This window comes from Odocoileus virginianus, chromosome 1 (assembly GCF_023699985.2).
Source record: "Odocoileus virginianus isolate 20LAN1187 ecotype Illinois chromosome 1, Ovbor_1.2, whole genome shotgun sequence".
In the NCBI taxonomy this organism is placed as follows: Eukaryota; Metazoa; Chordata; class Mammalia; order Artiodactyla; family Cervidae; genus Odocoileus; species Odocoileus virginianus.
This window is the reverse complement of record NC_069674.1, coordinates 66,204,568-66,492,925: the sequence shown is the minus strand read 5'-3', so window position 1 is coordinate 66,492,925 and position 288,358 is coordinate 66,204,568. Positions and strand designations below refer to the sequence as shown.

At 41.1% G+C, this 288,358-nt stretch overlaps 5 protein-coding genes and 1 non-coding gene across 6 annotated transcripts; 2 read left to right on the top strand and 4 right to left on the bottom strand.

Moving 5' to 3' along the window:
- Positions 1 to 24,343: 24,343 nt before the first annotated feature.
- On the top strand, positions 24,344 to 44,590 carry DLD (dihydrolipoamide dehydrogenase). Its single transcript, XM_020882722.2, has 14 exons — positions 24,344 to 24,479; positions 25,924 to 26,002; positions 28,490 to 28,569; positions 29,307 to 29,375; positions 29,934 to 30,003; positions 31,405 to 31,505; positions 31,812 to 31,955; positions 32,372 to 32,473; positions 40,785 to 40,975; positions 41,615 to 41,785; positions 42,075 to 42,264; positions 42,696 to 42,833; positions 43,844 to 43,933; positions 44,021 to 44,590. Exons 1-14 carry the CDS (start codon positions 24,441 to 24,443, stop codon positions 44,084 to 44,086), a joined length of 1,530 nt encoding a protein of 509 aa, XP_020738381.2. The 5' UTR covers positions 24,344 to 24,440; the 3' UTR covers positions 44,087 to 44,590.
- A 625-nt stretch (positions 44,591 to 45,215) lies between these two features.
- On the bottom strand, positions 45,216 to 47,087 carry LOC110130607 (homeobox protein MSX-1-like). Its single transcript, XM_020882723.2, has one exon. The coding sequence runs from the start codon at positions 46,978 to 46,980 to the stop codon at positions 45,838 to 45,840; it is 1,143 nt and encodes a 380-aa protein (XP_020738382.2). The 5' UTR covers positions 46,981 to 47,087; the 3' UTR covers positions 45,216 to 45,837.
- A 5,380-nt stretch (positions 47,088 to 52,467) lies between these two features.
- LAMB1 (laminin subunit beta 1) lies at positions 52,468 to 128,337 on the bottom strand. The gene is made up of 34 exons (XM_070469062.1): positions 128,234 to 128,337; positions 128,000 to 128,102; positions 126,780 to 126,955; positions 123,767 to 123,902; positions 120,362 to 120,435; positions 111,961 to 112,149; positions 111,807 to 111,870; positions 106,995 to 107,197; positions 104,223 to 104,343; positions 102,246 to 102,434; positions 101,800 to 101,979; positions 101,552 to 101,664; positions 100,102 to 100,181; positions 90,242 to 90,377; positions 88,825 to 88,983; positions 87,389 to 87,516; positions 87,054 to 87,177; positions 86,420 to 86,624; positions 85,639 to 85,782; positions 85,195 to 85,426; positions 80,592 to 80,755; positions 79,141 to 79,365; positions 77,397 to 77,611; positions 76,647 to 76,743; positions 66,868 to 67,237; positions 63,961 to 64,145; positions 62,816 to 63,057; positions 60,430 to 60,633; positions 59,730 to 59,874; positions 57,805 to 58,012; positions 57,447 to 57,588; positions 54,957 to 55,133; positions 52,938 to 53,097; positions 52,468 to 52,771 (listed from the first exon to the last, which is right to left on the bottom strand). Exons 2-34 carry the CDS (start codon positions 128,034 to 128,036, stop codon positions 52,635 to 52,637), a joined length of 5,361 nt encoding a protein of 1,786 aa, XP_070325163.1. The 5' UTR covers positions 128,037 to 128,102; positions 128,234 to 128,337; the 3' UTR covers positions 52,468 to 52,634.
- Positions 128,338 to 133,900: 5,563 nt separating this feature from the next.
- LOC139035608 (protein SET-like) lies at positions 133,901 to 135,465 on the bottom strand. The gene has a single exon (XM_070469071.1). It carries the CDS (start codon positions 135,448 to 135,450, stop codon positions 134,572 to 134,574), a length of 879 nt encoding a protein of 292 aa, XP_070325172.1. The 5' UTR covers positions 135,451 to 135,465; the 3' UTR covers positions 133,901 to 134,571.
- Positions 135,466 to 157,739: 22,274 nt separating this feature from the next.
- On the bottom strand, positions 157,740 to 264,840 carry LAMB4 (laminin subunit beta 4). Its single transcript, XM_070476863.1, is given in 39 exon segments — positions 157,740 to 158,617; positions 166,956 to 167,106; positions 168,353 to 168,529; positions 173,488 to 173,626; positions 176,033 to 176,240; positions 180,482 to 180,524; positions 180,526 to 180,627; positions 185,476 to 185,637; positions 186,444 to 186,646; positions 189,692 to 189,852; positions 191,759 to 192,134; positions 197,176 to 197,272; positions 201,441 to 201,514; positions 201,517 to 201,660; positions 202,528 to 202,689; positions 202,692 to 202,751; positions 204,186 to 204,365; positions 205,186 to 205,527; positions 209,630 to 209,773; positions 210,827 to 211,004; positions 219,880 to 220,000; positions 220,784 to 220,893; positions 222,587 to 222,772; positions 233,454 to 233,604; positions 234,500 to 234,579; positions 237,117 to 237,226; positions 239,639 to 239,818; positions 245,252 to 245,378; positions 245,380 to 245,441; positions 246,940 to 247,060; positions 248,167 to 248,321; positions 248,324 to 248,380; positions 248,558 to 248,621; positions 249,475 to 249,663; positions 250,844 to 250,917; positions 255,053 to 255,182; positions 257,907 to 258,007; positions 258,010 to 258,063; positions 264,807 to 264,840. Coding segments are annotated over 39 exon segments (5,349 nt in total). The 3' UTR covers positions 157,740 to 158,477.
- LOC139036680 (U6 spliceosomal RNA) lies at positions 227,180 to 227,286 on the top strand. Its single transcript, XR_011489512.1, has one exon. It is a non-coding gene; the product is annotated as a U6 spliceosomal RNA (small nuclear RNA).
- Positions 264,841 to 288,358: the final 23,518 nt, after the last annotated feature.

Below are 288,358 nucleotides of genomic sequence, written 5' to 3'. Positions count from 1 at the left end.
TTAAGAGATTCCTCCTTTATGGCACACCGTATGAGATTCATCCTCCTCTCTGATTTACTTGGCTTACTGGGATCCTTGCTGGGTCCTTCCATGTTGCTACAGATAGCATTCTTTCCTTCTATTTTGTGGCTGAGTGACACTCATTTGTATATAAATATCACCTCATTTTTGTGCATTGATCTGTTGATGGATGTTATTTTCGATTCTATGTCTTGGTTCCTGTAATGAACATTGGGGTGCATGTGTATTTTTCAAGTAGAGGTTTCTCTGGAAACAGGCCAAGGGTAGGAGTGCCCGGCGTAGCCAATTTTTCTTTAAGTGTGGAGGGAACATCTAAGCTTCTGTTTACAGTGGTAGGTAACCCGTTTCTTAGTACACTCCCAGGGTAAGGCACTGGAGGGCTCTGTTTTCTGAAGGCCCTCTCCAGCATTCCTGGCTTGCTGACTTGTTGATGATGACCATTCTGTCTGCCGGGTGGTAGTACTCAGTTGCAGTGATCTTGTTTTTGTTTCAATTCTTATTTTATATGGGAAGAGACCCAATTAAAATGTTGTGTTAGAATCTCAAGGACAGCAAAGGGACTCAGCCACTGGTATACACATGTCTATCCTCCCCACACTTGCCTCACATTCAGGTCACCACAGAACATAGAGCAGAGTTCCCCTAGTGATACACTAGGACCTTGTTGGTCAGTTTTAAATGTAGCTGTGTGGACTGTCAGTCCCCTGCTCCATAGTTTTCCCTTCCACCAGATATTTCCCCGCGGCAGGCACTGGTGCATTCTGTAAATCTGTGAGTCTGAGTGTTTTCTCACTGTGTTCATTGCTAAGATTCTTTTTATTGATTACACTTATAAGTGATGCCCCAGGATATTTTGCTTTCTCTGTCTGACTTTTCTCACGCAGATAATCTCTAGATCCACCAGAGGTGCTGCAAGTGGCATTTATTCTTTGAAATGGCTGAGGAGCGTCTCCCAGTGTCCACGCACCACATCGTCTCAGGTCCATTCATGTGGGGATAGACATCACGGTTGCTTGCATGTCGTGGCTATTGTAAGTGATGCTGCAGTGATGGGTTGAGTGTCTGTGTCTTTCTCAACTGTGGTTTTACCGATGTAGCTAAAAGGCGTGACTGCCTACTGGCCAACTCTCTGTGTCTTTCAGATTTTAAGGAACCTCTGTGTTCTCCAGGATGCCTGGGACTAATTTGCATTCCCAACAGAGGAAAGGAGGTTTTGGTTTTCTCTGACATTCATGGTTTGCGATATTTGGATGATGGCCATCAAGTCTGCTGGGAAGTGTTAGGTCCTAGTAGTTTTCATTTCAGTTCCTCTAATAGAGAGCCACAATGAGCATCTTTTTATACGCCTGGTTGTTTTTTGGTTTGTTTTTTTTTTTTTTTTTTTGCTTATTTAACAGGGAGTGGTGGTAAAGAGTTTGTAAAATTGAGCTTTGGAGATTGGGTTCTGGAAAACCTGCCCTCCTTGGAAATGTTATTCTTTTACCAAACCCAGGTCATTTCAGCAGTGCCGGAGTCCTTTAGAGCACACAGACTGTAGAGGAAGTTCGAGTGAAGTTCGGTTCCACGGGGGATTTTAAGTTGTAGGTACCAAGGATGTCCACAAGGCGGCAGCACTTTCTCATTCCCAGCTGTGCCCAGAGGGCACCAGTGCAGTCAGTTCAGTTCAGCCGGTCAGTCCTGTCCGACTCGGCAGCCCCACGGACTGCAGCGCGCCAGGCCTCCCTGTCCATCACCAGCTCCTGGAGCTCACTCAAACTCATGTCCATTGAGTCGGTGTTGCCATCCAACCGTTTCATCCTCTGTCATCCCCTTCTCCTCCCGCCTTCAATCTTTCCCAGCATCAGGATCTTTTCAAATGAGTCAATTCTTCGCATCAGGTGGCCAAAGCATTGGAGTTTCAGCTTCAGCATCAGTCCTTCCAGTGAACACCCAGGACTGATCTCCTTTAGGATGGACTGGTTGGATCTCCTTGCAGTCCAAGGGACTCTCAAGAGTCTTCTCCAACAACACAGTTCAAAAGTATCAATTCTTCGGTGCTCAGCCTTCTTTATAGTTCAACTCTCACATCCATACGTGACCACTGGAAAAACCATAGCTTTGGCGAGATGGACCTTTGTTGGCAAAGTAATGTCTTTGCTTTTTAATATGCTGTCTAGGTTGGTCATAACTTTTCTTCCAAGGAGCAAGTGTCTTTTAATTTCATGGCTGCAGTCACCATCTACAATGATTTTGGAGCCCCCTAAAATAAAGTCTGTCCCTGTTTCCAGTATTTCCCCATCTATTTGCCATGAAGTGATGGGACTGAATGCTATGATCTTAGTTTTCTGAATGTTGAGTTTTAAGCCAACTTTTTCACTCAACTCTTTCACTTTCATCAAGAGGCTCTTTAGTTCTTCTGTGCTTTCTGCCATAAGGGTGGTGTCATCTGCATACCTGAGGTTATTGATATTTCTCCCAGCAATCTTGATTCCAGCTTGTGCTTCCTCCAGCCCAGCATTTCTCATAATGTACTCTGCATATAAGTTAAATAAGCAGGGTGACAATATACAGCTGTGATGCACTGCTTTCCCAATTTGGAACCAGTCTGTTGTTCCATGTCCAGTTCTAACGTTGCTTCTTGACCTGCACACAGGTTTCTCAGGAGGCAGGAGGCCTCCTGCCTGCCTCCTGAGGGCACCAGGGCTTTAGTGAAAGTCGTGTGTCCCATTAACCTTCAGCCTCCCCAAACCGCTTCTCACAAAGCCCGAACCCGTGTTTTGTCCTGCTTTGAGTGTTGTGTTCTGTAAGCGAGGCCGATCTTTAAAAGGAATTTGGCAGAAAGAACCCCATCCCTTGGAAACTTGGAGTCACCCTGACTTTGGAAGGCTCTTCCAGTTCCCAGGGACCAGCATCTGTCTAGAATGCATTAGAGATGGCTCTAGTTCTTCAGGGCTGGCTCTGGTCTGGAAATAGTGGTTTTATGCAATAGAGACAAACACGACAGGTCTGGCTGGGGCTCATTGGCTGGCATATCCTTCTCAGCACCTTCAGCCCCAGGATGGTGCAACCCTGGGACCAAAGGCAGCTCAGGCTCCAGGGATGGGACCACAGCCCTGGTCACCGAGGCTTGAGGTGAATAAAGTTGGCCTTCCATTTAATGCACCAGATAGTGTGTATTTTCTAATATAGTGGATTTCCCAGGTGGTGTGAGTTGTGAAGAAACAACAGATTGATTCAGGTACCCCTGGGTGTGTATCTAGTCTTCTGCACACAATTTGCATGTCTAGGTTAGTATGAGGATGTTCATTTGGGTTTCCTGTGCTATTCTGTAGGTCCTCCTTCAGGATCTATAGTTTATTTTTATATGTATGTGTCTGTGATCATCCCAAGGTCCTATTAAATTCCTCTCCCTGATATGTCCCCTTCGGGAACACCAAGTGGGTTGTTAAGTCTCTAAGCTGTGTGTGTTTTGAGACTGACATCCTGTGTGTCCATTTTGAGATTCCTCCTCTAAAAGATCCCAGATGAGATTCATCTTCCTCTGTCTGACTTACTTGGCTTCCCAGGGTCCTTGCTGGGTCCTTCAAAGTTGCTACAAATCGCATTTTTTCCTTCTTTTCTGTGCCTGAGTGACATTCCCTTGAATATAAGTATCAGTTCCTATTTGTGCCCTGAGCTGTGGGTGGATGTTCCAGTTGCTTCCCTGTCTTGGCTCTTGGAAGCAGTGCCGCAGTAAAGTTTGGGTGGCCCTCTCCTTCTCAAGTAGAGGTTTGTGCTAGAAAGAGGCCGAGGGTGGGAGTGCCCTCTCAGAATCCCTCTTTCTTTAGGTGTGGAAGAACCTCCAGGCTTTTAAATACAGTGGCTGGAAACCAGTTTTATTAATACCTTCCCAGGGTAGACATTGGAAGCTCCCTTTTCTGAAGGCTTTCAGCTTTCCTGTTTGCTGACTTGCTGATGACGCCCATTCTGTCAGCTGGGTGGTGATATTCAGTTGCAGTGTTTTTGTTTCTGTTTCAATTCTTATTTTATATGGGAAGAGACCCAATTAAAATGTTGTGACAGGGACTTCCCTGGTGGTCTAGGGGTTAAGAGTCCACTTGCAGTGCAGGGGACATGAGTTCAATTCCTGGTCAGGGAACTAAGATCCCACATGCCTCGTAGTAACTAAGCCTGCATGCTCCGAAGGTGCAAGCGGAGAGCCCGTGTGCCACAAGCCAATGCAGCCAATAAATAAAAATACATTTAAAAAATAAATAAATAAATAAATAAAATGTTGTGACAGAAGCTCGGGACAGCAAAGGGACTCAGCCATTGGTATACACATATCTATTCTCCCCCACACTTGCCTGCCAATCAGGCCGCCACCTAACATAGAACAGAGTTCCCCTTGCTATACGCTAGAGCGTTGTTGGTCATTCATCTTAAATGTAGCTGTGTGGCCTTGCTGATTCTCAGCTCCACAGCTGTCTTTTCTCCCCAACATTCCCCCAGAGGCAAGCGCAAGTGCATTCTGTGATCCTGTGAGTCCATAGTGTTTGCTCAGCATGTTCGTTGCTAAGATTCTTTTTTTGATTGCACTTATAAGTGATGTCCCAGGATATTTAGCTTTCTCTCTCTGACTTTTCTCCCTCAGACAATCTCTAGATCCATCAGTGGTGCTGCAGGTCGCATGTATTCTGTTTCTGTAAAGGCTGAGGAGCATTCCCTTGTATCTGTGTAGCGCACCTTGTCCGTCCATTCATCCAGGGACAGACATCACAGTTGCTTACATGTCGTGGCTACTGTAGGCTGTGCTGCGGTGAACCGTCTGGTGCCCGTCTTTCTCAACTGTTGTTTTCTCACATTGCAGCTTAAAAGGCATGATTCCCTATTGGGCAGCTCTCTGTGTCTTTCAAATTTTGAAAAACCTCTCTGCTGTTATCCATGATGCCTGTGACGAATTTGCATTCTCAGCAGAGGCAAAGGAGGTTTTGGTCTTCTCATGCCCTGTCTTCCATGTTTTGCAGACTCTGGATGATGACCATCAGGTAAACTGCGAGGTACTGCCTCCTAGTGACTTTGATTTCAGTTCATCTAATAAACAGCCATGCTGAGCACCATTTTATGTGCTGGGTGTTTGAGGGGGGAACGGTGTTAGAGAGTCTGTTAAATTGAACTTTGAAGATTGGGTTGTTGAAAGCCTGCACTACTTGGAAATGTTATTCTGTTACCGAACCCAGGCCATTTCTGCTGTGCAGGAGTCCTTTATCGCCCCACAGGCCTTCAGTTCAGTTAGTTCAGTTCAGTCGCTCATTAGGAGTTTGAAATTTAAAAAAAAAAAACAAGTTTCAAAATTCCCTGAGCAGGTGTTTTGACGTTGTAGTTACAGCAAATGTCCACAAGATGGCAGCACTTGCTCCTTCCCGGCTGTGCCCAGCAGGACCCAAGGGCCTTGGGTCAAGTCTGTTCCCCAGTAACTTTTAACCTCCCCCAACCCCGATTCTCACACAGCCCTACCCTGAATTTTGCCCTGCTCTAGGCTCTGTATTCTGTGAGTGAGGTCAGTCTTTAGGAGGAAGCTGGCAGAACGAACCACAGCACTGGGAGACTGAGAGACCCTCTGACTCTTGAAAGCTGTTCCAGTTTACAAGGAGCAGATTACTGAGGAAATCAAGGAGAAAATCAAAGTTTGCATGGACACAAATGACAATAAAAACACAACCACCCAAAGTTCAGTAAATGCAGTGGTAAGAGAGAACTTCACACGAAAACAAGCCTACCTCAGGGAACAAGAGAAACAGCAAACCAACAGTTTGTTGTTCACTCGCCTGGTTGTGTCTGACTCTTCGTGATTCCTTGAACTACAGCACACCAACCTTCCTGTCCCTCACCACCTTTTGAAATTTCCCCATTTTCTGTCCACTGAATTTGTGATGCCTCCAACCATCTCATTTTCTGTCTCTCTCTTCTCCTGCTTTTGATCTCCCAGCATCAGGGTCTTTTCCAGTGAGTCAGCTATTCACATCAGGTGGCCAAAATATTGGAGCTTCGGCATCTGTCCTTCCAAAGGTTCAGTTCAGTTCAGTTCAGTGACTCAGTCCTGTCCGACCCTTTGCCACCCCATGGACTGCAGCATGCCAGGCTTCCCTGTCCATCACCAACTCCCGGACTTGCTCAAACTCATGTCCATTGAGTCGGTGATGCCATCCAACCATCTCATCCTCTGTCGTCCCCTTCTCCTCCTGCCTTCAATCTTTCCCAACATCAGGGTCTTTTCTAGTGAGTCAGTTCTTCGAATCAGGTGGCCAAAGTATTGAAGTTTCAGCTTCAGCATCAGTCCTTCCAATGAATATTCAGTAATGATTTCCTTTCGGATGGACTGGTTTGATCTCCTTGCGGCCCAAGGGACTCTCAAGAGTCTTCTCCAACACCACAGTTCAAAAGTATCAATTCTTCGGTGCTCAGCTTTCTTTATAGTCCAACTCTCACATCCACACATGACTACTGGAAAAACCATAGCTTTCACTAGATGGATCTTTGTTGGCAAGGTAATATCTCTGCTTTTTAATATGCTGTCTAGGTTGGTCATAGCTTTTCTTCCAAGGTGCAAGTGTCCAATAATTTCATGGCTGCAGATACCATCTGCAGTGATTTTGGAGCCCCAAAAAATAAAGTCTGTCCCTGTTTCCACTATTTCCCCATCTATTTGCCATGAAGTGATGGGACCAGATGCCATGATTTTAGTTTTCTGAATGTTGAGTTTTAAGCCAACTTTTTCTTTCACTTTCATCAAGAGGCTTTTTAGTTCTTCTTCGCTTTCTGCCGTAAGAGTGGTGTCATCTGAGTATTTGAGGTTATTGATATTTCTCCCAGAAATCTTGATTCCAGCTTGTGTTTCATCCAGCCCAGCATTTCACATGATGTACTCTGCATATAAGCTAAATAAGCAGGGTGACAATATACAGCCTTGACGTACTCCTTTCCCAATTTGGAACCAGTTCATTGTTCCATGTCTAATTCTAACTGTTGCTTCTTCATCTGCATATGAATTTCTCAGGAGGCTGGTCAGGTGGTCTGGTATTCCCATCTCTTGAAGAATTTTTCACAGTCTGTTGTGATCTACACAGTCAAAGGCTTTGGCATAGTCAATAAAGCAGAAGTAGATGTTTTTCAAGAATTCTCTTGACTTTTTGATGATCCAGTGGATATTGGCAATTTGATCGCTGGTGCCTCTGCCTTTTCTAAATCCAGCTTGAACATCTATAAGTTCATGGTTCATGTACTGTTGAGGTCTGGCTTGAAGAATTTTGAGCATTACTTTGCTAGCATGTGAGATGAGTGCAATTGTGCAGTAGTTTGAACATTCTTTGGCATTGCCTTTCTTTGGGATTGGAATGAAAACTGACCTTTTCCAGTCCTGTGGCCACTGCTGAGTTTTTCAAATTTGCTGGCATATTGAGTGCAGCACTTTAACAGCATCATCTTTTAGGATTTGAAGTAGCTCAACTGGAATTCTATCACCTCCACTAACTGTTCATAGTGATGTTTCCTAAGGCCCACTTGACTTCACATTCTAGCATGTCTGGCTCTAGGTGAGTGATCACACCATTGTGGTTATCTGGGTCATGATGATTTTCTTGGTATAGTTTTTCTGTGTATTCTTGCCACCTCTTCTTAATATCTTCTGCTTCGTTAGGTCCATACCATTTCTGTCCTTTATTGCCCATTTTTGCATGAAATACTCCCTTGGTATCTCTAATTTTCTTAAAGAGATCTCTAGTCTTTCCCATTCTATTGTTTTCTGCTATTTCTTTGCATTGATCATTGAGGAAGGCTTTCATATCTTTCCTTGGTATTCTTTGGAACTCTGCATTCAGATGGGAATATCTTTCCTTTTCTCCTTTGCCTTTAGCTTTTCTTCTTTTCTCAGCTATTTGTAAGGCCTCCTCAGACAACCATTTTGCCTTTTTACATTTCTTTTTCTTGGGGATGATCTTGATCATTGCCTCCTGTACAATGTCATGAACCTCTGTCCATAGTTCTTCAGGCACTCTGTCTATCATCTAATCCCTTGAATCTGTTTGTCTCTTCCCCTGTATAATCGTGAGGGATTTGATTTAGGTCATAGCTGAATGGTCTAGTGGTTTTCGCTACTTTCTTCAATTTAATTCCAATGATTATTCAGGATTGATTTCCTTTAGGATTGACTGGTTTGATCTCCTTGTAGTCCAAGGGACTCTCAAGAGTCTTCTCCAGCACCATAGTTTGAAAACATCAGTTCTTTGACGCTCTGCCTTCTTTATTGTCCAGCTCTCACATTTGTATATGACTGCCAGAAGGACCACAGCCTTGACTAAAGGGAACTTTATCAGCAAAGTGATGTCCTTGCCTTTTAACACACTGTCTGATTTTGTCATAGCTTTCCTGCCAAGAAGCAATCATCTTCTAATTTCATGTCTGCAGTCCCCTTCCCACCACCCACAGTAATTTTAGAGCCCATAGAGTCATTTTAGAGTGACAGAGGTAATCTGTCACTGCTTTCACCTTTTCCCCTTCTATTTTTCATGAAGTGATGGGACCAGATGCCATGATCTTAGTTTTTTGATATTGAGTTTTTGCCCGGCTTTTTCTTTCTCCTTCTTCACCCTCTTCAAGAGGTTCTTTAGTTCCTCCTCCCATTCTGCCATTAGAGTGGTATCATCTGCATTTATGAGGTTGGTGATATTTCTCCTGGAAATCTTGATTCCAGCTTGTAACTCATCCAGCCTGGCATTTCACATAATGTGCTCTGCATATAAGTTAAATCAACAAGGAGATAGTAAACAGCCTTTTCGAACTTCTTTCTCGGTCTTGAACCAGTCAGTTGCTCCATCAGGGTTCTAACTGTTGCTTCTTGACCTGCATACAAGTTTCTCAGGAGACACGTAAGATGGTCTGGTATTCCAATCTCTATAAGATGTTTTCCACAGTTTGTTGTGATCTACAGAGTCAAAGGCTTTAGCATAGTCAATGAAACAGAGGTAGATGTTTTTCTGGAATTCTCTTGCTTTCTCTATGATCCAGCAAATGTTGGCAATTTGATCTCTGGTTCCTCTGTCTTTTCTAAACCCAGCTTGAACATCTGCAAGTTCTCGGTTCACGTAATACTGAAGCCCAGCTGCGGGAGTTTGAGCATACCCTTACTAGCGTGGGAGATGGGTGCATTGTCTGGTGGCTTGAACATTCTCTAGTACTGCCCTTCTTGGGAATCGGGATGAAGATCGACCTTTTCCAAACCTATGGCTACTGCTGGGTCTTTCAGATTTGCTGACGTATTAAGTGCAGCAATTTAACTGCATCATCTTTTAGGATTTTAATAGTTCTGCTGGAATTCCATCACCTCCACTAGCTTTATTGACAGCAGTGCTTCCTAAGGTCCACTTGACCTCACACTCCAGAATGTCTGGCTCTGAGTGACAGACTGCACTGTTGTGGTTATCTGGGTCATTAATATCTTTATTGTATCGTTCTTCTGTGTATTCTTTCCATCTCTTCTTGATCGCCTCTGCTTCTATTAGGTCTTTACCATTTCTGTCCTTTATTGTGCCCATCTCTGGATGAAACATTCCTTTGATATTTCCAATTTTATTGAAGAGATCTCTAGTCTTACCCTTTCTGTTGTTTTCCTCTATTTGTTTGCATTTTTCACTGAACAAAGCCTTCTTGGCTCTCCTTGCTATTCTCTGAAACTCTGCATTTAATGAAGTGTACCTTTCCCTTTCTGCCTTGCTTCTCCCTTCTCTTCTTTCCTCCACTGTTTGTAAGGCCTCCTCAGCCAACCACTTGGCCTTCTTGCATTTCTTTTTCTTTGTGATGGTTTTGTTCACTAACCTCCTATACAGTGTTACAGACCTCTGTCCATTGTTCTCCAGGCACTCTCACATTATATCTAGAGAGGATCTATTTTTAAGCATTTGTCTGTTTTTGTCTTCCTTTTTAAATTACAGTGTGAATTAAATATACATATTAAAATTTGCTTCTTGAAACCCTGCCCCATTTTGTACTGTTCTTTGATAAGGGCCTTCAGGCCAATTTTTCAGGGCAGGAGTCGTTTACAGCCCTGCAGGCCTTGTAAGTTATAAGTTCCCACATTGCTAGGCTTAACAGTTCTTGTTATGAAAAATAAACGGTCACAAGGTGGCAGGATTTCTTCATTCCCACCATCCTCTGGGTATTGTGGCACCAGAGCCTAGTGAAAGTCCTGTTTGTGGCTCCTCAATGAGAGTTGATTGTGCCGGAGGAAACACTTAAGGGCAAGTATCTTTTTTTCCCTTAACTCTTCATACTTTGGATAAATCGATTCTCCTGTGAAGGCTCTCCCTACAGGGTAGTGAATTTTGGTTAGCATGTGGATTAAACATACTTTTTGCATTCATCGCTAGCCAGTATGATTGCATAGAAGTTTGGCTTATTTAGGAGAGCTTTGTTATTGGTTTATTCTTGTTGGTTTTTAAATTCTATTTAAAAAGATGAATCTGGAAAAAAAAAAAAAAAGGAAAGATTCCTAAAGGATCAATAGTGCATACTTCCAGAAAACAGATATTCTTCATTTGAAGAAAAATATTAAAAGATAAATATTTTTGTTTAAACTATCTTAGATACAAACATGTTTCAGTTTAACAACTAAGATTCCTTTTGCAGAAAAAATAATTATAAAGTATAATACCATCAGCAGATGGAAATTGGCAGTTTCTTTGAGAGATGCAAAAATGTGAATTCTGGATATTACCTTTAGAGTATCTTTTTCTGTTGATTCTGTTAAAAAATTTTTTTTAAAAAAAACATATCTTTCTTAGCCTGTAGACAGTAACAAAGAAATACCCGTTTTGCACAGACAATGATTATATTCTTTAGCACAGTTACTCGGAGTAAATGCTTAATCTAGGTAGCACTGTGTTTCTCCAGTAATCACCCCTCTCCCAAGCTCTTCATCTAAGCCCATTTTATCAAGTTTGTGTGTTGAGCTGTCCTGTGTCCCTCTTCATACCCTGTCATTCTCAGAAGTAGATCCAGCTGTTCTCTGCTTAAGTGATTTCCTAGCACCCTCCCACCATTTTCTCCCACAGTATTTCTTGCTCTATTAATCCCCGGATATGGCAAAAACCCTTTCACTTCACTGTGTATTTATTCACATATCTTAAGTGTTTTTGTTCATTTAACTTCTTTTTCTATCAATTTCTCAATGGCTAGTGTAAAATTTTTTTAAACTGGAAACATCATTTTGTAAATGTGTGGAGTGAAATCAAGTAAAGGGTATTTCCAGCTCAGTTCCCCTTAAGTATTGTTTCCACCGGCAGAGGTTCAACTTCTTCAAGAAAAAACCTTGTAGAGGACATCTTCAATAAGCTGCAGAAAGTGGTCTTGAGAGGTACACTCTAGAAGTTCAGTTCTTCTTATCTTAGTCTCTTGATGAGAGAGAGAACTATCCAATGAAGTGTCTGCAATGACAGATTTCAGAAACATCAGGGGTTTTTCATTGATTGAATGGATCAGCAATATAATTGTGTGGCTCAAATCCATAAAAATGGTTAGAAATAGAAATTTGTTGAAAAAAATAATAGACCTGGAATTAGAAGTCCTGTGTGTGCATGGTGCCATTTTCAATTCATAGATTTGCTCACTTAGATAAATAATTGCATTTCACTGAGCAGGAATTTCTTTTTTTTATTATCCAAATTGACGATACTAATACAGGGTCACTCTGTAGACCATGGCTAGTGTGTGCGTGAGAGAGGGAAGTTTGCTCAGTCATGTCCGACTCTTTGCGACCCCATGGACTGTAACCCACTAGGTTCCTCTATCCATGGGATTCTCCGGGCAAGAATACTGGAGTGGGTTGCCATCCCCTTCTCCACCACACTGCTTGAGCACCGCCCTAACCCATTTTATGGAAGATTCAATGGCATACCTGGAGAGATTCAGGTCAGGTGACTCAAACTGTATTATTGTGAAAGTGAATTCAACTGTATGTTTGATAAATGTCAGTGTGTTAGAGCAGTGTAATTATTTGTTTTTCTAAGGAATGACTATGTGCCAGGTGCATTATTTAAGTTTTTAAAAATCCTTTACACGGTCTTCAGTGATAGTATCATTCTCCTCACTTTACAAATGAGGAAACGATTTAGAGAGAATTCACCAGTTTCTCAAAGGACTTGAGCAAATGAATCGCCAAAGGAGAGTTGGTGACTACAAAGTGTATACCTTCTTCCCTCTGAAGTGAAATCGCTCAGTCATGTCCGACTCATAGTGACCCCATGGACTGTAGCCTACCAGGCTCCTTGGTCCATGGGATTTTCCAGACAAGAGTACTGGAGTTTTTGTCCTTTTATCCTCTTTGCCTAGAAGTCTTTATGACTCAGAAATTACATTTTCCTTTTTTTTTTTTTTTTTTACTCTTCTCTGTTAAAATCCTATCCACTTTTCAAAGATCAATTTATTATTATTTTTGTTTTGACCATGTTGTGTGACCATGTTGTGTGACTTTGGGGAGCTCAGTTCCCCAAAACCGAACCCTCTGATGGGAAGCACAGAGAAAACACTAATGTAAATAATTGGGTTTTTTGTATAAAGATTTCCCTCAAGTTCCCAGCTCGTTATAACCTCTCCCCATTAATATTCCTGCAGCATTTAGTATCTTTTCTGTCTACTTTCATAGATTTGTCCACTGAAAAAAATGCAAGCAACCTGAAAGTTGAGGGTTACATTTTATTAGGTAAATACTTTTGAGACTCCAAGCCTGGAAGATAGCATCTCAAGTAACCTTGAGAGAACTGCTCTGGAGGAGTCAAGAGGAGGAGCCAGGTTATATAGAAGTTTTGCAACAAAGGGTAGGTAGTCTAAACATTGAAAGATTGTTGTTAATTAAAGAAAACCAGATGACCCAAGTTAAGGAATCTAGCTAGCCTTTTTCTACATGTGGGAAGATGCAAGCGTCTGGGTTCACTGAAATCATTCCTTGGATATGCACCTCAGCCATCTGGGGATGGTGTCTTGTGGTTTTCAAATCCTGAGCTTCCTTGGGGCTCACTGTAGGGAGTGGCTGTAGTCTGATGGTTGCTAAATGTCAGGTATTCTTTGCCTTCCTGTGAACCCTCAGGATTCATGGCTCACACTGAAGGGCGGTAATCATGGGTGACTGTGACATCCTTGTTTCTTGATATGGCAAGAAATATTCCATTTCTCAGATTCAACAGTTTTTTATTTTTTTCTTTTTGGCGTGTCTGTTATGTGCAAGACACTCTGCTAGGCTTTTGGGAGCCATCAGTGAACAAAGCAGAAATCAGCCCTCATGGAGCTTAGATCCTGGCAGCAGAAAGCTTTATAAAATAAACACAACAGAGGAATTATAGCAAATGTTAGAAGATGGTAAGTGCTGTGGACAAAAATAATGTGGAATCAGGGAGAATGAGAATGAAGGGCCTGGACTGTGTTTATTAGGGTCAGGACAAACGTCATTGAGAACATGACTTTTTTTTTTAATTGAAATTTAGTTAATTTACAATGTTGTTAATTTCTGCTGTATGGCAAATTTATTCACACACACACACATATATGTGCATTCTTTTTTAGAATGTTCTTTTCCATTTTGGTTCATCCTAGGGTATTGAATAAAGCTCCCTGTCCTTCCTCACTGGCTCAGTGGTAAAGAATCTGCCTGCAATACCTGAGATGCAGGTTCAGTCCCTGGGTCAGGAAGATCCCCTAGAGGAAGGCCTGGCAACACACTCCAGTATTCTTGCCTGGAAAATCCCCATGGAAAGGGGAGCCTGGCGGGCTACAGTTCCCTGGGTTGCAAAGAGTCGGACATGACTGAAGCAATTTAGCATGCACGCACATGCTATGTAGCAGTACCTTGTTGTATATCCATTCTATATATTAAAGCTTGTTGTTGTTGAGTCACTTACTTGTGCCCAACTCTCTGTAACGCCACAGACTGCAGCACTGCAGGCTTCCCTGTCCTGAGCTGATGTCATCATGAAGGAATTTAGTGCTTTTTTAGATATGAAGAGATCCCGGGATTGGGATCATGAAATCGGTTACTGAAAATACCTAACTTTCTAAAGACCTGCTTCACTAGATTCCCTGGAACTCGGCGTGCCTCACTCCACCCTGAACTCCCTCAGGGAGTGTTGAAAGTCAACAGCTGCAGCAGCCCAGTGTTCGATCTCCATAGAAGTGAAGTGAAGTAAAAGTCGCTTAGTCAGTGTCTGACTCTCCGACCCCACGGACGATCAGTTCAGTTCAAGCACTCAGTCCTGTCTGACTCTTTGTGACCCCATGGACTGCAGCACACCAGGCTTCCCTATCACCAACTCCTGGAGTTTGCTCAATCTCATGTTCATTGAGTCGGCGATGCCATCCAGCCATCTCATCCTCTGCCGTCTCCTTCTCCTCCTGCTTTCAATCTTGCCCAGTCAGGGTCTTTTCCAACGAGTCAATTCTTCACATCAGGTGGCCAAAGTGTTGAAGCTTCAGCTCCCTGGAATTCTCTATACAGTCCATGGAATTCTCTCGGCCAGAATACTGGAGTGGGTAGCTGTTCCCTTCTCCAGGGGATCTTCCCAACCCAGGGACGGAACCCAGGGCTCCCACATTGCAGGCAGATTCTTTACCAGCTGAGCTACCAGGGAAGCCTAGTCTCTGCAAAGGGAGATGGCAAATACCCTGGTTGCCCAGTTATTGGCAAGCTCTCGGCAAGCACCGATTTGCAGTTGAAGTGAAGTGAAGTGAAAGTTGCTCAGTCATGTCCGACTCTTTGAGACCCCACTGACTATACAGTCCATGGAATTCTCCAGGCCAGAATACTGGAGTGGGTAGCCTTTCCCCTCTCCAGGGGATCTTCCCAACCCAGGGATCGAACCCAGGGCTCCCGCAGTCAGGTGGTTTCTTTACCAACTGAGCCACCAGGGAAGCCCAATTTGTAGTTGACATTGCTGCAATGGCATCATCGCATTCTTTTTTATGGATGAGTAATAATTCATTATATCTTCTTTTCATACTGTCCATGGGGTTCTCAAGGCAAGAATACTGACGTGGTTTGCCACTCCCTTCTCCAGTGGACCACATTTTGTCAGACCTCTCCACCATGACCCATCTGTCTTGGGTGGCCCTACACACCATGGCTTGTAGTTTCATTTTTTTAGACAAGGCTGTGGTCCATGTGATTAGATTGGTTAGTTTTCTGTGACTGTGGTTTTCAGTCTGTCTGCCCTCTGATGGCGAAGGATAAGAGGCTTATGGAAGCTTCCTGATGGGATAGACTGACAAAGGGGGAAGGTAGGTCTTGTTCTGATGGGCAGGGCCATGCTCAGTGAATCTTTAATCCAATTTTCTGTTGGTGGGTGGAGCTGTTCCCTCCCTGCTATTTGAAGTGAAGTGAAGTGAAGTCCCTCAGTCCTGTCCGGACTCTTTGCGACCCCATGGACTGTAGCCTACCAGGCTTCTCCCATGGGATTTTCCAGGCAAGAGTACTGGAGTGGGCTGCCATTTCCTTCTGCAGAGGATCTTCCCCACCCAGGGATCGAACCCGGGTCTCCCGCATTGTAGGCAGACGCTTTACCATCTGAGCCACCGGGAAGTCGGTAATGAAGATAATGGTGACCTCCCTCAAAAGATCCCACGCGTGGACTGCTACACTCAGTGCCCTCAACCCTGCAACAGGCCACCACCGACCCACGCCTCCGCCGTGTACTCCCAGACACCCACAGGCAAGTCTGGGACAGTCTCCTGTGGGGTCACTGCTCCTTTCTCCTGGGTCCTGGTGCACAAGCTTCTGTTGTGCCCTCCAAGAGTCTATTTCCCAGTCCTGTGTAAGTTCTGGCAGCTCTATGGTGGGGTTAATGGTGACCTCCTCCAAGAGGGCTTATGCCATACCCAGGTCTGCTGCACCCAGAGCCCCTGTCCCTGTGACAGACCGAGAAACAGTGGAAACAGTGTCAGACTTTATTTTTGGGGGTTCCAAAATCACTGCAGATGGTGACTGCAGCCATGAAATTAAAAGACACTTACTCCTTGGAAGAAAAGTTACGACCAACCTAGATAGCATATTATAAAACAGAGATGTTACTTTGCCAACAAAGGTTCATCTAGTCAAGCCTATGGTTTTTCCAGTGGTCACGCATGGATATGAGAGTTGGATTGTGAAGAAAGCTGAGTACTGAAAAATTGATGCTTTTGAACTGTTGGAGAAGTTGGAGAAGACTCTTGAGAGTCCCTTGGACTGCAAGGAGATCCAACCAGTCCATCCTAAAGGAAATCAGTCCTGAATATTCATTGGAAGGACTGATGTTGAAGCTGAAACTCCAATACTTTGGCCACCTGATGTGAAGAGCTGACTCATTTGAAAAGACCATGATGCTGGGAAAGATTGAAGGTAGGAGAAGGGGACAACAGAGGATGAGATGGCTGGATGGCATCACCAACTCAATGGGCATGAGTTTGAGTAAAGTCCAGGAGTTGGTAATAGACAGGGAAGCCTGGCATCCTGCAGTTCATGGGGTCACAAAGAGTCAGACATGACTGAGTGACTGAATTGAACTGACATCTTCTTTATCCTCTTATCTGTCAATGGACACTATGTTTTGGCTGTTGTAAGTAATGCTGCTATGAACATTGGTGTGCATGTATCTTTATGAACTACACTTTTGTCTGGATGTAAACCCTGAAGTTTATATTGCTGGATCACATGGTAATTTTACTTTTAGTTGACAAAGTGACTTTTGATGGAAGACTCAGAGGAGGCAAGGGTGTGAGTTTGATTGATTGTGGTTGGGGTGAAAAAGTATGAACAGAGAGACCAGCCTGAGCTGGCCTGTTGTCACATATTCTTCACTGCTTGCCTTATTTCCTCAATTGAACAGCTTTTGAGATCACGGAGATTTGCTGACAACACTTTTGCATTCCTTTCAATATCCAGCACAGCATTTCAACAGAGACCATTTGGTAACTGTTGATTTATTGATTCTGCACACCAGCGATCTACCTTTGTGTTTAGAGTCATTTTGAAGCGGAGGATGGTATATCCCATCATCTCTACCACATACATTTCTTTTCTGGAGTTTCCTTCTTTTCCAAAAGTTATCTCAGTGAACTGTGGAGACAAGGGAGGCGCAGGCAGGAAACAGTAATGAATCCTGGGGACAGGGTCCCGGTTCCCCCTCAAGGGGCTGTTTTTCTTTAGTCGCTAAGTCATGCCAGACTCTTGGTCTGTAGTTCCCCAGGCTCCTCTGTCCTGGGAATTTCCCAGGCAAGAATACTGGTGTGGGTTGCTCTTTCCTTCTCTAGAGAATCTTCCTGACCTAGGGCTTGAACCTGCATTTCCTGCATTGGCAGACACATTCTTTACAACTGAGCCACCAGGAAAGCACCCCCCTCCGCCCCCACCTCAAGTGGTATACAGAACATTGGTTTTAAGCCATTCTGCAGATACTCAAACCCCTACTGGATAAAAGAAGGTAACTATATGCTGCCCAGAAGTACGTCAACCCCAGACCAAAGGTCTACATGCTGATGATGCTGCCTCCCAAGTATCTCACCACTAACCAGTCAGAAGAATGTCCGGGAGCTCCGTGAACCATTACTATGAAACTCTTCACTACCCACTTCAGATGGGACACACACTTTTGAGGGCATTGTCCTGCTGTGGCCCCCTAGCCTGGCAAAGCAATAACACTATTCTTTGCTACTTCCCCCAAACTCTGTGTCTGAGATTCAATTCGATACTGTGCACAGAGGCTGAAATTTGGCTACAGTAAACCCACAAAATACCCAGGCGAAAGGGCTCTATGGGCAGTTTGGCGGTTTAGTCGCTAAGTCGTGTCCGACTCTTGCAATCCCATGGACCGTAGCCTGTCAGGCTCCTCCATCCATGGGATTCTCCAGGCAAGAATACTGGAGTGGGTTGCCATTTCCTTCTACCAGGGGATCTTCCCGACCCAGGAATCGAACCTGGGTCTCCTGCATTGCAGGCAGATGATTTACCAACTGAGCTACGAGGAAAGCACTGTGTTCTAACACATGGAGACATTCAACCCCAGCAAACAATCAAGGCCAGCCAACACCAGAGAAGAGGTGTTCCCTGCGAGAGAATGAGGCGGGACAAAGAAGGGCCAAGGAACTCCCTTCCTGGCCAGTGCTGCGCCCACCACGAACAGAGGTAGCACAGAATTGTGCGAAGGGGAGGGACCCACTGTGGTTTACCACTGATTGATTGCTTGACCTTAGGTATAGTATTCAAGCTCTCTGGGCTAGTTTCCTTTCCTTAAAAAACAAAAAAAGCAAGCGGGTTTACGATACCTTTCATGTAATATTATAAGATTCCTAGGTTCATTTAAGGTGTGTGGTGCACCTCAACTTTCTGGATTGAAAGTAACCTCTGAGAAATAATCTCTGCTTCACTTTTGGGAAAAAGAACTTATTGGCAGGTTATCTGATAGTGAAACAAGCAATGTGGTTTTGAGAAGCCAGCAAGAAGCTAGGTGGCCCCAGCTGAGATTTTCCCCAGGCAGGGTCTGAATGGAGCAGTGCCACCGTCACCACCGGCCACTGACACTGCAGGCGCAGCAGCTGCCGGTGGGATGGGGTCTGAGCTGCCAGTTTCTCTGTGCCACCGCTGTGGATGGTGGTCCTGGCAGGAGCGTCTGCTTGGCTTAGGTTCTGTGCCCATTCTACCCACGCGGCTCAGAAGAGCTAGGGCTGGCCACGTGGGCTTCCTAGGGCCGTGTGATCTCACACTGTGATAGATCCCTCAGCCACGGAATGAGCATTCCACCAGACAACAGTCTCCAGAGTAACGAACTTCTGTTACATATGTAACTGTTCTGTGGTTCTCTGGAAGCAAACTCTTTGCAACTCAGTGGAATAGCTTTACATCTGGAAAGGAGCTTGTAGCCCCTCATTTGAAAACCTGGAAAACCAAGGTCCCAAGACATGACTTATGCTAGATTAAAGAGCATCCAGGTTTAGGACTTTGGTCTCCTGATTGTTATTCCAGGTCTCCTCACTACATTCTTTCCCATGTGTAAAATGGGCATGGGGATGATGCTTACTGCCTGGAGCACTCCTTTGAATGGTTTGGATTTTAGGTCAAGCATCACTTTTAAAAAAAAAATCAGGGTATAATTGCTTTACAACTGTGCTTTACTTTCTGCTGTACAATGAAGTGAATTAGCTATATGTATACTTGTATTCCCTTCCTTTAAAACCTCCCTCCCATCCCACCCCCTGCCCCACCCATCTAGGTCATCACAGAGTACTGAGCTGAGCTTCCTGTGCTAAACAACAGCGTCCCACTCGCTATCTGGTGTAGTGTGTCAGGGTTCGTCGCTCAGTCATGTCCAAGTCGTTGCAGCCCCATGCACTTCAGCCCGCCAGGCTCCTCTGTCCATGAAATTCTCCAGGCAAGAATACTGGAGTGGGTAGCCATTCCCTTCTTCAGGGGATCTTCCTGACCCCGGAACTGAACCCAGGTCTCCCACTTCGTAGGCAGATTCTTTACTGCCTAAGCCACCAGGGAAGCCTGTATATACATCAATCCTCATCTCCCAGTTTGTCCCACCCTCCCCTTCCCGTCTGTGTTCCTGTGTCTATTCTCTACATCTGTGTCTCTATTCCTGATCTGCAAATAGGTTCATTTGTACTATTCTTCTAGATTCCACATTTATGCATTAATATTTGATACTTGTTTTTCTTAGGGGAGCCGTCTGTCTCCAGTTTCTTCCCAGAGCTGTACTTCCTTTTATTTCTGTCCTGGTTTCACTAAACAGCCCACTATCTAAGGTAAAAGTTTGGAGACTGTGTGGGTGTTCCCTTCACACTTATTCTCACATTCAGAATTGATAGAACTTGGTGATTATAGCCAACCTTATTAGTGTCTCACCTGTATACGTTTAGCATTCACTTTTTCTTTTCATGCTCACCCAACGCTGCCTTTTTGGAAGCACCAGGGATGTTTTGCCTGAGAGATTTCCCTGTTAGTGCTCAAACAGCCCACTTACAGGGCAGGCCAGATGTGCCATGTAGTTAAAAATCCCTGGGAGCTGTCCCCAGCCAAAGCCTGATGGAAGTTGATGGATATATTTTGGGTAGAACAACTCTGAAGCGTGCTCTCTGCTGCTCTCCAGAGGTCTCCATGTGTCTGAGACCCAAGTGCCCACATGTGTAATCTACTCGCTGTTGTTCAGTCACTCAATCGTGTCGTACTCTTTGCCACCCCATGGACTGCAGCATGCCAAGCTTCCCTGTCCTTCCCTATCTCCTGGAGTTTGCTCAAATTCATGTCCACTGAGTGGGTGATACCACCCAACAGTCTCATTAATGTCACTGAAATCACTCCCATCTCTTTTCCATCCCCTACTGATGTTTTCTTGGATAATCTCTCCAACAAACCTGCTGTACTCAAATGCTTATCTCCAGGTCTGCTTCTAGTGGTAGTCAACTACAACAGTGACTGATTAGATATTGGGATAAAAGGAAAAGTTGAGAATGGCTATAATATTTTCCATTATGGATGATTGGAGGTTTCATGACTCATAAGTATAAGGAAGCTAATATGTATTTAATATTTTAGATACTAGATAATTGAAACTGTAGTGCTGGCAGAATCTCCTACTTGGACATGTTCAGTAGAGAGTTGAAAATATGGAATTGGAGACCAGGAGAGATGTGGACAGGAGCTAAAGATCTAGGAGTTATCAGTGTACGTTGTTGTTTAGTTGCCAAGTTGGGTCCTTCAGTGTATGTAGGTGGGTGCTAAATGCATGAACATGGTTAAGATGGCAAAATGCTCATGTACACAGGAAAGAACAGGGAAAATGGACAATGAATGCGAGGTGGCAGTCTCTAAAAACAAACGCTAAATATTATTCGTATCTTCTCTCCCAAAACAGCTTAGCTAGGCAAGGAGTAATTTCTTTTTCTTTTTCTGGCTGTGTCACAAGGCTTATGGGATCTTAGTTCCCTGCCCAAGGATCAAACCCTGACCCTTGGCAGTTAGAGTGTGGAGTCTTAACCACTGGACTGCCAGGGAATTCTCAGTAATTTTGAAGTAGTATTTAAATCCACAGTGCCTGGGTAGTAAACTCAAGAAATGTAGAATTAAGTTTTATCCATGCTAAATGGTTATTACAAAGCAAAGATCAGACTTTGTACTTCCATGCTCAGTTTTTGTGTTTTTGCCCCCACAGCTCTGGCATGTGGTAGCCTAGTTCCCCATCAGGGGTCAGACCTACATCCCTGGCATCGGAAGGTGGATTCTTAACCACTAGACTGCAGGGGAGGGGCTCCCTGATGGCTCAGAGGGTAAAGAAACTGCTTGCAACGCGGGAGACCCGGGTTCATTCCTTGGGTTGGGAAGATCCCCTGGAGAAGGGCATGGTAACCCACTCTAGTGTTCTTGCCTGGAGAACCCCCATGGACAGAGGAGCCTGGCGGGCTACAGTCCACGGGGTTGCCAAGAGTCAGACACGAGTGAGCGACTAAGCACAGCACACAGACTGTGGGGGAGGTCTCTGCGCTCAATTCTGAAGACATTGTTTTTCAGTATCTCTTATCAGTTCAGTTCAGTTCAGTCGCTCAGTCATGTCTGACTCTTTGCGACCCCATGAATCGCAGCACGCCAGGCCTCCCTGTCCATCACCAACTCCCGGAGCTTACTCAAACTCATGTTCATTGAGTCGGTGATGCCATCCAGCCATCTCATCCTCTGTCATCCCCTTCTCCTCCTGCCCCCAATCCCTCCCAGCATCAGGTCTTTTCCAATGAGTCAACTCTTCGCATGAGGTGGCCAAAGTATTGGAGTTTCAGCTTCAGCATCAGTCTTTCCAGTGAACACCCAGGACTGATCCCCTTCAGCATGGATTGGTTGGATCTCCTTGCAGTCCAAGGGACTCTCAAGATTCTTCTCCAACACCACAGTTCAAAAGCATCAATTCTTCGGCACTCAGTTTTCTTCACAGTCCAACTCACACATCCATACATGATCACTGGAAAAACCATAGCTTTGACTAGATGAACCTTTGTTGGCAAAGTAATGTCTCTGCTTTTTAATATGCTATCTGGGTTGGTCATAACTTTCCTTCCAAGGAGTAAGTGTCTTTTAATTTTATGGCTGCAGCCACCATCTGCAGTGATTTTGGAGCCCCCCAAAATAAAGTCAGCCACTGTTTCCCCATCTATTTGCCATGAAGGGATGGGACCAGATGCCATGATCTTAGTTTTCTGAATGTTGAGCTTTAAGCCAACTTTTTCACTCTTCTCTTTCACTTTCATCAAGAGGCTTTTTAGTTCCTCTTCACTTTCTGCCATAAGGGTGGTGTCATCTGCATATCTGAGGTTATTGATATTTCTCCCGGCAATCCTAATTCCAGCTTGTGCTTCTTCCAGCCCAGTGTTTCTCATGATGTACTCTGCATATAAGTTAAATAAGCAGGGTGACAGTATACAGCCATGATGCACTTCTTTCCCGATTTGGAACTGAAAGGTTGTTGCTGAACGATTAGACGCGGGATTCTTGGCCTCCGGAGGAGACGAATTCAATCCGGCGCCAGAGACGAGGCTGGATCGCTCAGAGCTTTTGTGTAATAAAGTTTTATTAAAGTATAAAGGAGATAGGGAAAGCTTCTGACATAGGCATCAGAAGGGGGCAAAAGAATAACCCTTTTGCTAGTGTTAGCAATGGAGTTATATACTCTCCAATGAATCCAAAGAATGTCTGGAGGTTGCAAAGACCTCACCAGACCCACTCCCATATTTACATTTTAAGTAACAGAGTTGGCTAGAAGGTTTAATCCAAAGATTGTCCTCAGGCAGGATACATCCTTGTAAAGACCAGACCTACTCCCATAATTTATGTTTTAAGATAACAGAATTAGCCAGAGACTGTCCTCAGGCAGGATACATTATTGTTATATAATCCTAAGGAATGTAGAGGAAAAAAGTAAAAAAAGTTTGTCCTTTCTTCCTCCTTGAATATTCCATACTTCTCTCTCCTTGGGGACCCCTAGACTTCTTATCAACCTACCTAGGAACTGACTCTCTCAGAACCAGTCTGTTGTTCCATGTCCAGTTCTAACTGTTGCTTCCTGACCTGCATATTGGTTTCTCAAGAGACAGGTCAGGTGGTCTGGTATTCCCATCTCCTTCAGAATTTTCCATGGTTTATTGTGATCCATACAGCCAAAGGCTTTGGCATAGTCAATAAAGCAGAAATAGATGTTTTTCTGGAATTCTTTTGCTTTTTCCATGAGCCAGCAGATGTTGGCAATTTGATCTCTGGTTCCTCTGCCTTTTCTAAAACCAGCTTGAACATCTGGACATTCACGCTTCACGTATTGTTGAAGCCTGGCTTGGAGAATTTTGAGCATTACTTTACTAGTGTGTGAGATGAGTGCAATTATGTAGTAGTTTGAGCATTCTTTGGGATTACTTTTCTTTGGGATTGCAATGAAAACTGACCTTTTCCAGTCCTGTGGCCACTGCTGAGTTTTCTAGATTTGCTGGCATATTGATTGCAACACTTTCACAGCATCATCTTTCAGGATTTGAACTAGCTCAACTGGAATTCCATCACCTCCACTAGCTTTGTTCATAGTGATGCTTTCTAAGGCCCACTTGACTTCACATTCCAGGATGTCTGGCTCTAGGTGAGTGATCACACCATCATGATTATCTGGGTCGTGATAATCTTTTTTGTAAAGATAAAAACCTATAATTTCACCCACCATCCCACACATTCTAATTTACTCTAACATGGAGATGTGTTAACTAGCCGAAGAGACAGAAGATAATGTGTTTCTACATATTGCCAGTTAGCTTAGTTACTTAGAGCATGATGCTGGTGATACCAAAGTCTGTGACCCCATCACTAATATGTTTTTTGATCTGAGGGAGAGATTATAAAGCAGTAAATGAGCCTAAAGGATTTAACCTCAGGGCTCCAGTTATCTGTCGTTGGTAAGACTTTGGAGGTGGTGTTTGGCCTTTAGGATCTCATCCAAGAAGTGTAAATACTTGGAATCCTTCATATAGTTTAAGGATAAAGTGAGATAATGCCCAGAAAGTGCTGAGATTCCGCAGCCTAGCACAGTCAGGAACTGATGAAGCTATACTTTCTGTAGCGTGCTTTAAGGAAACAACAGTTTTGTTTATTTGTTCTGCCTTTCAAGTACTAGATCAGATCGCAAATTCCGCACACTTCCATACGCGTAAAAGGTCCCGCATTCCCCGGTGCCACAAAGCACTACGCTCTTTACGACAGTGTACGACGCCGGGCCTGACAGGCGCGCACCACGCGGGCCAATCGTGCGGCGTCCGACCGATGACGTAGGCCGCGCCCGTGCATGCGCAGGGCGGGAAGACCTTGGGGAGGCGGCGGAGACGTTTAGCGGAGGTGAAATCCTTGGCAGAAAGGAAAGTGTAGCGGCAAGATGCAGAGCTGGAGTCGTGTGTACTGTTCCTTGGTCAAGGTGAGGGCCTACTGGGTGGGGTCGTGCTGAATCAGGCCCAGAGAGGCCCACTGACGGCCTAAGTGTGGGTGTGGGAGAGACCGGCGGCCAGGCCGGGACCACCTGCGACTCCACTCCTGAACCCGCTCAGCAGGGGCGGCAGCTTGGAGGCAGAAGCTTGGGCCGTGGAGAGGCTCCGCCGGTTGTGTGACGCCCAGCAGTCACACACAGTCCCCTCCCAAGCCTGGGCCTGGAGCCAGGGCGTCCCGTGTAGGCCCTTCCTACTTGACGGAGAAAGTAGGAGTCACCCTTGCCCGTTATGGTTGACTTTTTCCTAGTTCTAATTTCGGCCCCAGTGGCCTTTTGCAGTAGACAGGTAATCTTAGGCCACCGCTTGAAGGACTCAGACTGAGCACTAACTCTTGGCCCCAGGAATTCCTCAAAGGTCCCTTAAGTGTTTGCAGCTTTAAGCGAGCGTGCATTGACTTCCCTGTTAGAGCTTGTATTTTTAATTGTAGCAGGCTATCAAGATAGCCTTCCGTTTTCATCAATGTACCGAATACAGCCAAATTGTATATATTTGGGTTTGCGACTGAATACAGTATTGACGGAGACCTTAAAAATAATACAGAAGTTAGACTCCTTTGTTTCAAGATGAGTAGCCTGTGTTTTGCGAAGTTAATGTAGCAAGCTTGAAGTCGTACGTTTAGTGAGAGAGCTGGGACTAAAACTCAGCCCTAATCTCTCCTCTGCTGTTCTTTGGTTCGCTGTCCTGATCTCAGGTGCAAGCCTTGCCTTTAAGTAGACAACGTTCCTAGATCAATGTGTAGGATTTTTCACTGAATACTTTGATAGGACCTGTTTGCAATTTTTCCTTTGTGCCTCACTGTTCTTAGGAAAATAGTAGCCAATCTCTAAGATTGTTGTGGAGATTATGATGCAATTTGTAACACTAGTAGCTCTTCTATCTGAGTACATTACTTGGTGCACTTTCCTAAGATATCTTGTCTAATTTTCTGTTCCTTTTGTATGGTTCAGGTACATCTTCATAGATTGTACATGGTAGTTTTGATTTTAGGAAACAATAATTACATGTAAAAGGATTGTCATAATGTAGATTATTCAAGTACTTAAGCTGGAACTTTAGTTAATGACGTTAAAATGATCTCTGGTGCCAAAAGTTAGCCATGCTTTCTGAAAATTTAATAAAATGTAAGCATCATTTAATAACATGTTTTAGTTAGGTAAAAAATGAAATGGTATGTTGAACATTTATAATAAAAAGTGTGGCAAGCTGATTGTTTTTACAAAAGAGCAGAAATTGTTGTGTAACCTCCCTGTGACAGAGGAAGATACATTAGCAATCATTGCTCGATACATTTGCCTGGTCATTAATTTCATGGATCTTTAGTAGTACTATGTTTTGAATTCATATTTTACATAATAGTATCATTTTCTTTTTCAGAAAGGCCATTTCAATCGAATATCTCATGGTCTGCAAGGAGTTTCTGTAGTGCCTCTAAGAACTTATGCAGATCAACCAAGTAAGTACTTAGTAAAACAGGTTTTGCTCGTATTTCCTGTATATTTAAATGTAAAAGCTTAAATGTAAAAGCAAGTGAATGTTAAGGGTAACTAATACTAAAGTAATTAGCCTAGAATTCATTTGTTCAAATGTTTGTTCACTTAAATGTTCTGTTGAACACCTAGTGTGTTCCAGATGGTGAAGAAGAAAAAGCCTTGCTCTTACAGAACTTGTCGTCTGATGGTAAAATACAAACAGTATACAAGAAACAGGGAAATAATTTGGGAAGTGATTGAAAATGAAATCTGGTAACTGGGGGTAAGGAGACTGTTTCAGGTAGTGTATCAGGCCTTTTCTGTGCAAGGGCCTGAGTAAAGTGAGGGTGTGAGAACGTTATTTCAGGCAGAGGGAACCAGCAATGAGAAGGGTCTGAGGTAAGAATTCAGTTGTGCGGTTTAAGGGATTGCAAGGAGGTTAGTGTGGCTAGAGTAGAGACCCGTAGAGTGTCAAATCAGAGAGGGTAGGCAGAGATCAGATCATGGAGGGTTTCTAGTATCTTCAGTGTAAGCTGAACTGTTTCTTGGTATTTTCTGTAGCTTTGGAAAAGACCTAAGATCACATAGTAAATTGGGAAATAAAACACAAATTTTTTTACTTTTTTGTATTTAAGTTTATTCAATAAACCTGTATATTATAATTAAAAATATGTTAAAAATTTAGTCAGGAATCAAGTTTTTTAGCTTGTATTTAGATTACTGGGAAATTAAAAATTAGACCCAAACTAAGGGGTGTTGGTTAGGTCCTCATTTGGTTCAAGATTTGAAAATAGAAATGTATTTTATAGACATTTCTGTTTGAAAATCAAAATATATTATATACTTAATTCTGAACATGAATGAGTGAACTAAGCAGTGTGGCCAAAAAGCACAAATGGATCAGGAGAATCGATACAATACTTTTTATCGTGTGTTGGTCTAGCTATATTTTTTTCATGTATGAGTAACCCAAATTATTACCAAGGATAATCAGTACTTTAATTTATTCATTAGGGGTGAGTCTTAGATTTTGTGGATAACTGGGTTGGATAACCTATTAGCTGTCCTCCAACATAGCTTCTGTGATTCTGTTGAGGCCGGCAAAAGTCTTTTAAAGGATACTCTACTCCCATCCCCTAAGGGGTATGTGTTTTGTGGGGAAGGGGATGATAAGAAATTAAAATTGTCTTTGTAGATCAGAATGTAGCTATTATATAGCAAATACTATATACATTTGGGTACTGTGCTAAGCTATTTGCATATGTTATTTGTTCTATAGTACAGCCTTGTGAGGTAGATATTTTTTTGTGTGCTCCTTATTTTGCAGATGAGAAAACTGAAGGTGAAGCAGATTAAATTACTCACCTAAGGTTAGATAGCTAGTAATTATGCAGCTTGATTATTGCTCTTGGAGGTAGTTGAAATTAAGGAACGGAGTAATATTAAATAATAGACCACTGGAAGGAGAAACAAAAAGCCTAGTTTTGTCTCTGCCACATGGCTGCTAGATGACCTTGGGCAAATTTAATTGACCTGTCTGAAACTAGTGTTTTTTACCTAAATTTTTTTATAATACACACACACATATATATGCCATCCTTTTCTTTCTCCTACAAAGTTCTTAGAAAAACATATGTCAAAGTGTGTTAAAACTACTAAGTTTTAGAGTCACTGAGATTGTAAGGACAGTGGATGGGGGAGAAGGGAGACTGTCTCTTAACTCTTAATGGTTATTGTTGCTTTATTTGATGTTGTATTGAGAAGACTGGGAATAATTGGAACTTATTTTTACATTTGTTTCATAATTATTATACTCCTAAGACTACTGATCAAAGAATTTTCAGCTTCTTATCTTTATATGATAAATGTCCAGAATAGTTCAGAACGTATTTGCCAAGTATTATAGGAAAGCAGAATTTTCCCCTTGTTATTTTAGAAGTTAAGTACCTGAAAAGGATATAATTGGTTTTAAATTTATTGAAAGAACTAAGGTATTATACGAAATTATCTTATTTAATCCAAACATCAGTCATTTACGTCAGTGTTATTGTTCCTATATGACAGAAAAATGAAGTCACTTAGTCACACAGGTAATAAAGGATAAGAGCTGAGATTTGAAGCCAGGTATGACAGATTGCAAAGCTCAGGCTCTTTCCTTCATACAAGTATGTCACTAAATGTCTGTCCCTTATTATTCAATAAAACTATAGGATTTAGCAAAGTCATTGGGTACAGAACTCAGTTATATTTTGATATGCCATAATGAATAAATAGAAAACAAAATTTAAAAATCTGTGTCATTTTCAGTATGTCAGAGAATGTCGGGTGCCTCGGAATGAATAGTACTATGTAGAAAATGCTGGTTACTTGCACTTTTTTGGAATATAAAATGTAAGATTTTTTTTTAACTGTAGTGCTTTTGATCAGTAATAAGCAATTTATTGTTTTGTATCAATTTGCTTTGATTGTAGTCGATGCTGATGTGACAGTAATTGGCTCTGGTCCTGGAGGGTATGTTGCTGCTATTAAAGCTGCCCAGTTAGGCTTCAAGGTAAGGTTTAAGCTCAGATTAGGCATTAATTTTCTTTTCATTTGGTAAGGGTTGAGCACATTCATAAAGTACTTTGCAGGTAATTAATAAAGATAAATAATTTCCTAATTCTATAAATTATATTTAGGTCTGAGACTAATGAAGAGAGAGGGTTTATTTGGTTACAGTATTTTCGTGAAATGGAAAGTGAAGTCACTATCCCCTCCCCACCACACGCCAACCCCCACCCCATACTTTTCGTTTTGTTTTGGCTTCTAGTCACACTTTGGGAATCCCAAGTGGTGCTAGTGGTAAAGAACCTGTGTGCGAGTGCAGGAGACTTAAGAGATGCAGGTTCGATCCCTGGGTTGGGAGGGTCCCCTGGAGGAGGGCATGGCAACAGCTCCAGTATTCTTGCCTGGAGAATCCCATGGACAGAGGACCCCGACAGGCTACAGTCTGTAGGGTCCCACAGAGTTGGATATTACCAAAGCGACTTAGCATGCACACGCATACACTTTGGAAGAGTTATAGAGCTAAATAAAAACATGATTTGGTTTTTAAACAAATACCTTTCAGAATGATTCACTTTTGGGTTAGTATTATGCAGATAATAGATTTTAAAAGAGTATATATTTCATTCTCACAAACACTTTCAGTAGCAAGTTTTGTAGAAGAATTAAGACATACATTTGGAATTTTAGTGAACTGAAACATTGCAGGTTATGTGCAATAAATTATGTTTTCTTTGCTTATAGACAGTCTGTGTTGAGAAAAATGAAACACTCGGTGGAACATGCTTGAATGTTGGTTGTATCCCTTCTAAGGTGAGCATGTGTTTTGTACAGTGCAGAAATTTTTTTCATTAGCCACCAACTGGAAGGATATATTGAGATTAGAATGTTAAACTAATACAGTTATTAAAAAATAACCCAGAGATGATAAAAACACATATTTTCCTTTGTTAAAATTTAGGTTACTGTCATCAGTCTGCCATACATTCCTGAAATAACTTCCTTGTCTCAGAATGCCTGGTCTTTGAGCTAGGATCTGATTCCATTTTTTTGGCTTTCCTCTACAGCGAAACAATTAATAGGCAGTAAATTCTTTTTTAAGCCCTTTATGTATGAAAAATGACTGCCTTTTAAACCTGCCATTCTGAAGTTGTATACTTAATTCTTTGCTTTTAAAGAAAGTAATTTTTTCATTCTTGTTTGTTGAACGTTTAAGTTGTTACTGTTTTTCTTACATTAAATATGTAAGAACAGAAACTGAATTGGTGTAGTCCTATATGCTATTTCATGTAGAGAATGTCATTTTGTGAGTGGTTTTTGCATGTATATAGTTTGTGAAATTTGATAATTTAGTCTTTTTATTTCCTTTAGGCTTTATTGAATAACTCTCACTTTTACCATTTGGCCCATGGAAAAGATTTTGCATCTAGGGGAATTGAAAGTATGTATACCTTTCGTATTTAGCAATATCAACACTTGGCTTTTCTGACTAAGGACTTGTGTCTAATGACAGTGTAATATATGGTTAGTGAGGGAAGAGTAAGATCTTAACAATGTGAGATTTATTTAAGAAAAGGCTTAAATCCATATTTCTACTATGACATCTTCTGTTCCTTTGCTAATGTGTGTGAGTGTGTGTGTGAGACGTGTGTGTGTATGAAGACTCAGTTTTTGTTTCCTTAAAACTTAGAGATCACTAAGAGATCACTAGGAGGGTGCTGGACTCTTTAGTGCAGTGGGCAAATAGTGGTGAAGGAAGGAAGTTCTACTTAAGTTGTTGGTAGTAAAAAGAGATGCAAGGAGAAGGGGAAGGATGTGGCATAGTGGAAATGGACATTTCATAATGTTTTAATTTGGTATGTCCTATCTCCTGTCATTCTTTTTGGACTGTTTTCATTTTGTCCTTTTTCTCCAATTATTGTCGTTTACAGATACACCCAGGAGAATAGTCCTAGGAAAGGTCAAAACACACCTTGTGCTTGGGAGGCTAATTTGATTTTTATTTCTTTGTAGTAGTAGGTTTCTGAAAGCTTGGGCTGTAGTGTACGCAGACAGGTATAGGAGTGATGTATATACATTAAAGCAAATATTTTAAACTAGATGAAAAGTAGAATCAAAGTTTCCTTTCCGTACCTACTAAGGAAAGAAGAGACTGGGTTAATCAGAGATGTGCATTACAGGCAAAGCTTCATGTTCTAGCACTAACCTTAAGTAGATCACATCTCTTAGGGCCTTTGTTTCCTTATCTCTAATACATGTATTGGTTGCCTGAGCTGATTTCTGACATACTCTTCTTGCTTCTGAAGTCCTTTTGGAATTTGAGTTTATTTTCTTATTTTGTTGCTTCAGAGTTTTCTTGTGTGATTAAATGAGTAAAATCTAATTGATTAAACTTTTATATTAAACTATATTTGAAGTTTTTAAATGTGATTTTTTTACTAGCTTTTGTTTCATGAAATTTAGCATTTTCTTTGGTTTACAATTTCCAGTGATGTTTTATGTTGTCATTTTTACTTAAATCTCTTCCAGACTTATAATTGTCATAAGGTGTTTAAAGAATATATTGTCATAGTGGGGTGTAATGGTTTATTTTGGACGTAATTTTTCCTGAAGGTGGACTTTTTATATTGCATGATGTGTTCTGTTATTGTCATAGGATATGCTGTTGGCCTTTTGTCAGCTATGATTATTATATCAATTGTTAGATTAAAACATTTTAATACAGCCTTTTTATACAGTTTTGTATGCATTAGGTTGAAATTTTTCAGACCTTGATTAGTGAAAAATATCATGTTGCTTTAGAATTTAGCTATGGACTAAAGATTTATTTAACAAATTACAGTGTCTGAAGTTCGTTTGAATTTAGAGAAGATGATGGAGCAGAAGAGTAATGCAGTAAAAGCTTTAACGGGTGGAATTGCCCACTTATTCAAACAGAATAAGGTTAGTGCGTTTTATGTTCAGATTTTTGCATTATTTTATATACATGATAAATATTGCTTTATGCTGACAGTGATGCTGTTAGAAATTGGCTGCTGGAGGATATTTAATTTAAAACAGTATGTTAGCCTAAAATAGATTTACCCAATGGATGTAACAAAATTTTTGCTGCTCCATATGTAGCATTACCAGGTAAGGAGATGTTTTGTATTGGATAAATTATTTAATAGTTTTTTCTTACAAATCATATTTGTTTACCCAAGAAATTATTTTTAAACTTTGTGAATTTTTCAACATTATTTTATAAAGGTTGTTCATGTAAATGGATATGGAAAGATAACTGGGAAAAATCAGGTCACCGCCACGAAAGCCGATGGCAGCACTCAAGTTATCGATACAAAGAACATTCTTATAGCCACAGGTTCAGAAGTCACTCCTTTTCCTGGAATTACGGTATTTACATGTTTTACAACTGCACAACCTTTCTGCTTAAATATATTTTATGTTCTTTATGAACTTCGAATGAGACATACCTGACTGAAGTACAGTATGTCAGTCATTCAGCTTTGGGAATTGGCCTGTCTTTATTCTGCAGTGATCTTGACCAGAAATGGAACACTTTATATTATGATATATTTGAATTCAATATGAGGTTAACGTTGACCATTCTATTTTGAGATGCTACATGATAAACTTTTAAGTGGGCCATTTTTAATGGGTTTTGATAAAATTAAGTCTATGGGTAAAAGTCATAAATAGCTCAAAGCAAATAAATGACTTAGTATTTTTAGTGATTATACTAAGATCACAGTTTATAAATCAGTAGGTTTTTTCAAATAATTTTGATTGTCTCTTTTTTTAAATTACAGATTGATGAAGATACAGTAGTGTCATCTACAGGTGCTTTGTCTTTAAAAAAAGTTCCAGAAAAATTGATTGTCATTGGTGCAGGAGTAATAGGTGTAGAATTGGTGAGTGATGTTTTTTCTGTCCCTTATTACTTCCGTGAAGTTGGAAAGGACTTAGCGTTCCTCTGATTGTTTGTGTAATATCACAGGCAGATTAGTTGAGTTTTGTTTAAATATTATCTAGTAGTAAAAAAAAAAAAATATTATCTAGTAATAGTTTTCAAGATAATCTGTTTAAGTAACCATTACTCATTACAACATTCTGTTTTGTTTTGAAATCTGCTTCCCTGTGTCTTCGAGCTTTCCTATTCCCTAGAATTGGACTGATTTTTAAAGATCTACCAACCCTTCAGATACTTAAATCTAGCAGCCCTTCAGCATTCTGAGTGAATTGCATTTCAGATAAAGACATGACTGACATGATGTGGTTTTTCCTTGCATCTCCATCCTCATTTTGATCCCTCTAACTTAAGTTTTAGAAATGGCAAATTACTTGATGTTCTCTGAATACTGTGCTGTCTCACACCTTTTGCCTACTATCTTCTTCTCCCTTCTTGTCCATCTGGCAACTTTCATGTTTGTCCAGTGACCTCTTCCCTCTGTTTTAGGAGTTGTTTCCCAGGGCCGTTTTACCTCTCCTTCTAAAATCACAAATCCAGACATCTTATTCTCTGACCATAAACTCTTTTCCTCTTACTCAGAGAGCCTATCTAGCTGAAGAATAGCTGAGTTTATCATGTTTTCTAGTCCCTAGGTTCCTGGTTTTTGCTCTGTGCCCTCAGCCCATCTTGACCGCTTTCCCAAGCAGCTTAGATTCCACACTGCGTCACTAACGACTTCCTTACAAGTGTTCTTGAGTCCCTTGCCTCTCCATTCTGTCATATCTGCTTCTCTGAGGACACCTGTGTGCATTCACACATGCTCAGGTGCCTTTGTACTCAAAGACACAGACGTGGTACACAAACATAAGCCTTTTCTTGATCCTCTGTCCTCCTTAAGTTCCTGATTTCCCTCTCACCTCTCCACAACCAGATTTCTTGGAAGAGATGCCCACACTCTGTTTCATCAGCTCTGACTTCCCTCTTCATCCATGGCTTCTTGTGTCATCAAATTGCTCTTGACAGGGCATGTACGGATTTATTGCTCAATCCAGTGGACTATTCTTCACTGGTTTTTTGGTAGCAAGCAGCATTGTTGATTTTCTTGCCTTTGAAGCTTTTCCCTTACCCTCTCTGATCAAACAGCCCTCTGGATTTTCCATCTACCCTTTGGGCTGACTTTTCTTTCTTCCCATTCTCAGCCTTCCCTTTAATTGTTACTGTTACCCTAGATTCTGTCTCAAGGTTCTCTCCCAGATTCTTTTTGTCTTTTCAGAGAATATTCTGTTCATTCTTAGTTACCTGAAGACTCATAAATACTTGCAGTTATCCTTCCTCCTTGCCTCTGAGCTTTTGTATGCTAATGCTTACAGTATCTTTATCTGCAGGTCTCACAGGCATCCAGTGCATGTGTAACTTAACCTGTCTTTCCCTCCTTCACTTACCGAAATACAAAACAAAACCTGTTTATTTTCTAACATTTCCCACCTCAGCGAGTGGTACTGCCATCGATCTAGAGGCCTAAACAAGACGTTCGGGAACTGTAAGTGACCTCTCCCATTTCTGTGTGCCCCATATTGAGTCAGTCCGTGGGTTCTAATGTCATACTACCAGTTAGGTAACTCATGAATATATCCTCTGTTAGGATAAATACAAACTCTTAAGTATTGTTCGGTGCTGGCTCATCTCCAGCCTCATTTCTAAGCCCTCTCCCTCTCAAACTATGTTCAGGATATATTGAAATAGCAGTTCCTGAACAAACTGCATTTTGTATTTGATCTGTAGTCAGGCCTTCCTCCTGTTTGGAACATTTCATCCCTCTGAGTTTCTGTACCTTCTGAGCCCTTCCTTGCCTACCGTGGATGTCCTTAGGTACTCTTGCCAAGTGTTCCATTGCACCCTGTCCTTGTTCTAGCATTTATCTTACCTTCTTGATACTACTTGTTCACTGTCTCTCTCCCATTAAATCATAAGCTCCATGAGGCTAGAGATGCCGGCTGTTTCATTTACTGTGTGTCTTTAGCATCTAGCATACTGGTTGATATATAATAAGTACTCATATATTAGCTTTTATTATTATTGCTTAATAAACTTTTTTTGGTATAATAAATAACTTTCAAATGTCAGCTTAGAAGTTACCTTTTTAGTGGAGACTTCTGTTTTAAGAAAACTCTGGTCCTTCCTTCTTTGAGTCTAGTATAATGTGTCTACATGTTTTCATCATCTGCTGATAATAGTATATATTGCCTTTATTTGTTTATGTCTTTCTTTTTAATATGATCATAAGCTCCTGAAAGGCAGAGACTGAGTTTTAGTCATATTTAAATCTCCATTGCTTTTCTTAATGACTCTTATTTAGGTTTTTTACATAACAGATCCATTAACTTCATCATCATCCTTTTGAACCAGTCCAGTCTGTCATTTTTAAATGATGTTCCAAACTAAGCAAAATAGTCTGGGTTTTGGAGAGAATGTCTTTTAGTCTTCTGATATTCATAATATACTTCTTTGTGTAACCCTTTAAGATTAGTTTTTTGTTATTCATTTGTTTTTAGCACATATTGAGCTTGTGGTCAGATGAAAACCTCATATCTTTTGCTTTAGCAATTCTGGATTTTTTTAAAACCTAAATAAAGGACTTTGAACCTTATCCTTGCTTTTAATTTAATATTGTTCACTTGCACCCAGTATTTCCAGCCTAGTTCTTTGTCTTGATTCTGTCATTTTTACACTTAACTGCTGTTTCTTGCTTTGTCTTGTCCATAAGTTGGGGAAGTATGTTAACTAAGGCGTGTGGCCCATCATCTGATCTTATCTGAAATTGGTTAGTCAAGCATTCTCTAGTGTTAATCAGGTTGTCAATGCAAAGTATTAAAAACCATCTGATACTGCAGTCTTTTTATATTAACAGTGTTGTGTTATTTTCAGGTGTACAGCAAAGTGATTCAGTTATCGCATATACATGTATCTTTCCTTTTTCAAGTTCTTTTCCCATTTAGGTTGTTATATAATATTGAGCAGAGTTCCCTGTGCTATATATATATATAGACCATCCTTGTTGGCTATCTATTTTGTTTTGTTTAAAAACATTTTTTAATTAATTTATTTTCATTGGAGGATAATCACTTTACAATATTGTGATGGTTTTTGCCAAACATCAACGTGAATTGGCCACAGGTGTGTATGTGTGCTGGCCGAGCACCCGGCTGCCCCGCCCCGCCCCGCCCGGCTGGGCTGTCCCAGGGCACTGGCTTTCAGTGCCCTGCTTCACGCATCCAACTTGTACTGCTCTTCTATTTCACTGCTATTCTCTCAAATTATCCCACCCTCACCTGCCTCTTAAACCTGTATGCAGGTCAGGAAGCAACAGTTAGAACTGGACATGGAACAACAGACTGGTTCCCAATAGGAAAAGGAGTATGTCAAGGCTGTATATTGTCACCCTGCTTATTTAACTTATATGCAGAGTACATGCTGGGCTGGATGAAAAACAAGTTGGAATCAAGGTTGCCGGGAGAAATATCAATAACCTCAGATATGCAGATGACACCACCCTTAACAGCAGAAAGTGAAGAGGAACTAAAGAGCCTCTTGAAAGTGAAAGAGGGGAGTGAAAAAGTTGGCTTAAAGCTCAACATTCAGAAAACTAAGATCATGGCATCCGGTCCCATCACTTCAGGGCAGCTGGAAACTCTGGAAACTGACAGGTTTTATTTTGGGGGGGGCTCCAAATCACTGCAGATGTTGACTGCAACCATGAAATGACGTTTGCTCCTTGGAAGGAAAGTGTGACCAATCTGGACAGTATATTAAAAAGCAGAGACATTACTTTGCCAACAAAGATCCATCTAGTCAAGGCTATGGTTTTTCCAGTAGTCATGTATGGATGTGAGAGTTGGACTACAAAGAAAGCTGAGCGCCAAAGAATTGATGCTTTTGAACTGTGGTGTTGGAGAAGAATCTTGAGAGTCCCTTGGACTGCAAGGAGATCCAACCAGTCCATCCTGAAGGAGATCAGTCCTGGGTGTTCATTGGAGGGACTGATGTTGAAGCTGAAACTCCAATACTTGGCCACCTGATGTGAAGAGCTGACTCATTGGAAAAGACCCTGATGCTGGGAGGGATTGGGGGCAGGAGGAGAAGGGGACGACAGAGGATGAGATGGTTGGATGGCATCGCCGACTCAATGGACGTGAGTTTGGGTGGACTCCGGGAGTTGGTGATGGACAGGGAGGCCTGGTGTACTGCGGTTCATGGGGTCGCAAAGAGTCGGACACGACTGAGCGACTGAACTGACTGACACCTCTCACTGAGTTCAGAAAGTCTGTTCTTTATATCTGTGTCTCCTGTGCTGCCCTGCATGTAGGATCATTGATACTGTCTTTCTAAATTCCATATGTATGCATTCATACACACTACTTGTCTTTCTCTTTCTGACTGATTCACTGGCTATCCATTATAAATACAGCAGTGTGTGTATATCAGTCCCAAACTTCATAACTATCCCTCTTGCCCACCCTTCCACTCTGCTAACGTAATCAAACCCCACTGGCCTTCAAAGCCAGATTCTCTGGGAACTCCTCCCCATTCCCATCCCCCAGGCTGGAAAGGCCGACATGGGGCTCAGAACTTGCTCCTGTGGGATAAATTCCATGGTATAATTGTTCTCAGATTTGTGAGTTGCCCACCCAACTGGTTTGTGATTTGATTTTATCCCAGTTGTGCCTCTCCTACTGTTCCTTGTGGCTTCTTCTTTATCTTTGGATGTAGGGTGTCATTTTGGAAGGTTCCAGAGTTTGTTTTTTTTCTCTCAGTGGTTGTTCAGCAGTTAGATGTGTTTTTGTAAGGAGTGAACTCATATCCTACTCCACCATCTTGAGCTAATCTCCAGGAATGTTCTTTTTTAGAATCTATTCTTTCCCACCTCTGACAGTGCTCTTAGGCTAATTAAGCTCCCAAAGTTCACAGACTGTTACCCAAACTCTGTGATCTAATTTATTCAATTTGGGAATTAATTCATCCAAAACAATTAGTTGTTCTTATTTTGGGCTTCACTTCTTTTTTAATGATATTTCTTCTCTTCAGGCCGCATTGAAAATTGTTCTCACTGATGGATAAAACAAACAAAAAGGAATCATATAGCTTTACTTCCTTTTAATCAGCGTAGTAATAGCCCAAGGCAATGATTCTGTTTCCTCCATCTCTGCACTTTTGCATTAGATTTTTTGCAAGCTTCAAGTCGTTTAAACATCTTGACACAATGTTTTAGGTGTCTGTTACTATATTAAAATAATTCTTACACGACATTTTAAAAATTTAGGTTTATGGAGAACTTATTGTATCGACATACATATCTCTCCACTTTCTCGTAGATTATTCATATGACTTATTTTTTACAGTTCATTTTCTTTCTTCCATTAGAGTTTACTATAGTGCTTTCAAATCAGACAGATTTAAAATTGAATTTCAGCTTTGTCTCTTAATGACTTTATGTCTTTGTTAAATTCATTACCCTCTCTGAACTAATTGATCCATTATAAAAATGAGGATAAGAATAATTGCCTTATAAGATTTTGTTGAGATTTAATATGGTTAATACATTTAAGGCACTGTAGTGCCTTGCATTTAATAAGCTCTAAATAAATGGTAGATATTACTGGAGTTTTCCTATCTAAGGATTTTGAAATCAGCTTTCCTAAGGAATAGGGCACTTGTCTTGCTATGCTTACTGTTCTCTCAAGATGCTGCTGCTTATCATTTCTACTCTTAACTGTTTCTTACTATTCTGATTTAGACTCAGAGGAGTGATTGATTTTTTTGTAGTGAGATATAACTTATATATCATGTAATTCACCCATTTAAAGTGTACAATTCGGTGATTTCTAGTGTATTTACAAAGTTATGCATCTGTCATCAGTATCTTAATTCCAGAACATTTTCATTACCCCAGAAAGAAGTGAAAGTTGCTCAGTCATTTCCGACTTATCATGGTCCCATGGACTGCGGTCTGCCAGACTCCTCTGTCCATGGAATTCTCCAGGCAAGAAGACTGGAGTGGGTTGCCATTTGCTTCTCCAGGGGATCTTCCTGACCCAGGGATTGAACCTGGGTCTCACGCACTGCAGACAGATTCTTTACATCTGAGCCACCAGTCATTGAAAAACACTAATCTGCTTCTTATGTCTATGGATTTGCCTATTCTGAACATATAAATGGAATTTGTGCAATATATGGCATTTTGTGTCTGGCTTATTTCAGTTAGCATAATGTTCTCATTTTCAGGTATACTTAATTTCACTTTATGGCCAAATAATTTTCCATTCAATGTTTTCATTTTCAGATATACTTTATTTCACTTTATGGCCAAATAATTTTCCATTCAATATTTTCCCAGTCCTTGGAAAACACTAATCTACTTCTTATGTCTATGGATTTGCCTATTCTGAACATATAAATGGAATTTGTGCAATACATGGCATTTTGTGTCTGGCTTATTTCAGTTAGCATAATGTTCTCATTTTCAGGTATACTTTATTTCAGTTAATGGCCAAATAATTTTCCATTCAATGAATTTTAAAAATGTGCTGTATCCATTCTTTAGTTGATGAACATTTGGGTTGTTTCCACTTCAGGACTAACATGAATAATGCTGCTATGAACATTTTTGTACAAGTTTTTGTGTGCACATCTGTTTTCATGTCTCTTGAGTATATACCTAGGAGTAATTCTGTGTTTAACCTTTCAAGGAACTCTGTTCTCCAAAAGGGCTGCATCATTTTATAACTCCCTCCCCAAGCCCTGTAAGTTTCAGTTCCATTTGCTCACCAGTAGCTGGTATTGTTGGCTTTTTTGATTTGAGCCTTTCTAATGGGTGTGCAGTAGCATCTCATTGTGGTTTTAATTCGCATCTTCTAGTGTTGCAGTGTTGAGTATATTTTTATGTGCTTTTTGCCATCTCTATGTCCTTGAAGTGCCTGTTTAAATGTTTTGTATGTTTTTCTACATTTGTTTTGTTACTGAATTTTGAGAGTTCTTTATAGAGTCTTTATCAAATAGTTTTTTTTGTAAACATTTCTTTATCAAATAGTTTTGCAAACTTTTTTTATCAAGTAGTTTTGCAAACATTTCTTCCTAGCCTGTGGTTTCTCTTTTTTGTGTTCATAATACTGTCTTGTGAAGAGAAGTTTTTAATTTTAATGAAGTCTAATTTACTTTTTTTCTCTTATGGATTATACTTTGGTGTTATAGGTAAGAAATCTTTGCCTACCTAAGTGTCACAATAATTCTCTCCTGTTTTCTTCTAAAAGTTTTACAGTCTTGGATTTTACATTTAGGTGCATAATTTCGAGTTATTTTTTGTGTATGTTATTGAATTTTTAGTGTCACTGTATTGCCTCTGGTTAACTCAGCTCTCACCCCCAAAATTCATGAAATTTAAAAAATAAATACATGAACTTAATTTAGTTGCTAAAGTCTTAAAATGAATTTTAAATTATTAGGTGATTTTAATGTAAGTTCTTGCAAAGGATATATTCATAGCTTTTCATAGTTTATTTAATGCTGTAAAATTATCTTCATATTGCCAATTTGACGTACAAGTATTCACAAGTTATAATTGTTAAAATGTTGTTAAAATGCCAGCATTTTAAATGATAATTTGAATGAAAAAAGTAAACATTTATCTTGAGAAAATAAAATATGAAGCTAGATTAATACTTTGCAAGCATCAGTAATTAGCAAAAAGAAGTTACTTCTTTCCCCTCAAAGCCTTCCTTTTCAGTCTGTCCTCTTTCTGAAGCAGCTGCCACTATATTTCATTCCTTCTCCAAGTCTTTGTGCAGTTGTCGCTCCCCATAAGGGCTTCCCCTTGACCACATTTTTTAAAATTGCAGTCCTTCTCATTGTAGGAGCCCTGGTTCTACTTCCGCTTTTTCTCATTACACTTTACTATCCTCTGCATAAGTTTGACTTATTTGTTTTCTCTGTCAGAATTTAAGGTCTCTGAAGGCAGCGTTTTGTTCACTGATGCATACCTACCATCTAAAATGGTGCCTGGCATATAGTAGGTGTTCAGTAAATGCTGAATGAATAAATATATGAAGTTTTACATGTTTGTCACAGTGTTAATTTTAAACCTCAGAGTTTCTAATAGGAACATAGTAACCTAGGAAAATACCTTACAATAAACTGTTTAAGATGATTTTTTAAACATTTCCTATCAAAGCCTTTATTTTCATGATTATTGTTTTTTTAATTTGCGTGATTATTGTTTGCAGGGCTCAGTTTGGCAAAGGCTTGGTGCAGACGTGACAGCAGTTGAGTTTTTGGGTCATGTTGGTGGTGTTGGAATTGATATGGAAATATCTAAAAACTTTCAACGTATCCTTCAAAAACAAGGATTTAAATTTAAATTAAACACAAAAGTTACTGGTGCTACTAAGATATCAGATGGAAAAATTGATGTTTCGTAAGTATGCTACATTTGTTTTTTATATGGTATCCTTCTGTGTGTTTCTTTAAGAAAAACATTTAGCTTTAAGAATCCGGTTTTTTATATCTTAGTACCACTTTATTGTGTAGTGTAGCTCAGTATTGCATATCCAGTCAGCCCTCTGAAATTCATGATTGCATTGATGATAGAAAAATTAACCCAGTGTTCTCATTTGTAATGTACTTTTTCATAGTATACATTCAGAACAATTTAAACTCTCAACATTCAGTAAAATCATTATTTTTAGACAGACGCATGGGGAAATCAGTAAGATTATTGATTAAATTGCTTACTGTGTGCCTGGTATTCTGCTGTTTTCAACACTAAAGTAACTTGCCTAATGTCTCATAGCTGGTGGGGGCAGAAGCGCTACTTGAGCTTGGATCTGTGTTCTTAAACCATGTCAATACAGCCTTTGGTTGTGAGGTTCAAATGACAGACCTCTAGAGGATATGTACATTTTTCATTGCCTGACCCTGTTTATGTATTATTTATGATTAAAATAAACTGTCAGAAGTGTCATTAATACTTAAGTAACGTCTGATCTTAAGTTTCCAGTATCTGCCAGCTATTCATGTAGATGTGTTTTACAATTACATGCTGCTTATTACCTAGTATTGAGGCTGCTTCTGGTGGTAAAGCTGAAGTTATCACTTGTGATGTACTGCTGGTTTGCATCGGCCGACGACCCTTTACTCAGAATTTGGGACTAGAAGAGCTTGGAATTGAGCTGGATCCTAGAGGTAGAATTCCAGTGAATAGCAGATTCCAAACTAAAATTCCAAAGTAAGTTGCATACCTACCTGCATTTTCAATAATTTTAAATAAACACTTGTCATGCTTTAAAAATGCATTGGCTTTGGGGAAGAATAGTAAAATTATAACCTGTAAAAGAAAAATAATTAATTGAATTTTTCATTTTACCCAAAGTGTAGAACTTGAACTGGAAGAACTCTATTTGATCTATTTTTCGGTGACTTACTAGCTGGAAACTCATAGTTTCTGACTCTGGCATAACCAGAGATGAGTGTCTGTGCTTCCAGAAGCTCACTGTTTCTTCTGACCTCTGTGGCAGCATCTATGCGATCGGTGATGTCGTTGCTGGTCCCATGCTGGCTCACAAAGCAGAGGACGAAGGCATCATCTGTGTTGAAGGGATGGCTGGTGGCGCTGTGCACATTGACTACAACTGTGTGCCGTCGGTGATTTACACACACCCTGAAGTTGCTTGGGTTGGCAAATCAGAAGAGCAGTTGAAAGAAGAGGTAATTCTGAATGAGGGTGGTTTTACTCTAATGTGTGATTTGACTTAATGACAGTGGTGGTTAAGAACCCTTTCATTATTGCATTAATGCATTTTAATAACTATGTAGAACATTACAGGTAAGTTTGAATAATTTTTTACTTTATTAGTATCAGAAAGGAGAAAGTATTTGCTTGCCTGTATTTAAAAATTAGTAATTCTAGAGGTCTTATATTTGGCTTTGAAGTATATCCAGGTGGACTGACACTTGCATTTGCTTGTGTTTGTTTCCAAAATATTTTTTCTGTGATAAACCTTTTGGTCTTTCCTTCTATATGCTTTGTGAAGAACTGCCTTCTTGGGATTTAGTTCTGATAAATGGTAGTTGATTTCAGCAAATGGAAATGAATTTTTTGAGAATTTATGTAGGCTCTCAATTTCTGTCTCTCACAGGGTATTGAATACAAAGTTGGGAAATTCCCCTTTGCTGCTAACAGCAGAGCTAAGACAAACGCTGACACAGATGGCATGGTGAAGATTCTCGGGCAGAAATCGACAGACAGAGTATTGGGGGCACATATTCTAGGACCCGTGAGTACTATAAAGCCGGAAGTCCCATTAGAGTTTCTGGAAAGCATTGCTAAACTTAGTATATTAATTTAAAACCACCTAGTGGTTACATTTTGAGGTTATTATTTACTAGCAGAAGTTTGAACATAGCTTCTTTGTGCATTGTTTCTAGCACTGACAGTCTTGCCTATCATCTGTATTCCATGCCGCAACTAAGATGTCCCTTTAAAACACACACCAGGCGATTTGCCTGCTTAAAACTCTCTGGTGGTCCTTTCCACTTCAGACTTAGACCCAAGGCTCCACTGAATTTTGGTCCTGACTGTCTTTCTGACATCATCTCTTTCCACTCATTCTCTTTGCTCGTTTATTCTCTGTCTCATGGGCCTTCTCTCAGTTTTTTTCTTTCTTTGTATTTTTTTGATAGGTAAGAAGTGGATTTATTTAGAGAGAAACATACTCCACAAAGTGTGGACCATCTCAGAAAGTGAGAGCACCTTCTCAAAATTTCTTAATAGGCCAAAACTTGTTCCCATTTTAAAGCCTTCCTGCTTATAGACCATTTGTTTAGAATCCTATGTCTCCAGATTTTTGTATGACTGGCTTATTTAGCTTGGTTCAAATGTTACCTTCTAAGAAAAGCTTTTTCTACCACTGCATTTGAAGTATGCCCTCCCCTAGGTTTCAGATGTATCAGTGATGATAATAGAACATTTGAGTGCTTACTCTGTAACAGTTTTTCCTAAATACATGCATTAACTTGGGTTTTCAGGACTCTGTGCGTAGCTGTTGTTCATCCCTTTTTTGAGGTGAGTAAGTGGAATGAAGCACAGAGTCAGTGAGTAATTGAGGTAGTAAGTGGTAGGATTTGAATCCAGGCCACTTCTCTTCAGAGCCCAAGCTCTTCTGTTAGGATTTTTTTCTGTTAGGATTTTTCTAGCTGGAGGCAGTTAACTATTCTAATCTGTCCTATTAGATGGTAGTTGTTTTGCCATAGAAACAGAATTACTTCTTGATTTATTATTTTAAAGGGTGCTGGTGAAATGATAAATGAAGCTGCACTTGCACTGGAATACGGAGCATCCTGTGAAGATATAGCTCGAGTCTGTCATGCACATCCGGTAACAACACACACAATTAATGGCTATCTATATTTTCTTCTGACTCACAAATACTTGGTTTTTAATTCTAAATTTCTTCCCTTTCAGACCTTATCAGAAGCTTTTAGAGAAGCAAACTTGGCTGCATCATTTGGCAAGTCAATCAACTTTTAAATGAGAAGATTATATTTTTCTGAAGTTTCCTGGGGACTTTTGTAGAGGTTACATTTCTGAACAGGAAATGCTCACAGCTGCAAAAATTTCTAGGACTGAATTATGAAACTTTTGGAAGGTATTTAATAGGTTTGGACAGAATTGAATAATCTCGTATCTATATTTTAAAAGTTTCACTGCATTAATATCTGCAGAAAAAAGCTACTTATAGTAGCTTCCTGGAAAATTTTCTTCAACCCATATTTTCTTTTTTTTTTTCAACCCATATTTTCATGCTGTTTATGAAGGGTTCAACGTCACTGAATTTATGTTAAGTAGCTTTTATCTTTGATACAGGATTTACTTACATGGATGCAGCTGGAGTATTATATGTGAACAGCTCTGTTTGAACCAAGGTGATCAGGTTATTTAAACTTGGTTTTCACATTGGAAACAGTCATTAGAATAAGTTGGAAACATGTATAAACTGATGTAAATAAAAAATGATGATCTCAGTTATTTTAATCCCCAGTGTCTTGGTGGTTAGAGGTAAAATTTGTGTTTAGATTTTTAAGGTTCTGTTGAGGTCTAAAGTATAGTTATACAGTTAACCAAAGTAAGGCAGTGTATATACAAAAATCAAGTATCAGATGGAGAAGCAATGTATTACAGTGGAAAATGAAGACACGGAAATAAATATGTCTTAAATATTCATTTACTGGTTATTCTGAGTGGATGTCAAGATGGTCCTAGTTTTTTTGACTACCTCTAGTGTATATTCTTCTTTGTTACTCTTTATTACTGCTTTTATAGACCAGGATGTATCTTTTCTTTCCACATTGTAGGACAATACTAAGGTATTTAAAAGGTCATTATCCTTTCATCTGTTTTAGCAATACCTACTAAATGTTTAGCATTTATTTTTGGAGAAAGAACATAAGGGAATCTTTAATCAACTTTCTTTTCCTAAGTGGATTTCCAGTTTATCCTGTCTGGGTAAAATTGACTTTTTCTTATTTTTGTAGCTTAAAATTAACTTATTTAACAAATATAGCTATAATATAAATGATAATAAAATTTCAAATATACAGTATATTACAACAGTCCCTTCCAAAGGGAATCTTGAGAGCCACCCAAATGTACTGTTAAATAGAAACAGAAGTTTTTAATTTTTATTTTACAATTTCTTTCTGGTACTGGTAAGAGAGAGGTCCCTTCAACCTACCTTTGTCACGCATCTGTTTATCACTCCCCCCACCCCCCCAAAAAAAACAAATGTTTTACTGTTGAAGTTCTTTTGAAGTTTTCTGGTGGCAAGACCCAGGATCTGCCTCTCCTGCAAAGTTCTTCTTTCTCCCCAACTGTTCTCATTTCCAAAATCTTCAAACATGAATTTTCTCTGTGCTTTTTCCTGCCAGGTGTTAGGACAGGAGGCAGCCATGCAGGAGGCACGGCCTCTCGGTTTGGTCCAGCCACTAACTCTACTGGGGACTGATTCCTTTGGAAACCTCTCTGGCCTCAGTTCCCCATCTGTAACTCGAAGGGATAGATCTAGATTCTAGAAGAGCGTCATGGGACCCTCCCAGCCACTTTGGGGAAGGGAATGAGACTTCAGAGAGTGAGCTCCGGGAGCGAGAGAGGACAAACCGGAGCAGTGTGGGGGTTAAAGAGAAGGTGCTAGGCTGTGCTGAACAGGGGAACACCTCGTGGGAAGGCTCCAGCTCTTTGCTGGAGGGATCAGCTGGCACCCTAGGTAGGCAACCCTGGGCCTTCTATGTCAGGTGGTACATACTGTAGCCGACGTGGGCTGTGTAGAGTCCCACGGGCAGCGCGGCGCGTTGGAAAGGGCCAGAGGCCCCGTAGAGCGAGGCGCCTGCGGCGGCTGCTAAGGCGGCAGGGCCTCCGAGTGGGAAGGAGAGGCCGAAGGCTGCGGGGGGCAACATGGGTTTAGCAGCCATCTTCAGCTTCTCCAGCTCGGCCTCCTGCAGTCTCTTGGCCTTGGCGCGGCGGTTCTGAAACCAGATCTTCACCTGCGTCTCGGTGAGGCTAAGCGAGCTGGAGAGCTCGGCGATGGATAGGTACTGCTTCTGGCGGAACTTGCGCTCCAGTGCCAGCAGCTGGGCGGTGGTGAAGGGCGTCCGCGGCTTGCGGTTGGTCTTGTGCTTGCGCAGGGTGCAGGCTGGAGGGCTCAGCCGCCTGGCCGGGGGCAGGGAGAAGGGGGGATTCTGCATCCACGGGGTCCTCTCGGGTTTCTCGGGGCTCTCGGCTTTGATGAGCGCATCCTCTGGCAGTTTGAGGAGTCCTCCCACCGAGAAATGGCCGAGCGGCCGCGGCGAGGACGGCGCATCCGGGGAGCCCAACGACCCGGGCCGGGCACCTAGAGGCTGCGCGGAGTTGCCCGCCGCCTGTGCGCCCTCGGAGGCCGCCAGGACGCTGTCCTTGGCCCCGGGCTTCCTGTGATCGTCCATGAGCGCCTCCACGCTGAAGGGCAGGAGCGAAGGGGACACTTTGGGCTTGGCCCCCTCCTCGTCTGCGCCCATGGCGGCCGCTGTGGCCGCGGTGGTGCTGGGGGTCTGGCCCCCGCCGCCCCCCGCCGGCTTGCCGAAGGCGGAGTCCTCCATTTTGACACCGAGTGGCAAAGAAGTCATGTCAGCAGCCGGGGCCATGCAGAGCCGGGCCCCCCTCCAGCCGCAGCTCGGGCCAGCCGCCGGGCATGAACTTCGGGCGAGCTGGGGTCGCGGTCGGCCTCTGGGAGCGTCCGGGGCCCTGGCCGGGCGGGCTCTACCGCGCGCGCCCCCCACCCGTCCCCAGAAGGCCAGCTCTGGCGCTCCGGGCCTGGTTATCCGCTGGCGCCGCCGAGCAGGCGGAGTTCTCGGGCGCACCAGCCGGCTCCGGGTCCAAATTGACTTTTTCATTAAAGAGTGCTGTAAAGTAATAGTTATTGATAAATATTTTAAACGACTGTTTCTTAAAACACTTAAATAAGTGTTAAATACTAAAGAGACTTTTGCATGTTATAAGTCATTTCACATTCATCAAATTGCAGTGCACTTGATGTCAATTTAAAGGATACCTATATTAAGGAAAGTTTGGAGAATATAGTTTATTAGCAGAAGTCTATGCAGAATAAGATACCAGTTGATCAGAGATTAAAGGAAAATGTTTAGCAACCTTCAGGTTTTAATTTGTTTACATATAGGTCACATTTTCCTTTTTTTCCCACATGTCCAGTGGTCTTACATTGTATTATGGTCACTGTAAATCAATACATTCTAAAGACTGGATTCTGTTACCTCTGGAAAATACTGAATTTTTTAGTGAGCAGTTAACTTGATTGAACGCCAAACTCTTGTTGTCTTTATGTGTGTGGGATAGAGGGGAAGGCAGCTGAAATCTCTATTCAATTGTTTTAGCTTCACTTGGGCTGCCTGAAGTTTGTACCATGCACATATAGTGCATAGGTGAGTCAGAGACTGGGCAAGGAATATGCAGAATTTATCATACCTGTCTTTTCTAGGGTTTTCTCCCTCATTTCAATTGCTGTTGGTTGCCCCAAACTCTGTCCTCCAATTCCTTAACCAGTAAAACTTGGCTTCTGCTCAAGTTGCCACTTCCTGGGACTTGCCCTTAAGTGAAAAGCTATTAAAAATGAGAATTCCACCCAGTGCTGTTTGAGTGGTACTCCTCCACCCCACCCCCACCTATTTCTGATTGTTGTCCAGTAATTTTACTTTTTTAAAATATATTTTATTCAGAGTTTTCAGTTAATCTATTGGAGTGTTGGTCTGAATGTGCTATTCCCCATTATTGGTAATGAAACTCTGAATCTTTTTAAAATCTGAAATCCCAATATCCTGTGAAGTGCTAATTTATTTAAACTTCAAATGTGTCCTCTACTCTAGGTAGAAAGATCTGATTAAGGAATAGTGAAATATAATTTAATATGGACTACTGCCATCTATGGGGTCACATAGAGTCGGACACGACTGAGTGACTTAGCAGCAGCAGTAGAGACACAAAATAATAGTTAAATGCAACTTTAAAGGTTCCCATTCAGTATGAGACTGAAACTATCTGGGAATGAAGTCCTGTATAAAACACATTTTAAGTGTTCACTCATTGTTATGTACTAAGTTCTAAGTATTCTCTTGACTTATAAAGGATGGGGCTGTTAGTTGTCCAGTTCCTTGAGCTGATTAAAAATAATTTCAATTAAAAATGAGATTTTTAGTTGTTTGGCTGAAAAGGAATGAGGAGTAGTGAAGATTTCTACTTCTACTTAATTGTAAGTAAAATGCTTATAATCAAGGGGGAAAAAGATTTAGATGCTCTAGTAGATGAGGAGGTACAACCACTTCGTTAGTTATTAGGATTTCTACCTAAATAAGAGTGACAAATAAATGCCTGGAACCAGAAGAAAGTTGCCTTACTGTTGAAATTAAAGCTGTTTACATAACCATAACTTGTGTGGGCCCAGCTTCAAATGCAGCTGTGTTAGATGTGTGGGTGGTTGTTAAGTGGAACACAGAATAACCTTGCTCTAAGGAGAGGGTGTGAGAGTGACCTAGGGCCTGGCCTGTTTCCAGCTAAGTCAGCTGTGAAGTTGACAAGGGCTTGAAAGTTGTGTTCCATGTATCTTCTTTGTCCTGTGGAATAACTGATTGTTACTGGATTGTGAAATTAAATAAAATACAATGTAAGATCTGAGAAATGACAGCATCCTTCTGTATTTTTAAGTAGCCCCGCGCACTTGGCATAAGCAGTGTCCCTAAACATTGGCTCAATTTAAACATTCCCCTCAGCAACCCTAGCTCTGTTGTAGGTGGCAGCTCTCTGGTTTTTAAAAATTTTATTGGAGTATAGTTGATTTACAGTTTGTATTAATTTCTTCTGTACAGCAAAGTGACTCAGTTATACCTGTATATATTTTCCATTATGACTTGTCAGGATCGTGAGTATAGTTCCCTGTGCTATACAGTTGGACCTTGTTTATCCATCCCATATATAATAGTTTGCCTTTGCTAATCTCAAATTCCCATTCCTTTCCTCCCTATGCCCCCTCTGCTGTGGCAACCATGTCTCTTCTTTATCTCTGTTTCATATATATGCTGATTTGTATCCTATTTTAGATTCCACATATAAGTGGTGGTGGTGGTTGAGCTGCTAAGTTGTGTCTGACTCTTTGCTGTACCATACTTTGCAGCACCCCAGGCTCCTCTGTCTTCCAGTCTCTTGGGAGTTTGCTCAAATTCATGTCCAGTGGGTCATCTATGGGCTATCTATATCATCTTCTGTAAACATCTCATCCTATGTAAATGATAATCATATGGTGTTTGTTTCTCTTTCTAACTTCACTTGGTATGATAATCTCTAGATCCATATTACTGCAAATGGCATTATTTCATTTTAGCCATTTTATTTCTGTGTATGGTGTGAGGATGTGTGCTAAATTCATTGATTTATATGTGGCTGTCCCAACACCACTTGCTGAAGAGACTGTCTTTTTCTCACTGTATATTCTTGCCTCCTTTGTCGAAAGTTGGTGGTAGGTGTGTATGTGTATTTCTGGATTCTATTCTGTTCCATTGATCCATATGTCTTTGGACCAATACCATACCTTTTTGACTACTATAGTAGTGTCTTTGTAGCATTGTCTGAAGTCTGGGAGGATTATAACTCCAGATTTTTTTCTTTTTCCTCAGGATTGCTTTGGCAATTCTGGGTCTTTTTGATTACATATAAATTTTAGGATTTGTTCTAGTTCTGTGAAAAATGTCATGGGTAACTTCATAGTTCAGTTCAGTCGCTCAGTTGTGTCCGACTCTTTGCAACCCCATGGACTGCAGCAAGCCAGGCCCCCCTGTCCATCACCAACTCCCAGATTTTACTCAGACTCATGTCCATTGAGTTGGTGATGCCATCCAACCATCTCATCCTCTGCTGTCCCCTTCTCCCGCCTTCAGTCTTTCCCAGCATCTGGGTCTTTTCAAATAAGTCAGTTCTTCGCATTAGGTGGCCAAAGTATTGGAGTTACAGCATCAGTCCTTCCAATGAATATTCAGGACTGATTTCCTTTAGGATGGACTGGTTGGATCTCCTTGCAATCCAAGGGACTCTCAAGAGTCTTCTCCAACACCACAGTTCAAAAGCATCAATTCTTTGGCACTCTTACAGTACAACTCTCACATCCATACATGACTACTGGAAAAACCATAGCTTTGACTAGATGGACCTTTGTTGGCAAAGTAATGTCTCTGACTTTTAATATGCTGTCTAGGTTGGTCATAACTTTTCTTCCAAGGAGCAAGCGTCTTTTCATTTCATGGTTGCAGTCAACATCTGCAGTGATTTGGAGCCCCCCCAAAGTAAAATCTGTCACTGTTTCCACTGTTTCCCCATCTATTTGCCATGAAGTGATGGGACCGGATGCCATGGTCTTATTTTTCTGCATGTTAAGTTCTAAGCCAACTTTTTCACTCTCCTCTTTCACTTTCAAGAGGCTCTTTAGTTCTTCACTTTCTGCCATAACGGTGGTATCATCTGCGTATCTGAGGTTATTGATATTTCTCCCGGCAATCTTGATTCCAGCTTGTGCTTCCTCCAGCCCAGCATTTCTCATGATGTACTCTGCATATAGGTTAAATAAGCAGGGTGACAGTATACAGCCTTGATATACTCCTTTCCTGATTTTGAACCAGTCTGTTGTTCCATGTCCAGTTCTAACTGTTGCTTCTTGAACCTGCATGCAGATTTCTCAGGAGGCAGGTCAGGTGCTCTGGGATTCCCATCTCTTGAAGAATCTTCCACAGTTTGTTGTGATAGACACAGTCAGAGGCTTGGGTGTAGTCAATAAAGCAGAAGTAGTTTTTCTGAAACTCTTGCTTTTTCTGTGATCCAGTGGATGTTGCAATTTGATCTTTGGTTTCTCTGTCTTTTCTAAATCCAGCTTGAACATCTGGGAGCTCATGGTTCATGTACTGTTGAAGCCTGGCTTGGAGAATTTTAAGCATTACTTTGCTAGCGTGTGAGATGAATACAATTGTGCAGTAGTTTGATCATTTGTTGACATTGCCTTTCTTTGGGATTGGAATGAAAACAACTTTTCTAGTCTTGTGGCCACTGCTGAGTTTTCTAGATTTCCTGGCATATTGGGTGCAGCACTTTCACAGCATCATCTTTTAAGATTTGAAATAGCTCAACTGGAATTCCATCACCTCCACTAGCTTTGTTCATAGTGATGTTTCCTAAGGCCCACTTGACTTCGCATTCCAGGATGTCTGGCTCTAGGCGAGTGATCACACCATTGTGATTTTCTGGGTCATGAAGATCTTTTTTGTATAGTTCTTCTGTGTGTTCCTGCCACCTCTTCTTAATGTCTTCTGCTTCTGTTAGGTCCATACCATTTATGTCCTTTATTGTGCCCATCTTTGCATGAAATGTTCCCTTGGTATCTCTAATTTTCTTGAAGAGATCTCTAGTCTTTCCCATTCCATTGTTTTCTTCTGTTTCTTTGCATTGATCACTGAGGAAGGCTTTCTTATCTCTCCTTGCTATTCTTTGGAAATCTTGATAGAGATCACATTAAATCTGAAATTGCTTTGGAGAGTATTGCCATTTTAACATTAATTCTCCCAATCCAAGAGCTTGGGATATTTTTCCTTTTCTTTGAATCATCTTTAATTTCCTTTATTAATATTTCATAGTTCTCACCATGTAAATTTGTGGTATTAGTAGTGATTTCTTTATATTATCTCCTTCCTTCTGCTTACTAGATTTTGTTTGTTATTTTTCTAATTCTTTTAGGTTGTGGGTTATGAAAGAACCCACAACAAGATTTTTCTTGTTTCTTAAAGAAGGCCTGTATCACTAAGAACTTCTAGAACTGCTTTTATTGCATCCCATAGATTTTATGTTTTTTGTTTTTTTAATTGTCATTTGTCTCAGGGTAGTTTTAAATTTCCTTTCGGGTTTCCTCTTTGACCTATTGATTTTTTAGTAGCATGTTGTTTAGTCTGCATGCAATTTTTTTTAATTGATGCTTTTTCTGTGCTTGATTTCCAGTTTCATGCCTTTCTAGTTTCAACACTTCCCTAAAAGTTGCTGCTTTTTTGTTCTCTTTTCTAGAGTAAGGAATACTTACAGTAGATTTGGATCAACTGAGCAGCCACTGAAATGGTGAAGGTAGCTCAGGGTACTTCCTTCTTGGGAGGTGATTTTGGGGGTGGATTTGTGGAGGATATTGACCCAAACAGAGGAGTGATACTGGCCTATAGACATAACAGAAATTAGCATCTCCATGGAGACGGTCAGTGAGCTTATAAGTGCATCTTTACAGCGAAAATAGCCTTCTTTGTTAAAGGAATTCATGAATACTAAATCAGGAAAAATATACTCAATATATATTTATATAAAAGCTTTGTACTTTATTTAAGTCCATACAAAATGTGGCGATTAAAAACATTAAATAGGTTGAGTTTTATTTTGAAGATCATTAAGTCAGTTTTTAAAAGGTAATGATTTTGCTTTGGTCACCTCTGCCATCTTTTTACTTACAGCTCCCCCTCCTTTGTTACAAGCAGGTACTATAGACAGCAACTTTCTGGCTTATATCCTTTAGGAGTGAACGAACTTCTCCTTCCAGTCTTACTAATTCTTGAGCTTTATCTTCTAAATATTTTTGATTGTCCTCATATTTTCTTTCTAAATCTGCAGGAGATAAAAATAAAAGGTCTGAGCAGTTATACTATGATGATCTCAAAACCAAAGATGGATCATTCATTTTATTATAAGGCTCTAAGTGCTTGAGACAGGTGAATGGTACTTTACCTTTTAAATAAACTCTAAGAAAATAACAAGTTAAAAAAAAATCTACCTTTCAGGAGTTGCAGTTTGCTGTTTGCTTGAGCCAAAAGTGTTTTTGCTTCATTTTGTAGCATTTCTGCTTTCCTTCTGGCATCTGCTGACTCTTCGGTTTTCTTGGCAATTAAATTTTCTACTTTCTTGTACTTTTCATCAAGTTCATTGTCCAGAGTCTGCAGTTCCACATTTTGGTAGAAAAAGGTAATAATGTTAGTGTCAGTAATATAATTGTGGCAATCTTAGATCATGTAGATGCTAACTTGCACAGCTAGCATTCTGAATTAAAGGCCATCACCACAGGTACTCGGGTTTCAAGCTACACAATAGTAAGTAACTGAAAACATTAACTTGAAATGGTATAGTTAGATATAACACTGGCATAACTTTTTTATTTTTATTTTATATATTTTTCAGTTGTTATTGGAGTATAGTTGCTTTACAGTGTAGTTTTTGCTGTACACCAGTGGATGCCCTGTGTGTGTGTATCCCCTGGTTTTGGGGTTCTTTTCCACTTAGGTCATCACAGAGCACTGAGTAGAGAGTCCCCTTGGCTAACAGCAGGTTCTCATTACTTGCCTGTTTTATACACAGGGTCAGTAGTATATATATGTCACGTCAATCCCAATCTCCCAAGTCATCTCACCCCCAACTCCCCGCTCCCCCTTGGTATCCATACGTTTGTTCTCTGCATCTGTGTCTCTCTGCTTTGTAAATAAGATTGTCTATGTCCATTTTTTCAGATTCCACATCTACCTGTTAATGTACAACGTTTTATTTTTTTTCTCTTTCTCTATATTAGTCTCTGGGTCCGTCCATATCTCCACAAATGACCGAGTTTTGTTCCTGACATGATTTTTTAAAATGAAAAGATGTCAAAGACATGGTGGAGTTGCTGTAGGTCCCTGGGGGACTGGTTGTTTCTTTGGAGGTGTTGTAGGAGAAATTCATGGAAGGAGAGTTAGAGAAATAGATTTTCTCAAAGGTAGGTGTGCCAAGATCCAAATATTTAGACATCAGAAAACAGTGGGAGGAATGTTAACTAATTTAGGGTTGATAGTGACTTGATACCAGGAAACCAGAGGGAAAAGGCAGATTTAACAAAAAGGGCAAGATTTTAGTTATTATTTTTAGGAACACTGTTCAAACAGTAGCTATTTATAGAAGAATTTCATTGTCAAGGTTTTACTGTTTATTTGTAATCAAGTTTAATATTTATGCAGAGTGTCCTGTAAGATGACTACTTAGCTGATTTATGTTCTTAGACCTGCAGGAAACTAGCCCAAATGTAAAAGATGTGACAGTGAACTTACTGTTCTCTTTCCCAAACTCAAGGTATAGGGAAGTTACCTGTATGTAATGCCTAAATACTACAGTAGCGTCTATGAAAAGTCTTGATTTCATTCAGTTTATATAGCCTCCTACACTATATTCATTTAAGAGTTTCAACACTCCCCTGAAAAGTTTAAAAAGGTTTCTTTAGTGATAAATATTTACTAACACAAATATAAAAATTAAATGTGTTTCAGTGATAACTTGGCTTCTAGTGAAAAATTGGGGCTTGAGACTTTTTTCTCTGCAAAATATAGTACCTTCCAGTGAGAAGGAAGAGGTGGTTAATTCCAAATGAACACAGAAGAGGTGAGATAAGGTTCTCTACTAGCTGTTGTCTGTTAGGGATTCTCTAAGCATTTTCTACCCTGCTTTTAAAGATTTCTCAAATAGCTAGCCAGGTAATTTACTGTTTGCCATAAAGCTCTTCTAATTGAAATACAAGTTCAATATGCTTGTTAAATTAATTTCATTTTTCTAAACCCTTATCCAAGTTTGGATTTGAGGGCCTACATCTCATGTATGGATATTTTCACATCCACTCCCATTCTTTTCCATCTTTGTCTCTAAAGACTGCTGTTTCAAAAAGGTCACCCAAGATGTGTCTGATGAATAACCATGTGCAGTCCATTCCGGGGAAGGCCTGGAGGAGAGCAGTTGCTCCCTTGCCCACACGGCTGCGCAGTAACAAAGCCTTACTTACCTTCTTAACATCTTCTGCACTTTGCTTCACAGTGTACACTACTTTCTCAATATATTCTGCCTCCCCAGAATTCTGGGCAGCTTTCCGCTTAAGTTCTTCCACATTCCTCTCTAGCTCGCTGATGCGCTGGGAGGCATTGAACAGAGTTTCCTCAGAAGCTGCTGTTTCAGACTCTATCTGAAAGTATATAATGGATTATATTCAGCAGGCCATTAATTCAAGAAGTGGTAGCAAGTGCTGTGAATTCGAGTGTAGAGAAAGATTTAAAAGGCTGCTGTGCCATTGCTCTAGAACAACAGAAGTAATGACTAAAAGTTTCAAGAAAGCTGACATAAAGTGCCCAACTTCAAAATAGTCTCTGCTATATCTATTTTATTCTTTCAGTACTTCTGACAGTCTAGGCTGAAATTTATGTAAATTTTTTCTTACTGAACCACTCCCAGGCAGTTTGATGTGTCAGGAAAGCATTTTAAGGACACCTGCAAACTCTGGCTAACCAGTGTTCACAAGGAAGCTGATGTGAACAAAGGGGTAGCCACATAACTTTCTAAATCAGTGTGGGTGGGGAAACCGTAACTTCCAGTCAACTGTAAATGGTAAGTTCTAGTAGCGGAGATTAAAGCACTTTGGGAGCCACCTGCAAAGTTAATTTGAGTGTTTTCAGCTAATTAATGAAGACCTGGAAAGCAGGAATGGTAAAACTATGAAAAGTTACTATGGGATTGTGACGTGGCATAGATCTGGGAAAGTTACAACTGGAAGCTGTAAGTACTCAAGAATTATTTAGGGAAAAAGTATCTAATCTGGGCAATTGGGGAGGGCCCATGTTTGATCTCTTCTCAAAGTATAATCAATAAACACTGATTTTTTTTTTTTTAAAGCTAGCCAAAGTACGCCTGACCCATGACAGAAGAACCAGTTTCACTGAGCACCTAGTTTTTCTTAAAAATGATCTTCAAGGATGGTTCTATTCTGTAGAATAACTCTGAAGAATAATGTCATAACTAATGGATCAGTATATACATATGCTCAAAGTTGTAACTATTTCAAACCAAATGATTCTTGATCTGAGAGTTTACCCATTAGTTAGGGAGTAGTTATTCTTAGAAGATAACCCTTAGAGTAAGTAAGTGAATAGTTTGTCTCAAGCTTTTATTAGTATGGTTTAGGGGTTCTCTTTCTTACTGTTTACCTGAAACACTTCCTACCCTCAAAGGTTTCATCTTTAAATAAATTGCATCATCAAGCCAAATATCTCACCTACAATTTGATTAATAGTTTCCATTTTGCTTTTCAAAATAGTCATTTTTAAAGTCACTTAAAGTTCATTTACATGTTAACAGCATACTGACAAGATTGAAAAAACCTAGAGATAAAGCAAAGGGTTAGAACATAGTCTAGTGGGAAAATATAATTTTTCTAAACTTGATTAAGTAGCCCGAAGAAAGGGCCTTATATATACTCAAAACTTAAAGTGGCTGAGGAACTGTCTGGCTTCATTTAACTGACAGTAATGGAATAGAGGAAGATGGGCTTATATTAACTAATGGTAGGGAAAGTAGATTCAAAAACCATCTCCCAGGTTGTTGTCTTGAGAAGGGAGGTTGGCAGCAAGTAAGCATCTAATTTCAGAGTTTTAAGTTTTCAAACTAGAGCACTAAATCCATGTGAATAATTCTTTTTTAGTGAGTGTCTTTAATATTTGGTAGGCCCTAAGGGTATTTTGCATGTAAGTTTCCCATGCATTCTGCATAAACAGATTGTCTATTTGTAAGAGCTCTATTGTTTAGTTGCTCAGTCATGTCTGATTCATTTGCAGCCCCATGGACTGTAGCCCGCCAGGCTCTTCTGTCCATGGGAGTTTCTAGGCAAGAATACTGGAGTGGGTTGCCATTTCAATCTCCAGAGGATCTTCCTGACCCAGGAATCGAATCCATGTTTCCTGCATTGGTAGGTGGATTCTTCACCAGAGAGCCATCTGGGAAGTAAGAGCTCTATCAGGTTCATCTAAAATTAGGTGTTAGAAGCAGATATTTTGGCTTTCCAGTGGTTTTCAAAACTAGAGTTTTTGTGAATGATCACCTCATAAATCTAGTCTTAACTATGTAGTTGTTTTGGAGCTGCAAAAGCTTGCTCTGCCCATCCTGTCTCTCCATCTGGAGATGTTCTAAAACTGAATACTAATTAATAATATGTTTCATACTAAATAGAATCTTATTCCTTGAAGGAACTGGAAACTCTTATTATCTTTCTTAAGGCTTTTTGTGGGGATGCAAATGAAAGGGGGTTTAATGCTTGTTTTCAGGCTCCTTTTTTCCCCTAGAAAACAAGACTTTTAGCATCTGTGCTGAGTAGTTCCTATTTATTAAAGGACTCCTTTGATGTTCAGCTGTAAGACTTTTCATAGGTAACTGTCAGATGTGCTTCTTTTCTGACAAGTGTATGTGTCAGTGTGTTTTCTCCCATACACAACAGTGACTGCAGTCTCACCGAGGTGAGCAGGTTCTGGGTTCCCTGGATGTCTTCGTCTGCTTGTTTAATTGCCTTCTCTGCTGCAACCTGGGCCTTTTCTGCTTCTTCCAGGGCTTCCCTTACCATGTCTGCAGTGACTTTAACATCTGTTGCACTTTTGCTGAGTAAAAAGAACAAGGTGATATATTATTGATGCATGTGAACAAGAAAAAAGTACTTGGTCTTCTTTTTAAAGACCAGCTTTGCTGAAGTGATGCAGAGAGACTCCCACCGGTCACTCAGTGAGAAATGTCACTGATGAAAGAAAAGACTTTACTCCATGCTAGATACACAAAATGAGCTCCGCTAACTGGCATATAATACTGTGTTCAGATACCTGGCTTTTTGAGCTTCTTCTAACAACATCTCAGCTCTGGCAATGTCAGCTGCACTTTGCTGTAGAATAACCTCTACTTGAGAAAGGCTTTCAACTCGTTCACGGATATCTTCTGTCAAGTTCTGTAACTGCTGTGGAGTGCTAGGCATTTCCATCTTCAAGACTTCGTTAGCAACTGCTTCGATGCTGTCTAAATCAGCACTATCTTCTGTTAAAAGTAAAAAGCAAAGATGGTTCACTCTTTCAACCATATTGGTCATCTACTACTGTGTGTTCAGCCTGGTGGGGTTATACCAAGTACTTCCTATTTAAGGGTTTTAACTTGAGTTGGGGAGATAAGACCTACACAGAGGAAAAGTAATGTAGACAATGCATACTACTGGAGTTGGTGACAAGCTGGGGTTGTCAGGGAAGACTCTGGAGGGTGTTGAAGGATGAGGGGTTTGAGAGAAGAAAGAACATCTCTAGATGGAGAGACAGGATGCGCAGAGCATGTTATGTGGAAGTTGAGTGAAGTGAACGGTTCAGGTTGTAGAAAACTCTACAGGCAAAGGTAAAAAGCTGGAACTTGATCCCAAAAGGCAATGAAAACTTTCAGTTGAAAGACTACTGCTGTAAATGCAGATAGAAGTGTTGAAATCACTAATAAATTATCTGGATTCAGGAAATTAGAGAATCCAGTCAGAGAAGCAAGAGTCAGTACAGTTGTCTTCAAGGAGTTTCAAATGTCAAGTGTGAAAAGAGATGAAAAAATACCAGAGTTTAAATTCTAATTATGTAATTGATTTTTAAGCTTTTTTTTAAAAACTGAAAGAATATTAAAATTATAAAGCCCAGGGAAGTACATGATTGAATGATGACCATCACAGAATATTCCATAAGATATTCTTAGCAAATACTGTTGGCTCCTTACTTACTAAGGTATTCTCCCTTTTTCCTTACTAACAGAATACTGATTTTGTTCAGGTACCACCCCGTAAATTAAGGTAAGCTTATCAGCTCAGAGTTAAATACTGATTAGCCTGCCAATTACAGTAATCCCATTACTGTATGGAATTACTGTATCAGTGACATCTATACATGGTACTCATTTCTGGCCAATGAGATTTATGGAAATGACTTTTCAAAGACTTCTGGGAAAGATTTCCTCTATTTAAAAATTACACAATAAAGAAATAGGTGGTCTGTTTTTCCATTAGCTATTATTGTGTCTTTGTGGAGCTTTGGCAGCCACCTTGTAACAAGGAGGAACGAGGCTAAGAAGAGTTGATAACGCTTAATTAAAATGACAGAGCAGAAAGATGAGAAATGCATGGATTCCAGAATCATGGAGCTGCTACTGAACTTATGTATTATAAAAGACCTCTGTTTTGATTACATCCATTTCAGTTGAGAGTTTTAACTTGCGACCACAACCATCTTCACTGATGGAACTCAAACTGTGACCAGCAACATTTATAAGCTGGACCACAAATCCTGGAGATTTCTATTTCTGTACAGAATGCTTAAGGTATAGAGCTATCTAACCATAAATAAAATATCCTGAAAACAATAGGATTACAAAGCTTTGGGGACAATGCCAAAAAAATCCTTATAGTTAAGGTTCAAACCTTAACACAAGTTCCAAATGCAAATCTCATAGTACATGTTTGACTTCTTGACTTACTACTTGGGTATCACATCAAGTATGTCTTATATCTGCATAAATTAGAGATTATTTACATACAGGTACATAAATGTTAAGAAATGAAAATATTTCTTAATATGGAAATACTTTAAAATTTGGAAGTATTTTATTCCCTGCAAGAAGTTGATTCTATAAAAACTGCAGATTTGAATTATGGCCTCTCCAACACTCTTAGAAAGTTGTTTTATATTCCTAGATAGGAAGAAATGTCTAAAAGTAAAATGAAAAAATTTCTTACGGGTCAAAAAGTTCCTGATTTGCTTGATCAGATTTCTCAGATCCTCATTGCTCCTGTCCACTTTTTCTTTGGTAGCATTGGTTTTCAACAGAACATCTTGAGCATTCTGTTTTGCTTCATCAGCCCTCAGTTTTGCTTCAGAGACCTACATATGGGGAATAAAATACTCATGGAACAATGTCACTCAGACGAGAATACTACAAATGGTCCAGAAAATGATGATGAAAAACTAAGTATTTGGAATCATGGATTTTAGAAACGTCTCCCATTCAACTATACTACTTTGTAGACAAAGTAATCAGTATATTAATTCCTATACAGTGGTCTTACATAGCTAGGGCTAGCATATACAGTTTTTTTCCCCAGTTTTTTGACCTTTTAAGATGTTCTTTAGTCTTTTTCTCAGGTACCAACATACATACTTTCGTTAACATGAAGTTAATACTTCATGTCACTTCAGAAGAATAAAGGCTCAATTGAAATAAAAGCTGGATGTATTCATAACCCTGGACCCATGGTTATTAACATGGATATTTCAAATTATCATAATGAGAATTCTTAGCCCACCTATGAATAAAACCTCATCTCCCTGATCTCACAACTTTTGCCTTTTCTTATTAGTCAACATTTGAGATTGATTTCTCCTTTTCAGGTCCTCCATAACTGAAAGCAAACAAAAATAGGCCATCCACTGAATTACCATCTTGGAGAGCTGTTCCACCTCAGCCAGGGCACTCAGGACATCTCGGTCAAAGTCCATGGCTTTCTGCCAGGCGCTGTGTGCAACGGTGAGCAGCCCACCACAGCCAGGCCCGCCACACTTCTTTTCTCCTTCGTCGGTTCTGCAGTTTGGGCCGCCACATTCAGACTCGGAACAGGAGGCCCCCGGAGGCGTTCCACACGTCTGCAGCAAAGCCAAGACACAAGTACAGGATGCAGAGTGAGTCCGAGGTCACCAGCAGCTGTGCAGGGCCTGGGTGGCCCAAGAGAGTGTGTAGGTGGTCCTCGGCGAGGGTGCTTGGGCAAGTGTTTCAGGATAGAGAGGAGCAAACAGCTTAGGGATGAGCCAGCTTGCTTCTTCCAAGGAAACAGTGACTCAACTCTGCATCAGTGCTGTCCGGATCATCTGCCCTAATACCACACTTAGGGGCTTTGCTCCATCAAGCTGAAGTCTGCTGATATGAAAGCCAAAGAATCCATCCCCTTTCTCCTAAATGGCTGAATTTACCAAAAGAAGAAAATAGTATCGAGAACCTTCTTTAGACCTAGCAGCCTGTTAACTGTTCTGGTAAAAAGGGTGATATAAAAGACCCATAATCAGGCCTTTCAGTAACTTTATGTCTAGTTAGAAAGATAACTCTAGGGAAAACAGCCAAAAATAGGTCAGATCAAGTAAGAAGGAAAGCAGATGGAGATTACTGAGGATTGTAGCTGGGGAAGGAGAGTGGGTTGGTGGGATTTTTAGCAGGAGAAGTGGGGAACATTCCACATGGGAGAGGAAGAGAAAAAATAAAAGTGGGTATAACTTTTCCAAATAACCCCCAAAGCCCCTGCCAGACTCCTCGTTTCTCACATGCCAGAAACTTCCAAAGTCTTGGTTGTAGAATATATATGGCAAATTGATAAATTACAGGTTTGCTATATGACAGAAAAGGCTGAGCAGGAAGACAAACTGTCTTTAGAGCTATTTTATGGAAAAGGCTCATGTTAAAAAGAGGGGAAAGCTATACTACAGTGAAAATAGTTAACAGAATACTCCCAAACAAAGCAAGTACTTCTTTTAAGAAGTAAAAGAGTAGTTTTTTCAAAATATATTCTACTCTCTAACTAAATAGTTCTGTGATAATTATCCTATTATCTCAAAATAATACTCTCATGTATCTGGTTTATAGCACATAAAAATTTTCAGTAAATAAAGTTTATTCTGCATGCTATACAAGAACACAAGCCTTAATCAAGAAGGCTTAAGACCTCAGGGATACCTTCTAAAAACATTCTAACACCCTAGAAGATCTGTTTTATTTCATCAGCCTGGCAGGCCTGGAAAAAAACATCATCAGTCTAACTAAATATACACAAAGACAGAACCGAAGGTCCTTGAAAAACACAAAGGAACAAAAATCTTTGTACACAAAAAGTGGTGGTGTAGAACCTAAAAAGGGAGTTTCCACAAGATTATTAACAAGCACATACAATGAGATGGGGAAGAAGGTGGCACGTTTCTTGGCCACTCATCTGATGGAAAGCAGGCACAGGGCAGGGCTCCCGTTCTTAATAGCCGGAGGAACCTGCCCGCAGGCCACCTATTCCCAAGATGCCCCTGCTGCAAAGCAGACATCCTCTAGCATCCTCAGCTGCTTTTCGTTTTCGTTTGGAGAAATTTGTGATGACTAGTTAGAAAAACTAAACAACGTCCTATATAAACAGCACCCTGCAGCTTCTCTCAGATGAGTATTCTTCTATGAAAAATAATAAGGGAACAAGAGGAAGAAAAACAGTTTGGATTTTTTTTTTGGCTTTCTGCCTGATTTCCATTAAACTCACTACTCAGTTTCATTTGACTCCAGAGTTATTTTTTAAAAGCTTCTGGGAAATAAATTTACTTTCTAGGCTGGTCTCAGGTTAATCCTAACTAGGTAAAGTTACTAGGACAAAGGAACATTTTAATTAATACCTATCTATGAAAAAAAAAAAAAAAGGGAGCTAAAGAGTTTTTTAAGGAAGTGTCTTCAAGAATTATTCTGAATTGCTTCACTGGGATGCAGTTTGCACTTCAAGTCAGAACAAAGTTAAAAAAAAAAAATGTCCACAGTATAAAAAGAATCCCATTTAGATAAGAAGTGAGTCAATTCAGCAGCATGGGAGAGTAGTCCTGATTCTTTGGTTGTATCCCAGAGAAACTGCTGCAAGAGGAAGGTGGAAACTCACATGCTGCTGGTTTTAATCTGGCTTGGTCACGGATACCCCAGACTGAGACCGGTTTCCCTCCTGCTGACTCATCTGCAGGGTGGACAGCGTTAGAGACAAAACAGGGCATTTTTTCTCTTGTAGCATGGCAGCCTGCGGGCCAAACTCTCAGACCTTACCATTTTGGCGGCAGCTGAAAGGTCAAGACTCTGTAGTTTGCCTGCCAGCTCATCCAGAAGTCGGGCCTGCTCCTCCTGTTTCTCTCTGAACTGCGACTCTTGCTCCAACATCAAATCTTCCACCCTCTCTCTAGTGAGGGCCGACTGCTCCACCGTGCCGTTGGCATTTGTGGTGGAAGCATTCACATGTTCCTCGGCCTCTAGAGACATCTGGAAATACTTGGTAATGCTGTCCAAGGCGCCTAGAGCATGAGATCAAATTGCCCACAGTTAATCCCCTTGTACCCAATCTCCCTAAATTGACCATATGGTTTTGTTTTAAAATTCAAATTCAAAGCTTAAAGAAATACAACTTTCTTCTCATGATCAATGAATATACTTTGTTCCATTGGCACCTAACTGTGGCTCTGGAGGATGCCAAACATCAGGATTAAAAAATTAAGTCAATCATGAAGATTTTGATCCTACACAGGCAAGCATCCAGTTCTTTATAAATAGCTGGTATGAGGCAACTTGTAGATTACATGTCCAGATGAGTTTTCCCTTTTCTCATTTAACTATTTATATCCACTCAAATGGCTAATGTTTATACATAAAACAGCCTGACATGTTTTGGCTTTAAGGAACTAGCTTAAAAAAAAAAAAAAGCAATCATGCATAAAACAGGATGCATAGAGTGATCTGACATATTTTTACTTTCTTTTGCTTTGGGGGGAGAGGGTCCTATATAATATGGCCTATGATATCAATAAGTGGCTTGCAAATGTGAATTCCTGGTCACGTAACATTCTTGAATATAAAACAATTTGCAGAAGTATCAATTTGATTTCTTAACTTTTTATAAGAGCCCCTTTTCAAGTCATACCAAGGAGGTAAACCACTAAATGGAAAAAAAAAAATCAGGAAATCGATGTCATTCTAACACAAAGACCACTGCCCACTCCATGCAATCCCTTCTGTGCCCCACATCCCACATTGATAAAATGAAGACTTTAATCCTCTTTTGTGCCAGAGACTCAATGAGGAAAAGCTTTAAAATTATTACAAACCACTTACTTTTCTTCTGAAAGTGCTCCATTAAAAGATTAGACAGATAGTAAAATCCATTGTCCAGGATTAAGTATTTGCATTAAAAAAATGCTCACCCCGAATATCTGAATTTTTGATAAATTCCAACTGTTCAGCAAGCTCTTTCACTGTGTTATCTAGACTTTCTGCTTCTGCCTGTAAAGCATCTAATTGTCTGGCTGTGATGTTATTTTGCATAGCTGTGTCAGACAGATCCACTTCTACTCGTGCCATCTTTTCTGTGACATCTTTAGTTAGTTTCCTGTGAAGAGAAGGGTAAATGAACTTAAGGGCAAGAAACTGAAGGGAAAACGTGAAGTCTCATTTTTACATTTTTCACTAATACTGTATCCATTACTCTGTAATTTCAAACCGATTCAGTAGTTTGTAACAGTTCATCTTCAAGTACTGGCTTTAATCTCATCCTTAAGAAATTATGTTAAAGCTAATGATTTTTCTTTCTTCAATGCTTTGAAGGAAAACACAGTAGTTCCACTCAGCTATGTTGTGACAGATGGGCTGTTTGAGGGATCCTGAATATCTGATGTAACATGAGAACATTTCCAGAGCATGCGTCCCACTCTGTAACTCTGTAAGTAGCTGCAAGCCCATACAATTCCACAAACTCAAAAGACATAAGTGACTCTCGTGTAGAATTATGGCTCCCAGCCACTTGCCAAAAATACTCCTATCTGAACCTCAGGGATCTCCTTCAAGATGAGACATGAAGAAAGAAAGCCCCATGGCCACCAGGAAGACAGTGGAAACAAGGCAAAGAAGCTTTTCATACACACCCCCCTCCAGACAAAGTCCCATCAAAGGAGCCACCTTCCACCAACACAGCAACCCTTTCATTTTTCCTGAGAAAGAAAGCCGCATCACTGAGGATGGAATATGATAACCATTTAGTTTGCACAATATTTCATTTGGAATGCAAACCCAGCTGCCTTTGTTCTGCATCTTCCTGTCTCCAAAGCTGTACTTCAGGCATCTCTTCGTAAATTACTCGCATATACAGGGTGCATGTGTGTGCATATCACAGAGAAAGCACAAATCAAGGCCTCTGCTCTGGGTATCACCTAATGGACTGTAATTGTCTTCTCAGGGATATAATCATAGAAAAAACTGGGAAAATGTAGAGATGCTGAAAGGTTGGCAGCGATTCGAAAAATGATATTTAAGGCTGAGATAATACCATGACCCAACTCAAAAGAAAAGTGCTTAAAAGGATTTGTGGGTTAAATTTCATTTTGTAAACCCGAGGGCTTTTTTTCCTAACCTGAGTCTAGTTTCTTTTTTTCCAGTGCTTTGCTTTTATTAATCTGCTGATGCCCGGAAGGCTTTTACTTCTCCTTGGGTCTTGTACAATGTTATAATTAAAAAAAAAAAAAATCAAGCCTTACATTGTAGATTTTTAAATAATGCCACTCGGGATCCTAAAACATGCATCCTTGGATACTGTGTTGAAAAGGATTAATGAAATCAGTTTTCCTGAGATGAGTACCACCTGTGTGATTTGGATGAAGGGTGAAGGTAGAGGCAGAGCTGCGGAGGAATGCAGTCGTTCTTCTGGCAGGCTCCCGAAGGATACCAGAGCTGTCTGTTCTCCCTTGAGGTGCGTGACACCAAGGCCAAGAAATCAGTTCTTAAGTGGGGCTGCGCTCAGACCAGGGCCTTTTAAGGCTTGTTATCGCTAAATGTAAGAAGGCTGAGCTGTACTGTGGTCTTTTTTTAATGAGGTAAAATTCCTCATTAAATGCATTATCACCTCACATCAGACATCTCCTAACACCCTGATCAACCACATGATCTTGGGCACAAGATCTGAGGCTTGCAGTCAAGGGACCAGTTACTTTAAATCTAGAAGTTGTAGGAAGGACCTCCTACAAGGCATTTTAGCTAATGTCAGCTGTTAGCTTCCTGCTTCTCATACACAGTGTGGAGGTGAATGAAAAGTCCATCTGACTTTTTAGAGATGCTGATTAAAGTCCCATCACACAAAAATGCTCCTGTAGTTCTGGCATGATGTACTATTGCCTGAATGTAAAGGATTTAACCATGAAACAACCCCCTTGCTCCTGCCAAATGGGAAGTCTATAATAAAAACCCATAGCATTTGGAGAAGCACAAATGCTCCATATCCTTTCCTGTTTTGTCCTTTAGCCTCGATGTTTTTTGCTGTTTTGCGGGTCCTTCTGGCAAAGGCAGTTGGAATGTTTGAGAACATGAAAGATAACTGGGAGAAATGGGAGAAAAATCATCTCATTTCATAAAAGTTCAGCATCACTCAGCTCAATTCTCTCTGCTTTCACTGGCAAAATACACACTCTCCAATCAGAGATATGATTACCCAGAGAAGGACTAAGAGGAATTTTCATCATAGGGAATCCGTTAATGAATGAAGCACAGCTCTAGTGGACCAACAGCTGAGCAGTACAAATAACCTAGAAATACGAGTCTTACTTGTGGTAATGGAATTTCCCTGGAAGTAGCAAAACATGACAACAACTTATATTTATAATGTTTTCTGCAATTACATTACCATGTCATAGATCAATCCTTTTGTTACTCTGTAAGAGAAAACTAAAGAGTATCCTCCCCTCTGCCGCAGGCGAGAAGGGAGGCTTGGAAGTGTGTGAGTCATTTTAGTTCACAAGCCTAGCAAGTAACCCAGCTGTGACTCTTATGGATCCTTTGTCTCTGCATCCAGAGACATTCTATTGCCCAAGAGTTGCTGTTTGCAGAGCAAAGTGCTGAATCTAACGTGCACACATTCTGCACTGCAGTCCCTGCAACTCTGGGCCCACTGATGCGCCGGCATCCACTTGCCCCCGAGCCCAGAGCAGTGACTGCCAGAAAATGAATGCCCAACATCTATTTTCACTCACAGCACTGACCACCCCTCCTGATGGAAGCACTGCGCTGTTGATGCATCAAGTTGAAACAACACCGTGAGCTGTTACTCTGGCTTATCAACTACTTACTCTGCTTCCTCAAAGAGATTCCCAATGTTCTTCAGTGGTTCGGCAGCTGGGCTGTGGGCCAGGATGTCTCTGATCTCGTTGACTTTTTTCTCCACTGAGTCCACAGTCTCCCGGTAAGGCCCAATCACACCACTGATCTTCAAGGCCTTGGCTTTCTCCAGGAACTTCTGGGTCCTGTTGGTCAACTCAGCGATGATCACGTCCCAGAGAGCAAAGCACTGGTGGCAGGGTGCGCAGTCGGGGAAGACACCCGAGTAGCCCCGGGTGCACCTGTCACAGCGTGGACCCTCCACACCCTCCACACACACACACTGGCCAGTGGACTGGTCACACTGCGGTGTCTCGATGCCCCTGGGGTCGCAGTCACAGGCTAGAAGGGAGACAGCAATGCTGGCTGAGCCACTAGATCCCAAACAGCCACTAGGCAGTTAGAACCCTCAGCCACTGTTACAGCAGGAAGGTCTGTAAACGGCCAGTTCACCAATGACCCCCACAGAGGCTGCAGCCGGTCCCCCACAACACGCAGTGCCTCAACCCTGGCTCACCGCTGCTTAACAATCTTAGTATAAATGTTTCTTTAAGTGAACACCATTGTGCATCATTGTGCCTGCCTCTGTACAAATGGTTGACATGCATCATCTCACCTAATCCTCACAATAATCCTATGGGATCCAAGTGTTACAATCATCAGTTTTATAGATGTGAAAACGTGACTGCCAAGTCTTGCAACAAGGAAGCGGCCAAGCCAGGAGTCTAACTCAGCACTCTGCAGCTCCAGAGTCTGTGCTTTTAAGCTCTGTCTTGCCTCTGCTCCCCCTTTTTTGACCTGTCTGTAGATCCTGTCAGGACAGGACCGGGTCTGTTAGGTGACACCCCGAAGATGTGAGGCCTCTGGCCTAAGATAGAGCAGTAATCAGCAAGCAACATACCAACATCCCTCTATCTGGTCACAGAACAGTGAATGGTTGATGAAATGCAATAAGGTTGATAAAGAGAAAACTAAATGAGAAAGAAGTCTCAGGAATTTTAAGTGTCTGGTTAAAAGGCTTTCAATTAAGTATCATCTAACTTGTGGGTGCCTGCCATTGTGATAACCACCCCCAGCACTAAGAGCACAGGCCCGTAAAACTTCTGAAGTGCAAAGGCCTTGGGAGTCATGTAGTCCCAACCTCACTGGTCCAGTAGGGTTGGCATCTGAGGCAGAACCAAATGGCACAAGAGGGAATCTGTGTTCTTGGTCAGTGGACTGTGGCTGAGATTACTTACCGCGATGCCTGTGCCATTGAACCCTGGCTCAGAGTCCCAAAGCTCGGGTGACTAACTTGGTTTTCTATCAACACTTGATATGTGTGTTTGTTTAGTGTTTGAATAACAAAAGGCCTGCAGGTGGCGCTAGGGGTAAAGAACGTGTCTGCTCATGTAGGAAACTAAGAGACTCAGGTTTGATCCATGGGTCGTGAAGATCCGGAGATGGCAACCTGCTCCAGTATTCTTGCCTGGAAAATAACCACGGACAGAGGAGCCTGGCGGACCTCAGTCTATGGATTGCAAAGAGTTGGACACAACTGAGCATGCACACACACACCTCTCTTATCCCTGGCCTTAAACCCCTTCTGGGAAAACGTGGGGATAAAAATAAGAACAAAGATCCTATTTCCCTAAGTAGATTGTGGATTCCAAGGGCAGAGGTACACCTTTAACCATCTTTCCATTCTCAGCTCTCTGTATAGGGTTAACTCTCAAACTGGAGTTCAACTGTCTTTGCCAAACAAGGCTCTACCCTCACTTTTGATACAGGCACACAAGAGACATCAACACACCCCTACAAAAGAAAATAATCTTCCCGGGACTCAATGTTAATTGTGGCAAAGCACAACGATGTTCACTGCAGCACCACTATATATAAAATAGATGACCAACGAGGACCTACTATATAGCACAGGGAACTATACAGTATTTTGTAATAATGCATAGTAGGAAATATACATATAACTGAATCACTGTGCTATACACCTGAAACTAATACAACATTGGAAAATCAACTATATTTCCATTAAAAACAAAAAAATCCTTCCTGAGTCAACAGTATTATCTCCAAAAGACTTTGTAATAAAACATTTTCCAGAATCAGTTTCATGGATGGTCCTGAGAAACAAAATACTCTATCCTCCAAAGCCAGAAAGATGTGTTTGTGGCCTGGACCATTTTTTTCTACTCACACCCTGCTTTGTATTGTTGCTTTAACTTTTCCTGGCCTCTTTTTTGCCAACTACAATCCACGATCTCAAATGCCAAGTTTGAGTGACACAGTGTTGTAGTAAACTCAGGCTGCCTGCTGGTGAATCCTGCCTTCCCCACACCCAGCTAGCTACTTGACCCTGGGTGGGACAAAAACTGAGTTATGCTTTCCATGTCTATAAGGGATAATAATTATACCTATCCACTCTTAGGATTGTTTTCAGGATGAAATGAGAGGTCTGCGATCAAGTAGGTTTGGGAAATTCTACATTCTCTTTTTGAAAATTAAAAATAGCATGTTAAAGACTCAGAAGAGCTCTGTATTAAAAATCTTGTTAAAAAAAAAAAAATCTTGTTCCACTTATTTTTTTTACCCAGTCATATCCCAAGCTCATTAGACTGAGGTCTTTTTCTAGTGGAATACCTAATGACACCCCCGCCCCCGCAAAAAAAGGGGGAAAGACTTGGGAAAACCACTGCCTCCATCAGTTTCTACAAAGAAACTGGGAAGAACTCAGCTAATGCTTGTATCTGAAGGTCTATGTTGTTTAGCCTTCGGGAACGGACTTCCATATCATCTCATAGAATTTAGTCATCTTCCAAAAAGCTATAAGTCACCCAGGTCATCTAAGTCCTAGCCTCCAAACTCTAGCAGGCATCAGAATCACATACAGGGCTCAGTTAACACATTCCCCCCATCTCTTCCCCCAGATCTGGAATCACTGGGGCCTGAAAATTTATATTTCTAGTAGTTGCCAGGAGATGCTGATGTTGAGGGTCACTACACCCCATTTTGAGAAGTACTGACCATGTTATCTTCCCAGCTGTTCACCTTCCTTTTGCATGCTAAGTGTATGAGTGTGTGTGTGTGGGAGTGGAGCAATCATGACCTTCAAGTTCACCAATGTAAGCTGATGAATGGACCTAAGGACTTGTGTAAGGAGAGGGCCTTCATGATGCCATTTGAAATGAATGAGACTGTCAGTCGCTGCTGTCCTGCAGGCCCCAGTGGGTAGCCCTGTGTGTGGCCCAGCAGATCTGTCCTACTTTTTTTTTTGGCCACACTATAGGATGTAGGATTTAAGTTCCCTGACCAGGGATTGAACCCATGCCCCCTGCATTGGAAGCAGAGAATCCTAACCACTGGACCACCAGGTAAACTGCAGATCTGTCCTACTTTACTGCTATGCTTAGGCTGGGGACAACAGTGCCAGATGGTACATGTGCTTTTAGTTTGCTTAGAAAATCTTTCTTCCCGAAGAGAATGCAAAGGTAGAGTCCTAAAGAGGTTTTTACTGAATTCATGCTGGGGGCAAGGGATGTATGCACATGTTGAGTTTATTTTTAATTTCTCTAACAATTGTTCATTTATGTCATTGGAATAGGCATGTCTTGCTCTCATTCTGTCATGGCCTCTTTGAGGGGGAAAATATTGGTCCCTAACTGTGGGATTTAAAAGGCAAGTGGCCTCTCATTAAGACTTTCCTTGTCTTTCACATAACTATGTGTTTTCTCATAAGGAGAATACTTAGCTATGACTTAAGTCTTTCCACAAGCATATTGCTAATGAGACAATAGCAGAAAGTCTAAAACTGTGCCCTCCAACAAGTCACTTCAACAAAAAGGTTAGCAATGGAAGGCATATTTGGCAAATTATTACATAATGTGAAAAAAGCGGTCACATTCTTTTCCCAAAATCTACCTAATTCTCATCCCAGCTGATCTCTGGACCCTGCCCCTCAAGACCAGTGTCCCAGAAGGCGGGCAGAGCTCTGGCACCTCCAGAGACCAGGACCCGTTTGCCGACCACATTCCCTTCCTCCATTTGAAAAGCAGAGTCAAATTTCATAGATGGCTGGATTGCAGTTCATCACTGAAAAAGTCTGACTACCTAAAAACGCATCAGGTTTTCATTTCAAACTGAAGCTGGGAAACTGTTAAAGTGCCAGTGGACAAGTGCTTCCTTCTTTTATTAAGCTTCCAGAACTGCTTCTCTGATGGGGTCACCTTGGAGGCAAGTACTAAAAGGCCCAAACTTATGACCTTGTAAAAAATACCCCCTAAGAGTATTTTCCTTTCTGCTGAAGCAGAAAGGTTGGTTCTCACCTGACAGTTTAAAACTTTACAGACAGTAAAGCTGTGAAGGAGACTCTCCAACCTCACATTCACTGGGACTGGGGAAGTTTATCAAGTAATTGTACTGGTTGTCTCCGACAGGGCCAATGTGTTTTCTCCTCTCTTTAGAGGAAGGGATAGGAGTCCAGGGGACCTGCAACTCAGTGTGGCTTTGAAGAATGGCATTATTAGGTAGAGGACCAAAAACTTTCTCTTGGAAAGGAATATATATAGTGAAAGTTGTTGCCTGAGTTTTAAGATGAACAAATCATGAAGATGAAGAACAGCATTCTAGAAATGAGACTGTCATCATTTTAATGAGCCATGAGAATTCCACTTTCATATATAAATATACTCTTGGTTATGTGGGCAGTGGGTCATCTCTATTTTTACTAACTTTTCTCATTTAAAACAAGAGGTACAAACTATTAAATATAAGCTACAAGGAGGGATTCCCTGGTGGTCCAGTGGTGAAGAATCCATCTTGCAAGGCAGGGGACATGGGTTCAATCCCTGGTTGGGGAACTAAGATTCCATATGCTGTAGGGCATCTGAGCCTGCGTGTTACTCCTACTGAGCCGGCGTGCTCTGGAACCCATGCGCCACAACTACAGAGCCTGAGCAACCAGAGACCATGCCACGGCTGGAAGGCCCACATGCCACAACAAAAGACCGCACATGACACAGGGAAGAAGACTGCCACCACTAAGACCCAACGCAGGCAAATAAATAAGTACATAAAACAAGCTACAAGGATATATTGTACAACGCAGGGAATATAGCCACTATTTAAAAAAAAAAACTATAAATGGAGTATAACCTTTAAAAATTGTTAATCATTATATTGGACACCTGTAACTTATATACTATTGTACAGCAATGACACTTCAACTAAAAAATTAATAAAACATGCTAAGAGGTAGGTCGATGAAAAATAGTGTACCCATTTTACAGACTCTGAGATCTGGAGGAAAATGTCAGCAAGGAAACAGCAAAATGGGAAACAGCCCATGTGCCTCTTTCTTAGCAGGTGTCACTTTCTGCTTTCTTTGTATCCTTCCCTTCGTGTCTGCAGACCTCCTCTGCCCACTGAAGAAAGTCCATCCTCAAGGGCTTTCCATCAACTGATGGAATCTGACACTGAATCTCCTCCGTCTCTCCAAGAAGACAGTTCCCGTGACGCCTGCCGAGGGGCTCCAGCCCCACCTGGCGTCCCCGCTCCGCCGCCTGCAGAGTTCAGCACCTCTCGCTTCCTGCCTCCTGCTGCTTCACGTGCTGATTTCCCCAGAGCCCGCGAGGGGCCCTGCTCAGGGCGCGGCTCTCCGCCAGTGTCCACTCCCCTCTGGGCAGCTGGGCACTCACTCAGGCCTGTGCGGGCCCCGCACCTTTCCTTCTGAAACCTGAAGCTGCCTGGGGACCAAGGGAGTGCCCTCCTCGCATCAGGGGACAGGGTTTACTCATTTTTGTCAGGAACCTGCCTCAACAGATCCCCAGGGACGTGCTCTCACACCAAGGGTTAATTCTTGCTTTACTTCGGCATTTCTATTTGACTCTAAGGGAAATTTCAGCACTTTCTAATCTCTGAAATGTGATTTTCTTTTTCTGTAAATTCTCTAACTTCCTCCAGTCCAGTCCCACATTTTTTTTTTTTTTTTTTAGCCTCAGTAGTATGATTTTAAACGGAAGTTTTGAAACGGAAGTTGGAGAATAGAATTCACCTGCAGAAGTGAGCTGGCTATCTGGCCCAGGAATTGGTGAACGTTTTCTATAATAGGCTCCATCACAGCTCCTCAACACCGGCACTGCAGCAGAAAGGGAGCCCGGGCAGTATGGACATACTGGGGCGTGGCTGTGCCCCAGTCAAGCTTCACTGAAGTGGGCTGTGAGCTGGATCTGGTACCTGGCTATGGACAAGCCTTCCCTCTACTGACAAGAACATCTGCAATTCTCTAAAGAGTCAAATTAAATCTGACTTCCTGAGCCACCCTGGAAATAAAGCAAAAAAGATGGGTGATTATAAAGGAATCCCAGCCTGAGAAAAGATGACAAGCATTAAGAAAACAAATTATGTCTGAGCAAAAATGTACTTCGATTTTCTACCAAAAACGACTGGAAATGAGAAAGAAGCAGGATGAAAAAAACAGCCAGAGCCTCTCACCTATGGCCCATATTTCCAATCAGCCTGGCCTTTCCCAAGAGCCAGAGGCCTTGCCTCTGCAGTCTGCCAGTCAACAGAAGATTCTTCCTGTGACCCTTTGACTCCTCAGGGCATGGGGCAGAGCTCTGGGCCGAGCTTTTTGTTGGGCACGTTCAGGACGGGGTGGGCGAGCTCCTCTCCATCCAGCACAGTGATGGGCTTGTTCAGACTCGGCACTGTCGGCCAAGAGCCCCAACCCGCCTGGACAATGAGAACATTCAACAATTCACGAGCTGGAAGCTCAGCTCGTTTGTCTTTGACATAATTCCATTTTTTCCCATAAGGAGAATGCTTAGCTATGACTTAAGTCTTTCTATAAGCATATTGTTAGCGAGGTGGCTCCAGAAAGTCTGAACTTGTGCCTTGTTCAACCGAAAGATTTGAAATTCACTCCTGGGCAGTGCGTGACCTAATCTGAGAAGACTGTTCACATTTTCATTCCCCATAGTTCAATCTAATTTCAGATAACACCTACTTGTGTTCCCGCTGGTTGCTGGACCCTGTCCCTTCAAACCCTTGCCCTCCCATTTCCCCTGGTGACTGTGTTCCTGAACTTGATCTGCTCCTGCATTCTTGTCCCTGCCCTCATCAGATTATTCTGGTCCTGCTCCGACAGCCATCCTGTGTGCACAGGGCCCGTGGCTGGCCAAGACTCCCTCACTGCTGGCTGCAGTCAATTCTTGTCCTTTCTAGGTGCCTTGTCAGTTACGAACTTCCTTCATGGGGTGTCAAAAGCATTTGGGTCCCCACAGTTTCTTATGTAATAGGCTGACCTTTCCTCTGCGTAAAACAAACAAAAGAAGTTGGCGAACACCAATGCCATGGATTTCTCTCCTTGCAAAGTTTCTAAAACATGATCTCACTTTTGACCTAAACAAGTTGATACCGTGCTTATAAGCCACAATTTCTCTGGCAGATTTAGAGGTGAAGGTTTAAAGATAAAAGGGTAAGGGGTAAAGTTCTGAGTGTTAAGTGAACAATTCTCTGATTGACTCTGACTCTGGGAAACAGGCTTTTCATGCTAACAAAGCTTAGATGGAGCAAAAGGTCAGAAAGCTTTGGCAGTCAAAGCTATTTTGCCAATGACACATGCTGACAGAATCAGGCTATAAGCAATGATAGAACCATTATCTGGAGAAAATCAAGCCCCTGGGGCAGTATAAGATTGAGAAATTTAACAAAATAGTGGTGAGAGTCCTGAAGAAACCAGATTTTCAGCAGGATTTTACTTGCAAGTGGTCCACAGAACGTCATGGACCTTCTAAAGGAAGTGAGAAAATCAGATTCCATTAAGAACCAACGTCAGGGACTGAAGAATATGTATATGAGTACATCTGTATATCGATACAGCCCTCGTCATCTCCTCTGCGGAGCAAACATTTCGTCTCATCTAAGATGCTGGCGCAGACCCTTCTGGCTACACAGTGAATGAAAGAAACAAATCACAGGCGATTGGTTCTGGTCCTGTCTACTGCTCGAGTCTTTGGACTGTTAAGGAACATATGAGCTGACTCTGAAACAACACGCAGTTTCTAGATTTGTGACTTTCAATAGAAGATTCTGAATGAACTGCTAACCTGAAAATCTATATTACTTTTCACTACAGTTCAGTCTAAAAAAGAGATTTTTTTAAAATGTAGTGTCTAGCAGGGACCCAGAATTTCATATGTGAAGAAAATATATCAAAGAGCAAGTAAGAAAGTGCAGAAGGTATTTATCCATAGCTATAAACTTAAAACATAAGGAAGAAAACTCAAATAGGAAAGAAAGAGGAGGAAAATAGTACAGGAACAGTCTACTAAAATCTTCTCCAAGAATGCTTTTAGTTTAAGATCTGAAAAATAACCTGGCAGGTAAAATACTGCAACAGCATAAAAATTAAGCAATCCTTCTGATTCACATGACTGTAGCAATATCTTGTTCTTAAGAAAACATCAAGCCTTCCCTCAAAGTCCTAGTTAGTCACAAGCCTAAGGGAGGATCTGGGTTTTCTTCACATTTAACACATGTGGTGCTCCTGTCACCAGCTCCTTTGTTGGACACGAGGGTTCGAGGGCCTTACCCTCCGAGTTCCCGCTGCTGGGGAGTGACAGTTGAGGGCTTTAACTGTCAGCACCATCTGCTTGTTTCACTGGGCTCAAACCATCTTACCCGGACGTTTATCTCTGCTTGTGCCAACAAGGAAGCTTACCCCAAAATACTGTTCGGGGGGGAAATCAATGTGCAGAACTTGATGCTGAATATGAGCTCATTTTGCTTAAAAGCATTTTAAAAAGCCGTTCTGATTACTCAGCCATAAAACAGAATGAAATAATGCCATTTGCAGCAACATGGACAGACCTAGAGATGATCATACTAAGTGAGTCAGAGAAAGACAAAGAGTGTAAGAATCACTTACATGTGGAATCTAAAAACACAGTACAAATGAATTTATTTACTGAACAGAAAAAGACCTACAGACACAGAAAATAAACTTGTGGTTATGAAAGGGAAAGGTGGTGGGGGGATAAACTATGGGATAACACATACGCACTGCTATATGTAAAACAGAAAAACAACAAAGACCTACGTACAGTGCAGGACTATATTCAGTATCTTGTAATAACATACAAGGGAAAAGAATCTGAAAAATATACATATAACTGAATCACTATGATGTACATCTGAAATAATGTAAATCAACCACATGTACATTGTTCTGTGTCCGACTCTTTGCAACCCCATGGTTGCGAAAGTCAGCTACATCAAACAACTACCAGGCTCCTTTGTCCAAGGGATGCTCTAGGCAAGTATACTGGGGTAGGTTGCCATGCCCTGCTCCAGGGGATCTTCCCAACCCAGGGATTAAACCTGGGTCTCCGGCATTGCAGGCAGACTGTTTAGTGTCTGAGTCACCAAGGAGATCAACTATGCTTCAATTTAAAAAACAGTAAAAACTAAAGCCACTCTGTGTGATCCGGGGTGTGTATGTATGCTTGTCTGTGCTGAGGCAGACAAACCTCAGCCCTGGGGAGCGAAGCCAGCAGTCAGCAGGTCCACTTTTTCCACCTACATGTCTCCAGGGCTAAATCGGTTCCAGTTTTTCTTGTTGTTGTTGTTAAATAATGAGCATGCATTTCTTTTGTAATTCAGCCTAGTTCTTATAGACAAGTTCATCTGTGCTATACCGGACAGAAAGCTCCCACAGACACCCAGCCCACCCACTCGCAAGTCTGGTGCCCACGCTCACCTCGGCACTCCACGCTGGGGTCCCCCCAGAAGAGCTCCTGGCACTCGCTGCAAGAGCGGCCTCCGAAGCCAGGCATGCAGTGGCACTGCCCTGTGAACTGAGGCCAAGGATAGACCCGGGTCAGCTCAGCTGCAAGGCCGGGAGGCCTAACGGCCTGCCCGAGAACAGGGAACCTCACCCCGATTGTGGGTGCTAAGGGCCCCAGGCTGGCATCTCCTAACCGCTCCTCTGCAAGTGGGGCTGGGAAGGCGCAGAGCATGTTCCCTTTTGTTGACACGTTTCCTCACTCGTATCCTCATACATTACGCACAAGCCTGGACCCCCTGTGACTGTGTGTGACCCACTGTTCTGTGTGTGTCGGGGAACAGGAGAACTTTCTACAATGCTGGCTATTGTTATGTGGCCCACTTCAGGCTGTGTGGCTAAGAAAAAAAGTCTGATTCAGCAGCCAGGTATTGGAAAACACGGCCTCCCTGGTCCATTAGAAAGTGAGCTGCCCCCCCCTGCTGCTGGGGTCCCAGGCTGCTGTGCCCGGTGGTATCCAGTGGAGACTCTGCACATTACATTGTCCCAGCCCACGGGGGCACGTGAGGGCGGACATCCAGTGTGTGCTGTGTGTCCTGGTGCAAGGCTGCAACCACAAGCAGGGGGCCTTTCTCTAACTGCCGCCCAGCCACCCAAGAGCTGCCACGTGGACCCACCGTCCTCTCTCCTTACGCTCCATGGCTGCCCTGGGCCGCAGCGCCTCACCTCATTACAGGACGGCCCGAAGGCATGGGCAGCATCGCAGCTGCAGGGGGCGCACCCTGTCCCGCTGGCCAGCTGCCAGGTGTTGGGCGCACAGCGGTCACAGTTCTGGCCGATCACGTTGGGGAGGCAGAAGCACTGCCCCGTGGCCTTGTCGCACTGGCAGTCCGAGCCGTTACAGCGCTCCTGCACCGTGCCCAGGTAATTGCAGACACACTCTGAAAAAGAACAACCTGGTCAGATGTACTTACAGAGGCCCACTCGGAAAATACACAGACAGTGCGAAAGGCAGCTACATCAAACAGCGACCCCTTCTCTCTCTAGATTTCAACCTGGAAATGCAAACAAGAAGAGTAAGGAATGGAGGGGATTTTAAAAAAAAATTCTAAAACTGTGGTTCTTCATCTTATGATGTTCCACACAGCTCTGACATTTCCCAGGCAGACATGCAAAATGGCTGGCAAGTATCTTCAAAAATACTTGATTTAATAAGAGGCTGGTGAATCACTGAGGATTGAGGATTTAACTGGAAATAAAAACCAGGCTGTGGGAACAGAGATACCTAATGATTTCAAACTCTTGGCAGGAAACAGCAGTCATGGCTGTGCGAGCCATGGCAGGTAGAGCCCTTTAAACTAGGAAGGCTTGAAGGAATCCAGTCCTGCTAGTCCTCAACATTCAGCAACATTCCCTGTTTGTATCAACAAAGACAGGGGCCTGGGGGCCATGCAGCCGCAGCAGGAAATGCTGGCTGATCTTGCGATAAGAGAGAAATAATGAGTTCTGAAAGAGATACATCAGAGATGTTACTTCTTTCTTTTTCTAAGCTGGAAGCCTCTATCCATCACTGACAAAAGGGTAGACCAAAGTGTGTATTTAGGATGCAGAAGTCTCAGCCCATCAACAAGCCCACGGGCAGAACATAAAATCAATCCACTCTAGACTTCTGGAGACAGTATGTCTGCTGCTTCCTCCCTGGGGCCTGGTGTGGAGGGCAGTGCAGGTCTGGGGCAGTGAGGAGCTCTGCGCCTGCTGTGGAGCCAGTCCAGAGGCTGCCCGGCCACCCTGGTCTGAGGCATGTGGTGCCGGCTGCTGGTGAGAACAAAGGCATACCCAGCCTCAGACAGCTGAGCTGCTTAGTTACCTAAGAAAATCGACCTGCGTATGTCAGATGTTTGTGCGATGCAAGGATGCACTGTGCTTATTTTAGTAAAACTGTTTTCAATTAAAAAAAAAAAATCAATCCACTCTATCGATGGCATTCATCATGGGGACAGTGGCAGAGCTTTTGGTTCCTTCTCGGGTGCTGAGCCACAGCTCAACAGTGCCAGGAACGAGGCTATTTAAAAAAAAAAAAATCATCCTTATCTTTCTCTTGTGGGTAGTAAAATTTTCTCTTTCTGAAGAAGTGTTTTACCTGATGAGACAATGGGCTTCCCTGGTAGCTCAGTCAGTAAAGAATCTGCCTGCAATGCAGGAGACATGGGTTCGATCCCTGGGTTGGGAAGATCCCCTGGAGAAGGGCATGGCAAACCCACTCCAGTATTCATGCCTGGAGAATTCCATGGACAGAGGAGCCTGGTGGGCTATAGTCCAAGGGGTCACAAAGAGTCAGACAGGAACTGAACAACTAACACAGCTGAGATAAATCCCCTAAGAATAAAATCCCCCAAGGAGGAGGCAGGGGAGGAGGAGCAGGAGAGTGGAAGTCACTCTAAGGCTGGGGCAGAGGGCGCGTGCATCTTACTGCGACAGTCCTGGCGGAGCGCGTCGCCATAGTATCCAAAGCGGCAGAGCTGGCAGTGCTCCCCCTCCGTGTGGTACAGGCACTTGAGGCACCTCCCGGTCTCCTTGTCGCAGGCTTCCGGGTCCGCTGTGTCGATGTTGTGGTGACACTGGCAAGGCTGACATGTCCCCCCCACATCTGAGGGATTGCCAAAGAAGCCTGAGGCACACTCGTCACATCTGGAGCCTGTTGGCCAATAAAACCAGCGTGGGGCCTTTGGCTTGCTGTCTGCAAGATCTGGCCCCCGGACATTCCTGCCAACCAGAGAGCCCACCCAGGCGGTGCCTGGATCCCCAGAGCGCTAGTTACTGGGCCAAGGCTGGCCACGCTTTAGGGGAACAGGCTGTCAGTCATGAAAGGCAGCAGCCTCTCTGCAGTGATGGCGCTTCAGCCTTGGCTCTCTGCGGTCACGGTCGGGGAGGGGCAGTTAGGAGACTTCCAACCCATGGACTCAGCTCCTCATTCCACAGGGATGGACACATCAGGAGCGAAATAATGGTTTCACAGCAAAAAGCTTAGCTTGATGTTAAATCTTAACCCAGGGATTATATTCATTGAAAAACTCTGGGTCCTCACTGAGCAACCTGAAAAATGGGGCCCTTTGTGATGACCAATTTCCCTTCTTAAGAGATTTCAAAGAGTAAACAAGTTCCTACTGAATAGCACAGGGAACTATATTCAATAGCCTGGGATAAACCACATGGAAAAGAACAGGAAAACGGATAAATATATGCACAACTGAGTCACTTTGTTGCACAGTGGAAATAAACAACATTGTAGATCAACTATAAGTCAATAAACTAAAAAAAAAAATCCTAAAAAGTGCAAATTGGATGAGCTATGTATAAGCATAAGGAGTATCTGAAACAGTAGTATCAAGGATGAAATAAAGGGAGTCTGTATGTACAACTTGCTACACTCCATGAATGCTGGCAGATAATGTGGGTACAGCAAATAATGAAGAATACTTCTAGCTTTGATAGATTCTGTTGTCTGGGGCTCGTAGATGGTATTCTTTTGTTCATTCTGCCCACTATTTGGCTACTTTACTTTTTGAGACTCTCCTACTAGGCGTTGGATAAGGGAAGGAAGAAGTGAAATATAAATTAATCTTTCTACTGGTTAGGAACAGAACTGGCTAAGAACATTAGACTTCACAGGGACTTTAAATGAACTTGTTATTGTGCTCTGTATTATAACATTTTTCTCAGAGACATGAGAATAGAGACTGTCCCACATACCAAACAGGAAAAGAACATCTTCTATATTTCAGATTCCCTTCACTTTTAAATAAAGATTTTTTTTTAAAAAATAAAGCAACTAAATAGGCTAACTCTTCAGCTTTTCTTCTTTTTTAACTACTAATCTCATGAAGACACATCTTTTCCTCTGAGAGTTTGCACATCACTTACCAATGTATCCAGGGTTACAGACACACGCAAGCTGTAAAGTAACAGGGTCTTGATAGCAGCTACTGGCAAACTGGCGTCTGCTCTCGGGACCATCTGGGCAAGGACAAGGGCGGCAGTGGTCTCCTGACCCGATGATGGGGTCTCCATAGTAACCAGCCAAGCACCTGTATCAGTTGCAGGAGAGAGAAGGTCATGAAGAACAGTGATAAGAAACATGTTGCAAGAAAAAGTCTAAGAAACCATGTTCTCTGTTTAGGAACATCATTCCTGATTCCTCATGTTTCCACATGAAGGACTTTCCAGTAAAGCAGTGGCTTAAACACTACTTTCAATCAGAATTCCCTGGAGGGCTTTTAAATATAGATTGCCAGGTTCCCTCTCCTGATTTGGAGCTGACGCTGCTGCCACTGGTCTGGGGATCCCACAGCAGGACCACTGCATTAGAGTTACACCCCTAATCAAAGAGGACACAAACAGATGGAGAAATATACCGTGTTCATGGATTGGAAGAATCAATATTGTCAAAATGGCTATACTACCCAAAGCAATCTATAGATTCAATGTAATCCCTATCAAACTACCAACGGTATTTTTCACAGAACTAGAAAAAATAATTTCACAACTTGTATGGAAATACAAAAAACCTCGAATAGCCAAAGTAATCCTGAGAAAGAAGAATGGAACTGGAGGAATCAACCCGCCTGACTTCAGACTATACTACAAAGCCACAGTCATCAAGACAGTATGGTACTGGCACAAAGACAGAAATATAGATCAATGGAACAGAATAGAAAGCCCAGAGATAAATCCACGAACCTATGGTCACCTTATCTTCGACAAAGGAGGCAAGGATATACAATGGAAAAAAGACAACCTCTTTAACAAGTAGTGCTGGGAAAACTGGTCAAACACCTGTAAAAGAATGAAACTAGAACACTTTCTAACACCATACACAAAAATAAACTTAAAATGGATTAAAGATCTAAATGTAAGACCAGGAACTATAAAACTCCTAGAGGAGAACATAGGCAAAACACTCTCCGACATAAATCACAGCAGGATCCTCTCTGACCCACATCCCAGAATTTTAGAAACAAAAGCAAAAATAAACAAATGGGACCTAATGAAACTTAAAAGCTTTTGCACAACAAAGGAAACTATAAGCAAGGTGAAAAGACAGCCCTCAGATTGGGAGAAAATAATAGCAAATGAAGCAATAGACAAAGGATTAATCTCAAAAATATACAAGCAACTCCTCCAGCTCAACTCCAGAAAAATAAATGACCCAATCAAAAAATGGGCCAAAGAACTCAACAGACATTTCTCCAAGGAAGACATACAGATGGCAAAAAAACACATGAAAAGATGCTCAACATCACTCATTGTCAGAGAAATGCAAATCAAAACCACAATGAGGTACCATTACACGCCAGTCAGGATGGCTGCTATCCAAAAGTCTACAAGCAATAAATGCTGGAGAGGGTGTGGAGAAAAGGGAACCCTCTTACACTGTTGGTGGGAATGCAAATTAGTACAGTCACTATGGAAAACAGTGTGGAGATTTCTTAAAAAGCTGGAAATAGAACTGCCATATGACCCAGCAATCCCACTTCTGGCCATACACACCAAGGAAACCAGATCTGAAAGAGACATGTGCACCCCAATGTTCATCGCAGCACTGTTTATAATAGCCAGGACATGGAAGCAACCTAGATGCCCATCAGCAGACGAATGGATGAGGAAGCTGTGGTACATATACACCATGGAATATTACTCAGCCATTACAAAGAATTCATTTGAATCAGTTCTAATGAGATGGATGAAACTGGAGCCCATTATACAGAGCGAAGTAAGCCAGAAAGATAAAGACCATTACAGTATACTAACACATATATATGGAATTTAGAAAGATGGTAATGATAACCCTATATGCAAAACAGGAAAAGAGACTCAGATGTATAGAACAGACTTGTGGACTCTGGGAGAAGGCGAGCGTGGGATGTTTCAAGAGAACAGCATCGAAACATGTATATTATCTAGGGTGAAACAGATCACCAGCCCAGGTTGGGTGCATGAGACAAGTGCTCGGGCCTGGTGCACTGGGAAGACCCAGAGGGATCCGGTGGAAAGGGAGGTGGGAGGGGGGACTGGGATGGGGAATACATGTAAATCCATGGCTAATTCATTTCAATGTATGACAAAAACCACTTCAATGATGTAAAGTAATTAGCCTCCAACTAATAAAAATAAATGGAAAAAAAAAAAAACCAAAACAGATAAGAGTTACACCCCTGGCCTCACCTGAACACTCATTCACTACTCCCTGAAGAGTTACCTCTCCCAAAGTGCATGCTATCTTCTAACAGCTGCCTGTCCTGGGCATTCTGGTCAGCAACTTCTGTGCATTAAGGAGTTTGGGGGAAAGAGAGCTTGTGGTTGTTGGTCTGTGCCCATGCCTGGGAAGGGCGATGCGTCAGTAAGCCCATGGTGGCTTGTTCGACAATCCAGCCTTTACCAGTGAAAAGTAGATACAGATGCTCTCCAGGTGCATGCCCCTCGGGTCTGGCTCTCAGGGATGAGAGGTGGTATGAATCAGTTCCCAGACCCAACAGGTCCCACCTCCCTGCCTTACAGATAAGGCAGCCATGGAGCTGCAATGATTTGCAAAGCTCAAACAAATAGTTAGTAATAAGCCACGATTTGGATTCAGCCTCCCAACTTTCAGCAAGGAATTCTTTTAGTATGCCAAGGTGCTTTTCAACATGACTGGTAATTAGGTTACTTTTAAAATTCCTATAGCATAAGAGCTTGAAGAAATTTGGATATCATCTAATCCAACTTAGTTATCCTACTATTATAAAGTTGGATACTCAGAGAGGTGAGCTAAATCACCCAAGATAGAGCAGGTCTGGGCCTGGAACTTCTAATTCAGTTTGTTTTTCTTTTTTCTCTTTTTGAGGCAGAGGATTATTTTAAATGGGGAGTGGGGAAGGATGAAGAAATAGAAGGGGAAAGTTGTTCAGAGGGCATTAACCTTCTATTTAATTAGACACAGACACAATACAAGAACATATGTCCCAATTACATGCTGGAAAATCAACAGGAATGAAGCAATTCTGTGCAACAGTTTGAAAAAATTTCCTTTGAGGCTTTTCTAGGTGCAATACGTCCAAACACATCATGATAGAAACTGAGTGTTCACTTCCTGCCTCCTCCTTCTCTAACCCCCTTGGCAGTAATCTGAGTCTAGAGCTTCTTAAAGTCACAGGACTGGAGTTGATCATCTGGAGAAGAGGAAGAGAATGGGAAACCAGCTCAAACTAAATAGCAGCATCTGAAATACTTCAGGGAAGTTCTGTCATCCAAACTAGGGCTGAAAACCCTTCCTCCTCCTACATCCTGAGTTCTCCTGCAAGCAATCAGAATGCTTTAGAAATATGATTTCATATCGGCCTTGTGGACAACCACCTCTGCTGACTGGTGTTCCCCACCTTCTTCACCCTTTTCATCTGTTTTTCTCATCTCTCTGTCTTGAATTTATTCTCCATGCCCACTGAAACAATGGTAATGAAAAATCAAATGAAGAAAACAAAAAATGACACCAATACATTAATTTCTTCCTTTCAATCTTGTGTAATTGCCTCCTATCTTTCTACAGCACAATCTTGTAATTGGAAACACTTGACTTTTACTCTAAGGAGCAGTCACTGAACTCTCCAAATTCTTGAATACCATCCAGCATACAACCAAGAGCCATGGATTTGCTGCCTTGCACATCCTCATGCTGTAATCACATATTCAATTTTCACGAAAAACTTCTTTAATCTGTTGAGCAACTTTTGCACTGACTGAAGCATTTGCTGAATATTCTTTTAAAAACAAAAGTCCCACGGAGTGTGGATATCAGGAGAGGTTTATTGACTTGAAAGGTGGAGCCTAGTATTCCCAAAACAGCAGATTCTAAGAGCATGTCTGCCTTTTTAAATTAGTAATGAATGATATAAGTCAGGATGTAATTTTTTCATACAGACTGTTTCTTACCTACTGAGCTGGGCTGTAATGTGATTAGAGGCACATTCTATGTCCCATTCTTCCTATCACTGGTGCACTGCACTACATCCATAATAATTACTCAATTAACAACTGCTAACTGGAGAACAGATCTGTTTGTGCACATTTTACGTGGGCTCCTGGAAATGCTAGCTGCATAAAACAAAGCCATTAAAGTGGCTAATCCCCATTTGGATTTGGTTTCTACTTTGACCCAAATTAGGAATTAACATTTCACAACTCTCACCCTAGGCCAGAATCGGCTGAGCCAGAGAGATGATTTCTGTACAGCCGAGAAGGACTCTTCAAGAGGGCAGATTCCTGCCAGTTTTGTTCTCTGTTGTATCTCCCCCTGCCCTCAAACAATGCCTGGCACACAGAAGGTGTAAACTAAATCTGTACTGGATAAATGAATGAGTTCCTAGAAAATACCAAGGTGATTAGAAATGAATGAGCAACCTGGAGCCTGGCAGAGATTCATTCTGTGGTTTGTCTAAGATGCTGCTTGCTCACTCAAAAACAACCTTGTTCTCTTTCAAGAGGCGGCACATACCTCTCACAGTTATGCCCTGTGGTGAAGTCCTGGCAGCTCAAGCACTCCCCTGTCACTGAGTCGCAGTCATCGGCGTGGCCATTGCACTGGCAGGGCTGGCAGCTTGGAAAGCCCCAGAACCCGGGCAAGCAGCGGTCACACTGCCTTGTGTACACCCCCTGGAAGCAGTGGCACTGGCCAGTGATGGGGTCGCAGAAAGCATTGACAGATCCTTGCAGATGGCACTCACAAGCTGAAGAAACAGGCAACCAAGGGACCACGTTGAGAAACTTGTTAAATGCAAACACATCTCTTACACAGGCTGGCCCCCTCCTTTCAATGTAGAACGCTCACGGGCCTCTGTGGTCCATTTCCGGAGTGCAGCATGCCTTCTGAAGCTATGGAACACACACTGCATGACTTATGATGTGAATGAATACGTTACAGTTCTTCTGATCAACTTACGTTTGCATCCGTTGGGCCCAAAGCCAAAGGTGCCAGGAGCACATCTGTCACACCTTCTTCCCACCACGTTTGGCCGGCACTGACATTGGCCTCCATTGGGGTCACAGACGGAACTTAAGGAGCCCTGAGGGTCGCACTCACAAGCTGCAGGGAAGACAGGCAAGAGCCCATGACCCAGGGCAGCCATGCCTGCCATGGCGATAAGCCCAGCACATCCCACCCAGTTCTGCACTGGCCTGTCCTTTTGCTCAGGTTCTTCCCTGACCCCTCATGGGTACCTCGGCTCATTCAGAATTCCCATTTAAAGCATTTATCTTCCCTCAGATGGGTGTGAGGGAAGCAACAGGAGCAAGCTGACAGGTAAAAGCAGTCTTTCTAGGAAGGAAGTCATTAATGTTTTCTCTCTTTGCCTTCAAAGCTCAAATATCATAGGACCTTCAACAAAAGGCCAGTGACTTTTCAAAGAGCAAAACATCAATTTCAGTTATGGGATGCTCCTCTGATTTCATTTCAACTTCCTGCCCTGCATATGGCAAGTCTCAGGGACCTTTCCCTTGTCCCCTCTTCTTTGTGTATTTCTTGATGACTGAGTCCACTGTCAGAGGTGCTTTATCACTAACACACTCTTAAAAAAACAAACATAAACTGCAGTTGAGACTCTTTCCTTTGTGCTGTATGCCTAACAGAACCATTGGACATGCCTGCCAATGTATCTCATGATGCCAAGTGTCCTCGGAGCTTTTGAGAAAGAAAGGGCAGAAGCAGCAGCAGTGACACCTACCCAGGCCTGTCTGGTGCAACAGGGCAGAAATGCTAAAGATGATATTTCTGCAAACATCAGTCATTGGCGTCTTCACAACGCTCCTGCTATTCTCCAGACATCGGTATCTCTGAAAGGTTTCCCAGGCGCTGTTGGTGACCACCCCATCTCCTGAGCTTCCCACGGTGAAGATGTCCAGTGACTTACAGAATGGCATGAGAACAAGCTAGGAAGAAACCGGAAGAACACACTGTTCTTAGGTGGCTGCCTGGGGTCACCAATTAACGCAAATCAACACATAAAAACCCCAAGTGCTTCTTTGACTCTTGAAAAGAAACAGAAATAAAAAACCCAGACTCATGGCGTCAAGTGGAAATCTTCTCATTCTTAAAACATTCTTGCCAGAAAAAGTATAGATAGTTTGATGGGTTTTGAAATGTCATTGTTCAGACACTTCCTATTTTCAGGAAGGATCAGCTTGAGTGGATTCTTCCAGAGGGTGGAGTTTTATTAGAGTAAACAAGCAAAGTAACCTTGGAGGCAGGAAAGACTCTGCCTCACCTCTCAGCATTATCCTCCACAATCCCTCTAGGGAAGCAGACACATGTTGCCTGCCCAGTCCTCCCTGCTCGCATCGGAAATGACCTCCACTTACGGAATCAATCAGGGTGTAAGGGCTGTCCACAGCGCTGTCCGAGGAGGTGTACTGGGGCAGTTCTAACCGCACTGTGTAGTTCACACCCTTCTCGAAGCACACGGGACGGGGGAGGACCACGTACCTGCCCCGAAACAGAAAAGAAAGGTAACAACCAAAGGTCAACCTTTAAGCATTCAATCTATCAAAGCTCCCCACAGACCCCAACGGAAGGAACAGTCTGTGTCTGGTTTTGGCTCTGAAATGGTTACTGTACAACTCACAAGATGAGACACCAGCAGAATAATTAATTTGCGTGTTGGATCTGCTGAGCTGCAAACCACGGCCACACTGACCTGGAGCCAGGTGACAGGGACACCACCTGGTTGTCATCATCGGGAACAGTGTTTCCACACCGGCTGCTGCTTGGAATCTTGCCGGGCCGCTGCACTGTGATGACAGCTTTCTCCCAGTGGTCAGGGAGCTAGAGTAAGAAGCAGAGGATCAGAAGGACGATTCAAGCTGGCCGGCTGTGGCCTGTTTGTTTGGAAGTCTCCATCCACCTATCTTTTGCCAAGTTTAAATGGGAAACACTCGCGTGCATTTCCCTTTCCTCTTACCATTCTCTTGGCTGTTACCCCAGTTCTAGCCCAAATCTCTTCTCACCTGGACACTGAAACAGCCTCCCACAGCTCTCCTTGCCTCTCCCAATATCCCTTTCCATCCACCTTAAAACACACCTTATTATTATTATCTTTTATTAAAGTATAGTTGATTTACAATGCTGTGTTAGCTTCAGGGATACGACAAAGAGATTCAGTTATACATACACACACATCTATTTTTTCAGATTCTTTTCTGTTACAGGTTATTACAAGATATTGAATATAGTTCCCTGTGCTATATGGTAGGTCCTAATTGTTTCAGTGTTCCATATATAGCAGTGTGCCTCTGTTAATCCAAAACTCCTAATTTATCCCTCCTCCCTTGCCCCTTTGGTAATCATAAATTTGTTTTCTCTGTCTGTGAGTCTATTTCTATTGCATAAATAAGTTCATTTGTGCCATATTTTAGATTCCACATATAAATGGTACCATATAATTATCTTTCTCTGACTTAAAAGCAAAAAATAAGAAGATTAAAAAAAAACAAAAAACCCAAACCCACAGCTTAGATGATGACAATCCTCTGCCCAAAACCCTTCAAAAGCTTCCTGTTAATACAGACTCCAGGTTCATTTATTGATCCCAGCATTTTTCCTAATAACATCTCCAACCACCCTTACCCGACTATGCGGAAGGACACTCCAACGACCCCGTCTGCTGCTCCTGCTATTCCTCACTTCCGCTTGTGCCAAAATTCTGTCTCCATCTTAAGACCTGCAACTGACCCTTTAGGAAACATCTTGGCAGCCCCTGGGCAGTCTGGCTGGTATGAAGCTCTCCTCCTGCAGCCCTGCCTGTGTCTCTGCTCTTACACTTTCCACCTTTGATGCCAGTTAGGGACACGTGTCCGCCCCCGGGCAGGGAGGCCACGAGGGCAAGAGGAGCACCCAGCACGCTCTTGTTACCACCTCAGTTCTCAGCGAGACTACATGCTTAACAAAGAGATCACTAAATGTTTGTGAAAGTGAATTCAAGAAAAATGTACATCTTTACTTTTGAGGAAGATAGAAAGTCAGAGAGTTTCCTCTATTCCAAGGCAGCCTGCACATCTCACAAAAACACAGTGTCCATTAGAAGAAAAACTTTTACCAATATCCCCCAACCCCATTAGTCCACTGAGGGGTTACCTGTGGTTCATAGCGAATTAGGATGTCATACTCCATAGAATATGGTATGTTGTCGATGAAGAACTCTAAGTAAGCCCCTTCAGGCACTCGGACAAAGCCCGCTCCAGTCCAGGAAGGAATCCGGTCCTGGATATACTGCCGTTCCACTATGCTGACCCCCTAAGGACAAGGGGACAGGAGTGATGCTTTACTTGAAGTGGAATTTGATGTTAACAGTCAAAGAAATCTGAAGGTACCCAAAGGTCCAAAACTGTAGATATGAAACCTATTTTTTTTTTTTGCAGCCACATTTTCCCAGTAGATTCTATAATTTTTTGGAATATAAACAGGTAATTGATTTCTTTTTAGTTTTTAGGTTGAGGTACTCTTGAGACATGGAGATAGGATTAAGGCTTAGGATATACCTTCTATGATACAACCAGGGGAATGAGCATGAAGAAAGGAAGGAGAACATCCCAAAAGCTGTTATGAGCAAGCCTAGGAGTGACCAGGTATGTCCTGCATTTCTACAAGACTAGCCCAATATCTATGGGTGTATTTCTGTCATCCTCACTGGCATTTCTTTCAAGCTCCAGGTACAAATGAGGAAATTTGATACAGTCATGAATGTTCACTACTGATGAGGGAATTCTGATGGTCACTGAGACTGAGACTGGATCAATGTGAGTTGCTTAACTCAAAGGTGACTTTGAGTGAGTGCACAGGATTACATGTAATACCTGTGATTAGTCATAGTCACCTCCAAAGATGAAGTGTGTCATCTCCTACAATGAACGTGTGTGTGGCTTCACCATCTAGAGGAACTCTGTTCTCCTGCTGTCGAATCTGGTCTGGCCTTGTGACTTGTGACCAGCAAAATGTGAAAAAAAAAAATGACCTTCTGGGTCTTCTTAGCCCAGACCTTAAGAGACCTGGCAGCTTCTGTTTCCTCCTTCTTGGAAGCCAGATGCCATGGAAGAAGTCTCACTACTCTTCATGCTGTGAAGAAGCGCAAGACAGCTGTTTGGAGAACGGTGCTTAGCCAACCTTCAGCTGTTTCTGCCACCCCAGCTGATGTGCCAGACATGTATTTTAAGCCACTAACTTTTGGGATAGCTGTTATACAGCAACAGAAAACGGAAACAATATACTCTGAATGTTAACTATACCAGCTCAATAACTTTGGAGTGTCAGTAGAGAATAGAAAAAACAAAAAAACCAACTCCCTTAAAAACACCAATAGCCTCATTACTGAATGTTTTGAAATCTTTCTGAGTGATGGATTTACCTAGTTTTAAATAGGACTGTTTTCAAGAAGGCCTGGTCCTGATCCTTGCTTCATGCTCACTGATGAGATGCTCCTTACAAAACATGTATATCACATTACTGACCACCCCCCACCCCACTTTACCCACCTGGCAAGCACAGCCCTACTTACAGGCCCAAAGTTGGCTTCTTCTGCTTCGTAGATGTAGTGATCCAAGGTGGTGAAGTAGTAGCCAGATTCCACTTCGCTGCACTGACGTCCGATCATGTGGGGTCGGCACAGGCACTGGCCCGACTCTGCAGAGCAACTGGCAAGGAAGCAGAGAGGGTCAGCAGTGCTCACCACATCCATCAGTGAGCCCATGGAAGCAGATCCATGTTTGCCACTAAACGGTAAATGGGGTGAAATACTCAGGAGGGTATTCTTACCCCACTCTGAAAGTAAGTACATGGAAAAAACACTGCCTACAAATTAATCCCAAACTCCTGAGCTTCCCTGGTGGCTCAGATGGTAAAGAATCTGCCTGCAATGCGGGAGACCTGGGTCTGATCCCTGGGTTAGGAAGATCCCCTGGAGGAGGGCATGGCAACCCACTCTAGTCTTCTTGCCTGGAGAATCCCCATGGACAGAGGAGCCTGGCGGGCCACAGTCCATGGGGTCACAAAGAGTTGGACATGACTGAGCGACCAAGCATAGCACCTTAGGATGAAAGGCCTCAGTAACCCGGCCTTTTGGTTTTATCTCCCCTGTTCTCTATCCTGCTCCATATGCACCATGGCGGTGTCTCTGTAGCTGTCACATATGTTCTTGCACTGGTGTCTTCTGTCTTTGGTAAATACAACCCCTTTCCTGGGCCTGACATCTAAATATCCAACTCTCAGAAGGACAGCTCCTACTTAGTGGTCCCAGAGGCTAATCATGGATCCAGGAGGGCAGCACCCAACCCCTGCCTTGGGAGAAGACACCACCCCTCACTGCAGCAGCCACGTCAGAAACCAGAAGGTGTTCTCTAGATTCCCTCTTTGTAGCCACTCAAGGGCCAAATCCTGTGATAGCCCCCCCAGCATCTTGGGTGTCTCTCCCCACTTCCCACTGACTAGGCTATGCCTTTCTTCCCTCTCTCATTCACAGTAAAAGCAGGTAAAGTCTTCTAACCGGTGTCCTTATTGCCAGTCTTCCATCTTTCAACCAGAAGTTCCACCTTCCCCAGAGCTGCCCACATGACATTTCTGAGATGCACTGACCATAACACTTCCAGGCACAATGGCCTTGGGGCGCTGCACCAGGCCCCGCTGACCCTGCCCCCGGTCTGGCCCTTCTCTACCTTTCTGGCTTCTCCTCACCTCTCCCACCACACTGAGGGACTGAGCTTCTCCAGGGCACTGGGCGACGCATGACCCTACCCACTGTTTCTGCTGTTCCTGCAGCCTGGCATGTCCTGCTCCCTCACTTACCCAGCAAAGATCCACCCATTCTTCTCTCAAGATTCAGCTCACGCATCATGTTTCCTATCACTCCCCATCCCATAGAAGGAACCACCTTCTCCTTCATGCCATCACCTCCTTGCAGGAGAAATCATATATTCGCCACTTCAACAACTAAGCTGGTCATGAAGTAGGGTTCATTACATTTGAGGCACTGTGTCTTCAAATTCTCCTGATTTTTCAGCCATCATCCTTTCATGAAGGCTTGTTTGGTTCCCTCCCTCTACTGTTCTCAAATGGTGCTTTCTGGGGCCTCAACTGTTTGCGCTCTGTACTAAGACATTTATTACTTTCTCTCTTATTGTACAATTATTGATAGACCTACCTAACCCCTGAGTTGACAGGAAACTCCTTGAAGGCCTGGACTGTGCCTGACTCACCTCAGTTACCCTGCCCGACCCCCCAGCTGGCCCAGTACTGAGCACACAGTCACACCCAAACATTGGTTCAATAAATAAATGCATAAAAGACAGGTGTTCTGAATTTAAAAAAGAAAAATACTATTTAACGGAAACAGTGACTTCTGTGTTATTGGTCATTATTTAGGTAATAAAGGTCTCAACTGTAACATACTCATTTTGTCCTCAGCCTATGTTTGTCTGTCTTTTCCCTGGTAACAGGATTTTGTGTACAAGATAAAACTGAATTACACAGAAAGCAAACTTATGGTCACCAAAGGGGAAAAAGGAGGGGAAGGGATAAATTAGGAGTCTGGGATCAACAGATACACACTACTATATATAAAATAGGTAAACCACAAGAACCTACAGCACAGGGAACTATATTCACTATCTTGTAATAACCTATAATGGAAAAGAATCTGAAACAGAATATATATATATATATATATATATGGGTCATTTTGCAGTACACCTAAAACATTGTAACTCAAATATACTTCAATAAAAAAACAAATATATATATACACACATATATATATATATATATACACATACATATATATGTATATATATATACACACATACATATATATATATGTGAATCAATTTGCAGTACACCTAAAATATTGTAACTCAAATATACTTCAATAAAAAAACAAAAGAAAAAAAAAAAAACCCTGAATTACATGGATCCATTTTCACTTCATTAAAATCAAGAGGTGATTTGGAACTGTTACTTTAAATCTATTCCCAGAAAGGAAGAAAGCTTGCTCCAATTAGGATCTAACCCTCTTTCAACATAATCCAACCAACAACACTCATTTTCCAAAATTGAGGCATCAGACATGACATCACATGGACAAAAGAAAATCCCTTCCTCCCAGCAGATGTTTACTGAGGGAACAAATGTCTCAAACATGAACCACCCAAGAAGAAAACACACAAATCCTTTCAATGCTATCCGTCACTAGAGAACAAGCAAATGAAGGTAAGGATAGAGGTGGGCACACTCCTGCAGCACAATTCTAAAGAAGAAACAACTCATGAGAACCTGACCTTGTGAAGGGAACTGCCCTCATGTCAGCCCCGCAGCCACACGCCCATGTCTGTACGCTTGGCCTCTTGTCACCAGTAGGTGTGGCTCCCACCAACACTTACTCCTTTGGTGAACTCATTCACCTGCCCCCTTGCCGGTGGCCCACACCTCCTCAGAACTTTGCTCTGGTTGTCCACCTTCAGTCATGCATGGGGCATTTCCACGATTTGTCCAGTTGTCACCTCTAATTCATGCTGTCCCAGACTATTTGTCACCTCACACACTGATCTACCTTCAGCTCTGCTATTTCTATCAGCAGATTTAAAATTCCTCTGTTGTTGAACAGACTTATGGTTATCAAGGGGAGGTGGGGTGGGGTGGGATGGATTGGGAATTTGCAGGTAGTAGATGCAAACTGTTCCATGAATGGATAAACAACAAAGTCTTATGGTATAGAAAAGGGAACTAGATTCAATATCCCATGATAAATCATAATAAAAAAGACTGTATGTATGTATGCATGTATGTATAACAATCACTTTGCTGTACACAAATTAACACAATACTGTAAATCAACTGTATTTCAATTAAAAAAAAGTTCTGATGTAGGTGAGACATAATCTTCCCTTTCCTTTATCCTTAATACGACACCTGTTACTTCAAGATGGTTCTCAACTCAGCCATTTCCTCTCGTCACTGTGGCTACCCTAGTGCCCTATGCCATCGTTCCACACCTGTCACTATTCACCTCCCAAGTTGATCTCTCCAGCTCCTTTCTCTCCCCTGCCCAGTCCATCCTTTTACGCAGCCAAACCAGTCTTCCCAGAGCCCCACCTTCATCACTTCACAAAAGCCCACAACACAAAACCCTACCACTGTTTCTTCTTCTTCCAAGTCATGGAGTCTCTACCTGGCTTCCAGCAGCCTCTATAATCTCTCCTCTGAAAACAACTGCTTTTCTTCCCGGTGCCCGCCCTGGCTTTAGCCGAGTCACACTCCTCATACCCTTTTATAAATATTTACTGAGCAAATATTAGCCCTGGCAGCCGTGCCTCCTGGTGTAGCTGCTCTCCCCTTTCAGTTCATTGTCAGCTCTCTCTCTTTGTGGCTCACTGTGCGGCACGTGGGATTTAGTTCCCCGAACAGGGATCAAACCGGAGCCCCCCGCTATGGAAGCATGGAGTTTTAACCACTGGACCACCGGGAAAGACCCTGTCAGTTCTCTTCTGAACCAATCCTTCCTTCCTTGTTAAGTCCATTATTTCCCTCAAAATGAAACAGAGAAAGAAAAAGGGGAGAAAAAGTTGTCCCTGACCTTCTTCCAATCTAACTGGTGGTATAAACAAAAAAGAGCAATTGACCAATATAGCAAAATAAAATGCAGGAAGTGCCCACCCAGAGCTAAGAGCAAAGACAATGCTCATCTGAGTGAGGAGCTGAGGGGACGCGAGGACAGAGGTGGCCCAGAGAAGACGCGAGGACGGGAGCCAAGAGGGGTAGTGGAGGAGCGGGAGCAGACATGGTCAAGGTCAAGGTCAGACCAGGTCTTGACCACGCCGCACTCATCCCATCTGTGCCTTCATTGGAAGCTCAAATATCACCTTCTCCAGAGTGGAGACAAAGAATTATTACGTGTCATTGTTCTTTCCTGTGTTCAGGCAAAAATCCTTTCAGATAGAAATATACACTTGATAATTACACAAGTTCCCTTCACCAATTTTTCTGCAACTAGATACAGATGCAATTCATTGGGCCGATTAGGTAGAATAATGACATAAAACAGAATAAACCAGGGCCTGTGGCAGGCAGAATAATGGCTCCCAAAGATGTCCATGTCCTCCATGTCCTCACCCCTGGATTCTAAGGATATGCTACCTCATGTGGTGCAAAACACTTTCCTGATGGGACAAAGCTTAAGGAGCTTGAGATGGGAGATTACCCTACCCAGGTGGGCCCAAGCGAATCACATGAATCCTTAAAAGCAGAGGAGAAGGCCAGAGCTGTCCCACAAGGAGGAGCTGACCCATCATCACTGGCTGTGCAGGGGAAAGAAAGGGGTCACGAGTTAAGGAATGCGGGCAGCCTCAAGAAGGTGGGAATGACCCTCAGCTGACAGCCAGCAGGAAAATGGGAACTGCATCCTGCAACCAAAAGGAACTGAATTCTGCCAACAGTGCAAGTGAGCAGGAGAGCCTCCCCAGAGCCTTCAGGTGGAAACACAGATCGTAAGATAATAAATTTATGTTGCTTTAGGCCACGAAGTGGGGGTGGTAATTTGTTATGGCACCAACAGAAACCTAATAAAGCCCTATTTCTCCCTCAAAGGATAAAGGCCAAGATTATTTCTCAAAAGGGAACCCTCCTACACTGTTGGTAGGAATGGAAATTGGTGCAGCCAGTATGGACAACAGTATGGAGATTCTATAATAGAGTTGCCATATGATCCAGCAATTCTACTCCTAGGAATATACTTGGACAAACTATAATTCAAAAAGATATATGCACCTCCATGTTCAGAACAGCACTATTCATAATAGCCAAGACATGGAAATAACCTAAATATCTACTGACAGATGAATGAATAAAGATGTGGTGTGTGTATATATATATATATATATACACACACACATACTCACACAATGGAATACTACTCAACCATAAAAAGAATGAAATAATCTCATTTGCAGCAACATGGATGGACCTAGAGATTACCATACTAAGTGAAGTAAGTCAGACAGAAAAGCAAATATCATATGATATCACCTGTGGAATCTAAAATATGACACAAATGAACCTATCTATGAAACAGAAACAGATTCTCAGATATAGAGAATAGACTTGTGGTTGCCAAGCGAGAGGGTGGTAGGGGAGGGATGCTTTGGGAGTTTGGGATTAGCAGATGCAAACTATTACATATAAACTGGATAAACAACAAGGTCATACTGTATCCCAGGGAACTATATTCAGCATCCTGGGATACACCATAATATCCCATAAAAGAAAATGAAAAAGAGTGTGTATATATATGTGTATATATACACATATAACTGAATCACTTTACTGTACAGTGGAAATTAATGCAACATTGTAAATCAACTATACTTTAAAAAATAAAAATTTTTTTAAAGATTTCTCAAAAACACAGATTTCTCATAAATGTAGAAATTAAGGACTAGGAGAAGGAAAACTCATTTAAACAGTGATGAGCAGGGAAAATACTGTGCAATCTCAACCTTACTACTAAGAACTTAAGCAAAAGAAAAACATTAAAGGACAAAAAGCATCATTCATAAGGACCACTCCTCTGTTCAACACTGAAATCTCCTCCAAAACTTGGATTACAAATAATTGGTTCCACAGTGATGAGCAGTCAGCATCATACATTTTATCCAGAGTAGCTTTCCCACCCCTCAACCAATCCCCGCCCCTAAGAGAATACTTTCTTAAAGAGTAGGAGCTGTGTTCTATAACCTCTCTATGCCCAGCTGCCATAGCAATTAACAAAGGGTTAATTAATATATCAGGATCATTCAATACACTGATGAAAATATCTACTGACTTCTGCTCTGGTTTCAGAGTACAATAAATTTCAGTTCTTCATTTACTGAGCACGTATCACTATGCAGGGACAAAAGGAGATGCAAAAACAGGTAAGATAAAAGCCCTGTTCAAAGAGATCTTCTAAATACAAGCAGCTATAACAAAGCAGAATCAGTGCTAATACAGATGCAGAAGTAACGTGTTTTCACATCAGAGGAAGGTTGGGGGACTTAAGCCTCGGAAGGAGAGGTCTTCAAAAAAGTGGTGGGCTTCAAGCCAGATACCAAAGTCCTAAACTACACTGATGAAATAATTACAAAATGCTGCCAAGATATTTATATTTTTCAGTGTTTTTAAACATTTGCAAGTAGCATTTACTTAGCATGCACTCTTGTTTATTCATTAAAGTGGGTTATCTACTTGGCAAAACATCATTAACCTAGCTTGAGTCACATTATTTAAACGAATCAGATCTTACTTTAAAATATTCAAAAGTTGAGACTAGCTGTCAACATAATAGACATGGATTACTACACTTTTATTGTTCTACCAAAAGTCATTTGGCTCATTAAACAAAAACATTTAAGTTTTTTCCACTTCATGACTTTACACTTACTCTGGCCCTGGCCAAAGTAACTAAGGAATGTTTGGGATTGATTTAGACTGCCTCTCCCAGGGAGAGTGCGTTTAATTTTTATATCATAAAAATTTTTTGTTTCTCAAATTCTTTGACTCGATCAATGTTTATTCAACATGGGTTTGAGGCAGAGCAAAGTAATATTGTCAGGTGGAAGATATTTGAGTGCTTGTAACAAAACAATTTCAGAAAGTATTAATTAATTAATTAATTCTGAGTATCCGCTATGCACCGAATATTCTAGAAGAATAAGCGCTTTAGAAGGCAGGCCTCTATCACCCCTGTGAGATTCTTAAAATCCTTGTGGGGGAAAAGCCTTGAAAAGGATCACTACAGGGACTTTGCTGGTGGTCCGGTGGATAAGACTCCTCACTCCCAATGCAGGGGGCCTGGGTTCAATCCCTGGGTCAGGGAGCTAGATCCCACATGCCACAACTATGACCTGGCGTAGCCTAATAAATAAACTTAAAAAACTAACAGGATCACTACAAAATACTGAAGAATCACAAGACTAGAGGATTTTTTAAGGTTTCTTTTCTCCCCACCAATGATGCCAAAAGATAAGGCAGCTATTTCATCCATCACCCTAGAAAGATCAAATTACCCACTTTAAAAGCTTCACTAAAGGATATATGTATAACTGATTCACTTTACTGTTCAGCAGAAATGAACTCAACACTGTGAATCAACTATACTCCAATAAAAAAGACAAAAACAAAACTTGCCTGGAATGTGTTGCTTCACAAACTCTTGACTAGCGCATTCTGGTTTTTATACAGTTTTGCGGGAGACTGGAAGGGTAGGCCAGGGGCTGTGTGTGGGTGGATTTAGAGGCAGGAAGCACGGTGTGGAAGATACAGGACATAGAGGAACACAGGACATTCCTGAGTTTAGGACATAATTTGGAGAAGTATGCCGCTTTCCTCTAATGAAGAAGGATTTTCGTAGTGATGACAGCTCTGAAGTGAGGAATTGGTTACCAAAGGAACGACGTATCACCATGTGTTCTGGGAGTCACCAAGGAAAGTCAGAAGTGATTTCATTAACAGAGGGAGCAGTTGGTCTCTTTCCGCTTTTATAGAATTATCCTCACTTCCTCCCCTTTGGAGGTTTTCTAAGAACGGACATTCACCCTGAGTTCTGGAGGCTACATGCTGTCCTGAGTTTACTACATGATCTGGAAGAGAACAAATCAACTACAGAGGCCAAACAGAACATGTTTTTGCTGCCCAAAGTCTCATTCCTTCCCAAGCAGATGACTACAGTGTTGGGAAAACTTCTTGTTAGAGAGTCAATTTTTGAATCCATGAGGCTTACTCAATGAACTCAGCACATTCTCCCAGGCAAGATTCAAGGCCACAAGGAAACATCTGTCTATCCTCCCAAGTCACTTACACTATTTTTACCAGATGTTCTGAATCTGATCCAGTAACACAGAGAGACCAGAATTCTCTCTGACTCAAAGGTAATAAATCCAACTCCCACAAGTTTAACATCTCGCCAAAATGTGTATTTCAATCATTTCGGGAAGAGTATTGTATCTCATAGATTCAAGGAATGCCAACATATTTAAGTCCCTAAAATTATTGTATGTAATTTTCATTAATGTACTTGCAAGTTGTAAAAAAAATGAAATAGTGAAGAAGAAAATGAAAAGAGTCCTTACACAAATCAAAATGGGACTCCACTTTTTGTCTTTTAGATTGGTGAAAAATAAAAGATTTGATGATACCGGCTGCTGGTGGAGATGGGAGAAAACAGTACTTTGTAACCAGTTGAGAAGAAAATAGATTAGCACCATCTGTCTGGAGAACAACCTGACATCTTCAGTAAAATAGAAAATACACATGCACTTTGACTTAGCTGTTCCATCACTGGGAATCCAATCTACAGACATGTCTACAAACATTCATCAAGATTATCCATAAGGATATTAACTGCAACATTTCTGTTTGGTATGTACCACGTGGCATGTGGAATCTTAGTTCCTGACCAGAGATCAAACCCACACACTCTGCTGTGGAAGCGCAGTCTTAATCAGTGAACCACGAGGGAAGCCTCTACAACATTTAAAATAATAATAATAATAAAATCAATAAATCATAGCACTATCACATGACAGAATACAAAAAAAAGGGAGATAAATTGATGCTGATATGAAAAACAGATCTCTAGATTAAAAAAGCAAGTTGCAGAGTAATGTACATACACATATTACTTTGATTTATAAAAAAAGTTTTTACAACTAAGTAGGAAATCCTGGACAATTTTTATTTCTTTGTACTGTCTATTTAAAAAATAACAGCCAACATATTATTTCAAAAGAAATGAGAGAAAAGAAATTGTCAGTTTTAAGAGGTATTCTGAGCACCATTTTTATTTTCTAGAGACACACAAGGAATTGCTAACAGTGGCACTTTATGGCAATGGAACTCAGTGGAGAAAAAAGGCAGGATACCTGTTTGAGCTGTCTGAATTTTTTTAAACCATGGGCATATACTGTGTTTATAATTAAAAAAATAATAAAGGAGTTCCCTGGTGATCCAGTGGTTAGGACTCAATACCTTCACTGCTATGGCCTGGGTTCAATCCCAGGTCAGGGAACTAAGATCCCATAAGCTGTGTGACCAAAAATAAAAATTAAAAAACAAAAAACAAAAAACAAAAAAACCCAGAAAAGTAAAATACAAAACAAGTAACACTATTAAAAAACCAGGAAACATAAACAGACTAGAGAAGGCTTCAAAGTTAACTCTTGGAATAATCAATCTTTAAAAACCTTTAGAACACAGGGAAAAGTGATTATCAGGCATTCAAAGCAAAGGTAAATGCACTCTGCCTCTCAGGAAAACACTGAGCATCACCCCTGTCCTAGAGGTCATGAGGACCCTGGGGGTGACCGGGCGCAAGAGTGTCCAAGCAGCTCCACTCACCTATTGTTTAAGGCTCCCCCAACGTCACAGTCGCAAGGTCGACATCCATCCAAGTCGTTGCTTAAGCCCCAGTGCTCGGGCTGCAGAACAAAAGATTAAACATCTAAAGAGGGGTTCCCGTAATTACACAACAGACCCAGCAAAAGACAAGTTATGGCGTGTTTTGGATGTTCCACCAAACATTCATTTGTGCTGTGAAAGCAGAAAGCCTACACAAGGCATGAGTATTCTAGAATAAAGAACCCCAAGCTGCAGGTCACTGGGGTCAGAGAAGATTGCACGCAGCCACATGGTAACCCCAGATCAGAGCAGTTTCTTTGCCCTGTAAATAACCTTCATCCAAAAATTAACATGAGCTGGCAGCAAATATGCCAATTTTCTTCATTAGAATTACTCTGGCAGTTAGGTCAGTAATTATGAAAGCAATCACAAGAATGTTTTAAAAGACATAAAAATAATTTAAAAAATTACCTTCATAAATATTCTTCAGATCACCATAGTGAACTTTTGGTCTACTTCCTTCCAGATTTTGTTTTTCGTGATGAACTTTTTCCCTACATAATCAAGATACTACTCACATCCTGTGGCTTTTTTTTCACACCAGCATAAGCATTTCCCCCTTGTGTTAGGGTCATTTTCAATAGCAACAAAATATCATACTGTTCTGTTGCTACTTAGTTGTTAAGTCCTGTCTGGCTCTTTGCTTCCCCATGGACTGCAGTCAACCAGGATTCTCTGTCCATGGGATTTCCCAGGCAAGAATACTGGAGTCAGTTGCCATTTCTTCCTCCAAGGGATCTTACCAACCCAGGGATCAAATTGGTGTCTCCTGCATTGGCAGGCGGAATTTTTTTTTTACAGCTGTGCCAGCCAGGAAACCATCACACTGTATAGAAACCCCCAAGTTTATTTAACAATTTTCCCTACTGTTGCTTCCAAGTGTTTTTTGCTATTACTAAAAGATGCTATGAGTCTCCTAGTGAATTCATCTTTGACCAATTTTCTGATTATTTCATTAGGATAGATCCCCAGATGTGGAATTACTGGGTCAAAGGGTATGCACATTTCTATAGGCAATGGATACACATCTCCAAAATGCCTTTTGCAAAGTATGAGCCAATCTGTATTTCCATCAGCAGCACCCGACTGCCAGCCTCTCACTATGACTTCACTTATCAGTCAGCATCACCATTGAAAAAAAACCTTGTTAGTTTTGTCTGTAAAAATAGTACTTCACTCTGGTTTTATTTTACAGTTTTCTAACAGCAATGCTGAATATCTTGACAAGATTATTCATTAGTAATTTCTCTTTTGTGAATTGTCTACTACTGGCTTTTATTATTTACATAAAAGGGTGGTGGCTGAACCTACAAAACAACTGTGAAAATCATCCTCTTTTGGAACACCATATTCACAAACCATCCATCCCAGGTAATTAGGATTTACCTACCAGACACTGGTCACAATGCTGTCCTGTCACCAGACGCTTACAGTAGCAGTAACCAGTCTCAGAATCACAAGGGTTCCCGCCAGGAATCGTTCCCAGAGGATTGCAAGCACAAGCTTCGTTAAAGATAAAATGATGCAAAGAAACACAAGCCAAGTGAGTCTGTAGTCATCGACATGATAAAGAACCGCCAGGTAAAATGGGAATCATATGCACATGAGAACTCCCAACTTTTTAACACAAGTGCTTACATTTACAACCAAATGGATCTTCAGCGCTTAAACCATAGAAGCCTTCTTTGCAGATATCACAATGTTCTCCTTCCACGTATAATTTACACCGACACTGCCCAGCAATGAGACCGGCAGAAAAGTCCGTGTAGCTGTCACAGATTCCCCCGTTCTGAGAACCAGCTGGGTCACATGTACATTCTAAGAAGGATGAGAAGCATCAGGTAACACAACCTGTGTGTCTGCAGAAATACCTATGTTCCCTTCATCCCTCCAAATGTCACAAAAATAGACTAGAAGGCTGGATCGCCAACTAAGTTCCACTCCCAGCATCCTATATAGGGGCTAAAATAAGGCTGGGTCTGAGTCCTGAGAGGAGGATGGTTACTACTTGACTATTCAAGCTGAAAGGTGACCCAAACAGACCCCCCCCTCTCCCCGCCCCGTCGTGACCTTCTCCCACGTACGTTCACAGAGGCTAGGATCTCGGATGTCTCTCTCTGGGTGCTGGTAGTAAAACGGTTTGCACTGCTCACAGTTGCGCCCCATTGTGTTGTGCTGACAGTCATCACATACCCCTCCGCTGATGTTGCCAGTGGCCAAGTAGACTGCCATGTCGAAGTGGCATGAGCTGGAATGTTCGTTGCAGTTACACTCTGCAAAACAAGACCTACGTCAGGAAAAACCTTTTCAATCTACTTACCAGTGGAGGAGAAGGGGATGACAGAGGATGAGATGGTTGGATGGCATCACCGACTCAATGGACATGAGTTTGAGCAAACTCCAGGAGACAGTGAAGGACAGGGAAGCCCCGCATACTGTAGTTCATGGGGTCACCAAGAGTCAGAAACAACTAAGGGACTGAACAAGAAAAACCAGTGGAGGATGGGATTGGCGGGAAGGAAGCTCATTTTGGAAACTGGGGATGAAGTTCAGGCAAAACAGCCATTAACAAGAAGGCACTGGCGGTGAAAAAAACACATCTGCATATGACATCAGTTTAAATTCTAAATCATGCTGGAAACCTTTCAAGTGTGACCTTTATTAAATAACCTCATTTGCCCTCTTTGGAAGAGAATGGCCTATAAAAAGTATAAAGCTCTGAGGGAAGTCCCCTCGCAGGCTCACCCACAGGAAGGCTGCATTGCATGGAGGATGTGTTTGGGTCATGAGCAGAGTGGGACAGGAATACATCACTCCAGAGGGTTTTCTAGGTGATATGTTCCTGGGGAAGCCTGTCTGGGCTCTTGGCCTTGAGGAACATGGTATGAAGGCTGGGTTCTCTTCTTCCCCATTCCTACCACCACCCTAGGCCAGGCTCTATGAATCAGACCCTTAACAGCCATCAAGCCAGTCTTCTTGGGTCAGTCTGTCTCTCCTCTAGCCTGTTTGGCAGAGTCCTCTTGGTCCAACCCAGCTTTAACCATCTCCCTCTCATGCTCAACTATCCTCATCAACTCCTCTTGTCTTCTCACAAGGAAGCTTAACTCAGTTGGGTTCTCAAAGGGCTCTACAACTGGTCTTATCCATCCTAAGGGGAGAGACTGTGTCATCCTGCCTTGGATGCATTGGTTTAATTAAACCCTGGAATCATGAATTAAAATACGGTATCATGAGAATGTCCTTGGAGCCTTGCATTCTGTATTCTCCTTATCTGAACTCCCTTCCACTTTCCCCCTGCTTTCTTCTCTTTATCTAAACAATCATAACTATTTGCTAGGGCCCAGCTGGCTGTCCTTACTAACAAAAACTTTGACCACTCCAGCCCTCACTGGTTTCTGAGCTCCTAGAACTGTCCTCAGTGGGGTCAGAGGCAGGCATGCTTGCAGGGATGATCATCTATCAGAATCACTGTGTGAGGTGGGGAGGGTGGTGGTTTTCAAACTTCTCCTCTGCCCAGAGAATAGCACCAGGATAGATGGTGGATTGATGGATGGAAGGAGGCCACAGGCTGCACCTGGGTTGGCACAGAACAAGGCTGACAAGTACTCCATCTCTCTTAGACCTTATGGATCCACCCTACCATCGTTTTCATTCGTTTTTCTCTCACAGTCATCTGGCCTTAAAAAAAGTACAATGTTAGAGGTGGCACACAACGCCTGCCAAACACATAGGTGCTGCTTAATAAATGCTAATTGACTAATTTGAGTGGATAATGACTTCCTAGGAGTATTACAGTGAGGCTGGGAAGAGGGTAGTAACTTTTCTTCCTTTTGCAAAATAGTGAACCTAGCACCTCTACTCAGAAAATGGGATACTGGGGTCTGAATTGATTCAAAACATCCCTTTGCCTAAGACTTCCTTCTTTTTTTCTTGTTGTTTTGGTACTGCTACATATCTTGCAGGACTTTAGTTTCCCAACCAGGGACTTTCACCACCCTTCGCAGTGAAAGCTTGGAGTTCTAACCACTGGACCACCAGGGAATTCCCTGCCTGAGACTTACTTTTACAGGCATTGCTGTTTCGACCTTCAGCGGGTCTCCAAGGTAAATCATGGTAGAAATCCATGCACTGTTCACAGTTTAAGCCCTTGGTGTTATGCCGGCACATGCAGTGTCCGTGAACCTTGAAAGTTACAAAAACAGGAAAGAGCCAAGTAAGAGATATACTAATGGCCAGACCTTCCCCACAGGCAGTGGAAAATATCATAGATAATCATAAAAATCATAAATATCACAACTTTTTCATACTCATCTCTACCTCACTACAATGAGGGTTTCTTTGTTTTTATTTTCTAATTTTCTTTTTCAGTTGTAATTTTTTTCCCCTTATTTTTTGACTGCATGAGGCATGCGGAATCTTAGTTTCCAGACCAGGGACCAAACCCATGTCCCCTGCAGCGAAAGAATGGAGTCGTAACCACTGAACAACCAGGGAAAGTCCTGCTTTGTTTTTATGTTGCCCCTTCCCACTGTGAGTCCTGTCTTGATGGCTTTAATTGCCATCTCTAGGAACACTTTCTACTTTATAATAGGTACTCAATAAATATTTTTATTGAAGTATTGATCTAGAAAAGCACAGAAGAGCAAAATTAGCCATTTAAAAATCTTTTTAAGTTTTAAAAAAACTATTATAATAGAAATCAACAAAAGTTATAATGGAGAACTAAATGTGTACACATCAGTGGGGACCAACTCAATTTTCTGCACCCTTTACCCCATAGCATACAAAAGACAGGGTTTCTCTGCTCGCTTTGCTTGGTTTTTGACTTCTGGCTCAGCACTTAAAAAACATTTTTTCAACCCAAAATGAGATTTTAAGAATTAATCAGTTGCCACGTTTACATTTTCAAGGAAAAAAATATAAAACATCAGAAAAAGCAGCAGATTATTTTGCTTGAGGAAGGGCCCACAATGTGCTCTTTTGCACACACCACCTGTTACACTCGAGCCCTTGAGGCACATCAATGATAAATCGATTCTTCTCACCCAGCAAATACGCATATACACCCATCCCTCACCTAACACTACTTCTTACAGAATGGAATTCAGAAACAGGACAGACAGGTCCACCCTGAACCCACCTTGACAGGAGTACGATTAGCAGAAGACTAAAATCCTCTAATTACAAGGTGGTTTTGCATAGACTGAAAAACAGTCCCAAAGCCCATACCACAGGACTCTATAGCATCTGAATCAAGAGTACAAATGTACCATTAGACACATGGTAGTGACAGGACTATACGAGGTTAGCTACACACAGGATTTGTTACACTGAGAAGTAATTATCATCTACCTGGCATTCTCTGAAGATGGAACAATAAGATCAGAAGGACCTATTCTCCCTTTAGGCTCTGTTAAAAATTCAACTTTCTCTGTGCAATAAAGGTTCTAACTGGAGGAAAGGGAAGGCAGAAGTCTTAGACAATTGAACAGACTCAATCCTGCATCTTCACCTTCTTAGGTGAGGACTAACACTCTTTGAAAAGGTCAACAGCAACTAAGCAAGGAACACCTTTCATCCAGAAGTGAGGCCCACGGTCCAGTGGAGGCCCCGGGGCACAGCCAGGAGAGCGAGATGTGAACTTCCACTTGCCATGTGCTTACTCAAGGCCCTTTGGCAAAAGACTGAAACTCTGGTCTCTTCTAACAGGAATTATCCATTCATTTAGAAACTGGGAAAACACCCTAACTTTACCCATCTGGCAAGTATCCAAGTCCCCCTTTTAAAAATTACATAATTTGAAAACACAGAGAAAAACAATTATCATATATTAATGCATATATGTGGACTCCAGAAAAATAGTATAGATAATCTTATTTGCAAAACAGAAACAGAGGCAGAGAACAAAGCTATGGACACCAAGGAGGAGTGGTAGGATGAACTGGGAGTTTGGGATTGATACATACACACGATTGATACTATGTAAAGAACAGATTACTAAGGAGAACCTACTGTACAGCATAGGGAACTCTACTCACTGCTGTGGTGACCAAAGTGCGAAGGAAATCCAAAAAAGAGGGGAGATACACACACACACACACACACACACACACACACACACACACGGAGGGCATACCAACCCACTCTAGGATTCTTGCCTAGAGAATTCCAGACAGAGGACCACATGGGGTCACAAAGAATCTGACACAACTGAAACACCTAAGCACACACGCACGTGTATACATATACATATAGTTGATGCACTTTGCTGCATGCACAGTAGGACACTGAAAAGCAAGTAAATGCTGATTAAAACTAATTTTAAAAATTTGAACATACAACATAAAAGTGGGAAAAGAATGAAACTAGAAGATCAAGATGCAAAGTCCATTTGACTCCTAAATGGTATCCTATGGTTCTAGGTTCCAGTTTCTCTGGGCTGGTGTCGATTTATGTTTTCTGGCATGAAGGCTGGAATGCTTGTGGTTTTTTAATCTTCCCTCAAGTAAAGGAAGATGGGACTGTCGGTTGAGAAAAGTTTTTAATCCTTATTGTATAAAATGTCTACTATAGAGGCAGCCTGCAGCCACAATTTTAAAAAATGAATTCAGTGTTTTTGAAACGAGTTGTCCTTACATTCTTGCAGTCCAAGAAAATCAGCAAACAGAAAATGAAAAAAATCAACCACTGGAATGGTACAAAAGGCTATTAAATTTAAGAGGCAGTCTGGACCAATAAAACTCAAAATAAAAAGGCTTACGCTAAGACTAGCTTTAGTTTGCTTTTAAGAATCTCCTGTACAAAGGAGAAGGCTGCCTGGAGCACGTACTTACCATTCCCTCTACCTCTTCATTAACTCCGTCCACTGGGGCACACTCGCTGGCGTGGCCATAGCAGAAGCAGTTTCCTCGAACCACCATATCGTAAACTGCGTAATAATACTTTTCTCTGATTTCCATTCTGGAATCCAAAAGGTTATCTCCCAAAGTATGTAGTTTCACAAACTTGATCCTCAAGTTGGTAATTTTTAAGAGATCTACGAAGGTCACCAAGAAAATGAAAAGTTTGATCAAAGAAGCAAGACTTTGTTTGCAATTAAGACAACACCTTTCTTCTTTATAGAAACACACGACAAATAAAAACAGCTTATGTAAAGTTTACTTCCCTTTCATGATCTAGATGCATGTAATAACAAAGTTTAGCCTAAAGTGAAGGTCTCTGGAAGAAAGGTTACTCCCTTCTCATCACCATTTAACAAGAACATCTATTTTGTGATGGATTTGTTGGCAGACTGATGTTGTAGAAAGAAGTGGGAAAGTAGAGAAATTTAAGAATGCAGTTGCACGCTTGCCAGAAGTCACTGGCACACAGTAATCTAAACTACTGCAATACCATCTGCTTCCCACAGCAGTTAGTGTTAGTCTCAAAATCAGAAAATTCCATTTAGGTGGGAAAGAATTTATCAAAGCACCCTAATTGTCATTATTATTGTAAGATAGATTGCTTTCCTAAATAGAGATTCTTGTAGAGAAATGTCTCTTATTTGAACTTTCCTTCCTTTTCCTAGGTTTATAGACCAATGCTTATTACAGAAGCGGGGTTGTCAATTACATTCTCTAGTAACTTGATAAACTAACAGTCATATAGCCTTCTCCATCAGTATTTTCATTAATCACTAAGTTGCTAAACATTAATTACTAAACAGTCTACCTGCCCTCCCCTTTTAGCTCCATAGCCTGAAACTGCTTTTAAGCTTTCCTTTCATTTCTGTTGATGGATTCTTACAATTTACAACACAGGACAATGGGGCATTAGCCCAATACATCAGATACTTTCAAAGCCTAGATACAATTTTAAATACTTATAACATATGCACAGCATACAATGAAGACTATAGAAATAGCTGTGGGTTGAAAGAGAAAGTCTATGAGGCCATGCATTCAACTTGGGCTCTTTGTAAAATCAAAAACTAAGCAGAGAAATTGTGGTACTACTTTGCTGAATGGAAATTCTGAATGCCAGCATTTTCTCCTGCACAGAATGAGCACAAGTGCCTATTGACAAGAGGCCAAAAAACAAACTTGAAGAGCAGCTGGAGTATTTAGAAACCCTTGAGCTGATCTCTGGAAGTCCTCAGAAGAGCAACTGTGCTCCCTTCAAGCTCTCCTGCCATATTTAACGACATCTAAGCCTCAAATTGACTGCTGTTTTAAGAGGCACAATCACTTTTGAAGTGAGTCTCAGAGGACTCAAACAATAGGGACAGCTAAAGAGATATTGTTCCCTTGATCACAAAGTAAATCCAAAGCGTGATCTGTTACAATGGATGCTTGTTTGATATAGAAATAGATTTTCTGATGCCATTGAACAGCCAAACACAACAGAATTCTAATGGCAGCACACTCCCCAAGTAAAACAAGTACCACCCAAAAGGAACAAACTTAGAGTCCTTTGAGAGACCCAGGAGGTGTTGGTCAAGGAACTTGTGCAGACACTTCTTGAAACTGGATTTTGAGAGCAGGGAGCACAGGTCTCCCAGAGCACACTTAGAAATGACACAAAGCTGAACGTGCCATTAAATATTTGATATTAAACTACATGAAGTCAGACAGAGAAGGAAAAATACAGGATGTCGCTTATATGTGGAACTTAATTTTAAAAAATGATACAAATGAACTTTTACAAAACAGAAAGATTTACAGATTTTGAGAACAAACTCCTGGTTAGCAAAGGGCAACCTGGCGAGGTGGGGGTGGGGGGAAGGAGAGATCAATCACGATCTTGGGAGGAACGTACACACACTGCTGTATATAAGATAAATAACCAACAAGGACTTATTGTATACAGCAGAAGGAACTCTGCTCAATATTCCGGGATAACCCATGAGAAAACAATCTGGAAAATAATGAATACACGTATAGCTGAAACACTCTGTGTACACTTGAAACTAATATAACACAGTAAACCAACTGTACTCCAATAAAAATGTTTTTAAAATAAAATTTAAAATCGTAAAAAATGTGTTTGACAATAGGATGAATAAATTCTGGACCAGAGATGATCGGGGGCACTTGTAAAATTAATTTAAGTGGGGAAAGGGTACTTTTTTGGCAATCTTCCCTGGAGTCCTTCAGTTCTACTCTTTCATGCTGTGAGCTAGGGGGTAAGGGTGTGGGTGTGGTGTGTGTGTGTGTGTGTGTGCATTTGTGTGTATGTGTGCGTGCGTGTGTGCGCGTGCATGTGTGTGTGCGCGCGCGAGCCATGGGTTCAAATTAGGGGAAGACCAGCAAGAGCCTGGCCCACCTCCGCTCAATTGACTGCACCTCAGCAGCTGGAGAGAGGGAGACTCATCTTCGCTCTGAGGTGTGGGACCCAGTCTAGAAAAGGTCTGAGTGACAGCTGAAGGCAGCAACAATGCCAAGAGTGGCAGCAGCTTCACGGATCCAGCACTTTCTATGTGTCGGGCGCTTTGGTGAGTCATTTATATATATTAACTAATTTTCCTTCCACAACAATCATAAAGTCAATATGACTATCTCCATTTACAGATGAAAAAATCAAGACTAAGAAAAGTTTTAAATAAATTCCTTGCCTAAGATCACAGAATACGCTGGAGCTAGAACTTAAGCCCAGCTCTGTTGGATTCCAAAGCCCATTCTTTTAATGAGCGCACATTCTGCCTCACAAGAAGATCAAAATGTACTTTTGTGAAGACATAAGCATGGTTCCTGAACGATGGAAAGCCCTCTGAACTGAGACTCATAACAAGAATGCTTAGGATCCGACATTAAATAGCCAACTCACTTTATGCATGTTAGTCCAACCCTCTGAGCCTCAGCTGACTCATCTGGAAAATGGAACTACAACCCTCACTGAGCATACTGAACAAGGTTGAGACCTATGATTTCCCCCAGGATTGTTTCTTTTCTTCTTCCTCTGACAATAAGAGCCCTGGCCAAGAGTTTGAGAACACACAGAGCCACTGGCTAGAGAGGTTTCCCAGCATCTCCTGAAGTGTAGCCAGGAGACTACTTTGGCGAATGGCGTGTGAACGGATGTGATGTATGGCTTCTAAGCCACTTGCCTTTTACTTGTCTCCTCTTGCAGGTTGGTACAAGGACAAGGTGGGGTTTTTCCAGGTCTGACCATGTGGACACAGACTATAAGCCAGAAGGAACTTGGGAACCTGGGTGATCTAATGGCTACAAGTGCCAGATTTAGCAATAAAAATACAAGATGCTCAGTTACCTTTGAATTTCAGATAAACATCTAATCATTTTGGTACAAATATGTCCCAAATACCATATGAGACATGGTTATCCTCACCCACAAATATTGCATGAAATATGCTCATACTAGTCACAAATATCACATGGGATATAGTTATGCTAAAAATTATTTATCATTTATCTGAAAATTCATATTGAACAGGGTCTCAGCCTGTATTTTATCTGGTAAGACTGTTTGCTTGTGACAGGGGAATAGTATTTTATTTGGAAATCCCTCTGAGTGATTCTATAAGAGAGAAATAAACTTTTTTGTTTGAGACGCTGCATTTTGGGGGACACTTTGTTAGCAATACCCTAAAAATGAAAGTGAAAGTCACTCAGTCGTGTTCGACTTTTTGCAACCCTATGGACTATAGCCTACCAGGCTCTTCTGTCCATGGGATTCTCCAGGCAAGAATACTGGAGTGGGTTGCCATTCCCTTCTCCAGGGTATTTTCCCAACCCAGGGTTTGAACCCAGGTCTCCTACATTGCAGGCAGACTCTTTACCGACGGAGATGCCAGGGAAGCTAACCTGTACCTTAATTATGCATGTGAGCTGTCATGTCTGACTCTTTGCAAACCCATGGGCTCCTCTGTCCATGGAATTTTCTAGGTTGAATACCGGAGCAGGTTGCCATTTCCTTCTCCAGGATCTCTTCCCAACCCAGGGATTGAACCCACATCTCTTGTGTCCCTGCATTAGTAGGCAGACTGTTTACCAGAGTCCTCAGGGAAGCCTTAATTATACATACACATAATTATATATGTATACACATAATATATAGGATATATATTAATGTATCTCACACACACACACACACACACACACACACACATCATATATGATTTTCCAGTTGGTGCTAGTGGTAAAGAACCCGCCTGCCAATTCAGGAGAACTTAAGAGCTTTGGGTTTGATCCCTGAGTCGGGAAGGTTCCCTGGAAGAGGGCATGGCAATCCACTCCAGTATTCTTGTCTGGAGAATCCCATGGACAGAGAAGTCTGGTGGGTTAGAGTCCACAAGGTTGCAAGGAGTCGGACATGACTGAAGAAACTTAGCACACATACATTATTTTTATATACACATACACATATATATATAAAACAAAAAAGTAAATAAGGTATTATATGACCAGCATAATGGTTTGAGGACTTATGACATCAACCTTTTACTCTGTTCAAAATATGTTCCTGTCAGTGAGGACTTTGATTATTGCCAATTTCAAAAGCTTCTGGTAGAGCACTACAGAGAGAAAAGGAAATGAAGAGGGTGGATTCAGCACTGAGTATTTAGATTCTGGGTAGCAGTGGTCTGGGTAAACTTTCTCCCATGATTGTGGTTTTCCATCCAAGCTTTTATTTGAAAACAGGCTTACTCTGTATCCTTGGACTGTAAGGATCTTCTATTCTGAAAGCAGGATCTAAAGCACGAAATATCACCTAAAAACAGACATAAGAGTAATTGGTATTTTTGCTACGATCAAAAACTGGATTTGTAAATAGCATGGAAAATAAAAAGTATAAGCAGACCTCTCCTTCCGTTGAGGGCTCAATGTCAGAATATCGGGAATCACAAATTATATCGTCGACTTTCTTCATGGGGCCGGTGGAAATGCCTGGAAATGAGCTCTCACAGTCATAGGCAAAGTATCTGTATACACCCCAGGTTTTTCCAAAGTCGGACGACCGTTCTATCAGCATAGCAGCTGGACGGAATGTCTAAAGACAGGGTGGAAGAGACTCACTGCATGCTTTTATTGGTTATCTATATTTTTTTAAATCCCAGAGGAAAATATCACTCAACTGTGTGCCACAAACCCTGACTGCATGTGGTTGGTATTTCACTGTGGCTGGATTTCAAATACTTCAAGCTGTTCCATGGAGCCTCTTCTTGCAGGAAAGTGTCTCGCCTCTAAATATTGCACTTTCTCCCACCCTATTAGAGACTAGTAAGCTGTTTCTCTTTAGAAGCTGATTATAAACAGGCCTTAGTGCAGACAAGTTTTGGCGCATTGAGCCACCATGCCCATGACGTGACAGCTGAGGTTGACTGCTTGTTCCTTCATGCCGTTATTTAATCATTCAGTAGATGTGTAATGACAGCTACTCAGTACCAGACAATGGTCTAAGGTCCAATAAGGTCCAGGAACGGGTAGAAAACATTTACAAAAATATCCATCACACTTTATAGTAGAGTCACATGCAGTGTGCTTTGGAAAAACAAGGGGAAGCAATTACTAACTCAAGAAGCTGGAGAACCCCGAAATTCTAGCTACACACCCCAAAGCAACTGAAAGCAGGGACTCAGCTGACTCTCATACATAAACATTCAGAGTAGCATTATTCATAATCACCAACAAGTGGAAATCACTCAAGTGTCCATTAATGGATAATGGATATACAAAAGGTGATACACATAAGCAATGGACTATTATTAATCGGCAATAAATAGAACTGAAATTCAGATACTTCCTATGACATGGATGAACTCTGGAAACATTACTAGGTGTGGTCACTCACCTAGAGCTAGACATCCTGGACTGTGAAGACATGTGGGTCTTAGGAAATATTACTCTGAACAAAGCTAGTGGAGGTGACGGAATTCCAGCTAAGCTATTTAAAATCTTAAAAGATGATGCTGTTAAAGTGCTGCATGCAATATGCCAGCAAATTTGGAAAACTCAGCAATGGCCACAGGACTGGAAAAGGTCAGTTTTCATTCCAATCTCAAAGAAAGGCAATGACAAAGAAAGTTCAAATTACGGTACAACTGTGTTCATTTCACATGTTAGCAACATAATGCTCAAAATCCTTCAAGCTAGGCTTCAGCAGTATGTGAACAGAGAAATTCTAGATGTACAAGCTAGATTTAGAAAAGATATAGGAACCAGGATCAAACTGCCAATATCTGATCAGAGAAAGCAAGGGAATTCCAGAAAAACATCTACTTCTGCTTCATTAACTATGCTAAAGCCTTTGATTTTGTAGATCACAATTGTGGAAAATTCTTCAAAAGATGGGAATACCAGACCACCTTACCTGTCTCCTGAGAAATCTGTATGCAGATCAAGAAGCAACAGTTAGAACTGAACATGGTAAAATGGGCTGGTTCAAAATTAGAAAAGCAGTACGTCAAGGCTGTATACTGTCACCCTGCTTATTTAACTTATATGCAGAGTACGTCATGCCAAATGCCAGGCTGAATGACTCACAGACTGGAATTAAAATTGCTGGGAGAAATATCAACAACCTCAGATATGCAGATTGTACCACTCCAGTGGCAGAAAGTGAAGAGGAACTAAAGAGCTTCTTGATGAGAAGAGGAAAGAAAGAGGAGAGTAAAGAGCTGGCTTAAAACTCAGCATTCAAAAAACTAAGATCATGGCATTAGGTCCCATCATTTCATGGCAAATAAATGGGGGAAAAGTGGAAACTGTGACGGATTTTATTTGCTTTGGCTCCAAAAATCACTAGCTCCAAAAACCACCAGATGGTATGTGCAGCCACAAAATTAAAAGACGTTTGCTTCTTGGAAGAAAAGCTATGACAAATCTAAAAAGTATGTTAAAAAGCAGAGACATCACTTTGCCAACAAAGGTCCATCTAGTCAAAGCTATGGTTTTTCCAGTATTCATGTATGGATGTGAGAGTTGGACTGTAAAAAGGCTAAGCACCAAAGTGCTTAGTAGTGCAAAGCAGTGGTGCTTTCAAACTGTGGTACAGGAGAAGACTCTTGAGAGTCCCTTGGACAGCAAGGAGATCAAACCAGTCAATCCTAAAGGAAATCAACCTTGCATATTCACTGGAAGCACTGATGCTAAAGCTCCAGTACTTTGGCCACCTGATATGAGCAGCCAACTCAGTGGAAAAGACCCTAAGGTTGGGAAAGATTGATGGCAAGAGGAGAAGGCAGCAACAGGGGATAGATGGTTGCATGGCATCACCAACTCTATGGACATGAGTTTGAGCAAACCCTGGGAAATAGTGGAGGACAGGGAAGCCTGGAGTGCTGCAGTCCATGGGGTCACAAAAAGTTGGACATAGCCAGTGAACAATAACAAGGGTCTTTAAAAGGGTAATCATGGCAAACAGATGGGGAAACAGTGCAAACAGTGACAGACTTTATTTTCTTGGGCTCCAAAATTACTGCAGATGGTGATTGCAGCCATGAAATTAAAAGACACTTGCACCTTGGAAGAAAAGCTATGATCAACCTAGACAGCATATTAAAAAGCAGAGATACTACTTTGCCAACAAAGGTCCATCTAGTCAAAGCTATGGTTTTCCCAGTAGTCATGTATGGATGTGAGAGTTGGACTATAAAGAAAGCTGAGCACCAAAGAATTGATGCTTTTGAACTGTGGTGTTAGAGCAGACTCTTGAGAGTCCTTAGGACTGCAAGGAGATCTAACCAGTCCATTCTAAAGGAAATCATTCCTGAATATTCATTGGAAGGACTGATGCTGAAGCTGAAACTCCAATACTTTGGCACCTGATATGAAGAACTGACTCATTTGAAAAGCCCCTGATGCTGGGAAAGATTGAAGGCATGAGGAGAAGGGGAGGAGATGGTTGGAAGGCAAAACCTACTCAATGGACACGAATTTGAGTAAACTCTGGGAGTTGGTAATGGACCTGGCGTGCTGCAGTCCATGGGGTCACAAAGAGTCGGACATGACTGAGCAACTGAACTGAACTGAAAGTAAAATGAGGTCATTGGAGTGGGCCCTAATCCCATATGACTGAAGTCTTTAAAGAAGAAGATATCAGGACACAGACAGGTACAGAGGTAAAGACACAGGGAGAAGACAGTCATGTACAAAGCCAAAGAGAGAAAGAGGCCACAGAAGAAACCAACTCTACTGACACCTTCATCTCAGACTACATGCTTCCAGAACCCTGAGAAAATACATTTCTGTTGTTTAAGTCACCCAGTCTGTGTAGTTTGCAATGGCCAGTCCTAGCACACTAACACACCTTCACAACACATTTGTCTGACAGATGAGGAAATGAAGGCTCAGAGAGATCACCTAACTCACCAGCTATTGGCAGAGAGACTTCAAACCCAAGCTGAATGAAGATCTTTTCTGCCTCTCTGGTTACTGGTCTAAAAGCAGCCTGAAAAATGGATGTCAGAAGGAGGAAAAGGACAAGAATTCTGGAAATAGGCAGGACAGAGATTTAGGAGGTTGTGGTGAACAGGGACAACTGGAAACATGAGATGAAACAAAATGAACACTAAAAATAAGCAAATGCTTCAACAATGATGAATGAAAGGGAAGCTGACTCAGCAAACAGAATCTGAACAAAGACACTTCTGAATTCCAACCAGTGCTTGACTTACAGAGAACAATCTCGTTACCGGTAGGGAGCAGGGGAGGGGCAATGTAGAGTTGGGGACTGGGAGGCACAAACTATTGGGTATTAGATAGGTTACAGGGAATATAGCCAATATTTTGTAATAACTGTTACTGGAGAGTGATCTTTAAAAATTATATAAAAATGAAAATTTTTTTTCAGAGAGATCAAATGCTGCAGGCCAAGATGACCAAGAACTTGAACAGGATCATAAAAAAATAAATAAAAATAAAATCTGGGTGACAACTAAAGTGAAAAGTAGCACATGCCCAGATCTCCTTGCACCTTCCTTAATAATCTTGATGATCTTTCTCACTGGTAAAAGGAGACAAGGATAAGGAAATGAAAAGTCATATTTTGATAGATTCTTTGACTTACACATTTACTAGTTGTTCAGGCTTAATTTATTTTTTACCTATTCAGAAATACAAGGAAATGATACTTTATATTAAACCCGAGAGAGTATTAGGCTAAGAATTTTAAAATAAGGGGGAAAAAAAACCCCAGTAACTAACTGAACCACGGCAAACCCTCCCACGGGACACAGCTCCTTGGTGGTGACACCTGGAGAGAGACTAGCCTGATGTCTCTATGTTACAAGGGAGCCTTACAGCCGTCCTGGCTGTGCTTCCTTATTCCTCCCCTCTGGAACCTTCCAAGTCCCAATAGGCCAACTTTCTGTGAGGTTAGGAAGCTGCTGGAAACCAGGACAATGCATTTTACCTACAGAAGGGAAGTCTTTCTGTGCTGTTTGCTGAGTCATTGACCTTCTCAGGCCTCACACTACTGCATAGCTGTCTCTGAATTTATACTAAATAAAAAAGCTGTGAGCTTGGAAACATCTGGCTATGTGCAAAAACAGACTGTCAATATGCTAACTAGATTATGCAAGCCTAAGAAAGTCCAACCCACTTAGTAAGCATCTATCTCCCTGAAAATATTCTCATATAATCCAGCAGTCCCAAGCCTGGGCATGTATCCAGACTATAATTCAAAAAGATGTTCACACCAGCACTATTTATAATAAGCAAGACATGGAGACAACCTAAATGTTAGTCCACAGATGAATGGATAAAGAAGATGTGGTACATATATATAATGGAATACTGCTTAGCCATAAAAAGAATGAAATAATGCCATTTGTAGCAACACAGATGGACCTAGAGATTATCATACTAAGTGAAACAGAGAAAGACAAATACCATATGATATCACTAGTAAGTCCCCTACACGAACCTTCAAGTTCTGAATTTTCAAAGATGTGAACATGTTACTACCCAGACATCACTGGATCGTTTTTCTTCGAGAGAGTAGACAGAATTGGATCCAGCAAGGAACCAGAACCTGTGCCATCAACCTCAGGCGTGGGTGAAATTCCAGCTTGCCTTCCGTCTTCTTTGCTGATGATCCTTTAGCTCTGCCATCTCCCACCTCCTTCCCCTCCTCCAGTTGGTAACGCTTCTTGCTGTTCCCTTGATGCTGGCCCCTAGATGTCAACTGTTGTACTGTACTGTTGTACTTTTCAAAGTATTGTAAGATTAAAAACTGTTTTATTTTTTGTCTTGGCTTGTTTTTTATGTATCACTTGTGTGAGAAGTGTGATAAACCAATTATAGTACAGTACGACACAGCTGATTGTGTTAGTTAGGTACTTAGGCTAACTTTGTTGGTCTTACGAATGAACTGGACTTACAAACTCTCAAAACAGAACTTATTGGTACATAGGTGACTTACTGTATGGAATTTAAGATATGACACAAATGAATGTATCTATGAAACAGACTCACAGATACAGAGAACAGACTTTTGGATGCCAAGGGGAAGGGCAAGTAGGGAGGGATAAATTGGGACTTTGGGATTAGCAGATGAGTTATTACATGGGCTTCCCTGGTAGCTCAGATAGTAAAGCGTCTGCCTGCAATGCAGGAGACTCAGGTTCGATCCCTGGGTTGGGAAGATCCCCTGGAGAAGGGAATGGCAACCCACTCCGGTATTCTTGCCTGGAGAATCCCATGGACAGAGAAGCCTGGCAATCTATAGTCCATGAGGTCACAAAGAGTCGGACACAACTGAATGACTAACACTTTCACTGTCACACTTCCTGGTGGCTCAGAAGGTAAAGAATCTCCCTGCAGTGCAGAAGACCCAGGTTTGATCCCTGGGTCAGGAAGGTGCGAGTGGAAAAGGGAAATGCTACCCAAATAAATAGGGTCCTATTATATAGCACTGGGAACTATATTCAATAATCTGTAATAAACCATAATGGAAAAGAATATGAAAAAGAATGTGTGTATATATATATATATATGTGTATATATATATATATGTATATACATATACAAATGTATATGTGTCATTTGTTGTATAGCACAACACTGTAAATGAACTATAGCTGAATAAAATAAATTTTAAAAAGGAATAAACACACTCTTCATCCTCACCCCCTTCCTGTCCTCACCACTCTTAATGGTATCAGCAGCCTCCAGGTTCCCCAGCTCGGACATCTCAGGAATCTTTGATTCATCCCTTTCCTAACCCTGCCTTCTGCTTCTAGTATTTCTCCAGTTCATGCTTCAACCTGTGACTCCCTTAGCAAACAGAGGCTCCTCCTCTGGGCAATGACTCTCAAAGTTAGCAGGCGCAGAGGGTAGCAGAGTATGGTGGCAAGGGGCGATGTGTGATTAGAAAAAAGCTCTCCACGTCAGACTGAGAGGACAGCAGTTGCAGGAGGTGGCTCCCGCCTAGTTGAGAACCACAGCCCTGCCTAAGTCAGCTCCCCCTTACGGCGGACGTTGAGAGCCTCCTGCCTCTGTGCCTTCTCTTCTCCATGGCCCAGGCCCTCCTTTGCTTTTCCTCTTGGCTCCCTCATTTCCTGAAACACAGGTCTCATTTCCTGTCCATGGCTCCCCATCTCCTACAAAGTTCACACTCCTCAGGAAGGAAGCAAGGTCCTTCTGGCTATAGTCTTACTTCCTGTTGCTCCCCTCACTAGCCCAAGCGTAGACATTCAAGGCATGTCTACATAGTACGTGCTGAACAAACTCTGTCCAAACTGTCCCACCACTGGGGATTTGCTCTCATCCTGTTTCCTCTGTCAAGAAGGCCTTTTCTTCTACCTCTTCCTCTTAAAATCCTGCTCACTCTTCCTGGCCCAGGTCAAGCGCAATCACAGTCCTCTCCTTGTAAAGCTTTCTCCTTTATTCCAGGCTAAAATGAATCTCCCCATCCTCCGTGCTGATGGACATTGTCTGAACTTCTGCTATAGCAGTGAGCACATCTTGCCTTGTATCATGTTATTTGCAAGTACACCTTCTTCCCTTGGGCTTTCCAGGTGGCGCCAATGGTAAAGAACCCACCTGTCAATTCAGGAAAAACGGGTTCAATCCCTGGGTTGGGAAGATTCCCCTGAAGGAGGGCATAGCAACCCATTCCAGTATTCTTGCTGGAAAATTCCATGGACAGAGGAGTCCATGGGGTTGCAAACAGTCGGACACAACTGAGCAACTGAACAACAAGATGCAGGCCACATCTGAGGTTGAGTCTTAATTCTAACTGCCAAGTTGAGCTCATGGCCAATGAAGGGACAAAGTGGTTTAGGGGAAGTCCTCCCCCACCTCATAGGAGCAGGTGACATAGTGTAAACCTTCACCCTCCCCTTTCCCCAAGCAGCAAGAGTGGGTTCCTGGGGAGAAGCAAGGGGATGAACCCAGGCGTGGGGACAGGTAGCCCAGCATCTCTCCTAGTCACATCTCCTCGACCTCAATGCCTACTCCTGACCCTAGGCCTCCCAGGCTCACGCAGAGGTCACAAGTTAAGACTTTAGCGGTTACCTGCCCACATGGTAAATCAAATCTACCCTGGGCACCTTTTCCAAAACCTGCAAGGGTAGAGACAAGGCCCCCATGCCCAGTAGAAAACGACTCAAAAGTGATTTTAATCTGAGAAGCAATAAGTAAATTATGGGTTTTGTGTGCACCAACATGTACTTTAAGCCATATGAAGCCTGTCATTTCCAGGCAGCTGCTTAAGAAGAAACAAAGAGACTTTGTACAGAGCCATTCCTTAGTCCTGGAGTCATTTTACATCTCTCAAAGAAAAAGGATGGGAAAAAAATCCACACTGAAGAAAGCAGGCACATTTCTTAAACAACTGTAAAACCGTTCCCACAAATTTTGCAAAACCTTGAAAACTAAAGATAACACACTTCCTTTCCAGTTACCAAAGTCAGCATTAAAACATCAACCCAAGGGAGGAGGGATTTACTCTCCAGATGTTTTACTGTGCTTTGGGAGTGAGTCAAAGCTGTCTCTCTCCATGGGGAAATTAACAGATATCTAATTAAAAGTTTACAGTCAAATCATAGAACAGTGGCTCTCTCCACTTATTGCCACAAAGATAAGAGTATCTATTAAGTGCAGTTATCCATGCCCATGTTTAAAAGCTGCTCAATTATCCTAATTTATAGCAACAATAATGTTTAGGTTCCCATTTAGGCCAACTTACAACAGCCATCCATTCTGAAAGGGGGAATTACACAATGCTCTCATTTGTGAGAAAGGGAGGGATTCCTTACCTTGAAGGTCATGATGAGATGAGTGAAATGAAACTCTGCTTCCAAATCCAGTTGGATAGTGACATTCTCCACGCCTATAGGATAATTTTTAAAAAGATAAAAGGAAATAGCAATGTAAACAAGAACATCTGTGAACAATTGAGTCTGTTCTGTTCAACTATCTTTAAGGTCCTCATAGAAATTCTCTCTGCAGTCCACCTTAATCTGAAGATAAGACAATAACCCCCTGGCTTGATTGAGGTGATAAAGCACATCTCAGAATGACTCTTCAGCTGGTCACAAATCATTCTGGAGTTCAACGTATTGAATGTGCTCCCTGGAACAAGACATCTGGCGGAATGCCTTTAGTTGCTGTCAAGAAAGACATCCTTGCTTAGTAAAAACTGAAAAGTCTTTCCAACTCTCTAAACCAAGGGACTCTCAAGGGGAAAAGAGAGGGGGCATTTCCTGTGCACAGTAGGGGTTCAGCTCTGCAGTCTGAGGCACAGGGACACAATCCAGCTGAAACACAAATATTCCTTTTTGTTTCTCTGCAGCAGCAAAGAAAACAGGAGTCCATCATGAATGTGAGTTACACTCCAATTTAGAAAAACCTATCCCCGATGGAGAAGCCCTTGGGTGCATTGCCACAATGGAGAAACAATGCCAAAGAGACAAAGAATGGGTCAAATAAATAAACTGCCCCAGAACAAATACTAACATCTTCCCTTTCAGGGGAAAGCCTGAACAAACAAATGAGCCTTTGCACTATGCCCTGGGGGTCAAGCCAACCCACGTTAAAGACTAAGAAGGCCACTGGAATTCCAGGGATGGACAGCGCCTCCTCCACCATCCCCTGGGCCCTGGAGCCTGCCTGGTTGGTGAAGGAGGCCTTCCCACATTTCCTGTGCTCCAGACAGCTTTTGGGGGTTCAGCTTCCGGAGCAAGAGAAGTCTTAAATGCAGAAAGACAGGAATGTGTCAGAATGAATCATGTCACAGGCTGCTGTATTTTCAGGAAATCAGTACGACTTTTGAAATAAACTCTCCCACTGGAAAACTGCCAAGTCAATTGGGGGTGGGGGTGGGGGAGGGAGGGAAAGTAGTCACTGGAACGGATATGAGTTAGTTGGAATGTTAAAGAAAAACAGTATCGTCATGCTAACTAACCTTATCTAACTTCTGAGAAAGAACCATATTACAAACTTTATCTAACTTCTGAAAAAGAGCCATAATACAAACCAACTCTCCAGGTTTCTTTCTGAGCAACATGTTAGCTAAGCAACTATCTGTCTCCCCTCCCAAGCTTTTAAGTACCTGCACTATTTGTTTAAAATAAAGAGATAACGATATAATGTAAAGTCAGAGCAAGAGTAGGGCCAGTTCTGTAACATAAGAATGTATCTGCCGATGTGGGCTTGAAAAGCACATTCCATTTTAGATACCTAACCTGATAAAGCGCTACAGGCATTTTTTTAAAATATGGGAAGAAAAATCCATGGAGAAAAGAACCAAGATCATTCTTCTGTGGTGTATTTGATTTCTGTCAGGGAATAAAGCATCATCAGGGCGAAGTTAAAAGCAGCTGCACATTCCAAGCCGCTTTGAGTCCGAGCACTGATAATTTAATGCATCATGTAAAGCTCAACTTGGATAAAACACACAAAATAGATACAAATCACATTCATCAAGAAACTCTTCAATTGTGAACTATCAGACAGCAGAGACAGTAACAATCCTTCTGACTTTCTGAAGACTAAGTGCCATCCATCTAATCCAATCTAATCTCTTATAACAGTGACAGAGCCCTCAAGCCCCTTGGTTTGAAAATCCCTTCTTTGGGGCCTTTGTCCTCTCTTGTCCCACAAACTCAGAATTGCGGAAACTGATTAACACCTGATGTAACCAAGAAAAACCCTCTTCGAGAACTACAGAGCTTGATGAACTATTTTACTGTCTAGGAACTTGATACTGATGTTGAAGCACCCTTCTGTCTCTTTTGGCCGCACCACACTGCACCCAGTTAGCAGGGATGTTAGTTCCTTGACTAGGGACTGAACCCCATGCCGTCAGCAGTGAAACCATGGAGTCCTAACCACTGGACTGCTGGGGAATTCCCAAGGCATCCTTCTAATTGTCTTTCAGTCTCACTGGAAGAATGTGGACAATCAGATAGGTCCCACATTTGTAATCAGATCTATGCTATTTCACAAGTCCCCTGTGACTCAAGAGCAGATTTACAGAAACTTCTCTTTTACCCTGAACTCTCAACTCAGATACCCTCCTATAAGAATTAACAAGGCTCTAACTGATAAATTGCTTTCTGACATCTAGTCTATCTCAATCAAGTTGATAACCAATGGCGTCCCAAAGGTTACCAATGAATAATCAACCTTCCCTAGAAATCAATAGTCTTTTAGAAAGCATGTATAATTTCATAATCAATTAGAAATAAGTCTACAAAGAGACTTCCTCCTGGGAATTCCCTGGCGGTCCAGTGGTTAGGACTCCATGCTTCCACTGCAGGGGACCCAGGTTTGACCCCTGGTCGAGAACTAGGATCTTGAAAGCCTTGTGGTGCAAAAAAAACACTTCCTCTTTACAGACTGATAAATAAATAACGGCAAAGCACCCCAAAGCTTCCTGGGCATAGAGCACATAATTAAAGGATCTAGCAGTGCCCAGGCTTCCTCTGGCCAAGCTTAGATTCACTTCTTTGAGTCCTTTCAAATAAATGCTTTTTTAAAAAAGATACAAAGGTAACTTATTATTAACAGCAAACACATTAACTCTACTGTTAGTCCCCAAATTTCAGCATTTGACTTGGAAACAAATGTAAAACTAAGTTGAGCTTAGTTGCACCACAATAGTAACATCATATTGGATGAATTTATTAAACCCCAACCCAAATGGCAAAGAAAGGAAAAAGGGTTGGATTCACACACTCACTAGAAAAGTTGACTTAGGGTCATCCATGTTGAGTGTCTGAGAAATTATGTCTAGTGTGTATTCATAGTACTATTGCTAAATATTCTCTAGACGGAAGGAAGGTGGCTGATTTTGCCCTTTCTTTCGGGATTGATCAAAATGAAAGATGACTGTTTTGTGGAAGGATGAGGGCCTGAGCGGGGCAAGGCCCTCCCATGCCCTCCCCAGACTGCCCCGCACATTGCCACACTCCTCAGATGAAGACTACGAAATCCTCCTTCGGTTTCGCATGAAAGACTTCTTTCTTATAGGAAGTGCATACTTCAAGAAGAAGGATCAGATTTTACCAAGAGAATTCAGTGCTCTGGGCAGTAAATCTGTCGAAGGCCATAATTGCAGGATAGAGAAACCAATCGTAATTACAAACACCCAGGAGCCTGTAAACACTTTCCAGGTAAGTAATCACACTCCATGGAAGTTATTCCCACACCACACATACCATTTTCGGACTGCCACCAGATCTTAAGGCGGTTTGGAGCAAATGTCGTGACCACATTTTCAATGAGATGACTGTCAGGGTTGAGGGTTTCATGATAAGGATCTTGTGAATTGCATATGAAGCATTTTTTGTCCTCCTGAAAGCAAAGATAGTATCACGTGTCTGGGAAGCAATCACACACTCACAGGCACACCAAAAATCAAGCCCACAATACAAAAATCAAACCTACTTTCTTCAAGAAAAATGAATGTGCCAAAATTACTTAAATGACCTAGCATATGTCTTTCACTTTTTAACTTAACAGAGTATGATATACTCCTGAAATTTTCCTCTTCTCTTGCAAATTCAAGGTCAAAAGTAAAAGAAGGCATTGTTTCCACAAGCTATTAATTTAATCAAAATGAAATTTCTAGGCTTAAGCCTTAATCTCAATGAATAGCTGGAAAAGCTTACTCTTGAGGCAAAATGCAGAGGAGGTTTTAGAGAATTTTTGCTGACATAAAGCAAACTGAAAATAAAAAGAGAACAATTCGACTGGCCTGATTTTCCAAAACCTATATAAGGCAGAAACCAAATATTAGTCAGATATATTTAAGAAGCTTTGGGAACTACAGATCAAGACTTCTTACCTTCGCCCCTGCCCCGACAGTGAATTCGTGGTAGCAGCGTGCAGGCTAGCTCAGACTGCTCAGAATACCCAGGGAGGGGACACCAGGCTGTCCTGTCAAGTGGGGAGCACTGAAAACTGGGACCAAGTCAAAGAATGCCAAGGACCTGAACTGAAAAATCTACCACTACTTTCAGTTTTAGAGCGGCTTTGAACTTTTGGCTTAACATTTTCCTTCTACCAAAAATGTGAGTCACAGTCAAAAGAGCCTACTTTGCACTCCATCATGGTGAATTGTAAACAGCAGCATCACTTAATGGTTCCCTTTTCCACATGAGGCTGGGCTCTCTACCCAAGTTTTTATGCAATGCTCATTAAGTCTGAAGATGATGCTGAGGCAGAAATCTGTTGAGACCCCACACACATCTTACAAACATTTAACACATTATCCACCTATGGATTTTTGCAGAAAGTAATGCTTGTGGTTGGCAATTTGTTATGTAAGTGAATACTGAAACACTCCGGTCAATAATGTTTGGGTAATGAAGGATGGATTATGTCTCTGGTCCTCCGGTCAGCAAGTCGTTAAGCAAAGGTGACATCCTTGTAAGGACAGTATCAACCGACAATACTACATTTGTATGTATTTAGCTAGCTATTACTTATCACCTTCCTCCCAAAGGGATTTTAAGACTGGCAAGATATACTAACTAGAAAACAGAAACCAGAAGTCAGGAATGCAGGGTAACCCTGGACACAATACTTCTGATTCCTGCCTCAAGTTTTATACCTGCTCAGTGTTTGAAAGAATTACATGCCCAGTTCCTAAAGAGGCTCTGAATCTGACGCATAGCATCCATCCATGTGTGCTCAGTCGTGTCTGACTCTTTGCAACCCCATGGACTATAGTCTGCCAGGTTTCTCTGTCCATGGGATTTTTCAAGCAAGAATACTGGCATGAGTTGCCATTTCCTCCTCCAGGGGATCTTCCCGACCCAGGGATCGATTCCGAGTCTCTGGCACTGCAGAAGGATTCTTTACCACTGAGCCACTGGGAAGCCCTGATATCCGAAGAGCACCCCACAATTTCGTGGCTAATCATATAAACTAGAGTTGGCTCTACTTGCTTTTAGACAAACAGTCCAATTCTCTTTCTGGTCAAAGCCATTTTCAGGATTTGGTGATTCATTTACAGGATGTCCTGACCTTGGAGGTAGATGTTAGCATAATATTTTAGGTGAAATTTACATGCTAAAGTTAGAAAAGGTAACATCAACTGCCTTTGGTGACTTGTAGTCAAGGAAACTAATACCAGAGAACAATTACCAGAACTTTAAAAAAGTGTAATTATAGCCTCCCTTCTAATCAGGAGGAAGCAGTCTAGACGTCTCTGTATAAACCTGGAAGCAAATAAGTGGAATCCACTTTACCACATTCCTTTGGTTTAATTTATCAGGTTTTCAGAATGGGCTCTCTGTTTTTTAAAAGCGACTCCATTTGAAGCCATCTGCATGCAAACCACACAATATTCTGTCCCACTCCTGAAGGGCAGATCTGCATGTAGGGGGAGTGACCAAATTTAGAGCAATTGACTTGGAACTTGCCTTGTACAGGAGAAAAAACCCTTATGTTTGCTTTAGAGGCCAGAGATATCAGTCTGTTTAAAAAAAAAATCAAGGAAATGGATTCTGATTCTGGGTAGTTTATGCTTTCTACCTTCTTTCAAAATTAGTCTTATTGAAAACGTGACCTTTGAAATCTAAGATCTGGATCCACTTTTAGAAACAGAAAACACTCTGAAATTTCACTTTGGTCCTCCTCTATCAGGGTACCATGGCAACCAGGGCATTTTCAAAAAGCAAGCATCTGATCCTGATATCTAATGGAGGTGGATGGGAGCAGCACCAAATGAGGAGAGCAAAGTATTGGAGTGCTTTTCTCCATGATTGGAGTGACCTTGCAAGGTATTTCTTAGGGCTGGAATACCCTTTATCCAAGTGAAAGACTTGGGGAAAACCTAAGATCACCACTCAGTATATAAAAAAGAAAAGGATAAACCACCTTTTACACACATCTTCCAAAGGGGAAAGACTGAAAAACAAAACAAACAAAAAAACAAAAAACAAAAAAACATGGGCTTTTGGAGACTCTGGGTCAGGGCTTGGGACAGTGGCCTCAAGATCTGTCTGCAGCTCTGCCTTTCTATACAGTGGCGGCAGGAAATGTTTGGCGGATGCAACTGTGCAAAATGACATGAAGCAAAAGGGTGAGTTACCGGCCTAATCCCGGGACTCCCTGGCTGCCGAGCTTCCTATCTGGATAGCTGGCAGGATACGGAGTCCCCTAGGCCTTCCCCTTCGGTGGGGACTGCAAGAGGTGTGCGCGGAGACCTCTCTCTGCCCTCACCTGGAGGTGGCTGACGATACAGTAAGGCTCGGGTTTGTGCAGCCCGCAGGTCGAGGTCACCGAGAGCTTCTGCGCTCGGCCGATGAGAAGGTCGCCTGTGGCCGGGTAGCAGCTCCCCTCCGCGCAGCCGTAGCTGAAATCGGGTTCTTGAGCGCTCACTCCGACTCCGCACAGGGCTGTGGAAGGGGCAGGCGGACAGCGTAGGGCACGAGCAGGGAGCCGGCCCAGGCAAAGAGAATAAGCAGGGGGCGGGGACAGAGTAGATTGGGGGGGGGGGGGGGGGAAGCCAGATACACAGGAAAGAGACACAATGGAGTGAGGCCGGGAAGGCAGAACGTGGAGAGGATGATTCAGAAAGAAACAGATACAGGTTTGTCCAGCAACTAAGAGCATCACTCCTGGGAAGCCCACCTACCCTCGCGCCCACCCTGATCAGCCTTGGGAAGCAGCTCCGGTCACTTCGAGGTTCCTGGACCCGGGCGCAGGGAGGCAGGTGGCCAAACGCCGCACACCCGCTTGTATGTGAACTCGATTGTACACGGTAGCCTTGCATCCTTGGGTGACAGTGCATGTGTGTGCGCGGATATTTGTAAGCGTGGGGACGCGTGAGTGTGTGTATGTGTATCCACACACTCGGAGGTCGCCTACGCTTCGTCGGGGATGGGGGGGGGCCCGGTCATGGGGTTCGTGGGGAACACCACTGTCCCGAACAAGGGGCGAGTGGTCAATCCCTGAGGCTTTGGACTGGCTTCAGCGATTCGTCATTCCAGGGAAGCTCCGGATCTAGCTGTTTCTGGCGCCATCCGGGGGCAAACAGCGATGGTTAATTAAAGCCACATGGCCCCAATTTGTTCCCAGGATGACGCCTGCACTCAGCTCAGCCACTCTCCCGGATGGGCTTCTGAGGAGCCCTCCGTGGCTAGCCCACTACCCCATGAAGCCTGACCCCAGATATGGAGAGACCCACCGAAAAAGGGCCGGAGATGCAAAGCCCAGAGCGGGAGCTGCGGGAGCACCCGGAGCTCTGGGCACAAACACCCCAGGATGCGGTCCCCGGCCGCCACCGAGGGCGCTGGCGTTTAATCCCAACGCAGATTTCTATCAAGTCCCTCTCCCGACAGGCTTCCCCCAAAGCTAAGTCCAACGGTTTGATTTATTCTTCCTCCAAGTCCAAGCCCACCCCTTCCGCCACCCCCGACGCCCCGTTTCCCCCGAATTACCTAAGAAACTGAACGCGAACACCTGGAGCCGCCCCATGTCCAGTCCCTGCAGCCCAAGGGACACGGCCACCGAGCCGCCGGCTGTTTTTCCCAGTCTTCTTTTCTAGAGAGGTGGAGAGAAAAAAGGCAAATATTCAGAGAAGAGGGGGCCCTCGCATTTCCTGCCGCTCCCACGGAAGCGAAGGGTGGGAGGGTGGGGAGGGAAAAATCGCGCCGCCACTGTGTCCTGCTCACCCGGCGGGACGAGCGCTCTCTCGGCGCCTGGCAGCCCCCGAGCCCAAAGAAGGGAATTAGAAAGTTTCGCCCTGGGAGGAACCAAGGGAGGCGCCTCTGCTCATGCGCACACGGGGAATCGGGGCGGAGGGGGCCGGGCGGCCCTGCTTGGCGGGGAGGGGGTGAGGTTCAGGTCCCACCCTCCCTCCGCGCCTCCTTTGTTTTAAGGCTGCATCTGCGGATGCGATGGGGTAGTAGCTCTTCCAGTTCCGTGCGGGGCTGCGGGGCAGCCGCCGGGTGCGTGTCCTGAGAGGTGCGCTGGGGTGCGGGAGGCGTTCGGGCGGGTCTGGAAGGTAGGTGTTCAGATCGCCTGGCGGGCGAGGGGGCTGGTCAGGACCTACCGCTCGCTCCTGCATTTACATTTATAAGGAGTGAGTCACGAAGCGGTGCCCAAGGCTGTAAACTCTAGCGCTAGGCGAGGGCTGGTTAACCCTTTAGAAAGAGGGTCACCTGGCAGGTTTGTTTTCGAGAAAGCGGGGAAGCCCCCAGTGCTGCTCAACCCTGACTGGGCGCGACCTCGGATGTCTTCATTCCCAGGAAGCAAAGTGCTCTTCGCTCCGCTGCCTTTGCGCACCAACTCAGGACCTGCCTGGGGGCCTGCCACCCGGGTGGCCGCAGCACTGAATTACCCATCTGATTGTTTTTTTAAATCGACTTTTAAATCCAAATCCAGACGTAAGGTGCGAATTCAGGTGACTTCTCGAACAATGATATAGGTTGGTTTATTGACACTTTTCTCCATCTCACCGTGAAAGAAGTCTCTCAAGAGACGCACTTAACAATCTCCAAAAAAAGCACAACTTCGCAAATTCTCGGGAGGAATCGCATGGCGTACAAATGGTGGGGGTGGAAGAGAGGGTCTGATGTCGGGTCTCTAGCAGCCCTGAGTATGACCTGTGTGGTTAAATAAGGCGGAAATACAGGCTCACCCAGCTCCTGGGAGTTGGGGAGGGAACAGGAGCCGGTGGTGTCATTTTGTCGCCCCCCAACTTCGGTAAACTAGCCCAGTTCTGCTGCCTTAGCAATGGCTGGAATCAAAGCTTCAGCTTTCTTTAGTCCTCTGGGCAAAAGTGCCCCCTGAAATGAGGGGAGTATGGTAGTTGTTAGTTCAGTCAGGAGATTTTACTTTCTAATTAATCACCCCAGCAGAAGGGTTTAAGTGGCCAGTTGGTCAGCTTTTAACTTGGTTGAAATGAAATAGGGCCCCGGGAAGTTTAATCATTAGACCGCAGAGTAAGTTGCTTTGTGAGTTTATCTACATCCTTTTCCACTGAGGGAGGTGGGGAGCCTTAGGTTGTGGTGATACATTAATTATTCACCAAATCAGCACTTTGCCCTGCTTGTAGCCTCTGGAGATTTCTGCCTCTACTTGATGCTCAGGATCCCTGGTGCTTTCTGGGCAGCCCCGAGGGCCCAGAAAGCTGGTGCTCTTTTGAGGGTCTAATATTGTGATGGAGGGTCTTCAGAACTTAAAAAGATTCACAGGTAAATGCCTTCTCCCTTTGTGGAACTTTTTTCATAGCCTGGGCCAAAGTTGCTTATTAGTTTTTCATCAGTAGAAACTGCAGGGAGTAGGAAATGGCAACCCACTACAGTATTCTTGCCTGGAGAATTCCATGGACAGAAGAGCCTTACAGGCTACAGTCCATGGGGTGGCAAAGAGGCTGACACAGCTGGGTAACTGAGCATGCAGGAGCACACATGCACAGAGACTTATCAAAAATACAGAATCTCAAATTTCACCAAAGACCTACTGACTCAGAACCGACATTTTATGAGGTTTACCCCACTACGTGTAAGTACATCAGAGTTTGAGAATCAACACTGATCTGTTTGAATCTTGATATTACAGCCTATCATTGGAAACCCTGGCTGTACCTTATATGTACTTCTAAAATCTACTGTTTGGGAAGCCCAACTCCAGAGATTCGGATTTAATTGGCTTGGGTTGAGGTCTATCATGGCCATGGACCTAATTTCACAATCTCCCCACTGGAAAACTACATTTAAGTGACAGATCAGCCCTGACTTCCCAGCATCCCAGTACTGGTTCTAGAAGTCAGGTATGCCCACATGTGTCCTGACCCTGTCCTGGGGGAACTATGGTGCCCTGAGCAAGAAGGAAGCTTCTGGGGCACTGCATGCCAATTCAACTTCACAGCTACTGAGAAACTCCATCATATTTTCTGCCTTTTCTTATTCATGCTCCTTCAGGACTTAATTCATTCCAAGAAAAGCATCCATGTTCTAACCTTACAGGTGGTTTGGATTTGCTATCTAGAGCCACTCAGAGAACCAGGTGCTGAATAACCTAAGGCCTCAGGGTAATTTACCCACCTGTCAGATTAGCACCAAATTTCTTTTAGTTTCATCTTTTCCTAATAGTGAAATGGAAGTAACTAATATTTCTCTCAAGCCTTTGGAAAATATGCTTTTACTGTTGACCAGGCACTACTAAATTAAGATTTCCACTATGACAGGTGCTTACAAATAACCGACATATTACTTAACAAGAAGCTCAAATTGATAAGTATCACTTAGATGCAGGTGGTGGGGTGCGGGGATTGACTGTTTACTAACGCATCCCCAGTGAAAGAGACAATGCCTGGAACGTTGCATGCTTTAATAAATGTTTGTTAATTAAATTCCTCAAGAAAAAAAAAAAAAAAAAAAAGAAACTGCAGGCATCTCTGGTTCTGCCTCTCCTGGGAGCCCTCCTTGTTACTTGGTGGTTCTGTCTGTCGCTGGTCAGCGTCCTCTGCTAGAGGGCAGACACCTTCAACACTCCTCTAAAGCCCCCTGTGCTCCTTACTACTTCACTTTCAGTAGGAAACTTACCTTTACTCAAAAAAATAGATTTGTTCGGTTTTGTTTGTTTTTGCCTGCATATATTCTGACCACTCGATCTACGAATGTGTCTGTCTTCATTCTCACCTTAATCTTTTGTGCTCCTGCCCTGGAAAGTGTGTCCTCCTCTCACTTCCTGAGAGCTATGCTCTTTCACACACCAACCTGCTTCCCCCATTTTAAAGGCAAAAAACCCCCCCAAAAAACAAAAACAAAACCAAGAAGCTTTATTCTGCACACCCTCTACTCTGTTCCTGCCTTTGACTTCATAGCCCAAGTTCTTGAAAGGATGGTCTGCACTCTGTTTCCCCCTGGCTTCTCCTCTATCCCACTGGAAAGCAGCTCCCATCTCCACTCTCTAATTGCCAAATGCAATGGATGTTCTCTGTACTTGATTACTCTGTGGCATGTGATCCTCATGATTCCTCCCTTCTTGAGACCTTTCCTTGGCTTCCAGGACACCACTCTCTCTTAAAAAAGTCCCCCAGGACTTCAGTTCCCCACTCTTCCATTTCTCTCTGCCTTCTCTGATCCCTTACGCATTATGCTTCTTTTCCAGCTGATTTCCTCTCTACCCACTATAATCCACATCCCTGGGCTCTACCACCTTGGACTTGCTATTCCCCACATCGATAACTCTAGCATATACCTTGCTTGGAATTTACACCCAGTTTCTAACAGCCTACTGAATATCTCTGCTTTGATGACCACAGACGCGTGGGCTACAAAACCGAACTCATCACTCCACCCGTCTCTTCTGTTTCCAGTTGCAGTTACTTGTACCTTGATTTCCCCCCTTAGCTCATACAGAGCTCATACAGAATTATACAGAAACTATGATTCGCAGACCCAATACAAAATGAAAATGAGCATGTTGGGCCCCTTGTTTACAAATTCAGCGATTTCATGATGATGCCAATAGAGCACTGAACCAATCATGGGATCTTTCTGAGGGGGAGGCCTTGTGAGGCTACACAGATCATAAGTACCCTCGAAGCCAGCTCAGTCTGGGAATCACACTGGACATTTCCGTCTTCATCTCTTACCATCACTTGGGCCATTATTTCTACTTACTAGCAATTAACCATCATGGCCCCATGGCTCCAAGCTCATCGTCCTGCCTTAGCCGTCTCTCTTCTACTTTGACCTGAAAATCCACTTGGCTGGTGTTCCAACTGCCAAACTCTACCCTACTCCAGTCTAACCCCCCCAACATGGCTGGAAGGATTTTCCAGAAGCATAGCTTTGATCACATCACTCCTTTGTTCAAAAGCTTTCGATGGTTTCTCTCTGCCCATGTTAGCCTCCTGAGGTTCCCTAGACATGTTGTTTAGTCACTAAGTCATGTCCAACTCTTTGTGACCCCACGGACTGTAAGCTGCTAGGCTCCTCAGTCCATGGGATTTCCCAGGCAAGAATACTGGAGGGGGTTGCCATTTCCTTCTCCAGGGGACCTTCCTGATCCAGGGATCAAACCCACATCTCTTGCATTGGCTGGTGGATTCTTTATAGCGGAGCTACAAGGGAAACCCTAGACATGACATACTACTTATACCTTCATTTCTCTGCCTTCCTTGACCTCAACTGAGTGAGCTGTCACACATCTTTGACGCCTCTAGTTAAAACAGGACTTCCTCCCCTCCATCTTCTGCAAACCCAAGTCTGTCTACCGGCACCTTGTAAAAGCCTGTTACAGCATACATGACATAATCCTGTGACTATTTGTTTACCCCCTTATCTCCCCTAGTAGACATCGAGACAAATACCAGTGTTATGTAACATTCCTTTGTGCATAAACATTGTCTCATGTGACATCTTTGGTGCTCAATAAATGTTTCTTGAATCAAAGTAAATCCAGACTTATTTCCCTGTTTTTAAAACCTTCTTAAATCTTAAATGTCTACTTTTGCCTAACAAATTTCCAATCCAAGACAAAAAGAATAATCACCACCAGACTTGAATGCTTCCCAATCTCACTCCTGAGCAAAATTTTCCTATTTCATAAAACTTCCTCTGATTTCTGAAGATCTTATAAGTTTAGGGAAAATGAATCCCTTTTGCTAGTGAAGCCCGTCGATGCTTTACTCCCGCTCACAGAAGCCTCTTGTCCCATACCTTGCGCTATCTGCTTCAGCCTAAGGCAGGCTTCTCTGGAGAGTTCTACAGCATTCTGAATGACAGATGGGATTGCCAATTGTTGGCTGTTCCATCTCAAAAGAATGTGTGGCAGTTGTCTCCCTGAGGCATTATTTTTGTTCAAAAAAATCCAAGACATGCTTTCAAGATCACCTTTATCATCTTAGAACGCCACCTATGTGTTTCATTTTAAATCCTTGAGTTGACAGTGATATAACAAGGATGTCACATTCTAGACTTTCATCGTTAAGTTCTAAACCTGGCTATTTATTTAACATGAAAATTACTCATGAAAATTACTAGGTTTTTGCTGTATTGAAATGTAAGCTTCAGAATTCATCTAGAAAAGCAAGTTCAATGACCAGTAAACTTTAGGACAAAAGTCACAGTATTTTCTACATACTTTTATGATATACAGGATAGTAATCTGTATCAAAAGTTTTTTTTGTGTGTGTGTACACATTTAGTTTTATTGTAACAAAGCAACTTGTACACTTTTAACGTTTAAAACTGAGCATCATCTTTCCTTTCCAGTGAAACAAAAAGAAAAATTTAAAAATAAACAGGAACAAAATTACAATAGAGACTGTCAATTGCAAATAAGATCCTACAGGTTCTGCTGATTCTCCCATCGAGTGGCAGGGCTCAAGTCATCATTAGGAGAGAATTTTATTTTAAAAGTGTCATCTTAAACTGCAAGGATGTCCGTTAAACATCACAATTAAACATGCCAAAGGAGAAGCCATGTTGTCAAAATGCCCACTTAACCCACCCAACATCTCAAACCCACCCTTTGCTGACCTTCTATAACCCCATTTTTTTAAGTTTTTTTTTTTCTTTTTTTAAACAAGAAAAAGTAGACAGATACATGTTGGTAAATGCTAACTGTCCATATTCACATAGAGACACAGTGTAATCTCTGAGCCCAATATACAGAGAAAGGAGGAAAAAAGCTAGAATTCTATGCACTTCTACACAGGGGCCTAGCACCCTCCAGCTTCCAGCAGAGCTAAGGGAGCAGAAGGTTTTTCTTTTTTTCCCACAGAGCATGGTGGTGTTGATTCCATAGTTTTTGTTGAGACAGGAAGGGATAAAAATGAATTTGAAACAGAAAGGGGTAGAGATTCTTTTCCCACTGAATTCTGCTCAAGATATTTCCCCCCTCCCCAAATAAGTTGTGAACCATGGTATAAAGGAGAAAAGAGACCTCAAAAACAGGGCGACTGAGCACAAGAGGAGGGAAAAAAAAAAAAGACTGCAACTTGCTCCCAGGGACTGGAGAAAATTAAAAAAGGTTGGAATCCATCAGTGTTCCATTAGTCATCTTCTCCTTCATCTTCCTCTCCTTCCTCCCCCTCATCATCATCTTCATCTTCTTCACCTTCATCCTCATCCCCTTCTTCATCAATATCTTCCAATCCTTCCTCCTCTTCATCATCATCGTCATCCTCTTCTCCTTCCCCTTCCTCATCATCCATGTCAGGAACCAAGTAGTACTGTAATGGATTTGGCCAAATATCATCTTTGATGACCTCTCCTAATTCATCTGCACCTGCATCAGAATGATCAGTAAACCAGGTGAAGAAGCTTTCTGGTTCTTCATGCTGTCTCTTCCTGCTGGCTTTATTCTGTGTTTGGCTTGATCGTTTTGTCAAATCCTTTCCAGATTTCCATTTGATTTCAGTGGACTTTGAAGATGGGTCACCACTCTCATTCAGATGAAATTCTTTGGAGAGAATTTTATTTTCGAAGTAAGGGTTTTCATCAAAATAAAAATCTATTCTGTAACCTGATTTAATGTCTTCAAATTCTGTCACTTCAACTCTTGTCAAATAATGCAGCGCCTCTTCATCCTCCTCCCCAAGCAGTGCAGACACTTGTGGATGGTTAACAAATGTTGTTACCCAAAAATTGGGGATTTTGGCAATCAATTCTGACCTCTTCTGAAAAAATGGTTGGCGGAGTTTGTTATATTTCTGTTCTACTTTCAAAATCTCCTCACTGGCTTGTTCATTAAGTCTGTCTATTTCATTTTGTACTTCATCAATATGTTCAATTGCTTCTTGCTGTTCTTTTTCTTCCTTCAGCAAATTTGAAGAAGCAGATGCCTCGTCTGGCCTGGAGGCAGGCGTCAGCCTGGCTTTCTTCAGTTTCTTCGCTTGGGGTGGAAGAGAAGACTGGTGTTTGGGGGCCATGCTGGGGAAAAAAAGCCAAGAACCCTCCCAGGAGAAGAAAGAGGAACTGCGAGCTCAGAGAACTCGTATCAAAAGTTTTAAGTGTAGTCCATCCCCATCCCCCACCAGCTACTGGAGGGTAAAGACTATATTAGTGGAATTTGGATAAGTAACTAAAATTGAATAACTGTTAAAAGAGCACAAAGGAGTCATCATGTCACCAGTAATGTAAAATGGAAAACATCAGGGCCTGAGCCAGGTATTTTCAGTCTGGGACCCATGCAATTGAAACTGTTGCTTAGGCTTACATTATCATCCCTTTATCAGAAAACAACTCCTAGTCTACAGCCATACCACCCTGAACTCCCCGATCTCGTCTGATCTTGGAAGCTAAGCAGGGTCGGGCCCGGTTAGTACTTGAATGGGAGAAAACAACTCCTAGATCTGAGGTGACTAATCCGTCCATATTTTAGTCCACATCACTGGATGGGGATCATCCCTCCATGGATTTCAGTGAGTTCCCATTTCCCTCTTCCCACTAATGGGTTTAGGGATGGGTATGGAACTTAAGTTTTCCAGCTAGGGTGACTTTGGGGATTTCTGTGGGAATTACTGGGATTTTCACAGAAGAGAAGAATACCTCTTCCAAACTTCGAGTTCTAGACATCTGCCCAGAACTAGTAGAGGCTGCTTGAAACTGGGGCCAACACAGAGGAAAGCAAAACTAAGCGAAGCTGTAGGGCAAATCTTTAAGGACCACCTCAGAGGGACTACCATGGTGGCCTAGTGGTTGAAAATCTGCCTTCCAATGCAGGGGAACTGGGTTCGATTCCTGGTCAGGGACCTAGGATCCCGCAAACCGTGGGGCAACTAAGCCCGCATGCTAAAAACTCTAGTGCCCTGGAGCCCTGGAATCCATGTGCCACAACTAGAGAGCCTTTGTACTCTGGAGCCTGTGCACCAGAACTAGAGAGAAACCCACGCACCACAGCCAAAGATCCTGCATGCCGCAACAAAGATCTCACGTACCGCATCTGACACCTGATGTGGTCAAAAACAAACAACAAAAGAAAAAGGCCACCTTGGAGTTTCTTGATCCAGCTGTGCCTGAAGCCAGCAGGTATTACCTTAGTCAATAAGTTTTTCTGGATCTGTACTATCAGAGGAGGTATAAACCTTTGTTGTTTTTAGCCTGAGAGTTGGGAGGTGTTTGGCTTTTTGTTTTGACTGTAACATAGCCTAGTTTATCTTCACTGGTTCAGGCAGGTCTTTATCAATATGGTCTTAAAAATAGTCATCTATTCTCAAATATAGCAAAAGAAATGTCACAAGTGAGAGAGGACCCATGTCAATATTTGAGTGTTTTGAGATAGTCACTAAAACAGGTGTAAGAAGGCCTCATCCATGTTCATCACAGGTTTTCTGCAAGGCTGCACACATATCATATTTTACCTCCTAATACGGAGCAAGTTGATTCAGTTCACTGTTTGTTTTTTGTTTGTGGATTTTAATGTTTGGTTGCTAACCTCATTTAAAAATGAGTAGGAGAGATTGATGTCTGAGGGAAAGCTACAGAGCCTCAAGAAAGCTCTTAATTTTTTTTTAATCAGATTTATAGCAGGATTAACTTCAGTGTAGTTCACCTTAAGACTTGAATACTAGTCATGAGTTCAAGTTTCATTTTTCTGGTGTATCTTTACCTTCATTCATGAGTGCTCTAGCTAAAGAAGAACAGTAAAATATGTGGAATCTAGAAAAATTGGTATAGATGATCTTATTTGCAGATCAGAAATAGAGACACAGACATAGAGAACAAACATACGGATACCAAGGGGGAACAAGAGGGTGAACTGGGAGCCTGAGATTGACATATATACACTACTGATACTATGTATAAAATGGATAACTAATGAGAACTACTCAGCAGAACAAACTCAGTGCTCTGTGGTGGCCTAAATGGGAAGGAAACCCAAAAAAGAGGGGATATATGTAAACATAGAGCTGATTGAGTTTGCTCCACAGCAAAAAGCGAACACAACATTATAAAGCAACTATACTCCAAAAAATTAACTTAAGAAAAAGAAGGGTGGTAAGAATTTTAAAAATGCAAATATTTGCCAATTCACAGATAAGATTTAAGGCTATCAAAAGTAAAGGCTTTTGTTTCTTTGGTCAGCTGTTGTCACCTGTAATAGTTACATTCAAACATTTTTATGTAAATGGAAGTTTCAGAAATGACTACAACTTTGACTGCAGCCACGAAATTAAAAGATGCTCCTTCGAAGAACAGCTATGTCAAACCTAGACAGTGTTCTAAAAAGCAGACATCACTTTGCTGACAAAGGTCCATATAGTCAAAGCTATGGTTTTTCCAGTAGGTATGTATGGATGTAAGAGCTGGACCATAAAGAAGGTTGAGTGCAGAAGAACTGAGGCTTTTGAACTGTGATGCTGGAGAAGACTCTTGACAGTCCCTTGGACAGCAAGGAGATCAAACCACTCAATCCTAAAGGAAATTAACCGTGACTATCTATTGGAAGGACTGATGCTGTAGCTCCAATACTTTGTCCACCTGACACAAGAGCTGACTCATTGGAATAGATCCTAATGCTGGGAAAAACTGAGGGCAAAAGGAGAAGGGGGAGACAGAGGATGAGATGGTTGGATGGCATTACTGACTCAATGGAAATGAGTTTGAGGAAACTCCAGGAGACCGTGATGGACAGAGAAACCTGGTGTGTTGCAGTTCATGGGGTCACAAAGCGTCGGACACAACTTAGCAACTGAGCAACAATAATTTACTATAGAGATACTTAAGGTATCTTATGTTAGATACTTAGACAAAAATACACTGGCATCTAAAATGTGCTTTTGGACTTCCCTGATGGTATGGTGGACAGCAAGCCACCTGCCAATGCAGGAGACATGGGTTCGATCGTCGGGATCTGGGAAGAGTCCACATGCCTCAGAGCAGCTGAGCCCATGCACCACAGCTGCTAAAGCCCTCGTACCCTAGAGCCTCCTTACCAACTGCAGGGCCCGTGTGCTGCAATACTGACCCCAGGAGCCCTAGAGCCTGTGCTCTGTGCCAGGAGACACCACTGCGATGGGAAGCCCATGTACCGCAAGGAACAGCAGCCCCTCCTGCCCTGACTAGAGAAAGCCCACACAGCAACAGTGACCCAGTGCACCGATGAAAATGTGCTTTAAAATAAATTTGCATTGACAGTCATCGATGCCAAATTAAGAAGGCAACTGACACCCAGTGGTTGATGGTTACTAAGTTTTAGAAAAACATTCCTTAAAGTTAAGCTACGACCAACCTAGACAGCATATTAAAAAGCAGAGACATTACTTTGCCAACAAAAGTTCGTCTAATCAAAGCTATGGCTTTTTCCAGTAGTCACGTATGGATGTGAGAGTTGGACTATAAAGAAAGCTGAGCGCTGAAGAATTGATGCTTTTGAACTGTGGTGTTGGAGACGACTCTTGAGAGTATCTTGGACTGCAAGGAGATCCAACCAGTCCATCCTAAAGGAAAGCAGTCCTGAATATTCATTGGAAGGACTGATGCTGAAGCTGAAACTCTAATACTTTGGCCACCTGATGGGAAGAACTGACTCATTAGAAAAGACCCTGATACTGGGAAAGATTGAAGGCAAGAGGAGAAGGGGACGACAGAGGATGAAATGGTTGGATGGCATCACTGACTCAATGGACATGAGTTTGAGTAAACTCTGGGAGTTGGTGATGGACAGGGAGGCCTGGCGTGCTGCAGTTCATGGGGCTGCAAAGAGTCAGATAAAACTGAGCGACTAAACTGAACTGAACTGAAAGTTTATCTCTTCTAGCAATCCCCCTAAAATCATATTTAAAGATTATTTTGAAACTTTTATTTCAGCTGGTGGTATTACTTCCTCAGCCTTTTAAAGATGCTGAAATTCACCAGTAGCCAGAGGAGGAGAAAAGGACTTTCTGTATTATAATATTTTAATTTTTAAATTCTCCTTTACCCTTAAAAAAAAAATTCAGGTTCTCCTTGGAGAAGGAAATGGCAACCTACTCCAGTATTCTTGCCTGGAGAATCCCAGGGACAAAGGAGCCTGACTGGCTACAGTCCATGGGATCATAAAGAGTCAGACATGACTGAGTGACTAAGCATTCTCCAGTGTCATATCCTGAAACAGAAGACAACCATGGCTTTGGGTTTCCAAGAGACAAAATCATATTAGCTTAAGAAAAGAACTTATCCCAGAGAAAGTACAGCATATCAGTTCATTAAGAAGGTAGAGGCTACTAATCCTGATGCCCTGAGAACACTGGTATTTCAGACTTCATGGTTGGATCTTTGAAAGGCTGAATTGCTTCAATATTTCAATTGTATCTGATGAGTCAGAAATCCAAAACCACATCCATTTCACATAAACATTAAATCAAGAGTAGCCAGAAAAAAAAAAAATTCAGATTCTCCATTTGAAAGGTCAAGTTCAGAGACATCCCAGGTGGTCCAGTGGTTGAGAATCATCCTTGCTATGCAGGGGCCAGGAGTTCAATCCCTGGTCAGGGAACTAAGATCCCACACGCTGCGGAGCAACTAAGCTGGAGCACCACAACTACTGTGCTTGCACAGAATCTGTACTCCAGAAGTGAAGAGTCTGTGTGCCGCAATCAAAGATCCTGGATGCAGCCAAATAAAGAAATATTTTTTTTTTAAAAGGAAGAAAGGTCAAGTTCAGCTCCTAGTGGGCCTAAGTCCTTGCTACATCTCCCCATGAGTTCCTATACTTGGCATTTTGCGGATCCTTACGGAAATGCTTATGGAATGAAAAAGTGCTTTTTAAAATTAAAAAAAATTTTTTTTTAATTGAAGGATAATTGCCTTACAGAATTGTGTTGGTTTCTGCCAAACATCAATATGAGAAAAAGCACTTCTTATTTAACCTATATTTTGAACCTAGCAGGTTCAGGCAATATCTGTACCAGAGGCTTGAACCAATAGCCTGATCTCTATTCTCTGGATGCAAACCTATCTCATAGTTCTGGGTTGTTAATTATTGTATAGGGTGATCCAAGAAACTAGATTTAATTAGCTAGTTAAATGTTCCACTAATATTCATGGCTTGTACTAGGAACGGTTTCGAGTTCTCAATTCAGTATTTTCACCCTGGGAAAATGGGGTCTTTGCTCTGAGCACATTTCAGAAGTGATGGAAATGCTAGTAAAAGCCATCTCTACTTTCCAAGAGATGCAGTCTTGCCTCACCTCTCCAACCCCAGTGCCCTTAGCTTTCTAGAAGCATTAACACGACTGCAGTTCCTCTAAAGGAATAAGCCTGCTCTTCTGGAAAGAAAGCATTTATCTGTTGTGCTCTTGCCGCCAAAGCAGCTAATCAGATTTATGAAGGCCAGCCCACCCAAAGCGCAGTGGCTGCGTTTTTATCACTACAGAGACAAGTTAGTACTAGGTTTCACTCCAGGATTAGGTGCTGTCTCACGAATTGGGCCTTTCGCCAGACAAAGAAGTTGCAGCACGCATTTGCCCTTTTCAAGATCGCTAATAAAATACTGCTATTAACCTCAAAGACTGCATGGTTTTCTCAGTGATCCTATTTGGAAATTGTGGAATATGGAGCTGACAACAGAGTTACCAACTCATAGGACTTTTTAATCCAGGTGGTGATAATCCCCACTAATTGGCTGACCGCTGACTTTGGCAACTCCCCCATCTGCCTAATTAGTACCTTAAGCCTTAGCAGCAACATACATCTCTTATTCTTTAAGATTTCTTGAGCATTTACTATGTGCCAAGAACTGCTATGCACTAATGGTACATATTCTACATTCTGAGGCCAGGGTTGTCTAAACTGTATACACTATTGGTAAAGATCAGCAAGGGATAAAGTCTAAGATGAAGGAAGAACATTATAGCTCTCTATTTCTATAAATATATACATATGAATAGACAGTGATGAATTTATAGATGGAGGCAGAGCAAACAGATAATAGTGAGTAATTTGATGGTAAGTAGCTGGTTTAGGAGTTAAAGAGAATTTCTGCATTATCTGTAATATTTTAACTCTTTTTTAAAATAAGGAGACTATTTGTCTACAACTATTAACAGCAATAATTAAAAAACAGACCTAACCAAAAGTCTTTTTTGACATACAAAGTATTATTATTTTGAATAAATTGTGCCATAAATGTTGAATAAGTCAGAGTTCTTATCTTGAAACATAAATTCACAGACCTATAGAATTAAAATTGTTTCTCACAAATGGGTTTACTGAATGACATTACAAGGCTCTTAAATTGGGACCATATAAATCACATTTCTGTGTGCCTCAATTTCCTTATCTGTAAAAGGAGCACAAAGTTCAGGTACTTAACTGGGTGTTTGGGGTTAGCAGATGCAAACTAGTATATATAGAATAGGTAAATAACAATGCCTGACTGCATAGCACAGGGAAAAAGAACTAGATTCAGTATCCTGTAGTAAGGCATAATGGAAAGAATATGAAGGAGAATCTATATATAACTGAATCACTTTGTTGTATAGCAGAAATTAACACATTGTAAATCAAAAACACTTCAATTTTAAAAAAATCTTTGAAACAGCCTGGGTTCCAGGAGTTCCCTAGTGGTCCAGTGGCTAAGACCCCATGCTCCCAATGCAGGGAGGCTGGGTTCAGTCTCTGGGCAGGAAGTAGACCCCACAGGTCACAACTGAGATCTTGCACGCTGCAACGAAGATCAAGGTCCTCCATGCTGCAGCTAGGGCTTGGTGCAGCCAAACAAACAGACCCAAAAAAACAAAGTCCAGATGCTTCAGCACGCTATTCAGTCTCTTTGTAATCTGGCTCCTATACAATCTCTCTCATTTCTGCATTCTCAGCATATCCGTCTCCCACCCCTTCTAAGCCTCCATAGATACACCATTCCCCAAACCCAGACCCTAATTTATGACTCATCCCATTCCTTCTGCCTGGAATGCCCCTCCCTCTTTTCTGCCAAGCCAGCTTTTACTTATGCTCAAAGTTTACGTGATGATAGCTCACCTGTGGAAGTTTCTCAATTCTATTCTCTAGGTATGATATGTAGACATATGCCTAGTGGATAGAGGAGGTCTTTCTATATTTTTAGAATAGGTGTGCCACATCTGAGGTCGTGCAACCCTCTCTCCCACTCACTACTGTACCCCCAACACCAGCACCACACAGAGCACACAGTAGGTGCATAAAGAGTATTAAGGAAGTAACTGGTTAGTGCGTGAATAGATTCTGTGTATACTGAATTCCAAGTGCCCTCAGAGGTTGAGTTAATGTCCCCAAGTCTTATCTATCATCAAGCTCATAAGGGCACTAGTATAAGTGATTATTGGGAAGGTAAAATTGTGCCTTTCTGGAGTGCTAGTATACATGTATTAGGGACTTCCCTGGTAGTCTGATGGCTAAGACTCTGAACTTTCACTGCAGGGGGCCCTGGGTTCAATCCCTGATCAGGGAAATAGCTCTTGCATGCTGCAGCTAAGACCCAGTGGGGCCAAATAAATGAATATTTGAAATGTGTATTAAAATTATATATATATTTCAAATCGACTCTGGAAAAATATTTCAAATTAAGCATATAAAGATGTTTACACCATTTGTAACAAAGAAAAACTGGAAATAACTTTAATGGTCCTCACTAGGGGATTAGTTAAATAATCATGATAGACACCTGTAATGGAATACTCAGTTGCCTAAAAAGATGGGACCTATTTACATACCTGAAGGAAAAACTAGGCTCCAATTATGAAAAAAGTATACATATGCTTTATTTCTTGAGATTAAGAAGAGCTATAATTCAGGAATTATCTGTGTATACAGCCTCAGATATTAGATGATAGCTTCCTCTTTTTTTCCCATTATTAATATGCATAGCCTTTGTCCTAAAAATTCAAGTTTTTTAAATAGTTTACAGTAGTCACATTCCTGTGGTTTCAAGAAAGAGTGAATCTAAGTTTAGACATAAGTTCTTGCTAACAGACTTTCCAACCTAGATGGAGATACTGGATAATGCTCACATGGAAGAAAAGGGCCTGTCTCCTTACCAGCCTAGACTGAGGAAAAACAAATCAACCTTGTGGATATCCCCTAAAATATGCAGGTACTTGATAGAAACTTGAGTTTGAGTTCCGCAGGAAGTGTCATGGTCTGTCTGGGTTTGAATGCAATGTTACAGCAGCCAGAATGACTTTTTTTAACCACTTCCTTTGCTTCTACGTTCTAATCAAAGTATGGTAAACTGTGTTCCCAGTTATAAGCTGAATTTTCTTAGAGAAAAATCAGAAGTTTGTTTACATCAAAGTTTAAATCTTTAAAATTGTCTGTATAGTATGACTCCCAAAGTCGGTTTAAAGAAACTGAGTATAAGGAGAAAATTTAGATACATATTTTTCTTTATCAGATTGAAGAACAGAACATGGTATTTTTTTTAATTAGTGTTTTTTGGCCACACTGTGTAGCATACAGGATCTTAATTTTCTGACCAGGGATGGAACCTGGCCCACTGCAGTGGAAGTGCAGAGTCTTAACCACTGGCACTGTCAGAGAAGTTCCCAAAATTTGGATTTTAAAAAGAAAAACTTGTAACTTAACATATCAATCATATCAATATAGATTGGCTTTTTTACATTTATTTATTCATACAAAATGTTATACGTCATCTTTTCAAATGAAAGCAATTATTCCCATAATCCTGAATATGTTTTTTCCCATTCATATTTTGCCTTCCTTAGATGAGTCATAATGCAGTAATGGCCAACACAAACCTAAACCTGAAGCTCATAAGATCCTAAGTGTTTATCTTTAGATACGCAATGTTTATACAGCTTCTCCAAGATCTGAGCTTCTTCCCATGGTACGAATCCCTGGAATTCTCAAACACGAGTTTGCTTGCTAGATTTTTAAGTCTCCATTTAACTTCCAATTCTATTCTTTTTAGAATTTTCACAGAATGGTGATAACTTTAACAGGCTCAGTTAACTGAGGATCAAGAAAAAACACTGAATAGTAAAAGGGTGAATATGAAGATGCAAAAGAGGACATCAAAATCATAAAATGTGGGGGAAGAGAGTAAGAAAATGCAGACTTTTCCCCCCCCAGAATGTGAAAAATTATAAAACTATCAGTTGGAGCCCATAAAACCACCAGTTGAAGGCAATTAGAGATAGGAAGGGGTTAACATACTTGAAAGACAGGGCAACCACAAATCAGAAACATACAATAGAGTCACAAAAATAAAAAGACAGAGGGAAAAAACCCCCAAAGCAGAGAACCTAAGTATAAAACAAAAGAAAATCATCAAACCACAGAAGGAAAAAGAAATGGACAAAGAAGAATATAAAATCAATAGGAAAATGAGGTTTAAATGGACAATAAATACCTATCTATCAGTAATCTCCTTAAATATCAATGGACTAAATGCTCCAATCAAAAGACACAGAGTGGCAGACTGGATTGAAAACAAGAGCCTATAATATGCTGCCCACGAGAAACCCACGTTAGGGCAAAGGACACACATAGATTGAAAAGGAAAGGATGGAAAAAGATATTTCCAAAATATGCAGAAGATAAGAAAGTGAGGGTAGTGATATTCACATCAGACAAAACAGACTTTAAACAAAGGCCATAAAGGAAGATAAAGAAGGACACTACAGGGGTTGCCCTGGTATCTCAGTGGTAAAGAATCTGCCTGCCAAGGCAGGAGACTCGGGTTTCATCCCTGATCTGGGAAGAACCCACATGCCTCGGAGCAACGAAGCCCATTAACCACAACTACGGGGCCCGCACGCTGCAACTGCTGGAGCCTGTGTGCCCAGAGCCTGTGCTCTGCAATATGAGAAGCCCAACGAGAAGCCTGTACACTGCCACAAACAGTAGCCCTTGCTGGCCACAACCAGAGAAAGCCAGCACACAGCAACGAAGACCCAGTGCAACCAAAAATAAATACATACGCGCATGCATACATTAAAAACCATTGTTACAAAACGAAAAAAAGAGTCAAGAGCGGGTTCCTTGAAAGTGTAAACGAAATGGACAATCTCTGTCCAGGCTCACTGAGAAGAAAAGAGTGCGAACCCAAATAAATAAAATAAGAAATGACACAAAAAAGACATAATTGATACCACAGAAATACAAAAAAAATTGTGAGGGAATAAGATGAACAATTAAATGTCAACAGATTTGACAATCTAGAAGAAATGCAGAAGTTTCTAGAAACATATACCCACCAAAATTCATTCAAGAAGAAATGGATAATTTGAACAGACCTATCATTAAAAGCAAAATAGAATCTGTAACGAAAAAAACTGCCTACAAACAAAAGTCCAGGAATGGATAGCTTCACAGGTGAATTCTACCAAACATACAAAGAACTTATATCAGTTCTTCTCAAACTCTTCCAAAACCTGAAAAGGAAGAAACACTCCCAAAGACTGATGAAGCCATTATCACCCTGATACCAAAAGCAGACAAAGATACAACTAAAAAAGAAAATCATAGGCCATTATCTTTGATGAAAATAGATGCAAAAATTCTCAACAAAATATTAACAAACTGAATCCAACAATGTATAAAAAAGATTATACACAACGACAAAGTGAGATTCATCCCACATGGCTGGTTGAACAAGGATGGTTCAACATATGCCAAAATCAGTGTATATACCACATCAACAAAAGAAAAGGTAAGACCCACATAATCATCAGTAGATGCAGAAAAAGCAATTGATAAAATTCAACCTTCACTAATGATAAAAGCTCTTTTCAAAGTGGGAATAGAAGAGAAACTATCTCAAGATAATAAAAGCTATTTACGACAAACTCACAGCCAACACAACACTCAGTGTTGAAAAGCTGAAAACGGACTTCCCTGGTGGTCCAGTTGTTAAGAATCCACCTTGTAATGCAGAGGACACAGGTTTGATCCCTGATTGGGGAACTAAGATCCCATATGCCGAGGAGCAACTAAGCCCATGCACCACCAACTGCTGAGCCCGAACATTCTGGAGACCGTGTGCCACGGCTAGAGGGTTCATGTGCCACCATGAAAGATTCTGCATGGCTTCCCAGCTGGCACTAGTGGTAACGAACCTTCCTGCCAATGCAAAGGACAAAAGAGATGTGGGTTTGATCCCTGGGTCAGGAAGACCCTCTGGAGGTGGGCATGGCAACCCACTCTAGTATTCTTGCCAGGAGAATCCCATGGACAGAGGAGCCTGGTGAGATACAGTCCACAGGGTCACAAAGAGTCAGAGAGTCAGACACAACTGAAGCAATTCTGCACACATGTAATGCAATGAAGGTCCTGCATGCCACAACTAAGACTCAACTCAGCCAAATAAATAAATATTGAAAAATAAGAAAAAAGTTGAAAACCCTCTTGCTAAAATCTGGAACAAGACCAGGAGGCCCACTCTCATCTCTTATATTCAATATAACATTGGAAGTCTTAGCCACAGCAATCAGACAAGACATAAAATGTATCCAAATTGGAAGGAAAGAGGCAACATTGTCATTATGTGCAGATGACATATATTATATATAGAAAACCATAAAGACTCCACACTAAAACTAGTAAAACTGATAAATGAATTTAGCAAGGTAGCAGGATATAAGATTAACATATAGAAATCTGTTGCATTTTTAACACCAACAATAAAGTATCAGAAAGGGAGTATAAAAAACAATGTTTGAAAAATTGCACCCTGCCCTCCTGGGACTTCCTTGGAGGTCCAGTGGCTAAGAATCTACCTTCCAATGCAAGGGCCTTGGGATTGGTCCCTGGTTGGGGAACTGGATCCTGCATGCCTCAGCAAAGATCTCTCATATCACAACTAAGATTTGGTGCAGCCAAATAAATATTCTAAAATAATAATAATAAAAAAATCACACCCCTCCCAATAAAATACTTAGGAATAAACTTGACCAGGGAGGTGAAAGAATTAAAGATGTTCAAAGAAATGGACCCTGGTGGTCCAGTGGTTAAGAATCTGCCTGCCAATGCAGGGGAAACAGGTTTGATCTCTGCTCTGGGAAGATTACGCGTGCCATGGGGCACCTAAGCTTGTGCACCACAACTACTGAAGCCTGTGTGCCCAGAGCCCATGCTCTGCATCAAGAGAAGCCACTGCAATGAGAAACCCAAGCAGCACAACAAAGAGTAGCCCTCACTCTCTGCACCAAGAGGAAGCCCAGATATAGCAACAAAAACCTAGCACAGCCAAAAATAAATAAATAAAAATTTTAAAAGAAATGGAAAGATATCCCATGATTTTGGATCCCAAAACGGGCAGACCTAAACAGATGTTTCTCTAAAGAAGACAGCCAGCCAGCCAGTAAGCACAGGAAAAGTGGCTCAACATCTCCAATTGTTAGAGAAATACAAATCAAAACTACAACGAAGTACAATTTCACATCAGTTCTAATGGCCATCATTAAGAAGTCTGCAAGTAAATACTGATGATGTGGAGAAAAAGGTACCCTCCTACACTGTTGGTACAGCCACTATTGAAAATAGTATAGAAGTTCCTCAGAAAACTAAAAATAGAATTATCATCTGATCCAGCAATCCCACTCCTGGGTATATATCCAGACAAAACTATAACTCAAAGATACATGAATCCCTATATTCACAGCAGCACTATTCATAATAGCCAAGACATGGGAGCAACCTAAATGTGCACTGACAGATGAGTGGATAAAAATGTGGCGTATATATACAATGGAATCTACTCAGCCATAAAAAGGATGAAATAATGCCATTTACAGCAACATGGGTACAACTAGAGATGATCATAGTAAGTGAAGTCAGGAAGACAAATATCATGATATCACTGATATGTGGAATCTAAAATATGACACAAATGAACCTATTTATGAAACAGAAACAGAATCACAGACCCAGAGAATAGACTGGTGGTTGCCAAGGGGGAGGGGGTTCGGGGAGGGGTGGAGTGAGAGGTTGGGGTTAGCAGATGTAAGCTATTATATACAGAATGGACAAAAACAAGGTCCTACTGCTTAGCACAGAGAACTATATCCAATGTCCTATGATAAATCATAATGGATAATAATATAAAAAAGAAAAATGTACATGTATGTATAACAGAATCACTTTGCCATACAGCAGTAATTAACACAACATTATAAATCAATTTAAAAAAGAAAAAACGTGGACTAATTTAGATAGTCACTTTGACAGAGGTAATAATCTGGATGGCTATTTGGTTACTATACAATTCTAGAAAATTTTATATCACATAGAACTAATGCTCCCAAACAAGTAGTTCTTTTAGTAGTTAGATTTACTTTATTTTCCTACATAATTAAATGAATTCTTAAAATAGATATCACAGTAAATTTTTTTTTTTTTTTTGCACATAAGATCTTAATTCTTTGATCAGGAATTGAACCCATGCCCTCTGCAGTGGAAGCATGGAGTCTTAACCACTGGACCACCAGGAAAGTCCCCTGACAGTCATTTTATATCTTTCTCCATAAGAGGTAATCTCTTCCACTGGTAGATTTTATTGTTTGAGGCTTCTTTTTTTTTTGCTGCTGTTGGTTTGGTTCATTTTTTAACACTACTGTGAAGGTTTGTGGGCTAAATATTTCAAAGTCTTCATTGCAAGAAAGTACCAGTCCTCAAGATTAGATATTAATTCTTAGTGTCACGTTGGGATGAATAGAGAGAGCTTTGAAATGCATTATCCTTAATCTATTACTATGTAGTAAACATAAGATAAAATGCAACCAACCGTCATCAACAGAACTATGATGACTGGGACGGAACTGAGTGAGGTGTCACTGTAACTCAGCTTGACTGTTAAAAAAACCACAAACTCTACGGCCATGAGGAAAACACTGTGCATTTCTATACTTTCTGATTAACGTGTTTAATATAAACTGTGGAAAGTGGCTTCATGTAACAGAGTTTGTTCAGTTATCAGGCTGACTCAGAAGTATGTTGGTAGAGCAGTAGAAGCCTTCTAGCATGGCACTCAGAATTTGATGAGTAAGGTTAAAGGTTATATGTAGGCTTGAATGAACTTCCTTACAAAAGATGGACTCACAGACAGAGAAAAAACTTAAGGTTACCAAAGGGGAAATGCAGAGGAAGGAGGGATAAATTTGGAGTTTGGGATTAACAGGTATACACTACTATTATAAATAAGACAGATGACCAACAAGGACCTACTGTATAGCACAGGCAACTATATTCAGTATCTTATAATAATCTATAATGGAAAAGAATCTGAAAAAGAATACACACACACACACACACACACACACACACACATATATATGAGTAACTTACTTTGCTATATACATGAAATACTGTAAAATCAACTATACTTCATTTTTTAAAAAGATTATATATAGGTTCAAGTTATTCCCCAGAGGAGAACAAGCTAGGTGCTGGCAGATGAGCAGGTATTAAGAGAAGTTCTGTTTTGGCTGCTTTATGTTGGAGAGGGAAAAAAAGTGCTCCTTTCACTCTCACAAGAGAGCAGAGGGCTGAGGGCAGGAAACATGAAAGAAGAAACAGGGGACCTTTCCTGATAAACTGTAAGCTGGCAGCTCCTTACTAAAAACCTGAAAGCTTATAATGGAAAATGCCTGCAAGAAATTTGACCAAAGTTTAAAAACTGCTCCCTTTCTGAAGCACCAGAATCAAGGATGGGGAAGAACTTTTAGTTAGAAATATAGTGAATTTTTGCAAAGCTCTATTCAAGCCTGTTTCGGGAGGAGTGTGGCAGGGGGGGAAGAAGCAGGGGCTTGTGTGTGGGGGGTGGGGGGTGTCAGGGAGGAGTCGGGTGGGGGGAAGGGTTTGTATGCAGGAGGGTTTGATTAAACTCGTTTCATTAGGATTACTCAGAAACTCACCAATTCTAGTTGTATTTATTAATATATAAATTTTGCACGTCTTAAGCATCTATAAATGTATAAACTTAAGTATTTGATTTTATAAAATTATGTTTTCAAGTGTGTCCTTTAGTGTTTTACGCTTAGTCACTTAATGCGATCCATTTCTGGGCAAAGCCTGCACAACTGAAAAGGGGAGGCTATCCTTCTCCCTGGCTCAGTGAGCTCTGCCTGGGAAGTGCACTGCTGTCTGTCTGCGAGGCCATGACCTTCATTTGGGAGTGGCTCACCCTCATTTCAGGCCCTGTGACTTGGAAAACGGCAGCAGTCTTGTAAACACACGTACATGGTAGGAGCAAAAGAAGCGTGACCAACTGCAAAGTGAAGAGACTAGATTTTGAGAGGCAAGAGAAGGGGACCTAAGAGAGCGTGTGAGCTTGGCGTGGGGGAGGAGTTTGCAGAGAATTTTCAATAGCTGCTCTGGAGTTGGGTTACCTAATGAGAGTGGTAGAGATGCAGGAAAGATTTCTTTTGTCTTATGTATTCTATTCCTGTGTGACATTTTCCCTTCCAAATATGGAAGCAAAGATTTGAATTATACTCTGTAAGACAGCATGGAAAAACTGAATGAACATTTTGGCCAACCCAATACATGTTTAGAGGGTTGAACCATATGGTGAGCTAGTTTCATATTACGGTTGAAACATTTCTAATTCAGCGGTGGTCTACAGAATGCCTGACTTGCAACGCTTTGGAGTCAGTTTATGGAACTAACATGTATGTGGACAAATTAGTGTGATTATGCCAAGTTCTATAAGGGACCTAGAAGTAACTGAAGATATACTCTGTGTTCTTATGGAACTTACTATCTGGCTAGACAGGTAGAATTTATCAGACAATCTGCAAAATAAGAGAACACTTCAGAAAAAGGGCTTTGAACCAGACTAGAGACAGAGAGAACTTTAGGGCAAAGTGAGCTTCCCTTAAGGCAATGTCAGGTTTGGAGAAGAGAGAACAATTGAGGTTTCAAGGGGGGCAATACTGCAGGAGCAGGGACGGAAGGGAAAAGGAAATGTAACACGTATAACATGGCAGAGAGTGTCTTAGAGCAGGGCTCCCCAACCTCCGGGATCTAACGCCTCAGGATCTGAGCTGATGTCATAATAATAGAAAAAGTGCACAATAAATGTAACGTACTTGAATCATCCTGAAACCATCCTCCATCCCTGGTCCATGGGAAAATTGTCTTCTACAAAACTGGTCCCTGATGCCCAAAAGATTTGGGACTGCAGTCTTAGAGAATTTCAGTCGCATCTCACTCTTCTCAAAGCCCTTTCATTTGAACTGGCTCTGTGACCCTGGGATTGGGGGGGGGGGTGGGGGGGAGTGCGGTGTAGGCCAGGTTTATTTATTGACTTTTTAAAGATGAAAAAAATGAGAACTTGCAATTCAAGAGACTATGAATCCTCTAGGGTCATGTAGGGGACATATCAGGATTTGCATCTATCATTTGACCCTTGGTCCCCCGTCCCTATAATACAGGGCAGAGAGGGGGCAGCTGTAGCAGTTTGGAGAGAATTTAAAGTCCCCTTAGGACCCTTACAGCTTCCCTTGTGGCTCAGCTGATAAAGAATTCACCTAGGACTTCCCTTGTGTTCAGTTGGTAAAGAATCTGCCTGCAATGAGGGAGATCTGGGTTTGATCCCTGGGTTGGGAAGATCCCCTGGAGAAGGGAAAGGCTACCCACTCCAGTATTCTGGCCTGGAGAATTCCATACAGTCCATGGGGTCACAAACAGTCGGACATGATTGAGTGATTTTCACTTTCACTTAGGACCCTTAAGATACTAATAAGGATGCTGGTTCAGCTGCTTTAACCGAGTTCAAAACCCCAGTGCCATAAATAGGACTTTGCTTTTCTATTGCATACAAGTTCAAGTTGGCAGGTAGCCCAGGGGAGTTAGGTACAGGCAGTTGTAATCCACACGGTCATTGACCCTCTCTGTGACCCAGGAGGCTGGGCTATCTGGACACATCAGCTTGGTCCCTTGGTTCAGCTAATGACAAGCACTAGCAGCAGATTAGACTTGGGATGAGGGGAGTGTGACTGCAGTGTGTTTGTGCCCCAAGGCCCTCTGCAGATCGTCACAGCTGGCTGCATCCTTTAATCAAAGATTACAGGTCCTTTTTTGTTTTTTTATTTTTTTTGGGGGGGGGGGGAGTGGGTGCTGGTGGTGCATGCCTTCAAGCTTGCAGGATCTTAGTTTCGCAGCCAGGGACTGAACCTGGGCCAGGGCAGTGAAAGTGCTGATTCCTAACCACTGGACCACCAGGGAAGTCCCTATAGGTCATGTTGAGTGCCCCTTCTACACACTCCATTTTAGTCTATAGTTTTCACCCTCTGTCCCTCAGCCCTGACCAAAGCTGGCTATAGCCCCCTGACTGGTGCTGGACGTGGGATGCTATCCTTTATGGTTTTCCTCCTCCCTGTCCACATCTTTGTCAGCAGTTTCTTATTAAACTGTCTGGCTCATGCCCTTGTCTCCTGCTGGGACCCTGACCAGCACAACCTTCCAGCAACCCACACCGCTTCTACCATCTTTCACCAGTGTTATTCTCATCTACATGGTTACTTCTGACTCACCATATTCTGGCCCAAATGAAAAAATAAACAGAAGCTGTATTCATTTCCTATGGTTGCAGTAACCAATCACCACAAACATAGGGCTTAAAACATGACTTTACCTTGCAGTTCTTTGGGTTCAAAGTCCAAGACAGGTCTCCCTCGGCTAAAGTCAAGGTGTCACAGGATCGAGTTCTTTTCTGCAACCAGTGGAGGAGAACTCCCTTCCCGGTTGTTTCCAGCTTCTAGGGTGCCTTCCCTCCAGCTTCGAAACCATCAGCGTTGGCCAAGACCTTCCCCAGCTGGCGTCTCTCTCAAGGGCCTTTATGATTACATTGAGCCCACCTGGGTAATCCAGGCTGCTTGCCCGTGTCAAGATCAGCTGATTAGTGGACTAGCACCTCAATTCCAACTGCACTCCTAATTTCTCTTTGCCACAGAATATATGTATTACAGGTTACAGAGATGAGGATGTGGACATCTTTTGGGGGTCATTATTCTGCCTATCCCCTGGAGAAAGAAATGGCAACCCACTCCAGTACTCCTGCCTGGAAAATCCCATGGACGGAGGAGCCTGGTAGGCTACAGTCCATGGGGTTGCAAAGAGTCGGACACAACTGAGCAACTTCACTAACTACCTAACCTATTCTGCCTATCAGTGGACAAAGAGCTTCCTTTTTTAAAAATTGAATTATAGTTGATTTACAATGTTGTGTTAGTTTCAGGTGTATAGCAGGGTGATTCAGTTACACATATATGTATACATCTATTTTTCAGATTCTTTTCCATTGTAGGTTATTACTAGATACTGAATATAGTTCCCTGTGTGATATAGTAGGTCCTTGTTGTTCATCAGTTTTATACATAGTAGTTTGTATTTATTAATCCAAAGTCCTAATTTATCTCATCCTCCCCTCCCTTTCCCCTTTCGTAACCATAAATTTGTTTTCTATGTCTCTGAGTCTATTTCTAAACAGCTTCCTTTTATGGTTGTATCCTTGAAATCACACTTATCTGACCAACATCCTGTTGGACAGAATTTAGTCCAAAGGTCACACCGAACTCCAAGGGTGGTTGAGAAATGTAGTGTAAGTAGGCAGCCCTGGGTCTGGTTAAACCATGGAGAGTTCTATTACCAAAAGAAAGAAGTGGGGTAACGAACAGCACTTTGTAGCCTGCGCCCTATATCAGGATCCTCTGTTCTTGCCAGGTTCTACTTTCCGTTTCCCTTCACTTCGTCTTGCCCCCTGGTGCTTTGGCTAGTTACCAAAGCCCTGAGCCAGCCTTTACCTGGAATTGTAGTTTCTAATATAGGAGAAGATAAGGAACTATTTCCTAAACGGACCTATCAGATACCTCATCATCACTTATCTCCTGGTCGCCATAATGATTTTCGTGATCTTCATATTGAACTCACACGTGAGCTGTAAATGTTTCTAGCTGGTCTCTGGTAACAGGGTTTCCTCACACTTACTGGCCCACCCATGTCCTGTGTGACCCACTCAGCCCATGGTCTAGCACCTTGCCTTACCTCCAACATCCAGCATCCTAGATCCTATCCGCCCACCCCTGCTATTGAATCTTCTAGTCTGTCCCTACTGATCTGGTCACTACTCCCAGTAACTTTGGCTCCTGCCCTTCCCCTGACCCCTCCTCTTGATGTCAGAATTCAGCCGAGCTTTCTCTGTGTGGGTCCCTCATACATCAACAGACCTCCAAGTGCTGGGTGGATGATTTAGGAAAGTATTAGAAAAAATTATAATAGAGGCAAAGGAAATTGATACATACTGATGCCTGTAAGCATTTTATAGGAAGAATTAAAATGTATCTTCTTCTAATCATATTTTCAGTTGACTATCACCTATGGGTGCTTTACATACTCTAATTCTTTTTTGGCTACTTACATCGAATTATCTTTCTTAGATAGGAGGCTGAGCCATGCCTTTTATCAGGAAAGTTGATGAAACATTGCTTAGGCAGAATCCATGGATCTAAAATCAAGAGTGGAAATATATGTGATGCTCCTCACAATTATGCCTAAATGACTCTAAGGCGAAATTTTACTTTCTGTACCCATGACATTAGGCTCTTGTCTCTAATGAAGTGTGTTTTCACTTAATCACATAATAGTTGTTCTACTGAATTGGAATGCATACCAATTTCCAGTTTTTCAGGCTCCTCATGCTAAATGATAAACAGGTTGCAAAAAATGGGGTGGGGGTGAGGGTGGATTATAATAATTTCAATTGGATCTTGATTTTTAAAGGGAAATAGAGCTGTTGGGACACAGTGGCTAGAATCTGGACAGTCTAGTCCTGCCCTGTACCAGAGAAAAACATAAGAGCATTCTCCCCTATTCATGCAGGACCTTCCAAGACTCAGAATCCTCAGGAAAGAAGGTTTGGGTGATCCTACCTGGCAAAGGGATGTTTGCTGAAGACAGAACATAAAGAAAAATCAGAAATCCCCACTACAACTTCTCGAGTAGTTATAAAAATGAAGACTGTGACCTCCATCTGTGTTTCTCAATATGTGATGTTTTATAGGTACTTGTATTTTGTATAATAAAATACAAAATACATTTAACTTTTTAATCTATTGCCCCACGCCTGCTATTCTGTACTTAGCATATGTTGGTGGTGAAATTTGTTATTTTGATTATGAGTTCAGTACATCAAGATAGACTTACAACAGGAGTGGAAAAGAAATGGAGTTCAGCTGGAGACCCAGCTTGAGAGCTGGAGGCATTGAATGTGTGATGGGGGACCTTGGGTTGGTTCCTCTGAAGACATGGGACGTACTTTCAGATGGCTGAGCGAATGCAACGTTGTGTTTGGTGGAAATGCTTGTCTTTTAGAAGCTGGGATGAACAATGTATTATGGTATTAGAAAGCCAAAGAGGTAAGCTAGAATGGAAACTTGTGATTCTTTGTCGCCTGGCAGCAAAACTCTTCTTACTCTGGAAGAGTTCAAAGATAGGTGGAGGCCAAATTCCTTTTCTACTACCAAAGCCCAAGGGGGCAGACATTTTTCTCTTCTCACTCCCTGGCAGCCAGGGCACATGAAAAGGCTCAGCCAACTGGACACTTCCACCAGGGATGCTGAGTCATGAGAAAGTGACTCAAGGTGCAGAGACAGTTGGAAATGAACAGGATGGTGGAGAGTGTCTATCAGGGCCAGCCTGAGCATCCTCACTTGAGTGTCACCTGAGGTGTGATCTTGAATATACGTCCAGATGCAAAGCTGTCCTTGGGTACATTTTCTCCAGCTGTTTCTTTATTTTTTTTTTTTTGCCTATATCTTTTTGGTAAAATTCCCTTTCTGCGTGATAAACTATCGTTGGTTTTCAGGATTTGCAATCAAGGCAACTCACACTGGAAAATATCATAGCATTTGGATTTCTTTTGCTGTTAATTATTGGATTTCTTTCATTTTACCATAAGTATTGCTTTGGTGGATTATCCACAAAACTCCCCCTCCCACCCCTGTGTTTAAGATTTTTTTCTTAATGTACAAGTTTCACTGGTCTTAGGTTAGATCTTGCTATGCACTGTCAAATTACTTTGCAATGTATAAGAGATACTGTATTCATTGAATCTTTGTCTTGGTCACATCTTGTACAATGGATACTGCAAGTAATAGAAGTGAAGATGATTTATCCGACATTACTGAGGAATGAGATTTTCCACCAATGTACATTTGAAAAAAAGATAACCAAAGCTTATTATTTTCAACACCAAAGTTTTGAAAGCATAACCACTTTTTAATCACAACCTGTCCAAAGTCATCACATAATTCCTAACCTCATCAAGCTGCAGTCCCTGGAGGACCACAGAAATGATGGGTTTATCTTTGCCTTTGCACTCACACTTGGTGACCCAGATCACAGTGCTTTATTCATGACTGGGGAATTTTCAGTCTCTCCAGAACTCAACAGCCTCCTCAGTCAGAGGATAGAAACTCTCCCCTCTTTAATCCTTTCTTTGCTCCATGGCCTATTACTTGTACAGTCTGCCCACAGAAAAGGTAGAGCAACTGATGTGGTTATTGCAAACAGATCACCATGCTTGCAAAATTAAGTCTAGCATTTGTACCAAGTTGAAAGTCAGTATCCCAGTGGGAAAGTTGGAGCATGTTCCACTCTCTATATGGGATAGAGATATTTTGTGATAGCTGCGTTCTTCGACTCTGGCTCATTCTGTGTGCCATTGGTGGAAATTTCCAAAAGTCCAAGTGCTAAATGTGTGAAGGATTATAATCATATATTTCAAGAGAGATTTCTGCGATGGTTGTTTCTGTAGAAAAGTTTCATCCCATTCTTCAGAATCACCAGGGAAACTGTGATTTTCCTTGGTAACCTACATCTAAAGAAATTTCATATTTATATGTAATCATAAAGCCCCTTTGTTGAATTTTTAAATCCATCTGTTAAGAGTCAGCCCTTAATGGAAATGGTTCCAGCTGATTTTTCTCTTTCATACTGATGTTTATTATTTCTTATTCACAAATGTGGGGCCAAATTCCCTTAAAATAGTCCCTCTGAAGGAGAGCTTTCACAATGTGCTGTATTATATAACATACATGCAAAACAGGTTAATATTAAATAACAGATCCATTTTGAAATGAAATAATCTGAAACTAAACATGATCACTAGTCTTTTAAAAATAAGCATATTTTTACAGCAAACGTGCTAGCAGACAACTTATGAAAAGTAGCTCAATATTTATCTTCCTTCCTCAATATTCCAACACTAGAATATTGTTCTAGTGTCATTTGGGGAAAACAGAATCCTTTGGTTGAGAGAATGACTACATAGGAAAGTGGGTGTAAAAACAAGTTACATTTTGAATTGTATGCATTTTATTCAGAATGGAATAAGAGTTTTACAGACAAAGCATATCCAAATAAAATATAGGACAATCTAGTATATGCCATCCATATTTATGCCATTCTAGTATTAGAGATATTGGTTTGGTTAAATTTATTTTTATCTTATTGTGTTAACATTTAATATGAGATTTACACTCATTGCTTTTTAAGTGTATAATATGTTATCACTGACTATATGTATAATATGCAGTAGACCTTTACAACGTACTCATCTTGCTTAATTGAAACATCTTGCCTGTTGATTAGAACTCCGCATTCCCCCAACCCCAAATGCTGGCAACTTATTTAACACTTAGGCCACTGGACTGAAATGAGTATAAATACCTACTTATTTATAGATTTACACTTGTAACATGCAAGTCATTATTTTTAAGCTATAAAAGGAAAGGAAGGCGAAAACAAAGTTTCCTGAAACTAGAGATGATCTCTTTTCTATTCCATTTCTATCCCGTACGAAGTGGCATTTCCTTGGCCAGACTTCACTCCCCAGCCACGCTGGGCTAGGAGAGGACTCAAAGGAGGAGGAAGAAAAGGCTGGCCATTTGTGCTTCTCAGCTTCAGCGCAGCTCTTCAGGTTTGCTCATCAGAAGCCAGAAATGAAGGCACACATGATTTTGCATTTTAACCCCACCTAACTGTAGCAGGTAGCATAGTTATTTTCTTGGTCGACAATTTCATTTTTAATGGCAATGACTTGATCTTCCAACTGTTTCAGCTGATCAGCTTTTTCTTGTTTACTAAGATTCAAAGCTTGGATCTTCTTTTCCAAATCTTAAAGAAGAAAATGGAGGAAATATTTAATTAGGTCCCATTTATTTTTGCTTTTATTTTCATTACTCTAGAAGGTGGATCATAAAAGATCTTGCTGCAATTTATGTCAGAGAGTGTTCTGCCTATGTTTTCTTCTAAGAATTTTTATAGTATCCAGTCTTATGTTTTGGTCTTTAATCCATTCTGAGTTTCTTTTTGTGTATAGTGTTGGAGAATGTTCTAATTTCATTCTTTTACATGTAGCTGTCCAGTTTTCCCAGGCACCACTTATTGAAGAGATTTTTTTTTCCCATTGTATATTCTTGCCTCCTTTGTCATAGATTAGGTGACCATAGGTGCATGGGTTTATTTGGTCTTTCCATTCTGTTCCATTGGTCTATATTCTGTTTTTGTGCCAGTACCACATTGTTTTGATTATTGCAGCTTTGTAGTATAGTCTGACCTCAGGACACCTGATTCCTCCAGCTCCATTTTTCTTTCTCAAGATTACTTTGGCTGTTTGGGCTCTTTTGTGCTTCCATTCAAATTAAATATAGAGCTACTATTTGATTCAGCAATCCTACTCTTGGGCATATATTTGGAAGAAACCAAAATCTGAAAAAAATTCATGCATCCCAATGTTCACTGTAGCACTATTTACAATAGCCAGGACATGAAAGCCAACCTAAAAGTCTATCTACAGATGAATGGATAAAGAAGATGTGGTACATTTATACAAGGGAGTGTTGTTGTTGTTTAATCACTAAGTGTTATCTAACTTTTGTGACCCCATGGACTGTAGCCCACCAGGCTCCTCTGTCCATATTATTTTCCAGGCAAGAATATTGGAGTGGGTTGCCATTTCCTTCTCCAGGGGATCTTCCTGAGCCAGGGATCAAAACCATGTCTCCTGCATTGGCATTTGTGTGTGCCAAGTTGCTTCAGTCATGTCTGACTCTGTGCAACTCTATGAACTGTAGCCTGCCATGCTCCTCTGTCCATGGGACTCTCCAGGCATGAATATGGCAGTGGGTTGCCATGCCCTCCTCCAGGAGATATTCCCAACCCAGGGATCGGACCCACATCTCTTCTGTCTCCTGCATTAACAGGCAGATTCTTTATCACTGAGCCCCCAGGCACGCCCACAAGGGGATGTTACTTAGCCATAAAGAAGAATGAAATAATGCCATTTGCAGAAACATGGATGAACCTAGAGACCGTCACAGTGAATGGAGTAAGTCATAAAAAGACAGATATCATGATACCCCTTACATGTGGAATCACAAAATAGAAGCAGTCACAGACGTAGAAAACAAACATGGCTACCAAGGATGAAAGTAGGGGAAGGAAAACTGGGAGACTGGGATTGATGTAAATGCACTGCTATATATAAAATGGAAAACTAATAAGAACCTCCTGTATAGCACAGGGAACTCTACTCAATACTCTGTAACGACCTATTTGGGAGACGAATCTGCATGTTGATGTATAACTGATTCACTTTTCTCTACTGCAGAAACACAACATTGTAAATAAACTATATGCCAATAAAAATTAACTGAAAAATAAAATGGATTAAATGATACCTTTCTATTTGATAGATTACTCCTAGATACCCCCATCATACAAAACACAGGGATTTATATTTCAGTTAAGGGCATATTTAGTTTTGTGGTTTGAGACATAAATCATTTATTTTCACCAGATTTCTCAAGGTTTTCACTCAAATCAGCAGATAAATTGGTATTTTTGTCTAAAGAGAAATAGATTTCATTAGAAATGAAGAGAGATGATGAGCTTTGGTTGGATACGGTGACTTACTGTTTTTCCCAAGGTTTATTCTTGCTATTTTAACTTCACTTTCTAAACAAGCTTCCCAATTTTTCAGTAAAAAAAGCCTGAAGATATTTTTAAAAACACGTACATTTCTTCATTCCTCTCTGATACTGAAGTCCCTGAACAGTAAAAGCAAAGTAGTGCCTTTTACTCTTATCCATCCTTTCATCTTATCTATGATTGCATAAATCCATCCACACACCCATCCATGAATTCATCCATGCATGCATCCATCCAAGCATTTACTTATCTGTTCTTTATCCAACAAATATTTGGGAATTATAGTAAACCCTAATCAGGAGCTCATACAGTAGTGGATGAAAGAGGTAGAGAGAGCTACAGTTAACAGTGTGAGGTGGCCTTTAGAAAAGACACCGACCTTCTTTAGTGGAACTTCTAAAAGAAAGAAGTAAGCGTTTCACTTCACTTGGTTGTATCACAGGTGGATACTCAGGTTGTATCACATGTGGTTTGGGGTTACTGTCAAACTAGCATGTAGCATGTGTTTAGAATAACAAGCTAGACTGCTGGAGAAATATGAAACTGTCTTGTGAACAAAAGTTGAATTAACTGGCTATGCTTCAAACAGAGAAAGAAGATTCAGGATATGTACTATAGCTATTTTCAAGTACTTGTGGGCAGAAAAACAGAGTGTACACGTTTGGTCATCCTGAGGACATAGCATAAAACCAGTACATGAAAGCTCCATGAAGGGATTTTGTCTGAATATAAAGAACTTTCCCTGGCAGTCCAGTGATTAAGACTCTATACTCTCAACACAGGGAGCATGGGTCTGATCCCTGGTTAGGATCAAACATGTTGCAAGGCACAGCCAAAAAACAAATGAACAACTTTCTAGTAGTCACAGCAGTTCAAAGACTAAGAAGCTGCTATGGTAGGTGATGAGCATTCTATCAATCACTAGAAACTCACATACAGGCCATTTGGGATTGAAGAGGGGTTTTAGCATTAGAAGACTATTTGTTCTAAGAGAAAAATATTAATAGATCCTGGTGTTTCTACCAAGTCATTTAATAAAAGCATGCTGGATACTCTTCATCTGCCCCACCAGATCCATTTCCCATCCTGCCTGTCCTGGAAAGCCAACCTCCCTGGATGACATCACCTGGCTTCCTTGACCTCTGGCTTTCATTCACACTTGGCTGCCAGGCGGTTCTGAGAAGTGATGGGTGCGGGGGAGGGGAGTGAGCAGATTGCATCCCTGGGGAGCAGCAGAGTTCTGGCAGTTCTGCCATCTTTTGAGTCCAGCTCCTGCAAGGCGGCCTCCTCCCTTCTGCCCCGGTGTTCCCAGGGCTGCTTTCCAGCACTCACACTCCTGCTTCTCGTGGTCCCTTCGGGGATGCTAATGGCTTCTCTGCTGGTCACCCAGGACCTCCATGCCCTTGTTGCTGCCCTTAATTCCTACGCTTTAACTCTAGTGCCTTCCAACAAGAAATATAGCCTATTTACCTTCTCCCCTCAAACCAGGTCTAGCTTTCTTTGCCAGATGTTTGGACCAATAGAAAGTGGAAGAAATGATGTTACTGGACCTCAAGAGACTTGTGCCTTCGATTCACTCTAACAGAACCCTGTAAACACCAGGCTGTCAAGCAACCTGAGCCGAAAGACCTGGTGGAGAGAGGCACAGCCAATCCTGGGCCCTGGCAGACCTACCAGTTGACCCATCAGCCAATGCAGCTGCTTGAGTAACACCACAGGAGAGACCCACAGAAAAACAGTGCATGCTTGTTATTCTAAGATGCTAAATTTGGGGAACAGTGTTTGTGATGCGATGAATAGATAACTGAGACAACTCTGCTTATAAACACATGATCCAGAATTGCATCCAAGTGTGTTTTCATTTCTTGCTAGGATCCTGACTGACACAAAGCTCTGCGGAGGGATCGTGGCTGTAGACTGGGGCCCACTCTTCACTCTCTTCACTTTGACCTTGTCAAGTTAAGTCAGGGCTCCTTTCCCGAATCCCATGGGCCTCTCTTCCCAACAGATGGAATAGAATACAACCTTTGTGGTTCAGCCTGTTCCCAAGTGGCAGAGTTGGGAAGATGGCCAAACCACCATCTTATTTTCCTATCTTGTTGAGTTGTGAGCACAGCTTTAAAGTGAGAAGAAAGAAAGAAGTAGAAGGCATTATTTTTGGTCTCTCTGAGTAGATGTCCCCTGACTGAAACTTATCTTCCAACTTAATTTCAGGAACTGTGACAGTTTTAGTCTATGCGGGAAAGTGGAAACAATGTGGACCCTGACATAAAATATAAGACAGAAAGGATTCTCCCTGTGTTTTTGTTCCCATAACAGGGACCAAGGTCTGGGAATAATAGAAACTGATTCTTCATGGTATCACCCTTGGAGTTCAAGGTAAAGAAACATTTATCCTTTTGAATCTTAGTATTTATTTTTTAAATTATTAGGAAAATACTGAAAATGGAAAGAAGCTCACTACTTTAAAACAATTCTACAAATGTAAAAAGTAGTGTTTTCCTCTTCACCCGCCCCTTCCCCAGAGATCTCAAACAGTAAGAGTTTGGTGTTATTTTTCCTGACTTTGGCCCACACTGATGTTGCATTTTCATTTTTTTGCATGTCATAGCACGTATATAAATGGTTATAGGGCCAAAGACTCACTTTATAATTAGTTCAGTTCAGTTGCTCAGTTGTGTCCGACTCTGTGACCCCATGGACTGCAGCATGCCAGGCTTCCCTGTCCTTCACCAACTCCTGGAGCTTGCTCAAACCCATGTACATTGATTGAGTCAATGATGCCATCCAACCATCTCATCCTCTGTCATCCCCTTTTCCTCCTGCCTTCAATCTTTCCCAGCATCATGGTGTTTTCCAATGAGTCAGTTCTTTGCATCAGGTGGCCAAAGTACTGGAGTTTCAGTTTCAGCATCAGTCCTTACAAAGAATATTCAGGATTGATTTCCTCTAGAATTCAATGGTTTGATCTTGCAGTCCAAGGGACTCTCAAGAGTCTTCTCCAACAGCCCAGTTCAAAAGCATCAGTTCTTCAGCGCTCAGCTTTCTTTATAGTTCAACTCCAGTATCCTTGTCTAGAAAATCCCATAGACAGGAGCCTGGTGTGCTACAGTCCATGGGGTCACAAAGAGTCAGACACGACTGATCAATTAACACACAGACACACACACCCATACATGACTACTGGAAAAACCATAGCTTTGATTAGATGGACCTTTGTTGGCAAAGTTACGTCCCTGCTTTTTAATATGCTGTCTAGGTTGGTCATAACTTTTCTTCCAAGGAGCACGTGTCTTTTAGTTTCACGGCTGCAGTCACCATCTGCAGTGATTTTGGAGCCCCCAAAATAAAGGCTCTCACTGTTTCCATTGTTTCCCCATCTATTTGCCATGAAGTGATGGGACCAGTTGCCATGATCTTAGTTTTTTAAATGTTGAGTTTTAAGCCAGCTTTTCCACTCTCCTCTTTCACTTTCATCAAGAGGCTCTTCAGTTCTTCTTTGCTTTCTGCCATAAGGGTGGTGTCATCTGTATATGAGGTTAGTGATATTTCTCCCTGCAATCCATTTTATAATAAAGAAGCCCTTATAAGTCAGGAGTTTCAATTATTTTAATATTTTGAGAGTTACTTATATTCCAAATGAATTTGGTTAACTTGACAGCATTTGTTGTTGTTCAGTTGCTAAGTGGTGTCTGACTCTTTGTGATCTCATGGACTGCAGCACTCCAGGCTTCCTTGTCCTTCACTATCTCCTAGAGCTTGCTTAAACTCATGTCCATTGATTAGATGATACCATCCAACCATCTCTTCCTCTGTCATCCCCTTCTCTTCTTTCCCTCAATGTTTCCCAGCATCAGGGTCTTTAGGAAACAATAAATACAACTAGCAGTAAAACTAAACCACTCATCATTTGATATTTCTTGATGACTTAGAGGTGGTTCAGGACATGATGACTGCCCAGAACAATAATAAGTATCAGCTATGGGAAAAGTAGACTGATTAACTTTTTAATTATATATGTTCTGTGTTTACACAACTATTTATTTACTTAACCTCTGATGTCTGATGGAAACTAATTCTTTAGCCAAAGTGGTCTATGTTTTTCTTGGTCCTTTGGCTTTTATTTATTTAAGTTAATTTTTATTGGAGTGTAGTTGCTTCGGGTTTCCCAGGTGGTGCAAGTGGTAAAGAATCTGCCTGCAATGCAGGAGACACCAGTTCGATCCCTGGTTGGGAAGATCCTCTGGAGTAGAAAATGGCAACCCACTCCAGTATTCTTGCCTGGAAAACTCCATGGACAGAGAAGCCTGGTGGGCTACAGTCCACAGGGTTGCAAACACTCAGTCATGACAGCATGCACGCACATAGTTGCTTTACAACGTTGTGCTAGTTTCTGCTGTAGTTAGTTTCTTCTGTATGCCAACGTGGATCAGCTGTATGTACACATATGTCCCTTCTTGGTTTTGTGATTTCCTTTCCATTTAGCTCACCACAGAGCTCTGAGTAGAGTTCCCTGAGCTATACAGCTGGTTCTCATTAGTTATCTATATTACATATAGTATCAGTATTTACTACACTTCTTGCACTTCTTACATCAAAACTTTCATTTTGTTCAGAGTGTGTTTCCTTCTGAGTTGCTACCTACAGACCCGTGCTAAATGATGTAGCACTCTAGTATCTAGATCATACTAACTCCAAAAAGGTACTTTGAAGGAGAAGAGAAAATGAGCAGCATAGGTTAGGACAGGGTTCCCCACCTTGGCACTAGTGATATTTTGGGCAGGGTAACTGTTCATCGTCGGGAAGACACTCTGTGAATTATAGAACATTTAGCAACATCCCTAACCTCCATCCACTAGAACATTAGTTGAGCCACTAGTTGTGACAAACAGGAATGTCTTCAAACATTTCTATCCCCAAGGGAGGGGAGAAAATCACCTCTGATTAAGAAGCACCAAATTAGGGAACTTTCTTGGTGGTCTAGTGGCTTAGACTCTGTGCTCCCAATGCAGGGGGCCTGGGTTCAATCATTGCTAGGGAGCTAGAGTCTACATGCTACAACTGAAGATCCTGCATGCCATAACTCAGAACAAGACCCAGCACAGCCAAAGAAATAAAAATAGCACCAAATTAGGACAAGGGCATTTTAAGATGACTAAAGGCAGTTTCAGTGTGCTCCCATTAATACAGATCAGAGTTCGTCAATACTCTTTGACGTAAGACCAGGCACAAGGCATGTTCCGTTACAGTCATAAACCCAGCTCCTACTTCTGTCTCAACTCAGTGGACTCATAAGTGGTTAAACTGTGTCAACAATAAATTGAAACTGGTATTTGTTCTACTAGGAAGGTGGAATATTATTATATGATGTTATTGTCAAACTGGGGGAGTGCATAAAAGGACAGATAGAACTATTACATGATCTGGGAATCCTCAATGTGTGTATTCATCTGAAAGAAACAAAATCTGTATCTCAAAGAGATACTGCTCTCCTGTGTTCCCTGCAGCACTATTCACAATAGCCGAGACATGCAAACAACCTGTGTCTGTCATGGATGACTGGATAAAAACAATGTGAGAGGCATATATACATATATCCGTTATATACATATGTATGTATAAATACAGTTCAGCCATAAAAAACAAGGAAATCCTGCCCATGTGCGACAGTGGACGAACCTAGAGGACATTATGCCAAGTGAAAATAAACCAGACAGAGAAAGATAAATACTATGTGATCTCACTCATATGTGGAATCTATATGTGGAATCAACACACAGAATGAGGAGGATTGTAGCTGCCATGGGTTGGGGGAGTAGAGGACACTGGGGAGATGTTGGTCAAAGAATGCAAACTTCAGTTGTAAGATGAATGGTTCTGTGGGTCAACCAGATTGTACTGTACACATCAGTAGGTCAGAAGCATTATTACCACATATACAAAAAGGTTGGGCTTCCCTGGTGGCTCAGAGGGTAAAGAGTCTGCCTGCAATGCGGGAGCCCTGGGTTCAATCCCCGTGTTGGTTAGATCCCCTGGAGAAGGAAATGGCAATCCACTCCAGTACTCTTGACTGGAAAATTCCATGGATGGAAGAGCCTGGTAGGCTACATTCCATGGGGTTGCAAAGAGTCACACATGACTAAGCAACTTCACAGGCTTCCCTGGTAGCTCAGTCGGTAAAGAATCTGCCTGCAGTGCAGGAGACCCAGGTTCAATTCCTGGGTTGGGAAGATCCCCTGGAGAAGGAAATGGCAACCCAATCCAGTATTCTTGCCTGGAGAATCCCGTGGACAGTAAGGCCGGCCAGTACAGTTCATGGGGTTGCAAGAGTCGGACACAACTTAGTGACGAAACCACCCCCACAGAGAGGTAATTATGTGAGGTGGTGGATGTGTTAACTTAATTGCAGTAGTCATTTCACAACATACATATTCATCAAATCATCACACTGTACACTTTAAATACATACAATTGCTTGTCAATTATACTTTAAAAAAGCTGGGAACATCTAAAGAATAGGTGCCTGCTATTCTCATCTTGTCCTCTGTGTCTCCAGCCAGGTTTGCTGCTGCATCTGTTAGCTGTTTCACTTTTCCTAATGTTTCCTTTGTCAGTCCTGGCGCGCTCATCTTATGCTGAAGAACAGCATATTGATTCTGTAGCTCAACAAACTCCTACAACAGGGTAACATTCTCATTATCAGAAGATACTTGTAAAGCACACACACATGTGATGTCTGCCTGATACTGTGCATAAAAGAAGAGGCAACTCTCATCCACTCAATACGTTTGAGTCACTCTGAGATGTCCAACAGGGCTTTCATCTGCATTGTTTGTTTGTTTACAGGTCGAGAAAATTCTCAGCTTTAGTGAATTAAAAATGAAAATTTCCTGTTATAAAATATCATACATTGCTTTATGTGATGGCAACTATTTATGAGGTACCAGTTTGTCCTGAAGTATAAGGTCAGAGCTACACAGGACAGAACTGACTCAGTGCTGCCCTTGACAAAGGTCTCGGTTCAGTTGGGTTGAGCACTTACAAGTGCAAGGTGAAGGTCAGAGAGAGGGGTGAGCATTCAGAAGCAAGGACACAGGATTTGCTTGGCACAAAGGTGAGACAGGAGCGTGGTAGGAAGGGAGGCAGGAGGTTATGAAAGGCTCCCTCAATATTAGGAGGGAAATCTTCAGGGTCAGCCTGAGTAGCTGACAACCTAGAATGTTAGATTAAATGAATACAGGCCCAACCCAGGAATGGACTGTGGCAGTGGTAGAAGGTGGGCAGGAAGCACCTTTCTCAACCTCTGTTCCATAGAAAACACCCTCAACTCCCAAGTGAGTGGAAAATGTACCTAGCACAGTAGGAATTAAGAGCAAGAAAATACACCAATTATAAAAAACACTTCAACCTCTTTCTTTTGCTTAAGCTGCTATATGAATGAGACCAGCCAAAGATTTCCTGCCAAGAAAATGAGTTGATAGCTTCTTTCAGCAACCGAAATGAACAGGCCATTTTCCACAACTGGTTCAAGAACTCATTCTGATTTTTGTAACTCAATCTATTCTCTTTGGCAGGTGACTTGTACTTCTTTATCTGCTATGTGATTTAATTAGAGCAAAGGGCAGATACGTACAGTTAGACCCATGACATAAATTGTGAACATTTGGAAGTTTAGGAAAAAATTCGATTAGATGGGGTAAACAGTCTAACATAATCTAGTCACAAAACTCTTCCTTGGGAGACAGCCCTCCATGTACAGAAGCGTCTCCATGCCCAGCAGGGTCCCTACACACACACTATGGAACATGGACCAGCACTAAAGGAAATGCTGACAAATGGCACAAAAATCTGGGGTTAAGGGATTCTCTTTCAAAGAAGCACTGTCTGTCTGCTTTTGGTGGCAGAGGCAGGACCAACGACCTCCTCAAGGCCCCCAGCCTGGTGCTGGGCTGCTTCAGCCTGAGCTCGTGCGCGAACAGCCTCGCCTCGGTTCCTCTGCAAGGTGGTCTAGAGCTGGGCAAGTCCACGCTCCGACGCGGACTGGTGCTTTGCTATGTCCAGCTTCTTCTTCGTCTCCTGGGCCTGATTTTCAGCCTGCTGTTGATTGAAACACCAGGAAGGAAAAAGTTTCTTTACGTAATAAACAAACAAGAAAATAAATGATGTAATGATCCCTCGACAACTAAGCTAGGTGTAAAGGGAAAGAAAACTGTTCCTTTGCTTTTTCTGTTCTATTAAAACAATGTTATAATGCTTCAGACAATAGGGTCTAAGAGAAAATATGGCACATATCAATGTAGCCACCCTCTGGCCTAAGAGTAAGTAATGCCATGAGCCAAGGTCTTGGGTGTACCACCCTCCTCTCCATATCTCCCTCCACCCCCTCAAAGGTTACCACTACCCTGAATCTAATACTTTTTATTCCACATACTTCCTTTCATTCCATATGTGTGTGTGTGTGTGTGTGTGTGTGTGTGTGTGTGTGTGTACATACATGTATTAACTGTCTTTTGGGGTATTTCTAACAAAATACAGTATTTTCTACTTTTAAACTTTATACGTATAGCATCCTGTGTTTTTCTGCTGCTTGAATTTTTAAATTCAAAATTATGCTTGTACAGGTCATTTAAGCCAATTTGCATAGCTCTTGTGTATTCACTTTTACCAGTTTAAAGTGTTTCACAGTTTGACTGTACAAAAATTGACTCTTCTATTCTCTGGCAATGCAGGGGTGGCTTCTAATTTTTTTCTCCCTTATAAATAATAACAAACCCCTTACACTTATTCCTTATTTTGGTGACTATGCTTGCATATCTAAAAGTCTGATCTGTCATTTGTTATCTCTTTTGTTCTTTGGTCAAAGTTTCATACCTTCTTTGATTTTTCTTAAGCATAATAAACACTCTATTTTGTATCGGATATCCAGTAATGGTTATATCTGAAGTCTCCTGCATTCTCTTGTTTGCTATTTCTGATGATTCTGGCTTAAGGCAAGTTGTTTCTTTATTATGTGTTTTAAGGGAACCCTTTGAGGCTTGGTTTTAAGGTTCAGTCCTTTGGAAAGGATATCTCATGGCCTCTGTCAGGCATCTGAGGGCCTTGATAACTCAGGGTCACTTTAAATGACATTTTTAGCTTGGTTTATGGGGGTTACCCAGGCAGTGTGGATTCGAGCCCCATCTTACCTGAGAGCCAGCTTGTTAATAATTTTCAGTGAAGATTATCCCCCTCCACACAGAGGCTAGTGTCTTTACCATCTCTCTCTGTGGAATGGTCTAACATTTCCTTGAGGGTGTGCCTTTTAAGGTTCCTACTCTCTGCAGGGCCTCACTGCCTCCTTGGATGGGTTTTGTCTTCTATTACTTATGGCAGCTATGGAAACCAGCAGTGCTGATACCCCAGGGATTGGCAGTGGCCCTCTGTCTGCTGTCGGCTTCCTGCTCGATTAACTCTCTGGATCATGCTTTCCCGTCATTTTTGGCCTCTGAAGATGTCCTCCATTTTTTACCAATTCAGCGATGCATCTAAACATGCTTTAAAATAACTTTTTCAGGTTTCTTTTTGTTGTTGTTGTTAGGTGGGTTCCTTTGTGTACTGGTCCATCAAGCTGCTAGAAACAGAAGCCCCTTCCTGTGCCCTTGGGTATATGTGGGAGTTTTTCTAGAGTAGGAATCTGCAAGCTTTTTCTGTAAACGGCCTGACAGTAAACATTTTATACATTGTGGTCCAGAAAATCTCTATTGCAACTATTCAACTCAGTGCCCTGGCTGCGCAAATGGCCTATGGACAATATGTGGCTGAATTCCAATCAAACTGTGTGACTTTGGACTTTACAAGAGTTGGTGGGTGCATGCGGCCCCTGGGCTGTGTTTTGCCAACGCCTATTCTAGAGTAGATGCACAGAGGAGAAAACCTGGAGGCCTTCTTTATTTTTTGCACCTATATATGTGCAACCTCTTCATATCTAACCTTTTTTTTTTTCCATTTATTGTTATTAGTTGGAGGCTAATTACTTTACATCATTGCAGTGGTTTTTGTCATACATTGAAATGAATTAGCCATGGATTTACATGTATTCCCCATCCCGGTCCCCCCTCCCACCTCCCTCTCCACCCCATCCCTCTGGGTCTTCCCAGTGCACCAGGCCCGAACGCTTGTCTCATGCATCCAACCTGGGCTGGTGATCTGTTTCACCCTAGATAATATACATGTTTCGATGCTGTTCTCTTGAAACATCCCACCCTCGCCTTCTCCCACAGAGTCCAAAAGTCTGTTCTATACATCTGTGTCTCTTTTTCTGTTTTGCATATAGGGTTATCGTTACCATCTTTCTAAATTCCATATATATGTGTTAGTATACTGTAATGGTCTTTATCTTTCTGGCTTACTTCGCTCTGTATAATGGGCTCCAGTTTCATCCATCTCATTAGAACTGATTCAAATGAATTCTTTTTAATGGCTGAGTAATATTCCATGGTGTATATGTACCACAGCTTCCTCATCCATTCGTCTGCTGATGGGCATCTAGGTTGCTTCCATGTCCTGGCTATTATAAACAGTGCTGTGATGAACATTGGGGTGCACGTGTCTCTTTCAGATCTGGTTTCCTTGGTGTGTATGCCCAGAAGTGGGATTGCTGGGTCATATGGCAGTTCTATTTCCAGTTTTCTAAGGAATCTCCCCACTGTTCTCCATAGCGGCTGTACTAGTTTGCATTCCCACCAACAGTGTAAGAGGGTTCCCTTTTCTCCACACCCTCTCCAGCATTTATTGCTTGTAGACTTTTGGATAGCAGCCATCCTGACTGGCGTGTAATGGTACCTCATTGTGGTTTTGATTTGCATTTCTCTGATAATGAGTGATGTTGAGCATCTTTTCATGTGTTTGTTAGCCATCTGTATGTCTTCCTTGGAGAAATGTCTGTTGAGTTCTTTGGCCCATTTTTTGATTGGGTCATTTATTTTTCTGGAGTTGAGCTGGAGGAGTTGCTTGTATATTTTTGAGATTAATCCTTTGTCTGTTGCTTCATTTGCTATTATTTTCTCCCAATCTGAGGGCTGTCTTTTCACCTTGCTTATAGTTTCCTTTGTTGTGCAAAAGCTTTTAAGTTTCATTAGGTCCCATTTGTTTATTTTTGCTTTTATTTCTAAAATTCTGGGATGTGGGTCATAGAGGATCCTGCTGTTATTTATGTCGGAGAGTGTTTTGCCTATGTTCTCCTCTAGGAGTTTTATAGTTTCTGGTCTTACATTTAGATCTTTAATCCATTTTGAGTTTATTTTTGTGTATGGTGTTAGAAAGTTTTCTAGTTTCATTCTTTTACAGGTGGTTGACCAGTTTTCCCAGCACCACTTGTTAAAGAGGTTATCTTTTTTCCATTGTATATCCTTGCCTCCTTTGTCGAAGATAAGGTGACCATAGGTTCGTGGATTTATCTCTGGGCTTGCTATTCTGTTCCATTGATCTATATTTCTGTCTTTGTGCTAGTACCATACTGTCTTGATGACTGTGGCTTTGTAGTAGAGTCTGAAGTCAGGCAGATTGATTCCTCCAGTTCCATTCTTCTTTCTCAAGGTTACTTTGGCTATTCGAGGTTTTTTGTATTTCCATACAAGTTGTGAAATTATTTGTTCTAGTTCTGTGAAAAATACCGTTGGTAGTTTGATAGGGATTGCATTGAATCTATAGATTGCTTTGGGTAGTATAGCCATTTTGACAATATTGATTCTTCCAATCCATGAACACGGTATATTTCTCCATCTGTTTGTGTCCTCTTTGATTTCTTTCATCAGTGTTTTATAGTTTTCTATGTATAGGTCTTTTGTTTCTTTAGGTAGATATACTCCTAAGTATTTTATTCTTTTTGTTGCAATGGTGAATGGTATTGTTTCCTTAATTTCTTTTTCTGTTTTCTCATTGTTAGTGTATATATCTAACCTTTTTTAAAATTTCCTGGTGTACTAATCCTGTTCTGGTGCTTTCTGCTTTTCTTTTCAGGATGCCTGTATTTTGATATCTAAAACGAGCTGAAGAACAGGGACTGAGGAGCTTGCAGTCTGCTGGGAAGGGGATGAGCCTTGGAGGAGAGATGTCATGGATTCGCAGAGTAGGACCTGTTCTGTCCTTTAACTGCCAGGCTTCCTCTTCCAGACCTATCACGTGGGTTAAAGCAGGCTTTATTCCTGCCAAACTCTGGGTGGAACCCTTTCTTTTGGGTTATCTTTCAGTTTTAGGATATGCTGGTGAGATTTTATGTAAATTTCATTATAAAAGTCTGGCAACAATTAATTTAATTTCTTTGGTTGGTGAGCTTTCAAAGCTCTATGACTTTCCCTGGTATAAGAACGGATAATATGATATCACTTATATGTGGAATTTAAAATACAACACAAATAAACCTATCTACCAAACAGAAACAGACTTACAGACATAGAGATTAGACTTCTGACTGCCAACATGGGGGGTGGGGCCAGGGGGCTGGGAGGGATGGACTGGGAATTTGGGGGCAGTGGATGTTAAATATCACATTTAAAATGAATAAACAACAAGGTCCTGCTCTATAGGACAGGGAGCCATAGCCAATCTCTTGGGATAAACCATAATGGAAAAGAGTATTTTAAAAGAATGTGTATATGTGTAAAACTGAATTACTTTGCTGGACAGCAGACACTGGCACAACAATCTAAATCAACTATATTCCAACTAAAAGATTAAAAAAAAAAAAAGAAGGGATATACTGTCCTCACATCTATCACTAATTAGCTGTGTGACCTTAGGCAAGTGACTTAGCTTCCCCAGGTCTTACTTTCTTCATTTACAAGTTGGTGGTAGCACCTGCTTTGTCCCCTAGGCTTGGCCAACAGTGAAAAGAGATAATACTGGGAGAGCTCTGTAGAAGATTAATTACACATATAATACCATCATAGTCTTATTTATCATCATAATGATCCCATTGAACAGGTAAGACAAGCATGACATTGGCAGACATAAAACCTGTGCTGTTTCCACAGTTGAAGTTTATTTTAGGTTAGTTTCAAAGAAGATAAAGAAAATACCCGAAGTTCGTTCTTTTTGATTTTTGTTATCTCGGCAGTCAGCTGTGTGATGGTAGAATCTGCCCATCCTTGAGTGATTTGAACTTGTTGCAACTTCTTCACCATTTTGCTGAGACTTGATAGAACATTTTCTGCTTTTCTGAGGTAAGATATTAACATATCAGATTAGATAAATAAACAATTATTCATTTATTTCACCTTGAAAGTTCATTCGACTCAACCAAAAACTTTCCTGAATTATTCATAAAGTCTGTTTAAATTACTCTCGAGCAAGGCAAAGTGCTGAAGTCTTCATTTTGAGAAACAGGTATATTTAAATGCCAATAAAAACACATATATTGTATATGCCTACATAGGTACAGATTTTGCCAGGTATGGAAATCAAAGATATAGATATCATTTCTTAACTTGTCATAAGCAGAGCGATTTGGGTAATAAAAGTGCCAAGCTTGGAACAACAACAACAGAAAATTATCTTCAGCCAGTTCTTTCCTGACTCCTCAAACTTAAGCAATGCTCTTGAAATCCTTATGGGGGGTGGGGTGGGTGGGGGAGGGCAAGTCAAGAGGCTCCACAGAGAGCAAAGAGAGTGAAAGGCTTTGCATTTACAGGCTGTGTTTATTCAGGTTTATTTAAGCTTCACTGACATTCCAGCCGCCCAGGGGCCCAGTCAGAGGTTAAAATCACAAGCATTCCAAGTGATAGTCTATTTTACAGAAATGAGCTCACCTCAAGTCAACATTCATCAGATACTTAGATCTACGGGCTCAGAAGAACCTTTGGAAGAATGTACGAAGTCAGGGAGATTGCTGACTGACCTTAGCAGAGACATTGTTAGAAATGCTTGTATAGGAGCAAAAATAGCTAAACGGCAAAACATCCCCTTCTCCAATCAACCCATCCTCTCCTCCTGGTGGTAATTTTTTTTCTGTTTAAAGAAAAATACCGTTTTATAAGAGCAGTTTTAGGGTTACAGCAAAATTGAGAGGAAGGTACAGAGATTTCCCATACATTTCTAACCTCCCCAGTTACTGACACCCCACCCCAGAGGGTCCATTTGTTACAACTGATGAACCTACACTGACACATCATAATCACCCAAAGTCCACAGTTTACATTAGGGCTCACTCTTGGTGTTGTCCATTCTGTGGGTTTGGACAAATGTATAATGACATGTATTTATCACTATAGTATCAAACTGAGTATTTTCACTGTCCTAAAATTCCTCTGTGTTTGCCCATTCATCCCTCCCCGCAATCCCTGCAACCACTGATCTTTTTTTTTTTTCTTTTTCACTGTCCCCATAGTTGTGCTATTTCCAGAAGGTCTTAGAGTAACAATCATACAGTTATGTAGCTTTCCTTTTCTACATTTCTTTCTCTACAGTTACAGAAAGGGGTTCCAGAGTCTTTCCTTCTCATAACTCTCCCTATCCCCATATCTTTTTACTGTATTCTTTTTTCCCTTAGATTTTCAATGTACTGCTCATTATAGCACATTTAGAGAACACTCCCCAAAAAAGAAGAAAGAAGAAAAAAATATCGGAGAGAAAATTTACCAATACTTCTACCACCTTTTATGATATTGGCATATTCTAACATTTTTGTCCTTATAAGACTTTTGTTTCCATGACTGAGAGCCTCTTCTGTGTATACTGTGTTATCTTCTTTTTAAAAGTATTAACATTACACTAAGAATCTCTGCATGCTACTTCATCAGCATCATTTTTAACAGCAGTATGATCATGCTGTAGTTACTTAATCTTCCTAGTTGTAAACAGTAAAACTGGAAGGGGCTGGGCTTTCAGCAGAGTCTGAGGGACTTTATTTGTATAAGTGGATGGTGAGACAGTGAAGACAGTTCAGGTCTCAATTCTGCTTCGGGGCATCCAAAAATGATGGTGGATGTAGATGACAATACCATCATCCACTGACCCTATGACCTTGACTCACAGTACCCCATGATCAACGTCAAGGTGGCGTCTCATCTCTGGTTAGCGAAGTCAACAAGGGATAAAGCAGCAAGGATTAGTTGACTTTGTGTGCTGTATATGTCATTCTATTCCAGTACCACTTTTGGGGCACTAGAGTCCTTCTCTTCCTTACCATCAAATCTTTTATATATATATATATATAAGTTTAGATTTTCAAAGTACTGCTTATTGCCATAAATATAGAAAGAACCAAAAATCAGTATAAAAGAAGGGAAAATACACAGATATTCCCACCACTTGTTAAGATACTGGCATAAAATTAACATACAGCTTTTACTGGCGTATATTGGTATAAAGAGGTAACAGACCACAGGAAGAGTGCTCAGTCTAAGGAAAATGGGAAACCAGCATCTGTGCCCTGCCTCCCAGCTTCCCAGCTTCCAGCTTCCTGGGGCACCTCCACAGACAGCTGAGCCTTCATTTGGGGCAATGAACTATCAGAGGGTAATTTCATTTGAATGTTGTAGCTCCTTAGGCAAATATTTTTCTGATGGCCTTTCAGCAGATTGCCTGTTAGAGCAGGAGGAGAACATTAATATTAATTGTACTTACTTAGCTGCTTCTGCCTTCACCAGAACCTTTTGGGCTCCATCTGCTGCTTTGTTTAGCCTGTCCTCTTCCCTCCTGTAGTCCTCACAGAGTTGCGTAAGTTTCTGTATTTTGTCAAGTTCATGGGTTAGATTTTGCGATGCTATTGGTAGGTGGATGTCAAGTACACGATTTGCCACCTTCTCTACATCCTCTGGAGGCACATTTTCCTCTTAAATAAGAATGTGTTTTAGATAACTGCGTTTCCTTATCACTCCATCTTGTCAATATCATCACAATGAATTCTAAGTTAAATCTATTTGTATTTGATTAGTGTCCCTAGAATACAGGAACTAGACTGAGTGTCCCATAGACTCTTCTGCATCTTCAATTTCCCCTTCTCTGTGAAAGAAACACTGTTTGTGTAACGATGAACACAACCTGTATAAATGTTTGTTGGAAAAATGAAAAATAACAGATTTGGGATATTTTGTGACCTACAAAATGTCTTCACAAGAATTGCTTATTGTAAGTACAGATTCAAAAACAATTAAAATGTTTAGATGCCTGTCATTAAGATTCAAAACCATGGAAAACTATTATGCATAGAGTGGATCAGCAACAAGGTCCTACTGTATAGCACAAGGAACTATATTCAATATCCTGTGATAAGCCGTCATGGAAAGGAATATAAAAAAGAATGGAAATATATGTATAACTGAGTCACTTTACTATGCAGCAGATATTAACAACAATATAAATCAGCTATAAAGAAAGAAAGAAAAGAAAGTGAAGTCGCTCAGTCGCGTCCGACTCTTTGCGACCCCATGGACTGTAGCCTACCAGGCTCCTCTGTCCATGGGATTCTCCTAGCAAGGGCACTGGAGTGGGTTGCCATTTCCTTCGTTCAATTTAAAAAAAAAAGATTCAAGCACCATGAATGAGATAATAGGGAAGCCCTGGGTTTGGACTCAACAAAACTCCACTCTAATCCCCCCTGCCATTAAAAAGGCTCACAATTGCCTATTATACGAAGTGAAGTAAGTCAGAAAGAGAAACACAAATACTGTATACTAACACATATATATGGAATTTAGAAAGATGGTAACGATGATCCTATATGAGAGGCAGCAAAAGAGACAGAGATGTAAAGAACAGACTTTTGGACTCTGTGGGAGAAGGCGAGGGTGGGATGATTTGAGAGAATAGCACTGAAACATGTATATTATCATATGTAAAATAGATAACCAGTACAATTTCAATGCATGAAGCAGGGCACTCAAAACTGGTACTCTGGGACACCCAGAGGGATGGATGGGGAGGGAGGTAGAAGGGGGGTTCTGGATGGTGGGACACATGTACACCCACTTCTGATTTATGTTGATGTATGGCAAAAACCACCACAATATTGTAAAGTAGTTACCCTCCAATTAAAACAAATTTATTAAGAAAAATAAAAAGGTTAACAATTTTTGCTTATCTGCATAATAGGGTAATTATATCTGATACTACTTCTCAAAGGCCTATTTTGAGAAGGGATATGACAAAATATAGTATGAGCAACATATTATCAAGAAACTTCTAAATACATCTATGCCCTGCTTTTCAGAAAATAGAATTGGCCTCCTTTGAGAAGTGAAGTGGGAGATGTACTGTAGGTGTTTGGGGAATAACTCTTTGTCTCTTTCTGGCTCCTTACTGAGGCACAGATCCCGAGTCCCATGGGGAAGTCAGAGATGAATTAGATACAGATCTGATCTCCAAGGGGTTTACCATCAAGTCAGGAAATTATAAGTCATTCCAGATGATTGCTGATATTTCATAAGAGGAGAAGTGATAAATGTAAGACAAAATGATGTGGTGTTCAGCGGGAAGAGAAAATATTTCAGGAAGAACTTTAAGAAGACATTCAAATCTGGTTTTAGAAGCCCACACAGATTAAATCTGTGCAGATGTGGGTTGAAGGGACGGGTAAGGGCATTGTCAGCTCAGGCAAAAGCTCAGGGTGGAACAGGTAAATTGTGTGTTTGGCTGGCCAGTGGAGGGGGTGTCGAAAAAGTGTGTGAAAAAGTTAAAAAGTGTCTTAAAAAGTTTAAAAAAGGAGGTGTAGTTCAGGAAGGCTGGGAGTGAATCACACAAGCCCCTAAATGTGGGGCTAAGGAAACTGGACTTCATTCAAAAGACAATGGGAGCCATCGATGGCTTTCAGTATTTGAGTGACACGACCTAAGTATATATCTTCTTTGCAGTCATTTTGCCTTAGCTAGTTTTAACATAAAAGGACTATTTTACTTAGTTTTTTTTTAGCTGTGCCACATGGCTTGTGAGGTTTTAGTTCCCCAACCAGGGATTGAAACTGGGCCCTTGGCAGTGAATGTGCCAAGTCCTAACCACTGGACCGCCAGCAAATTCCCAAAGTGAATGTTTTACTTCCTAAACTGTTTTTGAAAAAATGCAACAAGAATTTTTCATGAATAAATTAAAGCTGTATTTTAAACAGAATCATGGATCTGGCTCTTTATAGAAATGGTAGCTGTTTTGTTAAAAAGAAAAGTTCTAATAAAAAGTGAAGTGAACTTAATTCCACATTCAGTCATGAAACATTTATTGGCATTGATTATGAGATTAGAAATTAAAATTTAAATGATTATAAATTCACTTTCAGGAAAAGTGACACAAAACTCTGTTAATAAGGAATTCAGATCACAAGGAAAATATTAAGATGGTCAAAGAGGAGCTGCATAGAGTGGCCAGCATAAATGTAATATTTTTATTTGGGCTTTACAGCCAAGAAAATTGAAGAAATTGGGTGCGCAAAAGGTACCATTTCCTGATGACCAAGAATCTCGGGACCCTGACCAGGGAAGTTCCTTTTATGGAACAGGATTTTTCTTGATGCCTAGCCTAGTTTTTGTTGTAATAATCTGAACAGAGTCCCCCTCCCCCCCCACCCAATTCCTTAGGCTAATTAAAGTGACATTTTTACTGTGACTCTATTTAAAGTCACATTCTAGTAGCAATGAGAACCAGGTCTAGTATAGCAATAGGCTCTATGATCCAGTGAACTAGGAGGGAAACAGGTAGAACCTGTTTTGTGATCTGTTGCTTGAGCTCAGGACTGTATTTTACCATTTTCATACGACAGCAGTGGTAGTTCTGATATTTAGTTTGGGTGTCTGAATTAACTTGTATCTGCAGAAATTGCTAATGTGTTCCTCACATTAATTGGCATTGATTATGAGATTAAATCTACTAGATTAAATCACAGATCTACTAGGATCTGTGCCTAGTAAATAGTCAATCTAGCTTCTCACTGAAAATTTGCTTTTGAACAAACAAGTGTCCAGCTGACTGATTTCATACCCAGTCATTTTCACTGATTATTTTGGTCATTTTTACTGATTATTTTCACTCCCTATTATTTTTCTTATTTTGAAAATCAGTATTAGAGCTGCTAATACAATTTCTAGAAACAATGAAATAGAACTTGGCCACAGGGGTCTCTTATAAAAATCAATAGCAAAGAGATTTAATAAAGTGACTGCAAAGATTGTAACTGACATCCTAACTGTTGATTAATTCATGTGGAGATATTAAATGACTGAATTTGGAAGATGGCTGTGGGAAAACTTTCTCAGATCAATTCCATGTAGTATTATACCCAAATGACATTGTTTGCAGAAAAGTGAGGTTTCAGGTCAATTTCCAGCTGTACTATTTGATTTTTATCTTTAACTGATAATTCTCTAGAGTTTAAAACAAACCTTTCCCAGGGACTTCCCTGGTAGTCCATTGGTTAAAGCTATGCACTTCCACTGCAGGGGGCATGGGTTCAACCCATGGTCAAGATACTAAGATCCCTTATGCGTGGGGTGATCAAAAACAAAGAAAACAACAAACCTCTCCTAAAATAAGGCACTGTGAGGGATAATAAGTTTATAATCATAATAATAATGAATCAAATAGTTCCCCCTCTGGCAGGCACAGAAAGACAACATGAGTCTTGGAAAATAGTCAATAACAGTTATCCAAAATAATCAGTATTTTAGATGCCACTTCACTACAGTATTTGATATACTAACTAACAATTGGCTTACCACGATCTCACTCTCAGATTGTGGAATCTGACAGAGTCTTCATGTTAGATTTTCCTTTTAAAAAAATAATATAATTTTAAACGCTAAGTTCACTTGTTTGGAATTTTAACTAAATTCTAGGATTTATTATCAAATTAACCTTATATAGAGAACCATATTTTTTGATACAGATTTAATATTTTGCAATTGTTTTCATTAAGAAATTTAAGATCAACAAGTATGTCTTGTTTTGGATTTAGGCATGTGATTTCCAATTAATGTAATTTGGAATTGGTTGATGCTTCAGTATACATTGAAAAGGAAGAAAAAGGAAGAGGAGATGGGGGAGATGGGGGAAAAGAACAAAAACTAGTTCTAATACTTTTTTAAAAATTACCTAACAAAAATATTTTCAGTTTTTCTATTAGAAGATTCATTTTTTTCTTCTTCAGATTCACTTTGGTTTTTCATATTCCTCAGTTTCTTTCTTAGCTGTAATGCACTCTTTTTGCAAACTTCTGCCAGTTTACTTATATTTCTGATCTTGAATAGAAAAAACAAAAATGAGGCAAACATAACAATCAGGCATATTCTGGGATGTCTCCTTACTTAGCTGACCAAATAGAACTCACTAAAACTAAAATAGAAGTCTAGATAACTAAACAATAGATTCATGTTAAAGGACTCTTTTAAAAGGTGATATTGGTTGTTTTCATCATCCTGTTTTCTTAATAATGTAAACTTCTCTCTTAAAACATTATTAGTGATCAAAATTGCTATTTGAAAACAATGACTTTTCCTGATATAAATTGAAAATACAAATTTTCTTTTTAGGAGATGTTAGTATTTTAGGGTATCAGAAAATTTCACAGAATTACAGTGATCATCATGTTTAGGAAGCTGAGAACATTTTCTTTAATATAAGTTAAAATATTAACTTTAATAAGTTTAACATAAGTTTAAATCTTTACTCTTTTAAACATTCTTCAAATTCAAATAATATATGCTCTTTGAGCATAAAAAGAAAGCATTCTTTCTTTTAATAAATGAGTTTGAACTCAGAGCAGGCTACAAAAATAAATTACAAATACTGTGTATACTTGGTGGAGAAACGATAAGGACTAAAACGTTTACAACTTAGAAGCGCAAATTCTTAACTGTATGATTTGAAAAAGGTCATGGACTTTTTCTTAGGATTCCAACAAATGAGAGAAAGAGAAAAAAATGGAGAGCAATAGAACAATATCACCCACAAGTTGAGCTGCACTGAATAAATTAATTGTGACAGAAGCACGGCTAATTAGGATCAAACATAGTTAGGGGAAAAAAAATCTCCCTTTATTTCTCCATTAAAAAACAGCTTAATTTAAGCCATACAGATTCTGTGGAAAAGGATTTAATGGTAGTCACTGGCAAATGATGAAACAAAACAGAAATATTTACATGATGAAAAATATGTACCTTAATTTTTTGGACTTGTTCCTTAATTCTCTAGAACTTTTTAAACTTTAAAATGGATACCAGTTGCTAAGAGAGATTTTAAAAGTTCTTATCACAGGAAAGAAAATGTAACTACATGTGGTGATGGATGGATGTTAACTAAATTTATTGTAGTAATCATTTCACAATATATACATATATCAAATCATTATGTTGTTCATCTAAAACTAATACAAATTTCCTATGTCAATTATATTTCAATAAAAAATAAAGTGGAGAAATTGTGAGTAAGAATACACAGAAGTGAGATGAGAATTTCAGAAATAAATACTCTGGTCAGGAAGCACCAAGTTACACAGATGAAATCTCAATGTAGATTAGTTGATGCCATATTCAGAAAGAACAAGATTGCTAAATTACTTCACTCTTAAAACATTTCTCTGCAATCCATCCTCTGTCACGACTCCTGAGAATTCTCTTGTAATCTCTTCTGGCATGCTTCCCCCTTCTAATCAAGAGGAAAATAGCACACCATTTTATCAACATGACAACTTTCATCCTTTTCTAGTTCTCCATTTATATGTTGATTAAGCAAGATTCTGCTATTATATACTTCAGGTGTTATCTTTTAAAAATAATCACTTCTAGAACACTTTCTAACACCATACACAAAAATAAACTCAAAATAGATTAAAGATCTAAATGTAAGAGCAGAAACTATCAAACTCCTAGAGGAGAACATAGGCAAAACACTCTCCGACATAAATCACAGCAGGATCCTCTATGACCCACATCCCAGAATTTCAGAAATAAAAGCAAAAATAAACAAATGGGACCTAATGAAACTTAAAAGCTTTTGCACAACAAAGGAAACTATAAGCAAGGTGAAAAGACAGCCCTCAGATTGGGAGAAAATAATAGCAAACGAAGCAACAGACAAAGGATTAATCTCAAAAATATACAAGCAACTCCTCCAGCTCAACTCCAGAAAAATAAATGACCCAATCAAAAAATGGGCCAAAGAACTCAACAGACATTTCTCCAAGGAAGACATACAGATGGCTAACAAACACATGAAAAGATGCTCAACATCACTCATTATCAGAGAAATGCAAATCAAAACCACAATGAGGTACCATTATACGCCAGTCAGGATGGCTGCTATCCAAAAGTCTACAAGCAATAAATGCTGGAGAGGGTGTGGAGAAAAGGGAACCCTCTTACACTGTTGGTGGGAATGCAAATTAGTACAGTCACTATGGAAAACAGTGTGGAGATTTCTTAAAAAGCTGGAAATAGAACTGCCATATGACCCAGCAATCCCACTTCTGGGCATACACACCGAGGAAACCAGATCTGAAAGAGACACGTGCACCCCAATGTTCATCGCAGCACTGTTTATAATAGCCAGGACATGGAAGCAACCTAGATGCCCATTAGCAGATGAATGGATGAGGAAGCTGTGGTACATATACACCATGGAATATTACTCAGCCATTACAAAGAATTCATTTGAATCAGTTCTAATGAGATGGATGAAACTGGAGCCCATTATACAGAGCAAAGTAAGCCAGAAAGATAAAGACCATTACAGTATACTAACACATATATATGGAATTTAGAAAGATGGTAACGATAACCCTATATGCAAAACAGAAAAAGAGACTCAGATGTATAGAACAGACTTGTGGACTCTGGGAGAAGGCGAGGGTGGGATGTTTCAAGAGAACAGCATCGAAACATGTATATTATCTAGGGTGAAACAGATCACCAGCCCAGGTTGGGTGCATGAGACAAGTGCTCGGGCCTGGTGCACTGGGAAGACCCAGAGGGATCGGGTGGAGAGGGAGGTGGGAGGGGGGACCGGGATGGGGAATACATGTAAATCCATGGCTAATTCATTTCAATGTATGACAAAAACCACTGCAATGATGTAAAGTAATTAGCCTCCAACTAATAAAAATAAATGGAAAAAAAAATAAAACACAATACAGAATGTAAAAAAATATATCTAAAAATAAAAATTACTTTACAAATTAAAAAAAAATCACTTAACATGGGACTTATTTAAATGGTGTGAGATTTCTGGTTTTTGAGGAGGGACACAATAGTAGTTTAACATTACATGAAATGATTAAGGGTTGGTTTAAGCACAGGGATACAAGACCAGGATTCGTATTTGTTCACTGTTGAATTCCCAGCATGTAGATAAATGCCCAGCATGCAATAGGTACTCAACGAATATTTGTTAAAGCATTGAAGAATAATATATAAGTGAAAAAACTAGGTGGCAATACAAATTTGAATGCTAAGTCGCCTCAGTCATGTCTGACTCTTTGTGATCCTATGGACTCTAGCCTGCCAAGCTCTTCTGTCCACGGGACTCTCCAGGTAAGAATACTGGAGTGGTTGCCATGCCCTCCTCCAGGAGATCTTCCTGACCCAGGGATTGAACCTGCATCTCTTATGTCTCCTGCAGTGGCAAGCAGGTTCTTTACCACTAGCACCACAGATGACTATGTAAACAAAAAATGTCAACATTTAGGATGTGTAGGGATGTTCTTCAACCTGACTATAATCAGAGACCTGCTCCTGGACTTGGATTCTGGAGCCTGTGGAGCAAGGATATAGGACCAGCTGGGGCTCAGGTCCATGGAGACGAGGCTCATGGAACAAATGGCTGCTCTGGAGTGTGTATGTGCAGGAGTGTGTATCTTAGTTGTGGTTCTCACCCCATTTTCAAGTCTGGCTCTGTATCCTTCTTTCACTTCTGAGGCCCAGATGTCTGCACATAATTTCCTTTCTGTTCAGGAGTTGGTTTCTGCCACTTGCAAACAAGAGGGCTGACTAATATAATATTTATCTTATATTGATTAAAAAAAATGCAGCTTTTTTCAGCTTTTCTTCTTCAAAGGCTCTATGTATATTGCCAAAAAAAAAAAAAAAAAGGCAACTAGGGAACATACCAACTTATTTTCAAGATGAACACAATGTATTCACAAAACTCTTAAATTTGTATTTATCCTTTCAAGGTGAGTATAATGTATTCATCAAAGAGCCTAACTGAAAATAATATGTATTTTTTAGAAGTGATTTTTAAAATCGTTTAAAATTATTTAAGATTCTGTTATCAGGTACTTAAATATTAAAACAACTTTATCATATCAACCTAGGAAGGAGTTTAAGGAATTAAGGGTATAATCCTATTAAAAACATTTATAACATTGAATTCTAACATTAAAATTTGTCTATTTAGTACAATTTCAAACACATTCTTGAATTTATGAAAAATTATTCTTTACTTGGAGATTTCTATAGTTTTCAAAACTCCAAGGCTAGGAATTTACACATTTCTATGCAGTGTTTGCTATAAAGCAATCATAATCAAACGTCTATGTATGTCCTATGAACATATACTCTGTTTTTCTCTTCTCTTTCTTTCCATACACACATACACACAATGTTATACACACACACACAATGTTCTACACACATATATACACATGTTTATATGTCATATATATGAGAAAATATGTCAATATTCTCATCTATTTCTACATCACCATTTATAGTCACATCTATATTTTTAGGGTTTCCTTGGTGGCTCAGATGGTAATGCAGGAGGATCCAGGTTCGATCCCTGGGTTGGGAAGATCCCCTGGAGAAGGGCATGGCAACCCACTCCAGTATACTTGCCTGGAGAATTCCATGGACAGAGAAGCCTGGCAGGCTACAGTCCACAGGTTCACAAAGAGTCGGACATGACTGAGCAACTAACACTTTCATAACTTTTCTTTATTTTTATTCTGTATTTCCAGGCAAAAGAACACCTAACATCTAGAACCTATTTTTTCACTTAGAAGATAAATGGAAATTTAAAAAATTTCAAGCAGTTTGCTGTTTTAAAATTACAACAGCTTTGCAAATAAAGCATGTGAAGACATCATTTACCTGTTTCTTCAACCTGTGAACTTGGTTGTTCAAATTGTGAATCACAGACTCTGCTTCCTGAGCTTTCTGCAGGGCATTCCTTGAGAGGGTTGGGGAGCCGTAACAGCTGGGGCCACCACAGGATGAGAGCCCACAGGCCGTGTCCTCTCCTTCTCCACACACCTGAGAGGAAGAAGGATCTATGTCAGAAAGTAACTTGTTGGTAGAGTGTTTTTCTAACGTCATCCGGGCTCACTGAGGCAAGACACTGCTCTATTCACCTGTGTTTCTTCAACAGTTGTTCATGATTAATATGTAGATGTGACCCATTAAATATTTCCTAGCTAACTGAATAAGTATCTAACTTATTTGCTGTTAGCACTGGTGTCAATCAATAACAGTTTCATACTTATGGTTTCTTTGGAAAATATTGAGCATTTCCATATTAATTTCATCTTTTTAAAAATAAAAACTACCTTTCACTCATGAAGCAGGAGGAGTAAATGTCCACAGTCTATACCATTTAGGAGATAGTAAATAGTATAAAATAATAAAATCAAGCCACGATCTTTACTCTTTGATTTTTCTCAAACTTGGACTTAATAAATACAAAAATATTATTTTTAGATTAAATATATATTATTTATATATTATTCCTATACTTATAAAATATAAATTAAAAATGAAATAATACATTAGACAGGGAAATAGAAAAGATTTGTATATCAAATCGGGCTTCAAAGGTAGCACAGTGGTAAAGAATCCACCTGCCAAGGCAGGAGATGCAGGTTTGATTTCTGGGTCGGGAAGATTCTCTGGAAAAGAAAATGGCAACCCACTCCAGTATTCTTGCCTGGAAAATTCCATGGACAGCAAAGCCTGGCTACAGTCCATGGTGTCCTGAAGAGTCAGACATGACTGAGCGATCAAGCGCACACATATTAAGTAAACACCACAGATACTTTTACTATACTGTCATGAATATTTACCTTTTCTTGCAATATTTGAATATTTGGTATCTTGATCTGCTGTAATTTCTCCAATGACAAGTCTTTTGAGGTTAGTGTATCTAAGATGCTAAGTAAGTCATTCCTGGTATTTTTGAAGTTGTTTGTGATGGATGTAGTTTCATTAATTTTCTTTTCAGTAGATAAAGAACTCTGATAATACTTCTTGATGTCCTTTGAAAAATCTACATCAACACAAATTGAGGTAAGATAAATTTTATGGAAACAACTGAAATTATACATGGGCTACCAACATAATCATTCTCTAACTTGACTAGACTGTTTTGGTCTCAATGAGCAACACAAAAATTCAACATCCATTTCCTTGAGTTTGTACTTCACAGGGAAAAGTTAGAAGTTGTGTCATAGATACAGATGTAATACCTACAGAGCACTGAGGTTTAAGTCTGCAGACATAGATATGAACGCTGGCTTCTCCCTTTACTGTGTGGGTATGTCCTTGAGCAAACCCATTAGTCTCTTAGATTGTGTCTCCTGTAAATTAGTGATAATAATTTGTGAAGATTAAGTGAAATCATATAAAAATACTCTGTGAAATGTTCCACATATGTAAGGTATTAATTTTGACTACCTATATGAACTCTAAGATGATGAACCAAGTTTATCCCACTACATAGCACAGAAGTTGACAAACTCACTCTACAAAGGTCAGAGTATAAATGTTTTAGGCTTACCTACCATCACATTGCTGTCACAACTACTCAACTCTGCCACTGTAGAGAAACAGTAACCATGTAAATCAATAGGTGAGATTGTCTCCTAATAAAACTTTATTTATAAAAATAGACTGGGAGGGGAAGTATGTATACCTGTGGTTGATTCATATTGATGTGTGGCAGAAACTAACACAGTATTGTAAAGCAATTATCCCCCAATTAAAAGTAAATAAATTTTTTTTAAAAAAGGAAAAAAAAACCTACCACAGGCTGTGGGTAGGATCTGCAGGCTGACTGTAGTTTGCTGACCTGTGATGTTGAAGCTGATGACAACAGCTACTGTGCTAAAGTGAAAGTCACTCAGTCAGGTCAGACTCTTTGTGACCCCGTGGATTGTAGCCTGCCAGGCTCCTCTGTCCATGGAATTCTCTAGGCAAGAGTGGGTAGCCGTTCCCTTCTCCAGGGGATCTTCCCAATCCAGGGATGGAACCCATGTCTCCCGCATTGCATGCGGATTTTTTTTTTTTTTTTCATTTATTTTCATTAGTTGGAGGCTAATTATTTTACAATATTGTAGTGGTTTTTGCCATACGTTGGTGTAAATCAGCCATGGATTTACATGTGTTCCCCATTCCGATTACATGCAGATTCTTTACCGCCTAAGCTACCAAATGGTGCTAAGTGCTTTCTATACAGCTGTACTTCTGATCAATTTTCATCCTTAATTTTACAAAACACTGTGAGAACTAGCCCAACCACCATTTTACAAGTGGAAAAACGAGGCTCTGATGACAGGAAGTTCTCACTGATAGTAAGAACTGCAGCGGGGATTGGAAGCCAGGTAGTGTGACTCTAGAGACTGTGTTCTTAAACATTTCTCTATATTTTGATAGAAATACAAATTCCTGAAAGCATAATGTGATGTTTTAATGTAAATGATAGCATATTAGGGCTTTAGCCTATTTTAGGAACCAAAGGCCCATGATTCTGATCTTTACTTCATACATAACTGGAGTCCAGGCATGACAACCACTCTTTATCTTCTAAACATTCCTGGTTTTTATACTAACATACTTGGATGGCATCACCAACTCAATGGACATGATATGAGTAAACTCTGGGAGTTGGTGATGGACAGGGAGGCCTGGTTTGCTGCAGTCCATGGGGTGGCAAAGAGTTGGACACGACTGAGCGACGGAACTGAACTCTTACTATATCATGATTTTTATTTACCATGAACCACTTCCCTAAACAAACAAAAATCATTTTCTATTGCTTGTAATGATTTTCTGCCTTGATTTATCTGGCAAATTTATCTTTATTCTATGAAGCCTTTTCTAATATACCCAGGAATATCATTTTTTCTACTTTGTTCCTGAAGCAGTTTGAAGATGCTCTAACAGAGTCTTTTCATTGTTTGGGGTTGTTTATATGCCTGGCTTTCCCACTGAGATTGGGATGACTTTAGGGTGAGGACTGGCTGAATTTACTGCCTGTCTCTGATGCCCAGTACAGTGTTAGGCATTGAGAAAAAGCCCAGTAACTGCTGTTGGGATGCAAGTTTGAGAGGATCAGCATGGGTCAGTTTTGCTTTCTTCTACCTGGCTTGGGTGACTGCTCAAGGATTTTCAATTCTTTCACTGGGCACCTTCTTCCAGATTAGGAATCAGAGCAAATTCCTTACTCTTTATATGGTGCTAAGCATCATCAATAGTGATTTCATTAAACTCAGGCCTTCCTTTAGCGTCATAATTATCATCTTTTTTTTTTTTCTCTTTTAGCTCAAGATCAGATGTCAAATAGCAGCATAGACACAGAATACGGAAAAGTAGACAACGTTATTGCCTTGAGATAGGTTTCATCTCTCAACTGGATGGGTTCTGTGTGAATAAGATCAGTGCTGCCTCTCCTGGTAGTTAACAAGATGTCTGTCCATTTCCAAACATAACAAGGATCTCATGGGAAAAGAGGATATGACTTAATTCAAGTTTTGTTTCAGAGTTCCATTTCTCCTCCAAGTTGATCTTGGCTTTGGCATGGCTCCCATTCATTTTTAAAAACTATGCAATATGTACTACAGCCTTCTAGTGTGTTATATGTCTCCAAATTCCTACAAAGTTCTTACAAGAAATAGGTAAGTTCTTTTTTATTCATATTCTTTCATGTTTATGATTGCTGGAAACTGAGTGGCTTATATTCAAGAAGGTATCAAAACATATCTCTTTCATTTTCTTATGGCCACATTAGAATTTCCAAGCTTATGATTACATAAGATCCTTGTGTGGCTTGGCATCTGAATACTTTGGGTTTTAGTATATGTTTAGTATTGCATAATTGTTAGCATTTTTTTGTGCAAATGCTATCCAGTCTCTGCAATGTTTTAAGAAGTTGAAGTATTCGTGCACAAATAATACCTTTAATGGGTATGTTTTCATGTTTTAAAGTGCTTGGGCGCTGTGGCGATAAGCACAGGGTGATTCACTAATGGAATGCACTATGGATTTTATCAGCTTCTGTCCAGAAACAGATAGTTAGGTACATTTTCTTTCTTACCCATGAGGCTTGCATTCCAGGCACCGAAGTGCAAATCATTTCCTTCCTGAAGATCTTCAAGTAAGAGGTTTGTTTCATTCCTCATTCTGACGATTGTTTCTTTTAGATCTTCAAATTCATCCACTGTTTTCAGCTGCTCGCTTAGTTGCATGATTTGTTTCCTATAGGGGACAATGAGAGTAAATGTAGCAAAGCTTGTATTACATTTGACAGATTGGTGGAAAACACACACACACACACACACACAAAGTTGCCCTCATTATCAAGTATCCTCATACTTCAGATGGATTTCAACTGCAGTAGTCTGACTTCTGAATATATGCTTATGGATATCCTGAGTGCTCTGTCCTTCCCCTACTGACATTTTGATTTGTAATTTACCCAGCAAACATTTATTATTTAACTAAACCAGCCCTGGAGAAAACAATCATAGAGAAAACAGCTTTGCCCACAGGAGGTCCTCAGTGAGGTAGTGGCAAACGAACTACAAATACATGGAAAGATGGAGAAGGGAACACATCCTTTCTCTGAGGTCGTCAGGAAAGGCTTCAGAGAGGGGGCGGTGTTTGGGTGGCTGTTACAGAGGAACAGAGTTCAACAGGTGGACCACGAAGGGGCTGGCATCCCTTACCACTTCAGACCTGGCACTGGGACTCCTGTTGCTTTTGCTTTCTTCTCTCTGGCTCTGCTCTGGGCTCTTGCAGTGTCTTTGTTTGGACCATCCACTATGGACTGGCTCCTTCCGCTTTCTCAGTTCCATTTTATCTGCTAGGTCTGACAACCACAAACTAGTGGTCCCTGGGACAAGCTCAGTCTCAGACATATTTCTTTGGCCTATACAGTGCTTTTAAAAAGTGCTATTGAATACAGGCAGCTATTAGCTGCCTGTATTTTAAAGTGCGGACATTTCCATAGAAATCTGGATATCTGACATCACTCAAACAGTGGGGAGCTCTGGGAACCCACAGTCTTTACTAGGTTATAGAAGTGCTTGTTCTCACCTGCCAGCTTGACCTGCACATACCACTGGGCCCTAGAGCTGTGTTTACGATGCCAGTGGCCCTTCCTCTGTACTAACCAGGTGAGCTGCATCACCCTCCCTGTGCAACTTTTAAGCAATTACTATATACTTCCGGAATTTTTGTCTGGTGACAAAATTGACAAAATGAATACCCTTATATTTACAGTTGTGTTTTCTATGACATGAAACTTTGTAGCTTCAACTATTCTTTAATCCATGAGCTTTTCTGGGGAGGAGGAATATTTTTTATAGAACCATAATCTTCTTGGTTTCTTTGTAGACTGTGTGCTCCTAGATGGGTAGAAACTATACCCAACTCATCCTCATTTGTCCAGATCAGGTCAGCAAACTTTTTCTGCAAAGGGTGAGAAAGTAAATATTTCAGGCCTTGGGGGCCATAGCATCCTTGTCATAACTGCTCAGCTCTGTCCCTGCAGAGGTACAGTAGCCACAGAGGATGTAAATGATGGGTATGGCTGTGTTCCAATAAAACTTTATTTACAAAACAATGTGATGGGTTGGATGTTGCTTGTGAACTATGTCTTGCTGACTCCTGGCCCACAGCAATCAACATCATCTCTAAAACTATTTGATGAATGAAAAAATGATAAAAATGATATTGCATTTTGAAAGAACTATTGTACTCATTATACAACTTCACAGTAATGTATGGGCATGTAAACAACTGAGGAATTTGGGAACATTAAGCAAATATCTCTGAGTACATGGTTGAAAAAAAAAAATTGTATATTAGAAACCTTTCTACTTCCAATTTTGTGTCCTTCAGCTCTGCTGAGTTTGGGCTTCCCAATTAACCTTGTGGTTGCCTTTTTGTTATAATCTATGACATCTTGAAAAATCACATGCAATCCTAACTAGGTAGGAAAGAGACAGACAGATATGATCCCCAGCCTGGTTACTAACTGACCAATGATCATTCTCCCAATGTTAACAAAGGTACATTTCTAAGCTGAAGGCTGTTAAAGCTCTTAGGAGTTAAGGTAAATCAAGAACTTGGAGACCTATTACTTTTGCACAAACCTTACCGAGCAGAGTCATGATAATCCTTGACTTTTGAGAATTCCTCAGATGAGAAAACAGGATGTCTCCAAATCCTTTCTATTTCAGACATGTTTTCTCCGAGGCCTTTGAAGTCGGCCTCACAGACAGGCAGGGTCTCTCTTTTATCTTCCATGTTAGCAGCCAGCCTAATTAACCCTTGCACCACTGTGGAGAGGGAAGAAATAGTGTGGTCCCATTGATCAAAGCACCAGTGACACCGAAGACAAGAGGGGAATTCCCGGGCATGACCCCGGGCACAGCGATCGCATCGAGGGCCGCTAACGCCCTCCTGGCATCAACATGTGCCTGTGCCCTGGTCACAGACAGGCTTCTGGGAACCTTCCCTGTTGCAGTCACACGCTGAAAAAGATGGGAGAAGGAGCAGAGAACGTCAGTCACCTGGCCTTTAGCTCATTACCAGCTCAAGAATAAAGTCCCCTCCTCTTCCCTGAGAAACTTCCTAAATCCCATTTCTAAGGTGAACATTTAAAGCAGGATAATTTCAGAGATCTTTGCAATGGCCATTAAAACACAGCATCCCTCTTTTCACTCCAGTCAAGTCAGCGCTGGGGGTTTTGTTCAGGTTTTTGCTTTTGTTTCGGCTTGCACTTGGCTTGCAGGATTAGCTCTCTGACCAGGGAGCGAAACTCTGCCCCCTGCAGTGCAAGTGTGGAGTCCTAACCACTGGATTGCCAGGGAGGTCCCAGGTCTCGGTTCTTACATGGGCATCATTAGACGTCGTTCTTACTGCAAGTGTGAGTTGTTCACATCTGGGTTCTTCGCCCGTGTGAGTGGAGAGTGTGGATCTAATGACAGACTTGTGCATGGCTGCTACTGTTCCTTCAAGGTGGCTCAGGCATGCCACAGGCTCTCTAAGAATAAGACGGCCCATGATCACACTTTTTCTTACTGAAACCCAGCCTGGATGTGCTGTCTTCCTTTCATAAGAAAGGCTATTCTGTTCTCAAAAAAGTGTGTGCCTGGAATCTCCCTTTGGTATTTTTACCCAAAGGAATTCAAAACATGTCCACATAAAAACCTACAAATGGATGTTTAGAGCAATGGTATGCATAATTGCCAACTTAGATGTAACCAAGATGTCTAGGTGAACGCATAAAGAAACTGATACATCCAGACAATTAAATATTATTCAGATTATAAAGAAATGAGTGCTAAGCCATAAAAAAGACATGGAGGAACCTTAGGTGCTTACTACTAAATGAAAGAAATCACTTTGAAAAAGTTACATATTGTAATATGATTCCAATTATAGGATATTCTGAAAAGGCAAAACTATAGGGTCAGTAAACAGATAAGTTGTTGCCAGGGGTTAAGGGGTGTGTAAGGATGGATAGAAGGCAAAGCACAGAGGATTTTTAGGGCAGTGGAAATACCCTGTATGATACTATGCTGATAGATACATGTCATTAGACATCTGTCTAAATCCAATACCAAGTCAACCCTAATATAAACTATGAGCTTTGATGATTACAATGTATCAATATAGGTTCATCAATTGTAACAAATGTACCACTCTTGTAGGGAGGTTGATAATGACTGAGGGCATGCATATGTAGGGTCTGGAAGGACATATGGGAAATCTCTGCCTTCCTCTCAATTTTCCTATGAACCTAAAATTGCTCTTAGAAAAAGTCTTTTAAAAAATTGGAGAACATTAAATATACCATCTTAATTAAAAGAAAAACAAACAAAAAAACACCTCTGATGTTAGGTGGAAGTCCAATGGTTAGGACATCCTGGTGGTCCAGTGGTTAGGACTGCATGCTTTCACTGCCGAGGGCTTGGGTTCAGTCACTGGTCTAGGAGCAGATCCATAGCCATGCAGTGTAGCCAAAAAATAAACAGAAACTCTCCCCAAACCTGATACGCTATGCACTTCAGATGAGTAGGTTGTTGATTACAGCTAAGGATGGAGGATGAAGAGAGCTACTGAAGTTATTTGAAGCAATTATTATTATTATTGGAGCAATTTCCAAAAGGTCAGGGAATCACTAGCCTATGCCACAGGCTTAACTGCAAGGAACAAGTGATTTAAAAATCCATTTGGCAGCCTGAGTGGGAATAATGCCAATTACAAATAAAAACTGATTACCACACTAGGCTCCTCCAATAGACATCATCTGTCTGGCCCATTCATTTTGGTCCAGAGGCCTCTGCAGAACCCTGGGGGCACTCTGTGCATTTCACCACCTGGAGGCCAAGGCTCCCCCTTATTATCCGTTCTTCTTCAGGAGCACTAGTGGGGTCTGTAGCCTGAGCTGACCATTTGCAAAGCTTCCTCTATGAAATCATTTTTATAAAATAAGATTATTAAAATATTAGAGGGACACAGGAATATAGGCTCTCTAAGAAAGATTTTCTAAGAGCCAACATTCCTTCCTGGTTTTTAAAGTAGCAATTCCACTTGGAACATTGCATCTTTGAATGTGGCAAAAAACCAAAGGCTTTTTTTTTTTTTTAAACCACAAAAGCACATTTATAAAGGAATGGACAGGAAGAAGAGTTTCCATATGTGGCTACATAGAATAGAAGTGACCGCAATGATAAGTCCATCACATCTGATATTTCTTTAGTTTGACTTCTTTTGGAAGTGGATTTCAAAGAGAGATTAAAAAATCCCTCCTCCTAGAACCAACCCAGACTCTACATTTGCACTGTCCAATATGGTAGCTACTAACCACATATGCTATTTAAATATAAATGGATTAAATGAAACAAACAATTGTTTTTCTCACTTGCACTAGCCACAGTGCAAGTGCTCAATACAACTAGTGGTCCCTGCACTGGATAGTTTGGAGTAAAATGGTTCCATGTTTGCAGAAAGTAGTATGAAACAGCCTTGCCCTGGGAATTCTCTGGCAGTCCAGAGGTTAAGGCTCTACGTTTCCACTGTGGGGACATGGGTTCAATCCCTTGTCCGGGAACTGAGATCCCAGATACTGTGAGGCGCAGCCAAAAAATAAATAAAAAGACAATCTCATTTTTTAAAGATGCCAGGAGCAGTGGCTGTGTATTAAGAATAAATAGATATAAATAGCCCTGCTCTAAATCCTATAACTAGTGCTAATGGAATGAAAGGCACCAGGAACACAAACTCCTCAAGTTTGGAGGCCTTGCCTTCTTTCTTCACTACCCTGAGTACCCAGTAGACACTCTGTGAATACTTTTAAATAAATACATGAATCTGTGATAGACCCCAAGTTATGAAAGCCATGTTAAGGAAACATCTGCTCTGCTGGCTTCTTATGATCCATTTCCCAGCCTCTACCTTGATCCAAATTAGCTATTTTTGTCAGCATGCTTCCAGATAGCAGAAAATTGGCTACAAGTTATGATCTCAAAAATCTGTTCCATATTAACAACTTTGAGGAATTTTAATATAACCTAACATTCAATATAGTGCAAAGTTTTAATATAAGAGAAAAAATTTTAAAGGGCTAAAAATATTTTTTTTTAAACTAAGATTAAAGTTTGTGAGTTTTCAAATATAAAGCATGATACCATAAAATTCCTTGACAAGAACTTAGGCAAAACATTCTCTGACATAAATCATACTAATGTTTTCTTAGGTCAGTCTCCCAAGGCAATGGAAATAAAAATGAAAATAAACAAATGGGACCTAATCAAACTTATAAGCTTTTGCACAGCAAAGGAAGCCATAAACAAAATGAAAAGACAATCTGTGGGCTGGGAGAGAATATTTGCAAATGACATGCCAAACAAGGGCTTAATTTCCAAAATATACAAGCAGCTCATATAACTCAATAACAAAACAAAACAAAAAAGCCCCAAACAACCCAATTGAAAAAAGGGCAGAAGACCTAAACAAACATTTTTCTAAAGAAGACATACAGATGGCCAACAGACACATGAAAAGATGCTCAACACTGCTAATTATTAGAGAAATGCAAATCAAAACGACAATGAGGTATCACCTTATATTGGTCAGATGCCCATCATGAAAATGTCTAGGGCTTCCCTGGTGGCTCAGTGGTAAAGAATCTGCCGGCCACTGCAGGAGACATGGATTCGATCCCTGATCTAGGAAGATCCCACATACCACAGAGCAAATAAGCCACAACTATTGAGCTGTAGTCTAGAGCCCAGGAACTGGAACTACCGAGCCAGCGCTGCAACTACTGACGCCCCTGCACCCTAGAGTCTGTGCTTCACAACGAGAGAAGCTGGAGCACCGCAACTGGAAGGGCTCCCACTCTGCACAACCAGAGAAAGCCTGAACGGCAAGGAAGCCTCGGCACAGCCGAAAAACAATACATAAAAGTACATATAAAAATCTATAAACAACAAATGCTGGACAAGTGTGGAGAAGAGGGAGCCCTCCTAAACGCTGGTGGGAATGTAAATTGGTCCAGCCACTATGGAGAACCATACGGAGGTTACTCAGAAAACTAAAAACAGAGTTGTCATATGGTCCAGCAATTTCACTCCTGGGCGTATGGCTAGACAAAACTATAATTCAAAAAAGATACATACACCTCTATGATCATAGCAGCACTATTCACAATGCCAAGACATGGTAACAACCTAAATGTACCTAAATGGATGGATAAGAGAGACATGGTACATACATATAATGGAACACTACACAGTCATAAAAAGAATGAAATAATGCCATTTGCAGCAATGTGGATGGACCTAGAGATTATCATACTAAGTGAACTAAGTTAGAAAGAGGAAGACAAATACCATACTTTACTTGTTACTTACATACCACATGTTACTTACATGTGGACTCTAAAACATGACACAAATGAATTTATTTTACAAAGCAGAAATAGACTCACAGAGAACAGACTGTGGTTGCTGAGGGAGGGGGGATGGATTAGGAGTTTGGGATTAGCAAACGCAAACTATTATATATAGGATGGATAAACAACAAGATCCTACCATATAGCACATGTGTGTGTGTGCTAAGTCACTTCAGCTGTATCCAACTGTGTGCGACCCTATGGGCTTTAGCCTACCAGTCTCTGTTCATGGGATTCTCCAGGCAAGAATACTGGAGTGGATTGCCATGCCCTCCTCCAGGGGATTTACCCGACCCAGGGATCGAACCGGAGTCTCTTGATGTTTCCTGCATTGACAGGTACGTTCTCTACCACTAGCGCCACCTGGGAAGCCCACACTATAGAGCCCAGGGAGCTATATATTTAATATCTTGTGAAAAACCATAATGGAAAAGAAAAAAGAGAAATCTAATTGGTTTATACAGCTTTCATTTTATTAATATGTTACAGAAATTTTTTTTTAAGTTTGTGAATTTTCCACCAAATAAAGAAATTTAAAATTCAGTTGGTTCACAGCAAGCCTGTGGTAGGACCAGGTTGACTGTACTCACATTTTTAGAACCAATACTTACGAATGCATCGCTCTAGGGGATCCTCATAATGATTTTCCTCACACTCAGAGCAGCGTTTCCCATCATAGCCTGATCTACACGGACACTGGCCTGTAAGCTGTGAGAATGGTCATGGGTAAGAAATTGACAAGCTTTATGATCTTAAAAGAAAAAATTCAGATTAATACAAAACAACTTTTCCCTGCAGTGATTTAGGACATACAGCTGTGCAGAGGCGGGAGGAGGATTCCCATGGCCAGCAGCCACCCCCGACAACACCAAGGATCAAGAGTTAATATGTTTTGGCTGAGGGCTCTTGAATATACCGCCTGCTTCCAGCTGTTCAGGGACGAGTGTCCTCAAACTGAGAAACAGCCACAGATGTAAATGAAAACAAAACACAAAATAGGAAATGGGCCACATTCCTCTCCTCTACGGTTCTGGGGGTTCTCCCCTGAGAGACAGGCCAAAGACCTGGTTTTAACATCCATCAACAAGTTTGGCAAATGTTTCCATTATGGAATGTAAATTGGAGTCTTTCCCAATTGGGCTAGTGTTTTTCCTCCACAAACTTTTTTTTTTTTGTAAATGAAGCTTAATCATTTAGTGACAATTATTTATTTATTTTTTTTTCCATTTATTTTTATTAGTTGGAGGCTAATTACTTTACATCATTACAGTAGTTTTTGTCATACATTGAAATGAATTAGCCATGGATTTACATGTATTCCCCATCAGTGACAATTATTTAACTGTGTTTTAGAGAGGGCTGAACTTCTCCGTATCCTCCCAACTGGATTCTTGACCAGATTTTCTGAACACTGAGAAGATTAGAAAATTAATGGGAAAAAACAGAAAGCAAATTACTATTGCTGTGGTCCTCCATTATACTTGACCAAATCTGCTTACCCAACGATGACTCCAGAAGTAGCTGAATTCTTAAAGTGACTGGACCTACTAAAGCTTCTACCCATCTCCGGAGTAACCACTGGCTTTTGCTCAAATATAGGGAGCTGCAGGAGCCTGTAGTCCCAAGGGTTGTCACGTTGCCACACTGTCTTTGACTGTTGGGCAATGCTTTCCGTATGTTGATGCAGAATCTGCTCCTTTAACTTCTTCCCATTGTTCTAAGCCCAGTCTTAAGGAAATTGCACAAAACATATATCTTTCCTCTTCCTTTGTACAGTCCATCTCCCAACTAGAGTTGGCCATTCTCAACTTGTATATGCTTTGTTATTTTAAATCAATCACCCCTAAGACTTCATCACAAAATAGCATGGTTCTTCTCCACTATCCACAAACACTAGTTTGTCAATTCAGTGCTTAAAATGTGGTACTCAGAAATGACAACAATGTTCCTGGGAGTCATCTGACCAGTACAGAGGACAAACGGGAAAAGAAAGGCTGCCCTGGAGCTGGGCATGGCACTCCCGCCCCTGCCCGAATGGGCATCCCCTCTTTGGCAGCCAAGCCGCACCACTGGCTCAATTGCAGCACACAATGAAAATCTCCCAGATGTTTTTCACACAAACTTGTGCCAAGTTATTACTCCCTCTCTGTATTTATGCAATGGATTTAAGAAACCCAATTGCAAAACTTTATTTTTATTCCACTGACAAGTCATCTTCTTGTTTCCAGTCAATAAGATAGTTGTAAAATATCTTGTCTCTTGTTCTGTCTTGAACATATTAACTTATAATTTTGTAGTATCTGCAAATTTGATATGTTTGTTTCTCCATCAAAACTATTGATGAAAATATTGCATAGCATATTTGCTTCCCTAGGAATGCACTAGGGACCACCTACTGGCAGACATAGAGACATTTATCAGTAGTTGTTTAAACAGCTGGAAATCTCAATGACCGTGTGGCTCTTCTATATTCCAATGAAAGTGTTTCCTGATTGTAAAGAGCAAACTTCCCCAAGGAATCCCCTGTGGACCAGATTACCCCAAATACCCTTGTCATAATCAGGTCTTTGGTTAAACCAACACCATCTGATTTTCAGCTTTGTAGGCTTCCCTTGGCCTCCATGACTGAACTGCGGTCATTGTTAAGTGCTCCTGCAAATATGCTTCCCAAAAAGTCTAAGAAGCATACCAGACAGTGATGTCATGAGCATGAGGACTTCCTCATGAATTAACGAGCCAAGCAGTGTGTGGAAATCTGCTAATTTGTTCAGTTTGTTCTGTAGTTGGTGGCTGCAGGTGTGATGAGAGGAGAGGAGCATATAAAATAGTCACGGTCCTCTAGTGCCCAGATCTTGGTTTCTAACATCATTCTCCAATAGAAGGAACCAGTGCTCCTTAAAGAAACGGCTAATTCTAGGGCAGAGGCAGGAAATATACAAAAGGACCTTAGAGCATCTTGCAGTGCAAAAAGTAGGGAGGTACTTAAAAAAAAACAAAACCCACCAACAATATTGAGGTATGTCAAAGGCCTAAAGAAAGTTTCCCATGACCAAAGCAGGAACAACTTAAACAACAAAATTAAGTAGTGTTGATTTATAACTCAAAGTATAGTACAAATATCCTTGAATTCACGGATATAAAAAATGATTAAATAAATGAAGAAATGGGAAACAAAAGACAAAACTCCAGTGCAGAAGAATAGAATAATTTATGGAGATACTCTGCCCTCAAGGAGACAGAGCATAACTCCCCAATCCTTAAGTGTGGTACTGTGCTGAGTGATTTCTTCCCAAGGAGTACGGTGTGGAAAAGAGCCAAAGGATCACTTTACAGTAGAGAAAGCTGACACACACCACTTCAGCCAGGTGGTCAAGGTTCAGGGCACCTAAGTAGTGTACAGCTTTGATGTGACGTGATGAGAACAGCACTTTACCTCCAGGGCTCATCTTTTCCTCAGAATCCATAATTCAAGTCTTACCACAAGAGAGGCATCTGATAAATGTGAACTGAAGGACATTTTACAAAATACTCAAAACTATCATAGTATCAAAAATAAGGAAAGTCTAAGAGACCATCACAACCAAGAGCAACCTAAGGAGATGTGATGACTAAACGTCATGTGGTGTTCTGAAGTCTTGGAACAGAAAAAGGGCATCAGATAAAAAACTAATCAAATATGAATTATGAACATTATTTAATGATAATGTATCAATACTAATTCATTAATTATGAGAAATACACCATACTAATATATAAGAAATTTAATAACAGAAAAAACTTGGTGTGGGGTACATCTTCTCTATCTTCATGACTTTTCTGTAAACCTAAGTCTATCCTAACATAAAAAGTTATTAAGGAAAAAAAGGCCATGGTGTGCATTTTTGTGGATAGGGGTTGGAGGAAGGAAGGTCTGAGATAAAGAAAAAGAGAAGGGAAAGCCCATTCTCTATATAAGAACTACTTCAAAACTTTACTTCTACAAAATTTGACCTTTAATAAGTTGAACAGTGGAGTTGAAATTGGAGGTTAGATATACTTATTAATTGGGAAGATTCCAGCTTCTGAAATGAGCATTTTGATTCTAATTAAGCCCTAATCCCTATACTGTGGACTCGACTCTAAAATGTCTCATCATTGTTTTACCCTTCTTTTCACATCTCTGTTAATTAATGTGAAAAGTGTTTCAAAGAATATATTTACAAAGCAAAAAACCTTATCATGAGATTGTTTTTTGCATAAATAATGTTAATATTCTTAAAAAATTTTTCATTCTCATTGTTTCATTGACTGAAAACCATATGTGCAGTTAAGTGTAGAGTTAATTGTACACGAAACAATAAAGATTTGATTCTAGACTGCATTCTCTAGAAACAATTGCTCCTGGTCTCGTAGCTTGAAGATAAATAAAATAAGAGGACATCTTATTTAACCATACGTAAAGCAACTGGTGAACCATGGGAATGACAGCTTGATTTTTAAAGATGGAATTATGGATTCTGAAGGCACTCAATTTTCATTCTGGTTAGTAATCAATTCTGATTAATGATGAATTTCTTGGGGCTTCCCTATGCTTCTATGTACAAAACAGTGAAAGAGAAAGATTGTGATTTGCTGTGTGTGAATCTTGACTCGCCCAGTCCCACTGAGGACTAGAGAAAGTGGAACAGGGCAGAGCCTAACTTTCAGACCCTTATCCTCTCTTCTTTGGCGCTCTTCATTCCTTGATAAATGCAGACTCTATGCCCATAAAAGGCCAATCCTATCTAAAAACACTGATTAACAGCAATACATAAAGAAAACATTCTTTACATGTTTAGAAAGCATGTCTCCCTACTGTGTCTCATTGTGACACCATAGGAAGTTGAAAGTTTCTTGCCTGGTCACAGCGGCTACTGAGTGAGGTCCGGGGGTCACAATCGCATGGCTGACATCCTCTGCCAGGGACCAGATCCAGTATCCATCAGCACAATGGTCACAGGTCCGGCCGGTGATGCTGGGCAGACATGGGCACGTGCCAGTGTCAGGGTCACAGAGGCAAGCTTCCCCACTGGGGGGACACTCAGTGGGACTCATGCCAGAGGGATGACAAGAGCACCCTAGAAGCACAGAACCATCACTGGGGGTGAATCCATGATAACACTGGCAGTCAACAACCCATACAAACAGCTTTTTAGAGTGAAGGCATTGTTTCTTTAAAAGGACCAAGGAAGAAGCATTTTACAAGAAGAGAATTTATCAAAGAATCTAAGTAGGTTGAATTCATTCAACTGTTTTTGATCTCCCCCAACTATAATTTCCTATGGTTCAGCCGACTATGTTCCAAGAGCTCACAATTAGGATGAATGAAAGTTTCACTGTTTCCTCACATCAGTCACCAAAGTTCCACTTAAGCCAACGATCTGAGAACAAATGGTTTACTAAATTGACTTGGGTGAGCTGAAATAATTAAAATATTTCCTAAAAATGAATAGCATATTCCTTGACTTTCTTTATCATGGAATTAAACCCTTATCCTCTTCTACATCAGTGATTCTCCTCTTTTTACATTAAAGTCTGGTTGATGAGCTGGTTACAATGCAGGTTCCTGGGCCCCATCCCCCCAGAGATGCAATTCTGTAGGTCTGAGGCACAGTCCAGGAATCTGCATAATGATACTCCACCTCCATCCCTGGGTGATTCTAGCAGAGTGCACAGGGGTACACACTCTGAGAAAGGAGACTTCCAATCCTCCAGGGCATGTGCTGAAGTGTACAGTCCCAAAAGGCACACTTCTACCACCAGTGAGTTATTGTCGCAAGGCCACGCTGAGTCACATGTGCACCGCACCCATCTCTGCTGCCGAGTTCAGGACATCAGCCCGTTCTCTGTGGGTGCTGGCACCACGGACCTAACTGAAAGGAGTACCGGAGTTGCTACCACAGGTCAAGCTGCCACGTTTCCTGCCGAGAGCTTTGCAGACTTACTCGTGCAGGTCTTATCGAGGGCCGAGCCGAAGTAACCTGGCTTGCAGAGCTGGCAGTTGGGGCCCTGAGTGTTGTACAGACATTTCAGGCACTCCCCTGTGGCTGGGCTGCAGGACCCTGCATCAGTCATGTCAATGTTGTTGTTACAGGCACATGGCCGGCTGGTGCTCCGGAAATACCTGGATGTCCATAGAAACCAGCAGAGCATTCTCCACACTGCACACCTGAAAGAAGGGGAGAAGAAAAGAGAACGAGATAAGAAGTGTGTGCGCGCGTGCACACGTGTGTAGAGAGTGATGTGGATAACTGGACTCCTCTGGGGATTATGAAAGGTCACACATTTGGGATGAATAAGAAGGAGTGTTCTACATTAAAACCATTTTCATTTACTATCTATTCAGAGAATAAAAAGGCTATTTGGATATAGAAAGTTCTTGGTGAAGAACAGACTTTAGTCTTCCTTAGAAAACCAGAGTTGTGAGTTCAGGATTCTTGGGTCCTCAAATAACCAAAACCACTCAAATATGCTTCTGGATCCAAAACTAATCTCAGCCCATGTTCTCCATGTGGCACTCCAACCCTTACCCAATCTTAGAGGTGAAACAGCCCCAGCCTGAGATAACATGCCTGGGGGTGCAGAGGGGTGAGTAGTTTTCCTGACATGTGAACCTCTGAGGGTTTTTTTAAATAACCTTTATAAGACACTTTGAGGGTATTTCCATGAAAGATAGTGGAAAAACCATCCCATCTCTCCTACACTCTACTCTTTCAATCACAAAGGCAACTGCCAATGTTTAGGTGCCCAAACCCTGGGTCCACCTTCCATTTTTTGGTTTATTCCATTTAGAAATGGTCTCATAGCTCAACCATGGTCTCAGCTCTTAAGAACTGACCAACCAAGCCAGAGTGTACACGGAGAAGAGGCTGTAAGATTAAGTAGAGACTTGTGTAACCTTAGAGGTAATAAGTAAGAAAAACAATGGCCATGTGATTTATCACGATGGTAATTATAATAAAGAAAATAATAATGCCATACTTTTTAGTATCATTAAATAATACAGACTTCATGATTTTTCTCCTTGTTTGTATTGTATATTTATACTTATGCTTAAACTCCTTAAATAAAATTTTTGACTAAGGGACAGACATAGATATTGAATTAATTTTTGCAGTATCTGTACATTACCCAAATTGGTGCTTTAAGACATCTGAAAAAAATTAGTTATATCTGTGAAATATCAATCAAATTGATTACTTGAAATTATATAAAGAAAGCAGTTGAATGATTTTTATTTAAAAATGTTTGTGTTTTATATGTATATATCAATGTATAAAACTTAATCACATATTTATATTATTTAATACATCATGATTTTATTTAAAATAAATTATTTTGATTTGAGCTCATTTGGTCAATTTTCCAGATCATCATTTAAAAACATAAGCTCTGTGATATGAGTTTTTATCACTGGTTTTCGAACCATTCAAATTCTTTGTTCTGAAAAGTAGCAATTTACCAAATTGTGTCTTCTTACCATTAACCTATTATATCCTGTATCACTCATTTTTCCAAGGCAGATAATATGAATATGTGATCATTTTTCAGATAGAAATGTAGGATGAGAAGGAAAAACAACATCATGAAGTATACTGCATACCTGTATAACCTTGAAAACAATTGCAGATTACATCTGAGTTCCAAAGATTCTGATAACAGGAATGGGCAAAATACCGATTGCTGGAGGGAACATCTGGACACGGGCAAGGACGGCAGGACTGTCCTGAAGAAGGATTTCCATACTAACCATCGATGCATCTGTCAAGGCAAATTCTTTTTACTAAGATGTTCCCAGGAAAAGCTCACGTTAGCCAATGTGGATTTGCTATGCTTTAGGACAGTGACATTACTTTGCCAACAAAGGTCCGTCTAGTCAAGGCTATGGTTTTTCCAGTAGTCATGTATGGATGTGACAGTTGGACTATAAAGAAAGCTGAGTGCCGAAGAATTGATGCTTTTGAACTGCGGTGTTGGAGAAGACTCTTGAGAGTCCCTTGGACTGCAAGGAGATCCATCCTAAAGGAGATTAGTCCTGAGTGTTCATTGGAAGGACTGATGTTGAAGCTGAAATTCCAATACTTTGGCTACCTGATGAGAAGAACTGACTCATTAGAAAAGACCCTGATGCTGGGAAAGATTGAAGTCGGGAGGAGAAGATGATGACAGAGGATGAGATGGTTGGATGGCATCACCGACTCAATGGACATGAGTTTGGGTAAACTCCGGGAGTTGGTGATGGACAGGGAGGCCTGGTGCCCTGCAGTCCATGGGGTCACAAAGAATGGGACACACTGAGCAACTGAAATGAACTGAGGACAGTGCAACTCTTAAAACTCAGCATTTTAGTAGATGCTCATTTGCTCTGTAGAAAGGTTTTCTGCTTCACATTGAAAGTCCCACAGCTTAGTCATTAAACTGGATATCATGGCATCTAATTTACATGCACATTTTAGGGATAGAAAAAGGTGCCAAGCAAATGCATGTTACTCATTTAATCAGGCAAAGTCCGGTTCTTAACAAGACTTTGAAGGATGATGAAATGATGCTCTATCTTCCCCCGCCCATCGCCATCACGCTACACTTCAATTGATTCTCTACTCAGTGGTCCTTTAGAGAATGTTGTGAAATCAGAACAAAAGGAAAAAAAAAGTGTACATGCATTCCATAACTTTCACAGTTTCTCCCAGTTGTCAATCCGCCACAGTTGAAGCATGACCCAGTTTCTGGATCACAAAGTTCAGTGAGCCCATTACAGAGGCAGGGGCGGCAGTTGGGAAATCCGAAGTAGCCAGCCAGGTGCCGATCGCAATGGTGGCCAGCCACCTGTCCATGGCACGGGCACTGTCCTGATACTTGGTCACACGTGGTGCTCTTTGAGCCTTGAGGGTGGCAGTGACAAGCTGAGAAGAACAAAGAGAAACCTGCCAGGGTCAAGGGGCTAGTGGTGGGTTGGTGAGAGAGTCACAGTTCTGATATCATAATCTCTAACTTACTGTATCAACCCGATCAAGGTAAATAAATTTGAGTCCATACAGTGCTTAGAACAGAGCCTTGCATGTACTGGGTCCAGTTATATGTGCTCAGTTGGCAAGTTATATCTGACTCTGTGCAACCCCATGGACCATAGCCCACCAGGCTCCTCTGTCCATGGAATTTTCCAGGAAGAATACTGGAGTGGGTTGCCATTTCCTACTCCAGGGTATCTTCCCAACACAGGGATCAGTCCTGTGTCTCTTGTGTCTCCTGCACCCAGTTACATATGATTTGTTAATAAGAATTCACTGATTTCATTTGATCAACAGTATGTTGTGGACAACTGCAGTGTTCTTTTTTTTAAATTGTGGAATGACATATGACATTATATTAGTTTCAAGTGTACTACATGATGATTCCATATTTGTATATATTGCAAAATGATCACCATCATTAAGTCTAATTAATATGTCATGACACACAGAGTATTTGTCTTGTGATAAGATCTTCTAGGATTTGTTCTCTTATAACTTTCTAATATAGCATACTGTATTATTAACTAAAGTCACCATGCAGTACATTACATTCCCATGACTTACATATTATATAGCTGGAAGTTTGTACCTTTTGACTTCATTCACTCATTTTGCCCACCTCATCTCTGGCAACCACTAATCTGTTGGTGCTCTAGATCCATGAACTTGATTTTTGTTTGTTTGTTTTAGATTCACAAATAAATGAGATCATACTCCTAGAGAGCGAACTTATGGTTACAAATGGCAAAGTTTAGACAGAAGGGATAGACTGGGAGTTTGGAGTTGACAGGTACATACTACTATGATACATGTACATACGTAACTGAATCACTTTGTTGTACACCTGAACCTAACACAATATTGTTAATCAACTATCCTCTCATATAAAATAAAAAAATAAAAACAGAGAAAATGCAATCACACAGAATTTGTTGTCTTCTATCTGACTTATTTCACTCAGCATGAACCCTCTAGGTCCATTCAAGTTGCTGCAAATGTCAAGATTTCCCTTTTTTAAAATGACTAATATTCCATTATTATATTATAGATATATGTATCAGTTCAGCTCAGTTCAGTCGCTCAGTCGTGTCCGAATCTTTGCAACCACATGGACTGTAGCGCACCAGGCCTCCCTGTCCATCACCAACTCCCAGAGTTTACTCAAACACACGTCCATTGAGTCAGTGATGCCATCCAACCATTTCATCCTCTGTTGTCCCCTTCTCCTCCTACCTTCAATCTTTCCCAGCATCAGGATCTTTTCAAATGAGTCAGCTCTTCACATCAGGTGGCCAAAGTACTGGAGTTTCAGCTTCAGCATCAGACCTTCCAATGAATATTCAGGACTGATCTCCTTTAGGATGGACTGGTTGGATCTCCTTGCACTCCAAGCGACTCTCAAGAGTCTTCTCCAACATCACAGTTCAAAAGCATCAGATCTTGGGCACTCAGCTGTCTTTATAGTCCAACTCTCACATCCACACATGACTACTGGAAAAACCATAGCTTTGACTAGAAAGACCTTTGTTGGCAAAGTCATGCCTCTGCTTTTTAGTATGCTGTCTGGGTTGGTCATAGCTTTTCTTCCAAGGAGCAAGCGTCTTTTAATTTCATGGCTGTAATCACCATCTGTAGTGATTTTGGAGCCCCCCAAATTAAAGTCTGTCACTGTTTCCATTGTTTCCCCACCTATTTGTCATGAAGTGATGGGACCAGATGCCAGTACCTTAGTTTTCTGAACGTTGAGTCTTAAGCCAACTTTTTCACTCTCCTCTTTCACTTCCATCAAGAGGCTCTTTAGTTCTTCTTCACTTTCTGCCATAAGGGTGGTGTCATCTGCAAATCTGAGGTTATTAATATTTCTCCCAGGAATCTTGATTCCAGCTTGTGCTTTATCCAGTCCAGCATTTCTCATCATGTACTCTACATATAAATTAAATAAGCAGGGTGACAATATACAGCCTTGACGTACTCCTTTTCCTATTTGGAACCCATCTGTTGTTCCATGTCCAGTTCTAACTGTTGTTTCCTGACCTGCATACAGGTTTCTCAAGAGGCAGGTCAGGTGGTCTGGTATTCCTATCTCTTTCAGAATTTTCCACAGTCTGTTGTGATCTACACAGTCAGAGGCTTTGGCATAGTCAATAAAGCAGAAGGAGATGTTTTTCTGGAACTCTCTTGCTTTTTCGATGATCCAGCAGATGTTGGCAATTTGATCTCTGGTTTCTCTGCCTTTTCTAAATCCAGCTTGAATATCTGGAAGTTCATGGTTCATGTATTGTTGAAGCCTGGCTTGGAGAATTTTGAGTATTACTTTACTAACATGTGAGATGAGTTCAATTGTGTGGTAGTTTGAGCATTCTTTGGCATTGCTTTTCTTTGGGATTGGAATGAAAACTGACCTTTTCCAGTCCTGTGGCCACTGCTGATTTTCCAAATTTGCTGGCATATTGAGTGCAGCACTTTCACAGGATCATCTTTTAGGATTTATATATCATATATTATATCATGGAAATACATACCTATATATACATCACATTTTACCTATTCATCTGTTGGTGGAAACTTAGGTTGTTTCCATACCTTGGCTACTGTAAATAATGCTGCACTGGATAAGAGGGTGCAAGTATCTTTCCAAGTAAGTGTTTTCATTTTCTTTGCATAAATACCCAGAAGTAGAACTACTGGATCATATGGTAGTTCTTTTAAAGTTTTTGAGGAACCACCATACCCATACTGTTTTACATAGTAGCTACACCAATTTACATTCCTAGTGTACAGGGTTCCCTTTTCTCCACATCTTTGCCAACACTCATTATTTCTTGTCTTTTTGGTATTAGAATTTCTAATAGACGTTGAGGTGATATCTCACTGTGGTTTTGATTTGCATTTCTCTGCTGGCCAGCGATCCTGAGCATCTTTTCATGTAGCTATTGGCCATATGTGTATCTTCTTCAGAAAAATGTCTATTCAGACATTCTATCCTCTGTCCATTTCAATCAAGTGTCATAAATGCTGTTTATACAGAGCATCTGAATAAGTAATGCTTTTAATGATTCAAACTTCCATGAAACTTAGGATTCAAACTTTCCAATTATAAAAATAAGAAGAACCATACTTAAATGGCTAGATTTTTCTTTTCCCTATATGAGATGATAGAGATTCAATCTTTTTCTGGTAAATTGCAGAATTCTTTGAGCCAATCTTCCCTATACAAAAATGTGATGCTTGACAGGGTGGTACGTGGAAGAAATGTTTTCTCTTTTGTGTGTCAGCACTTCATAATCTTTTTAAAGAAAAGGAAAATAAATGATGGACCAAAGCACTGTTTGCTGGGTAGACAGACAACCATGCATGCCCAGGTGATGACCAGGAAGGTATACCATCTCTCTGAATCATAACTGAAAAGACATGTTCCCTGGTTTGGAAGGAGAATTAACCTGCCCGGGTGTTTTCATGGTTCCTAAGGAAGATTTCTCAGTGGGGAGCAGTGTTTCCACTAATGGTTTACACTGTGAACAGAGAACTATTTACCCTGAACATGACAGTCTTGATAAAGAATCAGCAATGCTAGATGAAGCCTCATCTAAGCCTTTATTAATGGGTGGCTTATGAAATGAGTTCCAAGGTTAGTTGTGACCCCAGCAGCAGAAAGGGTAAAATTTTGGCGACAGGGTCACCTCTCTTTTCAACTTCCAAATCTCATACTGTTATAGCCTTTCCAACCACTGGGTTTATGCACCAGGTGATAAAGCTGGGGTTACACAGACAACTCCTTGGGGTTCTCACATTCTCCCTGGGCTACTACGTTTCTATCATCACACATGGTACCTAAGAGAGCTCTGCACACAGTGCCCACTGCATGAAAGAATAAAGTATGGCAGAAAATGTTCAGTGGTTTACCTACACTGATAGTCTGAACAACATAGTCAAATTCCTAACCATGCCTTCTAAACTCCCCACATTGATTTTCTTGCCTTCAAAACTCCAAGGTCGAGAACATGTGGGTTTTCCCCATCTGGGTTTTGCTACGTACAGTGACAGCCATGTTGCCCCAAACCGTAGCTTCCTGTTGAGCACGTGTCACAGCAGCGGCCAGTCACCCCAGGCTTACATTGGCACTGGCCTCCCAGTCGGCTGCAGTTGGGTCCCTTCGAGCCCTGTGGATGACACTTGCAAGCTGCAGGGAACAAAGGAAGTTAGAGGGAAAGGAAGTGACAGCAAAGCACCTCAGCCCATTAGCAGCTCTAGTTTTGATCCCTCTTTCTCATTGGATACCTCTACCTCCTCGGATTATACAGATTAAAGACAATCATGCCTGTGAAGTACTTAGCATAGTGTTTGGCACAAAGTAAGTGCTCAATAAACACTACTTAATACACATCACTTAACAGTAAACATTACTTAACAAGTTACTGAAAGGCTTGAAATAGATTGCTTCAATCATTAGTTGTTCCAATGTAATTCTTATTGATGCTATTATTTCAATTCCTGGTGATCTATGTTGATGCTGGATTATGCCTTTCATTTCCCTTATTTCATCTTTCTTGAAGTTGTGGGCATCCTGAAGGCAGAGTCCTGCATGGAAGAAGCGTCTGACGATCTCAGAAAGCCCAAACTCTCAATGTGGCTGTCACTTTAGAGCACTGATTCTCAGCTAGAGGGGAGATCTTGCTCCCCAGGGGACATATGATAAAGTCTGGAGGCATTTTTGGATGTCACACCTAGGGGGAGGGTACTACTGATATCAGGTGGGCAGAGGGTAGGCTTGCTGTTAAACATCTTACAATGCACAGGATAGTGCCCCCTTCCCAGCAAAGTGTTAACCCAGACCTAGATTTCAAAAGTGCTGAAACCCTGTTCTACAGTTGAGTGAAATGTGCAAGTCACCTCATGTTTTGGACTCAGTCTCATTTATTAAATGAAAGTTGAGGGAATGAAAGAGGTTGTTTACAGTTCATTCTAGCCCTAACATTCCAGGATTCCAAAGAAATATTTTAGGACTGTTGTTCCAGAAATCTGGCATTCCCCAAGTGACTGCCAGGCTCTTCTTTTATATATTTTCTGTACTGTAAACTATGATGTCAACACATGGAGAGAATGCACTGTGTATCTAACCATGAGCTATTGGTATTTACATTGGCTGTTGAGCTAAAACATATTAAACTATTTCACTCATATTCCTTTGAACAGACAATGGCGCTTCAGCAGAGCCCATTGAACAGATACTCACCCACGGCCCCGTTGTGCAGCCTGGCAGACAAACTGGCTATAAGCCTTTCACATGCTCCAGGGAGCACCTGAGGTCCCGGTGCTGAGGCGATTTCAACACAGTTGTGCAGCTGATATTCATCTAAATCCTGCTTGCTGCAGAAATTCTTCAGTGAGTTGATTTGGGGAATAAGACCAAGCTTTTAAAATAACAAGGAAAAAAAAAAAGATTTCTGTTTATAGTAAAATCCTATTCAAGATTCTAGTTATTAAAACAATTAGATCTATGAGAGTCATGGTTGAAAAGAGACTCAATTTCATCCCTTTAATTGCATGCAACTGAAGATTTTAAGATTTTCAATTTATTTAAGAAACCTTCAACTAAATATTTACATTTGTTGACTTCTGGCAAAGAAAATAAGCCTTTATCTTTTTATTATTATATTTTTTACTTGCTAATCAGTTTGTCTTAGATTTGAAAGATTGCTAACTAGACTACTTGTAATGGATTAAGAAAGGACAGCTTAGGGACTTTCCTGGTGGTAAGAATCCACCTGCCAATGCAGGGGACACAGGTCTGATCCTCGTTCCGGGAAGATCCTACGTGTCACAGAGCAACCAAGCCAGGGTGCCACAGCTACTGAGCCTGTGCTCTGGAGACCGAGGACTGCGAGTACTGAGCCCATATGCCGCAAAATAAACAATTTAAAAAATTATGACTTAGGTGGTGCACAGTAGTATTACTGTGGAACTCTAAGGCCACAGGACGCTCCTTTAGAAAGTTCTGTCTTTTTCCATGGCTGACTCAGGTTGATGTTTGCCAGAAACGAACACAATACTCTAAAGCAATTATCCTTCAATTAAAAATAAACACATTAGAAAAAGAAAGCTTTGTCTTTTTCAGTTACACATGAACAGTGCTGTTCTACATCAAACAGACTGCCTCTTGGGAGCCTCGCAGTACAGATGAACACGTTAAACCTCTGAGAGGTACTGCAAGAAAGTTACTTTTGTTTTTTATTGAATTATAGTTGATTTATGATGCTCTGTTAGTTTTAGGTGTACAGTACAGTAGTTCAATTGTGTGTGTGTGTATATATATATATATATATATATATATATATATATATATATAAAAGAATATATATTGGAGTAGGAAATGGAAACCCACTCCAGTATTCTTGCCTGGAAAATCCAATGGACAGTGGAGCCTGCAGGCTACAGTTCACAGGGTCATAGAGAGTCAGATATGACTGAGTGCACACACACATACACAAGAATATATATACATACATATGTATTCTTTTTCAGATTCATTTCCCTTATAGGTTATTACAAAATATTGACTTAGCTCCCCGTGCTACACAACAAGTCCTTGTTGTTTATCTATTTCATGTAGTTTTTATCTGCTCATCCCAATCTCCTAATTCATCCCTCCCCATCCTTTTCCCCTTTGATAACTATAAGCTTGTTTTCTGTTTTGTAAATAAGTTCACTTATAGAAAAATATTTCAAAACGCAGTGTTTCCACACTTATTTTGCCACTTGGTCCTATATCCAAATAATATTTATTAACATCCTGTGTGCTTAAGTGTTTCACAGTTGCATTCTGGGAATTCCTGGCTAAAACCACATAGCTATTATGGGGACAAGGACATCATTTCAAGCTTATTCTCAAGGAGGAATGATCTACAGTTTAATAGTTACATGAAGAATAACTATCTGTTTAGATTTCTTGAGATTTTATCTAAATTATAACCTGACACTATTCAAAATGTTCACTAATGACTTGGATGAAATAGTGAAGAATGGTAGAGCAAACTGATCACCAAGTTTGTCATTTTGAACAATTGGTGGAAAAAATAGCACTGAAAATAAGTTTGAACTCAACAGGTCAAGTTGGGAGGTGAACCTGATAGCGCAGATAAATCTCCCCTCCTCTTTTTGCTTTGTCTACACTGACGTTAGTTTCCATGGGTTTTACTTCAACCCTCTTCAGTCTTTTCCTTTCTGGCCTCTGACACACCCCCACTGCGGGGTGCAATCTCAAACCTGGATGACGATTTCAGTAATCCAGACTATTTCTACTCCTCAAATTTCTAACCCCATCTTCCCAGCATGTCACTGCCTCTCACTCCTCAAATTTCATAGAGAAAACAGATAACAGCAAAGGGACTGGAGTCTCCTCCTTCCTGTTTCCCAAACTCCTGTCTCACAGGTGCTGACACCTGTCCTCACCTCTGCGAGCTGGTGGAGGAGAGGTATCCCAGGGGAAGAGATGTCCCGGCAGCTATGCCCTCTGCCCTAGGGAACTTTCCTGTGGAATACGCACCCGGAAGCCTGGTGTGCTCCAGTCCATGGGGTCTCAAAGAGTTGGACACGACGTAGTCACTGAACAACAATGCCTTCCTTCTTCAGTCTTTTTATTTCAATCGACATATGTATGTGCTTAAATCTCTCCCATCTGTAAAGTCACCTCCTTGATCTCAAATATTTCTCCTGCTACTGCCTTGGCTCTTGATTCCTTGGCAGTCAAATTTCTTTAACAACTGTTTCCTTGCCATCTTCACTACCTCCTCTCCCATTCACCCCTCACGCCAAAGCAACAGCTCTCCCCTAAATGTTGGGGCTCCTTGGGGTTCTCTCATGGGCTCTCTTCTTACCCCACATCCATTTCCTAAGTGATTGTAATGAAGCTGTGTCTTTGATTTTCATCTGCATTTATGTCTGCTGCCACATCTCAATCATGGGTTCCAGCTCTGCACAGACAAGCTTATCAGTTGTCCCAAAGGCACTGCCAATCAAACACACTCACAACCTGCCTTCCTTTCAGTGCCTATCACCAGGAAATAGTGCCACAATCTGCCAAGCTGCTTGCTGTAGAAAACTGAAGGCCATCTTTGATACCAGCCTCTTCATCATCAACACGCCCAATCCATCCCACTTGCTCCCACCCCCAACATCAAGTTCTTCACAAGCCTGGTCAATTTGACCGACTGATACATCTAGGATGTGTTTATCGCTCTTCATTTCCCATCACTTCCCTAACCTAGGCCACCCAGATGACCATGGTGACAGCCCCAAAGATGTCCCAGCTTCCACTTTCGTCTCCCCTCTGTCATCAGTTTTCTACCCTATTGCACAGAGACCTTTTATTTTTTTTATTTGTTTTTTTTAGAGCAATTAAAGGAATTTAATAATAAAGTAATTTCAAAGCAATACCCTAAATATAGATCCTGTTCTGTTACTTTAAAATTTATCTCTGAATAAATAGAATAAAGAGTTTGTATATACTGAATACATGAAATTGCCAATCTTCCAACTTTGTTAAAGGTTTTATTGAGGTATAATTAGCATGCAATAAACCACACCTCAAGAGTTCAATTTGATAGGTTTTTTTTTTCTTTTTTTTTTACATGAATCAGCCATGGATTTACATGTGTTCCCCTTCCCGATCCCCTCTCCTGCCTCCCTCACCATCCCATCCCTCTGGGTCTTCCCAGTGCACCAGCCCTGAGCACCTGTCTCATGCATCCAACCTGGGCTGGGGAGATCCTCTATGACCTACCTCCCAGAATATTGGAAATAAAAGCAAAAATAAACAAATGGGACCTAATGAAACTTAAAAGCTTTTGCACAACAAAGGAAACTATAAGCAAGGTGAAAAGACTGCCTTCAGAATGGGAGAAAATAATAGCAAATGAAGCAACAGACAAAGGATTAATCTCAAAAATATACAAGCAACTCCTGCAGCTCAATTCCAGAAAAATAAATGACCCAATCAAAAAATGGGCCAAAGATCTAAATAGACATTTCTCCAAATAAGACATACAGATGGCTAACAAACACATGAAAAGATGCTCAACATCACTCATTATCAGAGAAATGCAAATCAAAACCTCAATGAGGTACCATTACACGCCAGTCAGAATGGCTGCTATCCAAAAGTCTACAAGCAATAAATGCTGGAGAGGGTGTGGAGAAAAGGGAACCCTCTTACACTGTTGGTGGGAATGCAAACTAGTACAGCCGCTATGGAGAACAGTGTGGAGATTCCTTAAAAAACTGGAAATAGAACTGCCATATGACCCAGCAATCCCACTCCTGGGCATACACAACAAGGAAACCAGATCTGAAAGAGACACGTGTACCCCAATGTTCATCGCAGCACTGTTTATAAAAGCCAGGACATGGAAGCAACCTAGATGCCCATCAGCAGACGAATTGATAAGGAAGCTGTGGTACATATACACTATGGAATATTACTCAGCCATCAAAAAGAATTCATTTGAATCAGTTCTAATGAGATGGGTGAAACTGGAGCCCATTATATAGAGTGAAGTAAGCCAGAAAGATAAAGACCAATACAGTATACTAATGCATATATATGGAATTTAATAAGATGGTAACAATAATCCTATATGCAAAACAGAAAGAGACACAGATGTACAGAACAGACTTTTAGACTCTGTGGGAAAAGGCGAGGGTGGGATGTTCTGAGAGAATAGCATTGAAACAAGTATACTATCAAGGGTGAAACAGATCACCAGCCCAGGTTGGATGCATGACACAGTGACCTTTTAAAAGGCAGTCTATTCAGATAACATGCCTTCTTCAAAGTTTCAGTGACTTCCCATCGCCTCAGGATATCTAAGTCACATCTCTTTTCATTCTGCTGCTCCCTGACCTCTCAGCTCACTGGTTCTCTCTGTGGGAGGTACCCGCCCACACCGGGCATTTTAGAAATTCCAAGGGGTAATTTTGGTTGTCAAGGTAATTGGGTGAGGTGTGTGACTGGCATGGGTGGGTGGAGATCAGAAATGCTAGACATTCTCACAGAAAGGAAAATAATTTCACGTCTCTGGCAGCTTTTGAATGTTTCACTGAAGATCCATGAAGGAGCATTTTGTTTATAGTTATGAGTTGAAAGCTTTATCCCATGTTTTTAAAATATGTCAAACATGTTTACAACACATCTGCTTGCATGGCTGTCTCATATGTAGTGATTCTACATGTATGAGCATCTCCACCCTTCACTGTCTCCCAGTGTGTTCATGTCCATGCATGTACATATTGAAGTACATACCATATCTCTATAAATGACTTCTCTTTTATCTCTCCTTTGTGTTTGCACATAACACTGATAGTATTTAGAAGCTGTACATTCAGGTAGGCTATAATTTCTGTGAATTTCACTGCAGGATAGGAAAGAGTGTTACAAAATATTTGTAATAAGAAGGGAAGGTTGTGTCAGATGACATTTAGAGCCACTGCCTGAGCCACACCAAATGACCTGTCACAACTCCCAATATCTATCATGACTGTGCGGTCACTTCTTGCGTACTGCCTACGTCTCCTCCTTAGAGCATCAGCCCTGGGGAAGGCAGGGAAGGTTCTAGTCTTGTTTACACCTATGCCTGCCCCACTGGCTAATTTTCAGTACATGCTTATTAAAAATTCTGCAGTAAAGAAGTACACATACATTCTTAGGATTGTATCTTTAAGTTGATACTAAAATGGCTCTGCACTCTCCAAACACAAACCAAGCAGGGTGACACTCAGAAGGAAGCCAGATGGGTTAGGCTTAGGAGTGAGGGCAGCCAGTCCAGGACCACTGTTTACAGTTCTTGGTCAGAGCTGGTTTAAGAGTTGACCATTCTTGGCACCAAGCCAATGGAGCAGATGACAAGAGCTCCTGTTAGCTACAGAGGTTTATAATGCCGACTCACTTCTCCTAGAAACCTCTAAGGACTTTATGTTACCAACTACAGTCCATCTCATGGTTTAAAAGAAGAATGGCAGTTTTATGTTCTATAACGCGTAATCTCTGTTTTTATGGACACACCTATCATGTAATTAGGGCAACTGAAAAAAAATGAACTGACTCACTATGCTTGCCAAACAAAAGATATTTGTGCAGAAGGGTTGAACATAGCTTTCCTCTGGTCTTCTTGGTAATGCATCTCAGTTAATCAGGCTGCAGAGGGGAATGAACGTAGAGAGGGTCGAGTTCCAAGCAATCGAGTATTTCCCAGAACAGCAGAGTTGCTTTAGTCTGTAATCATAATGTGCAAGGACTTTCTCCTACTGTCATCCTGGGTCAGGGACTCTCGGGGACATTGCAGGTGCCCTGCTCAGACCTCCCCACCCCCCAGCTGCTGTGGCACTGGCTCCTAAAAGCTCACAGCTGCTCCCTTCTCCAGAGAACTGGACTCAGCCACTGTGTCCAGGAGTGAGTGTGCTCCCTGGGGCGGGGCGGGGGGAGCCTGTAGCCGAGGATGACATGAGCACACAAAGCCCTACCCCTTCACCTCCACGTGGAACCAACCCATGGGGCAATTCATGCCCCAGAGCTCCCTGAGCCCATCCTTGCTGAGTTCCTTCTGCTGGCCCCTCACTCCTCTTTCCCAGTGAGCACCTCACACCAGGAGCACCTGAATCTCTGCTTATAAGGAATCTCACTCTAAAATGATGATTAAAGGCCTCTTCTGGGGTTTTGGACAGTTTGCCAAGATCTGGAGGCTCTCTTAAATTTTATTTTGGTTTTAGGAATTTTCATGGCTATATGTAAGAGAATGTAAGAGAAAACGGACATATGTTTAGTTAATTTCAAATTGTCCATGTATATTCTACATCTATCAAACATCAATGCAGTGGTTTTGTTTACACGCCTGTCCTGTATATCAGGCTGAGGGCAAGAACCAGATTTTTTTCCCCTCGGGAATTAGCACAGTGCCTGGCTGTACTCTCAGAGGTACATCACCCATTCATCATGGGTGATGAATGGACAATTTGGATGGATGCATTAACACAGCATCCAGTGATTACTTGGGAATTTATAAACTTTTAGAGATATTTAGGACATGGATTTAAAATGAGAAGTAACTTAGCTCTCATAAATTTAAGTTTCATGACTGTTACGATTACAATAATAACATCCCTTTGTTACTAGGAATCCTTATTTTCTAACCTTTCCCTTTCTTTTCTCTGCCTGGGTTCCCACCTGTCAGGTTTTGTTCCCCTTAATTAAACCTGTTGGATTTGATTCTCTTTCTTTGTAACTCACGTGTTGGTTCATAAGCACAGTTCTATTTAAAGTTCCTTGTCAGAATATGAATTATATGGGTTAGGGAAATCATGACAGTTTACACTTCCCATTCAGGAGTTGGTTTCCACTTTCCATTTCAATTGTACTGAATTTCAGAGAAACAATGAATACTTTTTTAGTATATCTCAAGTAATATTTGAGGGCAATATTTGGCTCATATTTATGTCATATTCAAATTTAACTGGGTGCCCTGTATCTTTCCTCCCTCCACCTCTCCCTCTTTCCTCCCTTCCTTTCTTTCCTAAATCTTGCAATCCCATCTTTGATAAAATAATCTTAAATAATGGCCTTTTAAAAATGCTGTAATAGCTGCACTTACAGAATAAAAATCCAAGATATACCTGCCCCACACTAAATTCTATAATAGATAATGAAATTAAGAAGTTCTAGCTTATAAATTAAAAATGTTCAATAGTTATAAACTGAAGTTTAAAGACACAATACACAAAATATGGAGAGAGATATATACATAAGTATATACTTAAATATACCTAATTAAATCAGGTGTTGACAGACTTCCCATAAAAGATCAGATAGTAGAGGACAGAAGAAAGGCTCAAGAGAGAGGGGATATGTGTTCATATATATATACACGTATGTATGTATGTATGTGTATATGCATGTGTATGTACATGAATGACTGATTCGAGTTGTTGCACAGCAGAAACCAATAAAACATTGTAAAGCAATTTTATGCCAATTAAAAAAACTTTTAAAAACCCAAGAAGGCCAGATAGTTAATATTTTGGCTTTATGATCATAAGATCTCTGCTGCAAATACTCAGTGGTGCCTTTGTAGCTTGAAAGCAGCATAGATAATAAATATGTAAACAAACAGGCATGTCTGTGTTCCAATAAAAATTGATAGGGTTGTGGTATGCTAATTAAATCACAATATTAGGAGATTCTAGCAGATATTTAAAAATAAAGTTTAACAAAGAATTTGATTTTTAGCCACAAAATTTTTAAAAAATCTCACATACTTCTGTACAATTCTGCTAACGGTGGGATGAAACTGGCACTTTCATGCATTACTGATGATCCTGAAAATTAACTGATGAATACCTACCAAAAATTAATTTGACAGATTTCAAGAGCCATGAAATTTTGGTGAAGTATGAATGCATTTTAAAATATTTAAAAATATACCAACTATGCAGAGTTATAAAAAATAGAAGCAACTTAAATGACCAGAAAAGGGGAATAGGTAAGTAGAGTAAGTAAATTTATCCAGTGTCTAAACTCTGCCCAGTGATAGGACTGAGCCTAAAGTTGTGGACAGAATGAAAGGTTTGGAATAAATACCTGTGGCCCAAATTTGGAGGAGAAAACAATGAAAGAAGTTACTCAAGGAAACACTATGCATGGTTCCTAAAAATGGTAAGCTTACAAAAGCACCAAAAGAAAATGCTTATGATGTAATACAAAGTGCAAAAAAAAAAAAAAAAAAAAAACCATGAAAGAAAATCTTGTCTGAGCACTCTGATTACAGGTATAGAAAAGTATAATAGGTAGAAAATGGGAAGTTACAAGATGACAGTAAGTAATTAATTATTGGTGGACTATCTCCCCAAACTTTCTATAATGCAAGTACACAGTTGTGGCTCCAGGCAGAGATGCTGGAATCAGGCCTTCTGGCTCTGAATTCTCTCGCCTCACTCACTAGCTCTGTGACCCTTTGCTTCAATTCTGTCTGTAAAATGGGAATAAACACAGACTTCCCTCACAGAGTTGTCATGAAGTCTCAACAACAGAATATGGAAAACACTTCAAACCGGGGCTGACAAGTGCTGTTCTGGAAGATTTGCCATTGTTATTGGGTGACCTTCATAAAAGTAGGTGATTTTCATAATGAAACAAATAGATTTCTATTTCTCATGAAACACTGCAAAGTACAAACCTACATGTACGATTAGAATGGAACTCAGTTCAGAAGGAAGCACCCGCAAGGCTCCTGTGGTACTCACAGAATCAACCAGGATGGGTGAATGAGCCTTGAACCTTCCTTCCAAAGGCTGGGAAAAATAGACATCAAGGGAATATTGTACATCTGGTTCTAAACAGATGGGTGTGGGAAGCAGCATGATTCTGTATTAAAAGAAATAAAGCAAAAATTCAGTGTCATAAGTACAGTTATATAAACGAAGCAGCCATTTCATTTGGTGTGTTCCACATGTGCTGTGAAGCGGGTTCCACTGCCAGATGGAGGCTTGGTTTAGATCTAGACCAGTTCAGGTGGGTTGGGTGGTCAGTTCACATTCAGATTCTCTCTGGCTCTACCACAGGATTGTGCCAAATAGCAAAACCTTGGGAGCTGGCCAAGGGGTATCACGACTGCTCTGGGGAGAGGATGGAGCAAATGTCCTCCCTCCCATCTATCAGGCTAATATTAACAAGTTTCTGTTTTATTCAGCCACAAATCTCCAATGCAAAATTACTGGCCTGAAAAATAGACTTTCAGCTGCTGAGATAACTCAAACTGAACACTGTACTCTTATTTCGTTTGTTCACATCTCCAGGCATCTGGGGGAACAGAAAACAAACATTCAGGATCAGAGTCAGGCTGTCTGGGCTGGAGCCCTGGTCCTGCTATACATCAGATATAAAACTCAAGCAAGTCATCAAAATGTTCTCAATTTCCTCCTCCTCTGATGAAGACAAGATCTACCTCATTGAGTTGTTAGGAAAATTCAACGTGCTATTAAATGTAAATCATAGTGTAGCATATAGTAAACACTTAATAAACATTACAGTCTCCTTTGATACACCTCTTATCCCACATAGTTCCTAGTTACAAATTACTGATAGACAAACAAGACAAACAACATTCTGAGAAACCTTCAGCATTTGAGGCCAGGTCCCCATGCATACCTGGAAGCTGCTGGTAAAGCCTGAGGCTTTGGCTGTGGGGTCTCATGTGTGCAGTGCTTGCTTGCTCCAATGGGGTTAATCACCATCTGGATGGTCCAGTCATCTGCAGACTAGACAGGCATCATATAAGGGCATGTTCCTGCAAGGATGCATGCACCAACATATTTCTAATGGATAGTGCACAGGATAAATTTGCAACCCAAAGTCTGCTTGGAAAAATGGAGTTTTGCATTTATGAGAAGAGATTCACCCTCAGGCTTAACTTTCTGGTATTTGAATTATGATCCAGGTAGAAAGAATATTGTTTATGGCCATAGATGTAATTCCTGGGTCTAGAAAACCCCTGGGACTTCTGAAGGTCTAATCTTTCATTTTTTTTAAACTTTTTATCTTGTACTGAGATATAGCCAGTTAACAATGTAGTGATAGTTTTGGTGAACAGTGAAGGCACTCAGTCATACATACACATGTATCCATTCTCCCCCAAACTCCCCTCCCATCCAGGCTGCCACATCACATTGAGCAGGGTTCCCTGTGCTGAACAGTAGGACCTTGTTGGTCTTCCACTTCAAATACAGCTGTGTGCACATGTCCATCTCAAACTCTCTATACCCCCTAAAAATCCAATCTTTAACATCTGTCTCCCAAAGAGTCAATTAACTCATCATGTTCTTGGATCACAGCACAAAGGGAAAAAAACGAATCTTTCACAAAAGGATATATCTTTCTTTCATACTATTGCATAAATATTCTTATATACATTTATATTATTTAATATTATATTACCAGATATATTTACATGTGTATAAATACACACACACACACACACACACACACACACACATATATATATAGAGAGAGTGCATATATGCTAATTACCTAAACTCTAGAAGTCTCACAATCTGGAAAAGCTTTTTAAAGCTGTCAGATATATGTTCTGTCTATACAAAAATTTATATATATTTATACATACACATTTATATACACGTATCTTTTTAAAAAATGACATTCTTGTCATACTCACCAGGTCAAAGTGCCTTCAAGTCCCTTGTTTTTAATTTGTTAACTGAGAAATTAAGAAGCATGTCATATTAAGAGTTTCAAAGTAGATCATCCACTCTGGTCATGCAACAGACAATGAACCCTTTCAGAATGTGGTCCCCAGAGGGATTCTGAGACCATCCCCAGCCACATAAAATATTTTTTAGGGGAGATGGTCTATGGAGTTTCAGACCACCAAAGAAAAGATTATGCAAAGAAAACTCTAGATCAAGTGTTTTCTAATTTGGTTTCTCTTCTTTCTTAGCTATTTCTCAAAAGGCAGGGGAAGGGCTCAAAAGGGAGGAGGCAAGAGGACCAGGTTGGTTTGACCTTTTGTCTCCTGGTAAAATCCAAGTGCAAATAAATGCCTCTTCTGCATAACCATGAGTCTAAATCTCTGCACATATGTTGCTTATTACAATTTTAGGGGGGAAAATGTCATAGGAGGGCAGGATTTGCATTATTTTAGTTATTTATTATTCTTATACAAACATTCAATCACCACTTCCTTAGACCTAGTATCTTAAATCTATAGCTCCAGCTTTAGTTTCTCTCCACAGAATAATGTGTGTGTACATATGGCTCCCTGTGTTGCTTTAATATCTTCAGGAAACCCTTTGGTTTACAATGCTCTCCAGATGTTCAACTTTCTGCAAATCCTGTTATGATGAACCTAGGCAAGACTGGAATGGAAACACTTAGCTTGAGAATGTATTTCATTCAGCTTGGAACCACCATCACAGAAGGGGAGTTAAAGGATACCTGAGTTTCATAGTGAATGGCAACTGTGAAATCCATGGGAACAGGGATGTCCCCCACAGCAAATCTCAAACCAGCCCCAGGGAGAACCCTGGCAAATCCGGGTCCCGTCCACATAACAGGCATCCCAGGAACTGGCTCTCGGAGAAAGATGGAAACAGCAGGCAGTTGGTCAGAAGTCACCGAGCCCTAAAATAGGAGAGGAATGAATACAACTTTGCCTAGAGTGAAGGGTTGGAAGAGAAAATTAAAAACCTCATGTATTTCTTGATGTGTATATGATCCATCTGAGTCCCAGATGAACTATTCCAACCAGGACACATTCCAGAATACCACGGAGAATAAAGTGCTGATTCTGCAGCTGTGGAACATATGTTACTGCATAGAATGATCACTTGGAAAGCAAGATCACTGGCCAGCACTTGAAGTACCCCATGTGTCATAAACTGAGTGATTCCACATTGGTGACTCTGGCTTTTCTCAGACATGACTACGGAGCTCTGGCCAAAATATGAAGAGAAGGAAAATATTCCCATGCCTACTTCATGGATTTTGCCTAATTGTGCATGACAATGATAAAACCACATGGATTTATTTTTTTCTAGATATTTCTTTCATGCAAATGTGAGAAATGATCTTCTCCCATCTGCCTGGGGGCACATGAGTACAAAACTGCTCACACGCTTGGTTGATTAGCAGCCCTGCTGGTCCCGATGCTGGATGTCAGCCTTGGACCATCTGGACCCTGTAGATAATGCTTCCTTGATGACATCTGCATCTGCCTCTCAACACTTCCAGCCTCCACTGGAATTCTGCCTCTTTCTTACTTTTTGCCTGTGTTGCTGCAAAGTCTCTTGGCTGTTCTCTCTGTGATCCCTCTAGTCCAATACATACCACACACTGCTGCCAAAGAGCATTTCAAACGCGTTCTCACTGCCAACAACCTCACGCCCAAATTACTTAGCCTGAAGTTCAAGTTGCTCTGTGATCTACCACAAACGGCTCTTCACTTGACAAATGTTTATTTAGTAACAATTCAATCCCGGCCTCTGAATCAGATGCAAAGATGAATAGACTAGAATCCCTGCCACAGAGGGGTTTAAGGTAAATAAGAAATGAGATGGAGGTGTGTGTAAACTCATCTCTGCAACATTTTCAAACTTTAAAGAAGGATTCTGAGGACATCACTGGTGGTTCATTGGTTGACTCCATGCTTCCAATGCAGCGGGGCCTGGGTTCAATCCCTGGGTGGGAGAATTAGATCCTATATGCTGCAACTAAGAGTTCTGCAACTAAGAGTTCACATGCTGCAACTAAAGAACCTGTTCTAAGACCTGGAGCTGTCAAATAAATAAAAATATTTTAAAAATAGTAAAATAATAAAAATTTTAATAGTATCTTGGAAATTGCAGCAGACAGTGTAGGTGCCCCATGGGATCCCCTTTACTTAGTTGGTACATCCATTCCCCATTTGTTGTACCAGTGTGACTTCTAACAGCTCACATTTGCCCCTTGTCTGGAGAATTTGCCTCTCACATCCCTACCCCTATGCCTAGGGTAGCTCACAGCCAATGACTGCCTGTGTGTTAGTCGCTCAGTCATGTCCAACTCTTTGCAACCCCATGGACTGCAGCCTGCCAGGCTCCTTTGTCCATGGGATTTTCCAGGCAAGACTACTGGAGTGGGTTGCCATTTCCTTCTCCAGGGAATCTTCCCAACCAAGGAATCGAATCCAGGTCTCCTGAATTGCAGGCAGATTCTTTACTCTCTGAGCCACTGGGGAAGCCACCAATGACTGCCTGATAGGATATAAAAGGCTAGCCCTGTGGTCTCGAGAGGTAGGAAAACTTTATCTGTAGTTTATGTTTCTGACTTTCTCTATGGGTCAATCCAAGGTTTGTTTTGCCTGAGACCACCTTTGACTCTTTCTCCCTCTTCATCTTATTTCCTTCATTCTCTTAAAGAGTTTTCCCAAAGAAGACTGCCTTTGTAAATCACCTGCACATGACTCCAGTCTCAGGCTCTGACCTGAAATAGTTGGTAGCAGACAGTGTACCTAAAAGCAGACTCGAAGATGCATTCCTGGAGGGGAATCACTTAATGTTCAGGTGGCAACAAGGACCTCAGTGGGTAACATGTGTTGATGACCCTTGTGGAGCAGAAGAGCCATTGCTAAAACTGTCATCTGGGGCGAACTGGGACAGGATAAGGAGGGAAGGGGAGGCACTGACATGAGCAATATTTCTGGCATTGACAGATACGGGTTATAAGGACTGTGGGCTCGGATGGTTACTCTTGGTTGTCATTGGTACATGTCTTAATTCTTGGGTAGGGACAAAGAATTCCACTACTATAAAGCTGCTGGGTGGTCACACTCCTGCATAGAGTGAGCTTAAGAAGCAAACGGGCAGAGTCAGCTTCACGGGCATATAGCCTGTGCAGCTGCATGGGACCCCGTGCACAGAAGGACCCCACGCTTGGGTTAACGCTTGGCTCTCATCATCTTGAAATAATTAAGATTTAAGAAGTTGTTTCCTAAGTGAAATGTCTTGGGACAATGGAGCATGCATAAGGACAGAAGATATATTCACAGTGTGTGTCTGCCTCTTTGCTGTCCCGTTTGCATGCAGGGCACAGGCTGCCCAGGAGCATGGGATTCAAGTGGACCTACTATGCTTAGGCATTCAGTGGGACTCAGAGGTAGCACAAAGTAAGTGCGCTGCATCTGTGACTAAGTAAGCAGGGGTGCCAACAGCTCCAAGAAGCTGCGTTTTCTGTTCCAACCAGAAATTTCTTTGAAAGCAGAAAGAAGGGAATGACATTCTAAGAAACACATTATTCATGCTACTTCCTTGTGTCAGCCAACTAGTTACACTGAAAATGATAACTAGAAGGAAAGAGGACAATAGGCAACTCAGAGTTTCTTTTCCTTTCAGTTCCTCCTTACTCATCAATAAGCTGAAGGTATTGTTGGTCAAACACACACTAAGACATGAAATAACAGCTGAGTTAGTTTTGTACAGCATTTCCATTGTTCTAGGAAGAATAAAATATATATGCATGGTGATGGTTTAGTCATTAAAGTGTGTCTGATTCTTTTGCAACTCCATGGACTGTAGCCTGCTAGGCTCCTCTGTCCATGGGATTTTCCAGGCAAGATTACTGGAGTGGGTTGCCATTTCCTTCTCATATATACATATATATACACACACATACATACATACATACATATATGACTCCAAAATAAAAATTGTGTAATTTCAATGATTATGTGTAAGAATTAAGTGCTCTTATGTTTGCAATTAAAATTGGCATTGCATACTATGGAGATGAATAGTATAATTCATGCTAATAATTAAAATTTTTAATATTTCTTTACTTAGAATGACATTAAATAGCATATAAAATATTTTGACAAGTTGAGAGGCAGAGACTATGGAAGAAAGTAAATTAATATTTTACTATTTTAAGGGGCCCTTATTTTTTATTTTGGCTGAGCATCATTCAGGATCTTAGTTTCCCTGTCAGGGATCAAACCCATACACCCGGCAGCAGAAGGATGGAGTCCTAACTATTGGACTGCAAGGGGAGTCCCCCTAATTTCTCAATTAGAGGGCTCTGCATTTAACTTCTATTTTACCCTGGCCCTGCCCATGGGTCTGAGCATGCCAGGAATGAGCTGGAATTGATGCTGTTAGTGTACTGCCTGGTTCCCTTTATTGGACCACTCTATCTTGCCACCAGTTTCTGGGACTGTTAGCTGCTATGTCTCACCACTGCTCCCTTCTTCTGAGAACTGCCCTTGGCTGAAGGGAACTGTCTCACCTGGGAGGTGATCTGGGTCTGCCCTGGCAGTTTGTAGCCATGACTGCCTGACATGAGAATACAACAGGCCAGCCCTGTGGCCTCAGTGGAGGACAACTCTTTGGTGCAATGTACACTTCAGAGTTTCCCCAGGGAAGAAGGCAAGGCTAGACTACCCTAGATGCCATCCTTGCCTCCCTTTTCCCCCGCCCCAGCCTCCTGCCCTCCTTCCTGACAGGTTTCTCCTGATGAGCACTCTTTCAATAAAACACATGCATTCAGATCTCTGTTGCAGTCTCTGTTTCTAGGAAACCCAACCTAAGCCAGTGATTAAGGATGGACGCATATGCACACATACACTTATGTAAAACTAAAAGTTTCACCAAAAAATATGCCCTTGCTTTATAGTCTTCTGTCCTACTAAGTTGATCCAAGTCAATTGATTTCATGACCTACTTACCAATAGGCATGACCTGCAATTTGAAAATTACTGACCTATGGGACCCTAGAGATGGAAACAATACTAATGTCTGGATGTTAGGGTAGTGAATGTCACAGAAAGATAAATCTGAATTAGGTCTTAAGGGATGACTACAAGTTTTCCAAGTGAGTAATACAGAAGTAGTTGTTTCAGGTGAGAGTCAGGAGAGGAGTCTGTGGCTATTTACAACAGTGTTTCTCAAAGTGCTTCCAGGGACCACTCATATTACTAGGGGTGTGTGGCAAATATGCAGATTTCTTCTTTTCCCCCAAATGATCCAAAAAGTATTTATTTTAAAAAATCATTATGCCGTGCTCGCTTCGGCAGCACATATACTAAAATTGGAACGATACAGAGAAGATTAGCATGGCCCCTGCGCAAGGATGACACGCAAATTCGTGAAGCGTTCCATATTTTTTTGTAAATAATTAGCCTCCAACAAATAAAAAAAAAAAATTAAAAAAAATAAAAAAAAAATAAAAAAAAAGATTAACCAGAAAAAAGAAGACTGTTACAGTTGAGAATCAACCTCATAAAATACTAAAGTGAAAATAATCTAAATTAATTAATGGTTATCAAATTTAAAAGCAATCCTTATAAATAAAATAAATATTAATGAAAAAAAAATAAATAAAAAATCATTATGCCAAACATCTCAAATATCTAAATCCAATTAAAGATCACAAAATGTATGTATGTTTTCCTAAAGTCTCTGCAGATTTCCAAATTGAGCATCACTGCTCTAGAGCAACATTGTCTAATTGAACTTCCTGCAATAATGAAAATGTTCCATATCTGCACTATCCAGTATAGAAGTCCAATGTGGCTCCAGAGTTACTTGAAAAAATATGCAGGTTTCATGACACTAGTCAGATTCCCCGATTCAGCATCTCCAGTGGAAGGCCCTAGCGTCTGCATTCTAAACAAATTCCCCGGGTGATACTTCTGTGCAGTAAAATTGGGAAGTTCACTGATCTGTGCCACTGGGAACAAGGGCACTCCAACCCTTCTTTTTTCAGGAGGACTTCAAATTGAGATGCCTGGAGTCAGAGAAAGTTTTATGGACAGGGGACATGGGGACGGACAAGAAGAAGAGCAAAACTGCTTTGACGTGAACATGAGCCTGAACAGAGGACCACCACTCACGAAGCCTTCTCCGATCCTCTCGGCTGGAGGTGGTTTCCTTAAGGGAAATTCGTAACACGTTTTGTGCACCTCTTCACACACCCCACCCTGAAATGCATTCATTGTTTGTGCACATGCCTCATTTCTTCCACAAAAATCTCAAGGGCACGCTCTATGTCTAGGTGTTTCTGTTTTCATTCTTTCAATCAAGAAAGTCTCTTAGGCATGAAGAACTGTTTCAAGTGCTGGTTGTATGAACAGGACAGCCAACATCTGCTTTCTTTTGCTTTTCCAACATGTCCCTTCATGCAAACACACAGGAATGCTCGGTAAAGACCCCAGCATAACGAATGAACAAATAGACCTAAAGTTATCCTGCCTTTAATTAAATAGTAGTTGAATGGCCACAGGGTTTTCTGGTCTCCTCTAGCCTGCAGAAGCTATTGGAGGCAGGGCCCTGAGGAGGCAGCATCACCCTGACACTCATATCCAGCACTGATCAACTATAACCATTTCAGAATCAAGAGCATAGGCATGCAGCATCCCCAGGGACACCAACATGTCCTCTGTCTTCAACTAGGAAGATAGCCATTACTCAGCATTGCACGTCTCCTTTTTTGAAAAGACAAGAAAATATGAAAGCACAGTCTGACTCTTCAACTCTCCAGAATCTTACTTTCCCAAGGTTTTCACGCTGAAGAGAAATAAAGCTAATGAAGTTTTTTCCAGAGGCTCTAGTTACTTTGAGTGTGTGTCTTGCTTTCCTTTACTCTATTCTTGAGGATATTAAGAGCTTAGAGTGACTGAGTACTTACATGAGCCAGGCATGGTTCTAAGTGCATTACCCAGGTTATTTGCTTCTAGCAGAATAGACAATGACCCTGAAGAAATGGTTTACCTCATTCTGTTCATCTGCTTATATGCTTTGCTGATGTTTTCTCAGTATTATATTTCCTTTGTCAATTATGAAATCATCTCCTTGTTGCTGGAAATAACATGCGATGTTGCCTACATCGCATGTAGGCAAAGCTGTTGCTAATATCTTAAAAAGAAAAGAAATGGTAGTTTAAGTAACAAACAACAGTTTCAATTTTATCATGGTTGAAGAGTTTCAGGTTCTACCAGAATTTAAAAGGGAATCGTTATTCTCACTTAATAGCCTTGGGAGGAAGTCATGGAGGCAGAGTAAAATTTTTTGTTTTTCTGTGAAAATGTGAAATTTTGGGTGGTTATAAGGCTATGTGTTGAGTTTTCTTTTCAAGGGCTATTATACTAGTGTAATTCTAAACTGGGAAAACATTTCTTCTTTGCTATTGCTTTTATGGTGTTTTGAACATTACCAATATGCATAATGTACCAACTCAAAGGTTTATTAGATGTTGTAATTTTGACACCTCCAGACCAATTTCTCTTAGTTCTCATGGTCTGTAAAATTTGGCTTTAAATGTTCCCATAAGAGATTATGTCAGGATAGCAAAATTCCACCAGCTAAACTAAAACAGCAGAATTGCATCCATGCACCTGCAGTTTCCTTTAAATCCTGGGCTTTGTGGGACTCACTTTTATATTATCTCCCAGTCTTTCAGTTGTCTACACAGACTCTCCAGTTGTTCATTTCCAAGTTTTCACTGTATCCCGTGTGTTAGTCACGCAGTTGTGTCCGACTCTTTCCGACGCCATGGACTGTAGCCCGCCAGGCTCCCCTGTCCGTGGGGATTCTCCAGGCAAGAATACTGGAGTGGGCAGCCATTCCCTTCTCCAGGGGATCTTCCCAAGCCAGGGACTGAACCTGGGTCTCCTGCATCGCAGGCAGATTCTTTACTGTCTGAGCCAGCAGGGAAGCCCCTATATGTTTGCTTGATGTTTCACTGTTAGTTTTACAGACAAAGTTTTTAATTTCACAGATGCTCTGGTTGTTCATTGTGAGTGGGAAGCCCTGAGCCCTCTATTCTAGTGGTCACTGTTCAGACTCTTGAGCAGGCTGTTCAGTCAGCTCCTTTGGACAGGACCCACAGGCTTATGTTTATTTGTCCTCTTCACTGTTTTCCCCTCACTAATTATGTTCACCTTACAACACAAAATCAGAAACTATTTTACTAATTTTACACAGAAAACATATTATGGAATACTATATTAGATGCCATACTATGTTAAATTCAATCAATATTAACTTTTGTGGCCACGTTTAATTTCTATAAGAAAACAAGTCAGGTGCTTCCCAAACTGTGTACAGATCACCTGGGGATCTTGCTAACATGCAGACTGGATTCAGTAGGTCCAGATGGGGGCTGAGAGTCTCCAAGTCTAATGAATCCACAAATGATGCCACTATTGTTGGTCTGCACACCATATTTTGAGTAGCAAGGATGTTGCCATAGACTGAATGCTTGTGTTCCCCTGCTAAATTCCTGTGTTGAAATCGAATCCCCATGGTGATGGTATTAGGAGGTGGGGTTCTGGGAGGTGATTAGGTCATAAAGGCAGAGTCCTCATGAATGGGATTAGTGCCCTTCTAAAAGATGCCTGAGAGAAATCCCTTGTTATGGGAGGACTTAGTGAAAAGATAGCCCTCTAAGAACCAGGAAGTGGGTCTCAGACATTGCATCAGTGGGTACCCTGACCTTGGACTTCCTAACCTTCAGAACTGTGAGCAATAAGTTCGTGTTGTTTACAAGCCATCTGGTCTATGGTATTTTTAGCAGCCTGCACAGACTAAGAAAGATTAGATAGACAGATAGGTAGATATGGATGGATGGATAGATATAGATATATAGATTTTTGAAGACCTACCAAGAAAGTTAATTGTCATTCTTCTTAGCTCTCCAATTTGAGTATTAAAAGAATTACTTGTAAGATGGGTTTTGGATTCATGTCCTTGTGTGTCCCCGTTTTCCATCCTCTCTTTTCTTCCTGAACCTGGCCCCTTCTCCATCCCTGTCTGGACTACTGCAGATGGTGCTGCTCCAAACTAGACTCTTCTCCTGCTGGATGGTGTCTATGAGGACACAGAGGACAGTCTTCATCACGCCGTTCCTTTGCTCAGAAAGATTCAAAATTTAGCCTCTTTAATGGTGGTGGTTTAGCTGCTAAGTTGTGTTTGACTCTTGCAACACCATGGACTGTAGTGTACCAGGCTTCTCTGTCTGTGGGTTTTCCAGTCAAGAATACTGGAGTGGGTTGTCATTTCCTTCTCCAGGGGATCACCCAGACCCAGGGGTCAAACTCGAGTCTCCTGCATTGAAGGCAGACTCTTTACTACTGAGCCACCAGGGAAGCCCAGCCTCTTCAATGGGAAAATCTAATTTTATCTTCCAGTACTTCTTCTCTATGTAAACTTTCTGTTCTACCTGTGAATACACCTGCATTGTTTCTCCTCTGAGTTATTACTTGGAACTTTTCTGACTGGATTGTCTTCTCCCCTAGTCCACCAGTGGAAACAATTAGTTTCAAGTCTCAGTTCAGATGATTCTACCTGTGTATTAAGTCCATTCATAAAGGTTTAGTCATGGCTCTAAAATCCTGAAGCACTTATGGACTCTTCTTGTTTTACGGCACTGTCCTGGTCTTGAGCTATTTATGAAAAGTATTAGTTGTGGTTAAAAACTTCTGGAGGGCAGAGACCTTAACTGATCCCTTTCTATGCCAGTCAGCCTGGGTCTCAGCATTATGTGCCTGGCTATAAACTGGGGTTCTTGTGACACTTCCCCTGGGTTTGATCATTTGGTAGAATGACTCACAGAGCTCAGGGAATCCCTTATTTATGTTTACTGTTTTTTTTGTATAATAAAGGATATGATGAAAGGATATAGATGAACAGTGAAGATGAACATGTACATAGGGTGAGGACTGGAAGAGTCCCAGACACAGGAGCTTCTGTCCCCTTGGAGCTGGGCTGCACCACCCCCAGCACACCGATGTGGCCACCCAGCTGGAAGTTCTTGGAACCCAGTACCTGCAGGAATTGTGTGGAGGCTTCAGCCCACAGACATGATGGATCATTACCTCGATCTCCCTCACCTCTCCCCTTCCTGGAGGATGGGGTATGGGGCCAAAAGTTTCAAGTGTCTAATACTTTCTGGTGACCAACCACTGACCTGAAGCCATCCAGACTTACCTCATCAGGACAAATGACACTCCTCTCACCCAGAAAAGTCCAAACGATTTAGTAGTTCTGTGTCAGCAGCCAGGGTCAAAGACCAAACATTAGAACAAAGGATCCTTCTAGTGCTCTTATCCCTTAGAAAAGCTCACAGGTTCTAGGAACTTTGGGCCGGGAACCAGGGACCAAGATCATTAGGTATATTTTTTATATTATTTCATGATAGTTGGAGGTGGAGCCTAAATATCAATATTCCCTTTCTAAAGTTTTTTTTTTTTTTCCAGTTACTCTCATAAACCTGTAATGCTAAAAACCATGAGGAAGAATCCAGACATAGGATTGTTTTATCTTGACTCTACCCACCGCAGTGCTGAATCGAGGTCAGGACAGTGCAAGCCTCCTCTTCCTGCCCCAGTTTCAGTCAGTAAAAGAGCAAATTCCAAGCCTCTTCAGGGGTATTTTCATCCCTCCCACTAGTCATGTCCAGATTAGGAAGAGCTCTCAGGAAATGACTTAGTCACTGGAACCTGGAATGAGTTCCCAGTTTTCCATCCAAATCCTGTCTCTGGAATCAACTTTCATATGCCTTCTCCCCTTGAAGTCGTTCACCTCACATTGCCTTTTCCTGGGTCAGATTCCTGCCTGCGGCTGGAGTCACAGGCATGTGGGTGCCATCAGAGTCTAACTTAACTTTTCTCCGTTGGGTTCGGATGCTTGTGTTTGCCCCCATCGTAAGACTTTGAGATAAATGTTTTTAGGGAGCATCCCCCACAGGGCTGTGACTTGTAATGAATGGGACAAAGGGGCGTTTTCAATCACACAGCAGCACTGAGGACTGCTAATCCAAGATCAGCTTCAGGAGGTTGGTGAGCACATCTTACAGCCGGTTTTTTACCAGATTCATTCATTCAGTAGCAGAGATTCACAGCTTTCTATTATGCACCAATCACTGGGCTCTGCCCTAGAGCAGCAGTGGTGATGGAATACACACCCAACCTTCCCTCTCATGGTTTATAGTGTCATCAGGGAGACAGACCAGGAAACGCTCAATAAACATTCTCTAGCTGACGGGTACCTTGAAAGAGCAAGAGTCAAGTCTGTGTCATCACAACTTAATCCAATTCACACTTCTGTGCCAGCCTCTGTGTTGGAATGGGGATATAAAAATAAAATAGAATGCAAACTCTGCCCTTAAGACTTAATAGAATCTGCAATTCCGTAATAGAATCAACTCTGCTCCGTGTTTGTGGGTAAAACCACTCTCTTCCGGGTACCTTGCCCACAATCTCAAGGGTGTACTTTATGTATTTACCTACACTCCACCAGATGAAGTCTGTAAGGAGAGTCAGTGAAATACAAACCAAAGGTGCCAGTCCCAGAAGTGGCGTGGCTTCCTCCGCCTCATAGAGGTAGAAATTCAAAGGAGCAAAGAAATAGCCAGGCGCTGGCTCAGTGCAGCTGTGACCTGTGACGTGGGGACGGCAATCACACTGCCCGTTTTTGGGTGAGCACCTGTGGGGAAACAAACCCACCTCGTGAAAAAAAAGTGAAGGTGGGGTGGCAAGTGTGAGATAAGGGCCTAGGGGTGCTGGGGTAAGTGGCCTCTGGATTTGAGTTCATTCTATGAATCCATCAATCAGTCATCCTGGGGAAGATGTGGAGAGGCAATGGGATCTACAGGTCTGGTTTTTTTATTAACTTTTTATTTTATACTGGAGTATAGTTGATTGACACTGTTGTTCTAGTTTCAAGCGTACAGCAAAATGATTCAGCTATACATATACATGTATCTATTCTTTTCCAAATTCTTTTCCCATTTAGGTTATTACATAAAATTGAGTATAGTTCCCTGTGCTATACACTAGATTCTTGCTGGTTATCCATTTTAAATACAGCAGTATGTTCATGTCAATCCCAAATTTCCCATCTATCCCTCCCCTGGCCATTCTCCCCTTATGGTAATCATAAGTTCATTCTCTCAGTTCTACAGGTCTGATCTTGACAAACCAACTCAGATCCATGAAACCCTGGTCACCGCTTCTGTCCTCAGTGGCTCTCTGCTTCTCCTCTAAAACTGAGAGGTCCAGAATGCTGGACCTCTCTTTACACGCTGACAAAAAGTTTGTGTTTTAGGTGGGTCAAGTCATACATGTGCAGTGATATTTCCCACCACCTTGGGATTCCCAAGTAACAGAACTGTTTTCTCAGCCTCAGAAATACCTGAAGTGAAAGAAATCAAGTGGGCTATCTTTAATGTCTCAATATTGCTGCTTTTCAATGCCCTTTGCCTGCCATGGAATGACTTCACTTCTGATTATCATCATGTCCTAATAAGTGTGTTTTACTTATGTTATGGAAATGGGATTGAGGAATACTGCCACCAAACTCACTCATTTTACTGACTTACATGTTGGAATAAGCACCTCCAATATCACAGTCGCAGGGAGAACATCCATGGAGGTGATTTTCCAGTCCCCAGTATCCAACCTACAAACAGAAAATGCTCAGTTGATTCCAGTTGTGAAGATACCTGCTTCTCTGAAGTATGGCATCTATATTAAAAGCACCGCAAGTCAGTTGTCGACAGTAAATAGCCACAGGGCCTGAGCAATCACACTGCAGCTTGCTTGCCTACACCCTTGATAATGATCTTCTAAAAGTAAACATCTCCTATTCCCAGGACTCGAACGAAGAGGACAGGTAGGTTGTCTATATATTGCTTCAAATGGAATTGCAATGGATAATCAACAAGGACCTACTACATAGCACAGGGAAGTCTCTTCAATATTCTGTAAAAACCTAAATGAGAAAAGAATCTGAAAAAGAATAGATATAGGTATAACTCAATCACTTTGCTGTAAACCTAAAATACAACATTGTAAATCAACTATACTCCAATTAAAAAAAAAAAAAAACGAAATGCAATAGAAACCTCACTGTTCCTCTGACAGCACCAATTTAAGCATCAAGCTGGGTTGTTTAAGGCCAGTCAGGAGAAATTCTTCAGCTAGCCTATGCAACTGTTTGCATAAAACCAATGGAGTCCCTTACTATAAAACCCCTAGGGATTTTTACTTCCACACTACAGCAATGTTTGTGAGTTAAGAAAAAAAAAAATCGTTCAGCTGATAGTGAGATCTTGTATGAATTATCACCGTTCAGTAGAATTGCTTACTTATAAATAATTGTTTTGGCATAACAAACTCTCCCCATGTGAGAGATCCAACTCTCTTCTTCAGGACTTTTCTCATCATTGCAACATCTTGACCTTTATTCGATATAAACAGCTGGTGAGATACAAACAACTACTTCTCAATTCTGACGCTTACTATAAAAGACTCAGAAAAAGACTCCCCTGCTCAAATATCTACTTAACAAGCGTAGGTGAAACTAAGATCTAGGTTGGCATGGAATTCTCATTTGAAATGGGTTTGTTAAGTATTCATATGTTTTGTTGTTATCTTGGTACAATTTTATGCCCAGTTTTACTCAAACAGATTTATTTTAAACATTAAAAGTTGACAGAATTTGTTACATAACACAGCTAAGGGCTTTTGAAATCCTTTTTCCCCCAAACCAAACTTCAGTTTAGGCAAAAGCAATGTGAACTGAGCTGCTTTACTCAGGCTGGGGTTGTGAGACCCCCCCGCGAGGCAGCACACCCTGTAATGTTGGCCCCCAGTGCACCATCGGCAGATCCGCATGGGGTACCAAGCAGATGCCTTGGCTCAGCCACGATGGACAAGATTCCCCAATAGTGGCCCCTGCTCAGTTATTTTCCTTTTGCAAGAACAATGGCAGTTAACTAGCTAAGAAAAGAAGTCAGGCCGAGTCTAAGGTTTGTCTGCGATGATCTGATGTGGTATCTCTGTTGACCTATTCACTAGCTCTACACTCCTTGTTTGTATTGCCCATTCATGGTCATGGAACTTGGCACAGCTCACCTTCCAATGTGAAACTTGTAGATGACCTGTCCTGTGGTAGAGTTCCCTTTTCATATTTTCTCCTTGCTTTCTTTTCCCTCCTCCTCTGCCTCATCCCCATGTGTTTTCAGTAAAGCAACTTACAATATTAGCACAAACTATGTTGTAACAGACATATGTTTCTTATTTATCAGCTACATGTCTTCAGACACATCAAGGTCACTGTTCTTTTATTAGGTTAAGTTTTTGTTTTTTCTTTCTAAAATGTCAGGGTGGGCTGCCAAGTTTGGATGACAAAGGAAAGAGCTGGCTTTTTAACTCTCTAAATGCATGACACATTTCTTATGGCGGGAACATGTTTTATTTTGTTAATTTGAGATATACATGCTCATGTGTGTAGCAGAGTCTGTGAAAAATCCAGGGGTTTATTTATTTCCCACAGGAATCTACAGTACATTTAAACTTGATTTTTTTTTTTAATGAGCTCGTCCAAAAATAATTTTAGGCAAGGAGGAGTAGGGGTGGGAAACTGATTGTATATTAAAAGACTCCATGACCTGGTGCCTTAACAAGGGGTGGGGGGGGGGCAGCGGCAAATAAATGTTGTTATACTCTATTGCTTGCACTTCCAGGAGAAGAGTGGATAAAACTATTGTCTGGGTTGGTTCAGATCCATTGGGTAAATGTGCTGGTAAATGTTTAACTACTAGCTTTCTGCAGAAAGACAGGGGCTGATTTCCAGTGTTTGCTGACTTCTGCAGTGTAAATACTTTTACCTTAGGAGTACTGAAATACAATAGGGCAAGAAAATGATCAACAAGACCGAGTCTCTTCTCGGCAATGGCCGTAGGAGATCACATCACTCCCTAAAGCGGGCGATTTTGTGCTCAGTCATGTCCAACTCTTTGTAGCCCTGCCAGGCTCCTCCATCCCTGGGGACTCTCCAGGCAAGATTACCGGAGTGGGTTGCCATGCCCTCCTCCAGGGGATCTTCCCAACCCAGGGATCAAACCCAGGCCTCCCACATTGCAGGCGGATTCTTCTACCATCTGAGCCACCAGGGAAGCCCCCCTAAAAGGGGAATCAGAGGCAAATACATACAGTGCATTCTTCACAGCGTAGTCCGGCAGCAAATGCCTGACACAAGCATTGGCCTGTATCCACATCACAGGGCAACAGCGGCAGGCTCCCAAGGGGGTGACAGTCGCAGGCTGAAAGCACATCATACAGAGTTGTTCTCATTTTGACTTCTTCACACTGGTAAACCTTATTAGCTTACACTGAGCTAAACGTGGCCACGAGAACCCTGAGCAGCCTGCCCTGTCAAGTTCACTGTCTGCCTGGCCGCACCGCTATTGTACTTCATTCAACTTTCCCCAGGAAAGCCAATGCCAGACACTTTCAGAGCCCTCATGTGGTTCTACTGGGTTCCAGTTAGGAGGAGACAAGAGGTCATGCATGTTGGGGAGTGGGGCACAGTTCTCCTAAGTGATGCTGGCTGGATCAAGTGATTAGGGGCAAGTGTTTCTGAGCATCATGGATGTTACTAATGGCTCCCTCTCTGGCAGATGCCATCTATTATAATACTTTCTCTCTCTTACCACCTCTTTGCTTTTTTCTTTTTCATTCTCTCTCTCTCCTTTTTCTCTTCCACTGATAGGTGTTGCTGAGTTCTGTTCATGTTGTGAAGGCTAAGAAATTGTGCAACCAGAGCAAGATAGGTATTTTCCCTGCTGAATCTGCTACAAGAAAAGCTAATGTGCTTGGAAACAGCTGAAATGTCCTTAAACTGATGAGTGGATAAATAGTGGTATATCCAAACGATGGAATATTATTTAGCAATGAAAAGATATGAAGTTGCTACAACATGGATAAACCTTGAAAATATTGTGGTAAGCAAGAGAAGCCAGACACAAAACACCACACATTATATTATTCCCCTTTATGAAATGTCCACAATAGGCAAATCTATAGGAACAGAAGCATCGCTGGCTCAATGGACGTAAATTTGAGCAAACTCTGGGAAATAGTGGAGGACAGAGGAGACTGGCATGCTACAGTCCATGGGGTCACAAAGAGTCAGACAGGACTTAGTGAGCAAACAACATAGAAACATAAAGTAGATTAGTGGTTGACCAGGGCTGGTGGGATGGGAGGTGGCAGCTGGAATGTTTCTTTTCTTCTTTACAGTAAAATATGTATAACATAAACTTTACCATCTTCACCATTTTTAAGTATGTAGTTCAATAATGTTACGTACACTAACATTGTTGTGCAACCAATCTCCAGAATTCTTCATCTTGCAAAACTGAAACTCTGTATCATAAAATACCATCTCTCTATTCCTCCTTCCTCCCCTCAAGCCCTTGGCAACCACCATTCTATGTTCTGTTTCTATGGATTTCACTTAACAAAATGCTTTCAAGTTTCATCCATGTTGTAGGATGGATCAAGATTTCCCTTCTTTTTCAGGCTGAATAATATTCCATCATGCATACATACCATATTTTGTTTATCCATTCATTCATCAATGGATACCTGGGTTGCTCCCACCTTTTGACTGTTGTGAATAGTACCTCTATTAACATGGGCATGCAAATCATCTTTAAGATGCTGCTTTCAATTTTGAGGGTATATAACTGGAAATAAGAGTATGGGGTTTCTTTAAGGTAATGAAAATGTTCTAAAATGGATTGTAGTGATGGTTACACACCCTGAATATACTACAAATCACTGAATTGTATACTCTAAAAAGTGAATTGTATGGCATGTGAATTATATGTAACTAAATCTTTGACAAAAGAAAAATCAAAACAAAACCCAATTTTGGCCCATTTCTTGGAGGGCATAATGTTAGTCAGTGAACCAGCGTAAATGCCTGGAGTACTGAGAGGTATACTGCGAAACTGGCTTAGCTATATAATTAATTACCTTGAAATTAAGTTTTACATCAAACCCCAAAAGAAGAGCATTTAAAAAACAAAATGATTCATCATGCTGCTTTCTAAACATGCAAATAATCCACAGTTCCTTATATGGGTATAACCCAGAGCATGACACTGTGATCAAAGGGAAACGATTAACCCAGACTCTCTAAGGAATCAGCAGCTCTCTGAGACCCCAGGCAGCCTTAAATTTCTGTGATCCTAGAGCCAAGGGGCTCCCCACTTGGCTCCCCAAAACTCTGCAGTTATTTCTATTTTCCCATGACTCCTTCCTTGTTTCTTTTTTCCCCCACTTGAGAATTGCCTAAGAAGTCATCAATCTACACAAAAATGCATAATGTAGGTTAACAAACTTGTAGGATGGAATCCTGGTGGAGGATTTTTCTTTTTTAATTTAAAGTTTTCATAAAGGTATTAAATTTCTTGGCAGTTACCCTGCGTTTGCTCCAGCAGTGAAAATGTGAGCGCCCTCTGCTGGTTCTTGATGATAAACTCAGCAAACCACCTAAAATAGTTCACCAATTCACTAAAATTTGTGAGAGGATTTGTATCACTAAAAAAAGTATCCAGAGAATGCTGGGACTCAAGTATTTACAATGAGCAAATGTTAGCACTGACAGGGGCAGCTCCAAGCCTCAAAATGCATTCAAGGTGACGACCCAGCCGCCGCTGACTCACACTGACAGCCAAGGAGGTCCGCGGCGCTCAGTCCGTAGTGGTCTGGCTTGCATCTGTCGCATTTTGCTCCTTCCACGCTCTCCTTACACAGGCATCGGCCGGTCACAGACCCCAAGTCAGGATCAGAGTGGCTCACACAAAGCCCACCCGAAATGGTCCCATCGGGGTCACACTCACAAGCTGGGGACACAGATGTGCATTATCTTAATGAACTGCCAGTTGTGGGAACCCTGAAATAGAAGCATACTGCTTTACCTTCACTAGAACTGTTTTAGTTGTTTGAATACAGTAAATGTGTTTGAATAATTAAACCAGTGAGCAAGGGCTGCTTGGGTATGTCTCCCATATCTCAGAACTAGAAAAATGTTGAATAATACATAAATATATTTTTGAAAGAATTTTAAGTGATTCTAAAGGAAGAAGACCAGAGAAAGTCTCAAGCTAGATGTTAAGAATAGATAGATGAAAAAAAGCAACAAACCATAAAATTTATATGGACCACATACAACCCTGACTAACCGAAGCAATCTTAAGAAAAGAACAAAGCTGGAGCCACCATGCTTTCTGATTTCAAATTATATTACAAAACAATAGCAATCAAAAGGGCATGGTATTGGCATAAAAATAAACCTATAACCCAGTGGAACAGAACAGAGGGCCCAGTGACAGACCCACACTTGTATTGTCACCTAATATATGACAAAGAAGTCAAGAATATATGCCCGGGAAATGCCAGTCTCTTCAATAAAAGATGTTGGGAAGACTGAACAGCCATGTGCAAAAGAAAAAACTGGATCCCTCTCTTCCACCATTCACAAAAATTAATTCAAGATGGATTGAAGACTAGAATGTAAGATCTTAAACCAGAAAACTCCTGGATGAAAACACAGGAAGCAAACTTCTTAATATCGGTCCTTGCAATGATTGTTTGAATTTGAAATAAAAACCAAAGGCAAACAAAAGGAAAAATAAACACGTGGTACCATATCAAACTAAAAGCCTTCTGCCCAGCAAAGGAAACCACCCACAAAAGGAAGAGGCAATCCACTGGCAAGGGCAAGAAATAACAAGTGTTGTCAAGGATGTGAAGAAAAGGGAACTTTTTTGTACTGTTGACTGGAATGTAAATTGGTGCAGCCACTATGGAAACCAATATCGAGGTTCCCCCAAATAAAAAATATGAAATACCTAGAAATTCCATTGCTAGGTACTTATCTGAAGAAAATTAAAACACTAATTTAAAAAGATACATGAACTCTATGTTCATTGCAGCATTCTTTACAATAGGCAAGACATGGAAGCAACTTAAGCAATCAATTGATAGAATAAAGAAATATACCACATTGTGTATATTTACACAATAGAATATTATACAGTCACAAAAAGAATGAATTTTTGCCTTTGGGGCAACATGGGTGGATTTTGAGGGCATTATGCTTAGTGAAATAAGGCAGACAAAGACAAATACCACATGATCTCACTTACATGTAGAATCTCAAAAAAATCCCCAAAGCAAACTCATAGTTACAGAGGTGGGGATGAGAGAGATGGGTGAAGGTAGTCAAGAGGCACAAGTTTCCAGTTATAGAACAAATAAATCATTACTGTAATGTACAGCATGGTGAACATAGTTAATACTGTATCCTACATTTGAAAGTTGCTAAGAGAGTAGATCTTAAAAGTCCTCATCACAAGGAAAAAATTTTAACTATGTGTGGTGATGAATGACAACTAGACTTACTGCAGTGATAATTTTGCAATGTATACAAACATGAGTCACATTGTATACCTGAAACTGATAAAATGTCATATATCAATTATATCTCAGTTTAAACATCAGATTGATTATTTTAGGGGTGATGAAAATATTGTGGAGCTAAGTAGGGGTAGTGGTTGCAAAACATTGTGCCAGTGAACTGTGTTCATTTTTAAATGGTTAATTTTATGTTATATGAATTTCACCTCAATTTTAAAAAAGATTTTAAAAAGACTCTAAAGGTGAAAATAAGGTCAAGAGATAAGTAAGAGTGGGATGGTACATCATCCCATTCATGATACATATGAAATAGGTATCATATATTTGATTTCATACACTATAAAGGCATCAAGGGACATGATAAAGAGAAAAAAAAATCGCACAAAATGGCTACAAAGTCTCTGAGATATGATTGTTAAGAAAGTAAATCTGTCCTTCCCATTACAGAAAAATATGTTACAAAGGTAAGAGCTATCATTCTTTTTGAGTCTTCTTGGAAAGGAGCACCTTCAAGAAAGAAAAAGAGAGAATAAGAAATGTTCAAATCTTTAATTTTGGAAATCGGATGGTTGGGCAAAAGCTTAGATGAAGAGATTCTGGAAAATGAGATAAACAGTCATATATAACAAAAGTAACATCCTCCTCCATCTTTTTTTTTTTCCAGTAGAAACTCAAACAATTAAAAGAAGGAATGTCATATGAAAAAGGATGCTGATGATATGAGTAATTCCAGTGGGTAAAATCTAGAAAATGTAGCACTTGACCAAGTATAAGAAAGAAGAGTTGGGGCTGCCCAATACAGCAGCAGCCTTCGTATCATTGGAGGCCTGGTTGCGACTTTGGCATAGAGGACATTCATTAGTAGACGTTAGATGACCAACAAGGTCATCCTGTATCTTCATGGACCTATGTTTTCAAGGGATTCCCCTTTTAAGGAAAGCAAGAAAGATTTTTAAAAAATGAATATCTGGATTCTAAGAAACAACTATGTGAAGATTTACACATGTTTACTTTGGAGTAATAAAACCCTCAAGTCTAAAGCAATGTTTATCTAACCACCATTTAGGTTAGTGTATTTAGGGGAAAAAATTCAGTCAGTTTGGAATCACTGAAGCAAACAGTTGTCTGACGGAATCTTTTGTTTGATTTTCAGTTGTTTATTACTGGATTGTAACTGATGATAAAATCTTACTATGGAAAACCAGCATTGACTTCTGTTTAGTTTGGGGGAAAAAACCCACAATTTTCTTCTAATTAAAGCCAGTTGTTTCTAGGAAGGAAGGAACAAATTAGGTTCATAGCCAAAAGGGAAAAAAATTCATCTTTATTTGGGAGACACTCCAAAGGGTCAGCAATGAGTTCCAGAGTATAATTTAATTATACACAGAAATAGCCTTTGGGGAAGGGAAATGGGTAAATGGCCAGTAAGTTTGAAATAATACTGCATTATGGCTTTTAGAGTAGAAGTCCAATAAAATCTTTTCAGGTCACACAATTAAATTCCAGCAAACATATTATTGGTGGAGTCTACCAAATATTTGTTTGTTCTGTATCACATTCAACTGTGTCTTAAATCATAGAAGACTTAAAACTGGTCAACTCTTAGGCCTGGAATCTGAGCATGTAAATATTTAGGCTCAAACTAGGACAGTTTAGAGAAAATTTATATGAGAATGCTGGTCAAATGCACATCATTTGTGTACACACACTTACAAACACATAAACATGTGCTTAGAGAAGCTAAGAAGTCTCAAAATTGTTTTTTTTACAAGCTCATTTGCCTCTCCTCGAGAAATTCCTTATTCACAAAGAATGGTTTTTAAATGTCAAATCAAGGGTACTAGTTTTCTTTCCTTCTTTTCCTCCAAAAGCACCATTAAGTTAATACTAAGTGGTTTTAAAGAGCAAGACTCTGGTTGATGTACTTTATTTGAAATATTTGGTTTAGTTATTTCCAACCTCTTTTCAGATTCCCAGATTATCTGTTTCTAAACACTGTATTTTCCTGATTCCATCTAAGAAATTTCATCTTCATTTACAAATATAGAGCTTTATAAACATTAATAAAAGTTATGTGTGTTTGCATGTGTGTGTGTGTGTGTGTGTGTGTGAGAGAGAGAGAGAGAAAGATAAGGGCAGAAAGACAGGGAGGGAGAGAGAAGTGGATTCTGGATTCTGGTAAAAAAAAAAAAATGTAGGGCACTTAGCACATCAATTTAAAGAAATATGTTTTCTGAGGACCCAATTCTTTATATTAAACAGGGCATGTAAGGTAAATTTCTTTTTTTTTTTTTTAAGGTAAACTTTTATACAATCAGCTACTTACTGAGTAATCTGAGCAAAAAAATTTCATTTATGCTTATGATGTGGATTTAAACTTTAAAATCTAGGACACTGTATGTATTTGGGTGGCTACTGATTTACTTTTGCATAAGACTTCAATTTGTATATTATGATTATGTAAAGTCTGAAACTGGAGTTTCATAGCAAATCCTTCAGACTTCTCAGGTGGCGCAGTGGTAAAGAATCTGCCTGCCAATGCAAGAGTCCTGGGTTTGATCTCTGGGTCAACAAGATCCCCTAGAGGAGGAAATGGCAACCCACTCCAGTAATCTTGCCTAGAGAATCCCACATACAGAGGAGCAGGGCTGGCTGCAGTCCAGAGTCACAGAGAGTCAGAGATGACTCAACAAGCACACAGCATAATACCATTCATCTCAAGTTTGAAAACATGTCAACATGTAGCATTCGTTGGTTAAAAATGTGTGAAAGTATAAAAAGAAGCAAGGTAATGATAATTGCTAAATATATGAGAGTTTATCCATAGGAAGGAGGGTAGACAGAGGAGAAGTAGGTAGCTAGAATATCCCATTCATAGTGCTGGAGTGTTGTAGTAATGTCCTGAAGGTGAGAGGGCAAGATACTATGTTCTGACAAAGCTAGTGGTGGGTATTATTTATGGTATATATATAAAATGTTATTTTCTATTATTTTGTCTATGTCTAAAATATTATCTTTTAAAAAGTTGAGATTAATAAAATGAAAAACTTTTAAACATTAAAAAAAGAAAAATGAGAGACTTCCCTGGTGGCCCAGTCGCTGAGACTCATCGGGGACAGGGTTCAATCCCTGGTCAGGGAACTAGATCCCACATGCCACAACTAAGCGTTCACACGGTGCATCTAACGATCTCACATGCCACCACAGCAAAGATTTAAGTTCCCATATACCACAACCAAGACCTGCTGTGGCCATAAAGATACATTTTCTTTTTTAAAGGAAAAATGAAACAAGATAAGTTAGCTTAGCAAAGCTGAGTCATCTACAGCCAAATGCTCTAGCTGATCTCCCTACTTAATTATTTCCCTGACACTGCAGGTGCTTGTGGCAGCTTCTGAAACTATTGCCCCCTTCTGGGTGAATCCAGAACAGTTTCCTAATTCATCAGTATCAGACCTGGTGCTCAGGGGGTAAAGCTCTGCAATGCAGGAGACCCGGGTTCAATCCCTGGGCCAGGAAGATCCCCCCCTGGGCAAGGAAATGGCAACCCACTCCAGTATTCTTGCCTGGAAAACCCTATGGACGGAGGAGCCTGGCAGGCTGCAGTCCATGGGGTTGCAAGAGTCGGACACGAATTAGCAACTAAACCACCGCAGCCATGGCTGCGAGACCACAGGGAGGGACCTAGGTTATCTGGCCCAACTAGTTCAGAGAGAGAAAAGCTCAGAACCGAAGTGATTCTGCAACTCCCACCACTAAGAGGGCAGCTTGGAGATGCTGCTGGGCCCAGTGGGGACCAGGTCCATCAGCACCTGCTCAGATGAGGGGCGAGGATGGGTCAGAGGCCGGGGACTCACGGATGCACGCGTAAGGGTCCGAGATGGCCTTGAGGGGGTCCCTGTAGAAGAGGGGTCTGCGGCGGTCACAGGGCTGGCCCTCCGCGTTGTGCTGGCAGTCGTCACACGCGCCCCCACTGCGGCCCCCCGCTCACCAGGTATGCAGTCATGTCGACGTGACAGCGGTCAGAGTGGCCGTTACAGTGGCAAGCTGAAAACCCAGCAAAGTTAGGAGAGACTGCCAGGGTCCCCACGGTGAGCATCCCAGGGATGGTGGCTCCCTGCTCCATCACCCATTTCCCCCTCCTCCACTTCCTTCAGACTCCTTACACCGAGTATATAGAAGCTTAAAATAGTTGGTTTCAAGGATCTTTTAGCACTCCAATTCTGCTCATATACTCTCTATAAAATGTGTTCTCGAAATGTTCAGTATTTAGATTTTTTTTTTTAATCAAGCAGAGAAATACAAATCATTTGGGTGATCTAAAAGCCATAGGATGCAATATTTTTTTGTTGCTGTTGTTCAATAAAGAATATGTTTAGGGCTTTCCAGTTGGCACAGAGGTAAAGAATCTGTCTGCCAATGTAGGAGATGTGGGTTTGTCTGGGTCAGGAAGATCGCCTAGAGGAAGAAATGGCAACCCCCTCTGGTATTCTGGCCTGGAGAATCCCAAATACAGAGGAATGTCGTGGGCTACAGTCCATGGGGTGGCAAAGAACTAGGTATTAGACTGAGCACACAGCACACACAAAGAATATGTTTACTGACTCAGACTGGTAAATCTGAAGGTTTTACATCACATGCTGGGGAGTATGGTAGTACTGGATTCTCCAGATTAGATGCTAGAGCTGGTCCAGCCAGCCTCTCCTTCTCTAGGGCAGAACTGCTGGAAGCGGGGCTAAATGTCATTTTCCTCCCAACACACGCTCACCCAGATCATCAGAAGGAAAGGTTTAAGGGGATCTGTGTATCTTTGTGATAATATCTATGCTACTTGCCTGGTTGGGTTTTTCCCTGTAAACAGCATAAGCTTGGGCCACATTTTGCTGGGTCGTGTCCACTGTGTCACTCATGGATGGGGCTTTTTCTTAAGAGCTCATCTAATAACCTCTTTGTCAAATCCTGTTTTTCCCACATTTGGGAAAAGAAACTGAATAACAGCTTTAGAAATGCATCAAAATTCAGAGGCAGAAAACACATGACAAAACCCCCTCCTATCTTTTTAAGTCTAAATATTTTATTAAAAAACACAATAGCCCGTCAAACTCCATCCTGGGCCTCATTTCTCATATCTTATCTGATATATGGGTTTAAGGTCACATTCACTGAGTGTATATTTATTCAGGAAAACAGTGGGGCTCTCTGTACCAATTCTAGTGGTCACCAGATTGCTGGAGTGACACCATCCCCACTGATATTACCCTCCCATGGCTGTGCCCCTCCGATGGAAAGGGCCATACAACATATAATCTAGTTCTTCAAATTAATGTTAAGTTCCGGTGTGAGGGTTGGAGAAGCTGGTGTTCTTCTGTGCAGGAGACATGAGGAATATCACATAGTTGGAGCTGGAAGTCACAAGTTCACCCCCTGTGGTGCCAGAAGCCCAACAGAAACCAGCTAAATGTTCTCCAAAAGAAGGGAAAGCAGAGACTGTAAGGAGTTTCATATAAGGAAACTAAGTCTATGCTAAGAACTGAGGTCCACCCACCTTGGCAAGCACTGTCCAGGAGGCCCGTAGCTGGCCTCCAAGGAACATCCTGGAAGAAGTCCTTGCATCTCTCACAGTTTGGGCCATCTGTATTGTGCTGACAGATGCATCGACCATGAACCTGCATGCGTGAGCAACATGAATGGTGTGAACACAGGGCTCATCTTTGAACTTCGAGGACGTTGGAGTTCTTTAAATGGAAAATGAAATACCAGCCCAAGGAGGTCTCTCTGGGTCTTAGGTTCCCATGTGTTAGTTACAATATGAACCTTGACTGTCTACTATTACTTGCTTAATTAGCTTTTAAACTTTTTAAATTTTAAGATGCTTAAGTGAACATTTACAAGGAATTCTTTGTTTTTCTGAGTTTTGGTATCAGGGAACACATGGTCTGAACGCAGACCCTTGGCAAACTGAGGGCCAGCATGGAGAGAGTGCATGTGTGCGCATGCGTGAGTGTCTGTGGGGGATGATTTAGGAACCTCAGGGAATTAGAAAACCAAAACTGCAAAAAGGTGTGGAATTCTCTTGATTTTTCACAAAATGCCCTCCGTGCCCACATTCCCAGGGAAAAGTTCCATTTCTGGTGAAACACATGAGGTGTCTAAGTGGAAAGATCTATAGCCTCCAGCCTTGTCCGTTATGACCAATAGTTCAAAACTATTTTTAGTTAGACACACTCCCAAGACTCTGCACAAAATTTAATTCTTCTACTGTATTGTTCCTTTAAGATTAGTCCCAGGAGTGGAGAAGATCTGCACTGCTTAGGACAGAGTCATTCATAGCATGTCACTCGAGGTGACGGCTTTTGACAGCATCAGATGTCACTCAAACACTTTGGCACTGAGCCCGGGCTCTCACATGAACAGACCTTCAATACATTTTTATGAGACAATGTATGTGACATGGTTCCTCCCCATCAAATCTCCATTCCCTAAAAAATCAATAAACGAGAGAGACTAAGATGGACCATCTGGAAACCATAAATTACAAATTCTGCCCATTAGCTCAATGATGCCCACATGTGGCAGAATTCATAAGAACGTCTGTCCAGAGAACCAAAGGCCCCCAGAAGGCCTGATGGGCCAGATTGAATGATACCTGCCTGGCACAAAGAGGGCTCTAGGCTCGGTGATCCCCACATACAGTCTGACATACATTCAGCACTAAGACAGTGAAGGGAAGATAGGAGAGCCAATCTTGCTCTCGGGTGAATTTGTAATTCACCATGCTGGGAGGGCTGAAAACATCACCGCGCGTCTTCTGTGCTGAACCACATTCGCTAGCATGGCCATTGCAAAAACAGCTTCCTCTAACCACCATCTCATACAGGGCATAGTAGTATTTATTAAGGGAATCATTTTGCTTTCTTCCAAGCAAGTATCCCCCAGAGTATGGAGCCTGGTAAAGTTTATCCTCAGGTTTGTTAATGTCACAAGGTCTAGAGAAAGGAAAATAATGAAATTAATAAATCAAAGTGCTTTAGGTTGGATGGGTTCAAAGCACTCTCCTTGACTGATACTCCCTTACCATCCTATAGACATGCAATGACAAGGAATCTCCCTCACATGAAGTTTTACAAAAGAAGCCGGTGTGAAAAATATAAAGCAATTCATACCCTGGATGTAAGGGCTGTAAGGGTTTTCTATTTCAAAGCTGGGACCCAACACCTTTAAAACAACCTGTAAAACAAATGTAGGTAAATTTAGAGTGTTTTGCCCCCAAAACGTAAGTGTTCAATATACTCTTAAAGAAGATATCTTGACCTTACAAGAAGGCCGAGCCACTATTTCCCAGCTGGTGTAGAATGTAGATTATCATTTGGGTTCTCATTTGAATAAAAGTACCAAGAATGAAAATGAAGGAAGGTTGTTAAACAGTCCTTCTGGCTCTTTATGCACAAGTGGTCCATGCGGACGGAAGTGCTCATACCACTGCTGGAAAGGATTCCTGCTTAGTTGGGGTGGAGTAATGGGTTCATAATTCAGCAAGTCCTCATCAATGTGAATGTGGCATTGTGGCATCAATGTGGATTCTGGAGCTGCCTTCTGTCGCCATTCCTACTACTCTACCTGATAAGGTAATACTTCCCAAGCCTACTCCTATCCCCTGACTTTCTGCCCATCACCAGCTTTGCTCTGAGGAAGTTCTGGGCAGATTCCACCCAGGTTGGGGGCTTGCAGAGCATAGAGGGCTGCCATTAGCCTTTATGGTTCCTTTGAAAGGACTAGAAAAAGATATTCCTACCTCTGGCATCCTGGCCACAGTGCCCAACTTGCATTTTAGCCCTTGTTTACCTTCAGTAGGGGCACTCTTGTACAGGATCATTTCCTGTAAGGTATTTGTAATTTACCTGAATATGAGATGAATTCAGGACTCATTTCAATTTAGACACTACCATTCCTAAACAAGCAGCAGCTCATGTTCTTTTTCAGTAGACACTACCTAAACTGTTTTCATCTGGATTAACCAAGATAACAACAACAACGAAAAGATTTCATTTCCAGGAAAGAAATCACAGAAAGGAAATTCTACCTCACCACCAGTGGAGGGTTCAATATCCGAATATTTGGAGTCACAAACAATGTCTCCCACTCCCTGGGCCTGGCCAGATGTGATGTTAGGGAAGGAAGCAGCACAATCTTTGGCAAAATATTTGAACACTCTCCAGGTATGTCCATAGTCTGTGGAGCGTTCAACTAACATTGCAGCAGGCCGAAAAGTCTAGGAGAAAAATCAGTTAAACTTGTCATGCTTCGCAAAAGTAGAATTTATAACCCATTCCAGATTGACAATATTTTTGAATTCCATTTTTAATACCTTTATTTGTATCTTTTCAAATCTATTCTAAGGAATTCTCTGATGGTTCCACTGCAGAGGGCACAGGTTTGATCCCCGGTCAGGCCACTAAGATTCCACACGCCACGCAGCAAGGCCAAGAAAAGGAAAAGAAAAAAAAAAAATCTACTCTACCATGAACACACCAAAATCTCTTTTGATCAAGTGGACAACTATTTATGAGCACATGCTTTGCCCAAGAATCAAACTCCATTTTAAAATTGTCTCTGTATAAATTAATTGAAGAAAAATGGCATGTACTTTTAAAAAAGAAGGCCAATGCAGTTGACATTTTTATAGCAATCTGCATGTGGTTTTCTTCACTTAGGATACTTTTCCTCTGGCAAACTCTTATACATCCTTCAAAATCCACCATGAAGTTAACCGTTTCCCCAGAGTTGACTTAGCCATGTCAAATAACCCCCCAACATTCTAATCATACATCTATTTCTGCACTTGTCACTCTGCATTGTAATTTCAAAATTATATATCTGTTTATACCCATGACTAGACTGTGAGTTCTTTGAAATCAAAGACTACTTCTTAAATTTTTAAAACTTTTAATTTTATGTTCATCTTTTATGACTAAAACCTAGCACCAGGCCTGACAAAATTAGAATTCTGATGAATGATTAAAGAATGATGATAGCACAGATTTTCTCTGGCATCTAACTCAGTAAAGAGCCTTTAAATTTTCTTCCTCTTTTGATCACAAATTTTTTTTTTTTTTTGTATTTCCTTAAATAATTTCCAGTACCTGTCCTTTTATCCTCCAAATTATCTTTCTAGTTCTTGTCATCTCTAGCACCCCAGAGCTTGGAGGTTTTCCTTTTCCTGTATCTTCTAAGACTCTCTCTCTTTTCTTTTTTGTTAATCATGTAAGTTATTATTTAATGAGCACTGGTGTTTTTCTGTTTTTCATTCAAGAGCAAAAAGCCCAGATAACAAAGCTCCAGTCTGGATCTGAACAGCTTTTTGTTCTCTGCAGGGGAGCAAGGAAGTGAAATCTAAGGTATGCCAAGCATTTGGTAAGTAGATAAAGGGGCAGCACTCTACACATCTGTACCTTAAAGGTCAGAATAAGGTGACTGAGCTGAAATAAGGCCTCTAGGTCCAGTCTGATGCTGACATGATCAAGACCTAAAGGAAAATCCAGAAAGAAGAAAATCAGTGATTTTGAGAGACAACTGTTTACCATGCTAATTCCTCAATTGTTCATAATGAAACCCTTTGGAATTTTATGGCTGGTGATCAACACCCTTGCCAAGTCTGTTGGAGTGGCTTTCCATGCCATTCGCACTCGGGATAAGGTCTATGTGAGGGTTATATCCGTTTTCCCTGACTCTGCTCACATTTGTGTTTCAGTGACAACGCGCACAACCACAGTGGGGCTGTGTGACACACCACCACGGGAGCTTCTGGGTGGTCCCTACAGGTAGACAGAGAGCGCTCACTGTGTTCACCTCGAATCCTGACTTCACGTAAGCTAGTAGCCAGCACATGGCAAACAGCCACACCCTCTCCTTCCAACAGCTACAAAGAAGCATTTGACCTAGTTGTATTGTCACTCAGAAAACACACTTTGGATTTTTCTCCTGGGACTGAGGGTCTGTGGGCTCCTCTGTGGCGACCAATCATGTTCCTGTCCAAAGGATGACATTGAAAAAGCCTCATACTATGCTTGCCCTAAATCATCTTATATACTGATGATGATGATTTCCTTACTCCCTTCTCATGGTCTAGAGCCCCCTACAGGAAATACATTTAGGTATCCAAAGACAATAGAGGGACCATAGCCCGAACATCCTGGCCAGGAGTTGGCACTGAGACAGCTTGATGCCATCCAGGTATCAGCTCCAATCCAGCCATGAGGGAAGCTGCTCCTAGAGTGGAACTGTCCAATGGATTCTAGCAGGCACATTTTAAAAAGTAAAAAGAAACAGGAGAAATTATTTATATTTATTATATATATAGTCTATATATCTATAAAATGTATTTATCTATATATTATAAATAACATGACATATTATAAATAATATGCACTACAGATAATAAATATATATTATAGATAATATACTGTGTGCTGTGCTCAGTCATGTCAAACTCTTTGCAACCCCACGGACTGTAGCCTGCTAGGTTCCTGTGACCATGGGATTCTCCAGGCAAAAATGCTGGAGTGGGTTGCCATTTCCTACTCCAGAGGATCTTCTCAACTCAAAGATCAAATCCACATCTCTTGCATCTCCTGCATTGACAGATGGATTCTTTAACACTGCACCACCCAGGAAACCCTAGATAGACAATACATTATCTGTCGTTTATTTATATATTTAAATCATATGTATGATACAAATATTATATATAATACATTGCCTAAATATATTATATATAAATATATACTATGCCTAATCCAATATATCAAAAATATTCTCATTTCAACATGTAGTCAATATTTTAAAAATTAGTGATGCTTTATTATACATACTTCTTTCCCCAAATTAAGTCTTAGAAACCCAGGATGTTTTACACACATAGCACATCTTGGTTTGGATTCAGTTCAGCTCAGTTGCTCAGTCACGTCTGACTCTTTGCGACCCCATGGACTGCAGCACGCCAAGTTTCCCTGTCCATCACCAACTCCTGGAGCTTACTCAAACTCATGTCCATCGAGTTGGTAATGCCATCCAACCATCTCATCCTCTGTCATCCCCTTCTCCTGCCTTCAATCTTTCCCAGCATCAGGGTCTTTTCCAATGAGTCAGTTCTTTGCATCAGGTGGCCAAAGTATTGGAGCTTCAGCATCAGTCCTTCCAATGAATATTGAGGACTGATTTCCTTTAGGATGGACTGATTGGATCTCCTTATAGTCCAAGGGACTCTCAAGAGTCTTCTCCAACATCACAGTTCAAAAGCATCAATTCTTTGGTGTCCAGCTTTCTTTATAGTCCAACTCTCACATCAATACATGACTACTGGAAAAACCATAGCCTTGCTTCCAAGAAGCAAGCATCTTTTAATTTCATGGCTGCAGTCACCATCTTCAGTGATTTTGGAGCCCCACAAAATAGGCTCTCACTGTTTCCATTGCTTCCTCATCTATTTGCCATGAAGTGATGGGACCAGATGCCATGATTTTAGTGTTCTGAATTTTGAGTTTTAAGCCAACTTTTCTCTTTCCTCTTTCACTTTTGTCAAGAGGCTCTTTAGTTCTTCTTCGCTTTCTTCCATAAGGGTGGCATCATCTGCATATATGAGGTTATTGTTATTTCTTCTGGCAATCTTGATTCCAGCTTGTGCTCATGCAGCCCAGCATTTCACATGATGTACTCTGCATATGGGCTTCTCTCATAGCTCAGCTGGTAAAGAATCTGCCTGCAATGCAGGAGACCCCGGTTCAATTCCTGGGTTGGGAAGATCTGCTGGAGAAGGGAAAGGCTACCCATTCCAGTATTCTGGCCTGGAGAATTCCATGGACTCTACAGTACATGGGGTTGCAAAGAGTCGGACATGACTAAGTGACTTTCAGTTTCATTCTGCATATAAGTTAAATAAGCAGGGTGACAATATACAGCCTTGACATACTCCTTTCCCTATTTGGAACCAGTCTGTTGTTCCATGTCTGGTTCTAACTATTGCTTCTTGACTTGCATATAGATTTCTCAGGAGGCAGGTCAGGTGGTCTGGTATTCCCATCTCTTGAAGAAATTTCCACAGTTTGTTGTGATCCACACAGTCAAAGGCTTTGACGTGGTTTATAAAGCAGAAGTAGATGTTTTTCTGGAACTCTTTTGCTTTTTTGATGATGCAACGCATGTTGGCAATTTGATCTCTGGTTCCTCTGTCTTTTCTAAATCCAGCTTGAACATCTGGAAGTTCTAAGTTCATGTACTGTGTAAGCCTGGCTTGGAGAATTTTAAGCATTACTTTGCTAGTGTGAGATGAGTACAATTGTGCAGTAGTTTGAACATTCTTTGGTACTGCCTTTCTTTGGGATTGGAATGAAAACTGACCTTCTCCAGTCCTGTGGCCGCTGATGAGTTTTCCAATTTTGCTGGCGTATTGAATGCAGCACTTTCACAGCATCGTCTTTTAAGATTTGAAATAGCTCAGCTGGAATTCCGTTACCTCCACTAGCTTTGTTCGTAGTGATGCTTTCTAATGTCCACTTGACTTCGCATTCCAGGATGTCTGGCTCTAGGTGAGTGATCACACCATCAGGGTTATCTGGGTCACGAAAATCTTTTTTGTATAGTTCTTCTGTGTGTTCTTGCTACCTCTTAGTATTTTCTGCTTCTGTTAGGTGGGTAAGCCATGTTTTTGGATCATTAGGATCCAAATTGAACTAGCATTTAATAGACACCAATAATGTCTGTGTCCAATGGATGACATAGAAAAATAGCCTTATACTATGCTCACCCTGAATGATCTTACCTATTATGATTATTCCCACACTCCCTCTTATGGCCTGGGATCCCTTTAGGGAAATATGTTTAGAGTCTGAACACAATAGAGGAATTGTAGTCCAAGGTGAGAGATGCAGGGATGCGGCAAATGGAATCCTTCTCTGGGGGGATAAGAGCTCCAGACCAGTGTTGAAGAGGGTCCATCATGAGTGAACGAGCTGCATTAAACACATAAAGCTGGGGTGGGAAATAGGAAATCCCTGATCAGGTCCAAATTTACAGTGGCATCTAGGAAACAGGGCCAGTGTGAGGTTTAGGATCACAATGTCATGAACAGGGAAGGGCAAAAACCAGGAAGGAAAGAATTGCAGTCAGTAGTCAACTACCCTTTCAATTAAATTTTTATATTAAAATTTTTAATTTGCAGAAAGAAACATCCTTTCTCTCTCTGCCTTCATGTGTTGAAGAAGGAAAAAGCACATGATATTAACTCTCAGACTTCCCCTGGCATTATTATTTCTGTTTACATCAGTGTGTTTTTTATTAGGCTTAATTTACCAACACTTCATAAACTACTCCCATCCCCTTTTTTATTTTCCCAAAGAACAAGAGCATACAGAACTGTTCCCCATGTGAAAAAAGTAAAACATTCTCAGGTATGTGCTTAAAAAATACTTCTATTTCTCAAAAGGAAAATATTCTTTCTTAAAATGAAAATTGAATTTTGCTTTTATACAGGGTTTTACATTCTCAGTGGATATTATTCTATTTCAATATAACTCCTTGTGTGATATTGCCAAAATCATATATAGAGAAAGATACCTTACTAAAAATGTGAAGAAATAAAAGATTGTAAAGAAACTTGGTCATACCATTTTCAGATTGCCACCACTTCTTTTCTCTCTCTGGTTCAAAACTTACATTCTCAATGGTGTGGCTGTTGGGTTGGGTGTGTGGATCATATGGAAATCTGGAATCACAGATGAAGCATTTTTGTTCCCCCTGGAAAATACATCATTAAAATTAAAAATAAATAATCGTCATTACTTATTGTTGATCTGAATTTAAAAACAAGCTGGATGTGCTATATTTGTCATTCAATCTAGCTAAAAATAAAAAGCAGAGGAAATTACAAGACATAAATTTTTCCATCAATAGGTGCTTGACTACCAAAACAAACAAAATTAAGACTTGACTTAGAAATTTTATAAATGTAAACATTTGGGACAAAACTGCAAATTTGTAGAACTAATAATTTTTTCTCATACAAGGAGCAGAGGGTTTAGAGTTTGTTTTAAACTATAGAAAAATAACTAGGATATATTCTTGAGTTGGAATGACTTCCTTTAGTTAAAAAAAAAAATTAGTAAGAAATTAATGAAACAATTGGCCATTAGTTTATCTGCAACCATCATCTTTTCTCTCTCTGATATTATTTTTGGCATAAAAGCTTCCAGAGCCAAAACCTTTACTATGCACATGTAGATTTTTTTGAGTTTCATTAAACTCATTACAGAGACCCATCCTTGTCTTACAGACTAGAAGATTTTTGTGAATTGGAACTAATTTTGCTTGGGATGGATTTTCAAAGGTTTTAACAGTCAAGACTGGCCTTTGAGTTTGTTTGCATCCACTTGTAGCTGTACTTACTTAAATTCCTGAGGAACTCTCCCAAGATTTCCAAAGGCCTGTCAATGGCCTGCACAGTTGTTCTCGCTAATATTTGTGGGACTCTGGAGGAGCATTTTTGCAAAGCTTCCAGGAAGCAGGAGTGATTTCTTACCATGCTCCATATTGGAAATTGCCCAAAACAGCAAATATGCTGGTAGGTATTCAGCAAACATTGGATTTTATGCTTGACGATGGCTTACAAGGGCCTAGGTTATCTGACCAGTCCCGCCTCTTTTGTTAAACAAATGCATGATGATTTTAATGACTATTTCAGCTATAGGTTGTCAAAGTAAACCAGACTTTCAAGAGAGTGGTATAATCTTTTTATAATCACCAGCCATCATAAACCCTTATACTTGAAGAAAACCAAAATGCCCTGTAGAAATTAAGGACCAGTACAAGTTAGATCAGTTCTGCCTATGGGGAGATTTGCCCCAGATCTGTCCTAATAAAGCAACAGGAGCCCAGTGATTCCACCAAAAGTTGTCAAGACTTGAAAATATTTCCAATACTATGGAAAATATTGGGGAAACTATTTAACTTCAGGCCATTAATTTTTTTCTGTAAACATTTTAGAAGTACAGTCTTTGATGGAGCTGGCTACAGAGGATGCTTAGTTGTGGCAAATAGATATGAGAGGCCCAACTTGGGTAACACTCTGAGTCAATGCTGACTTAAACATTTGGAAGGGAATATTTTGCTTGAGAGCTCTTTGCTAGTTGATGGATGAAAAAAAAATTATCCTCCATGCCATATGAATTTTATGTAATTAATACTTATAGTTTCACCTCTAAAGCTTTGTCAGCTAGAAGATATTTTGCGGTTTTTTCCCCCCAGTTCTAAGATTTTTAAGATTTCTGTGATTCCCTAGGCTGAAGAAGTTCTGGAGTTGGTTTTACTTCTATTTGGCGTAACTTTGCCATATAGGAACATCAAGTTCTAATTATTTTAACATCAAATTCAAATAATTAGGTTCATGACAATGTAAGCAGATGCCAATGGTGAAAAAACAAGATGGGTGATGCCAGTGTGCAAAGTTTCTAATATTAGAGTTGGGAACCACTGCTTTGTCCAGGGGACCTGGCCTTAGGAAAGCTACGTGAAGGGGCTTCCATCCCACCTGACCTAAAATGGAGCAAAACTTCTACAGTGTCACTTTCTTGCACATGTAGAGAATCTGCTTTCTTATATAAGTATTTCCTAAACTTAGACAAAGGCTAAGCACTCAAGTATTGTCTCCTCTTATTTATAATCATCCTCTTTTACTAAAACCAATGAGAACACAAAACCTTCCCAGAGGCCTCCAGGAGTTGCCTTACACAAACAATACGTGGAAAAACCTGGGTCACTAACATTAGGCTTACATCCAACTTCCTTCATGCACATCCTCTTAGTTAAGGGGCTGACATAATTGCTTCAGGCTTTTGAGCAGGTGTGATACTCAGATGACTTTGGATGCTTGTTTCAGAGTCCAGGGAAGAAAAAAAGCAACTGGTCCTTTTATAAAACTGGTCTTTAAGAATAAAAGGGACAAAAGGATGTTCACATTGGGACTTGATAGTCTCTAAATAAGACAATTTCCAAGTGGCATTGAGACGCTGGCAGACAATCAATTCCAGGTCCACACTCTGTCCATCTCCATCTAAAGTAGAGCAGTAAAAGCCCATGTTCAGCATAATAGCCCTGAACTCTGAGGGATCTTCCATCTTCATCCAACTTGTCAATTATTTAGTAAGTCCACTCCAGTGGAGTCACTAAAGCAGCCAATTAGAACATATATTGTATAGTAGTTCCTTCAAATACTGAACAAAAAAAAAACACCTTTTTTTTTTGTTTAATTCTAAAGGTAACAAGAAATAGATGAAGCCCAGCTTCCTTATTCCCCAATTAGTGGAGGTTTCCTGGATGTTGAATTGAATCACTTGTGTCTCTGATGTTTGGGAAGGCGGACTGTCTCCTTTTCTCTCCTGTTGTCTGGACAGCCCTAGATGTACTTGAAAAATCTACATCACTGATGAAATCATGCCCTAAAAAGTAAACAAAGATCCAACCCACCTCGAGGTAGCTGAGGATGCAGTATTTCTGGGCTCTGTCCAGTCCACAGGTGGAAGGAGCCGTGAGCTGCCCACTGAGACCCGCCAGGAGATCGCCGACGGGGGCTGATGGGCACCTCTGCTGCGTTCATCTGGAGCTTTCACGTAACTGAGCAACCCTGGAAAACATGATAGAAACAGGACACATGAGGCAGGCTAAGGGTCGTAGAAGGCTTAAGGAAGTGACTGGTTAAGTGGGACAGTTAACAGCCCACCTATTTTTAATACTAGTTCTGTGATCATGAAGACCCTAGTGGTGGATACTGTTGGTGCCTGCAGTCTGATAGAAATCTCTTAGCCTGGGAGGTTAGGCCATCTGTGCTCATGACCCCACCTGGATCAGCCGAAGCCAGTGACTGATGGATGCATGTTTCTCAGCCATTGCCTCAGGCTGGGATCCACTCTGTGATGCAGTTTATGCTCAAAGTCTCCTCTGGGAGGAGGCTGAAGCCAGACTCCTGCTGGGACCCCGTCCTGGCTCCACTGCTCTCACTCTCTCCCTCTTGAGAGCACTCCCTCAATAAATTACTCACATATAAATCCTTGTCTCAGGCTCTGCTTCTAGGAAACCTGACCTTAAACAACCTCCATTCACTGGAAATTCTCTACATGTCATTTTAGGGAAAATAACAAAGACAAATACACAGACATGAGGAAGGAGAGTCCTAATCATGCCTCTTATATCTGTTGTTCCAACCTGGAGGAAAATCAACTGGAGAAATTAAGAAATCCTTGGGAAATAACTTTCTCTTCAAATATGTAAATTCAGTTGACCTCCCTTTGCAATCTGGAGTGCTGGATTCAGACACACCATGGAACAGATCATGTTTCTTTGGGATAAAAGATGGCACAGATGGAATTCCAGACTGTACTTAGCCCTTGGTACCTGCCATCCAACAGATCTGTCATGAAGGGTTCAGTCACAGAGCATTAAAAGGCAGCTGTATCTCAACTATCACAATTCTCTACTTTTCATGAGAAACCTCTGAGATAATATCCTTAAAGGTTGGTTTAAAAATGATTTTTACAGTTCTGTTTGTCTTAAAATGTTAAATTCTGAGTTAATATAACTTAAATCTGTATATGTGAATGCAGGATGGGTAATCCACACTATTTCTTGCCTGCATAGCTTGTCTGCTTTATTCCTTAATGTTAAAGTTACACACTTATAACCCATAACATATTAGTAGATTTTGTTTACTGTTGGACTGAATAAAAGAAAGCAAAAATCTTACTGGGAATAAGGTCTAAACTGAACATGCACTAAAACTAAATACATTATGCTAAAGCTATACTGTGAGTCCTCTATTTTATGGATAGCTATTTATAGAAATAGTTACACTTCTTTTATTTTCTTTTTTGGGCTTCCCTGTGGCTCAGCTGGTAAAGAATCTGCCTGCAATGTGGGAGACCTGGGTTCGATCCCTGAGTTGGGAAGATCCCCTGGAGAAGGGAAAGGCTACCCACTCCAATATTCTGACCTGGAGAATTCCATGAACTGTAGAGTCCATGGGGTCGCAAAGAGTCAGACACAACTGAGAAACTTTCACTTTCATACTTCTTTTAAAAGCATATTTGAACAGGACAGTATTTTTTAAAATTCAGTTAAATGGTTAGAATTCTTTTTTTTGCTTCTTAAGGCCGAAATCTAGGAACTAGTTTTCTCTTGATTGCAACTCAAACTGCAGACATGATAATTTTGCAGAAATAAAACAGCCTCTGGATTGAAAGACGCAGGACCCAGAAGAGCTAAAACAATTTAAAAAATATTTCTATTTGATATTAAGGTTTACTATGTATCCACAGTAAGCAAGAAAATGTAATATTGGTGGAGAGACAGACCCATAGATTAATAGAATAGAGACCTTGGAAATAGACCTAAACAAATATGATCAACTGATTTTTGAGGTTCAAAGGTGGATGAAGGACAGTCTTTCAACAAGCAGTGCTGAAGCAGTTGGACATCCAGAGGCAAAAAAATGAACTATAACCAAAACCTCACACTGTATACAAATATTAACAAAAATGGATCATGGACTTAAAAAGTAAAATGTAAAACTCCCACAGACACATAGGAGATTTGGGCAATTTAGGGCTAGGCAAAGCATTTTTAGAATTGACAATAAGAGTATGATTCATAAAAGGAAAACTGGTAAGCTGGAACCTCTCAAAATTAAAAAACTATGGAGAGATAGAAAAGCAAGGAGAATATAATTACCAATTAATATCTGACAAAACTCTTGACCTAGACTATATAGTGTTAGTTGCTCAGTCATGTCCAACTCTTTGCAACCCCATGGGCTGTAGCCCGCCAAGCCCATCAAGCTTCTCCATCCATGGGATTTTCCAAGCAAGAATACTGGAGTGGATTGCCATTTCCTTCTCCAGAGAATATATAAAGAGCTCTCAAAACTCAACATTTAAAAACCAATCCAATTAGAAAATGGCAAGCAGCATGAATAGACATTTCACTGAAGGAAATGGCAATAAGCACCTGAGAAGATGTTCAGCATCATTAGTCACTAGGGAGATACAAATCAAAATCACAATAGTACTACATACCCATCAGAATAGCTTAAAAAACAAAAACAAAAACTGGTAACTCCAGCTGCTAGAGAGGATGTGGAAAAACAGGATTACTTATACACTGCTGGTAGGAATATAAAATGAAACAGTCATTCTGGGGAAAGTATGGTAGTTTCTTATAAAGCTAAGCATATGTTTATCATACAATCCAGCACTTATACTCTTAGGTAATCATCCCAGAAAAATAAAAACTTCTATTCACACAAAAAACTGTACAGCATCTTTATAATAGCCCCAAACTGGAAAGAACCCAGATGTCTTTCAATGGGTAAATGGTTAAGGTTTCCCTGGTGGCTCAGATGGTGAAGAATCTGCCTGCAAGGCAGGAGGCCCATGTTCAGTTCCTGAGTTGGGAAGATCTGCTGGAGAAGGAAATGGCAACCCACTCCAGTATTCTTGCCTGGAGAATTTCATGACCGAGGAGCCTGGTGGGATACAGTCTATGGGGTCACAAAGAGTTGGACACGACTGAGAGACTTTCACTCACTAAGTAAAGTGTAGTCTGTCCATACCATGGGATGGTACTGAGCAATAACAAAGGAAGGAATCATTGATGCATACAACACTGGATGAATCCCCAAGGAATTACAGTGAGTAAACAACGCCCATCTCAAAAGGTATGTGCTGCATATTTCCATTTCTTTAATGATGAAACTATAGAGATGAGTAACAGATTCATGGTGGCCAGGGGTGACAGAGGCAGGAAGGAAGGGAGCTGGATGTGGATATAAAAGGGTATTACTAGGGAATCCTTGAGTTTGAGAGAGCTCCGGGAGTTGGTGATGGACAGGGAAGCCAGGCATGCTGCAGTCCATGGGTTCGCAAAGAGTCGGACACGACTGAGTGACTGAACTGACGGGGGGAATCCTTGAAGTAATAGAACTATTCTCTATCTTAACTGTGGTGACGGGCTCATGAATAGGCTTTTGATAAAATTGCATAGAATTAAATATACAGACACACACTCACACATACACGAAAGGGAACATGCAAAACTGGGGAACTCTAAATAAGGTTAATGGACTATTTCAGTGTCAGTTTCTTGGTTGTATATTGTACTGTAGTTACTCAAAGTGCTATCATTTGTAGAAACTGGGTAAAATGGGATCTCTCTGTATTATTTCTTACAACTGCATGGGAATCTGCAATCATCTCAATGCAAAAAATTTTTTAAAAACCAAACAGTTCTCTCTCTCCTCAAAAATCATCCCCATTGGCCTCTGGATGGTGAATCATGTAAATCTCACACTCTAAAATAATACACACAGGGTGGGTTCCAGCTGCTCCTATATATTATTCCTTTGAGACAAGAGAATTTACGCCAAATCCTGTTTTAAGCAGACAGAAGTGGGAGGGATGAGCCTAAAAGGAAAAATAATTACCATACTGTGGAATAAGCTTGCTTTTTCCTCAGCTTTTTTGATGGTAAAAATAAGAGTTTTCTTCATGGACTTGTTTTGCATTTAACGGATTACTTTCCTCCAATTTGCCCTCCAAAACTACAGGCTATTGAAAAATACTCTTTCTCTTGTGTACACATTTCCCACATCTATTCTGTTCATCTGGTGATTTTGTGATTATTATCAGGCATTAAACATATGTAGATCATGGTTATACAGCTAAGAATATGATCCATAATGTCTCCTTCCCCATAGGTTACCAAATATCACTCTTGGGAATTCTCCATCTTCCATCTCCTTGTAAAGATTATTATACTACAACAAAGCGTGACATTTCTTTCTCTTTGAGACATGGTAAGTTCTCCTCATACACTTTTAAAATTTTATTGTATAATAAATGATTCTAGCTTGGTTAAGATGGATTCTTTCTTTTTATTCACCCAACAATCCAAACCCAAAGTTCCTTTTATTTCCTAGAATTGGCATCAAGGATAAACACCGAATTTGAAGTTTGGACTCAACAGACAGAGGCTTTTTCAAAAAGGTCAGGCATAAAATGTCTGCCAGTGCTGCATGTGGACTAGCTAAGATTTCCCTCCCAGGGATTTATTCTTTTAGACAAGTTTCATCCTGAATTATTTCACTGGAATTGTTACCTTAGAGATTAAACATGTTTTAATAACCTGAGTTGGCCAAGCTTTTTTTAATCAGGTATGTACTTTTCAGAAATAAAAAGTATTCCAAGACTTTGGGAAATGGAACTGTTATTTGTGTAATATTCTATAGTCATATATGAACTTTTGATCTAAAATACTTGGCTGAAAGAGGTTAGAGACATTAAGTAGTTAAAGCTTCATGCCTGAACACAGACTCAGAAATATCCTTCTTGGATTAAAGCTTTCAACTGCCAAGTTATTACATGAGCATTAGGTTGGAAATGATTCAGAGAAAAATGATGTTTCAGTCTCAGAAAACCAATGTATTGCTCAAAAATTACATACAAGTTGAGGACAGGATCTTATTAAAAATGAATTTAGGAAAGCTGGTGAAAGAAAATATACACTAAATTTTCTGTAAAGTCAAGGGTCATTTTATAGATATAACCATTACTATTTGATCGTGGTAACTCTGTACATTGTTACAATTTTCTTAAACACATGCAATGTTTTCATCTACTTTATAATTCACTTCAGAGTTCAGAAGCTATAAACATACACATTTGTTTACATACTCACATACATTACTATGAGTGAGAAAACATGCAAAGGATTCAGATTGGAAAAGATGTGCACTTTGTAAACAGTTCCCCAAACCAGGGACCAATTTTATGATTCTCTCTCTTTATCTTCCTGTGCCAGAATGCAAAACAGGGGGTTCAAATAGGCTTAGATATTTATATCAATGCCTGTGGTTGAACTATGGGCTTCCCAGGCGGCTCAGCGGTAAAGAATCTGCCTGCCAATGCAGGAGATGTAAGAGACAAGAGTTCAATCCCTGGGGTGGGAAGATCCCCTGGAGGAAGGCTGAGTGGACGTTGAGGGAGAAGAAGTGTCTCCTGGTTGAGGAGGCCTCTCTGAGATGCTGTGGGGAGGTTTAGAACTTTGGCAAGGTGTGAGTAAGTTACCCTGTGGAGGGGCTGGGAGAAGATGCTGTTAATTGGTTGCTTCTGGTTTTGAATACTGGTTTAATCCCTAAGAGAACAACCAAAGCAGATGTAGATGGGGATTTCCCTGGTGGTCCATTGGTTGGGATTCTGTGCTTAGTCTCCTGACCAAGGTGTGGGTTCAATCCCTGGTCAGGAGACTAAGAATCCTGCATGCCCACGGAGTGGCCAATAAACCCTACCCCTTTCAAACAACAATAAAACAGATGTAGATGAAACCAACTCTTCTCGGCCTCTCTGAGGCCAGACCTAAACTTCCTAGTCTTGAGGGGGTACAGACCAGTGAATCTCCTCTTGCACTGGCTGGTAGCTCATCACTGAAGCAGAAAACTTTTTACAGACAGCAAATGAACATTTACCATCTACTGCTGTTCTTTCCTTCATGACCAGTCAAGCCAACTGAGAATTTGTCTCAGCGTTTGGGAATTGTATGGAGAAGGAAATGGCAATCCACTCCAGTATTCTTGCCAGGAGAATTGGACAGAGGAGATCGGCAGGTTACAGTCCATGGGGTTGCAAAGAGTTGGACAAGACTGAGCTACTATCACTCACTCACTTGGGAATTGTAAAATTAAAAGAGATTCTTCAAGTCTGCTGCCATGAAGAAATTCAGCATGAATCTTTGAAGAGAAGATTCTAAGCAATTTAGATGGTACTCACCCAAAGTAGGGCTGTTACAGACACAAAAAGTTCAGGATCAAAGAGAGTAATTGTTGGAAACCTCTTCTCTATGACTAACGTAAATGATTATCAGCTTATCAAAGACTGCACAGTCATGCAGAATTTGGCCTTTTAGCTCAGAGCTGCTACTTACTCAGAAGAGAGAATTTTGCCTATAAATTCTTTATGAGATGTCATCATTGGGTTAAGTGTAACATTCAAAGCAGAGCTATTTTTAAAAATTAAAATGTATTGTATTTGTAAATTAAGAATCTGAAAGTATTTTGCTCTTTTAGTGTCTTTATTTATCTGCTGCCATGAATACTCCATTAAAGACTGAGAGAAATAGCTATGTGTGGATACTAGCCATGTTTGAATGAAACTTTCTGGTTGCTTGACATATACAACAGAAGAGTCATGAGAATACGTGTTAGTATAGAAAAAAGGGGTGGTTTAGTATAGAAAAAAGGGGTGGATATGTTTAAAACCTATTTCCAGTAAATATTTTAGAACAATTCAATACAAACAGAAAATGGATTTTGACATTACTCACCAAGATGCAGAAGAAAGATCAGTTGAAATTGCATTCTTTTGTCAGGAAAAAATTAAATTCAGTTCTGCTAGGTTTAGGGGGGAAAAAAAGGAAGGTAAAGTCAGTAACCGATAGAATCAAAAGTTGTCATCAATTTTAAGTGATTTGAAAATTTGTCTGATGGTCTTTCTTTGGGTACTTATCGTTTAGTCTTCTTTTTCTCTCCTTTTAAAAACCTAAGTGAATAGTTAATTTACAATGTTGCATTAGTTTCAAGTGTATCTGATGGTTCTTTGAGACACAAAAATACCCACAGTGCCCAACTCCTTAAATAATAAGTGTATATACTTTTTTGCAAATATTTGTTTTATAGTTTTTGACGTCACAGAATGTAATCATTAATCTATTTGTCCATTTTATTTATTTAGAAAAAACTTTAATTATACAATGAACATGTGTACTTACTGTTGAAAAAATAGAAAAATCAGAATGCAAAATTGAATTGTTACCCACTGAACTACCGTCCAGAGAAAAGTAGTTAATATCTTGCTCTGTGTTTTTCCATACTTTTTTGCTTGCATATAAATATTTTCCAAAAGTGATACAATACTGCATGCTTGCTTCAATCTATACATCCCAGGCATCTTTCCGTATCAATAAAAACATTTTTACATCAGGGAATTTCCACCTACGGAAGGATATCAGGACCATTGAGGGGCTTCTGTGAACCCAAGCTGTGCCCCGCTTTGTAGATTCAGCTATGTCCCTCTAGACAGAGGGCCCGCACAAGTCACTGTTATAAGGGACCTTGACACAGATGGAAGTGCCCATGGGCTTCTGTGAGATGGGAAGAGAGGAAGTGAAATGCTCTCCTGTACCAGTATTTTAAATGACTAGATGGTATACTCCTGAACGCAGGAACCAGAATTTAACAAATGCTCTACAGGTTGACATGTACTTCCTTTCTTACATTTTCCTGTTACAAACATTTTTGCCAAGTCTTTGTTCATATCCTTAACTACTCCTCAGGATATGAAGTGGAAACACTGGATCAAAGCGTGTACTTATGCTTGTGTGTAAATGAAATGTTGATGCTATTATCAAGAGCCACATGAAAAGTTTGTCCCAACATATACTACCAACAGACTGTGGGAACAACCATTGGCCTGAATATAAATTTTTAAACCTTGTCAATTTAAAAAGCAAAAAAGTATACCTCATCATTATTAATGTTTTTGCTAGAAGAGTAGTGAATATAAAATATTTTTCATGTACTTATAGGTGAGAATTTTTTTGAATATAGCTCCCTGTGTTATGAGTTTGTTTTTTTTTTTTTCTTTTGACATTCTCTTCTTCAAGGCTTTTCCTAGTGAGTTTTTGGTTTCTCCTGCTAGTCCCACATTTCAATCCCTCTAATCTTTCTTTCACTCCCTACCCTGCAGCATCAATACAGCCATTTCCTACTTTCTGAACCCTTTTCTCATGCAGATTCCTTTGCCTTGAATGCCATTCACCTGAACTTCAATGCCAGCCTCTTTAGGAAGTTTTTTTTGGTGTTTTGAGATGACTGACTGTAGGCAAATTTCCCATTCTGTCACGCAAGCTCTTCACACAGTTTGGGGTTCATTTTGCATCTTGAATGCTATATGGAAATCACTCACTGAGAAGCGAACTCCCTGATGTATCCTTATAAGCTCTATCTGCTTTAAAAGTTTGCAATTTTGGACTAATGATCTTACACAAAACCTTGCAAAGTCCTACAGGAGAATCCAGAATGGAGCCTTAGGAAGGTTCATTGCTGCGGGCCACCTGAATCTGGGCTTTTTTTTTTGGTATACGTTCTTATGGTTTTCTTCTCATTTAGGGCTGGTCAGTTACCCAGCTACACTTTTGATAACATGAAATTCCCAAATCTGATGTCCTCTTGGATTCACGACTCCAGCCGACATGCTACTTTCATTCTAGATACGCACAAACATTAACAAAGTGATTATCCTTTTAATAAGAATGGGCAATATAAACCAAGTTTGAAAATATTATTCTCTATAATCAAATAAATCAAATTCAGTGAGACAATAATTTTTACGTGCCTACTACTCAGGGCTTGAAATATTCTAGGCTGAGTGGATGAGGTAATTAAAGTGCTGCATAGGAAATATAATGGCATACCTTTTTCTCCCCACTGGGAATCCATTCACAGAGCAGATTCCAAACTGAAAGACTGCTTCCAACTATAGACCATGGACTAAAATTTCCCTCCTTTGCGAAGATGGAAGGGATGCAGACTGCAGAATTCTAAGGACTCAGATTTAGAGAGAAAGGAGGCAAAACTGCATTGCTGATGGCAGGAGGAAAATAACACATGAAATACCTTTTGCAGAGCATCTGGAGGGAACAGAACTTCCCCTGTGATGAAAATGAACCTCTGGGAATTTTCTCAGTCCAAGAGTTACCATTAAGTGTTAACAAAGCCATGACAGGAAGAAGTGAACTTCCCAGCATAAATCAGCTGGTTCAAGAGTGACTTGCCCAGAGAGGAGGAGGAGAAGCAGATCCAGACTGAATCAGAATAGATACCCTTCTCTTATCAATAATTGCTTATGGATTTTCATCAGTTTCTCAGTGAGGGAATGAATGACAGAATCACAGAACTTATCTGATCACTGGTGGTAGTGGTAAACAATCTGCCGATGCAGGAGATGCAACAGGTGTGGGTTTGGTCCCTGGGTCAGGAAGATTCCCCTGGAGAAGGAAATGGCAACCCACTCCAGTATTCTTGCCTGGGAAATCTCATGGACAGAGGAGCCTGGTGGCCACAGTCCACGGGGTCACAAAGGAACACCACTGAGCACACGCGCACACACACACACCCGATCATCTCCTGCCTGTTGAGTGCCTCCACTTGGAGCAGCCGGTCATGGCCCTGGCTGTACCTTAGAAACACCTGGGGAGATTCTTTTTTAATGAGTTCTCTTAAAAATATTTATTTTATGATAAAACACACATGAAATTCACCATCTTAACTATTTTAAAGTATACAGTTCAGTAGTTCTAAGTACACTCACACTGCTACACACCCCATTTCTAAAACTCTTCTCAGCTTATAAAACTGAAACTCTGTTCCCATTATTAACCTGTCACCCCCTGTCCCCCAGCTGCGTTCTACTTTCTGGCTCTATTGAAATGGGCTACTCTAGGCATTTCATGTAAGTACAATCATGTGGTAGCTGTCTTTGTGACTCTTATTTCACTTAGCATAATGCCTTCGAGGGGCATCCATGTTATAGCATGTGTCAGAATCTCCTTCCTCCTTAAAGCTGAATGATGTTTCACTGTTTGTACCTAGGGAGATTTTTTTCTTCAAATAGTCAAGGCTCGGGTTCATCTTGGACCAATTCAATCAGAATTGCTGGGGGTGGGATCCAGGCATCAATGTGTTTACGATGCTCCCCAGAGGATTCTATATATGTAGCCAGTGATGAATGCCATCTTGAATGCCATATGGAAATCACTCACTGAGAAGTATACTTACTGTGGCATACTTATTTGGAAATAAACTCTATCTAAACATCTAAAACCAAAACATCTAAAACTCATTATTTAGTCCCATATTCAGGCTTGCCTCTTGAATTCCATTCTCAGAGAATTGTTAAGCCTGGGGAGCTTTAACAACCCCACTGCCCATAATATTCCACACAAATTAAATCAGAATATATGATGACACAAATAGATGGATAAAGATACATTATGTTCTTGATTTGGAACAATCAATATTGTCAAAATGACTATATTGCCAAAGGAAATCTACAGATTCAATACACTCCCTATCAAATTACTAATGGCATTTTTCACAAAACATTTTAAATTTTTATGGAAACACAAAGACCCCAAATAGCCAAAGCATTCCTGAGGAAGAAAAACAGCTAGAGAAATCAGACTGTCTGACTTCAGACTACACCGCAAAGCTATAGACATCAAAACAGTATTGTACTGGCACAAAAACAGAAATATAGATCAATGGATAGGATATAAAGCCCAGAAATAAGCCCAGACCCCTACAGTCAATTAATCTGTGACATAGGAAGCAAGAATATACAATGGAGAAATGACAATATCTTCATTCAGTGGTGCTGGGAAAATTGGACACTTACATGTAAAAGAATGAAATTAGAACATTCTCTAATACCATACACAAAAATAAACTCAAAATGGATTAAAGACCTAAATGTAAGGCCAGAACCTATAAAACTCTTTAAAAAGGTGGAACATTCTTTGACATAAATTACAGCAAGATGTTTTTCAATCCACAGCCTAGAGTAATGAAAATAAAAACAAAATAAACAAATGTGACCCAATCAAATTTAAAAACTTTTACACAGTGAAGGAAACCATAAACAAAACAAAAAGATAACCCATGGAATGGGAGAAAATATTTGCAAATGAAGTCACCAACAAAGGGTTAACCTCCACAATATACAAACAGCTCATGCAGCTGTACATCCAAAACACCCAGATGACCCAGTCAAAAGATGGGCAGAAAATCTAGACATTTCTCCATAGATGACATACAGGTGGCCAAAAATCACATGAAAATATGTTCAACATCACTGATTATTAGAGAAATGCAAATCAAAACTACAATGAGGTATCATCTCATACCCGTCAGAATGGCCATAATCAAAAAGTCTACAAAGGATAAATGTTGGAGAGGGTATGGAGAAAAGGGAAACCTTCTAAAAGGTGGAAACACCAACTGGTGCAGCCATTATGGGAAGCACTGTATAGAGGTTTCTTTAAAAACTAAAAACTGAACTACAATATGATCCAGCAATCTTATGCCTTGGCATATATCTGCAGAAAACCATAATTAGAAAAGACACATGCACCCCAATGTTCACTGAAGCACTATTTACAATAGGGAAGACATAGAAGCAATCTAAATGTCCACTGACAGATGAATGGATACAGATGTGTTATATATATATGAGAAAATGTTACTCAGTTACAAAAATGAACATAATAATGCCACTTGCAGTGACATGGATAGACCTAGAGACTGTCATATTGATCGAAGTAAGTCAGACAAAGACAAATATCACGATATTGATTGTAGCTAGAATCTAAAAAAAATGGTACAAATGAACTTCTTTACAAAACAGTCACAAATGTAGAAAACAAACTTAGGGTTACTGAGGGGGCAAAGGGGGTAGAGGGATTGACATGTGCTCACTGCTATATATAAAATATATAACTACTAAGATTCTACTGTAGCACAGGGAACTCTACTCAATCCTTTGTAATGACCTAGGTGGGAAAAGAATCTAAAAAAAGAGAGTGGATATAACTGTTTGACTTTGCTATACAGCTGAAACTAAAACATTGTAAAGCAAGTATACGCCAATAAAAATTAATTAAAAAATAACATTGCAGGACTCAAACAAGAAGTTCAACACCCTTGGGCAGTCACCACCCCGGCCCCCTTCCCCTCAACAATCTTCCTCTTCCTGCAGCCCCTGGGAACTACTAATCTACTCTTCCCATACATTGGCCTAGTCTGCATACATCAAATAAATAAAGCCATTTGTGGACAATTTGTGGTCCTTTATGACTGACTTGCTTCAATTAGCATGATATTTCTAAGATTCATCCATGTTGTAGCATGAATCAATACTGTACTATTTTTTTATGCTAAGTAATATTCTATTATATGGATATGCCATATTCTATTCATTCATCATTGGGTAGACATTTGGGTTTTTCCTATTTGGCTATCATGAATAATGCTGCAATTAACGTTTATCTACAATTTTGTATGGATGCATGCTTCCATTTCTCTTGGGTAGATAACTAGGAGTGGAAACATTGGTTTTTGTTTTTTTTTTTAATGATTTTGTCTAAACCTTCCTATTAGATTGTAAACCCTTAAAGGCAAATATTCATCTTTTAGCCCCTGGAAGTGCTTAGAAAAATATAAAAAATATTTGCTGACTTGAATTCATTGCAGCTTGCATTTTGGGGTTTAAAATATGTCAGTCTCTGACCTCAGCACTAAGTGACATATGGTTTTTCTAGCTTGATTTTCATTTACTGGTTATCCCACTAACTCCAGCTCCTCTGCCTTCAGTGGAAGGCCTTGGCTGTGCCCTAGAGGTGCCCCTTAGTCTTGGTTTCAAAATGTTCATGTAAGTTGTCAGTCCTGGGTGTTCCCTGTTGCTAAACTTTTTCCTGCCTCTTCCTCCACAGTCTCTTTCTGTGGCTTCAAGTTCCTGATTTTCTCTATTATATATGTAAATACTGTTTTCCAGAGCCCCACTGTGAAACTGGGACTGTCTTTTAATCTGAAGATTTAAATAATGTAATAGGAAGCACTTGGATGGTATAGAGGGCTAGAGATGATTACACAGTGCTACGCATTTTTTATATCACAGCTGGAAGACAGTCCTCGTCTCCATTTAGAACTGATCTTAGAGCTACGCTTTGTGAAGCAACCCTGAACCACATCCTGTGAAGGATTTACAGCTTTCAGATCAGAAGAACTGGCCTGGGGCCCGAAGTATTCATCCTGTGGGGTTCTCCAGGGCCCAGTAGAATGATGGGTGGAAAATGGGCTGGGGTTCCCGCTTCCTTTCCTCTGCCGAGATAATGGGAGTGGCCCCAAAGGACTGCCAACATGGGGGTTTAAAATCCTTCAGGTCTCTGAAATCTGTGAGGCAGAGGTGAGTTAGTTCTGGTTAATTCAGGTGACTAAAAATATTCTCCCTGAAATGAACCAATAAAATATGATGAAGGGACAGAAATTATCCCCGATTTTCTTATTTCTCTGCGCCATACAGCAAGTGGACTCTGGACTTCCTGTTACCAATTTGATTCCTCGTATTTCCCCCCCACTCAATTCTCCCTCCTGGAATTGAGTCTCCTTCCTTCTCAGTGAACAAGGATGATGGCTGCTTTCTGCAATTACACTGGAATGCTTAAGCCTACAGCAGCTTGCCTCTTCTCCCATGCGCGGGGGTTCTCATAGGGTTTGTTTTACCCCCTGCAGAGTCCACTTGGCAGGTGTCTGCAGAGGCTTCCCCTGGTCACAGCGGGGGACGGGGATGCTACCAACATCCAGTGGGTGGAGGCCAGACATGCTGCCAAATCAATATCCGACAACGCGCAGGGCAGCCCCAGCCCCCCTAACAAAGAACTATCAGCCTCAAGTATCAACAATACTGAGCTCTGAACCCCTGCAGGTGGCTTCAGTGCCCCTAGCTGAGGCTCCGCCACCCCACCTTTCCTTCCCTAAGTGATTCAGCCCTAGTCTTACTCCCAGTTGTCTGTTTCCCATTTTAGGTGATTGGCTTCAAACTAGAAGAGTGTCATATAGTAAGCTGTGCTTCCCTGAAGGTTCAGCAGGTGAAGAATATGCCTGCAATGCAGGAGACACAGGAAATGCAGGTTCAACCCCTGGGTCTGGAAGATCCCCTGGAGTAGGAAATGGCAGCCAGGTCCAGTATTCTTGCCTGGGAAACCCCATGAACAGAAGAGCCTCAGACAGAGAAGCCTGGTGGGCTACAGTCCAAAGAGTCAGATAAAACTGAGAGCCTAATCATGTATAGTAAGTCCACCAGGTTTTTAGAAGTTCTGTTATTTGCAATCACTTACCCAGTCATGATAAAACGCCTTGGTGTACATAAAGCCCAGTTCCAGGTATTGTGGTCATCTCATCCACACCCTCCTTTATCAAGCTACACATTTAATTGGTCCTGCTTTTCTGGTGTGCAAAGCCTCAGTGGGGCTACAGGAAATTTTTTCTCTTGATAAACTCATTGGTAAGCTTAGTGATCTATGTATTAATCACATAGAAGGGGACAACAGAGACGGCTGAATGGCATCACTGATTTGATGGACATGAGATTGAGCAAGCTCTGGGAGCTGGTGATGGATAGGGAAGCCTGGCATGCTGCAGTCCATGGGGCCACAAAGAGTTAGACATGACTGAGTGACTGAACTCACTGAACTGAATCAGCAGGAATTAACATATTATTGCTTTTGGGGATGAAAATCATGTCAATATAGTTACAAAGGAACTGGATGCATTTTGGTAATTGTTTCACAAAAGTTGCTAGATTATGCTGGTCTTAAAATGAGGAAGTGCTGTGATAAACAGGAAAATATATGAAACTGACAGCAACTAATTTTCTGGCCTTGCTAACTGGTTTTCATTACTGATTATGTACTAACTTTACCTCATTTGCCTTCAACTTGAAGACTGTGCTCAGGCCTATATCTTGTCCAAGAGTTTCCTCATTTTTTTGTCCAAACAGTTTGGTTGAAAATAAATGAAAACACGGGGGGCATATCATGTCAAAGTGCCCAGCCCCTCAATCCACAGTGTGGGCGCAAATCGTATTCAGTAAATAGTCTCTGCATAGATAGTCCTGCCTTCCACTCGTGTTTCTACTACTGTTTCTTTCTTTTGAAAATGGTCCAGTTATATCTAATACAGGGGATGATTTTAATAAATTTATCACATTATATACTTCCTTTGTGGCTCAGACAGTAAAGAATCTACGTGCAATGCAAGAGGCCTGGATTCAATCCCTGGGTCGGGTAGATGCCCTGAAGAAGGAAATGGCAACCCCCTCCAGTATTCTTGCCTGGAGAATCCCACGGACAGAGGAGCTGGTGGGCTACAGTCCATGGGGTCTCAGAGTCAGACATGACCGAGCGACTGACACTACTACTGCTACTAAACTTCTTTTTTGACTCACCTGAGTTATTATATACATTTAAAGTCACAATTCTCATAGAAATCTTATGTTTAACTTATTTAACACATTTTATTTTTCACATTACATCAGGAATCATGAACTATTTCAACTGTGTCACCTAAATGGTATAAGCATGAGGAATGCAATGCTCTAAAGCCAACTTTTCTTTCAATGACAGCAGACCCCATGTTTTCCTTAAAACTTATCATTTACATACACCTAGGATATTAACAAACATATTTTACATTTTGAAGATATGGACAGCTCTATAGAATTTGAACTTTCTCTAAACTGTCACAAGGCAGATCACCATGATAAAATAAGTATTCCTCTAATACACAACTTTAAAGTGTGCAGCTCAACACTGTATCATTGGAAGCTTTTTTTAAGGAACAGAAAAGCTCAGGTCATTGGCTGCACCCTTCTCTAAACTATGTATTGACCATCCCACTGGATACTGTATTATGTATACAGGTCTAATGTATAAATTTGTTGTTGCTGTTATTGTTACTTAGTCGCTCAGCCCTGTCCGACTCTTTGCAACCCATGGACTGTAGCCTGCCAGGCTCCTCCGTCCATGGGATTCTCCAGGAAAGAATCCTGGAGTGGGTTGCCATTTCCTCCTCTAACGGATTTTCTGGACCCAAGGATAGAATCCACATCTTGTGCACTGCAGGCAGATTCACCTGGGAAGCTGAGCCACCATGGAAGCCCTATATATAACTGTTATTGTTCTGAAAAAGGAATAATTATTCTCTATGCTGGTCCCCCACCTACCCAACAACTTTAAAATTTGCAGCTGCCTTCACTTAATCCAAAAAATGCCAACTTGCCAGTGAGACCCAATGTGAGACTTACCTGGATTTCAGAGCTCGCATTGAGAGGCGCAGGCACAAACAGGGCATGTAAGGGCATACCTGAAAGTGAGAGTCAATTTAAGTAGAAAATGCTTTCCCTGAGGCACCAGAGGGAGGAAAACAGATGAGAGGTATACCGAAACCTGCCAAAAAACGTGACTGTGGAGTTCCTTGCCTTAGGTTCTCCCTCTCACACACACACACACCCTGAATACAGAGGCAAAGAGCTTGACTTCATGGCAAATGTTCTTCACCCTGATTTAGGTGCTAAACTTCAGAAAGCAATGACTAGGAGTTGATATCAGGGCTACAGGAACAAACTGCAACATTCCTACCAAATCTATAACTAAGTTCTTAGTTATGTGTAGCTGCTGTAATATTGAGATAGATTTACAAAGAATCAGAGGCTTACACAAGTTCACTAAAGCAAGTGAGTTCCCATGCCCTCTTGAGAAAATGAGTTGTTTGTTGTGAGGTGGGGTATGGGTGAAAGGTATGAGCCTATTCAAATAATGTTTAATTACTACTGGCAATAATAATGTTTTACAAAGTAAAGTCTGAACCTGGAAGACAGTGGTTGATATGTGCAGATGTTTTCACTATTCACTAAGTAGTAGTGTGTTTTGCTTGCACATCCAACTTTGCCTTCAAAAACCAAGATTCTGGTGGCCTGGAGAAAAGAAGCTGTGTCTGATGAAACTTATAAAGAAAGAGTGAGACAGTCCATGGAATATTCTGGCTCCTAGAATGTAAGTAGTAAACATATCCTTTACAAATATGACTTTAAGACAAAATTATCTAACCCATTCACCAATTTATAGTGGCAAATATCAAAAAGAAGAATTGGCTCATTCTGAACAAAAAGATTAAATTAAAAATCCAGAAGGCTAGCTCATGGCTGGGCCATGGCCTCTGCTGTTCTTGCCCATAACTGCTGCCCATGACACAACATATGTTCACCCTCAGGGCACAAAAGGTCAGTTTTCGAGGATCCACTCAGCTTTGAAAGACTTCCCCCCATTTTTACCCTTACCCAGAGACTTTGGCAGTACATGCTCTAATATAGAAGTTCTGGGAAAGATTCTATTCAGTATCTCCTAGATTGCAAGTGATGGGTTTATGGGCTCCATTATTTAATTGAATTTGAGTATATCAACATCACCAAGCAATGTTTATATTTTCAGATACCAAAGAGGTAAGACAGAAAATATTCTCTTCTTCTACCGACTTCTTGGGCTTCCTTTGTGGCTCAGCTGGTAAAGAATCCACCTGCAATGTGGGAGACCTGGGTTCGATCCCTGGGTTGGGAAGATCCCCTGGAGAAGGGAACAGCTATCCACTCTAGTATCTTGGCCTGGAGAATTCCGTGGTCTGTATAGTCCACGGGGTCGCAAAGAGTCAGACACAATTTAACAACTTTCACTTTCTTTAATGTTGGTGTTTCTTCTGTCTTTCTCATCTGAGAGTCCCCTCTTCCTATGTGCATCTCTCAGAAAAACTCATTCGGACAGGTTAGTGACTTAATCCACTTCTTTCTCTTCTCTAACCCACCTACTTACCTGAGCTTCAGCTCCTTCTTCCAACCACCTATGGACATCTCTATCTGGATGACTCACCAGTACCTCAATCACACGATGTTTACAGGTGAACTCTTGTTTTGTTCAAACCTGTCCATCTTCTTCATTTCCATCTCAGTTAATGGCATCTTTATCTACTCGTTTGTTCAAGCCAGGAACCTCAGTCATGAGACCGGCCTGGCACCTGGGACCCTTGGCTGCAGTGCTTGCACCTGGACAAATGCTGCCTGAGCAATAAAGTACAAAGAAACTGCATGGGGCTAAGAATACCTGTGTGCATGAGCAGCTGGGGAAATTCTGGACCCACAAGATACAGAGACCAAAAAGACCCAGCTTCCACTTTTGAAGAGTCTGGAACAAAAACAAGGTACTGCGTATGCCCCCTGCACACAACACCACCTAAGGGATGGGCAAAACACCTAAGCCACCCCCAGCCTGACCCCTGGACACATCCCTACCCTCATTCCACATAAGGAACAAGCTTGCCCCCGGCTCAGGGACCAAGCGAGCCAAGGAACTTGTTTGTTTTCACTCCCCACTGCAGCAGCAGGGACCCCAGTAAAGCCTTGCCTGAAGTTCTTGTCTGAACTCTAGTCAATTTCTATTGACTAATAGCTATGCTTATTTTCTTCCTTTCCCTTCTATTTTCCTGGGACACAGAGTCAAAATCTGAGCAGGAACTCTGAATAATGGATGGGGTCCAGTGACAAAGAAGGAAGTGACTATAGCTGTCCCTTCTGCAGTTTGTCCCCTCAGCTCAGCATCAGTGACTGTCCTTGGGCCCTGGCTTGCTGGCACTAGGACACTGCTCTTGTCCTTTCAGAGGGAACCTGGGCTCAGATTGGGTCCCAGACAATACCCAACTGGAAGACTTAAAGGCACAGTTTGAAATAGCACCTGATCCTCATCATTTCTACTCCCTCAAGATTGTTAGGAAGTCTTACCTTTCACTGGCTGTTTACTCCAAAGATCCTTTCAAGAACAATGTGGTGCAGGAAAGGGGAGTTGGTGTTGGGAAGTGGGGAGAGAAGGCTATTATTGACTGTTTTATTTTGCTTAGAAAGACCAAATTGAGTATTTTGTGGGCAAGGTCCTGATGACCAAACAAAGTTATGTGTGTCTCACTGACTCAAGGCAGAAATTTTAAAACATTACATTTTTAGTATGGTTCTTAGCTTTTCTCAAGATGAGATCATCAAATAATTTTTATGAAGGAAATCCCCTGATTTCCAAATGCTGTCAAGCCAGCTTAAAAAAAACCCTGCATGTATCCTTTCTTCTATAGCCTTACATCAATATGTTAAGCAGTGCTATCCTCATTTCTGACCCAGACTCCAGGTGCCTTCTAACCCTCATCCTTACTCCTTCTGAGCCTCATCCTCATTGTCACCAGAGAACACAGACTTACACCTGCCACTTCCTGGCTTACAAATCTGCATCGGGTCCCTTTTACTGGCAGGAGTTTCTTAGTTGTGAGAACCACACATGTTCCCACACTGGCCCCAAACTCTCCACATTCCCTGCAGGAGAGTGGCTATGCACCACCCATTCTGTCCCCAATATGTCATGTACTGTTATGACTTATGCCTTTGCACAGGACACCACTCTACCATCTCTGTTTGTCCTTTAGTTTTCACCCTTTGTAAAGCCTTTCTTGTCTCCTCCAGGAAGAGTTGGCTACTCCATCTTCTTCACAATGAAATGACAGCCTTTCTGTGGTGGTGAAGTATCACTCTTAGTCTCCCCCTGATGCTGGGAAGGATTGGGGGCAGGAGGAGAAGGGGATGACAGAGGATGAGATGGCTGGATGGCATCACCGACTCGATGGACATGAGTTTGAGTAGACTCTGGGAGTTGGTGGTGGACAGGGAGGCCTGGCGTGCTGCGATTCATGGGGTTGCAAAGAGTCAGACACGACTGAGCGACTGAACTGAATTGCTTTTTACAATGTGATGGCAGGGACCACAGGGAAGACCCATCCTTGTTGCTCTTCCTCTGACCCCATGAACTGGGCTGCTCATGTTTCCTGTGCCAAGGAGCCAAAGGTTCAGTTCTGGCAGGTAAAATCCTCTGTATCCTCTGATCTTCATCCCCCTCACACTCACCATCCAGTACTCAAGGGCCCAGTGCTGGATATTCCAGTGCCCATAAGGGGAGGCACTCCTCACCCACCAAGCAGGCTTTCCCTTCCCTTCCCATTCTACAGGGTTGGTCTAGGCGCTCTTTCTAGCAGGTAGGTTGGCCCAATATCAGGTATCTGCCTTTTCCATATCTGCCTTGAGCCTCTTCTCTCACTGGGATCTGAGTACTCTGTTTTCTCCGTTGAGGTGGGTCGCCCTACGTTAGCTTCTTTCCATGGCTCTGCCTCAGGGGACAGACCATCAATATTTTAAGTCTTGCGGATTTTCCACCGCTGGCTCTGGCTGAATCTCCACTGAGGGGACCATTAGCAGAATTCAGACAAATCTGGCCTGTTCTTCTCTGCTTCCTGCTCTAGTGCTGGACTGAATTGATTCTCCTGAAGAAGTTTCTATCCTAGACAGTGTTTGGAACTATGACAGTTTGTCTTCTATCTTTCTGTGATGAATTCACCTGGGCATAATCTTCTACCCCACAAAGTTTTTGGCCAAGGATATAAAATATATCATACACTGTCTTCCCATATGCCAAGTTTAGTGCAGAGTACACAGTGGACACTTTCTTTTTGAACGGACTAATATTAAATTGCTGAAACTACCAACAAAATCATATGGAGAGGCTTTCTTGGTGGCTCAGTAGTAAAGAATCTGCCTGCCAATGCAGGAGACATGGTTTCGATCCCTGATCCGGGAAGATCCCACATGCCGTGTGCTAACTAAGCCTGTGCGCTACCACTATTGAGCCTGTGCTCTAGAGTCCAGGAGCTGCAACTCCCGAGCCCACATACCACAGCTACCGAGCCCATGTGCGTCCTAGAGCTCTGCAACAAGAGAAGCTACTTCAATGCGAAGCCCGCACACTGCAACTAGAGAGTAGCCCCTGCTAACAGCAACTGGAGAAAAAGCCAGCACAGCAACACAGACCCGGCACAGCCAAAAATTAAAATGAATACATAAAATATCTAAAAAATCATATGGAGAAATCTGTATATGAGAAAAGTCTCAATCTCTTAATGTAGAATTAGATTCTAAAATATGGGGCATGTGATTTGAACTTCTCTGGGTCAGCTTTCATTCAGCCTAAGTTGTCAGAGTGGACCCAGAAAGTAATCAAATGGAAGTTTCAGGGAGTAAAGCATTCAAGATGAGAGAGGGACAATTTTCTCTAGTGTCTAATGATTTAGAACAGCTAGAAAATTCTCCTGCATGCCCTAATAAGGCCCTGTGGTAATTTAAGTCAACTGTTATCTCTCTAATCAGTCACCGTCTGCCTTTCTTCACAAAATGTTAATTTCTTTCCTCTCCCCTCATCTCTTAGATCTTGTTTTCTTAGATCTTCTCATTTTCTCTTCTTGTTTTCTCTAAAGTCAATTTTAATTGCCAGAGAAAATGCACGCATATTTTGTTCCCTTTACTGATTCATTTTTTCTGGTTCATGCTTCAGTAATCATTTTCAGGCAGCTTGACACTTAGCTATAAAACATGCTGAACTAGAGAGAAAAGACCCTAACCGCACTCCAATCTACTTCCAGGAGGACCAAGCAGAATACTTCCTTTTTGGTTCTCACCACTTGGTCACGTCCCAGCTGACCCAGGTCCGTTCTCAATGATGGCTTCCCTTGCCTTGTGATTCACCAATAGAACTAGTGTAAAACCTGCAGGTTTAAGTGGTTCAGGACTCCATGTGGTTTGGAACTGCATTCTCCTCCAAAGATGGCTTATATAATAGGAATAAAACCAAGGCAGATCTTAAATTTCACCTGTCAATACATTAAACTCCCCATTTTAAATCTCCTATGCAGTTTCCATGGATAAGTTTGTTAGCTGCTTGAAAGGACATATTTGGGATCCCTACAAGCTCACGGAGAATGATAGTCATGAATTAAGCCAAAACTGTTCATTTTTTATACATTGACAGATTATAGATTCCATAAATGTTCCTCTGACACTACTTCTGTAGGCCATTAAGCTCTTTCAGAAGAGTTTTTTAATGGTTCTTGTTATCTGTGTTTTTATTTATGGCTATAGTTTAAGTTGATGCCATGGTAGTTTTCAATTTTGTTTCCTACAGGCCAGATGAATCAGTTCACTTCTGACATGCTGAAAAGCAAACTCCGAAGACTGGAACCACATCTTTTCCCCTTTGGGACTGAGATAAAGCTTGAGGACACTATCTGCTGAACTAACTTGTTTTACTTCACTTCTTTTTAAAACCCAACAGCTCCCACAAAGTACAGGGAGTAAGAGACCAGAGAGCAGGATTTGATTTTTAGGTAAAAACTTCCACAGAAGGGTTAACTGAAATAAAATGATCCTTCTCTTTGTTCATTTGATTGGTTTGTGATCTGTTTTATTAAACAAATGCTATTTCCCCTTTTAGTCTTTCAAATTATTGTGCAAAATGTGAAACCCTAGACACTAAATATTGGTGTATATTTAAAAGTTGTTTCAAACATCAGGGATTTCATAAAAAGTGTTTTCCTTTTGAAACAAGTAAGCTGAAAAGGCTTGCTGCATTCTTGGGTGATTTTATCATATCTTGAGGGTTTTTTGCCTGATATAGGTATCTTGAGTTTTATAATGAAAATTGAAGAGACAGCATCATTTACATTTCATAAATTTGCCTTCAAATAACGATGCATGCGTTACTGTGCCACTTAGAAATCCCAGCCTCTCAGTACAGCTCATGTATATGTATATATATATAAATATATATATATGTAAATACATGTAAATATATATATATTTGCCTATGTCGCACAGCATGTGGAATCTCAGTTCCCTGACTAGGCGCTGAGCCTGTGCCACTTGCACTGAAGGTGTATAGTCCTAACCCCTGTACCTCCAGGGAAGTCCCCCAGTACAGCTCTTCTTAATCAAAGGTTTTGGCTTCTTTCATTTTTCCAAAAAGAAAGCAGCTTTAGTGCTTTTCCTGAAATACAATATATGCTCATTGACCTGATATCAGATAACACAAAGAAGCTGAAAATATAAATCACCTCAAAGCCCACAGTTTTTTTTTTTAATTTTTTTTATTAGTTGGAGGCTAATCACTTTACAATATTGTAGTGGGTTTTGTCATACATTGACATGAATCAGCCATGGATTTACATGTGTTTCCCATCCCGATCCCCCCTCCCACCTCCCTCTCCACCCGATCCCTCTGGGTCTTCCCAGTGCACCAGGTCCGAGCACTTGTCTCATGCATCCAACCTGAAGCCCACAGTCTTTTGGTGGGGATCTTTCCAGATCTCTCCCCCTCTCATTCCTGCTCTGTCATTTCCCAGAAACAGAGGGTGGGTGGGCGGCAGGGCAGGAGCAGCTCCCAGACTTAGCAGTGTGGGATCCTAGCTCTATTTCTCTATTCATAAGACCTTTGAAGCAGGTAAATTCCATTAGGTGTAAAAACTCACCTAAGTGTATAGTTAAAAACATTTGTTTGAACTCAACTGTGGGAGAAGGTAATGTTTCATACCCCTGGGATAAGATATTTCCTTTGAAGGCAGCCTGGAAAGAAATTCCCTGGTGCAGCCTTATCTCAGCCAAGCGATCATTGTCCTGCTGGTGGCCTGGCCTGTCTTTCGATCCTTGGTGACCCACCTCACTATCCTTCCCAGACTCTAGGGGACTTTGTGAGGGCTCAGGAGTCTTCCTTGGGTACAAGAAGGCTTGCGGGGCCTGACGGGATGTGTGGAGGGCTACAAAGTCTCAGGAGACACTGAAACAGCTAAATGGCCTTCCAGAAGATTCTGTGAAGCTAAAGGAGGCTAAGATCACAATGCTCCCTGGAGCTGACACATGCTGCCAAAACTCTGAAAGGACAGGTGGGTGTGGGCCTGCCTACAAAGTGTTCAGGCAGAAAGGAAGCTGCCAAACCTCCCTGAGAGGACTGATGTCAATTGCCCTGTGTCACCTCAGAGTCACCAAAGGCAGAGCCCATGGGCACCTGGAGAGAAACTTGGTAGATTTACTCTTTGGTCTCTTTTAAAACCAACTTTCTCGTTCTTGCCTTTATAGAGGAAGAAGGGAAGATTCATATAGTCTACAGTGACCTGGGCCTGAGGTAATCCTGGTACCTCCCACCTCAGAATCTGCCTTGGAATGTTCTAGTTACCAGACTATGGCAGATGGAGCTCCCAGGGCATTTTAGAGCAAGCCAGGGGACTCAAGTTCATCCATGTACCTTTATAATTCCTATCAGAATTTCTAAAATGTATTTCAGTACTTATGGGAAAGTGTTAAAACAGACCAAGTTAAGTTGTGGATAAATGTGTAAAGCTGTGTCACTCCTATGCACAAATGATTAACACAGAGTCATGGATAATTACGGTACTAAGTCTTTGCCCTCAAGATGAGGAAACTAAAATCCAGAGCATAAAATGACTCGGCTAAAGCATATACCAGTCCACAGCTGTCCTCCATCCTCCTTACTCTATCAGCTCCGGTCGAGGCTCATGCTTCTTTTATTTCATTCCTCGGGGGGATACCTCTGTGGCACAGTGTCACACTAGCATACCTTAAGGTTTCAGCATGTCCAAAGAAGCGCAAGTGTTTTGAAGGAGAATAAGGCATACTCAGTTACTGAATTCACATATTCACCCTGTGCACTAGGTACTAAGTTATCATTTTACAGATGAGGAAACTGAAGCACAAAGAAGCAACTTGCCCATGGTTACATGGATATCAACACTTCCTCTGATTCTCCTGAAATACACCGACATAACAAGGAGGCAGAGGAAGAAGCAATAAAGACCAGGATGTTGGGGACCATCATGGGTAACAAGAGACAGAACCAATCCTCTTGGAGCCCTTCCCTCCAATCACACATACCTGTGCCAGGAGAAATTGTGAAAACCGTAGAAATGAGAATAAAATTACTCATGTGTTCATGTGTACTGCATTCTTGCTAATTATTGTTTCCCATAGTCTTTGAGTTACTTTATAACTCTGTTAAGTCACAGTTCTATCGAGAGGAATGCAAATAACGCTTGTCCATAGAGGTGCAAAATGTATTCTAGAGGGCTTCCTTGGTGGTCTAGTAGTTAAGGATCCACCTGCCAATGCAGGGGAACATGGGCACAATGCTTGGTCCAGGAGGATCTCCATGCTGCGGAATAGCCACGCCCGTGTACCACAACCACTGAACCTGCACTCTAGAGCCCGTGCTTCACAGTGAGGGAAGCCACACCAACGAGGAACCTGTGCTCTGCAACGAAGAGAGGCCCTGCCCTCTGCAACAAGAGACAGCCCGCAGGCAGGAATGAAGACCCAGCACAGCCAAATAAGGAAATCCTTTAAAAAATGTATCCTGAGGAGACGCAACTGTAAGATGCCTTATACATATTGACCAATTGAATTCAGCATTTCTGATGGCTGATATACTTCTGATATGCTGAAATACACAGCATTTCTGATGTGCTTTTGAAATTTCCCTTTTGAATGGTTGTAACTGGTAGTAACATTTTGCTGGTTCCCTCATTAATTAACAAATTAGATAAGATCTTTAGCACATGTTTAATGTTTCAACAAGGAGAGTAAGAAAATGTAGATTATTTTTAGAATGTGTTTGAGCCTATATGACTATCAGTCTAAAGCAAACAGATATAGGATAAGGTTAACATACCTGAAAAACAGGGCAACCACAAATCAAAAATATACACTAGATTCACAAAAACCAAAAATAGAACTGGAAATCATCAAACCACAAAAAAAAAAAAAAAAGAAAGAAAGAAAGGAAAAAGGAAACAGAATCAATTGGAAACAAGGTTTAAAGTGGCAACAAATACATATGTATCAATAATTACCTTAAGTGTCAATGAACTGGATGCTCCAATCAAAAGACAAAGTGGCAGACTGGATAAAGAATAAGAGCCAACAATATGTTGTCTACAAGACATGTACCTTACTGCAAAGGACACATATAGATTGAAAATGAGATGGAAAAAGATGTTACATACAAATAGAAATAAGTGGAAGTTGCAATACTCCTATCAGACAAAATAGACTTTAAAATGAAAAGCCACAGAGAAAGATAAAGAAAGACATTATATAATGAAAAAAGTATCAGTACAAGAAGAGGATTTTACATTCGTCAATGTATATGCACCTAATACAGTAGAAGCACTCAAACACATAGAACAAATACTAGCAGGCATAAAGGGAGAAACTGACGGGAATACAAAAATAGGATGTTTGAATGCCACATTCATATCAATGGACAGATATTCTAGAGAGAAAATACTTAAGGCAACAGAGATCCTAAATACACAACAGTTAGATTTAATTGATATTTTCAGGACATTACATCCAAAAAACCCAGAATATACCTTCTTTTCAAGTGCACATGGAACATTCTCTAGGACTGTCCACATACTAGGACACAAAACTAACCTCAACAAATTTAAGAGTGAAGAAATTATTTTAATCATCTTTTCTGACCACAAAGGCATGAAACTAGAAGTGAACCACAGGAAAAGAGTAGGGAAAAAAGATTACATGGAGACTAAACAACATGCTACTAAAAAGCCAATGGATAAATGAGGAAGTAAAAAAAACAAATTAAAAAATACCTTGAGATGAACAATGAAAACACAACCATATGAAATCTATGAGATACAGCAAAAGCAAAACTGAGATACTGCCAGCTCTTAGAGGGAAGTTCAAAGTGATACAGGCCTTCCTCCAAAAACAAGAAAAACATCAAATAACAACTTAACCTACCACTTAAAAGAACTAGAAAAAGAAGAACAAACAAAACCTAGTCAGCAGACGGAAGTAAATAATAAAGATCAGAGAGGAAATAAATAGAGGTTAAAAAGCAATAAAGGCAACAGTTGGTTTTTGAAAGTGTAAACTAAGGTGACAAACCTCTAGTCAGGCTCATCAAGAAAAGAGGAAAGACACAAAATAAGAAACGAAAAAGGAGAAATCTCAACTGATACCATTGAAATACAAAAAAATTACAAAATAGTATTATGAACAATTATATGCCAACAAATTTGACAACCTAGAAAAAATGGACAACGTTCTAGAAACATGGTGGTGGTGGTGGTTCCGTTGCTCATCCATGTCCGATTCTTGCAACCCCACGGACTGTAGCCCGCCAGGATCTTCTATCCATGGGATTTTCCAGGCAAGAATACTGGAGTGGGTTGCCATTTCCTTCTCCATTCTAGAAACATACAGCCCTCCAAAAGTGAATCAAGAAGAAACAGACAATTTGAACAGACTGATCACTAGAAGTAAAATACAATCTGTAATAAAAAAAGAAAACCTACAAACAAAAGCCAGGACTAGATGACTTCACAGATGAATTCTACCAAACATACAAAGAATTTCTACCAACCCTTCTCAAACTCTTCCAAAAGACTGAAGAGGAGGGAATACTCCCAAAGACATTTTATGAAGTCTAATACATAAACCAAACAAAGAAACCACTGAGAAAGAATATTACATGGACTTCCCTGGTGGTCCAGTGGTTAAGAAGCCACCTGCCAATGCAGGGGATGTAGGTTCAACCCTTGGTCCGGGATGATTTCACATGCTGTGGGGCAACTAAGCCCATGTGCTGCAACTACTGCAGCCTGAATGCTCTAGAGGCTATGCTCTGCAACAGGAGAAGACACCACAATGAGAACCCATGCACTCCAACTAGAGAGTAGCCCCTGTGTGCAACAACAACACAAATTAAAGTCACACACCACACTAACAAAAGAAGAGACAAAAACCACACGATCATCTCAGTGATGCAGGAAAAAGCATTTGACTCTGCTCAAGGCTAGGTGGCAGCCTGGATAGGACGGGACTCTGGGAGAAAATGGATACATGTGTATGTTTGACTGAGTCCCTTTGCTATCTACCTGAAACCATCACAACATTGCTAACTGGCTATACTCCACTACAAAATGAAAAGTTTAAAACAATTCAATATTCATTCATGATAAAAACTCTTACCAAAGTGGGTTTAGACGGAACATATCTCAACATAATAAAAACCATTTATGATAAACCCACAGCTAATACAATACTCAAAGGTGAAAAGCTGAAAGCCTTCCCAATGAAATCTGGAACAAGGATGCCCACTCTCACCTCTTCTATTCAACATAGTATTGGAAGTCCTAGACACAACAATCAGACAAGAAATAAAAGGTATCCAAACTGGAACGGAAGATGTATATGCTGACATGATACTATATATAGAAAACTGTAGCTACAAACAAAAGCTAGTAGATCTGATAAATAAATTCAGCAAAGTAGCAGGCTGTAAGATTAACATTCAGAAATCAGTTGCATCTCTTTATACTAACAACGAAATATCAGAATGTTTGGAAAATAGTGCCTTTTAAAACCACACCCCCCCAAAAAAAAAAACCCCACCCAAAAACACACAACCCTAGGAATAATCCTGACCAAGGAGATGAAAAACTTCTAAGCTGAAAACTATAAAACATTAATAAAAGAAACTAAAGAGGATTCAAAGAAAGACTATTGTTAAATGGCAATATAACCCAAAGGAACTTATAGATTTAATGTGATACTTATCAAATTACCCATGATATTTCTCTCAGAACTAAAACAAATAATCCAAAGATTTATATAGAATCATACAAGACTCAGAATTACCAAAGGAATCCTGAAGCAAAAAAAGCAGCAGACAAAACCTTCTCAGACTTCAGACAATACCACAAAGCCACAGTAATCAAAACAGTGTGATATTGGTACAAAAACAGACATACAGATCAATGGAACAGAATAGAGAGCCCAGAGATAAACCCACACCCCTATGGTCAATTAATGTTCCATAAGGGAAGCAAGAATATATGATAGGAAAAAGACAGTCTCCTCAGTAAGGCACTGGGGAACTTGGACAGCTGCATGTAAGTCAAGGAAGTGAGAACACACCCTGACACCATGCACAAAATACTCATAATGGCTTAAAGACTTAAACATATGACATGAGACCATAAAACTTTTAGAAGAGAGCACATGCAAAGCATCCTCTGCCAAACTGTACCAATGTTTTCTTAGATCAGTCTCTCAAGGTAACAGAAATAAAATAAAAAAAATAAACAGATGGGACCTAATCAAACTCACAAGTTTTTGCAGAGCAAAGAAACCATTAAAAAAAAAAATGAAAAGACAACCTACAAAATAGGAGAAAATATTTGCAAACAATGTGACCTACCAGGGCTTCATCTCCCAAATATACAAATAGCTTATAAAACTCAACAACAGCAAAAGACAAGCAACCCAATCAAAAAGTGGGTAGAAACTCCAAATAGACATTTCTCAGAGGCGGAATAGATGGCCAACAGGCATGTGAAAAGATGCTCAACATCACTAATCATGACAGAAATGCAAATCAACACTACAATGAGGTACCATCTCACAACATTTAGAAGGGCCATCATTAAAAAGTCTACAAATAACAAATGCTAGAGAATGTGTGGAGAAAAGTGAACTCTCCTACACTATTGGTGGAAATGTAAGTTGGTGCATCCTCTCTGGAAAACAGTATGGAAGCTCCTTAAAAAAAAATAAAAAATAGAGCTACCATATGACCCTACAATCCTACTTCTGGGTACATATTCAGATAAAACCATAATTCAAAAAGATACATGCCTTTCTATGTTCATGGCAGCACTATTCACAATAGCCAGGACACAGAACCAACATAAATGTCCATCAACAGACGAATGGATAAAGAAGATATGGTACGTATATATAGTGGAATACTACTCTGCCATAAAAAGAATGAAATAATGCCATTTGTAGCAACATGGATGGACCTAGAGATTACCATATAAGTGAAGTTAGTCAGAAAAAGAAAGACATATACCATGTGATATCATTTATATGTGAAATCTAAAATGTGGCCAAATGAACCTACCTACAAAACAGACTCACAAAGAGAATAGACTTGTGGGTGCCAAGGGGAAGAGGGATGAACTATGAGGTTGGGCTAGGTATATGCTAACCATTACATTCAGAATGGATAAATAAGGAGGTCCTACAGTAAAGCACAGGGAACTATATTCAACTTCCATTACAGAGAAAGCACTTCCTAACTCTTCAGTCTTAACTCTCTGGTTCCCCACTGGGTACATGTAACTCCTGTATGGGTGTGTCTCCTGTGGCTACTGTCATCTGTGTTATGATAATTGACTCTCTTTATCCTGTCATGCCTCATCTGCTAACCCCTTGAGGACATGGACTGGATAACAAGTGTATTTGAATATCACAGCA

Excerpts from the sequence above, each read along its gene's own strand:
- DLD (XM_020882722.2), top strand. The coding sequence starts at position 24,441 with ATGCAGAGCTGGAGTCGTGTGTACTGTTCCTTGGTCAAG. Across the intron at positions 42,265-42,695 it reads AAGAGCAGTTGAAAGAAGAG|GGTATTGAATACAAAGTTGG; the intron begins GTAATTCTGAAT and ends TGTCTCTCACAG. Across the intron at positions 43,934-44,020 it reads GAGTCTGTCATGCACATCCG|ACCTTATCAGAAGCTTTTAG; the intron begins GTAACAACACAC and ends CTTCCCTTTCAG.
- LOC110130607 (XM_020882723.2), bottom strand. The coding sequence starts at position 46,980 with ATGAAAAAGTCAATTTGGACCCGGAGCCGGCTGGTGCGCCCGAGAACT.
- LAMB1 (XM_070469062.1), bottom strand. The coding sequence starts at position 128,036 with ATGGGGCGGCTCCAGGTGTTCGCGTTCAGTTTCTTAG. Across the intron at positions 79,366-80,591 it reads CTGTAACCCTGGATACATTG|GCTCCAGATGTGACGAGTGT; the intron begins GTAAGTGATGTG and ends ATTGGCCAACAG. Across the intron at positions 67,238-76,646 it reads CCCCAGCGTGGAGTGCCGAG|CCTGTGACTGCGACCCCAGG; the intron begins GTGAGCGTGGGC and ends TCTCCCTTCTAG.
- LOC139035608 (XM_070469071.1), bottom strand. The coding sequence starts at position 135,450 with ATGGCCCCCAAACACCAGTCTTCTCTTCCACCCCAAGCGAAGAAACTG.